Source organism: Urocitellus parryii, chromosome 4, assembly GCF_045843805.1.
Source record: "Urocitellus parryii isolate mUroPar1 chromosome 4, mUroPar1.hap1, whole genome shotgun sequence".
Lineage (NCBI taxonomy): Eukaryota > Metazoa > Chordata > Mammalia > Rodentia > Sciuridae > Urocitellus > Urocitellus parryii.
This window is the reverse complement of record NC_135534.1, coordinates 108,173,995-108,462,352: the sequence shown is the minus strand read 5'-3', so window position 1 is coordinate 108,462,352 and position 288,358 is coordinate 108,173,995. Positions and strand designations below refer to the sequence as shown.

Genomic DNA, 288,358 nt, shown 5'->3' with positions numbered 1-288,358 from the left:
TGGCCCAAATTCTAGTGTTTCTTAGGAAATAATAATAATATCTCATACTTGTACATCACTTTGTAGCCCATACTTTTAAAGTTAAAGACACACACATCAGGATTATATCTGTGGCACTAGATCACCAATTCAGAAGATAGCATCTGTAATTTCACCAAAAAAATACTCCAAAATAAATTATTAACACTAACTAAATATCATGTATTAAGATGAATCATGAATCATGTATTACATGAATCATATATTAAGTTGATCCAAGAACACCCTCTTTAAAAAACAATGAAGCCAACAAAACAGGATAAGCTGTAAAATACAGAAGGATCACAATGAAATGGCTACTCACATACCCACTAATGAAAAAAAGATACAGTTGGTGCAATCTTTCCAGAAATAAGTTTGGGGAAATGTACTCAAAGAACTTAAAATTATGTATACCTGAGTGATTCCTCTTCCAATAAAATTCCCAAAGGAAAATATCTGAAACACAAGATTTTAAAAAATAAAGATCTTCAAGTACAAATGACCAATATGCTGCAATGGCTCAGTAAATGTTAGTCTATCTATATCAGGGACAGTATGTGGTCACTAAAAATATACTTTATCAGAATTTTTAATAATGTGAAAAATGCCTTAAATATTCTACTGAGAGAAAAGTGTCATTAAATCATGTGTAAAAATTTAATCTAAAAAATACACACCCAATAAAAATAGAACAATGTATCTCAATATTGTGTTATTACTATTATTATATTTTAACTTCTTTCTAAATTTTCCAAATCAGGTGTCTGCTACTTTTAAAATCAGAAAGAAAAAAAAAACATAGAAATAAAGAGCTAAAATTAAAGACTTCAGTATTGTGCGAACTCTGGGGACCCGAATGCTCCAAGGAAGGAAATGGTTTTGATAGACTTAAGATTGTAACAAACAGGATTAATTAGGAATCCCTTTCTGAATGTCTTTGCTGAAAATGAAGCAGTCAGCCAGCCATGGTTTCCAGAGGATATGCCACATACTTCAACAGGGGCTCCGGGGACTGTTGTTGTCCAACCCAGACCAGGCACCTGCAGGGCTTCCAGACAACTACCATTTAGTGGGTGCAAACAGGAGCTGTGCAGTGAGGGTACCAAGTTCAACAAGACCCTCCCCCGGCTCACACCCCACCCGCCCCCCTAGTCCCTCAGAACTCACAGTCCTGACAGAAGAAGAGGCTGCAAGGAAGCCCAGGCTTTTCTGAGGACTAGAGATCTTTCTAGCAAGAGCAAGGGGTTTCCTGGGAAGGAGTGGGCATGGTTTCTCAAAGGCATTAATTTGCTTTCTGAATCAGTAAATAATGGTCATAAGTGAGTCCTTGCTCAATTATTATAGGCCTTTTTGGTACCTGGATCATCCATTGGAACGTTGAAAACTACAACATGCTTCCATAAAGGCACATGCAAAGGTTTGTAGACGCTGTTCTGAATAATATCTGCAATCCCTCACCTTTAGATAGCACCTTTCAATTTACAAAGTTTATCTCATTTGTTCTTCACAATCATCCTATGAGGCAAGTGTTATTCCACTTCACTGATAAGGAAACATACTCCAAGAAACCTAATGAATCATCCTGGTTACGCCACTAGTAAGTGAGGTTGGGCTTCAAACCTTCTAACTGAGGTATATTTTTTTTTCTGCCTTTGACTCAGGGACCCACCCTGGGTCAGTCCAAATCTCTTTGACCTCATTCTCAATTTAATCTTAATCACTGTTGTCTTTCCTTTCTTCTTGGATTGTAGACTGCAGAGAATTCTGTTTAGATTGGGTTTGGGTTCATCAAAGCACTTCTCTACCTTCAAAGTGCTTTCACACCTCATTTATCCTTACAACTTATAGGTAATTCAGACAAATTGAAAACTACTTCAGTCTAAACACACTGAGGACAGAACATTGATTCAACTTCTAGATTTACTTTGTGCCGCATAGACTTGGGTAGAAAAGGGCCCTCTGCACACCGAGGAGCTTAACAAGTGTGCCATACTTCTGTCCTTCCCAGGGTGACAGACTCCTGGAACTATAAAGGGTATAAAATCCCTCTTTATGAAATACATTTTTGTTGCACCACTTTTACTACCGAAGCCTTTTTTCAACATTTGGTTCCATAAGTAAGACGGTTCTGTCATATGGTTCCAAGTAATCCTCACACTTTTAAAATCGAATATGGCTGCCAACTAATATTGCAAGAACTAAATCGCTGACATCTGGAAAGAAGAATTTAAAACCCACGGTTTCATTACCCCCACCTGTGCCTTTGTAGGCACTATGAAAGGGAAAGGTGAAGCAGCAAAGAGATCCTCTGAAACTTTCTTTGGAGGGAAATAAGAGGGAGAGGGTGATGTGAACATGATTCACCATCCGTGTTGTCCTGATCCACTAAACACATTTCAGATGGGGTGAAACAGAAGGTTGCATATTAAGACAATGAGTTCAGGATATCTTTTCAGTCAATCATCTCCCCAAACTACAAATCCTATTGTCCAAATCATCAGGCCGCCTGTGGGACTGAGCGGGGATTTAATGAACAGATAAATCAATGATACATATTGAGCACCTCTGGTGTCTCCAGCTCTGTGGAAAACATGGTATAGTATAACTTTAGCCAAATCATTTAATATTTCTTACTCCAGGCTTCCCCATCTGAGCAATTAGGATACTAATAATATTGGCTTTCCCTAAATTGACAGAATTATTATGAAGCTCAAGTAAGGTAATATATGTGGAAGAGATTTATAAATGCTAAATGCCAGAGAAACACAAAGTATCATTACTGTACAATGAAGCAGTGGATCTGACCCTTGCTCATAAGGCACTTGCAACCGATTTAGACAAAGTATAAACATACACATTTAAGTAACAATTCAAGGATTAAATTATAGAAAATATCATACTACAAGTGATTTACAAGATAATATGTAATTACTTGCAAGTGTGAGGTAAGGACAATGAGATTTATGAATTTAAAATGGATAACAATCTCAGTCTGCGGAGTGATTTGGACAGAAGTGATTTGCCCTGGAATGCTGTCTTAGTTCTCTTTCTATTGCTGTAACTGAATACCACAGCCTGGGTAATTTGCAAATAATAAAGGTTCTGAGGTTGGGAGTTCAAGAGCATGATGAAGGCATTCTTGTTGCATCACAATATGGCGGCTCACATGGCAAGACAGAGCAAGCATGCAAGCTAGGGTCTCTCTTCCTCTTCATTAATAATGTCATCCTGGGGCTCCCCACTCATGACCTCATCCAATACCTCCCGATATTCCACTACCAAGTGCCATCAGTATAAGAATTTGGGTTAACTTTCCAACAGATAAACTTTGTGAACACATTCAAACCATACCAGATAGTGAGTAGGTTGGTCAGGAACAAGACAAGGATGTCGCTGAAGCTAACCCAAGCCCCTGCTCAGACTCACATGAAGCCAAGATAAAATGGAATTCACAAACCACCCCTTCCTGTGGCCCCCTAGCTGAGGCCAACTGTGGTCAGAATTTTTCTACCAATAGGACATAATGGGCTTTGAAAAAAAGCCCTGACTACTACCATATCGTAGAGATTCATAAGGAATCATTTGGCTACCCCACAACCGTAGAACTACCTAGACCCTCAGACTCCTCATTGTTATATTCTTCTCATTTATATTTACATGGATCTCACCCATTCAACTTCAGGGTGTATTACAGGAAGCGGATATATTTGCCCAGCCTGGTATTCCCTACCTAAAGCAATCCGATTATGTTTCACCACGGTTAGCAAATTCCAAATGGGAAACACATAAGCAAAGATAAAGAAAGAGAAAACACAAGATGTGCCGCATTTCAAAAACATTCATTTAGCTACAACTGTGTCAGAAAGGGACTTTTATTTATGAAGATGTATTGTACTGGGTCCCAGGAAGAAGGGAAGAGGCTGTGACCTGTATCTGAGCTGGTTAGAGTGAGATGCTAGTGCCTCCAAGTTGAGAGATTCAATCTCCTGCCCATTCATTCACAGACCAAAAAGCAGTTACCTGGCATGATTCTCTGGACAAAGGAAGCTATAGAATCCTGTCTGTTCATCCTGCCAGTGCACAGTGTGGGTCATGAGGCAATTCAGAGCGAGGTGCAAATGGCTCAGTCTGAACAGTGCCACACCTAGATGCTTGGGAAGCAGCCCAAGCCCACAGGGGTATCCAGCCCCTGTTCTGCCTCCCAGATGCTTTTCTTTCCCGTCCTCCACAGTCATTCACTATGGCAAAGGCATTTCCCAATGCACATCTTTGCTAAGCTCTCCTCCCTACCCCCATCCCTTTGGACTTCCATTTGTCTCCTGCAGAGCTTCAGTTCAAAGGACTTAAATTGTAATTGCTGCCTCTTCTACAGGGCCATTCCTAATGCTCCAGTCTCCCTGGCATCCCCATTGCCCAGGTCCTGGCTCACTCACAGCGCCTTTCATTTTGGCCCCATGATTACTCCCTTGAACTTGGCACAGTACTTGATACATAGTAAGCCCGTAAGCTCTTCAAAATGTGCATATAAGAAATTAAATCATTACATAGGATGGAAGTAAGGTGGCTAGAAAGAGCAGCCTAAAACTTTGCTTTGGGCTCATCTTTATATTCAGGATATAAATAGCTTATCTTCCTCAACAACACATCTATCGGTGGCATCAACAGTAAGAATGGCGGAAGTAACCAAGGAGGAGAGAGAGTGACAAGGTAGCCCTTGAGTTCTTGATAGATAGGAAGAAAGCATTTCTCCAGTAGAGAGAAGGGTTGTTCATAAAATTGAAGCCATTCTCCAAATAATCAGAGGAAACCAGATGGTCAGAGAAGCATAGATCTTGGAAGCATAAAAGTGAAAGAATCATCATCTCCTGACCCTGACCTTGATCCTCTTTTTCAGAATCCAGCAAGTCACTGGCTTGGTGCCTCTCCCTCTGCAATGTTTCCCATATCTATACCCAGGTCCAGGTCGTCCTCCACCTGGGCAGTGGCAGACCCCCCCCCTTCTTGAATATGTTTGGTCAAGGCTGACGACTTCTTAAAACTCCCAACTGGGGCTGAGGCTGGGGCTCAGCGGTAGAGCACTTGCCTAGCATGTGCAAGCCCCTGGGTTCAATCCTCAGCACCACATAAAAATAAATAAAATAGAGATATTAAAAAAAAACTCCCAACTAAGCAAGCCATTCCTGGATTATTAAGCCACGAATTGCCCACCCCCCTGCACCCCTTGCCCTTAAGGAAGCAGTCTGTACTCCTTCCCATGGTTTCTAACCTGGCCACAAATGGCCTTTCCTGTGACCCCTCACATCTTACCCTCTAGATGTGTCCAACTGGTCGCCAAACCCCAGACGTGTGGTGTCTTTTCACATGACCTTGTCTTTACCCTCTGGCTTTGTTAAATTCCTTCACACCCTCCCACTCATCCCATAAAGACCAGCTTAAAAGTCACTTTTTCTGGAAATTTCTGCAACCATGGCTCCCACCCTAGGCCCTGGCCCCCTCCTCTGCTTCCTCACAGAGGTCATTCACAGTCACTAGCTGACATTCTTGGTGGGCTGACATTCTTGGTTTGGGTGCGTCTTATTTGCCTCAGCATCCTCAGCACATAGAGGGCACATGGCATGCTCGTGCAGCATCTAATGGGCTGTCCACCCCATCCAGTCCCATCCTGACCTCAGTCCTCGACTCTGCTTTGTTCCCGGGGTTGAGTTCTTTGCCTTTCACCTTGATGTTCTCAAGAGGAAGGAGAAACTGGTGAAAATGGAGCCGTGGGGTGAACGGAGAGCACAGGCCATGGACAGCCAAAGCATTCCTAGAACAAGTATCCTGCTCTGATTCACCGTCCTTTTACCCCTTCTCGGAAATCTGATCTGTCACGGGTCTTACTGATTCCCCCTCTAAATGTCTCCCACTTCTATCCCAGAGAGAATCCTCTTGACCTGAAACTTCTGAAAATGTTCTCAAAATCTTGGTTTTACCCCATTCTAGAAGTGAGTATCTACACCGGAAGATGCTAAGGATTCTCTGACTCCAACACTCGGTTCCAGAATCCTGTATTTCTCCCTTTCCTATCTGCCTGCTTTCCCCCCTCCCTACCTCCCCTGCAATATGCCCATTCCAAGCTCACCAAAGCCTTGATATTTTATTAGAACTTGTTTTTTATTGTCTTTATGTCAAGACCTCCTACCCAAAGCAGGAAAGATGAATATAAAAGCACTATTTCCTCTCCATTGTGTTTCCCCTCCCCTGTTGAATGAAAATGACCTATTTGGAGAAGCCAAAATGTTTTGAATTGAATTCGACAAAGTAACCTACACAAGGTTTTAATTTAGGTCCCAGAGCCCCTGCATATGAGATCTATAAATGAGATGTGTTGCTACAATCAATCCCATTGGGAGAGGCTGGACTTAGACTGAGAACAGCTGTAGAGCTGTAATCCAACAAAGTCGGCTTCTGAATCAGATATGAATTATTGGTTCAGTCACAAAGCTATGGCCATGCATTCCCCACAGACACTCGCATATGGTCTTTGGCAGAAATGAAAATATCTTTTCCCCACTTTGCTGGGTTTGGTTAATAACGCAACTCCATCCTGCATACTTTCTTATATCTCAACTTCCTTCCTCTTTGTTCTCATTCTGATTTTCTCCTCAAGTTCTCAGAACGGCCACCTGGGCAAGGCAAGGCCCGTGTCCCCGGTGAATCATTCCAAGCTAACGGAAGCCCAGGTTGTCTACTGGGGACACTCGAGAATCTTGCAAAAAATCCCCAGGCCTATCTTGTACCCTAGACCAATTAAATTGCCAGTTCTGGGAATAAGACCCTCAGTATTTTTTTAAAGACTGAAGTGAATAGTCTTTCCCCAGTTCCCCAGTGTGAGGAAATACAGATACAAAATACTTCTTTCTTGAAACTGAAATTTTCAAAGTATCCAAGTCCTGAGACCAAGACTTGTCCTCTAAACTGAGTTGCATAGTCAGAACCTCAGAAAGTGGACCTAAGTCACCTGTGGCATGCCAGCTCCCCATTCTTGAAGCATTGGTTTGTGAAGGCCAGAGGCTTCCAGAGAGCAACGAGAAGCGTGCAAGATCTGAATGGTGATGGACAGTTCTGCCAGGCTGTTTCCAACGCTCCTGCCGATGAGAAAGAGCCAGTTCAAGTTCTGGATCTTCAGTTCTTCACCTGCAAATGAACGTGGAGATGGGTGAATGAGAGCCTTTCAAATGGGGAGCTCTGGGGTCCACCCAAGTGTGTAAAACGCCAACCCCCTCCCCATTAAATAACGTCACCGAAGCATAAAATTAATAAAAGTGATAAAATAATAATAAATAAATAAATTCTTCCCTTCCCTGAATTGCCAAATATTTAGGAAGAAAACTGGAGGAAGTTTGGGGTGAACCAGCCAGTTACAGGATCTTCACCTTGACATTGGACAACAGAACAAAGGAGAAACCCCTTTGTCAATTCAGCCATAATAAGGCCAGAAATCTTTCTGTGTTGGCAGGGAGTGCAAATCCCTCTGAGCTTCTTCTCTTTCTTCCACAGTGAAAGACTGAGTCCACTAGTTTCTACCTGACCCCCTCAGCCCCTGTTGTTCTATTGTGAATTCTGAATCATTCAGATCAGCTCAGGCATGACCCCACAGGCAGTGCATTTCCCCCCTTTTCTGAAGGATGAATAGCCGCTGTTCGTCCTGGAGACAGCCTGCCTGCCTGTCTGACTCACCGGGATAAGGCGTGCTCAGCGCTCTACCTCAAACCTCACAGAGGATTATTTCTGTTAATTATTCTATTTTAGAATATGTTTAAAAATCTCTTAAACTCATTCCTCCCTTTCCATCCCCATGGCCACTACCAAGATGAAGGTCCTCCATTTGGGGAGAAAGTTGTGCTTCCTCTGTAGAGGCAGGCAGGAGAGGGAATGCCCACTTAGCTGGCCAATCATAGTGGAGGAAGCAGGCTTGAGAGAGGTCATCCCCAGATGACCCGAGCGGTCTCTGGGTGGGTCCCCTGCCTGGGGGTCCCCTGCCTGGGTCCCCAGCCCACTCCCACACACCTTCTTTGATAGACTAGATCCTGCATGTGTGCTTGGTGCTAATGATACAGCAGTCCAGTGTTGCCTTCAAGGACCTCCCCTCCCCACAGGTGAGACACAGGTAGGGAAACGCCACCACGTTGCAAAGTCGGGGCTAAGGTGCTAGGATACAGCGCATTGGATGGAAGACTCAGCAAAGGCTTCCAAGCAGAGGCGGTGCTGGACCCGAGTGACATTGCGAATATAAAAGGATGGCGTGAGCAAAGACCTGAAGGCAAGAAGGATTGCTGTTCATTTTTTTAATTGCAAGTAGCTCCATAGAATGGGCGGGGTGGGCGATGGGTGGGGGAGTGCCTGTCATGACCAAGGGTTTATCAAGGAGGCAGGGGCCAAAGAGCTGCAGATGCACGTTGCTGTGAGGAATCCAGATCTTGCCCCAAACTCCATGAGGGCCAGTGGAGGATTTCAGGCAAGGGAGTCACATGATCATACTTTTTAGAGACCAAGTTCCAGGACAGTTAAACTGATAGGGAAATTTACAAAAGAAAAGAAGAAGAGATCTAAATGAATGTGGTAACAGTGGAACAAAGTATGGAGATACTTCTGATTTCCTCCTGGAGGGTGGAGTTTGTTTTTCATTTGTTTTTTGACATGTTAAGAACTTTCATGGTTTTTCATGTCAATTACATCTCAAAACACCCCAGACAAATAGTTATTAGTATCTTGGTTTCAACAATGAGGAAAATGACTCAGAGAAAGGCACACAGCTAGAAGCAGCAGTAACTTGGTACTCAGATTTTCTGACTCTAAGTCAAGTGCTCTTTCAACTGCATATCCACTAGGTAACCCCAGACTACTGATGGTATTTATTTCCCATTTCCAACCATTAGCCTGGTCACAACTGGTTCAGAAGGCAGCTATGGATAACAGCCTGACTTTGCAATCTGAGCAACCTGGATCTGATTCCTTGAGCAATAACTATGGAGCCTCAGTCTCTTCATCTTTCACTAAAGGGCAACGATGTCATTCACCAGAGTTGTGGTAAGGGTTAAATGAGATCAAAGCCCCCAGTGCAATACCTGGTACAAGGTCTGCTTTCAAGAAATGGTAACAATTTTTTCTCCATACTAGGGAGGAGTCAAGAGGACCGGAGGAGATGCCCTATATTGGTCTCAGGCATATGCTGGTAGAATTAGGAAACAAACATAAGCCAGAAGCTGAGAAAAAAAATCCTTTTACAAGATAATTTTTTCCACTTACATTTGTGTCACTGAGGTCACTGGAGAGAACCCCCCTAGCCCCGACACAATGCTTAATACCAAGCTCAGCACCTCCTTGTGCTGAGCTCCTTGAGGAGGGTTTTCTGTTCTCTCTCTTTTTTTTCCTCTCTCCTTTCACGCTAGAATTAAGAAACCTGTAACTTGCTGCTTATCTCATTATCTCCTGCCTTGCATTTTAATGTGTCGCTTCTAAAAAGACCTCATTGATATTCCAGTTATGTATGTGTTTGTTTGTGTCTCTCGGGAAAATTTGCTACCGATCTTCCAAGTTGAGCACCAGCATCCTCACGGCTCAAAGTTGGTTCTCTCTTTTGTGTAAGGAAAAAAAAATGGAGATGGTTTGAATATTTTGCATCCACAAAAAAAGTGTAAATAAAACATCTCAAGAGTCTCAAGCCAAATCTATGCACAAAAAGGCAGGTGAAGAATTGGGAATCTTCCCAGGATGCTGGGTTATGTCGATGAATAATTCAAGCCTAAAAGCTCTTAAAAGGACACAGTTACCTGGCTTTCCAGATAATTAAAGACCCTGACAAAAAGGTTTTAACCTAATTTAACCAGATAATTAACCAGATCATCCAGAAAAGAGCAAGCTTTTTATCCTGCCTAAATTATCCAGCATTTCATCATGATTAGGTAACTGACAACCTTCTCCATTATTGCAACGTGGAGTTTACGTTGTGGATGGGGCTGAATCAAGCCTCAAGTTAACAGGTGACATGAAGAGGAGAATAGCTAAAAATCCAACTGCTCTTTTCAAGTACTTCAGACACAGCTACCTCCATACACAAAGCTGAGGGCATTATCCACATGAAAACAAGAACTCCTACCATTGGGAGAAATCAGATAAGGTGGATACCTGATTTTATTGACTTTTTACACAGATTGAATTATTTGAATAACAGCTTGTTTCAAATGACTTTGCTAATATATTGACCCTAGAAGATCAAGTCAATATAATATTTTTGTGTCTGATGTGATGACTATTATTGCAGCTGATTGAATTTTCTCATTTTATTAATCAGCTTCTACTTCTTCAAAACATCTTTCAAGAGTTGACCATTGCTAATAGCAATAAAACATATCCTTATTAAGTTCCAAACATATGCCAGGTTTTTGACAATTATAACTTTATTTATACTTGGAGAAATCCCCTCAAAGTAGCTTTTTACCGTTTTCATTTTACTGTTGAGGAAACAGATTTTTTTTTTTTTTGAGCAATAATGGGACAGTGAGGGGCAGTGGCCAGTTATGAACTCAAGTTGGGTTGAGTCCAGAATGGGTGTTGTCTGCCTTTGGTCTGTTCATACAGAGCACTGCTATGTGAATAGGAATCTCCAACTTCCAGCATTGCCCACACATCTGTACTTCCAAAAGTATAGACCAGGACACTAAAAACAGTGACCAAAAAAAAAAGATGAAAAGCAAAATTTGAGTGAGAAGGGGAGTTGCACGGAAGATGAAAGGAGACCCTCATTGTTATATAGAATACATGTATGATGTTGTGAGGAGAAAAAGAAAAAAAAAGTGTGTCACATTAGATTGGATAGAGAGAAATGATGGGAGGGGAGGGGAGGGGAAGGGGTATAGGAAGGGCAGCAGAATAGAATAGACATTATGATTGCTGTATGTATATAGGTGACTGTATACCAGTGTGATTCTGCAATCTGTACAATCAGAAAAAATGAGAAATTAAACCCCAATTGATTCAAATGTATGAATTGCCAAGACCATTGTAATGTCATGTGTAGCTAATAAAAAATAATTTAAAGAAAAGAAAAGAAAAGAAAAATCTGCCATAGTTTTTAACACTTCAGAGGCAAATACAGCTAGGACAGCTTGCTGCTTAAATCCACGGTCACTGGAGTCAACCTGGATCAAGTTCTAGATCTACTGTTTATTAGCTGTGTTATCTTGAACTAATTACTCTCTAAATTCTGTGTTCTCCTTTGCTAAGTGAGGACCGTGGTAAGTATTTACAGAGTTGAGGCAGGCACAGTATCTGGCATGCAGTAAGCGCTTACTAATCTGTGATTACAAAACCTGGAGTACAGCAGTCATTACCAGGAATGCGATGGATGACGTACGTGATTCTTCATCAATAGCCAACGATCTGGATAATTTAACTGGGGACAGTTGACATTTATATAGCTGGGCACTGTTTAAAGTGCTTTGCACATGTTAATTTGTTTAACTGATACTTGGAATAACCCTCCGGAAGTGCCATTATGCCATTTGCAGATGAGGACATTCCTTCAACTCTGAAAACTGGAGAGATTAAAGAAACAAGTCTGAGGTCCCACAGCTGGTAAGTAGCAGCACTGAGATTCGAACCCAGGGAATCACTCTACAACCCATAATCTTAAACATGGTTCTCTTCCACCTCCCACAGCAGAAGCAGAGCAGGATGTTTAGTACCATTTCATATCCACCCTGTCACCCCTTCTCCCCATCGCTACCTCTGCTGTAAGTCCCTGGCCAGAGCTTCTCATGTTCCCCTTGAGCTTCCCCCACCCTCCAGGGCAGTGCTGCAGCCAGGCATTCTGACCATCCTTTCTTAGGTCGAACCATTTTATTTTTGCCCCCTTGTACTAGCTAAATCAATCACAAGAGACAAAAAAAAAATTATTTCTGCAGATTCTAGCCATCCACGTGGTGGCAAGAGGATATTAACAAGCAAGCCTACTTTGTCTTGACAAGAAGTAGTGGAAGAGAGCCAGATGTCCCATTAAAAGTCCTTTCTAACCAAAATGAGTTTGCGACGATGCGTGTTTATACGTGTGAGGATAAAACATACTGTGAGCACTGTTGCTCCTCGTGCATAAGCTGTTCTCAGAAAATGAGGCTCTTCGGGAGGTTAATTGAGCACTGGGGGCTGTCTACACTGGCAGAGCGGAGGGGAGATTTGGAGCCTCACTCTCACCCATACACACACACACCACACACACACACATACACACACTCACACACACACACACACACACTCATTCACTCGCTCGAAAAGCCCTGGTAAATCATCTAGGCAGGCCAACTTCATCCAACCGTGGATCAAAATAAATTTCAGCTTGCTTCTATAGACAAAATATTTTTATGTTTTCAGATACCCAGACAAGACTCAGCATCCCTAGTCTGTGGAATGGTCCTCACAGTATTGCTCAGGCTCCCCTTGCTCTGCCCCCTCAGCTCAGGCTCAGGCGAGATGTGATGTACGTGGCATTGTCTGCCAGAGCCCGACTGTTCCAGCCTCTGCTCTTTTGTCATTAATGGAGAGCACTCAGCAGAAAATATAAAGGTGAAAAAGAATCCCGTTAAAGGCCAATCCCATATTCCGTATAAAGATGTTATTTTTTACATTGGTTATTTATTATTGTTGGTCTTTTTGGATTAATCATGGTGCCGTTTTTATAAGTGGCAGGAGCAATCTGTCACCCAGAATTACACAGCAGGCCACCCAGGCTCCGTGCTTCCTGTTATCCTGCTGTAAATCAGTGTAGCTTGCAGGAGAGCATGCCTCAACGCACGGATGGCCCGGCCGTCCCCTGTCACAATCAACCCAGTGCCCACCACTCCCCTCTTCTCACCCCCGAAAGGGTCCTGAAAGAGGATTTGTCCGGGAATGCCACAGCCCCACAGTGAGCTGACTTCATAAAGAGGCGAGGTGAAGTAACACTTTTCTTTTTAATACCCCGTGGTGTTGAGCTGAAATTGCAGCCTGCTCCTATTTTCAGAGGCCTCCTTGGTAAGAGAATGTTTTTTATCTGGAGATACAATGACTGTACCCCGTACCCTGCAGTTCCCATGAAGCCCTTGCCAAAGTCCATGAATGCTTGCTTTATGAATTGGTCTTGCAGGTGTTCAGGGGGGTGTGTAATCACTAATGAATAGTCGAAAAACGCAGAAACCCTCTGCAGCCTCTGGCACCGAGAGCCGCTGGGCTTTATAATTCTGTGAGAAAACACACATGCAACTAAAGCTTTCCCTGGGCTCTGGCGTTGCCTGAGGCCAAATATTCGTCACAGTCCATCCCCGGGCTGGTGGTATGTTCCAGAAAGGAAGGGATCTGTAGTCACCCTGTGGGCTGGGAAGTTTGTGGCTCTTACACAGTTTCCCTGACCTGACATGGTACAGGCATTATTTTGGTCAAGGGTACCATCTGTGTGCATGGGCCATTTAGGTAACCCCACAAGCTAGACCACCTGGAGATCTTATAAAGACCTCATAAACCCAGGTCCAGGTGGGCAGGCTGCCCAGGAAAGGAGGCATTGAGCGGTTAAGACCAAATGACCTCAGGTAATCTGCACATACCCTCTGTCTGGGGCAGGGCATGGGGAGGTGGCTAGAGCTAGTGAGAGTTGGGAATAATGTATTTTTCTCAAGTAGGCTAGACACGGAGAGGGTGGACTGGGAAAAAAAGCGGCCTGGTATTGGATACCCACAGAGCAAGATTCCTTAAATTCAGAGAGAATCTGTGGAACCTTTTCCAAGAAGAAATATTACCTGAGAATCTATGAAGGTGGAGAGAGGATCCCTGTTAGCTAATCTAGCTTGTTCTTCCTGGTCTCAGCCCCATAAGCAAAAGCTGAAAAACACCATAGATGTGGGAGGAAATGCATTCTGTTCTCCCTTTCCTACCTGCCCTTCCTCTCTACCACAGGCTCTCTCTGAGCTGATGACTGGAAAAATCTTGTAAGTGGTAACTACATCCACTCCCCTTCCTCCTGAAGGTTACAAAAGATCCGGGAACATTGTTGAGAGATGTCCCTCCTCTCTAGCAGGTGGAAAGGGTGGTAAGGTTCCTTCACCAGTATATACTTTATCCCCAGTCATATCAAATTAAAAACACACCAATCAGGCACTGGAGAAAGATAGAAACCTACTACTGGGTGAACAAGACACTGGGCAGCAGCCCAAATCCCAGAAGCCAAGAACTCTCAAGGCCCTGGTAGAAGAAAGAGGGGGTTGGCTGGCCTGAGGGGATTGGCCCTGAGAGGAAGGCTTCTGGTCTCACATCCCTGGGCCCTCACATATTCTCTCTTGTGCAGAGCCAGCAGGATTGTCTCCTGAGTAGAGCTGGTACTGGAGCTCAGAATCTGAACCCTCAAGGTTACTCATAAACATGGAAAACACTCACTCTGCACTCCAGGTGTCGAACAAACTTTGAAATCGGAGACCTATAAAGATAGCAGTGTCTTTCTCACAAAACAGCTGCCTTTCCTCAGTTTTCATACCTCTCCTAGTCCAAGTTGTGCAAACTATCATCTACACCCAAATCCAATGTGGAAAACTACCCATAGGCCAGCCTAACAGATAAAATTAGGTGAATGTATAATTTTTGAATTAGTGATATTTCAGAAGCACAATAGAAGATGTTTTATTTCCAAAAATATTTCATACTTGGCTCTCTGATACCACAAATCCCATAATTAGAGATGTATTCATTTGGCTTAACCCAAATATTGAGCTTGCCATAGCAATTTATCCAGCAAGCATCTACTGAATACCTTTGTGTTCTGCATTGTGCTGGGCACTAGATAGATGGGGTCAACCACATAGACACAGTTTCTGCTCTCAGCATTTAGCCATATCAGACATTTAAGTATGAGTCTATCAAATTATTTTCTGGAAGCATATGTTAACAGAAGAAGAGGACTACAATGAGACCACCTAAAGAGGAGCTGAGCTGGGTGGGCTAGACCTGAACAGAGAGGCAAAGAACCGGAATGCTGAGGCAGCGGCCCCTGAGGGTGTTTCACCTGCTTTCATCATTCTCACCTTCAATAAATGGATCAAACATCTCTTCAGAGCCAGGGACGGGGGATACAACTGTGAACAAGACAGGAGGCTTATTTATAGTGTAGGAGACCAATAACACACTAGACAGTTTCAGTTAAACCTGACGAGTGCTACTCTGGGTAGGCTCAGGACACTAAAAGGGTACACATTAGGGGCGCATAACCCAGACACGGGGAGGAGTAGACAGGGAAAGCTTCATGAAGGGAGCAAAATCACAGGATGAGGGACTGGGGATTTAGAATTTCTGAGAATGGGAACGGCATTTGCACAATTCCTAAAAAAAAGAACATAGTAGTCCTCTCTGATCCACAATTTCACCTTCCTCAGTTTTAGTTACCTGCAGTTAACCATGCTCAGAAAACATCAAGTACAAAATTCTAGAAACAAACACTTCATAAACTTTAAAATACACACTCTTCTCTGTAGTGTGCTGAAATCTTCCACTGTCCTTCTCCTGGGACATGGATGATCCTTTTGTCCAGTGTATCCACACTCTATATGCTACCCCACTGCTAGTCACTTAGTAACCATCTCAATTATCAGATCAATTGCCACGGTATTGCAGTGCTTGTATATAAGGTGTGGTACTTAATTTTCAGATACCCACTCTGTGGCCTTGGAACATATCTCCTCTGGGCAGAAGGACAGATCATTTTACTACGGTGCCCCTGAGTTCCACAAGTTGGAAGTAGAACATCAAAGAACAGCTGAGGCAGGAGTGCACGTCACTGGTGGGACTAAGCTCAGGCTGGCTAACTTTTCCTGCGGAGGGCCAAATAGTAAATATTGTAGGTTCTGTGGTCCTTGTGGTCTGTTGCATCTACTTAACAATTCCATTGTAGCAGTAAAGCTGCCGCAGGCGATTGGTAAGCACAGGGGCACAGCTTTCATTAAAACTTAATTTACAAGAACAGGCGGTAGGATTTTGCCTATGAGCTGCAGTTTTTCAAACCCTCATCTAATGAAGGGGTTGAAGTCAAACAGAGGAGTCTAAGGAAACTTCATCTGCTCAGATATTCCCTGATGAAATGTAATATTTGTAGCAAAATAAGACTAGAGAAGGAGTAGGGGGATCTGAATTCAGCTCTTGGTCTGGCCACAGACTCTAGGATGATGTCCCTGAAACACTTTCCTCACCCATAAAATGGAAGAGAGGCATAAGATGGTCTCCAAGTCCTCTCTTCCACAACAGTCTAGAGCAGGAGAACTGAATCTGTGGTACAGGGATGCCCTAAGGAGTCTGTGGATAAAGTGAGTAGTTGTAAACTTAAACAAACATTAGGTTTTGAATTCCATTAATTTCTAAATGAAATGCAGTGTTTACTTCAATGTCAACTTCATGTAATAAATCACAGTGTTGTGAACAGTATCTCTGTCTCCAATAGAAATCACAGATATTTTTATATCAAGTTATAGTTGATTCACATCTTAAAATATCAATCACATTCATCACTTCTTTGAATTTATAGTAGCTATTAAACCTGTAATCAGAACTTGCTGTTTAATATATTAATAAAGACACATTTTTATATCACAAATTGAATTTTATAGAAATTTGATAACCATACTTTTACTTTTTCTTTGTAATTTTGTGTAATTTATTTTGTTCATTAAAAGCAATATTCTGAAAAGGAGTCCAGGTTCCCCAAAATAGTGGTTAAAAACTTTGGCAACTAGAGTAATTATTCATTTGTATCTATCATCCTGGCAAAATACTTTTATAAAAAATAGATGTGACAGGGGCTGGGGATGTGGCTCAAGTGGTAATGTGCTCGCCTGGCATGCGTGAGGAACTGAGTTCGATCCTTAGCACAACATAAAATAAAATAAAGATATTTTTAAAATGTTGAAGCCGAAAGATGTATTTTAAAAAATAGATGTGACAAAAGAGTACTTTCTTATGTACCTGATTAAATGAGAACTTTTAGTTTTTTAGAAAGTAATGTGGTATGGCTCAGGAGGCTGAGACAGAAGGATTATGAGTTCAAAGCCAGCCTCAGCAACTTAGCAAGGCCCTAAGCACCTCAGTGAGACTCTGTCTCTAAACAAAATACAAAATAGGACTGGGGAGGTGGCTCAGTAGTTGAGTGTCCCTGAGTTCAGCCCCCCAGTGCCGCCCCCCCCCCGAAAAATAGTAATGTGGTAATATGCTAAAATTTTAAAATATATACAATATAGTCTGAAACCTCACTCCTGCACATTTAGCTAATATACATAAAAAGGTCAATATCCTCCCCCCACCCAATAAAGATGAATGGAAAGGATTGTTCACATTGTCAAAGAGAAACAAACAAACATAACTGGAAATTTTTTTTTTAAAGAGAGAGAGAGAATTTTTTAATATTTATTTTTCAGTTCTTGGCAGACACAACATCTTTGTTTATATGTGGTGCTGAGGATCGAACCCGGGCCGCACGCATGCCAGGCGAGCGCGCTACCGCTTGAGCCACATCCCCAGCCCACTGGAAATTTTTAAAAATGCCTATTGCTAAGGGAATATATGTGAAATGATATGAAATCTCCACAGTGAAATATTATGTAGACAGTAAAGCATTTTGTATTGATATAAAGTTATATCGGTTTGGATTAAGGGGAAATATTTCCTGAATCTATCTGAAAAAAAAAAAATAGGAGATCAGATAAAGGTAGGATGAGCTTACTTTCTCAGGGACCTAACATTTTCAGTTAACTGTTAATCTGTCCAGTATTTATTGAATCCTTCTTTGCTCCAAACTGATTTCTGACATCTCTGGCAGCTTACTTGGAAATTTAAAAGGTCAATCACAACAGCCCAAATGGCTTCATTTTATAAGTGAATATGTTCATTTTGATACAAAAGATATTCATTCATTCATTCATTCATTCATTCATAAGTGCCAGGGATTTTGAAGAAAAAAGGAGCAAAAAGTACAGGAAGGGAAGACTCTTTCAGACTCGTCCCTTTCTCCAGTTTGTTCATTGTTGATGTTAACTGATGTCCAATGCGTTATCTTTTCTCACGTCCTCTGCTTACTTCTTTGCAGGCTCACTAAATTCCCATAAGATAAGATCGATGCCCAGCGCGTCACACACACTCAATAGAGGCTCACAGAGCCATGAACGCAGAACCACTTGTCACACCTCTCAAGGTCAGAAGGGAGGAACAGTGGCTCCGGCCAGGCGCCATCCTGCCCAATGACCTAGAAGCTCAGGAATCTGATCAGGCCACTTTGCAGAGGCGTCCACCCCACCAACTGCCCATCAGTTTCTATTCCAATGGCCAAGAATGAGAACAAAAGAAATGAAATGCCAGCAGCTTTCAGTCCGTCCTCATCCAAGTCCACAGCCTTTTTGTTTTTACCTATTCAGATCTATTCTGGGACTAGGAACCGATGGAGAGTCTGAGTCTCTCCAACTGCTGTTCTTAACTCTTTGGAAGAAAAAATCTTTCACAGTTTTCTCCTTGTACAAAGCGGAAAATGAAGAATAACTCTAGGCTACCGGATTCTCTATTATAGGTGGCAGCCACTACCACCTAATAATAATTATGATCCCTTACAGCCAATGCCACACATTTCAAAATGTTTCCTTCCATCTATAAAATTCCGGGAGAGATAGGAAGCGCAGGCAGGATCCTATTAGCATCAGGTGAGCAATCTGAAGCTGAGTAGATAGTTCAGTAACTTGCTGGAGATGAAATACTAGTCAGACAGGAACCGGGAGATGAACCCACACCTTTCAAATAGTAACAGGAGTACAGGAACGATCTGCATCTTAGAGAAAATAAGTTGGTGCACATCAGCCCCATGGGGCAAAAATATAATGCAACTCTCACACATGAGCTAAATATTTTCTAGTAGCCACATGAACAAAGTAAAATGAAATAGGTGAAATTAATTTCACATTTTTTGTTTAACCCTAATATACTAAAATATTACTATTTCATCATATAGCCAATATAAAAATTTTAAATAAGGTAAATTACCTTCTTTGAAATCTAGTGTGCACTTTGTCTATAGAAATCTGAATTTGGACCAGCCCCATTTTGAGTATACAGTAGTCATATGTGGCTAATAGAGGGCAGTGTGCAGACATAGATAAAGGAGAATAAGACCACAGGTGTCATTTATAAATCAAGTGAAATTCCAAAAAAAAAAAAAAAAAAGGAAATTGTGTTGTAGACATGTTTCGCTGGAAATGGAGCTGAGAAACCAGCATCCACCCTTTGTTGGCCCCCCAAATGTAGAATTCAGGCTCTCCTATGGTCCTGCATAGGGTCACCCAGGAAAACCATGTCTAGCCTTCAATAACAGAAGCAAAGCTGGAGAAGGTTACGAAGAAGCTGGGGCGTCCTGGACGGAGGCAGGAGCAGACATACTGGGTGGGGGCTTATAAAGGCTCTGTCAATAAGAAACCAGGCTCCACAATAGCTTTCAACCACAGTGAGCCCTGACAGGAAACTGACCCAGTAAACCAAACAGATTACTGCTGCAGCCAGACCAGCCTGCCTCCCGCTCCAGCCCCCAGTGGAGCTGGAGTTGTTTGGAAGCCGCTTCTCAGCTTTCTGGAGGGTAAGAAAGGTAAGGATCAAGAGAGGCCAGACGTGCAAACCACAAGCCTTTGAGTTCTAGGTCACTGTCACATCCATCCCGGATCAAGAACACAGGGGCATGCAGGGGGTAGGGACATCAATCCTGTCTTTCTGGGTGTCTCTGACTTCTCAATTCTTTTAGAATCGGCCTTAAGATTCCCTCCTCGTCTGGGACCATCCAAGAATGCGGCAAGTTCCACAGGTAGCCAAAGGCCATTCACTGCCACAGTTGAAGCTTCATTTGGATAAAGTGGGCTGCAGGCTCACGCAGGAATCCTCAGGACTTGAATGCTGGCAGGGAGGCTGGAGAGACACAGAAGAAACTGTGGTAAAACAAAAGTTATCCTATAAAAGTCTGAATTGTAGGAGAGGGATCTGGTGTGAAAATAGATTTGAGAGGCATCACCAGGGCCCACATGGGTAGGAAAACAGGCTTTTTGGCTAGAGTTTACTCCACCTCTGTCCCCTTTTAGAGGGGAAGCCCAGGCCCCTGTTGATGATTATAAACAGCCAACTGTAAACCTGAACAAAGGCAGTGTCAAATCAAAGTGCGTTGAAATAGGGCACCTGGGATTATTTGAATGCTGCTAGACTGGCTAGTTAGCGATGTCAAGCAAGTCACAGCAGCACTGAGCCCCATTATGCATCTACAAATAAAGAGGCCTGCCACCTCTGATGGCATTCAAATCTATTTCTGAACCTCTACACATTCTGTGTATGTCACGGGTTCTTAAATGCTCACTAAATGGACAAGCAGTGCATTCCACACGACATAGCAACATGCCTCTGGTATAGTTTTCTCCTGCCTCTTGCTGAAAATGCTGAGGTGATAGAGACCCATTCTATGGAAAGGACCAGAAAGGTGGGAGCTAGCTGGGAAAAAGCAAAACTGAAGATCCTGGATCCCTGGAATTGAGGGATCTCACAGTTCTAGCACCCCAGTACAACTCTCCTGCTTCCACATGCACCTGAGTCCTGGACTCCAGCATCAGAATTCCTCCAGTACACTGTGTCCCCTCAACTTGTAGAATTTCTCAAAGGCTCCAGATTTTCTGCCTGGTTTAACAGCCTTATGGAGAGGTTAAATCTCAAATTTAAACTGTCAAAGCTGGTTAAGGTCTAACAAAGCCTCAATAATCTAGTTGAAAACAGGTTCTCTTCAAGAATGGGATGCAATAGAACACCATAGTCATTTGGTTTTGGCAAATTCTCCTCTTTTTTTTTGTACAGATGTTAAGAAACCTTGGCATAATCTTAGTAAGCAATTAAACATGCAAGAAAATAAAGACAGTGCAATTTCCTGGGACTGCCTTGTGCTCTAATTCCTATCAGTCATGGAAACTCAAAACAGTGACTCCTGGAGGGAGCTGTGCTAATGTCACCTGAGGGTTCCATGCTGGGAGGAGCTGTCAAGACACCTGCTGTCTCTTGAGTCTTCACTTGATTTTTGAAGATTAAAAAAAAAAATTGTACAATATTCTTGAGTCTCTGAATCTCAGTTTTACTATCTATAAAAAATAAAACTCAGTCTATTTTCTATCTAGCAACTTACTGACGTATTATATCTACAATATTAGAGTAACTTGAATAGCAGGAGAATAACACCAAAAGAGTAAAAAGGACTGCAATAGGTTGATAGACCAAATTTCTTCTCCCCTTTATTTTTTATGAATTCTGCAATATGACTACAATAATTCACTTCAAGAAACATTAATTTATTATAAAATTTAACATAAAGTAACTTGATATTGATGAACACTACAGAAGAGAAAATCACAGTCAATTCTTAATTATCCATGCAACACTGAATTCCCAATACAATTTTAAAAATCCAAATAGAATTCCCGTGGTCACTAAAAACATCTCAAAGACAACCTCAATCAATCAGTCAATCAAAACACATGAAGATTATTTGTCTATTTTAAATTTTGACCTTAGCACTTTGGGAAATGCTAAGGAAAAAAGGGGGATTCTGTTCCTGACCTGAAGGAACCACAATGATGTTGGAAAAACAAGATTGGCATATATAACAAATGCAAAGAAAAAACTAGTGATGACTAAGGGTCAAACTGTAAGGACCAAACTCTGGAAATTAATGAATGTTCCATAATAATGATGCACAATGTTATGGAAAATTGAGATTCAATGAAGCCTTGAAAAATGGATCACATGTCTCTGTGAGATAGAATGGAGAAGGGCGGAGAGAGATACTAATACTCACTGACATTTCTATTCACAGCCACATTGTAGGTGACTTTGGAAATGTAACCTAATAGGCTGCTCATAGTCACCTGTGAATTGGCTGCTTCCGGTTTTCCATTTGACAGATGAGAAAACTGAGCCTCAATTCTGATGCTGTGCTCACGAGGTAATGCAGGAATCTGCTGATTACAGGAGGCAGGTATGTCTGGGGACATGGGGAAACATAAAAGAATAAAGAGAGACTGTGCCGGTCGATATGGTAGCCATAGCCGGTGACTATTGACCATTTGAGATGGGTCCAGTGCAACTAAGGAACTGGAACAGTGAGAGCTATTTTTCATAACACACATTACTGTTTAGACAGAACTACATTTTACATCAGTCTTTGGAAATTTAGCTTCTAAATTAAGAAGTGGTATAAGTTTTAAAATACACATTGAATTTCAAAAACTGTATGAAAATAGAATGCACATATCTTATAACAATTTTTAATATCAACTGTTAGAATGATAATATTTTTAATACAGTAGGTGAAATATAGTAATAAAAACATGTTTCTTCTCCCAATTTTTGTGTGGCTGCTAGAATTTTTTTAAATTACAAATGTGACTCTTGTTATGTTTCTATTGCATGGATACAGAGGACACAATATGGCAAACACTGGTAAGAGAAGAAGAAAGCCTAGCAGGAGTCAAGATGGTTGGACTGTCTTCTACAGAATATAAACACCATGCTGCTTTAGGCTTTGTTTCTGTTCACAGATGTGTCCTCAACCCTATAACAGATCAGTGTCTGGCATCTAGTGGACACTCAATAATTTTCGGCGGGGAGTACCGGGGATTGAACTCAGGGGCACTCAACCCCTGAGCCACCTCCCCAGTACTATTTTTCATATTTTATTTAGATACAAGGTTTCACTGAGTTGCTTAGCACCTTGCAGTTGCTGAGGCTGGCTTTGAACTCACAATCTTCCTGTCTCAGTCTCCTGAGCTGCTAGATTTCAGGTGTGCGCCGCGACATCCAGCCAACACTCAATAATTTTTTTTTTTTAAAGAGAGAGAGAGAGAATTTTAGTTTTCGGTGGACACAACATCTTTATTTTATTTTTATGTGGTGCTGATGATCGAACCCAGCGCCCCGCACATGCCAGGTGAGCGCATTACTGCTTGAGCCACATCCCCAGCCCAACACTCAATAATTTTGACTGAATTTCTGCCATTGGTGGCACCAACATTCTCTTCATCAAAGCTCAAAAACTTGGCCTTCCTCTGGTCTCAATAGCCTGCTATCTTTGGTCAAAAACCAAACCTGCCATTCCTCACTCTCTGAAGGCACAAACATCCATCCTTTGCATTTCAGGTCTTCTGCCCCTGTAACCATCCACCCCCTTAGATCATGGTTTTGAAATCATCTTAACTGCTTCATAACTGGGTGGTATGACTGCCTCTCCCTCCCTCCTTATCACTGCAGAGTCATCCCTCCCAACCTCTACTTTCATTTGTAAAATTCCTTAAGAGCAAGGACTGCATTTATTTCTCTTGGTATACACCCCATGTGTGGTACTCAGTAGGTGTGTAATATTGTGAGAAATGGTTTTTTTTAATGCATCCAATTATTTATGATTCACTTTAGACCAAAAATACCAAAGGCAACTTTTATGCCGTCAGTTCCTTTATTATAGTCCTTTAAGGACTCCCCCCAAACTCTTAGACAAAGTCAGATTCCAAGTGCACCATGCTGGCACTCATGCCCACTATGGTGCTTACAATCTGGTTCCTCCTTCTCTCTCTTGCTCCTTTCGTGCCTCCTCTCATGCCTCTGTCCTGCTGCATTCTGTTCATGCTGCTCTTCACTCCCTTGGATATCTTCTCTTATCCATTTATTCAACTTCTATCCACCTTGCAAAGTCTCGACCAAGTCCTGCTTCTCCTTCAGGGACTCTGCAGATCATGTCATGCAAAAATGAACATCCCCTGCTCTGTCCTCCTGCAGGTCTTCCTGTTGGCACTAGGCATTAGGGATTAGGCATTTAGCACTCTTTGACATTCATTCATTTCACAGATAATTTATTGGACCCCCCCATCATTATTATCAATGTTTTATTTCCACACTCATACCTTTTCCATTCAATTATACTGTAAACTCGTTAGAAGAGAAGATTAAAATTTTAACTTGGTCTATGCACATGGCATATATATGTTAAATTACTTATCAAAGAGAACATGGTCTGTTTCATGCCTCCATGCTATTGTAATATTGTTCCATTCACCTGGAATGCCCTCTCTCCAGGTCCAGTTATTCCCATCTGTTGGGCAAATTCTTCCTCATCTTTAAATAGATGAGCTAGTCCGATCTGTCCGTCCCTTGGGTCTCCTCTCCCTCCAGCACATTGTACTTGCCCAGCTCTTACTCTGTGGTTTTTCTTGTTTCCTATTTGGTGAATGATTCCCCTCCTAAAACCACTAACAACAAAATTCTATGATATATTTAGGTACTATGTTCTTCATAAGAAAAGCATTAATTAACTCAATGCAGGTGTTGTAGCCATTGTTCTACCAAATATATCTATGAACTTTAGATGCGCATTTTGATTACGAGTACCTTATGTATCCCAAATGTGTTTCCTTCTTTTCTGCCCTCACAGCACCCATGTGCTGTGAAGTTGCTGTGAACAGAACCACATTTCATTTGAACTAATGAGTTTTGTTTGGTGCTTCTGCTGTTTTTCACATATAGTGCCATTTGCTAGGAAGGCCCTAAAAGTAGAAAGAGATGAAGTGAATTAATCAGTAGAACACACCCAGTATTCACTGAAGAGTCCCGTGTTATTGCTCGTATTTGTCATTCTTTCAGTACTTCAAATGAGTAGAAACAAAAGAAGAGTTAAGATACTTGATTAAAAAGGCAAGTTCTTGAAAAAGCATGAAGACTGGGAAAGGTGACGCTGAGAAAGGTTACCAGCATTTTCTGGCCAATGTGCTTTGATTCAGATTTCAGCTCCATTTCTTTCTGGCTGTGTGCCCTTGGGCATGTTATTTTTATATCTCTAAATCTTAGTTTCTTCATCTATTAAGTGAAGATAATAGAAGAACCTAACTCATAGTGTGTGATGACTCTAAAAAGATGATGTATGTAAAATACTTGGCATATTGCTAGGTATTAACACACAGTAAGCACATAGAAGTGAATAAATGATGTTAATAAATATTATGTCAAAACACTAGAAATAAACCAATATTTTCATATTAAAAAATTAAATTCTGAAAACTGCTTTATGGTGAACATTCTCTAGAAAAATCTTAGAAAATGTTATTAAACACTGACTAATGAAGAGAAAGAGGTGATTCCTGTAGGCTAGCCTGGGTTCATTATCACTAACTCAAATGCACTAATCTTGTTTCCTATTTGGAAAGGATTATTAAACAGGTGTATTAACGTGATCATACAGAAGTCATACATCTTCATTTTTGGTTAGTTTTATACTCTCCTCAGTAATTTCTTTAGAAGAAATATAGACTCAATGAGAATTTCTTATGTAAGTTGGTTAAAAATATACTGTTGTCTATCATAGATTATATCAACGGCTCTGAGGCCAGATTTTCCCAGCTGTGATAAACAGTGAGAGCAGGTTAACCCTCCTGTGATAAATAACTAGAAAACTGGACAAAATCGATGAAACTATTTTTTTTAGACATTAGAGAATGAGCAATGCCAAACTGTGATCCTTGACAAAGGAGATGCCAGCTAGGTGAATCCTCCAGGAGGCTTGGCATTCCATCTGGAATCATCTTCAAGGCCACAGTATAGGAAAAAGCAGTCCAAGCAAAGCACAGTCTTGCTGAATTGAGCAGACAGAAATCAAAGTTTGAACAGGCTAAGGCAGCGGGAATTTGTGGAATAGAAATCCATAGAGAGTCTACACAGGAAAAGAGCTCCAGAAATTTGCATAATAGTCCCCTTCAGTCTTTCATTAAATATTAAGCTGCACATGTTCAGGAAGAAACTCCATAAGGCCATGCATGGGAAAAAAAATACTAGGGAGTTGTAAACTAAAAAATTCTTATATCTCCATGGAGAGAATTCACTGGACTTCAGAACATTCTGGAGAGACCCCAGGAGAGCCACACCTTAGTAAGCTGGCAAAACCTTCCTGGGGGTGGGGAGAGACTATTTTAAATTCATCTTTTAAAGTTTTTTTTTTTAAGTCACAAAAGAATTAGGCCAACACACAATAACTTAATAGCCTGCCAATACAAAATGCACCACTATTTAAAGGTAGACAACAAAATCCAGATACTCAGCAATGTAAAGGTCACAATATCCAAATCTAATTGACATCCAACACAAAAATTGTTAGATCTAGAACTCATAGCCAGTTTTTTTTTAAATGTGGGCAATAAAAACAACAGAACAGACAGAAATGGTGACAGAAACAGACAATGACTTTAAAACAGCTAATATAAATATATTTGACTGAGATATGAATATACGAATTGTATACACATTGTATACCTATACTGAAATGTCACATGCATCACATAAATATGTACAGTTATTGTGTGTAAATTAAAGTTTTACAAACTTAAATATAAATAAATACATTTAAGAATTTAAAGAAAAATAATAAAAATAATAATGCAATAAGTTGATAGAAAAGAATCAACATGGAACTTCTGGAGCTGAAAACTATAATATCTGAAGTTATAACCTCACTAAAGGAACATGCTTAAAGCAGAGCAGATGCCACAGAAGAAAAGATGAGTGAACTTTTAGACAAAGCAATAGGAAATACCCAAATTGAAGTACTGAAAGATAAAAGATTGAAAAAATGAGTATATCATCAACAATATTTAAGACAGTACAAAGCAATCCAGCATATGAGTAATTGGAGTCCCATAAGGGCAAGCACAAAAGAATATTTAAATAAATAGTGGTCAAAAATTTACCAAATTTGATGAAAATTATAAATCCAGAGATCCAAAACACTTGATAAAAACATTTCAAAAGAGGAGGAAATGGATATATTACAGCAAAACTGCTATAAATCAAAGGGAAAGGAAACACTTTGAAAATATTCAGAGGGAAAAAAAATGGGCAAATGTACAAAAAGAAGCATAGTAATAATGACTACAGATGTCTTCAGAAAAAATACAAGCCAAAAAGCAACTGAATGACACACTTCAGGTGAAAGAAAAGGCCCAGATTTCTATATCCATTGAGAATATTACTCAAAAATAGAGACAAAACAAAGACATTTTTAAAAACCAAAACTAACAAACTAACATGTTGTACATGTATCAAATTATTACACTGTGAACAATTATTTTATGTAAACAACAACAATAAAACTAAAAGAATTTGTCACCAGCATATCTGCATATAGGAAATGTTAAAGAATCTTAGGCTGAAGGAAAATGGCATCTAGTTTGCACAAAGAAATGAATAGCACAAAAACAGTAAATATAAGAGTAAATGTAAAACATATTAAATAAATTAAATTAATAACAAAAATTTTCCAAAAAGCAAGCTCCAACCTCAGATGGTGTCACTTATGAGTTTTATAAAAACTACAAAGAAGAAATAACATTTTGGTCTGGGGATGTAGCTCAGTGGTAGAGCACTTGCCTAGCAAGTGTGAGGCCCTGGGTTCAATCCTCAGCGCCACATAAAAATAAGTGAATAAAATAAAAGTATTGTGCCATATACAACTAAAAAAAGAAAAAAGAAAAAGAAAAAGAAATGACATTGTTCTCACAAAACCTTTTTTAGAAAACTGAAAAATAGGGACCATACATCAACTCATTGTATAATTCAGCAATACTATGCTACAAAAATCAAATAATTAAACTGAAAGAAATCTTCAAGTGAATATCCTTCATAAATATATACACAAGAGCATTAACCAATATTTGCAGACTAATTCAGCAATGTATAAAAAAGATAAGGTATCATGATCAAACAAAGTTTACAATAAGAACGTGAAACCTGTTTAAAAATGAAAATCAACCATTGAAATTCACCATAATAACCAAGAAAACACAATATGACTATCTCAATATACACAGAAAAAGTATTTAACAAAATTCAACACTCCTTCACAACAAAAATTCTCAGCAAAGGAAATTTTTCAACCTGGTAAAGGAAACTTTTCAACCTATGAAATCCTGCAGCTAACTTCACAACTAATGATGAACACTTGGGTGTTATTTTTGCTTTGTTACCAGTATCACCACAGTCAGTCAACTTGGTGCTGGAGGTCCTCACCAGTGACCCAAAAAAGAAGATATAAAAAGACTAGATATTGGAGAGGAAGTAAAACAGGTTTTATTTATAAACCATATTATTATGTACACAGGAAATCCTAAGGAATCTAAGAAATCATTGGAACTAATCGAATTTGGCATGTCACAGGATACAATAATCACTTGTATTTCTATACATGAACAATGAACAAACGGAAAATAAAATTTTAACAATGGTACCCAAAACCATTAAATACTTGGGAATAAGTACAGAAATATTTGCAAGACCTATACATTGACAATGGAAAAGCAAAAACATTGCTGAGAAAAATTAGAGAAGACCTAAGTGAATGCCCAGATGAACCACGTTCATGGATTAGTAGCAGACTAAATGTTCTCTCCCAAATTAATGCTTTCTCAAGTTAAAATCTCTAAAATCAGTATAATGTAACTCAAAGTTTTAATCTCTTTTTGTAGAATTCGACAATCTAATTCTAATATTCATAAAAAGGCAAAGGACCTATAATATAATTTTAGATGAAGAAGAACAGAATTGGGGGACAGTGCTATCTGACTTTATGTTGACTGGAAAGCTGTGCTGAGTAGCACAGTCAGATGTAGGTGTGAGGACAAGCATGCAGATGGTGCAGAGTAGGAGAGCAGAGCACCCACACGTGGAAAGTTAACTGATTGTTCAACGTTTCAGTCAGCTAACTCAGTTGAATTGCCAAGGTAATTCAACAGGCGGAGAAACAGACATTTCAAAAACTGATGTTAGAAGAACTGAATATTTATGGAGAAAACCATAAATCCCGATTTTTACTACATATCACATATAAAGAGTAACTCAAAATGGGTCATTAAATTCAACCTAGAATTTACAACTATGAAAATTCTAGAAGGAAACATAGGACAAAAAATATCTATATATCAAATATTGGGGTAGGCGCGATTTATTCAAGCAAACAAACAGTGGCCATTAAATTAAAATGATGAACTGAATACCAAAAATTAAAATTTTCTGTTCTTCTTTTTGAAAGAAACTTTTAAGAAATAGGAATGTTGAAAATCAGGGTGAGGAGAAAATATTTTTTCCCAAAATTTACATAGAATAAAACCAAACTTTTTTACATCTTGGCGATAAGATTATTTATAATAACAACCCAAAATAAAAACAAACAAAAGATTTGAACAGACACTTCCCAAACAAAGATTTATGAATGGTCAATATGCATGTGAAAAGATGCTCAAACTCGACCCATTGCTGCTGGGAGGGTGAAATGAGACAGCTGTTTTGGATAACTGTTGCATAGTTTCTAATAAAGTTAAGCATACACTTAGCTTAGTGTAACAATTCTACTCTTCAGCATTTTCCCCAGAGAAGTGAAATATATTTCTACTCAAAAGACTCACACAGAAATGTCTGAGCCTGATTTAATCACAAGAGGCCAGATTAGAGAAAACTCAAACATCCATCAACAGGTGAATGAATAAGCACATTGTGAGAAATCCATACAATGGAACACTTCTCAGCAATAATAAGAACAAACTACTAATACATTGTTGTTTGAGATTTGTCTCATGAGTAAATCTCAAAAATTTTATGCTGAGTAAAAATACCCAGATATAAATCCTATATATTGTATGGCTCCGTTTAAGAGGAGATTCAAAGACAATACTTTACTAATGGATGTGCTGATGTAGTGACAGAAAACAGGCTTGTGGTTGCCTGGGTCCATCAAGGGATGAAGATGATGTACAAAGAGTACTGGTAGGTGGTGGGAATATTCCATGTTTTAATTTTGGTGGTGTTCACTGAAGTGCATGCATTTGTCAAAATTCACCAAAATATACACTCTAAGTGAGTTCATTTTTAATGTATATCATTTATATGTAAAATATATCTCAATAATGATTTTCTATAAAAGGAAAAAGATCGTACACACTGAGTTAAAAGCACAGGGCTTTGTTCTTCACTTTTCCCTAGTACATGTTTTTATATAACAGAAAATTGAGTTCATCAAATTTATTGTTGACACATAGCTGGAAGAATTTATTTATTTATTTATTTATCAAAAAATATTATTTAAGCACTTACTATGTGTTCAGCTATACTGATGAATTAAAAATAAGGTCTCTATTCTAGTGGCATTATGTCCTTTGAAGGGAAGCAGATATTAATTAAATAAGCAGAATGTGCAATGTTAAGGGGGAAAGAAGCTGAGCAGTTCTATGAGAATCTATAAAAAGGAACCACCAGGCAGGGGAAGAGTCCCTGAGGCAATGACCATCCCTCTGGGAGCTTAAGCATGTGCAGGTAGGACTTATTTAATTGAGGGGCACACAGTCCCTTTGTGAGAGAAAGAGAAGCGCTTTGAAAGAACTAAAAAAAAAGATCATGTGACTGAAATCCTAAGAATGAATTGAGATGATGTATGAAAGGCAGAAAGCCTTGTGCAAGCTACCCAGGGACTGTAAGCAGAAGCAATAGGGGTTAATTCTACAGTCTAGTGAGAGAATTACCAGTGTCTTCTAGGTTGATAGCAATGGTATCAGGAAGGTGGGAATAGATGCACTAAAAAAATAGGAGGTAAAATCAGTAATTCTGGGTGGAAGAGGATGAGAGATGCTAATGGTCAAGAATGACAGCCAGGTTTCTGTCTTGGACAACCGAGGGAGAAAGCTTTTTTCACTGAGATAACTCTCCAAGCTGTTTTAGTCAGCTTTTTGCTGCTGGGACTAAAAGACCTGACCAGAACAATTGTAGAGGAGGAAACGTTTATTCAAGGGCTCACAGTTTCAGAGTTCTCAATCCATAGACAGCTGCTCCTATCCTCAGGGCTCCAGGTGAGGCAGGAACCACAAGGCAGAAGAGGGTGGCAGAGGGAAGCAGCTCACATGGTGAGAAGGAAGCAGAGAAAGAGGTCTCCACTCGCCAGATACAAATCCACACCCCAAAGCCATGCCTCTAATTCCCACCTCCTCCAGGCATATCCTACCACTCAATTAATCCCTATCAGAGAATTAACTCACTGATTGGGTTAAAACTCTCACAATCCAAACATTTCTATTCTGAATCTTCTTGCATTGCCTCACACGTGTGCTTTTGGGGGACACCTCACATCTAAACCATAACACAAGGAAAAGATGCAAAGTGAAGGGTGGAGAAGAAGATAAGGGACATACTGAATCTAACATACCGGGAGGACACATGACTAGACACATGGTCCTAAAGTTTTGGCTATCTGGGCTGGAGCTGTATATAAGGCAGCCATCAGGATAGAATTGATCATCAAAATCTTGGAGAGGATGAGACCACAAAAGCAAGAGGTAGGAGGAGAGAGGAACAGGGACTAAGAAAGAGCCCAGAGAAAATCAATATTTAAAGCCTGTCCAGAGGAAGCAAAGAACAATGGAAAGGGGGATCCAGGAAATGGAAGGAAAGACAGAAAAAAAAATGTTATAGCCCATAGTCCTTGGAAGAGAAGAGGGCATTTTAAGGAAGATGTAGTTGGGGACAGGAGCTTTGTAGTTCAAAGCTCCAGACCCATGCATAAGATCAGTGGGAGCATAATGATGATAATGTCTAATGTGACTGAGAACTCACGAGGCACTCCCCACTTTTTGAGAATATTTTCATGTCGGCCGTCATTCAGAACAGTAGCATTGGGTGCAAGAAGGGGTCAAAATGCTCTAGTCTCCCTGCTCAAGCCAGAAAGAATACACCTCCTTTTCCAGTACTCCTTCCCACTGGCCTAGCCTGCCTGGCCATCTATTTCTCCAAAACTGTCCCGCAGGCCAGGTGACCCAAATTCTCTGTTCTATGGGATGCAATGTTCACCAAAGATATTTGAGACTGGATTTATTGGTCTCCTTCCTGGCTTACCCTGAAGCCAACTGACTTGAACCAAGTATGTCTCAAGGGAGAAAGTATTTCTATTCCACAAGATCCTGGTGCAGAGCTCCTCCTACCCCCAGCCTTCATTATTCCTCCTACCTCAGAACTTGAGCAGAAGTTACCCCTGCATCCTGTGGAGGGTGGGGTGTGGGTATGGTGAAGGGGCGCATCTCTAGGTCCATCCTAGGAATGGCCCCCTCTCCCCATTCCTGCACCTCTTAGCCTGGCATCCCTCTTTTTCCTCCCCGGGCCTTATATAGTAATGCGGTTTCACAAGTAACCAGGCAGACTGTCTGCCAGCGCCTCTAATCACCCTGCTGCCAAGGCGATGGCTGAGGCGAGCTGCAAACTCGGCGTCTGTGCCAGACATCCAATACATCTATTTTTTCTTCTCAAGCAAGGCACCCGAAACTGCCCCAGGGGCCCCTTCCCAGCACCAGCCGCCAGCACTACACACATGCTGACAACGAAACCAGAATGCCAGAGTGCATGGTCCAGTGCCTAGTACTGAGGGGTCGCGGCACTTAGCGGGGGTGCACACGGAGCACTGGGACGCCAGGCAGGTGCTAATCCCCGCCCTTCTTCCTCTCGGTGCCTGCGCAAGGCTGCAGTTCTTTGTGTCTGAGTCTGTTCCCCGTCTGCGCTAGACTGGGTGGGGTGGAGGAAGCCGGAAGCGGCAAATCAGCGTCTGGGTCTTGAAAAATGCCTAGAAGGGTGGACATTTTCATTAGAAATCCTTGCCCATTTGGAGAGAACAAGAGTACGTGGGCAGCGGCCTGCCCCTCCCTGACTTCTCCCTCCCCCACGCCCCCTCCCTGTAAGCTCACCTCGCCTTCCTGGTTTCTCTCCGGGAACCACCCCCTCCCTCCTTGGTCATCTGGATCTCGTTGTTCCTGCATTTCCCCAGCTGCCTGTCTGCATTCGCAGCCCCGCACGTGCACAGATGCGCACGTGCTCCTGCACCCCCACCCCGTGGCCCTGTACCCTGACAACCCCACACCTTTGGCAGATTCTCAAGGCAATTCCTTCGCTGGCTCCAGGACCCCCTTAAAGAATGAGCTCTTTATTCCAAAGTAGTAATAGAAAAGGCCTTGGGGATAGTTAACTCGAGCAAGAAAAACTACCAGGAAGGACTGCATTTTTGTATGGGAGAGTGGGTGGGCGGCTTGTGTGGTTTGGAACATTTTGGTCCTTTCCTAGAGAATATATTACATGAACAATCTACTTCTCCACTTTGGGGGCTTCTCTGATTTTTTGGAAGGAATACACAGCAACACCACGAACAAAATGTATTTCCCTCATTTCACCTAAAGGGGTTTTGCTACATTCAATTACTGTTCCTTTTATATTTTATATGTTAACCAATGTGCTCAAAAAGACCAACTAAAATCTAGGACATTGTCACTTTAAGAATCTAGACTAAAACACCTTAAATGAACTCTGCAGCAGACAGATGAAAAAAAAAAAAAAAAACCTTCCCTGGCCCTTGCTGCTTTTGCCATTATTCATGATGTAATTTTTCAGGTGTTAGTTTGGCAGAGAAAGATTGGAACAGGGCTTGTTGCTAGGACATGAATGAAGAAGAAGAATCCCATTGGTTCTCTGCAACTTGGCAGGAGCCAATGGGAATGAAGGGGATGCGGTGGGGTTGGCGGGGGAGCCACCAAAAAAAAAAAAAAAAAAAAAAAAAAAAAAAAAAAAAAAAGACTCCAGCTGGACTATTATGCGTTTGATACTTTAAAGTAAAGTGGGGTATTGTAAAGTTATTGGGGGCCATTTTATCTTTTTTAGGGTGTAGGTGGATAGTGGTGCTGGTTGGATCAATGCTGAAGAATAAGCAATTAAGAGGCAGCTTTGAGAAAGCTGTCCTAGGTTTCACTAATATCTCACTGTCACCGGCAGTCTGGAGCAGTATGCAAACGAGGCTGGGCACATTTCACACCCTTACTCTGCTTCCACACACCGTTTGGGGAATGCAATTATGCTAGAGCTGGAGGCAAGAGAGGCGGGGGTGCGGGTGGGGGGCGCTAGGTCTCTTCCTCTTGTCTTGATCAGCATCATATGAACCCCAAACAACCTTCTGCAATGTGCGTGAACAGCTCTGTCTGTGTAAACGGGCTCATCCTGTTCTCAGCCCAAGGCTTCGAAGCAGCCTCCCACCACCATACTGCCCTGGGCATTGCAATGAGTCACAGCAAGATCTGGTCCAGCAAAACCTCCAGTTTTGATAACGTTCACATGGATGCACAATACAAACAGAGAATGTCACTGAGGTTTTCAGACTGGGGCTATATAACATTCACCCACTTAAGCCTTTTGAGCCTCAGCCTCCCAGCTAGCAGAGTAAGCAGTTCTGGGTGCCAGTCATGATTAGCTGCTTGATTTTAGGCAGTTTCTAGCAAACCTGGGCAGGAAGTAAAGTAGATCCTGGCAGGGGCCCTTCTTTTCCTGCATTGACTATGTAGACTTGACAATCACTGCAGTTGCTATATTCTATTGTCTGAGTGCCAGCTGTATCCCACACCTTTTCTTTAATAAATGGGCAGGGCTTGGGCTGAGGGATTTGAAACACACACAATAAATTGACTTCTATTGGGTTATAGACCTGACCGGTTTATTTACACCCTGGAGGGGATTCAACCTCTGCCAGATTCCTAACTTCAGAGATTTTGTGGCTGGAGTCCAACAACATAAAAGGATTTCTCCTTGTAATCGGAGCACTTCCTAAAACCACAGGCAGTTTCAACCAATTAACATCTCTGATTGCAATACAAAAATTTTAGGAAACTCAAAAGAATCCAGAGGTTTTTCAACCACAAGCCCTTTTTTGGATTCATGGCTGCAACTGATGTGATTATTGATTTATTTCTTGCTGATTTCTGTGACTTTCCAGATTGTCAAAGGGAAGCTAGAAGGTGGGGTCTGGGCAGAAAATGGGAAACGATTTAAAAAAAAAAAAAAGAGGTTTTTTTAAATAGGTCTTTTTCTTTCAGCCAACAAATCTTGGGCTTTGCTCATGTCCACCCCTCCGTGTTGACGGAAAACACAGCTCCAAGTGCAGACCCTAATTGCACCCTTCAGGTGACAGGTAGCATGTGTGCCTCAGTTCAAACCCAAAGTCAGGGTTGAATAAATCTGATTTCAGACAGTCAACCTTTCAAAATAAAAGTATTCAGCCTGAGTTCTAAACAGGAGGTCTCCTGGAAACGTTTTGCAAGGAATCCTAAAGATGCACCAAGTCAAGCTCTCTACTCACATACCACTTTGTTCTCAGTTCTCAGGAGATCTCCAACTGCTTGCAGAACTCCCCGCCCCAACCAAGTGGAGGCTCCAGAGACCAGTGCCAGGAAGGGTAAAATGCATAGGAATGATGCTGCAGGCAGCCAGCCTGCACTGGGATGTGAGGAGCCAAGCAGCTGCTAGGGGGACAAAAGTGTCCCAGGAAAAAAGAACAAAAGTGACCTGGTAGTTCTCTCCCTATATTTCAATGCATTCATTAATTAGGATTCCTTTTACATTGACTGATGGAAATGGGTGAAAAATCATAAGATCTGAGTTCTCTTTTTCATGGTAAAAAAATAAACAAATAAAATAAAAAGAAGGACCCTGGGACTAGTTGAACAATCAATAGCACACCTCTTCCAGTTAAGCCATACAGGTTGCATCCAAAGCCAAGCTCTCATGTCAGGCCTCCAAATTTCCAAATGATGTATTATTAACTCTGTATGAAAGCACTGTCATTCTTTGCTTTAAGGAATTAACAAAGGCCCCACAAGTAAAGATATTTGCTTCGTGTCACCCAGTCAGCCTGGGTCAGAAGCTAGAAAGGGACATCCCACTCGGATCAAGAAAGGACCTTCCACCCACCAACAGACTTTAGAAATGAGCACATCTTCATTGTTGCCATTGCATGAACTATAACCTAATTATATTTTCCTGCAAGGGAAGCAAATTATATTGATTGTACAATAAAAGCTATTGTCATCCCCAGTATATCCATCATGACTCAGAAAGATGCAAAAATATTGACTTGCTCTAAATAGCATTTTACTTTTTTCTCTGGAACAGCAATTTTTAAGGTATAGAGATGGTTTTGTTAACTGGTCACAGAGAGGGAATGTGACAGAAGAGCATTATGGGCAGGCCTGGCTCATCTGTGAATGACAGAGCACTCTAAGGACAAGCATACACATTTCAGGTCTCATGAAAGAGTTAACCTGGTTATTACACATATATTTTAGAAATCCCTTAAAACTCCCAACAGTACCTACAGTAACAAGAAAATAACGAAGCCCACTGACATCTCTGAAAAGAAGGTGATTAATTAAAGTAATTAGGCTGCACTGAATTATTAAAATATGAAGTCTTCTGTAGGGACAACCAAAAAAAGGCAGAACATTTTTGCAGTTCAAAAATTAAAACCATATTCTGGTTCATTAGCTGAGATGGGAACTAACACGTTTTAGCCTACAATCTTATTCACAGATGCGTAAGTGTCTAATATTTCACACCTTTGTAATGGCTCTTGTAAAAAGAAAAAGGAAAAAAAAGGGGAGGGGAGAACAACAACCTGACTTCAATTATTTTATTGCTTGTAGAGAAGAGGAGCTCTTTTGAAAGAATGGCAAGGAGCCTTTCAGGTTTGCTTTGAAAATGCCCCTAGGCTTTAAGAGGACAGGTGTTGTTGGACCCATGACTAGAGTCAGACTGGCAATAGAGAAGGGCAAAGAGGCCCCATAACACATTCCTCTGCCCTGTCTTCAAAGCATAAATGTCTCTTTCCTTCCTACTAAATCAAACTGAACTCCATGGCCTGATGTTTGAATCCCTCACCATAGCACTCTGCACACTACACCAGTCAGACAGGTCGCACTATCTTGTTCATATTCATTCCTACACCATAGCACTCTGCACACTACACCAGTCAGACAGGTCGCACTATCTTGTTCATATTCATTCCTACGTCTACCATCTTCTGTTCCCTGGAAAATTCTTTATTTCTCTTTGACCATAGTTTCTGTATCACTGAGATGCCAGCTCTGAGTCCCCTTCCTCATTTCTCTGTTCTCCAAGGTGGACTTGTGCCATCCATGATTTAATTATGAATCAGATCAGATTATTCCTCCTGCTTCGAAACCTTTAATTGCACACTCTGCCTTAAAATAAATACTCAGGCGCATTAGCCTGATGTTCATATCCTTCTGGAATCTGGCCTTCACTTCCTCCTCCAATGGCTGGTTATCACACCCACTGACAGAACCTTAGCCAAACTCCACTATGGCCTTCAGTAAGTTAGTGAACTTCTTTGAACCTCAGTTTTGATGAAAGGCCATTGAGATAATTAAATGAGTTAAATACACATAAAATACTTAGATCTGGGCTTGGTACATACTGGGTGCTTGGTTCAATGCTATTTATTATAGCTGTCATTAGTATTATTTTTCCTTATCACACATTCTGTCTCAAGCAAACTACTTAATGTTTTTCACTGCTTTTCTGACAGTATATCTTGCTCCAAAAGTTTATCATGACCTACTAATGCTTCAGTCACCACCGTAATACTACGTTTTTCAAAATTCTGTCTAGGATTTAAGCCTGCCCATCTTTCCAGCCCCTTAGTATCCCCAGTACTTTGTATCTTTCCCATGATGCTCGGCACCATCTGCTTTGCAACACAGTTTTGAACAGCTATTGAAGATATGGGTGATAGCTGTCTTTATATCCACTTCCCACTTGTAGCAGACACAGTTAATACTTATCAAATATTTCAGTTGTATATATTTCCCAACCTCTCTTGTATGACCTTGAGGTCATGTGACTAGTTTAGACCAATGGGTTGTGAGCAGAAGTGACATGTTAATTCTGGGCTGAGGACTGAAAGGCTGTGTCATCTTTCTCTTCCCTTCCCCAAAACCTTGAATATCACACTCCTAGAAAGTTCTGCTACAAGATGGTGAGCATCAGTATGTGTTCCTGAGCAGCAGTGTAGAGAAGACAACTCCTAACAACTTTGCTGCATGTGTTCAAAAAAACTATTGTTGTGTTAAAGTTTTGAAATCTGTTACTCCACTGATATAGTCTTGCTTAATCTTATTTAACACCCATCTTTTCAACACCTGATATAGGACATTTAGCACATAGGAAGTCATTTAATATTCAGATGCCTAATGGAAGATATACAAAATTGCTCTTTTTTAATGAGCTGGTCTACTTGTTTATGTTGATCAGTCCAAATTCAAACCTTTTATTTTGATTCCTTACCTAGAGTGCACAGTCCGCATGGGTTTTCTCTGTTGCCCAAAGAACCATATACAAGACTGGGCGTGTGCTTTCTAGCACCTGCTGGTTAACAGAGGGCCAGCCTCAGTTCAACAGTTCTCCAGAAGTCTATTCCGTCCGAGAGCACAGCTCAGTAGCAAGTGCTCCTGTGACGGCGGATTCCACTGGAACTACTTCTGATGCCAAGTGATATCAGGATACAGTGAGGTGATAGTCAAGCAATGCACTTGTTATCCCAGCTCAGAGACCACACTCCTCATTGGTTGAGATAAAAGACAAATAGATATTTGGTTTTGAAATATTGTTAACCCATTAGTCAATATTTTGTTAGGACATTTTCTAGGCAGTTTATATTACTTCTACTTCTAAAGATGAAGTAGAAGGAGCATAATTCTAAAAAGGCTTTTTTATTTTTATTATATTTTTTTTTTACTTTTTTTACTCTAAAGATTCCGACAACCACCAGATGGATGGAGGTCTCTGCCACCATTCCAGATGGACACACCAGCTAGCACATGTGACTCCTTCATCGTCAAAGAATCTGAGAACCCAAGTCCCAGGATCCTCCTAGTGGGTACCTCATCCCTTCTGTGTCTTGGTGACCATGTGTAAAGGCGGGGGCAGCTATCCATCTCCCTTTTTTCCCCCATAGACTTGTTTCAGTAAAGATCAAATAGGATGCAATGGGGAAAAAAAACTTTTAAATAAAACGACATGAATATTTTACTTCTGTTTTTTCAATAAAAAGCCTCTATCCTAGGGCTGAGGATGTGGCTCAGTGGTAGAATGCTTGCCTAGCATGCTTGAGGGACTGGGTTCGATCCCCAGCACCACATAAAAATAAACAAATAAAGTAAAGGTATTGTGTCCATCTACAACTTAAAAAAAAAAATCAAAAAGCCCCTATCCCTTAGAACACCCACACAGATCTGCCTCTGGTTGTTCTCAAATGCACCTGGAGAAGCATATGTTCTAACTTCTGATGAGAACACAGTACTCAGAAATCTAAGAATTGTGCTTCCTTCACTATCAGGGTCACAGGAAGTTGACCCAGGAAAAGGTAACATACCTATAGCATAAAAGCAACTCGATTCAGAAGGAAAAGGGTAAACTTCAGGATTCCTCTATTGACTGGGGTTTAAAAAAAAAAAAAGCCATGAGTGTTCAGATTAGGTCAATTTAGATGTGGAAAGTTCTCCATTCTGGGTTCATGCTCTGAACCACGATGCTTAAACCCAAGCCCATTTACCCTGGAGAAAGCAAAAAAGCTGAACATTTTTAGAAGAGAAACATTTCAAGAATGGATATCATCTGAGGTAAGATAAACCGATGTTAAATCCTGGGCTCATTTCCAGGATGTCAGAGCCTCATACAGAACATCTCGGGACTCAGGTAATTACCATCACCCCAACTTGGAAAGTACCCCAATGGTAGATTGTACCATAGGTCCCAGTTGTCTCTCAACTGCCTTCTTAATTGGTTTTATCCTATGCCAGCTACTCTTGGAGGCTCTGAATGCCAGTTTGCCCTGTGGGGCACTGCCCTGAGTAGGCAGAATCAGTTCAGAGCTGCCAGGGCCACCAGGATGTCAGTCTGCTAGAAACTACTAACTGGGCAAGGTCAGGATATCCCGGGGGACAGGGCTGGCTGAAGTTGACCAAAGGAAATCTCAGCCAAGAAAGATGGGCTTTGTCAGGTCACTGCTTAAAATGCAGCAGGGAAGCAAAGCTGGCCTCTCAAGCCAGGTGGGAGCCAAGGCTGGTAATTAAGAGGTAAGTGACACTGGAGCCAGTGGGCTGGGAATTCACGAAGCAGATGGAAGAGGTTGAAGTGCAGTTGCTCCCCGGCCAAGTGCCCTTGTGCACAAATGACATTGTTGGGTATGTGTCCTACCAAGGGCTCCAGATCTTTGACACAGCAGTGCAACTGTCCTGCCTCCTGCTGGATGGAGACCCGTGATACCACACACACAAAGCATGTTAGAGACAGTGCTGATCCCAGTCACAGAGGCCTCTGATTTAGGGGTATTTTATTCTCCTGCTTGGCTTTTGAAATTCTTCTCTTTTTGCATTCATCAGACAATAGGCAAGCACCTGTTAGTGCCCAGCTTTGTGCTGACTCCTGGGTGATTCTGAGATAAGTAAGACAAAATTCCTATAATCAAGTTCAGTTTAGTCAATGACACAGGCAAGTCCACTAAAGTGATGCGATTCCTAGCAGTGAAACCTCACACAGCTGACCACTGCTTTCTCCTTAGCAGTGTCATCTCTAGGCCTCAGGGTACCTCACTTGCCTGGTTTTCCTCCTCAGTGGCTCCTCCATCTCAGCCTCTTTTCCTGGCTCCTCCTCCTCCATATCTCCACATGTCAGAAAGTCTTCTGAGTTCTTCCTTAGCTCTCTCCTCCTCCTAACTGATGTAACAGTGGCTTTAAGTGCTAATTTGAAATTCTTAAATTTATATCCCCATCCCACTTCTCCCCTTAGCTCTATTTCATGCACCCAGCTGCTCTGGAGCATCTGTGTCTAGATGCCTAATAGACATTTCAAAGCTTACTTATCAATTGCCTGTTGATTTTCCTCTCCCCTGGGTCTGCTCCCATCTCCACCACCACACCATCATCCTCTCAGTAGGAGGCAGGACATCCACCTATGTGCTCAAATAGAAAAATCCAAGAATTATCTTTGCTTCTGTCCTTACTTTCTTGTCCTGAGAACTTGCAGGTGCTCATGTGTGGGTTCTTGGGTTCAATTCCTGTAAAACATACACACACACACACACACACACACACAGATGCATGCACACACACACATATAAATTTATATTTTAAAATAAAATCCAGCATCTAATGCTTCTCACCACTTCTTTTGCTCCAAGACACAGTGGTCATGGACCCTATCCCCCAGGATATTCACACATGCAACATTCTCCATATCATTTCAGAGGTTTCATAGAGCCTTTCACAGATTATTGGAGGAGGGGTTTGTCAATGGATTCTAGATTAAGAACCCAGGTGATTGGATGCTATAAATGAGTGTTTATATCTGTTTAATAGTTTTAGATGTTAAGCTACTTAGGGACAGGGATCCTTCATGTAATTATCTCTGTAGGGCACCTGGCATAGTGCCTCATACAACTAATCCCTTAATTAAATCTTTTTGAATATCATATGGAGAAGAAAATTAACCATTCATCCAATAATGATTTATTGAATACATACCATGTGCAGTGCCCTGTGCTGGTTGTCATGAGGAATACAAAGGTTTAACTAAAACATAAAGAGAAAGTTAGTCAACACACAATGAGTAGCACGGATGGGAAGGGGTCTTGGGGTTCCAGCTTCATGTCAGCCTTAGCAAAGATGAAGCAATGGAAGAGGGCAAGACAGGTGTACTGGACTGAGGCCACCCAGCCTGGCCAGAACAGCGGGATTGAGGAAGAATTCAGTAGGGCCAAGGCTGGGAGGTAAGGAGTAGTGGAATCCACTCAAGTAATACCTTTGAAGTTGGCAGAGAGGAAAATTTGGCATCATTCAAAATCCATTATTTATTGAAAGGTGCTGGGTAGCCTACTTTATTCCTCCATTTTCGTGCTGAAAGATGGAAAACCAAACCCTTTCCAGGGCACTGGGGCATTGGGTGTTTACTGAGGGCATGAGGGCATTGGGGTGCTTAGTCATGTACTTTGTGTTTTTAAGTGTTTTGTAGGCATTCTTGTGGCTTCTTAGCGTGATTGTAAGCTCTTTAAGAATGACTATAATTATTATGGATCTCATTACTGCAATAAAACTTTTATTTTTTCTTTTGCAGTGCTGGGGGTCAAACAGAGGGCCATGTGCATGTTAGGCAAATGTGCTACCAGTGATCTACATCCCCAGCCCTAAAGTAAAACATGCATTATCTGACTCCATTCTTAGGAACTCCCAGTGAAGGTGCTGTTTTTAGCCAGCTATATTTCACAATGAGGAAACCCAGATTTAGAGAGAGAAAGGGAGAGGGAACTCAGACTACTGAGTATCAACTAAGTGCCAATGCCAAATGTATACTTGTTCTCCACTTAAGAGCCACAAAATAGGCATGAAACCACCATATGACCCAGCTATATTACTCCTCAGAATTTATCCTGATGAATTAAAGTCATCATACTACAGTGATACAGGCATACCCATGTTTATAGCAGCACAATCACAATGGATGAATGGATAATAGGAATGTTTCTAATTTGCAGTATAGAAACTGAAGTTCAGAAGACTTAAATAATTTGCTGATAAACAAGTACAGCGGGATAACAGGATGGGGCTGGCCTCCTTACCACTAGCAATACCCAGCAGACATTTAATAAATTCAGTTTGAATCTGTGTTTTAAGACATGGCAGGATTGCAGTGGCAGAATTGGCTTGTGAGGCCCCTTCATTGTAACACAGAACACAAAAACATCCAGAGTCAAAAGGACTCAAGAAAAGACCCCCATACGAAAAAAATCTCAAGAAACTTGAGCAAAATTAATTTCAAATTTATCAACCCCTTTTAACTAGGGGTGCCTAAGCTCCCCATTATGGTTAGGATATAGGTGTTCCCCCAAAGCTCCTGTTTTAATGTAGGAATGGTCAGAGGTAACATAATTAGATCATAAGAACTGCAACCTAATCAGTGCCTCCAAGTTTGAATGAACTAACTGAGTGATAATTAAGGCAGGTGGAGTGTGGCTGGAGGAAATGGGTCACTGGGGGCAGGCCCTGGAAGGGTGTCTCTGCCCTGTGGCCCCTTCCCCCCCTCTTTCTGTTTTCTGGCTGCCATCAATAGAGGATCAATGGAGGAGTGCTTCCCCACCATGCCCTTCTACCATAATGCTCTGCCACACCTTGGGCCCAGAGCAATGGAACTGTGAGCCAAAATACACTTCCTCCTCTAAATTGTTCTTATCAGGTATTTTGGTCAGAGCAATACAAATCTGACACACTCCCTGAGGTAAAGCATACTAACAATTTTCTTTCAACCACTGAAGATTTGCTTGTCAATGTCAGCTTCTCTTTTATTCATGTGTGTGTGTGAAGGGTGGGGGGATCGTGCTGGGGATAGAACCCAGGGTCTTACACATGCCAGGCAAGCCCTCTACCACTGAGCCACATCCCCAGCTCCTGCTTCCCCCCTCCCCCCTCCCCCTCTCTCTATATAGATATATAGATAGATATAGATATAGTTTTTTTTTAGCCTGGGGATTGAACCCATGGGTGCTCTATCACTAAGCCACAACCCTACCCCTTCTTACTTTTTGTTTTGAGACAAGGTCTCACTAAGTTTCCAAGGCTGGCCTGAAACTTAAAATCCTCCTGACTCAGCCTCCCAGGTTGCTGGAATTGCAGATATGTGCCCAGTCCTGCCTCTCTTTTAAAGGGTCTTTACCAAGTGCCTATAGTTCCAATTCTCTGTTTGATTGCTGTGGACCCTGGAATCAAACTAGAGGAATGTCCCCAAATAGTGAAAGTCAGCTGGACACAGCTTTCTTTTTAACACTTACCTCAATAATAGGTGGAAAGCACTATTTCTGAAGCCAGAGAATTTCAAGATAATATCTCTAAGGGAATGGGTCTTGGAAAACTTAATTCAGAACTGAACTATTCCTTTGCATGCCAACTTTCTTTCTTTTAAGACCCTCAAGTGAATACAATCTCTCCCACCTCACTCATTGTTTCTCTTTCCTGAAGATTTCTTCCTTTATATCCAATTTATCAAATAGAATCTGAGGCTAAAAGAAGTTCTGTGGTCTTACACCACTAGGAGCTCTAGAAGTTGGAGTTGAGATGGCTGTCTACTTAATGAACCTTGAGCATGACATCAGTGTCAAACTCAGAGCATCACAGCTTCACAGCACATGTCATAGAGCGCTGCATGTCAGTCAAAGCCACGTCAGACAAAGAATCACACAGAGCATTTCTTGATGGGGCTGAGCCCAAATGACTCTTCGAGAAATGCTCAGAGGAAGGTGTGGTATGTGGTTCACAGGCTTTGTCATTTATGGGGAGAGGATCCCAGTGCTCCTGGTCTGAGGAGGTAGAAAAGGGATGACAAGGCTTCTCCTTCATTTGACAAAGTTCTCACACCCAATCAGCTTTCCAGGTGTCCATTCCTGGGCAGGAGAATCAAAGGTACACCAATGCCACTTCAAGCTGTCCTGCATGAGATTTAAGGTGTTACTTGATTTAGTATGAAAATTTTAATTTCTACAAGAATCCCACAAATATGGTCAGCTTGGTCCTGGATTATGAAAGCAACTGGATACTTTGTTTGTCCTTTAGAAATAGGGGCACAGGGATGGAGAGAATATTTTGAAAATAGTAATCAAGGAAACATGGCCAGAACAAAACACACAGCCAACCCAATTACCCACCATCTGTTGTGTGGACTAGGAGTGGTTATTTAGTGATCAGAACAGACCCCATGGTTCCTGGCCGGGGCTCTTCATGGCAACTGCTCTGTGCTCTGAAGTTGACACTTTTGGTTCATGGGTGTGTCAAACAGAGGTGAAAGGGCCATGATTCTGTGGATGTGTGGATATGATGGTGATGCTCTTTCTTTACAGATTGGACAAGAAGGTGACTCTAGCAGTCTTTTGAGTTAATAAGTGTTTGCTACATATTTAATGGATCTGCTAGTGAAAAGGGGCCACATCTATAAGCAAAATCTTATTATTATGGTTTATGACTAAACTCTCAGGCTCTGTGTTGGTACATTTTGGAATCCCACTGTGATGTCAAAAGCAGCACTGATCTCTAATATGCATCTGGAAACCACTAGGAGCCCTCCCAGCCTGTCTTCAGGAGACACCCTCAAAACTCACGCCAATATAAACAAATGCAGAGTTAGAGCTTCCATTAGGGAGACTCTCCGCAACCTGATGATAACTGTTGGTTTCTACTCCAACAGTCAATTCTTAATTATGCACTCAGATAAGGAACTGATACTGCAAATATCTATATGGATGGCAACTACTTCTTTCTGTCCATTCATTTGTCCATTCATTCTTTCAGTACGCGGTTCTTGGGCCCTTACATATCACACTCTGTTCTACATCCTGGAGATTCAAAGGTAAGATTTGGGGACTTCTCTGTAGTCACTCATTGTCTAGTAGGAAATGGACAAAGAAACTATCCCAGCACAATATGGTAAACACTATAGCAATAAATGTACACAAAATTTCTCTGTGAACATGGGGAGGAGATGCTCCCATTTCCACCCTGGTGAAGTCCCACAGACAACCATCCCTCTGATGTAGGTCCCTGTACAGCAGTCAGCCCTCTTTCCTGCAACCGTGGAGCCATGAAGCTGGCAATCCAGGTGAAGAAACCAAAGAATGCTGTGATCACTGGTTGGTTATCCTAGCAAGCCAAGCCTGGGGCAGCTGTGGGGATCTGAGCTATGGAGCTGAAGGACTGGAAAATCAAAAAGTTGGAAGCGAAGGGAAAGTTGGTTCACTCTAGGGAAAGTAGTCAGAAGCAGCGGTTGACAAGATTGGCCTTGTGTACTCCCCTGACATCAGCACTGAGTGTGAGTGACTGCAGGAACAGGAAACAGGTCCCCAGTGACGAATGCTGTCTGCGGAGCTTGGGATAAACTTTAGAGAGGAATTGTGCACTGGTTTTGAGAAAGAGAGTTCCACAGAAAATTCATTAATTTGATGACTGAGCATTGACGATTACCTAACAGCCAGATGTTGATATGGAATGAAATATGTATTTATTTATCCTTCTTCAGAATTTTATTTATATGGCATTCAAGGCCACCCATCGTCATTTGTATCTCAGTACATCCCTTCCCACATCCACTATGTTCCAGTTACATGGACTGACTTTTCTTTAAATATTTTTTTTCAGTTGTAGTTGGACACAATACCTTTATTTTGTTTATTTGTTTTTATGTGGTGCTGAGGATCAAACCCAGGGCCTCACACATGCTAGGCAAGTAACTCTACCACTGAGCCACAACCCCAGCCCGCATGGACTGATCTTTGTTCCCTATGCAGCTTCAAGTTCTGTAACTTTGTTTCTGTTGTCCCCTAAGAATGAAATACCCTGTCTTGACCTCTTTTGATTAAAACTGTACATACCATTTTTTTAAAATACCCAACTTTTTTTTTTAATACTGCTCCATCTTGAAAGCCTTCTCTCACCACCACTAATGCCCTAGAAAAAATGAGCCATTTCCTACTCTGGACCTCCAAGATCTACCACTGCTCTCTTTACTGGCCATGCTTCTCTTCTGCCTCAGATTAAACAGTGATTCACACATCTGTTTGCTTTTGATGAGCAGTAAATGGTAAGAAAATAGTAAATTGCAAGCTCCTTGTAGACAGGGACATACTCTTTTTGACCTGTCTTTTTATTTAAAAAGTTTTCATCTACAGAAAAGTTGAGTTATTAGCTAACAAAAATTGATACACCCCACCTTTATTAATGAACCACTAACATTCTGGTACATTCACTTTTTTTCCCCTACATCACTTGAAGGTAAGTTGCAAACATCATGTCACTCACACTAATACCTCAGCATGTTTGTCCTAGCAGTAAGGACATTCTTTTATAAAACCACAATGCTACTATCAAATCTGAAAAATTATCAATAATGCCATTATGAGATCTATAGGTTTCCACAATTATCTCAAAAAATATCTTTCTTAACATTTCTCCCTTGGATCAAGGATCTCACACCTGACTGAAGATGGGAGAGGTCCAGAAAGCAAAAACTCATTGCCTTGTGGGATATCCGATCTGGAATTGGCCTCAGAAATTATGTCCAACTCCTAGGCTTTCCAGAGGAGAGGACTCAGGCCCAGAGAGCTACAATGGCTTGTTCAAGGTCACACAGGACAACTCCCTGTTCAGCTTCCTTTCCACTTTCTCTAGTTACCACACCATGTCCAGGATCTTTTTTCTCTTTTTACCAATGAGCAATGGTAATTTCCTCAATCTTCAAGCATCAAAGATGAACTTCAAAGTATCCAAAAGGCAAACCTAGTCTCAGAAACAGAGGGATAAGCCAGTGACTGCTTCCTGTCCCATGCAGGTCAGAGTTATTTCTGAGGTGTCTGTTGCCTCCAGTGGGGAACAACTAAGAAGCAAATAGCCCCTTGAGCAGCCCCTTCCCCAGCGGAAGGTGATGAGAATAAAGCCACCCATCTCATCAAGCTGGGAGGTAGGGTGCCTCCTTCACATTGTTTCCACTGTCGGCTTTAGCCAAAAGGTATCCTTGAACTTTTCTAGGGCCCAGGAGCCCCACCCAAAAGAACATATCACCCAGAGTTGCCACCATGACAGCCATTTGCAGGTGTGAATCCCTTTTGTAAACAGAAGTGACAAATGAAGAAATCAGGGTGAGGGGTGATTCTTATTTCTGAGTATAAGCACTTATTTAAAGCAGCAAAATTGGAAATTCCTCAGTAACCATAGATCAGTTGTTCTTTCAAAATTTCATACAGGCAGCAGCAATACAGGCTAATAGTTGGTAGAAGGCTTCATTGAACAGTGAAAGGAAATAACTGGCTCAGTTATTAGCAGTTGGAAGATTGAGGAAAAGCCTCAATCATCACTGAGGAGCCAGAGGTCTTATATAGAAATTCCAGCCTTGGACTTGAACTTGTGTGACCTTGGCTGAGCTGCTTAACTCTTAGGAACCTCATCTGTAAAACAAGGGAAGTTTGGTTAAAATTACATTCTCTCTCTCTCTCTCTCTCTCTCTCTCTCTCTCTCTCTCTCTCTCTCTCTCTTTCTCTCCCTCTCTCTCTCTCTCTCTCTCTCTCTCTCTCTCTCTCTCTCTCACACACACACACACACACACACACACACACAGTATAATATTTTTTTTTTAACTCTTGGCTATATATTACCATCAGAGTCAGGTGATGCTCAAGTAGCCAAGATTGAGAAGCTAGTGATAAAGAATGTCCAAAAGGGAATAAAGTGGAAAGTGGAAAGGAACCCTGGAATTTCTCAGTTATTCCCAGGGGAGGCAAGCTGCCAGTAATGTGCTTACGTATCTGCTTACCTTGGTAATTTTCTTCATCTCCATCCGAGGTCGAGCATCTTCAAGGATCTGCCCTCTGCTAGCAATTTGAGTGGACTCGTGTATTTTTCAGACTGAAGGGAAGATTCAGGAAGCCTGGATTCCGAAATCTCCTGAGGTATCTGGCCACAGTTCAGGGCTCCCCACGCCTTTCCTATGCTTCATCCACACAGTGGGGTGGCCCCTGGAGCAGGGAAGTGGGAAGGACAAGATGGCTGCTCAGCTGGACTGCCTGGCACACGCCAGCACCAGCCACCCGCTCCCCACACATAGGACTTAAAGCAACTGCCAGATGGGCATCAGCTTTTGATTAGTCAGTACCATGTCAAGCCAGAGACCTGCAGGGAAATGGCCAAGCTCCCTGGAGTTCACTAGTAGGAATCCCTCTTGCAGCCTGGGGAGAGGCACTTGAGGAATGTGAGTATAGAATGAAAAGTGGGGTGCAGGCAGGGAGAGGGGCAACTGCATGGGGGTGACAACCATCTCTTCCAAGGCCAGGTTTCAGCTGAAGGAAGCAACACACCCCTTTCTTTTCTGGTGGTTGGAGGAGGATTTTTAGGCTACATTTGCAAATTTTGCCACTCTGCCCCAGGGCTCCAAGTGAGCCTTTTAGCCTCAGCCAACAGACCTGTAAAACCAAGTCCATTAGAGTGGGTCCCCCTGGTGTTTCCTGTGTCAAGCACGGGGATGTGGCAGTGACACAGTAGCAGGGCTGCTTATAAGACTCATGATGACTCCGGTGGGTCCACTCACCCGAGGGCCTAGAGAAGTCCTTGTCTTCTAAAGGACTCCTCTGGGGCTTGGGCTGGTGTCCTTAGGAAACCCAGTCTGCATCCTTAACATGGAGATTCAGAGGGCCCCCAAAGCTGTCCATTGGGAGAAGGTGTCCCCTCCTCCTGGGCCCCTCCTGGAGCAGCCAGGCCAAGTGTTAAGCAGAGGCCCATCCGGACACAGCATGCTCTGTGCCTGACAATAACAGCCTCCGTGACTTGACTGCTCTTCTCTTGTAAACCAAATGCCCACCAGTTTTGCTTATTTGCTCTAACCTTCAAAGAGCCCAGAGGTCCCTTCCTAGTTCAACAAATAAATCCAGTTCCACTCTAGCAGGCTTCAGCCCACAAAGTTCTATTGTTAAGCCTTCCCTGAATTTCCACTGTTCGCTCCCTCTCTCGCACTTTAGCCCCATGCCTGTTCACCCTTCTTTGGTTTGGGGATAAATCAGCCTCCGTTTGGGTTTTGTTTTAATTCTTTCAAAGGGTAAGGAATGTTGACACCCCCTGAAACATGCCTCTGAAGTCTGGTTAGACTTCAGACGGCTGTATTTGAGCGTGCGCTGACGCAATCGGGCAGATTGGGTTAAACCAAATATTACAATTGCAAGAACTCATCTGGAACTAATAATTTTGAGGCCACCGAAAGTAAAAAGGCCCTGCTTTGAGGCTGGCCAGAGGCAGAGGCCAGCTCGGGCCAATGCTGCCACCTGCCGTGGGCGCAGGGAACAGGGCGCGCCACCCGGTCTTCCTGTTTTGTTCACGACCCACCCGCTCCCACGCAGACAGGTTCGCCAGTCAGCCAGACCAGGGCTATTTTAAAAGGCTAGCGCCTCTCGGCAGCCCTTGGTATAAAGATAGCTAGTCTGGCTGCTCTGTGTCTTCCCTGAGAAAAGACAACCTCCCAATTATAGAACCAGGGCTGGCTACCAGGGCCGTTGCAGTTGGAGCTCCATTAAACATGCACCCCCTTGGACGAAACAGATCGTGTGTCGCTGGCTCACTTAGGAGGAAGGCTCGTTTAAGAAAGAATTTTTATTTCGCGGGGGATGAAGGGAACGCACAACTCTGGGTTATGTCGGCACATTGCTGAACTGCAAGTCACACGCCAGATCCAGAAATGATGAAAACATCTGTTTTTGCTTTAGACCAGAGAGGCCCTCGTGGTGGGGAGGGGTGGGGAAGGGACGAGAACGACTTTGCTCACAAGCGCCATCTGCTGAGCCTGCTGTAGAAACGCGTGCGTCCGCAGCACAATGCAGGTTGCGGCTCACCCCGGGAAGGGGGAGATCAACAGGTGGGGGTCTCTGCCCTGGCGATCACTTTCCTTGGAGGACAACCCTGATTGTGCCCTGGGGACTGTGCGATTCCGTATTGTCTGGGAGTGTTCACAACAAAGAGCTTTGTCCCTGGGGACTGCTCTGGGGCAGAGGAGGAGGAGGAAGAGAGAAGCAGCAAATGAATTCCCAGGTTGGAAAGGAAGGAGGTAAAGTGGGGAGGGGAGGAGCTCGTTGGTGGTTTGCAGACAGTAAAATTTGCTGTTCCTTCTGGCTGAAATCTACCAGAACAAAGGAACTGCATCTCAAGGAGAGCTCCAGCTGCACTTCCCCCAGCCAGCTATGATGGCTTTTACTCAGCAGGTCTGAGAAGGTTCCAGTATTCACAGAGGGCATTCTGGCGAGGCAGGGCTTGACCAGCCCTTCAACGTGAAATCCACCCATCCCCTGGGGAAGGGTTCTGAAAACGAGCCACTCTGACAGCCAAGATGCAGCATTCTTTCAATGTTCGGCAAATATTTGCTGCCTGCCTGCAAGGTGCCCAGCCCTCACTCAGCGCAACTATTTGTCATATAGTTTAAAAAACAATACAAATATGTCAGAGGAAAATGTATGTTTAGTGTCAAATCAGTGTTAAAGACGATGACAGCTTTGAGTTCAGAGGCAGGGAGAGGATTGCAGATCCTGAATCTACCTTATCTTGGTGCATGGGGACAATTCTCAGAAGAAGCTTAATGCTCCCCATCATCAGTTGGATAGTCAGTCCCCAGAGTGACTGATTACCCTCAGCCTGCTACAGCACTCGCTGCTAGTCCCCCAGCCTTAAAGACAAGTCCTTCCTTGAGACGCAGGACCACCAGACTACATCTTACTAGCCACAGTCAGAATTGGATGGGGACCTAGATTCAAATCCCAGGCATCTCCTCTGTGCTAGTTGCAAAATTCTGAGATACAGCCACCTGAACAGTGCTTCCCACAGGTGGAGAGGGGCAAATCAAAAAGGGAAGAAACTTCCAAGTGAAAAAAGGCTTGCCGACCTCTGCCACCCTTTACACTCAGTTGCTGAGCATACCTGCAGCAACCTGCTTCTCATCTTTGAGGTTCCAAAAAGGGCAAATGAAACTGAAGTCAGTCTGTCTACTCTTTTTTGTTCCCTTTCCTATAAACTCCCAAATTGAGAAAGGAAACTGAGGCCCTCTGTTGGAACCCAATTCTTGCCATTCTTTCATTTTGCCCCTGAATAAGTACAGGAAAAAAACTATCCTTATCTTGGGTCTAGGAACCTGTCTGCCACCTAAGGGATAAATTGGAAAAAGATTCTTTTTCATTTTACAGCTGGACAAATATTTCATAGATCCTTGCAGATCTTGCCACTAGCTATATCCCCAGTGGCCAAAATCTGTTTCTATAGGAGCCACATTCTTAAATTAGGACCTAAACTAATCCTCAAAGTCACCTGCAGGTCCATCTGTCACTGGCAGAGATCTGCTCTGTAATGGCAGATTACTAATGCAGGGGACCCATGCAAATCAATACAGTGAACTTCACTTTTTGTTTCAGACCTTGAAATAGTAGAACATGAGACTTCATTTTAGTCTGGCTTGGTATTAGACTGTTCCTGGAGTTTTGATGAATTTTCTTTATTTTATAAACTAAGGAAAGTTAGTCATTAACTCATATTTCTTATCGTGATTCTTTTTTTTTTTTTTTCCTTTTCTTTTCTCTCATTTCTGCCTGGTTTTGTAACAGGTCTGTGTTTGGATCCATTAGGGACTGGATAGGAAACATTTCATGTCCTGCATTGACATCTCTGAGCTCAGAATTTAGAATGTTTTGCAGACATTCAACAAAATAAAATCTCCGAACCAGCCTCCAACAATAGGGCAGGGGAAAAAAGGGGGGGCACAAAAATAAACATTGGTGACTTGGTGTTTTAGTGGGTGTGGGATGCCAAGCCCCCAACCTATTTTTCCAGTCCTAACCGGTACTCTCTTTTCCTCACTTTAAAAATAATTTCTATTGCCCCACTTCACTCCATCCATTTTGGTGTGATTCTCTTCACACAGAGAAATAACCTTTGTTCAAAGCTCTGATTTCCTAAGCTGTGCTGAATTCTGCAAGATCACTCTCCACAGACAAGATTAGTACCTCCTTTCCAGCTCCAAATAGACTATAATCCAAAAGCTGCTCTTTTAAATAGAGGTTTCTTTTATGCTTAAATTCCTAAATAAAAGAAACATCAATGCTACTGCTAGTCTCCCCCAGTTAAATCCGATTTGCAAGAAGTGCTTGCATGCTCAAAAATCTAGGTGTGAGCTGAAGTCTGGGCTCAGGAACATATTTGGGATTCTCTAGTCATTCTCTAGCTGGAGAGCCCTCCAGTGGCCAAAATAATACCTGATATAAACAAAGACCACCAAAGCAAGGATTACAACAAAGGCTGAGGGGTGGACGCTAGCCTGAATTGAAAATGCGGCATTGGAGCCCACATTTTGCTCGGTAGAGGTGTGTCTCATTTAAAGAAAGCCAAGACAGAATCTCAGCTCACAGAACTGTGACATTATTTGCATTACAAAAGGACCCTTCACTTAATAAAAAGGGGCAGATTTGAACTCCATTAAACGACAACTCCCCCTAATTTCGTTAAGATTCTATTGAATTTACCAAAAAAAAAAAAAAAAAAAGACTGACATGCAAATTTCCAGGACACATTTGTGGCATATGACATGGTACATTTGTACTTACTCTAGTCAATCCACCACCCAAAAATATCTCCTCGGAAAGCCTCCTAAGTAGCATGACTATAAGACAGGAGAAAGTGGAGTTCTCAGAACCTGTGAGATGGGAAGAGTAGGCACAAGTTCAAGGTCCTTGGGCCCCGAGCTGCCTTCCTAAAGGACAGTGAGAAAGCAGCTGGTTCACTCTGGACTTCAAGGATGTTGCTGGCTTCCAGAAAGTGTCCTAGCTCTGCCACATATTAGTGTGTCACGTCGTATGGGCATGCCTCCGCTTCTTGTGGCGTAAAACGAAGGGATGGGTAACAGGGGCCAGATACAAAGTAATGGAATTATCTTTGTTCCCTGGAAGCCCCGGGGAAGTCCAGGGGAGGGAGATCTTTCCCACCATGACCCTTCGGTCCTTCTGACTTTGTTTCCACATCCCTTGCTGATCGGTGGCCTGCAGCAGTTACACCAAGCTGTGACACCCTGCCACACACCACTGTGTTCACACATCTGCCTTCACCCCATTCCCCATGAGGCCAACCCCTGCCCATCCTCCATGGCCCAGGTCTAGTGCCAATTCTGCCCCAAAGCCTTACACAACTGCCCTGAAGAAGCTGGGAGGTTTTCCTCTCCACTTGGTGTTACCTACATGTTGAACGCCGGCCTCTGTCCCAGCACTTGGAAAGCTGGTTCCCTCCAGCCTGAGGATTGTCAGGAGCCAGTGCCCCCTTTGTCCTCCATCCCCAGTGCTCACCCTGCTACTGGGGACTTGGTCTTTGAGTGACTGTTGAATAAAAGGGAGTGACTCTTGAGAGCAGGGCCCCTTCCATTCCCCTGGTTTTGGGGCCAGAGGCCTCTCCCCAAAGCCTTCTCTGTCACTGATGGATGCTGGGAGACCAGCACCCCCACACCACCCCACACACAAGGTTATGATGATGATGGAGGGAATGTCCTGTGTCCCCCATTCTCTCTTAATCAGTCCCCATTATCAATCAGATCCCCCTTTGTGCTATAATGACTTGTGCTAGAGATTGAATGCTGTGTCCCCAGCAAATACGTAGGTTAAAACCTAAACCCCAAGGTGATAGCATTAGGAGGAGGGGTCTTGGGTGGTAAAAAAGTGGGTCATGAGGCAGGCCCCCATGAATAGGATTAGTGTTATTAATAAAAGAGGCTCCAGAGAACTGCCTTGCCCCTTTTTCTCTGTAAGGGTCCAGCAAGAAGTCCATGAACTAAGAAGTGGGTCCTGCTCAGACACCAAACGTGCCAATGCCTTCATCTTGAATTTCCAGCCTTCAGGGCAATGACCAATCAGTTTCTGTTGTTTATAAGCCCCCTAGTCTGTAGTATTCCCTTACAGCAGCCCAATGGACCAAGACAACTGGGCTCTCTTTTTGCACTGTCAGCAGCTGCAGCAGCAAACCCTCCGGAGTAGCAAGGATCTGTCTAGATACTTGCAAGGGCTGGGCCAGGTCCTTCTAGTTCAAGGGATAGGATATGTCTGAAGGGGATGCTGGCATCCCGTAGCAGGTGGAGGTGAGCTGCAGTCATGAATTCCAAGGTGACAAAGACAAGCAAGGCCAGCCCCCACTCTCCAAGCACACCCTGCTTCTCCTCTTTGCCCACTGCCACCAAGCATGCCTCCATCTATCCCAGATAACCCACCCTTCCTTTGATGTTTTTTTTCACATTGAACTTCTGTTTCTTTGAAACATTGGTGAGGAGTCCAAAGTCACGTCTCCTCCTCACCTGTCATTCTCTGTTCATCCTGTATTAATCCAATGTCCATGCATACTGTGGCCATTAAACCTTCTCATCAAGGACACCAGTGACTTCCTGCCTCACACAGGGCTGCAGGAAGAAAAAAAGGGGAACCGGGGTGACCTGTCTAGTCCTGGCATTTGATGCACATTATCTGATGTGTTTAATTATCTAATTGCAATCTCATAACTGTATGAGTCTTTGTAGGTGGGGAAACTATAGTGCAGAAACATGTTCAGATTCACAAGTCACATGGCTTTTGAGTGAGGATTTAAACCTTTGCTTTCTTCCCCAGAGCCAAGACCCTTAAACACATGCAATTCCACATGGGAAAAAAATGTATGAAAGGGGCTGGGGATGTAGCTCAGTGGAACACACACACCTGCGTTCCATCCCCACACTGCAAACAAACAAACTAACATGCAAAGTGTGCCTAGCATAGAGGAGCACTTCTGGTCCTCACCCTTGGGTTTCCCACAGCATTTTGCAGAAATAGATGCTGCCTCCGCAGGTCCCTGTGCTCCTGGCACCTGAGCACTCGGGATCTCTGCCTACCTCTCTGTCTAACCCAGCTTGTCCCAGGCTCAACTTTGGAGGATTCCTGAAATACAGATGCTACTTTGAAATCTCTTTTTACTCCTGATATCTTTCTCCTGACTTTTCTTCCACCTGTCCCTCTAACTACCCTCTTTCTAGATATAATTCTCCAGCCTACCTGTCTCTGAACTCCACCTACAATGTCATTCCGCAGGCTCTTGTTCTTACTGTGTGTCTCCCTGAACCTGTGGCTAAGCCCCTGAAGACAGGGGGTTTTGTTTTGTCCATGAAGAATCTCCAGCACCTGGAGTGTGCCTGGTACAGAGATACTCGCTCAAGATTTCCTACATGAAGGGAGCCAGCTGCCAACTGGTTGCCTCTGCTGGGATGGACCTCTACCCTCTTATTATGTTCAAAATAGAGTTCACCATCCTTCCCACCCCTGCCCCGACTTGACCCTTCTTACTTAATAGCATCATCAGGGCCCTTGGTCTTATAGATTGGGAATGTTAAAACTGTCCTGATCCTTGCTGTATCCCTGTGCCCCCTGTCAGCTTTTCCTCACTGGGACCAAAATTCTTGACAAGAACAATTTAGAGGAGGAAAAGTTTATTTGGGCTCATGGTTTCAATCCGTGGTGAGCCAGCTCCGTTGCTCTGCACCTGAGGTGAGGCAGAACATCATGGTAGAAGGGTGTGGCAGAGGAAAGCTGATCAGCTCAGGGCAGCTGGGAAGCAGACAGAGAGGGAGGAAGAGGCTGGAGAGAACGTAGAACCTTCCAGGGCTTAACCCCAGTGACCTCCAACTCCTTCCCACTTCCCATCCAGGAGTCCATTAACCCACTGATGAGGTCAGAGCCCTCACGATCCAGTCGTTGTCTAAAAGCCCCATCTTTGAATGCTGCCTCATTGGGGACCATGCTTCATACACATGAGCTTTTGTGGGACATTCCAAACCCCAGAACCATGACACCCACTCTTTTAGGGGCAATGCTAGCTGTGTGGAGCTCTCTGGGATGATGTCACCCCTGGTGTTTTATAAAACTCTGACCTCTGCTCAAAGAGATTCCCTAAAACCTGGGGAGAAGTTTTCTGGATGAAACAATTGAGGGCTGATGTAAGGCTGGACAATGAAGTGAGTGACTAAAGAAGTGGTAAGTGTCGTGCAGTAAAGTCAGTCACAAGAGAAAGAAGTGGGATCATCCCCTTCTGTCCCTGAACACCCATGGAAGCTATGTTGGCAAAGCACCTTCCAGTTTAAAGCAGCTGCACATCTGTTACTTTCAGACCTTCCAACAACCCTGTGGGGGCAGCTTGAGCACTGTTCCATTTTAGGGAATAGAGAACCAAGGCACTAAAGAGATGTGACCAACTGTCCACACAGTCAGCAAGCACACAGTCAGGCAGACACCTCACCCCACACTCTCTCCCTTCACCTCCCTCAGAGGTGGACTACCCCGTGGACCCTCTCATAAGCTGTCTAGTTTTGTTTCCTAATTTTTCTTTTGATTTACTCCTATCTACCAAAGACTCTGGATGGCAAGATCACAAGAATGTATTGTCCCCTTCCTCCTTCCGTCTTGGGACTTGGCAATGAGCCAGGCTCAATGAACTATATCCAGACACCTGGAGAAAAGAGGAGTTCCAGGAAACATCATCAGAGTTGTTAGATGAGGGTTCTGCAAAGTTTCCTTAGTGGGGGCCGACACAGCTGTGAGGTTCTTCTTTGCCCTTACCTCTTTGTCCTTATTGATGCTTGGACTTTGGGGACCTAATGGCTGTGCACATTGAAAAGACCCAATGGCAGAAGGGGGCACTGAGGGTGACAGAACAGAAAGATGGGGAAAAGCCTGGAACTTTAATGGCTTTCTGCACCAGCCCAGGACTTCTTTTAGGCAATAAAACCAATCTTTTAAAACCTCCGTAACATGTGTTTTAAGTTATACGCAGCTGAACCTCATACTAATCGATTCATTTTTAAGAACAGGTTAATTCATCCCTTCATTCATTCAACAAATACACTGAGCATCAAAGATTGTTCCAGGCTCCATAGAAACATAACAAATGAGGAGCCCAATTTAAAAGATTCTAGGCTGGGCATGGTGACACATGCCTATAATCCCAGCCACTCAGGAGGCTGGGGCAAGAGGATCACAAGTTCGAGGCCAGCCTGGGCAATTTAGCAGGTCCCTGTTGCAAAATAAAAACTTAAATAGGGATGTGGCTCAGTGGTAGAGCATCCCTGGGTTTAGTTCCCAGTACCAAAAAGGATTCTGTCTTCTACTCTTTCACTGCCATCCTCCTCTAAACTCAGAATCCAGGATTGATGAGTGGCAGGTTTTATTCTACAACAACCCTCCCACTTTTTGATGAGATCAGTGGTTTTCATTTGTGTGTTCTCTCCACCTCCCGTGGGTGACCTGTGCTCCTGAAATGGAATGGTCATATTTTGGGGCAGCCTCTCCCTCCGGTTGCTATCAGAGCCACTTCTAGTTTATGTACCTTGATGTGAAGAGCAAGCTCACATGAGCTTGAAAGCCTTTGAGTCCCCAAAGGACTAACCCATATTAGCTCATATTCAGACATATGGGTGTAGGATGCAGCTGTTTGCACCAGTGTTTTCAGGACTGTCTAAAAGATGAGGCAGGGAGAAGAATCCCACCTATGGGGTTCAGAGCCAGGAGGAAAAAGCAACTTGCTAATTTATGTTTTACAGGCTCATGCTCAGTATGAATTATATTGTAGAGTCCCAGATGACAGGATTAAGATGAACATATTATCTGTGCCTCATTTAGACAGGCAGGTGAGAAAACCTGAAAAAAAAAAACCTCAAAAGGTGGGTTATTCAAAAATACACTTTCAGCCTGGTACAGTGGCACATATCTGTAATCTCAGCCACTCAGATGTTTTGAGGCAGAGGATCGCAAGTTCATGGCCAGTTAGGGAAACATAGCAAGACCCTGTCTCAAAATAAAAAAATAAATAAAAAGGGCTAGAGATGTAGCTTAGTGGTAGACTAGCCCCAACCAAGTTCAAGCACCAGGACTCTCCCCCTAACCCCCACATACACAAATATATTCTTTGTTGTATTTTGTGAACCAAGAGGATTACCTACCTTTGTGCATTTTGCTGAGGTTATTAAATTAGCATTCATCTCCTGAGTAAAAAATAGTAGAGTAGTGTTAGGTTGCAGGATAGTATTTGGGTACTGGGGCTCTCCCATTTATCCTTCCTTCCATTTGAGGAAGTCTACATATGAAAAACAATGGCCAAAGGAAAAAAGGTATCATATTATTCTTAAATTCTGGGAAAGCAGCCAACAGCACAGTCTTTGTTATGGTTTGAATATAAGGTGTCCCCCCCAAAGCTCCTGTTAATGCAGGAATATTCAGATTTAAAATGATAAGACTAGTCTGAATGGGAGGACTGGGTGGTAACTCTAGGCAGGTAGGGTGTGGCTAGAGAAGGTGGATCACTGGAGGTGAGCCCTGGAAGGGTACATCTAGCCTGCAGTCCCCTCCCCCTGCTTCTTGACCTGCCCCGGGCTGAGCTGCTTTCCTCTGCTGGGCCCTTCCCCCATGTGTCACCTCATCTTGGACCCAGAGCCGTGAAGTCCACTATTTATGGACAGAGACCTCTGAACCTCTGAGCCTCAAACTTTTCCTCCTCTAAGTTGTTCTGGGGCATTTTGGTCCCCGTGATGTAAAAACTGACTAAAACATTCTTCTCCCCTGAAGAACTTCTCTGAGAGGCTAATCTGGAGCCTGTGGCTTAGCCAGGAGGTAACATTGAAGCCTGCTCCCTCACCCACAGAACCGTGAGACCCCAAAGCAAAGGCAGTACTTCAGGGCTTTAGGATTAACCTATTCACTGAGCTCTCAGATCTTTGACATCTTTTATCTTCACTTCCTCTTTTATAGAATCATTTTTACCATCTATGCATAACTCAAAACTGCCTCTCAACCCTGAGGTTTTATTATATGGTGTCCCCAAGAGCAGGAATCATATCTGTCTAATTCCTGGTAGCTAATATAGGGCTGGATACAGAGGAAGTGCTCAACAAATACTTCTTAAGTTAATGTTGCCATGGGATCCACACGTCAGGGACCCTACTGACCAGGTAGTTTGAACTCTTGCCAACTGGAGCTTGAGACTTGACATTCATCTTTAATTTCTCTAGGAACTGCCCCAATCCTCAGGATTCTCTTCCCTCTGCTTGCTACCTCCCTATCCTAGACTGCAGACATTTACTACAAGGGATACCAACAGGGTGCTCTCTCAAGAATCTCCTCCTATGGAATTCACATTTCATGCCCTCTGTGTTGGGCATGATAATCTCTGATAACCTTGTGATGCAATTTAATACTTAGGAAACCCATTTTGCCATTTAATAAATTCCCTGCTCAGTCCAAATGGAGAAAGTGTGCACCTTCCAAAACTAAGTACCTAAGCTCCTTCGAGTTCCTCTTCCTCCCACTCCATCACACAGACCTGTGGAGACTGGTCCCACCACTCAGCCTTTAGGGACCTTTGGGCATCTCCCTTCAGATACATCCCTGTTGGGCAATTAGGTCCCGTTTGTATTAAACATATCTAATGTGACAACCATGTTTGTGACCCATCTTTTGCTCAGGTGCCCATGTTACGTATGCCCTTTTCTGTCTACTACTTCCTTTGGTGGGATGTATGGAAAGCCTGTTCCTCCCATCTTCCAAAATGTAGATCTGGTGATCCAGAGATATGGAGGTGATTGGAATGACCCCTCCTAGGAATTCCATTGGTGTGAACCATGATGACTCAAAGTACCTGACTGTAAGGATAGAAGGGAGGCAGCTGGCAGCTCGGTGGCAATGCCCGGGGCTGCCACTGGCCTTTAGAGTTAAGTCTCTATCAAAACTCTTTACAGGGACAAAGGAGAAGATGTCACTCTGCATCTGACATTTGAATTCAGACATGCCATTTTAGTTGGAACCAGCACTGAAGTGGTAGAGATTTGGCGCACTTCACCACGCAGACTTGGTCTGATTCACAGCAGAAGCAGAAGCAGATACAGTTGCTCCCACAGAACAAAGCACTGAACAGACACGCACCAGATGTTGACAGGGGTTATCTCTGGGATTACCAGGAAATCTCATTTTCTTCTCGGTGTTTTTATTTTCCCCCAAATTTCTACAATGAGTACAAATTCCCTTTATAATCCACCCTCTGCAAAGAACATTATTTAAAAAGGTAAACTGGCTGGTTAAAATAATCTCCTAGGGTATGCACCCAAATCTGTGCTCTCAGTGGAGTCACACTCTGAGCCAGGCTACCCGAGTTCAAATCTCGGTTCTGCTTCTAACTAGCTGATGTGACCGTGGGCAAAAGTCTCCACTTTTCCTTGTTTCAGCTTCCTTACCCATAACATGAGAATAACAGCATCCTCTTAAAGGCTGGTAGTGAGGATTAAGTGAGTTCATATACAAGAAGACCTCAGAAGAGTGTCCAGCATGTTATAAGTACCTATTCGTTATTATTATTATTTATTGTCGCAGTGTTGACCTTGTTTAAAGTGCTTTTGAACCACCTTGGGGGAGCATTCTTTTCAGAGAATAAACCACCTTCATGTGAATAAAATTTCCTCCTTTGAAGGTATGCTAATTCTTGGGAGCAGTCAAGCAGTTCGGGGTCCCAAATAAGGTGTAGTTATGAAACCAAGAGACTGATGCTTTTGTATTGTTATCTACTGCTTGTGAAAAATTCCATTAAACACGCATGCACACGCACGCCCAGACAGTTCGGCACCATCAAGGGCTGAATCAATCCCTGGGTAACTAATAGGTTCTGCCTCTGCTAAGAAGAGATTGAAAAATAAGTCTTAATTATGAAACCTCGTCATCTGATCGATCCTGAAGGTTTTACGGATTGGTGTACAATCAAAGGGCACATTTCATAAAAGGCTGATTTACATTTAAATCCGAGTCTTTTTTCTTCCTCAAAGTTTGCTGATGCCAAGTTTTAAGTATGAAATGTCATTGTTTTCATACAAGGATTCCCAAACATTATCAGTTGTCATTAAGGCATTAAATAGGGTTGCGACATTACAATTATAACATTAGCATTTTAAAAAGCATAACACCATTGTTCTTCTGTAAATGGTTGCAAGCTCACATTACCCTACACGTAATCTTTTCTTAAAATTAATGGGGCTCTAGCATCAAAGCCAGTTGGGGCTGTATGAAAAGAGGGGCAACCATTCTCCTGCTGGGATCCTAGTGGCCTCCTGCTAGCCCTCTTATTGTCCACAGAATGTGTTCTGATACTGAGCCTCACTGTGCACAGGTGAGGAAAATATGCACTGGAAATCCTTCCCCAAGATGCAAAGGATTTTGATAAAATCTATCTTTTATTGCAAAGTCAAAGACTCCTCCGAGTCCCTAATTATGGAACTCTTTACAAAAGCATTTACCAATAAAAATGAAAAAGGCTTCGTTGCTCTCCCATCAGCAGGGAATATTGTGTTCTACGTAAATGACTTCATGAGGAAATCTATTATATAGTCTCCAAACATCATTGTAATCCTTCTAGTGGGAATGTTTTTAAGATGTATTGCCTGTGCCCTTGGAGTCCCTGAATAGTGTCATTGTAACAGACCTCTAGTATTGTACCCACAGGACGAAACAGCATGGCACCTGACAGCAAAGCTTGAGAGTGGGACACCTGACTTCTCTGACTCTGCCACTGTACTACAGGTGAAGGCTTGTAGAAGTTACACAACCTCCTTCTAAATTTTTTTTTAATTTGTTCTTTTTAGATATACATGACACAAGAGTGTATTTCAACATATTATACATACATGGAGTACAACTTCTTCTAATTAGGATCCTGTACATGATATGGAGTTTCACTTGTGGTGTGTCCATATATGAATATAGCAAAGTTATGTCCAGTGCATTCTAGTGTCTTTCCTTTTCCCATCCTCCCTCCCTTCCCTTCATTCCCCTGTGTCTAACCCAATGAACTTCAACCCCCTCCCCCATCTTGTGTGTTAGCATTCACATATCAGAGAGAAAATTTAGACTTTGTTTTTCTGGGATTGGCTTATTTCACCTAGCATGATAGTCTCTAGATCCATTCATTTACTGGCAAAAGTAATAATCAATTTTAGAGCTAATATTTCATTGTGTATATGTACCACATTTTCTTTATCCATGCATCTGTTGAAGGGCACTTAGGTTGGTTCCATAGTTTAGCTATTGTGAATTGAGCTGCTATAAACATTGGTGTGGCTGTGCCACTGTAGTATGCTGATTTTAAGTCCTTTAGGTATAAACCAAGAAGTGGGATAGCTGGTTCAAATGGTGGTTTCATTCCAAGTTTTCTAAGGAATCTCCATACTGTTTTACTTTACATAGTGGATGCACCAATTTGCAGTCCCATCAGCAATGTATGAGTGTACCTTTTCCCCCACACCCTCGTCAACACTTATTGTTACTTGTATTTTTGAAAATTGCCATTTTGACTAGAGATGGAAACTCAGTAGTTTTAATTTGCATTTCTCTAAATTTCTAGATATGTTCAATATTTCTTCAAGTATTGTTGGCCATATTTATTCTTCTATATCAATCTCTCTTAAAACTGACTTTCCTCTTTTAAAACAAAATCAATACCTAAATCAAATGATCACTTTCAGAATTCAAGTTTTTTTTTAATGGTCTAGCAAATGGGTGCTCAACAGAGGAGAACCAACTGTAATGCTCATCGGATGGGTTGCTTAATGTGCAGGAATATCCCTATGTTAAATGGCCCCAACTAGTTGTGTTTGTTGGAGTTGCTTCAGCTCCAACTTGAAGGTTCTCAGCTTCTCTGCTGCTGTCCTCGGGGCATTTGCCTTTGACCACCTCTCCCTGGTCTTCATTTGCCGTAGGCTGGGGTACCACATAATTATGGCCGACTGATGTAATCAGAATGTGGGAACTACGCTAAGGTGTCTCCTAAGACTCGGAAATGTCCTCCCAGAATTAAACTTCAAAATCAACACAAAATAAGAAGAACAATCGGACATATCCAGTGGCTCTCAAGCCAGGAAGTTTCTATTGTAACCCAATGTGAACACGTGAATATTAGCTATAGGTTTTTCATTGGGAGGGAGGGGTTTGCTCAGTAACTCAACAGAAATGAGTTAGAGTGGCAGACCTAGATGGTATCCAAGCCCTGTCCAGAGAAACCATGTCAAATGGATTCCAAGTATTAGACCCCAATTGGAAAGGCCTTAATAACAACGGACACAGACAGCTGTGACCCAGGGGTTTTAGACACAGAGTCCAAGTAGAGTAGATGGTTCCTGTTGTGGAGTACTAGTCAGTTAGTCACTCATTATTTACTGGGCACTAATTGTTTTGGCTCAGACCCCCCCCCCCACTTCCTTTATTCTTCATCCATGTCACTAGGTCACCTTCTAGTTGTGACTGGCCTCTTAGGTAAATCCTTCTAAAGGGGGAAGATGCACTGGTCATGTGACATTCTAAGTGCCAGAACTATTTCCTTTGGTGAATTCTTAAGGAAATAGTCATGTACACCATGATGCTGCAGGTCACTCAGGAGACTGGTTAAGCTGCATTCAGTCATGAGATGAATGCACTATCATGCATTAGATGACAAGTTATCAAAGCCTGAAAACCTAAGGTAAGGCTGTGACCAGGTCAATTCACCCAGGCGGAAGGTCTCCCTTGGCTGCAACATGTTGGACTGAATGTGTTTGTTCCGACATTGAATGATGGCATGAGGTTAGTGTGACAAAGCAACACAGAACAGGATGTAGGGTCAGAAATACCTGGGACTGAAGGCTGCCTTGGCCATTCACTCTGGATTCCCCTCAGTAAATGACTTCAACCTCTCTCAGCCTCTTTTCCCTCATCCATGAAACTAAATAATACACCAGAATTTTGTTTTGGCTCAATATCTGAACAAAAGCAACATGCCAGAGTTGTCAAAATTAAAAACAAAAACAGAAGAACCTTCCCTCCCAACCCAGTCAGCTCCCATCTTGACTTAGAGGTTGGCTCACCATTCTTTTGCACACGGCCTCGCTGTTTATGGAAACCCCCCTGAGAGTGTTCCTAGGTACCCAGCTCTTCCGCACTGCTGTGCTTTCTTAGATTTGAAAATTGCCCTGTTAGCAAATTGTCTCTTAGATGTAGTTATAGCTCTAAGAGAGCCACCACCCCTACGGAAGAACTCCACTTACTACAGAGCAACCACATGACATCTTCCTACTCCAGCTAATATGAAGACACCGTGTTCTTCAAGGATCCAACATCTGAGACCAGGTGGTTAATACCAAAATGATTCCAGGTCTTAGTGTTCTCTCATCTATGACATACACACCTCTTAAAAGAGACAAACAAATCGATGGTGTTCGGAGACCACGTTAGTCATCTTTATTGCACTCAAAAGAGCAACTCCAGACGCACATAGAGTGGATTTTCAAGTAGGCGTTTTTTGACCCAGTTAAATTTTATTCAGTGAAAAAAGTTGACATTGAGACAAAAATTATCTTAAAATTGTGCAACAATATAGTAAAATCTTCAGCAGAAATCAGTGACTTGGAAACTTACCAAGGCAATTGAAATTATAAATACCTAATTTTGCTTTGGAGAGGAAAGAGTATACAGTGCTTCACTTTAAATAAGAGCAGAATAGGCCTTTATTTTGCTGCAAATACTTTTTGACTTTGCCTAAAGTTTCTAATAATTCTTTACAAGAGTCCTTAAATGAGAAGTGACATGGAATATCTGAGGATCATGTTCCGCTTCAGCATTCATGCTTATTCCATTTGAGCTATTACACATGAAACTAATACCATTCTTGGGTTATTACTTGGCTCTGATGATTAAATTCATAATATGGCTGCTCAAAATTAGTGGGAAGAAACATATGCACAATCTATCCTCCCTCAACCCATGCTCGGTGGTGGTGACTTCTTCCAAAAGCTGACATCCTGACCATGGACCCAAGAGTCTGCACATCTTACTATCTATTCCATATCTCAGTCTTGCATAGAAAGTAGTCTATATAAACTTAATGTATTGGCTTTTATTACACAAAAATTTTACCTGAAAGGCAGCACACACTCCAGTTAAGAAAAATAACATGATAGGAATGTCAAGATACCATCTCAACACAAGTGAAGATTCTGCAGAGTTTTAGAGTCAATTCCTAAAATCACTCTGGGGGGATGGCATTCAGTTTGGTTATATCTCTGGCTCTCTTCTCTATGGGAACCACCCTTATCCCCAGTCTCTGTTTAAGGGAGAGAATTCTAGGGAATCCACCCTGACCAAACCTAAAAGAATGGGGTTTTGGCTCCTAGGAAAGTGCAGGAGACACAATCTTATTAGATGCAGTGACCTCTGGGTGGGAGTCTGAAAGCAGGATTCTCTAGGGAGAAATGGGAGTTCATCTATAAAGGGCTCACCATTGCATTGCTCTCCCCAGCTCTTTCCAAATGCCCAGTGTTTTGGGAAGGGTTACAGTCCCTAAACTGGTGAGTATGTGGCCACACATGATGGTCAGGAGAGATCATGCAGCTATGTGTCTCCTGCCCCAGTCCATTCCACAAATATCCCTAGTGATACTACCAGAGATGAAATCCTAGGAGCCACGCTTCTAAAAGGTTCCAGAGGTTCCAGCCAGCTCCCCGGCAGCACAGCTATCTACCTAGGTCACCAGGGTTCCCAGTAGTTACTCTCTTTCTGGAAACCCATCTGCTTGGACATGGCCTCACTCTGGAACTATGTCATTTCATCCACATGGATCCATGTCTCACAAAGCTCCAGGTGTGTTCAATGCAGAAAAGAGCAAAATCAGTTTCCAGAGAGAACTCATGTACAATTCCCCTTCAGGGATGCGAGCACCTGACTTTCCTGGTATTCTGGGATAGAATAAAATTCTTTCCCTGTGCACTGGGAATTCTAAATGGGCATCTCCCACACAGTACAAAACCCCCTTTTTGCAAGTAACCAGAGGGTCCAGTGGTCACCATGAAGAGTTATCTCCAAAAGGTGAAGTTATCCAGCTTCACTTTCAAAGGCTGTTTCATTTCCTACTGTTACTCCAACCTCTGGAATCTTGCAGATGGCATAGATACATCAAAATCCCCACAAAGCTATGTGGAGGGAAACAGGAATGTGTGCTTCAAAAGTTCATAAAAATATATGATTTAAACTTAGCTGCATCTATCTAGCTTAGTCTTCAGGACCTTAGCTCTTCTGTTTATATAAAATACTCTAGCCCTAAAAGGCTGCTTGTTTTCAAACAGCACAGTGGCGTCTTCCAAGGAGAGGGGTGATGGCCGCCTGTACAGGACTGTGCACTAGGCATGGGGAGGCACTGGTGACCAGAACTGGATGCTTGAAATGTCTGGAGTTGCCAACTGGAGACGTATGCTCTGTAAAAAGGCTTGCCTGTGGAATCACTGAAAACAATATCTCAGAGCCTTTGACATCGGCTTTTTATAAATGCCACCAAAAGTTGGCAGAACAAAATAGTCTTTCTAGTGGTTCAATTAATGACTTGCCTCCCACCATACTGTTCATCTTAATGAGTTTATTAAAGCAGAGGTGGTAGGGCTTGGAGCTTAAAAGCTCCAAAGCAAGACAAGACAAAGCCAAAAAAAAAAAAAAAAATCAGTCTGGAAGAGGAAAAAAAAAATCAAAAAGGGGGAGTGAAGGAAAATAAGTCAGAGGAAGGCCCATCATCACCGCCATTCCATAACAGGAACTACAGGCCTACCCTGACGTCTACGGGTCAAAATGCTCCCCACCTAAGATAGAAATGTTTACAACGAAAACATTTAATTGGCTCTCTGTTTTCCAAACAATCCCTAGACAGAATGAAACGCTATTACTACCCAAGAATGATACTTTTGGTTAAAAAGAAAAAACAAAACACCTGTGAGAAGGTGACACATAGCATTGAAGGGGAGATAGGGCTTCACAAAGCTTGCATATAAAGGACACATATTCATCGGCGTGACTTTGGAATACTCCCAGAGCTTGCTGCTTCTCAGCTGGGAGAAAATTCTGCAGTGAGGTTGTTCATACAGTAAAAGTCACAGTAATGCTAGACATTGGTGCCCACAACACCAAGTCTAAAGACAGGCAGCAGTCCACAACGGATCCACGTAACTTTCAAACGACCATGATTTGAATACAGGGGTGGCATTTTAATGGCAGAAGGATGAAAGCATAGCTTATCTTCTAGAGAGAATAAATGAACAAAGCCCAGTACTGCTGCTACTGTGGACTGGAGGGAGTGGCTAGATCGCCTCCATCGCTGAGAGCATGTTGAGCGCTTTCTCTGTAGAATGGGTGAGGGCACAGGCAATCGAGGTGGATGAAAAGAAAAAAGAGAAAGAAGGCACTGACCCAATTCAAAATAACTGCACACTTCAGTATGTTTTGTTGAGGACAATTCAGTGGCCACCTCAAACCAAATATAAAATTTTACATTTGAGCTTCTTTAGTGGCGAGTAAAAACAAAAATTGAAAATGCAGAAATTACATACTATTTTTTGCCAGTGTTATCTATCATGGCACAGATCTAGAACTCTCTCCCACAACCAGAGTTTATTTTTCACAATGACAACGATCCCAGTGTATTAGAAAGCAGTGCTATTACCTGGTAACTTTTGGAGCTACACTTTGTTCAGAGGCATATTCAGTAAAATGCCAGGGTTAACATCAACACCTGTGGCTTGCAGGGCTTCCCCAGCTGCAGCTCTGCCTAACTTAAATCTAGTAATGACTCAGAGCTCTCTTCTGCCAAAGACCATTACATGACACACAAGTGAATAGAAATGGATTCTTTTGGAATGGCAACGAAATCTTCTGTTCTCTACCCTCCAACACTCTGGACGAGGGGCTTATAGTACGTGGTATCAGATGACCACTAAAGCCTGGCCTTATATAGAGTCCCAATAAATTAACAAATAACATAAAAGAACCTTCCCCCATAAGACACCCAAACACTTACACATAAACTAAATCCAAACAAAATGTAAAATTTGAACACACTCTCAAGGAGAAGGGGTTCCACCCATCACTCTCTCTTGAACTTTTTATTAAATACATTTCTGTGTCTTAGAAAAATAATAAGAACGGCCAATTTATTGAACCAAAATAATCTCACAGACTTAGAAGCATGCCCAGCAAGCACAGCCTTGTAAGACTACATTAATGTCAAATCAAAGCAATTTGGTTACTAAAATCAACCTGGCTTGAAGTTCACAGTTGATCCCTACAAAGTTTATTCATTCCTTTCTTTCCTTTTTTTAAAATTTTTTGTTGTTGTTTTGGGCCCATATAAAAATAACATATTGCAACTCAAAGTGCATCTTTTAAAATAAACCATCAGCTATCTTTATCAAATAAAATATTTACACCATTTGGTTTCTAGAGAGGAAAGCTGTTTCAGGCTATCACCATGGGGACGTCGTCTGAAAATCCAGTAATCATAGGAGCATCTTCATCGTCCTCCCCTAAAGACAAAACAGTCAGGCTTTGTGAGTTCCAGCACACAGGACCTGAGCCCATGAGCCACTGCTCTGCCCACCCCCACCTTATCCACCCCCAGCTAAACCCACAGCATTGCTGGCCACTCACAATCATCAGTCCTAAACTCGGCTCCTCTCTGCTGCTCTTAGGTCATCATCCCTATCAATAGGTGAGCAAGCTTATTTTAGCGGCAGCTTTAACTTATTAGACAAATAAAGCAAGTCAAACCTGAAGGAAGAAGAATCTCATTGCCTACTCTAAAACAAATGGGTAGTTTCAGTTCCCCAATTTGAGTTATTCACACCCAACATTAGCACACCATACTTCAGTCTGCTTTCTCTTTTGAACCCAACCTGTTTTGAGAAAAAGGAGGGGGATTAAGAACTATGAGCCCCACTTCCCAGACTAATGGCTGTCCCTTTGACATTCCTGGTATGAGCCTATGCAACTAAATGCTGATCCACAGTTAGTGGGGACTGCATGGCTCGGTAACAGGGTAAGACTTTTTGTCCCCAACAGCGGCAAGCAAAGAAGCCACTCATTCCTTACTGATTAAGCAAGGAGGGCAGCTGAGAAGTAAGCAGGGCTCATCTCATATGATAAGTGAGAGGAAATACATAAATGTCTTTATAACAAAGAAAAATAATCATAACTGGTTTATAGGAAAAGTAAGTATGCAAACTCACATTTAGCAGCCTGAGTTGAGGTGCTAAATAAAATACCCACTTTCTTATATAAAGTGGTTTACAAGTTCTCCTAGTGTTCAAGAAGAGCAGCATGCAAAGGTTTTAAGAAGGGATGAAATGATCTCCTTCCTTCCCCCACAATACATGTTATCACAACATAAAGTAAGAATGGTTGATGAGGCTGCACTAGCAACTGGAAGGGGAAAGAGTCGAACTAAAGGGCACTAAAGAAGCCGACTGGGGAAGCACTACTTTTGTCTTTACCAGGCTCTCCAGCCCAGGCACCCACACAATTCAAAATCACTGCAAATACCAGTCTGACCTCAGGTCTGGGAAGAACAAGACAAGACAAGTCAGATGGACGTTCTTGAGAATTTTCCCATAAGCAGGGCGTCTAAAGCCCATGGCCTTCCTACACAAGGCACGCTCCTACCAGTTCTTCCCTATTTCAGGTCAAACTACACTAGTAAACAGAACATAATACTTTAATTTCCGAGCAAGGTACAAGCCATGAGTTCCAAATGGTTTAACCCTACGCAGGGAATCACTAGCTAATGAACAACTCCTCTCATGTCAAAAGGTAAGCTCTCGGAGTCAGGTACTTTCCAATCGGATCAGTGGCCCTGCCACTTACCCAGATCATCCCCCGAGGAGAAGATTGCTGAACCCAGCCTCGAGCTGTAGTGGCTGTTAGCAAAAGCAGTGAAGCTGCTCTGTAACCTCCGATGCTTTGTGTACAGGATGGCAAAGCCGACCCCCAGGCTCAGCAGTATCAGGAACAGGATGGGAACCACCACGGCAGCAACATCAGTAGATCTGGTAGCCTGAATGGCTGCTGTATCTCCCCCTGCAGAGGCAAAATTCCCAACCATGAGCCTCCTTCCTGAGGGTAGGAGAATGCACCAGGTGGCTCCGCAAGGCCCCACCTACCAAAAAAGCTAGAAGTTCAGCACAGCTACCCAAACACCTGTCTGCTGTGACGCGTTCCTGCATGTGCATGAGGCCTGAATGTTTCCCAACCACTCGCCCTGAGTGACAGACCATGGGCCTTGCGCATGCTAATGCGGTAATTACATTAGCCTCCTAATCACTGCCTTGTTGGTTATTTAGATAATCTCTTGGAAGGGAGACCTTTGTTGGGGTATCAACATTGATTTCATTAGCATTATTACTTAAGACCACTTGCTCGCCTTACATAAGAGGATGTGAAATCAGACCACTAATTAACGAGATTGCAATTATTTCCCCCTACTTGGCACCAAAGTCACTCTGAACTGCAATTACCTGAAGCTCCATTAAGTGATACAAACGAGATTCCTTTACTACAATACTGACTTAACAGCTCGTGAAGTTTTACAAGGTTTTTTTTTTTTAAACTGAAGTTAAAAAAAAAAAAATGAGGGAGATCACCTTTCCATATACCTTTAACATTTTTTAAAGTTCTCTGCAAAGCCACTTAGATGTTTATAACCTAACAAAGAGGCCACTTCCCTGGTCTTATAGAAATGCAGTCTTATTATGATTTACAGATACAATCATACCACTGGGGCTCAGGGGCAAGCCATCCCTCTCCAACACCCTTGTTGGGGAAGGGGCCGCCATCTTGAAAGGGGGTAAACTGTTCATGTCAAAAGCCCCTAAGGGAGCAGGGCCAGTCTGAACCTGAGGTAAGAAAATGGAGCTTAAGAGTCCATTTTTAGCCAAGGAGGCACTGTGGACTTTTCTGGTCTAGGTTTCCATAGGCTTGGGGGTTATTCTCCAGTGTAGTGGGAGGTGGCCCAGGCAAGGGATCTGCTACCCAGGGATTCAGTCTGGCAGGATACTCACAAAGATGGCCCAGAGATCAGTCATCTCTGCTAAACCTAATCCAGAAATTTAATATTCATGCCTTTATTTAAAATTCTCTCATTTATTTTCTTTAAAAAAAAACTTCAGAAAAAATACTGTCAAACTCTTATTTAATGTGTCCTAGGCCATCCCAACTGTGCAGTGGTAAATAAGAAAAGGCTGGAGCTCAGTGGAGGCATCAGGAATGAGAGCTCCAGATGGTCCTCGTTTCAGAGGCAGCTGGTCCAGTCCTCACAACAGGTTTTCCTGGAGTATACTGCACAGGTTGCTAGCTAGTTTCACTTGAAAACTGGGCGCTAGTAAGAAAACAGGAGGTTAACAAGAGTTCTGCTGTCTGTTTTTTGTGGGGCCTTCTCAGAGCCTCTGATTCGCCATGATTGACCAGAGGAAGGTGGAAAGCAGGGCTCCCTCTTTTAGGAGGATGAGTATTCTGCATGATCATACCCAGGAAATATTATGTGCTGGAACACTTAACAAATTAACACAAGATTCTGGCTTGAGCCCTGGTTAGTTCTTGGCTGGGAGTGAATGTAACTAAAAAGACCAGTGGCAAAATATCTGTTGAAATCCTGGCCAAGCTATGCCGGTGCAAACAGACTTTGGGTAAACCATGAGCATGGCCCAGCACTGGTATCTATGAGTTTCCTAAGACGTAGCCCAGGCCCAAATTGGGATCCAGATCTGAGGCTGACAACTCAGATGACTGGAGGGCTAGATGGTCAGTTTCTTCACATGGAGGAGAAGAACTACTGACTTGCAGGATCACAGGGTGTGTTAGCATGTTAGAGGCTCTGAGAAGTCCTGCAAAAATGAACAACAAAACTCTTGCTAAGCTGATGTTTCTCACATTGCACCTTCATTTTAAACAAAATGTTCCCTTTCTCGTACTTTGAAATCAGAATATGGTCACCTTGTAAACTCAGCTTCATGCTATACCTGGCTCAGAATTTGTTAACTAAATCTGTACCTCATGATATCGAGACCTAAATGACTTTCCCCTGAGCTGAGAGAACATTTCAAGTGTCTTTAGAAATAGACACATGTTTATTGGACTATTCTACATCCTTCCTCTTTCCCCAGAAGGGACAGCAGAAACTGGGTGCAGGGCAACTTACCAGACCCCAGCTCATCATACAGTAGGACAGCAGGCTCCCCACAGATCTGGCTGCCAAAAAGACATCGTGCTTGGACAGTGAAAGTATAATTATGACCCATCTTCAGGTTGGAAATTTTAAAGAAATTGTCAGTAGTATTCCCAAGGTAAGCTGTGAGATTCATGGCACTATCAAACATATGTATCTCGTAGCCCTGAAAACAAACACACACAAGACTGCTCAGGAAGTCAAATAAGGAACCCAACAGCTTCTACTACTGGTTCCAGCCATGTCTGAGTCCCTTACTGCAGCTTTTATAGATGCTAAAGCACTTTGAGTTTCTCACTAGCTTTTTTTTTTTTTTTTTAAACATTACCATGGAGACACTGCATTCAAAAAACAGGAATTTTCCCATCCCAGCATTTCAACTAGCAACGGCACCCACTTGGGAACTGAAGACTAAAAGTGAAAAGTGTGGCCCAAGGAAAGCTATTTCAGCATATATACACTCAAAGTTCTGATCAGCAGTCACTTGTCTCAAGCAATATTCAATACCATAAAGAACCTGGACTCTTCAGCCACAGTTCGTAGTATGGGATTTGACTCATACTAGATCACCCTCGGCGTGGCCTCCAGCAATAGGTAAGATAAGGGAATTTACAATCAGAAAGGACAGCACGTTTCTTCTTAGTGCAGTATTTAGGAAGGCCACTGCCAGCTTGCTTCCTCTCTTTCTAGCTCTTCCTAAGCTGATCCCAGGTCTGACCATCTTGGCTGTGATAATAACATTTCAGAAGGCACAGGCACCTGTGCATGGGAGAAGGGGATGGGATAATCTGGACTATGTCGGAAGACTCCTGCCTGAATTCCTGTGAGGGAAGTCACCCTCTGACAGTGCTGACCCAGGATGCTAGATGGCATCAGGCTGACTACTGGACTTCTCTAGTGATTTCAGTGTCACAGCTACAAACATCCATTTCCAGTGCCTCAAAAATGATTCCATCCATTATCTCTATCCTCATAGGGGACCACTGCGTAATCAGTGATTTCTGGTTCACATTACATTGACCTGTCTAGTCTCCCAACTCCAAGCCAGAGAGAAGGGGAAAGGGCAAGCTATGCTGATGCCAGGACCCTCCCCTAGGAATGGAACACTGACCTACATGCAACTCCAACCTAAAAGCTGGGCTTCTGCCATCCCCAGGCAGCATCACCTAATGGCTAATGGAGGCCAAACTGGGCTTCTTGGCACCTGCCTGGCATCCCATGCCTGTAGTTATTTCTATAAACTAGCAATTTATACTGACTATCTAACATATATTCAGTCTAGGACATCTGTAAAACACACAATAACATAAAGAAAATAATTCAAATTACACAAACATCAACAACCTAAACTTTATTTCAATAGTTCTCTTCTGTTGGGAGTTGTTTCTTCTATTATTAATAATGCATATAAATTTTTATGCACATTGCTTCCTAAGAGAAAACTTCTGGAAGAATTGCTGGATCAAGAAGCATGAACACTTTCAATGTTTTTGATATATATTACCAAAGGACCTTCTAGGAGGGTGAACCAACATGTATTCTCTGAGTGCTTTGTTCCCCTGATCACCCACGTTGATGACACACACTCTTCCCCCGGGGTCTTTGCTGATTTAACATACAAGTGCCTCATCCTTGTTGTTTGGACTCTCAGTGAGGTTAAACCTTTCTCCTCTGGCTTACTGCTGCTGGAATTTTTTACTTCCTTAACTATACCTTTTTCAAATGGGAACATTTATTTTGAATTGATCCAACAACATTCTTAGTATCTAAGGATATTACCATTTACATGTCGTAGCTGGGAAACTCTCACAGAGTGATGAGGATTTTCAAGTTTGACTTGAGCTTTGCTTGTGACAGTGCACTGTGACTGCTGAGGCCTCTTGGGCCCTTGGTCTACACTGTTCCTCCAGGGAGCCACAGCTGTGTTGAGTCCCTGTTGAGCTCATGCCCTGTGGTCAGGGAAGCCAACCCAGATCCACTCAAGACTGTCCACTACCAGGTGGAAATCACCTAGGGCCTGCTCTCCTTTCCCTAACCTCTGATGTGGATGCAGCATTGGTTGCCAATGACAAAACAAAACAAAGCAAAAGGTGTTTTTCATAAGTCAACAGAGTAGATTCAAGTATTTCCTACTCCCTCTATTTCTTTTGGAAGGAAGTGATGATGTGCCATGATGGCAGCATGGCCACAGCCCCAGGCCTCGGAGTGACTGGGGCAGGTGGGCTCTTGGTTCCAATGCTGAGCCCTGGCCCAGCTTCAGGAAGCACAACAAGGGCTCCAGCCCATTTCCCTTTCTTCTGGGGAAGACAAGTACAAGACTGAAAAGTGCTTAGTGTAGAGATTCTCATCTTTAATGTGCAATATAAACATTTTGCTAATTAGCAATCCCATAGAAATGGTCCTTTAATTCTCAAGTTCACGTTGATGCCCTATTCTTTCTTCCCCCCCCCCTTTTTTTACACTTTCTACACCAGCATGCTGTTAACGAGCTCTTCTCTAAAATACCATTTCAATTACATTTCCAAAGTCATTGTGAATAAGGGAGGAACTTACCCTGCTTTCATTAAAATGCTTTTCCTTTAAAGCTAGACTTTTCCAAAACAGAAGAACGTGATCATTTTCTGTTATGATTTTTAAGGCATCAGGTGCTGATAATGAAACTGAAAATTAAAGATGAGATAGGATGCAGTTAGTAGACATATACTTAAACCTCCATTTTCCTGTTGTTAAAGAGAGATTAAATAATACTAGCCTCAGAGGCCTGGGTTAAGGAAAGAAAAAAACACATACCTGCCTAGCATAGAGCCTAGCTAGCACATGGTAGATACCTTCAATTGGCATCTTGTTTGCTGTGGATAGAACAATCTTAGCCAAGAAGCTTGGACAGTAATAGTTCTCAGACATAAGGATGGATAAAACCAAGATGGGGCAGGGGGTGGAGGGAAGGGGAGGGATGGAACAGGAAAGGGATTCTGCAGCTCCTTTGAATGGCAGCTGAGCAGACCCAGGGCCCCTATTCATACCACAGCCCAAATGGGGCTGAGCCTCCACTACTAGTACTCCTGATACTGTCTGATGTTGTCTAAGTAACTGCGCTTATCATCTGCTTTCTGAACTTGAGCCTGACTACCCTCTAATTTACTTCCCGGGGTGTTGGTCTCCCTCCGTTTCCATGTCAGACTGCACCAATGAACCCCTGTGACATCAGGGTAGGTCCTCAGATGCAATGCTCAGCCTGAGTGGTAAATATTCAGTTATATTTCCTAACTCTCTTGTGCTTTCCTCCTCTTCTCCCCTACTAATGTCAAAACGAGCTAGGAGAGAGGAGATTTTTAGAATGTGGAGAATATGGAAAACAAGAGCCACTCCCCAGTCCCCTGGGCCCTGGCTATCTCACTGCAGCCCAGATCTGCTGTTCTGCTGCAGTGTGGACACCGAAGAGCAGTGTTTGCAGGCTGTGGGCAATTCCTGATGGACAGCTCCTGACAGGTGGTCCAGCACCATAGGCATTCTGCTGGGCAGGAAGGCTTCTTATCTCTCTGTTACTTACCTGTGGTGATTTTTATGCTGGAATCTTTGCTCATGTTCCCCAGCTGGACAATGACATGGTATTTCCCTCCAGGTTCCAACTTGTTAAGGGTGTACTCCATGGTACTGTTGCGGGATTTTACTTTGTAGCTCCTGTCAGTCTTTCTTATCAGATCTTTAACTGCAATTGCATAGAACTAGGACAAAAAAAAAATCAGAGTGGTAATCAGAAACTTAGTATTCTTCATTCTTCATAGTTCAATGGCAGACAATGTAACCCAAGTACAGGTATCCCTCATCTCTAGGGGCCTGGTTCTAGGGCCCTTGTGGATACCACATCCCTTATACAAAATGGTGTAATGTTTGCCTACAGTCTACATACGTCTTCCTATATACTCAACGTCATCACTAGATTACTTGTAATAGATATTACAATGTAAATGTTGATATACAGTATTGTTTAGGAAATAATGACAAAAGAAAACACCTGTACAATTTCAGTGTAGACAATTTGTTTTTCGAATATTTTCAATCTGCCTTTGGTTGAATCCATGATATGGAACCTACGGGTACAGAGGGCTGACTACAGAGTGACTGTGACCCTCCATAATATTCTGAGTCCCAAAGTCTGACTTTGTTCTTTGATATGTCTTTGGGGTAGCCAGGGCCAGCCTTTTTAACAAATATGAACTCAGAACTTACACAGATTTGAGGGAAAAAAGAAAAAGTCACCAGGAAAAGCCACATTTACTGTGGCATCAGGAGCTAGGTTAGGACAAGTAAGAACACTGAAATTCAGTACTTGACTTCTGCATCTCCAACACTGCAACAGTTATGGTATTGTCAGTGGAAAGACAATGAACAAGTGTTCAATGCTAGTTCTACTGGACAAAAAGCTCTATGTAACTCTCCCAGGCTGCTTCTTTATATATGAGGGCAGGGAATAAAGGGACATGCAGTAAGCACAGGAAACCCAGTCATCAGGAAGAAGCGGAAAGTCAAGGAGTCTTAGAAATCAAGCATTATTAAAACTGACCACACCCAATATGAAGAGGGGCAAAGGTAAAAGCAATCTGAAGCAAGGAGAACTGGGAGGTGTTTCAAGAAGGATCAAGGCCCCTTCTCTAAACAGGGGTCACCAAACTTTCAGAAAAGGTAAATATTTTAGGTGTTGGGGGCCAGATGAAGACCAGTGTGGTCACTAATTAACTCTGCTGTTTGAAGCATGAGAGCAAACAGACAATATGTAAACAGATGGGTGTGGCTTGGTTCCAATAAAGCTTTATTTAAAGAAAACAAGCTGAATTTGGTCTGTGGGCCTTTGTTTGATGACCTGTGTCTCAGAGGGTCAAGGAAGGGGCTAAGTTAATATGGCAGCCAGGAAAAACAGAGGAGCACCAACTAAAAAGAGGCAACTCTAAGAATATGATCAAGTCAGAAATGGGGTGAGTCCTGCTGACTCCACCTCCAGGCCTGTGTTTCCTATCCATTGCTGGACTCCCTTTAGCCCTTCCCAAGGCATGCTAAGAATAAGCCAGGCTGCCTAGATGCCTAGCCTGCTTACCAAGTCCTGGTCGGGAGAGTCGTATGGTGATTCCCACTTGATGACAGCCGAGGTTTTGCCTGTATGAACCACATGCAGGTGACGGGGTGGAAGCCTGCTGTCTGGGATCATCTTCACCACAACATAGTCAGAGGATGGCCCTTGGTAAGGTACCACCACCCGGACCTACGGCCAAGTACACACACAGAAAAATGATACCATGTGAGCTCACACAATCTTCACTATGCTCTCAATAAAAGTGAAGTACACCAACTAAAATTCAACCCATAAAAAAGAAGTAAAATATAAAGTAATTCCCAACCTAGCCCAGACCATTTGCCACTGCTCACAGTTTTTTATGCTTCCTTCCAGAAATATCCTATGCACACACAGACATAGATGTGAGTGTATAAATTCATAATATATGCCCGTCCGTATGCGTGTGTCTATGTAGTCTTTCTTAAATAATCTTACACAACTGAGGAAACAGTACACATATTTTGCCCCTCACTTCTGACCCTTGACACAGGTTAGCAGTTTTTCCATATCAATACCTTTGGAGCTGTCTTTCTTTTGTTGCTCTGTGTTCCATTTCCTGGACAAGCCATAATATTTTTAGCCATTCCCCTCTTGATGTACATTTAAGTTGTTTCAAGTCTTTTTACTGTCACAAGTGCTAATGGACCAAACATCTTTTTCCATCTGTCTTGGCACATGTATAAAAGTATGTAGGGTAAATTCCAAGAAATGGAATCTGACAAAAGGTTTTGATTTATCTGTCTCTGTTATTAGTCCTCCCATAGGGAGCTGCAGCTGGGTGTTTGTGATGCTTTTGAAGAAGAACTTTCCAGCTATCATGCACACCAATGCTGGAATCCAGATGTCCAGCTCCCCAGATCCAGGTTGAACTCAGGAACCCAGGACTTAAGACATCCCTTAAAAAATGGGAACTCCTTTTGCCTCTCATTCTGGAAACTTACCAGAAACAAATACTGCTCATCCTGACTGACGATGACTGTCATGTTATGGAGTGAAGTAGTCAAGCTCTTCGGGTTTCGATAGAGGTCAAGAAAGGATGTAGCATAGAAGATACCATAAACCTGATAAAAGCAGAGAATGGAAACAACATCAGCACATGGGCTAGTGACCTCATGATCTCAAAATCCCTCATTTAAGATCCTGCAAATACTTCTAAAGAGCTCCAAGAGAAGTTTTCCTTCCATATTCATTACGCTGACAGCACTTACAGAGCTGCACGTGCATCAGCACAGGTCAACACCATGCGCTCTCTGTCCCCAGAGAGCTCATTCTTGAGGAGAATCAGGCACGGAAGAAAAACAGGCATATAACAAGGTGCATTCAGAGCGTCAGATAAAACACTAAAAGAGGGCATAATGAGCCAGAGCCAAGAGGGGGCTTACCAAAGAGGGGGTACATGCTAGCACAGTGCAGCAGGGACATGGAGAGCCAAATTTTATTTTGGATGTGCAGAGTGGACAGGAAATCCATGGAGTTTGTAGAGTGAGCATGAGAATCTCACAAGTGTATGGAGGAAACACAGGAGAAAAGGCACTGTCAGCTCCCGGAAGATGCCAGTTCTTTTCTTAGTAGAACCGTGGTTCTTAGTGAGAACTACTTGGAAAGAAAGTCTGCACTTCCCACTCCCTGGGGGCTAAGGGAGGCCATGTGATGGTTCCAGCCAAGGAGATGTAACTAGAAATTTCCTATGGGAAGGTCTGGGAGGGCTCATTATAATGGAGGGAGGGCCCTTCTTGCTGCCTCAAGTACGGGTAATAGCTGTGGCTCTAGGAGGGCTCCTGGACCATGCAGTGACATTGAAGATGGATGCCACAGGCTGGAGACGGCTGGAACCTGTCCTGGACCCAACTGTGCTGCTGTAACAGGAGCCCTGGACTGTTTACCTCCAAACTTGTTTTAATTGAGAGGGAAACAAACTGTTTAAAGAATGGTTTCTTTCAGTTCCACTGTTAACGCAGCCATTCTTACTCCTGCTGGTACATGTAGGAAACACTCAGAGTTTCCAGTGGGGAAAGGAGATCTGATGAGGCTTGCAGCAGGGCGTGAAAGCTGAGTGAGCTTGTGATGAGAGGGTAGGAGTTGAGGAAGTTTCTTTGTAAGGAGAATCAGAGCATTTTCTCCAAGAGCATGTGAGCAAAAAGATGGGGCTGAAAATTATACAAGTTTGGAGGAGTGGCAGAAAGGGACAGGGGACTGATCAGGATGTGCAAAGTATTTCCAAGGCCAGATAACAGTGCAATTTTCCCTAACTCTGCTCAGCATCAGAAGAACTGGAGAGGGGAGAACAAGGGTATCGAAAAAGGAAAGGAGGCCCCAGGAGTGATTAACTGAGCATAGGTGGGGAAGTGGGGAAAAGGAGTCAGAAAGCAAATGCAAATGGAACAGGAATGGAGAAACAAGGGAGCCACAAAGCTCAGATGGGATGCTGCAGTCAGTGTGGAGGCTCAGAGCTCAGGATAACGCCTCACTGTGACGGGGCCTATGGCTCCATGGGGTAGGGTGGCGATGGGCAGGAAGGGGTTCATGGAATACAAGAACCGAGGAATAAGAAGGTTCCCCACATGGACAGTGGCGATGGCAGTTCTTGAGGTGAAGAGGAAAACCAAGGGCTGCCAGAGCAGAGTGCTCAGTGAACTGAAGAAAGAGCCAGAAGTGAAAGTTCCCACAGGCAGCTCCTTTGATCTCTCACCTATGAAAGCATGTGACCAGAGCACAAGTCAGGACCAGCACAGTATGGCTGCTTCTCCAAGGTCACACGTAATCAGTGACCCTAAGATTAAGTGATGTTCCAGCATTCCTACATTATGCCCTACTCTGGGAGGATAGCTGGGTGTGACAGACGACCCTCCCGAGCTGGGTTTCTGAATAGAGAAAAAGGTCCCTTTGCAAGTAGAATCTACTTTGAGGTAAAAGGGAATTCCCAAGAGGGCTCAGGGCTGCCTTGGCATCACCTTCTGGGTCATATAAAAGAGCAGAGGCTGTTAAATAAAACTTCTCATGAAGTCCGTGATGCAAGTTGAGTCCCCAAGCACAGAAATATGCCACCCTCTACCTGCATGAGGTCTACACAGTAACAACAACATGTGGTACTATTTCTTAGAAGCCAGGACAGAGCATGGTAAGGGATATTGGGGTTGGGATGGCAGGTGCCTCCAGAGCTAACCAAGAGGATGGCTTGTGTGGGGTAGGAAAGGAAGAACCAGCAGCAGAGAGGAGCCCTGGGTCTGTCCTGTGGCCTTGTATCAAGGGAGGGTCCACACCCAAGCTGTGATGGTCACTCTGGCCCACTTACCACATTCCTGGGGCCAGTCCAAGAGCATTCCACTGCAGTCTGGTTGATGGCCTTGGCTTTGAGGCTTGGAGCAGGTGGGCGAACCCCTCTGGTTACCACATGCTCAAACGCCAGAGGACTGTCTCCCAAGTCAGTCTTGGCCCAAGCAGAAATCTCGTAGGATGTATGAGCTGTCAGATTACCAACTGTGAAAACAAGGAGATGCCCGAAGAGAGGCGGGGTGTTAATTCAGAATTTGTGTCAATATACACGTGCTATTTAAAAAAAATGATCTCTCAATTTAGTCAGTCATGTAGGACTTTGTTAATTTATAAGTTTATTTAACACTTATTTACAGATGAGCAGTCATGTAATACAACCTCAGGGGCACTGGGAAATTTCTCTTACAGCTGACCATCTCAGGATAAAATAGGTAAAACACTCCTGGATAGCCATTGGCCCTGTATTAGAGGAGTCTTGAAAAATCATGCCCTTCCAATCAGTTATGCCATAAAATCAGAGAGGGACTCAAAAATCTGCAAATGAGGAGATCATCTCAGTGTCTGTTGCAGTAGAATAAACTGCTTGACCTGACTGGCCACAGGGCAAGAGCTAAATCATGTGTGTCCCACAAACTACTATGCAACCTCTAAAATTTGTTCCAAAGAATATTTATTGACACTGGAAAATCCTTATGTTACATGAAAAGAGAAGGATAAACTATATATAGTATTATTCTGATTTTGTAAAGATAGAGAGATCAATGTGTAAAAAAAAAGTGGAAATATCTGAAATATAAAGTGAAATTAAAGAAAATTCCATTACACATTTTATGCCTTCTAACATTTTCTGAAATAAACATGTATTCCCTAAACTAAATTAAGAGTGATCAAAGGGAGAACATGTTAACAGGATAACCTTTGGAATCAGAAGGACGAGGGTTCAAGGCTTGACTTTACCCCTTGTGGCTGTACCTCTGTTATGGTTTGGATGTGAGGTGTCCCCAAAAGCTCACGTGTGAGACAATGCAAGAAGGTTCAGAGGAAAAATGATTGGGTTGTTGAGAGCATTAACCCAATGAATAAATTAATCACCTGACAGGGATTAACTGAGTGGTAACTGAAGGGGTAGGGTGTGGCTGGAGGAGCTGGGAACTGGGGTGTGACTGTGGGGTATATACTCGTTTCGGACAAGTGGAGTCTCTCTCTCTGCTTCTTGATCACCGTGTGAGCTGCTTCCTCCATGTTGTTCCTGCCTGGAGCCCCGAGGAATGGAGCCAGCCTTCTATGGACTGAGACCTCTGAAACTGTGAGCCCTCAATAAACTTTTCCTTCTTTAAAATGGTCTGGTCAGATATTTTAGTCACAGCAGTGACTAAAACATCCTTGGTAAAGTATTTAAACCCCTCTGGCCTGTTTCCCTGTTTGTAAGATGGCGGAAAAATAATAGTACTTGAATAGCAGCTGGCTGTTTCGGGGATTAAAAGAAAAGATGTGTAAAGTACCTGGCGTGAGGCCCTGCATTGAGCTGCCTCTTCATAGATTTCAGGCAACAGCTACCAAGATTATGCCTAACTTTGCTGATTATATTGGTGTAACACTGAGGCAACGGGTCACAGGCTTTGGAACTGGAAAGATATGGGTTCCAATCCTGACTCTGCTGCCTTGTGAGAGCACTGCTCATTCTCTGAACCTGTGTTATGCCTCCAAAAGATGAGCACCCCTCACAGAATTATTATTTGGGTTATGTGAGACAATAGCCCCAGTAACACCTTGGTAAAAGCTTTCACACAGTAGGTGCTGAATGTAATTTTTCCCCCTTGCATGGACTCCTTATACAAATTATTTAATCTAGTAAATATTCAGTTTCAAATAAGAAAAAAAAAAGGGACAATTACAGAAAACCTATAGTTTCCGTCTTATAAGACAAAAACAAGAAATGAATAAAACTGACTGAAAGTACTTTTCAAACAGGCTAGTCGCAGAGGGACGGGGGACGCTCCTGTGTTGTTCTCAACATTCACGGCAGAGGGACGGGGGACACTCCTGTGTCGTTCTCAACATTCACGGACAGCTCTTAGTACTCAACTTTTTGTCTTAGAAATAAAATCCACCCTTTAGCCCATTTTCAGACACAAAAATTTTAGTTGAGGCATGCTCTTTGCACAGATGCAAGGACTGGACCCCTTCCTTCCTTGGTTTGTCTGTCCACTCATTCAGTCAACAAATATTTTCTGAATGCCAATCATGTCCCAAGTCTCATGCTACCTCTTATTAGAAGGGGACTTAACTAGGCTAGAAAGAGACAGACAACTAAATCTAGGAATCTGTTCTGATGAAGCACAAAAATCATGTGCTGACAGTTAATCTGGTCTCTTTCCAGTTCTTCTCTGGAGCCTGCCACTTCCACTTAAGGCCCATGGGTTAGGAGGAGGATTGAGCTACCAGTGAGTGAAGCCTTCTAACTAGAGTCAGGAGTCCTTTTACAGTGCCCTCAGTGGACAAGGACCTGGCCATGCAAAACCACCTCCAGAGAACTCTGCCCAGCACCCCACACATGCTCTGCTGCCAAGAAAGTGTTGGTGCAACCTTCGCTTCTTCCTGCTCAAGTACCACGAGATACAAAGTGTTACCTTTATGAGACAGTATGCTCCCTCGGAAGTTCAAGGTTTTCTTCTCTTGTTTGTGGGCGTCAAATGTCCAGAAAAGGTTCACCACATAGCCATTCACCTGCCAAGATATGGGAGACGCATATCAACAACCAGGGGATTCACCAACTACAAAAAGCAGGCTTCTTTAGATGTCTCATTTTTTTCAATGGATGGGCGGTTTCTTTTTAAACAAGTTCTATTTGTGCTACCATTAGTATTTAGCCATCCTCCATCTACTTCTAAAAACAAATGTGAGATCATTTATAATACAAAATGTATTTAACAAACAGAAAATGAATACAGAATAGAAAGACAAGAACCAATTAATAAAGGTGGAAAAGGGAAAAAATGCAAAGATAATTAGGCCAAGATAATTAAGGGTAAAACTCAGCTGGGGCTATCCCTGCAGTCAAGGCCAACAGTTCAATACAAAGCTGGCTGGTGAGCTCTTACTTCCCCACAGGAGTAAACACATCCACACACGAAGAAAAAATACTTCTTCTAAGTCCAGAGCTCAGAGAAGGTTGTGATCTATAGATCTTTAAATATGGGACAATCAACAAAATAAAAGCATTTTCAAGACCAAAGACTATAAATAAGGAGCAAGACATTAAGGCCACCCATCTCTTGTACCAACCCTCTCTGGAAGTCAAAGGTGTGACACTAAATTGTAGTTAGGTAGATGGCACAATGACTTAGAAGGCTGTTTGTCCCATCACAACTTCATGGATGGGGAGGGATGCAAAGAGGAGCAGGCAAAAAAGAGCATCTGGAAAGTGGGTTCAACTTGAGAGAGCAGGAGGACACACAACCACGGTGGAGCTGGCTGTGCAGAGGGGCCAAGCAGATGGTCTGCTGGTGCAGGAGGAGGGAACCAAGTGGCTAGGTGGGGACCTAAGGTGGATGTGTTTCCAAGGTATCTGACGCTCACAAGAAAGCTGCTCTTCCACTGTGGGAACCTCCGTATTGGCACTTAGTACCAGGAAATCCAATAAAGCTGGAAATTACAGGGCATACATATTCTATTAACACCAACTCTTTATTTGCACTGTAGCTGTGAACCATTTAATTATATGGTTAAAGAAAAAAAAAAAAGGCACCAGGCTGAGGCAGAATAATTACATGTGGAGACTCAAGTTGTTCTTCATGGGGGAAAGAACCAACCTATTCAGGTACTCTAGCTTCACCAGATCAGGTCATTCATTTTTCTTAATCTTAATGTGCTACGTCACCTTGGTTCCCATACAAAGTAAAGCCCCACCCAACTGATGGTTTGAACTTTCCACATTACCTTGACGTCACCATCCATGGTCAGGGTAAAGCTTAGAGAATTCTCCCCATAGCTGTCAATGTGGATATCTGGTGGTGGAATCACTGAAAACAAAAGGGAATTCAAAGAGAAACCAAGCAATGAAAAGGGAGGAAGGCAGAATTCAGTTTTTGACTCAACAAAGCGATCTTTCAGTTGGGGAAGAAAGGGCACTTCTTCAGCTGTCTTTACTATCTCTATACCACTGTTACCCTGAAGCTGAGGTTGGGCCCACCATTGCCTGGTGTATACACAGCAATCTTGGCTCAGTCGGGAAATTAGGTCAAGCAGAAAAGTTCCATTATGTAACCGTCCCAAGCAGCCTGGCTTCGACCTGGTTCTTAAGGTGAAGAGATCACTGTGAGCACCACCTTTACTGGCACTGACAAAGTCCCAGCAGCCTCAACCCCTTTTGGAAGGATGACAATGAGATGAATCAGAAATGATAAACAGATGTGCTGCAAAATAAGAATGTGGCCTCTGGAGTCAGCAAACTTGAGTTCAAAGTTCTGTTTGCTGATATTTAACAGCTGGGTAATCTGGGGCAAGTGACTTATCTCCTTTGAGCCTAAAGATACACATTTCTATGAATGTATAGTGCCTACCACTTAACTCCTGATCCCTTTCTAATAGTTTCATTTATGGAAGATTAAAGAGCTTGTAAGCAACTGGCACTATCTAAAAGATCAGAGCTCAATCTGAGAGCTGAGGTAGGCAAGGAGAGAGCAGTCCAGAGAAAAGACCACCCTTAGGTCAACAGATCAGCATGGTGCAATCATTGGAAGGTCTGCACACAAGAAATCTGTCACTGCTGAGGCCAGCGTAATTCAAGATGGTCCTACTGGATACATGTGACCAGAAGACACCATTTAAATGAATGTGTTTATGAGATTCTCAGCACATATGCCCCTTATATAGGAAAGACAAGAGAGATTCAAAGTAGTGGGTAATATCTGGTGGCAAAAGAGACGTGTCAAAATCTGGAGGAGTCCCTCCAAATGATAAACAGATCATGAAACTGGGCTTGAGGAAAACACAATAACCAGAAGAAAGAGTGTGAGAAGTTTCAGAAATCCAAATCAGAGTCCAACAGCAAGGATGTTGTGTGAAAGCCAACCCAAATTAAAATCATGGTGATCAGGGACATGTCACAATTTTCTTCAAAGCCCAGTTTCTTCAGCTACTAAATGAGGATAAAAATACTTATCTCTATGAACTCAATTAAACAAGAAGCATGGTGCTTACTGTACCAAAAGAGCTCATTAACAGGTGGGTCCTCCATGGCTGTTATTACCAATCTACCACATTCGCTAATGAACCTGCATTCTGGCTGATACCACTGCTGCCTTTGACCTTCATCTTCTTATGTTATGATCCCAGGTCACAGATATCTCACAATACTTGTTGACACAGCACAGTTGTCTCTGTACATACTCCTCCCACGTGAGGAGCTGAAACTCATCAAAATCAGAGAGAAAAAGCTTAAGAAAAGCAACCACCCCCTGAGATTTTCAAGTGCAGGTAAGACTTGTGCCTACAAAGCTCAAGGAAGTCTCTCACTTTACAAAAATCCCTTCTATTAGGTACAGATGACCAGAATGTTTTGAATCAGATTTTTTGGAGAGAAAGAATAAGCCTAAAAACTTATGGATGGTGAATCCAGAAGCATGCTTTCTCCAACACCTGCAAGCATTCTGCCTATCGACTGGCAGTGCTAAGTCTGGCTGCCTTGCGCCCTGACCTCCACGTTGCAGATTTTAGAGGGGATCAGAGTGACTCTTGATGTCTCAGAGCTTTTGTCTCACAGGCTCTGGGTAAAGCAAAGTCCCCCAATCATGTTCCACACCACAGAGTTCATGTGATTTTTCTATTTCCAAGTCCAAGAATGAAAGTCCTTGGTGCCATGGCTGAGAAAAACCATTCAGAAAGATGAGCTACTGTCCATCTCCCAACATGTACCAGAACCCTCAGATGCTTCAGTTCACTTACACACCAACACTGTTTTCTTTGATACTAGTGACAGAGTGGAGAAAACAGACCAGAACTCAGTCCTCATGAGGCACACATGCAAAATGACAAGCCAGCCACCCCAGCAAGCAGAGAAGCCCAGTGGGTCACACGTGGCTCAGCCCAGAGGGTAGCGTGTAGCATGATGGTTAAGAAAGAGCACAGGCTTCAGAGTCAGGCATGTCAGGTTACAGTCCCAAGCATGTCACTCACTGATTGTGTGGCCTGCGGGAAGTGACATCCTCTTTCCACTTCTTGCCTAATCTGGTAGCTGTTCTAAAGGATCAACTAGGTGAGCTGATGTACACAAAAGAGTGCACACTCAGAATGCCCAAGGTCAGCCCTAATGCTAGAAACCACCATTGACAGTTTGTCGGTGTGAGTGGGAGAAGCCGCAAACCCCAGAGTGGACCTTTCTTTAAGACACCACAAACGAACATGTACAGAACCATCTCCATCTTTAGTGAGAAGGAGGACTCCTTCTATTTAGCTATTATACATGTTCATAAAAGGAAGGGCCTGCTGGCTTTGGAAATCCCTTCAATTCTAGGAGGAGAAATACACTCAATAGTTATGTAAAAAGACTTCTGCTATATAAAGCACCTGGAGATACCCAGAAGTGTGCATGTGCTGGGGAGAAAGAAGCCGTGTGAAGTTTTCTAATCTACGCTGCTCCTTTCCAGTCATACTGAAGGTCATTTCCAAAGGGCTCCTATCTTCTCTAAATCTGCAAATGCTGGTAGAATCATTTACCTTTTCCTTTTATGGTGGTAATGGATTTAGAATCGCTCCAGTTTCCTATTCCACGACTAGTCACCGCAGCCACCTTTTCAAATTAGAGTGTGAATTAGTATGAAATAAAGGCAATAACACCATATGGCAAGAATTCTAAATGAGCTAAAGGGGTGAAATTTTGGCAATGAGGGTGGAAAAAATTATATAGAGAGTGACCTGTGAAGTTCAGGGGTCCCAGCAATTGAAATGAGAGGGGGAAGAAACAAAGGGAAGGAGCCTGGGCAAAGTAAATCATGATAGTCCCAAGATTATAAAATTGCTCTTGATAGACACATGTCAAGGTTTTTCTAATGGCCAGTGTGTATGTATGGGTATCCAAGTTCTAAATGCACAGATATATAAAAGGGGTATTGGGGAAATTAGTACAAGGGGGTTTCTGGAGGTTGTGCATGTAATGGTCTCAAACATGCTTTACACAAAAATCTATCTCTTTTCTGTTAAAGGTAACATTACATGTCATAAGAACCTCACAAAATCAGTTTATAAATGCCATTTATCAATAGCTCTGCCTCACCCTGGGGCTAAAGATAAGCAGAAAAGGGTATGTGCAAAAGTTATAGGTGCTGGAAAGCTAGCAGAAAATCTGGTTACAAGCTGGGAAAGCCGCATTGCCTAAGTGCTTGATTATCTGTGGGAAGTCTGCTTCCCTCCTCAGGACAAGGAGCTGGGTATTTTATGGACTAACACTACGCACTCTTAAAAGTAAGCACGGAGTGCTCATGAAATGGAGACATGTCTCTAGTTTCCAAGACTGACCAGAGGGCCAGGACAGCTGTGAATACTCACTCTGACGGTGTACAGAACGTTGACCAGTAAGTTCTTTATTTCTGTAGAGTTACTAGCAGCTCTCTGGGAGGCCCACATCTTAGAACCACTTCTGCTGTATTCTACCTAAAATGAGAAGGAAAAAATGATTAAAACTAACCAGAGGTCTAGAACACCCTGTTATCTTATAAAGTGGCAGGTCAGGAAAGGGGAAAGTGGGGTACCAGATGTTCTGACAGGTGGGTCATTATCCACAAAATTATGGCAAATCAACACAGAAATCTCTATCACCCTGACACCCATGTCCTCTCCTGGAAGGTACTTACAATGTACTCACGAATGAGACCGTGGGTGTGGATGGGAGGAGTCCAGTGGCCAACAATCACACCTTCTGCTTCCCTGTGGAGTGATAGTTGGAGATTTCGAGGGGCATCTGGCACTATAAAAAGAGGCAACTTGCAAGTCAAGCTATCCCTGTGTGCAGAAGACATGATCTCATACACAGATCACAAGAGTCTCTGGAGGGTGCAAAAACCTACTGCAAGTGCTAAATGAATTCAGTAAAGTTGCAGGATACAAGATCAACATACAAAACTGGTAGCATTGCTTCAAACCACCAACAAACTTGCTTGAAAAGAAATTAAGAAATCAATCTCATTTACAATAGCAACCAAAAATTAATAGATAAATATAAGAAATAAATTTAACTAAGAAGGTGAGGTGAAAGAGCTCTACAATGAAAGCTATAAAATACTGATGAAAGAAACTGAAGAGGACACACGTGCGCGCGTGCGCACGCGCACACACACACACACACACACACACACATTCATGAACTGGTAGAATTAATATTGCTAAAATGAACATACTATCTAAAGCAATCTACAGATTCAGTGCAATCCCTATCAGAATACCAACAATGTTCTTCATATTAAAAGAAAAAAAATCCTTCTAAAATTTGTATGAAGTCATAGAAGATCCTAAGTGGCCAAATGTACACACACACATACACCAAAAACAAACAAACAAAAAACCCACAAAGCTGAATGCATCGCAAAGCTTTAGAAATCAAAAGAGTAAGGCACCAGCATAAAGAGACACACACAGACCAACAGAACATAGAATCTAGGAGTGAGTCCACATATTTACACCAACTGATGTTTGACAAAGGCCCCAAGAACATACAATGAAGAAAGGATAGTTTCTTCAATAAATGGTGCTGGGAAAACTAAATATTCATGTGCAGAAAAATGAAACTGGATTTCTTTCAAAATATATATATATATATATATTTATTTTTTAATGTCTGAAACAGATCCAAGACTTAACTGTAAGATTCCCCAAACTATGAAACTAAAAGAAAACACAGGGGAATACTTTAGCACAATGGTCTGGGCAAAGACTCCGTTTTAATAATATGACCCAAAAAAACACTGCCACAAAAGTAAAAATTTAGTAGCTTACATGTCTCATTTGTCAAAAAAAAAGTAACGATAAAAATCTACAGAATAAATAAAATAATTATTAGAGTGATGGGACACCCTATTCATCCAACAAGGGAATTAATAGAATACACAAGGACTTCAACAATTCAAATGCAAAAAAAAAATCTGATAAAAAATGGTCAATTAGACATTTCTCAAAAGAACATATTCAAGTGGCCAACAAGTAAATTTAAAAAAAAAAAAAAGCTAATCTCTAATCATCAAGGAAATGATTATCAAAATCACAATGACGTATCATGTTACCCCAGTGAGAACGGCCATTATCAAAAAGACAAAAAATTTAAAATGCTGGCAAAGATACAGAGAAAGGGTAATTCTAAGCTGCTGGGGGGAATACCACAAATCAGTGCAGTCATTATGGCAAACAGCATAGAAGTTTCTCAAAAAAATTACCAACAGAACTACCCCAAGATCCAACAAGCCCACTCCTGAGGATAAGCCAAAGAACAGGAGAGAATCAATATGTCAAAGAGGTTCCCACACTCCCGGGTTCACTGCACACTGTTCACAACAGACAAGATATGAAACCAACCCAGAAGCCAGGTGAGGAATGACTGGATAAAGAAAACACGGCTTGTACACACACACACACTCATACACAATGGAATATCATTAAACCACAAGAATGAAATTCTGAAATAACAACATGAATGAGCCTGGAGTACATTATGTTAAGTGAAATAAGCCAGGCACAGCAAGACAAATACTGCATGTTCTCGCTTACATACAGAAACTGAAAAGCTAAAAACCTCATCTCCTAGTGGCAACCAGAGGCTGAGGAGGATGGAGGGTGAGGGAAAGATGAAAAGTGGTGAGCACATACACAGTGCAGCTGGACAGAAGGACAGCACAGCAGGGTAACTATGGATAACGACGACTAACTGAGTATTTCAAAACAGATAGTAGAAGGACACTAAATGTTCCCAACACAAAAAAAAACGACAAGTGTCTGAGGTGACGGATAAGCTACCATCACCTATCATATAATATCATTACATATTATATACATGTATTGAAATGGATACCCCACAAATATGGACAATTAATCTTGTACAAATTATATTTTAAAAGAGAGTTAACTTCCGAATCACATAGTGGTCAGCTAGAAGAATTTTCCTGAGCTTAAAACAAAAATAAGAGGGAATACAGATTGGTAGTTAAAAAAAAAAAAAAAAAAAAGAAAGAAAGAAAGACACTATAAATAGAAAAAAGACCAGTAGAATAGAGGAAAGAAAAGTGAGTGGGAGAAGGGAGGGAAAGAGGAAGCACTTAATACTGAATGGGAGAAAATTGTATTCTATGCTTATATGTCAAAATGAACCTCAATATTATATATAATATTATATACTCTAATTAAAAAAAACACATTATGTCCCAGAAATACAAAAAAAAGGAAAAAGAAGGAATCTTTTTCCTTCTAGAAAAAGAAGGAATCTAGGTACTGAGACCTACCCACTACGAAGTCTGTTAGCTTATTTTCTCTACTTTGACAAGATACATTTCCTATTCTTCCAGATTGCAAGGTATGCTGTCCACACATCAGATCAGGGCTCAGTCGAGTCCGATGGTCACACATCCACAGGGCTGCAGGATGGGATCACCTGGCAGGCCGAGTCACCACTGCCCTGGACTTCAATGCTGTGATCTTAATTGTCAATGACAGCCCCTGCTGCCTCAGCCTCCCATACCACAGAACTGACCCATGGGCATGACTGTCAAGGAATAAGACTATTTCTAACATCACAGAAATTCTACATCCAAATGAATATGGTCACTACCACAACAGACTCCTTAATGAGTGATATGTATTCAAGATACTTCAGGCAACAGGGAAAATGAAGAGAACAAGCAGATCATCACCAAGTGCGCTACTCTGAAAGGAGAAAGCAGGGAGCTCTCTCAGAAACATGATTTTGGCAAATTTCTTTAAAGCTTAGTCACAAAACTACTGACATGCCTCGTATTTCAATGACGATGAGGTCCTAAGCAAGGGAAATGACATGACAAGAGACACAAGAGGGCAATGGTGGAGAGAATCCTATCTTAGGGTGCAAGAGCATCCTCTGCCATGCTAAGAATAAATGTTAAACAGATCAGGCAAGACCACAGAACTTAGCCACAAGACTTCTGCACAGATAAGGCACAGGTAAGTATGTCTCTGCATTCCTGAGCATCCATGGGAAAACCTGTTCAACATCTCACATGAAGTCTTGTAATTGCCACAAAAATAAGATTATAACTTACACCCTTCTGGAGTCCGCAGGGTCACAAAGTCATTGGTGTTGTGCGCCTTGCTCAGACATTGAACCTGTACTTTAACTTGATATGTGGTGTCAGGTTTCAAGACTTTCAACACAGTGTTCGTTTTGTTGCTGTGAGTCTCCAGAGTCTTCCATATGCTCTCTCCAACCACCCTGGCCAAAAGAACAAAGATAGTGTCTCAGCCAAGTGGCATGGATGGCTAATCAAGAGCCCCAGAATGATTATCACAAGAGAATTTACGGATCATCCAGTGGCAACAAGGACCATGGCAGAGATGGGACCCACCTGTAGTAGACAGTATATACACAAGAAGCAGATGGCATTTTTTTGGGCCGCATCCAGGTCAAAGTTACATCCCCAGAGAAGTCAGCTGTCCACTGAAGATTCTGTACTTTGTATACAGTTAACTCATCTGAAGAGATAAGGAGTAAAGTTATATCTTATAAATTCTCAAATTTCAAAGAACCCCGGCTTTTAAGCAGGGCTGCTGCATTCTAAATTGTCAGGAGATCACAATCACTAACTGAAAAGAAATTCCAGAAAATATAGCTCACACCTCCCTCTACAATCTTCCCTAGGGTTCCCATATTTCCAATCATGGTATTGTTCCTGGAATTTCACCTCCTTCCTGCCCAAGGCAATTTAAACTTGATTCTAAAAGAGAACATTGCAAGTTCATGGACAATGCCATAGCAGAATGTACCACTAAATACTCTCCAGGGAGGACTGAGTTAACCCCATCAGCAGTTTGAGGCTCTGAGAAAGCAGTGGCATATCAGCAAAAGGCAAGAAGTCTGTTGAAGATAAATCCAAGACCAGCCCCTTCACCAAAAGGTAGGAGGTAGAGGGAAGTTACATCAGAGATGGGCCAGCTCACTTGGTGCCACGAAGTGGGGCACAAATCCATTTCAGTTCCAGATTCTGTTTTGTGTTTTGCTATGCTGGGGATGAAATCCCAAGCCTTGCATATGCTAGGCAAGTGCTCCAGCACTGAGCTGTGCCCCAACCCTCATTTTCAGACTTAGGGAAAGTTCTAGAAGCTCCAAGCTAGAAGCACCCACAGTGTGCAAGTTACTCACCACTGCAGGCCGCCTCGTCACTCTCATCCGAGCAGTCCAGGAAGCCGTCACAACGCTCCGAGAGTACAATGCAGGCCTCACCATCCTCACACTTGAACTCTCTGCTCATACAGGTCAAGGTGCTGTGTGTGGCTGAAACACAAAGAGCCTTCCTGAACCTGGGGAAGGACCAATTTGCACCGAAGGTCCAGGTTCACTCATGGTTAGAAAAAGTAGTTTGAATTCTTTCAGCTAATCAACTTCTGCTTCAAAATACCTTTCTGTAATGTGGAGGAGAACGTGCACTGGTGCCATTGCACCATCTGATTCATTGTTAACAACTGGATCTCCCTTCAGGAAGGATGTGAGACTTGGAGGCAAACTAGGGTTTAAGTCTTCATTCTGTGTAAGCTTGAGCAAGCTGCTTAATATCACCAAAGTGCAGTTCTCCTATGAAAAGTGGGTGACAATTCTACAGCTATTGTGTCTGCAGGGAGCTAGTGAGATCAAGCACCTAAGTGGTTCCTGGCAGGTACCAACAAGCTATAGCTAGAACTCCACAGTACTAATTGCTCTGTTCTATTCTTAGATCCTAGAATGACACTCTGACTTCTGGCTTGAGTAATAAAAATAATGAGATGTATCACAATAATGTTGAGAGGTGTGCCCACTTGATGAAGTATTTTTAATTGTATAAGTTTCAAAATATTTTCATAGAAAAAGAAATAATGAAAAATAAAGGTAAAGTCAGTTAAGAGTTATGTAACTATAGCAGGCTACTAACCAAAACTTCATCTTCTCTCCAGCATGGAAGGCTCTAGAAAGGCAGTGGTAACAATGCAATTGCAAATGACACTAAAGGAAGAGTAAAGGAGGGAATGGCTATGGGGAGCAAATCTGCTGCCCAAGGATGATCAGGGCCAGGCCCAGATGCAGGTACTTCAGGCCTTCATTATCCAGACCCAAGCTGCCTACCCCAGCCCAGACAAGGAAGGGCTATGCCAGAGACCCAAAGCCAGCATCTAAAATTAACCTTGCACTTCCAAGTCAAAGACTTTCACATTCTCATTCCTGGAGCCTGCCAGTAAGTTACTTTGCTTAGCAAAAGGGACTTCACAGATGCGATTAAATAAAGGACTTTGATGAAGGAAGTCCGGCCTGGATTTTTAGATGGTCCCATGTAGCCACATGCGTTCTTCAAGGTGAGACCCTTTCCTGGATGTGGCCAGAGGCAGATTTGTAAAGACAGTAGGAGGGTCCCAGAGATCCAGCGCTGCTGACTCTCAGGTGGAGGCAGAAGCCATGAGCCTCTAGAGGGCAGCCCCAGAAACTGACAAAAGCAATGAAACAGATTCTCCCCTAGAGTCTCCAGAGGAACTGCCCTGCCGTCACCTTGGTTTTAGCCCAGTGACACCGTGTCAGATTTCAGACTCAGAGAACTATCAGAAAATAAAAGTGTTGTTCCATGATACTCTGTCTGAGGTAATTCATTACAGTGGCCGGAAAACCGATATGCACTCCAGCCCCTGTGTTTGTCCAGATCTTATGTTGGGATTCTATCTTGGTTTCCTGAGCCCGGACTATAACTTCTCCATTGGGATTCAGGAACAAAACTCGTGGTAGCTCTTACCCTCCATCCCATGTGCAAATAAATACATGCACTCTACTACACATGACTATACCGTTTATATCAACATGATGAACCATGCCTACACTCCAGGTAAAAAAAAAAAAAAAAAGCTTCATCTAAAATAGTTTAAATAAATTTCTTTAATCACACTCTCTAAATTCTATTCCAGGGTATTAATGGAAAAAGAAATTACCAAAAGGACTTCTCAGTCACTGTAGTCATCTAAGAGCAAAGAATCAACAGCAGTAATTCTTTAACAGTCTCCTAGGGAACTTCTAAAGTGTACAGACTCCTGAACTTGCACCAAACCTCCTGTAGCAGAGCATAGTAGGAACTCAGCAGATGAAGTATTTAAAAGCTCCCGTGTGAATCAGGAAAATTGACCAGGCTGAGAACCTCTGCTGGCCAGAACCACTCTTTGAGACAGAGGTAGAGAAATTGCATAGTGTTCATAGGAGAACCACCAGGATCCTCAACAGAAATGGATAAAGGATCCAGGAATATTTTCTTAGAGGCAAAAAGATATGAGGATTGCCAGGGAGAAAGGTAGTGAGAGCAGGAATGGAACACTTAACAATTGTTCTCAATTGATGAATTTTCATACAAAAGAATTAATAACACTGCATGAGTCTCTAGGATGGTTTCAGCTTAGTACTTGCTTTAAAAAAAAAAAAAAAAAAAGCTAATACAGTGCAGTGGTCCCACACCATTTGCAGGAGATTGGCTGGAGGATCCTGCAGACACCAAACTCCAAAGATGCTCAAGTCCCCTATGTAAAATGGCACAGTTTGTGCATATAACTCACACACATCCTCTTGTATACGTTAAATCTTCCCTAGATTACTTATAATACTTAATGCAATGTAAATACTTTGCAAATCAGTATTATACTGTTTTGTTTATAGAATGACAAGAACCAAAGTCTATACATGTTCAGTATAAATACATTTTATATATGTATGTAAATACATATTTTTCACTCCACAATTATTTAAATACACAGATACAGAATCTGCAGATACAAAGGGAGAAGGGAACTACAAAATCCACTTATGAGGCTTTTCACAAACTATAATCCCACACTTCAAGAAAATCATTGTATTACAGAAATCTATTATACACTGAGCTGAAAATGGTTTGTCTTGGGGCAGGGGGGCGGGTGGACAACTGCATTACATATACAAGCATACTGGAGTTCTACAAAAAAGTTGAAGAACCACTGCTGTAACAGTCTCAGGATCCCAAGACAGACTTCACCCTCCCATGCACTGAGCATTAAAGGAGGTCCTGCAGGCATCAGGAACAGCTCCAGGCACTATGAACATGTATAGGAAAGACAAGGCACCTACTGTCAAAGAGATTATCTTCTCTTGAGAGAAGCTACAAACAAGCCAACCAACAAATAAGTCATTTCAGATAATGTAAGAGCCACAAAAGAACATAGAGTAATGGTGTCTGAGTTAAAGGGACGGGCAGTGACGCCACTTCATACAGGACAGTCAGAGAGGGATACTGCTCAGAAGGGGACCACTTGGAAAACACAAGATTCCCATCACAGACGTCTACCACTTGATAAGAATATGCGAAAACTATTGCCAAACAACAGCTGAGTAGGATTGTTAAAGATGTTTGAGGCTTCCTTATAAAATATATCTCAAAACTCCAAAAGCAAGAAAAACCAGATTTGAGATTCTGGAAATAAAGTTGCCATTAATCTCTGCAAATTCTTAAATGATTATTAAAGAGATGGTGGATGGGCACTTAGAACAGAAGTAGTGGCCAGCAGGGGCCAGCTTCTCTGAGAGGAATCATGCCACACTCATGCCATTTTGTTTTTGATAAGGATTAATGGATTTAGGAAAATTGTGGAGACAGCACATCTTGATTTTAAGACCCTGAATTAAGCAACATCCTTGTGAATAAGACAAATTTGAAACAGCCTGAAAACACAGATTTAAAGAATGCCAATTAATAGGTTACTATCACCAGGAGGAACATTGTAGGTCTTTGCCTCTTTGTTGATTATTTTTAACGTTCACCTTGTCATATGATCTCTTACTTGGCTCAGATGTTCTATCACTTTGGTGAGTGTGGGATCAACCTGCTCTGCTCTTTTAATGTCCCAGAGGCCCACTGCATTCATTATTTTAACATAAGTGTAGACTTTTGTACTAAGTCCTGTTTGATTTCTCTGTTAGGTTTGGTATATTCTTCTCTGATAAAATCTCTACACATTTAATTGGGTAAAAGTCTTTTCCACAGACCACCATCTATTTTTGTGAACTTTGTTAGTCATCTTTTATTTGGTAAATTATGAACTGGTATAAGTTTGTAATGTTCATGTATATTGATTGTGGCAAAGTTGTACAGATTTCTATATTTTGGATGAGAAATTTTTCTTCTCTCTATAATAAATTGTTTCTTATCTTGGCATTTAAAAAAAAAACTCTCTATACAGACATCATGGCAGAAAGATCATGACCTTCTATCTAAATAAATATCCCAGTCTGGTACTGACTGGAAGACTCTCTTAGAGCCTTAATTTTCCTATCTCTACAATGGAGACAATACCAAAATCACAAGGTAATTAACAATTAAGTGAAATAAATATATAATTTACATGAGAATAATGGAAGGTACATTTCCCTTACCAAGTGTTCATTTTTCTTTTTGAGTCCTGATTATTTTACCAGAAAATAAGTGCTTTTGTTGACTCTGCATTACCTGCAGATGTAACAAGCATGCTTTCCAAATTTTCATCCAATCTAGTAATGACCTTTTAAATAGAGCAGGGCCATTTACAAGGAGTCAGAAATGATTCTAACAGCAAACAGAGCAAAGTAGCAGCAGCCTGAAGAAAACTGCTTAGGATAAAGCAAAGAGAAAAATAAAAAAAGATCCCCAAAAAGGTAAGAAAGCAGAAAGGCATAATAATGAAACAAATACAAATAAATAAGGCAATCGAATCGAATCTTCCTGGTTCCCAAGTTCCCCGTGACAAGAGCAGGTGCAATGATATACAGGGGTTCTTCCCCCAAAAGCATCTGAATTTATTCAGGTCCTGATCACTGACCAAGAGCAGAAGGTTAATAATGGGATCCTTCACAGCTTCCAAGAAAAAAGCAAACCAAACAAACAAAAATCACCCTAGCTTGCAAATTGAAAAAGTGGAAAAGTCAAAGGGTATTTTTTGAAACAAAGACCCCTAGGAAGCAACTTATCAAACTCCCTGACTTTTGGACAAAGAAAGGCTCCTTCAGACAGCCAAGATGAAAGCAGAGTGACATTCAGGAAAAAGAAGGAGGCGTGAACAATGAGGGCCTCGTGACCCCTGTAGAAAAAGTACATTTAGGAGAAAAATCTATTTGCTGTGAGAATAAATACGTTTTACATGTCAGGCTAAATCTCGAGACGATTTTTCTCTCAGGTCAGGAGCCTGTCAAGACCTAAAAGGACCTGGTGGAATCTGTCTCCACAAGCCCATAGCTACAGAGCCTGTTAAAGGAGACCACAGAGTGTAAAAACTGGCGAAGGCTCATGAGGGGCTAGGTGCAGAGGGTCTCCAGCAAGACTGACTGCTGATGCAACATGGGAAGGGCAACTCCTCCCGGCTGCTGGCCCACATGCCTCGCTTCCAACCAAGATGCCGAACACCAGCCCTGACTCCAGTGCCCATCCCCCACCCCTCGTGGTCCCTGGCTCCACAGGGAAACCTGCCCATGCCCCACCCAAGCTAGCATCAGCCTATAGTTTCTTCTCTGGACAGTTTCTCCTTCTAGTTTCTCCTCTCCTCCTTCTAGTTTCGCCTCTCTTCCTTCCTGCTGATCTCCACAGCCAAGGACTCATGGCTGCTACGAACATCACCTCCAATATACCAACGTGCCCTCTTCCTTTCTCACCTCACAGCCCCATCACATTGGCTGCCTCAGTAGTACCTGGCCTCCAATCTCACCTCCCCTTCTAAACCATTTCTCTCATGATGAAGTCCAAGTGATTTAAAATACAAACACCACTCCCTAAAATAATTAATGGTTCCCTGTGACAGGGGATAAGGGGCCCTAAGCATGGCCGTTGTACCCAAGTGCCCGGCTTGTCTCTATGTATTCACCATTTTCCCTGCCCATGGCCCTCTACAGAGGTGCTCCCAGTGTCTCTGAGCCTCTGGGTATTCATGCTGTCTCCAGTGGCTGGGATGCCCACCATCTGCCACCTTTCCCCGCTTTTCTCCATTAAAACTCTGCAGTGGCACACTGTAGTCCTAGCCACTCCGGATACTGAGGTAAGAGGACTGCCTGAGCCCAAGAGTTTGGGACCAATCTGGGCAATGTAGTAAGACCCCATCTCCTAAAAACAACAAAACTGGGGCTGAGGTTGTGGCTCAGCACTAATGCGCTTGCCTTGCATGTGTGAGGCTCTGGGTTCAATCCTCAGCACCACATAAAAATAAACAAACAAAATAAAGGTATTGTGTCCATTTACAACTGAAAAAAAAAAAAAGGTTTAAAACAAAAACAAAACCTGCTCCTTAGACATTATCATCCCTTTCCTGACCAGCTGCCACCTCTCTGGAGGATGACCAGGTCCACTCTGAACTATGCTGGTTCCTTGGAGATGCTTTTGCTACTGCCCACCTTGCACTGAAACACAGCTGCTGATTTGTGGTCCTCCCACCAGACTGTATCCCACAGCTGATCAGTGCCGGCCACGTCGTGCATGATCAACCAATTTTCATCCCGCCAGACTGAAGATTCTGAAGACATACAGTGCTTCCCCCTAACCAGACTCTGCAGGGAAAGCCTAGTCAGGCACCCTGTGGGGAAATGTGTTACAGAGACAGGAGGGATGGCCAATTCCCACTTCCCTTTCTTCCCAGCCTCACTGGGAAAAATATCTACAAAGGGCAGGCATTTGGCAAACTTTTGTAATGCTAAGCATGAGAAAGGTCTCTTTTAAAAGGATGAGTTCTCAAGCACCCCTTCCCACTGCTCTTGATTCAGCAGACTGAGGTGGGATCACTAAATGTTCATTTTTTACTCTCCATGTGATCCCTCTAAGTTACATAAATTTCTTCACTACTGAATTAGAGAAACTAAGGGATAACTATCCTTCTCTGCCTAGACCCTAATCCATTTTGAAATGGTAAGATTTGATAGGGCTCCATTTGGGGGCTCAGTTTTTCATTAAGGAATCTTCATTTTAAGAGGAAAAAGTGAGATTAGAACAGGGATCAAAAAAGAATGGAGAGGCTGGGCTCAGTGGTGCACACCTGTAATCCCAACGGAGGCTAAGGAAGGAAGATCACAAGTTCAAAGCCAGCCTCAGCAAAAGCGAGGCACTAAGCAACTCAGTGAGACCTTGTCTCTAATAAAATACGAAATAGGGTGGGGGTGTGGCTCAGTGGTCAAGTGCCCCTGAGTTCAACCCTCAGTAACTTCCACCCTGCCACCAAGTTAAAAAAAAAAAAAAAAAAAGAATGGAGAGCTCGCTGCTGGGGTCAGGGCTGGAAGGCTCTGTAGATAGACAGGAGGGACTTTGCCATTCTCTTCTAGGTTCACCAGGGCAGAAGTCAGATGAGCATGAAGAAATGTTCTTTCTGGAAGTAAAACTACGTGACTGGCTGGGACACTGACTGTCTGCAGTCATGGGTGGATAGATGGAGGAGAGCCTGCAAAGCAGGAGGCCTGAGCTAGGGTAGCCCATCATCAGAGGCATGTGGATGGCAGGGAATGAGCACTCCTCTTCAGTCACACCCCTCCAGGGCCATTACAGTTGTACCCATCAGGCCAAAGGTGGCCTCAGTGCAACCAGAGACCAAAAGGTATTGAACATGAGCTCATCTCTGTGTCTGACTTCTGACTTCACCCCCTGCTTCCTGTAGGCCATCCCCGCCAAGGTGACACTTTGAACCTCAGTCTGTGCAAAAGCCAGTGTCTCTCCCTCCATCACCTACTCCAAGGAACCTCCCCGCAAGGAACAGGCACCACAGCCCATTCTGAACTCAACACACTGATACAGTCAGTGTCTATGTCATCTCAGAGCAGGCTCAGGCTGCCTGGTCATCATTCCACATGTGGCCAGTATTCTCTGTTTCCAACTAGAATTACCCTAGGGGCGATGACTGAACCTCTTAATAAGGTGCAGAGGTAATCCCCCCAACAATGTAGTCTCTGTGCCTCACTTAACACTTTCAGAAGAATGAATGCAAATATAGAGGACGTAGGCTGGATCCCTTGGTGTTTTTAAAGAGTTAAACATATCAAGCAAAAAAAGAAAAAAAAAACAATTAATTTTTCTCACTTACTTAGAAAATATTTTTGTTAGATCTGCTCCTATTGTTTAAAATATCTCAGGCAACTTATTAGAAAGAATGTGGCTACCAGATGATATGATGTGGGTCCATGTAGCAAAGCCCTTGGGGACGACATAGTCGAAACATGGGTACACAAAACTGCACTAACTCACACACATGGGTGTGTGCTGACCCAGAAACGAAGCAGGGCAAAGGGATATTTCACACTCTGGAAATCTGCCTGGGGCCAAAGCACTCCCAAACTACTCACGGCAGTTGTCCTCATCCTGGCCATCCTGGCAGTCCCGGTGGCCATCACAGCGCTTCCAGTTGGGGATACACTTCTTTGGTTGGTGGCACTCAAACTCAAATCGGTCACATCGCCCAAGCTGAGTGGGGGTGGAGACAGCAGTGACATTTGCTAGAAAAAAAGATTTTTAAAATTCCGTTTTCAGTATTATGCAAGCTGGCCAGTAACAGAGACAATTCAATGTGTTAGGAGAGCACAGTGCCTTAGGAATTGCAAAGGGAACCCGGAGAGACCCGTGTGTGCTCTGGACACCACCACTTAATTTGCTCCCTCTCAGACCCTGACTAAAGACCTAGCTGAGAGATAATTTTAAGACCTAACCCCAAAAGGGTACAAATAATGGGAAAAAAGACAAAAGCAACAAATTTGGAAGCTGGGTACGGTGGCACATCCCTATAATCCCAGGGGCTTGGAAGGCTGAGGCAAGAGGATCCCAGGGTCAAGGCTAGCCTCGGCAATGTAGCAAGATGCTAAGCAACTTAGTGAGGCCCTGTGTTAAAATGAAAAAAAATGGCTGGGATGTGGTCCAGTGATTAAGCATCCCTGGGTTCAATCCTAGCTCCAAAAAAAAAAAAAAAAAAAAAAAAAAAAAGAATAGAAAGAAAGGGAAAACATTGGGGAAGCTGGAAAGCAAACAGTGATAAGTGATTAAAGAGACCAGAGAAGGCCATAGCCTATCCCAAGCTGTCAGAGGAGAGAGCTAGGAAGCAACTAGGTCAACATCACCAACCCTCAAAAAGCTCACAAACTGGTCTAACGAGGAGGGAGAAAGGCAAAGTAAAGAAACTAACTAAGAGGAACTGTTTAACAAGCAATTACAGGGTCTGGGGATGTAGCTGAGTGGGACAGCACTTGCCTAGCATGCACAAGGCCCCAGGTTCCACACAAAAGCTGAATGAGACATAAAGCAAGGAACTTGCTCTTCTGATGAGTCAGAACTGGCTAGTTCTGGCCAGAGTTTTAAGAACCAAAATCAACTGTGAGAGAAGGATAATTCAATACATAGGTGGGAACAGTTAGAGACAAAAGGGTTTTTATGACTTTTAAAATCCTTTTTTACAATTTGTTTTAATTTGAGAAGCACTTATGGGCTGCTATTTGCCTGTTGTTGTGGTAGACACAGGAGAAAATTCCAAGTAATTTACAGTATCATCCCCAAACAGGAGACCTGCCATTAGGAAGCGATGTATAGCAGATCACAGTCAAGAACCCAAAGGACAACGGCTAAGTTCAGTGAGATTGGGCATCAGCTAAAGGAGTCTGGGAAGCTCTGCAAGGGTGAGGTTTGACAGGGAGAATCACATTGTACTTGTTTGAAGCAAGAATTTCAAGCTTTAATGAACTTTAGAATCATGTGAGTATCTCCTGGGCTCCACCCAGAAGTTCTGATGCTATATTTTATACACTGCAGGTGATTCCATTATAGAGGAGTCCTTGTGCCATACCTTGAGAATCGCTAATGACATATCAAGGTCTCTTTGCTATGAAATTCTTGCTTCTGTTTGCCCCACAGATGGTAGATTTCATGGATGGGGAAAGCAGGAGGATGAGGGAGGGACAAGGGTAAAAGGCCTGCTGTAGGAATACAGGAGGGAAAGGAACAAGTCTGCCCAGAGCAGATGAGCAGCCCTAAGAAGTGAGGGAAGAAAGGAGGAGTCAGAGCACACAGGGCCTTGAAACTAGGAATCAAGGTCCAAGAACTGAAATTTCAAGCAAGAATTTCAAGCTTTAATGAACTTTAGAATCATGTGGGTATCTCCTGGGCTCCATACCAGAAGTTCTGATGCTATGCATTTTATACACTGCAGGTGATTCCATTATAGAGGAGTCCTTGTGCTACACCTTGAAAATCGCTAAGGACATATCAAAAACAGGGAAGCAATGTCATCAAGGGGCAACCAGGAGATCAGCCACGGCAAGGATGATACAAAGTGCAGTTTATAAGTGAATCTGAAATAGACTCCTGCTTAGGGAAACTCAGCATCCTCACCCAGGCTCTGCCTGTGGTGGGGGGCCGGCACTAGATGGGGTCTCAAGGTGGGCCCTGCCTACAGCAATGGTTTACGCACAGCTCTTCAGCTGCCTCTGTGCAGCCACTAGATGGCAGTGCTCACCCTTCTTTTAGAAGGACCAGCTCCACAACTATCAAGCAGGAAAATTGGGCCCTCTCCCCTGAGAGTGTAATATACACACAAAAACCTCCCTGTAATCCCAACTATAATTTCCCACAGAGAAGGAAACAAAGGTTGCCTGCAGCGGTCTCGGGGAAATAAGGGTGGCTGGCCTTTTCCAGTAGGAAGTTCAGAGGGCAGTTACAGAAGATGGGATGCTCTGTTTCTGAGTTCCCATGGGTCTGATCCAGGGAAAAGCACTGAAGTCTCCCTGCCCTGGAAGCACCCTATTGGTGAGCAGCACAGGGCAGTCAGGCTATGCCTACAGCGTGCTCCAGAACAGCCTCGACACAGGAACAGGTACCACGGAGAGCTGAGACCAGGACTCACCAAGCGAGGGGCAGGCTTCCTCATCGGAGCCATCTGCACAATCCCGGTACCCGTCACATACCCAGGTGTCCATCACGCAGGCCCCATTGCTGCAACGGAAGTAATTGGGCAGACACGTGGAGGGCCCAGGAGTGGGGGAGGGCAGAATATGTGAATCTGAGAAAAACACCAAAAAGAAAACCCAAAGTGTTAACAGAAGTTTGACCTCAGACTAAAATGTGTTCCAAACCAAATCCCCCTTTTAGCTGCACCAGCCAAGAGAGGCTAGTGACAGTCACAGCTCTGTACTGCAAGCCCATCTAAAAATCATTCATGATGCAGTGTCAGAACAGACGATATTTGTTTCCCCTCTGGTTAGTAGATTTACATACTGCTGTAGTGGATAGGAGCTAATGTTCAGATGGCCTTGCTTTTGTAGGTGTTTCTGAAAGCAAACAAAAGGTGAACAGCTGACTTGGAAGATACAGGACGGATAGAGAATTCCTGCCAAGGCCAAACTGCTCTAGTTAATTCATCACAACTACCCCAAGACTTGGTTTGGAGACAATGCCAAAAATGAAAGGGAAAGCTTGCACCCCACATCAGTGTTCCTCAGAGGAATCACAGCCCAGGCAGGACCTGGGGACCTTGTTAAAATTCAGATTCCCATTCATTAGGTGTGGGGGAAGGGCAGAGACTGAGGTTCTAACAAGCTCCAAGGAGATGTGAATGCTGCTGGTCAGCAGCAAGGCTCTGGGCATCTCATTGTGCCCTGCAAAATCAGGAATGAATAACCCTGGCAATAAAAACCAAGCACCCTGATTGCAAATGGGAGGAAAGATTGAAAACTCCTCAGGGTTGATTCTCCCAAAAAAGCCAGAAAAGTACAGAATAAGCCAGGCACTAAAGAGACAAAGTTATAATCTGTGCAAACAGGTCAACCTATCCTGCTGTGTCTCGGCTGTGGGGTTGACCCAGCACCCTAGAGCCTCTCACCTCCACAGTCCTTCTCATCAGACCAGTCTCCACAGTCGTTCTCCCTGTCACATTTCCATCTGTTTGGGATGCAGTGGCCATTCTCACAGCGGAACTGGAAGTAGCGGGAGCAGTTTGGGGCTTCTGTGGGGTTTTCTGCAGAGATCAACAATGGTATCAGTCATTTCTCCTGTACCACAGTGAGCACAAGCTCCACCTAGAGGCACTGTCCTGGATACCCATGTCCAGTGCCAGTGGCATTTCCCTCTCAAAAAAGATAAGGCAACTTTATGAACCCAAGGGGCAACAGAATATACCCATAAACTCACAGTACTCCATCTTCCCAGCTCCAAACTCATGACCTACATTTTTTCTTTTTGGGGGGTGCTGGAGACTGAACCCAGGAACACTCTGCCACATCTGCAGCCCTTTTTATTTATTTATTTTTTTATTTTTTTGAGAGAGGGTCTAAGTTGCTTAGGACCTAAGTTGCTGAGGATAGTTTTGAACTTGCGTTCCTCCTGCCTCAGCTTCCTGAGCTGCTGGGATTACAGGTGTGCACCACTGCACCCAGCGATGACTACAGATTGTTATACTGAGAATGATCACCTGACATGTAATTCTGACCTTTTACCAAAGCAATAGTCTAACTATTGATGATGCTGTGGTCTACAATTTTTAGGGTGGTGGTGGCGATGATGCATTCTACAATATTTACCACAATCCTTTACCCACTGCATTCTTTATATATATAATGTGGTCCTTGCAACTGAGCAAAGAAAAGGAAACATAATAAAAATTTCCCACATCTACTAGGTGTAAGTTCCCACTTCACTCAATTCTTCGTGTGGGGATTCAAGAGCTGGAGGTAGTTGCTATTGAGGAAGGAGAGGGCAAAGTGTGCAGGTGAGAATGCTGGCAAGCATCCCCTCCTTAGCCACAGGTGTCACCATAACTGCAGGGCTGGGGTACGAGGAGGCTGATGCTCACCACAGTTGGCTTCATCAGAGTAGTCCCCACAGTCGTCCATCCCATCACATTTCCAAATCAAACTGATGCACACTCCATTCTGACACTGGAAACCGAACTCATCACAGACCTTGTGGAACTCGGGGTCTTGGGCTACATAAGGAACAAACACCCATAAAGTCCAGATTACTTCCGTGTTGGGGAGGTCAGAGTAGGAGTGATGCTCAGAACGGGAGAGAGGAAAAACATCCTCTGCCAAGAGCCATTATTGTGCTGAAGGTTTCCGTGAAAGCAAAAGCCAAACCTGATCTTAACAGAGCACACATTCTATTTATTAATCCTTTCCACAGTCCTTTATTGAGTACTATTATGGGCTGAGTTTATCCCCCCAAAATCCATAGATTGAAATCCTAACCCCTAATACTTTAGACAGGTGATTTTTTTGGAGGTAATGTTTTTAAAAACATAAGTTAAAATGAGGTCATCAGGGTGAGTCATAATCCAATACGACTGCTGTCCATGGAAGAGGAAGAAGAAATCTGAACACAGAAACGTAGAGAAGAAAGACCATGCAAGGACACAGGGAGAAGATGGCCACCTGTGAGGTCAAGAAAGGCCTCTGGGAAAACCAATCCCGCAAACACCTTGACTGTGAACTCCCAGCCTCCTTTTTTCAAGAGAAAATGCATTTCTGTTGTCCAAGTTACCCTGCATGTGGCATTTTGCCATGGCAACCCAAGCAAACAAACACAAATGCAGGGGACTCTGAGAAACAGGGCTATAGCAATGAACAAAGGAAATTCCCTGCTCCTTTGACCCTAGCATGGCAGCAGCAGAGGCAGACAGTAAAATACAGCGTGCAATGTGGGGGTGCATGCTGTGAGGACCTCTGGAGAGCACAGCGGGCAGGGGGCACTACAGAGATTGGCATTCAATACAGACTGGCCAGAAAGGCCTCTGGTATAAGGTGAAACGGAGCCAATACTGTGGTCACTCACCAGCCTCCTGTTCATACCTACACCAAAGCTAAAAGCAGCACTTCTGAAACAAAGAGGTAACTCTCAGGAAAGGTGAGCTTGGACACTCAGTCAGACCTGATACCTAGAGAGAGGTGTGTCCCCGGGCAGCCAAACCCCATGGCTGTGAGTGACCTCCCCCAGCTGCCCCACTCACAGCATCCTGCAAAGGTGGCATCCTCATCTGATCCATCGCGGCACTGGATGATCCCATCACACACCATGGAGTGGAACAGGCACTGCTGGCGGTTCTTACACACGAAGTCCATGAAGCGAGTGCAGAGGGGCTCTAAAAGGGAGCCAGCAAGGAGAAAGGGCCATGAGCACTGGGCGTGGGCATCGCACGCTGGTTCAGACATGCATTCAGGAAACAACAGTAACAGCCACTGTTGGCCGAGCACTTGCTTGTGCCAAGCCCACAGCTAAAGCACTTGACATAAAGTGCATCATTAAACCCTCAAAACAACATTAAAAAAGATTTTACTGTCTCTGTTTACAGAATGAGAAAACAAGGGTAGCAGTATTAAGTATTTTGCCAAGAGCACACAGCTGATGAGTGTGAAGCCAAAACTGAAATCCAGAGCTGTCTGGCACCAAAGCCCATGATCTGAATCATTACTGATATGATATTGACTCTAACAAGGAGTCAAGAAGCTTTCTCCAAAATAGACCAGAGTCTGGAGTGAATTGTGCTCCTCCCTCCAGCTTAAATTCCTATGTTGAAGCCTGACTATATTTGGAGAGGGGTTCTTTAAAAAGGTCCTTAAGGTTAAATGAAGTCATAGGCTGGGGCCCTAATCCGACATGATTGGTGTCCTCATCTAGAGATATAGGCAGAGAAAAGGCCACATGACAGCATAGCAAGAAGGCCTTTGGATTTGAATTACAGTTGCTCTCTTCTGGGTCTGGAGCTTGACCGCCTTCAAATTTAAACTGTGACCTCAGTTTATCCCTGGGTCTGCAGCCTGCTGGCTCACTCTACAGATTTTGAACTTGCCAGCCTCCATTACCACGTAAGTCAATTCCTTATATGTCTCTCTCCACACATATATAGTAGGTAGGAGGGCTGCTGTGTATGATGAGTGTGTGTGTGTGTGTGTGTGTGTGTGTGTGTGTGTGTGTGTGTATCCTATTGATTTTGTTTCTCTGGAAAACCCCAAACTAACACAACCAGAGAGCAAAATGTTAGGCTCTGCAGACACTTAACAAACAGCCTGTGTTACAACTTCTTGATTTTGCCACTACAGCATGAGGGCAGTATGCATATGTAAGCAAAGGGAAGTGTTGGATTGAAATATAACTTCATTTAAAAGAACAGGTTTTGGGCCAAATCTCACCTACAGGCCAGTTTGTATTAACCCATTAGCTCTCAACCTGAATTGCACATTAGAATCTCCTGAAATACTGTAAGGAAAAAAATCCCATCACCCAAGTCATACCCTAGACTAATTTGAAATATCTGGGGGTGAGGCCCAGGTACAGTAGCTTTTAGAGCTCCCTGGTGATTACAATGTCCACCAAAGAGGTGTACAACTGACCCAAGACCATCTTTCAGGGTCTAAAGAAAATGGACTAGAAAGGATCATTTGGCCTAAAAATATTTCTGGAGTGATAATCAGCAACACTAATAAAAAACCAATCAAGTAAAAGTAAGTGCCCAATCGAAAACAACGGTCAATTTATAATGCACATAGCAACAAAACAGTACCTTTCACCAAAGTATAAACTAATCCCATAACCACACACTTTAATCCTCTTTCTATTCTCCTCTACCCAAACCATGTCTCCCTTTCTGATCAGCCACTGAGTCCAGGACTCAGTGTGAATTGGTTCAAAGCTAAACACAGCAGGTACTGAAGAAACAAAAGGATCTGGTCCAACAGGCACTCCTCACTCACAACCACCAGGGCCTGGCGTTCCTCCGGGCAGGAAGCAGACTCACCACAGTGCTGCTCGTCCGAGCCATCGGAGCAGTCGTGCAGTCCGTCACAATGTTTGCTGGATGGGATGCAAGTGCCATTGGGGCAGCGGAATCCATTGCACTTCTTCTCTGAAATCCAATTCAGAGTAGAATGGTAAAGAAGAAATGAGCAGGCACTCACCGACATTGTTCACAGGACTCCGATTCGTACCACCCTGGGGGCAACTGGGCAATAGCTGTAAAATTACCAACGTATATATACTTTGACCAGTAACTCCCAGTGTAGAAATAATGTGTTCTGTCTACACAAATGAAAAATAGTGTAAGGAAAAGGTCAGAACCTGTACTTAATGTAAGCAGAAGTGTAACAGATGGAAAACCACCTCCATATCCATCAGCAGAGGACTGTTTAATAAATGGCTGTGCATGGGAATACTAGACAGCTGAGGGAGACTGAAGAACTCTGTAAAAAATTCTGTCCCAGAGTTATGCAAAAATCAAACTACAAAACAACATGCATAGTGTATTATTATTTGTGTAAAATAGACTATATTTAAATATCTACAATCATGCGTCATCTAATGATGGGTGCATTCTAAGAAATGTGTCACTCATCAATTTCTTCACCATGTGAAAGTCACAGAGTATGTTGCACAACTTGGATGGTACAGAATAGGTCACTCAGTCAACGTGATCTCTTGAAGCAATCAAAAGGTGAGGTAAACAAAGATGTAGAGGCTGTTACCAGTGTAATGTGGGAGACTGCTGAACAGTTAACTTTTCTTTAAGTAGAAGGGGTTTATTCTCCAATAATGACAAAAAAGTATAGCATGATAAACACACAAACCAATCACTAGTTATTTGCTATCACTATCAAGCACTGGTACCTTACATACTTGTGTGTGTTACCCTGGCACTTGACTGGCAGCACAATGGGTCAGTTTACACCAGCATCACCACCAGCAGTACTGTCCTGCACTATGATGTCGGGAACATGACAGTGTTACTAATGACAGAACATTCTCAACTCCATTTAATCTTTTGAGACCACCATTGTAAATGTGCTCCATCATCGACAAAAATAATGTCACACAGTGATGACTGCATATCCACATCTCTGAAAAGATATTAAACCATGGCTTCTCATGGGGATAGGATAGGAACTAGGCAGATGGGGAGAACAACTTTTACTATAAGCCATCTTATGTTTTTTCCATTTTGAACAAGATGAAAGGCCGACCCATTCAAAAACTGAGTATTTTTTTGCAGAAGAAAAAAGCTTCTACAAATAGGAAAAAAGAGAGACAAACATGAATCCCGATTACAAAATCCTGGATTTTCAAAAAAATCTAGAGATCACTGGCCACCTTCTTTCTTTCATGAATTCTAATTTGAATTCTAACATGAAGCCCTTCTGGAGAACGTTTGCTTGAAATGTTAAGAGCCAAAAATTTCACAATGAGTTCTAAGGGAAATAAACTAGAACAAAGGTACCATGATACTTAGCCCAGAAGCCTTAGTGCCAGGTCCCTCTCTCCTAAGCAGAGTCCCTGCCAGGCACTGGACTTATCAGTTCTACCAAGACAGGCATGGCCTTTGCAAACTCAATGCTTGGTGAATAGTTCCATGAGGATTAGGTAGGTATAAGACAACACAAGGTGTTTTAATCCTGCAAAAAGTCAATATACCTAGGAAATTTGTTAAAGGACATCATACAGAAACAAACAGTAAATGAGTAGTACAACTTGGAGAAATGGTTAATGTCACTAAGAAAAACAAAGTTTCTTTAAAAAAGTGTAAATTAAAATTATAAGAAACAAGTATACTCAGTATTAGTGAGAACTACTAAAGAGATAAAACCTAAAATCAAGGGAGACTAGGGAAAGCAAGCAGTCTGTGGCTGGTGGAGATGTCCCTTGGAAATAACCTAGAAACACTGGAAGAGAATCATGAGAACCCATCAGCATTTCTGACCCACAATTCCAGGAAATATCTCCAAGGAAAAATGAGCCTTCACTTCCAAGGACATAAACAGCTGTCATAATTGTGTAAAACTAAAAACATAATTGTGTAAAACTCAAATGCCCAACCAGGAATGGACTAAGTAACCCATAACTGGGTTAATGGTAACATGAAATGAACATGCATCTTGCATAAAAATGGTAATTACAGAAAATACTGATATATGGAAACATCTTTTTTAAGAAAAAATTCTGTAACATGGAAGGAGTAGAATATATAAAATGACATGTAGACAACAACTATACTGTGAAAATTTTGAATGTTTGGCAAAAGGATAAGGACAGAGAAGCTTAAAAATATTTGGTGTATAAAAGCACTTTACATACTGATTTTGTGTTATGGCGGCATTTTACACTTTTTGTTTGTGAGAGGGAAACTGCTGCCTGAGAATTAAGACTACATCATATGGCAGCACGACAGAGTGGGTGGGCTTGCTCAGTGTCACAGTGGAAGCCCGGGTGCGGCAGGGCGTGATTTCATTTCCTGGCCCATCTGCTGCCTCTTCCTGAACAGCAGACACTGGGGAAGCTCAGGTGGGAGCCAAGGCATTTGCATTTACCACAGTTCACCGGATCCTCGTCAGAACCATCTTGGCAATCTGCGTCACCGTCACACGCCCACCGCTGGGGGATGCAGTGCCCGTTGTGGCACTGGAAGTTGGAGGCCTCACAGGTGTGATAGATGGCTGCCAACAGAGAAAAGGGACATAGTCACACCTCCCTCCTCTCCACCCCCATCAACTGTCACAAGTCAGCTGAAAGGAAGCTTTGCACTAGGCAGTAAGGTTTAAAGGGCTGGAGCATGAGTTACTCCGAGGGCGGGAAATGCAGCAGTTGGGCAGACCCCAAGAGGGAGGCAGGGATTTGAGTCTGTGCTGACAAAATGTTACGCCAGCCACTAAAGGCCCAGGTGCCCCTGTCAAAAAAATCCCTCCTCTGTACAATGACCTGTGAGGTAAGCATTATTCCTCTTTCACACAGGAGAAACAGGCTTGGAGAAACTGAGAAACCTTCTGGTAATAAAGTAATTGCATCAGGCTGTCCAGGGTAAAGCCTCTACTTTTCTTCCTAGATCTTGCTACTTTATCCTCTCCATAAATCTGACTCCTTTAGATGCTGTCAAACAAGGAAAGGCAGTGTGTGCTCTAGAGAGAGAGTTCTAGACCTGGTCCAGTCAGTCTGGAGGCCTCAATTTCCCATTTGACATTGTTATCTAAGGGGCTCTTACAAGCAGCTCTGACAAGCCATGACTTTATATATCAAAACCAAAATCAAAACACAAAACACTACCCAACTTTAAATGTGGAAAACTTCAGGCCCAAAGAACATTAAAAAAAAAAAAAAAAATTCATTCCCAAGTCTCAAAGAACACAGGCCTCAGAACCTAAAACTGTCTAACCAAGGAAGGCAAGAACAACATCTAACATCTTACCAGCCAATAATACATAACACCCACTACAGCACTTTAAAAAGCAGCAGCAGCAGTTAGTGAAACAGAGTCACTGCTAGAAATGAACAGCTTCATTTGCACACTTGGGCTGTGGCCACCAAATCATTAGAAATAGCTTAAAATCTCAAAAATGAGTTCAAGTACATAATATCTGCCTCAGACCCAATCAACACTATAACTGCCTTCTTCATTAGATTTCCACTTCCTCTTCTTACATAGAAAGCTGCTTGTGTCTGTTCACTGCTGAAGAAAAACAAGAATTGGCCTCATTTACAACCAGCATAAAAGAATCCACAGTAACCACCTGCCCCCATCCACAGGTATGTTCTAAGATGTTGCATAAATGCCTGAAACTTTGGATGGTACTGAACCCCATATACACTATGTTTTTCCAATGTATACATACCTACAATGAATGATATACATTCCAATGTATACATCTCCAGAAATTTGGTCATAGACATAGGAAGAGATAAAGCTAAGACTGAAATGGAACATTAATGATATATCATAATAAGAGTCATTTGAAACTTATCAAGTATTTATTTCTGGAATTTTCCATTTGATATTTTCAGACTATGGTTCATCCCAGGTAACTGAAATGGTGGAAAGGAAAGCTAGGGATCGGGGTGAGGGGTGGGGCTAACCTAGAGCGGCTCCTTGTTAGCTTAACCGTGAACAGGACATCTTCACAGCAGAAAGAGGTAAAACAAACAAAATCAGGTTGTTGTGGAGGAAAAAAAAAAACTAGAGTTGTTTATTCAATTAAGATGACTGGCAATAAGCTGCTCGAGGGTGAAGAAAACTGCCTCACAATGTCCTCTACGATTTCTACTGAAATTGAAGCTATTTTTTGTGATGATAAGAAATGCTAAGAACCTGATTTTTCAAAGCACTTTAAAACAAGTTGTGAACCATTATCTTTGTCTTTTCAACTTTCCAAAGACCAAGGCTGAATTTGGTAGCATTTAAATAAGTCTACGGGAAGTTTCAACATTTATAACCTTTGGCACTTAGAATCCATTAAATATCTTTTAAAAATACACTTATATCTTGTAAAAGGAATAAATAAAGCATGCAAGTTACATGAGTTTCTGCACCAGTAATAACCATCACCTGAGATGCTTTTGATTTTTTTTTTTTTTTGGTGTCAGAAATCTGATGGTCTTTGAAACATTCCTTACCGCCTTGCTCACTTTCATGAAATGTAAAGTTGCATAAAATGATTACCATGCTAATCTACTTGTTATTATTCAGCCTTTGTATTTCATTCTTAATTGAAAACTATTTCAAAGTGCTAGCGGGGTTTCTAAATGACAACTCTGGGAGGCACGTCAGAGATCTTCAGATTCTATCCCAGAAGCTGAGATCAGAAAGATTAATCAGTGTGCCCAATTTCACTCAAGTGGCCAGGCATGACTGGAATGTATAACAAAATGCTTTTTCTGGATTTTTCTATCTTCTAAGTAATTTACTAGTCTTTGACATTGAGTGCCTGATAAACAATGCAGGATTTATAAATAAAAATATTTTAGTACAAAGATGGAAGAAACTGACTCTAAATCCAGACTAAAAATTTTGAGAGAAAAACAAGTGTTAAGACTGGAAGGGTCAACAGGGTGACATGGAATTTCAGTTTCTAATAAAGATCATTACCCTACAACCTATGTTCTTAGAGCTTCCCTGACTCACCAAGACCTGTTGAAATATCTGATGAAGGCATTAACTGACCATAAATGGAGAACAAAGATGAATGATGTACTAGAACAAGGAAAAGTACTGCCTCATTTCTTACAAAGCACGGACTATTAGGAAGTGTGTGAGGGAAAAGGAAAGTGACTATAAACACAATTTGAATGATTAAGGATACAAAACAAAAACCACTAAGCATAAAGAGCATTAAAATTTGAAAGGCACGGTTGAAAAAGAGACAGACAGATATTCTAGATACAAAAATATAGTCATGAAAATAAAAAGGGTTCCACAGATGTGTGAAACAGCAGATTAGATTTGGTTGAAAGAAGAACTATTGAACTGGAAGGTAAGTCTAAAGAAATCAGAGTATAGCACAGAGTCTGAAAGACAGCAGATATAAAAACAGAAGGCATGAACAATAGCATGGAGCCGTGCAACAAATGGCTGCAGCAAGTGCTAACAACAAGATCAGAAACAGTAGAAAGCAAAAGAGGCTGAATTCCACAGCTGTAAAATCCCAGAATTACAAGAAACATAAACCCTAAGATCTTAAAAAGAAAATGAGTCTCAAACAACAAATGAAACAAGCGAGACTGTGTAACAACAAAAACCAAAGGCAACTTCAAAGAAAACACTGTTGTTATTTGAACAGAAAATCTGACAGAACTGCAAACAGTAAAAGAGGCCAGAAAGAAACAGGAGTAATTCTAATAATAAACTTACAAAAAAAAAATCACTATACACCTAGAATCCAGACCAATTTAGATTCCATGCTAAACATTAAAGACATGTTGATACTAACAGAACCTTGAAAGAGTTAACCACCCTCAGACCTCTGTTCCAAAAACCAGGGAAGGAGGTACTGGATAGAAGAAGCAAAGATAGGTGGTAAATAGACATGTGCCTATAAAGAAGGTTGGTTACTAAAAATAATAACAAATACTAATTTTTGAATTTCTGAAATGTAAAATCAAAAAACTAAATGGCATTTTAAGATACTAAGTCTTTTACTAATCAGTTTGGTGGTCAAAGATTTAAAGTTCTTGTATGTATAGGAAATATTGAGAATGCACATAACGTGTCTAAAGGTAACAACTAAGAGAAAAGAAACTGAATGTATACCTTCAATAACAGGGAGGGAAGGTTAAAGGGAATAAAGCTTGAAAAGCCCATGGAGAACAAAGGCTGAGAGGAGGAGGAGGAGCACGCACAGCACAGACAATGCATGGGGGCTGAGGCCAACAGGTCAGCAGCCCTGACCCATTTTCTCTGGTGTCATATGCAGCTTAATTTAATAGAGCGGGAAATGAAGTGTCATGCTACACATCATAATGAGCTCACATCCAACCTCCAACTATTTTAAGATGATGAGAAAAAGAATCATCCTTAAAAGGTTTGGAAGAACAGTCATTGGAATAAGGCTGCAGCTGAATGGCAAGAGCACTAAATTATCCCCAGTGAGCACTGCCAGAAGAAAACCAGAGATAAAACCGGGAGTTTAGACAAGCCTGCCCACAGAAATGAAGTTGTGAACTCATTCTGGAAGACCGGCACCTGCTGCTGAAATACACGTTTGACTAATGCCGTTGTGCTCACAAGATGTTCAATCATACTGCAGTTTACAAACTGAAATGCCCAAGCGCGCCCCTCTAATTCATTAACTAATTATCCATCCAAACCCAAAGCTTCCAGGCAGCATTGAGTGTTTCCTGGGCGGGTGGCAGCTCCTTCACCGACCTTGGTTTTCTTCCTTCTGCAGGCCACACTTGTGTACACAGAAGTACTTCCTGCAGTCTTTCTAACAGAAGCCTAGCACTGAGGCCACACCAGAAAGGAGAAATGGGGAGGGAACTTGGTACCACCACAGAACATCCTGTGTGCTGTACATGGCCACCATTTCGGAGGGGTTTACAATAGAACTGAATGGCAACTTCTAGAGGAGGCTGCAGAGCAAACTACATATTGGGTTATGGAATTGAGGAATTTTAAACTTTTTATTTTACATTTTGGCAAATTAATTGTATAAAGTCACGGGATATAAAGTGATAAGTATTAAAAGAGATTTGTTTTTATTCCTCTACAACCTTCTCAACTCCATGTTTTATCTGCTGCCCCCACCCCGAAGCAAATGTGTATGGCCCCCATTAAATCATTAAACAAAGTAATGTGATGAAAACAACAGAAGAATTCGAATATTACCTCTAACTAACACCACCTAGCATTACCCTCACATTCCTGGTGTTTCTAACTTTACTTTTAATGAAATCTTATCTCAAATAAGTACAAGCACAGCTTAAATTTTAATTGTAATTAAATTTTAATTAGGGGAACCATTCAATGTTCAATTTGAAAAATATGAACTAGTTGGGTCCTATTCAAAATATGGTTCCCACCAGGGGCCAGTGTGTGAATTGCTCTTTACTGGCCCTAAAAGTTGAAAAGATTGACCCAAATATAAATCAACTATATCACTCAGAACACTGTTTAGCTCCACTCTCCTTTTTCTTGTAAGACTTTCTGGGTGAAGGAAGTAGAATATTCATTTGTATTCTGGCACGAGATCCTTATCTCATCACAAACCAGCTCTCTGGGAAGCCCTGAACCAGCTGACTTCTATGGTCCAAGCTGATTCTCAGTCTAGATACCATGGTCATTTAAGGCTATGACGTTAACAAGTATATGATGTTAACTAGTACTAGTACATGCAGCAGATATTAATTAGTTCACCTAATAGATGAGTGCTGTTAATCAGGAAGCACTGACCTGTGCAGTTGGCTTCATCAGACCAGTCCCTGCAGTCGTTGTCCCCGTCACACACCCAGGAGGATCGGATACACATACCAGAGCTGCAGTTGTACTCGTCGCTCCGGCACTGGTGCATTTCTGCAGGTGAGACAACAGAAATGTTAAGGCAAAAACTTACTCAGAGTTCTGCCTCTGGGATCAGAGATCTGACTAGGCCTTATAAGAGGGACCATATCACTACATGGATATCATGGACAACAAGAAATTTTGATGTTTATCACTTGATTATCACTTGATTAACTGTAGAGTGTGGACAGACAGATCTTTAACCAGCAATATAAGGCCATCTAGAATAATTCCCACCAAATATGCTGCAGATGGGTTATAGATGTGCTCAGATAACTGACATCCTAGACTAATTCAGTTGGTTGCCTCTTGGCAAGATAGCCTTGTCCGTCTATCCTGATGTACTCCACAAGTAGTATCATTTTCTGTGCTTGTTGTGAGGGGAAAAAAGTAAGAATGCAGTAAGAGATATCAGGAAGCAGAATTTCCAAGAAAGAGAAGACTCGTTAGAGACACAGCTTTGGTTTGAGAAAAGAAGTAATGAGAGCCCGGGTGTGCTGACCACTTGGAGATGCTCAGTTCCCAGAAAGTGAGGTTAGTTTTAAGCTTCCAAAAGGGAGTAAACAGCTCAGGGTTTTCTGTGGGCAAAGCTCTGGGATACTAGTGCATATGCTGCTTCAAGAAGAGTGGGTCCTAGGCAAACAAGCCAGTGTATCCTGACCAGGATACAAAGAGAGGCTGTCCCGCACCATCTTTCACCAGCCTTGGTGATCATAAGAACAGAAGCTATGGGCTGAATGTGTCCTCAAAAATTCACCTGTAAAAACCTCATCACAATGCAATAATATCAAGAGGCAAGGCCTTCAGAAAGTTATTAAAAATGGACTTTAGTGATCTTACATTACAAAAGAGGCACAAGAGAGCTGTTAGGCCCTTCCACCACCTGAGGACACGGAAAAGGAGCCATCTCTCGGAATAGCTCTCACCAGGCTCTGAATCTGTTTGAGCTGTGATCTTGGATTTCCCAGCCTCTAGAACTCAGTAAAATAAATGTATATTGTTTATAAATCACCCACTTTAAGGTATCTTATTACAGCAGCCCAAAACGACTGAGACATAGTACTTCCAAGTGGAATTTTCTAGAGCTTCAGAAAATAGAAGCAGCCAAAATTGGGGCAAAGGGAAATTGTCCCAGTTTTTCTCCTTGAAGGGAGGTTAAAGACAAAGGTGGTAAATGAGATATTCAGGAGGACAGTCTGGAGATGAATGAAGAGGAACTGCATCAGGGAAGGGTCCAACTAGGACCCTGGGATGAGTTCGGGACCAAGGAGCAAGAACAGGGCATGGATGGAAGATCTGGGGGACTAAAACTATTGAATGAACAACATGTGCGCAGGGAGGGAATTACAACACCAGACACATGAGCCCTGTGGGCTCCTTCCCTCCTAGAGCTAGACTAGCCGCACATTTCACTCTTGACAATGCTGGGGAGGAAACCGTAGGAATGAAGGAAAGCAGATGTGAATCCCAAGAATATGTTTTATGGCACTTAATGAAGGAAAATTATGAAAACAAACAAAAAAATTCCTCCCAGAGCCAGGCCAGGGGTATCTTCTGTGTAGAAGTCACCCCTGATATACTCCATAAATTTACTTGTGCTAAAATGATTTAGAAGCAGCACCTGCGGCCCTTATTTCAGTCTCTGTGAGTCCGACCACTTGCACATAACAAAGCAAGCCCTGTCTGTGGGCACATGCAGAGGTCAGCTGGACCTGACACTGAGGACAGGAAAGAAGGCCCAGCAGGGCACGCCATCACCATGTGTGGGTCAGCGTCTGGCTTCCCCTCTCTCGCTTCCCTTTCATGCCAATGGTTCCTGCAATCTGCCTTATTGCATAATGTCTCCCTCAATGGTCAGTAACTACTACTTTGGGACCAGGGTCTATTAACTAAGCTGGGGCTCATGAGAAAGACAGGGCAGTGTTGTGTAACAGAAAGGACAAGGAATTACAAAACAGAAGACGGGGTCCCACTTCTCCATTCTGACACAAATTAACTGTATCATCTTTGACCAAGGATCCTGACTTCTATGGATCTTAGTTGCTTAATGTGGAAATTAAAAGGACTGAACCAGAGAATCTCCAATAATTTCTTGAAATTAGTATACAAAATTTCCATTCAGAAAACAAATGCTCAGGTAATGCTTAGATCATCTGCTGATTTCTAAGAGTTTAGTGAATTAGACTGGTTTTAACACATTTCTTCACAAAGATAGAGATCCAAAGACACTCATCCTACACCTACTCAGAGGTCCAGGCCACATGTCTAAAGCTGATAACAACCCACTGAATTCATTCAGAAATCTTATCTATTTACTATCACATGTCACCCTTATAGCACCTCTACGAGGTAAGCTAGGTCCTATTTCTCCATTTTTCAGATTAGAAAACAAAGTCTAACTACAGAGCAAGTAAATAATGGGAGCTAGTCTAGGCTCCATCTTTTCTTCCCGTGAATCCATGAACTCCACCAGAGGAACTGAATTCTCATGAAAAAACAGCAAGCAAGCTCTGAATGGAGAAAGGAAGTGACTCAAGCCTACCATGTGGGTGGAGGTGGTCATGTAGCTAGAAGAGCAGAAGTCCTGAAACGCCATCAGAAACCCTCCATTTCCAATCCCCATCATACACTAGTACAGCCCAGTGGGCAAACATGGTAGCTCCCTCTTCAGAAGGGGTTTCTGAATGCCATGCTCCCTTACCACAGTGACTTTCATCACTGTTGTCTCCACAGTCATCCTCAAGGTCACATTTATAGGAGAGTGGGATGCATGTCCCAGACTCCTGGCAGCGGAACTGGGTGTCCAGATCACAGATGGTGGTAGCTGAAATGGGAAAGAGAGATGACATACTCATTAGTACAGCCCCTCAGATACCAACTTCCCACTAGAAAACCAATTAAAAAAATAAAAGGAAGCAGACTTTAACTATAGCAACAGAAACTACACCTAGACTTAATAGAAGAAATCAAATACATAAGAACTGAAATTTATAACCAAGGGAGGTAAGGGCACATCCTTTCAAGGAACAGCTTCAGAGAGGAACAGGTCCTGACAAAGTGAGAAACTACTATCTAGCTGGGGCCAGAGGCAGGGATTACCACCTAAGGTCCCTCCAGACATAAAGTCTGCAGCTGTAAAATACCTTTATCTACAAAACTACCATTAGAGAGGCCCAATTCCATGCGTGAAGCAGGCACTTCATCACACAGATGATCATGAACATCTGTAGTAGAGACACAGGCTGGTCTGTAGTCAGTCAAGATTCTGCTTCAAATCCTGGCTCGACAGCTTCCTTGGGCAATTAATTTTAACCTCCCTGAACTTCAGTTTCCTCAACAGTAAATGAAGTAATGCAGAATCACAGTCAGAAAGATGAGATGTGGATCTGAATTCTTCCATTTATAACTCCCTTAATCCAACCCCTGTGCCTCCATTCACTCCTCTGTAAAGTGCAGATAGTAACTACCTGGCAGCATTATTATGAATATAAACAAGAAAACAAGCTTGGAACCAAAGCCTGTTAAATAGGATATAAAGATAATGGGCTCTAAACACATGTCACATCTTTTCCTCATTATATTTCACACCCTTCTGGCATCAGAATGAGCATGGAATTAGATTTTCTCCTAAAAAGAAATTTCCTAGGCTTATACATAAACCCTAGGATGCACGGAAAAACCCACCAGAAACCCCTCCTGAGCAGCTGAGGGACCCATGTGGCAGAATGGCATCTTAGGATGGAGGGTGGGGTGTTCTGTGAAATGAAACGCCAAGAGGCAACAGTGCTGCTAGACATCCCGGCAGCTTTTATTGGAGGTTCCATTTCTTCTCAGTAATTGAGCTCATGGTGGGAGGCAGGGGATGAATGCAAAATGACAAGACTGCAGGGGATTCATATCAAAACCCTTGTGTCTGACATCCACCCAGCTGGAGGAATCTGTTTAAAGAGGGAGGGAAATCGACTGACAACATCCCTCCCGCATCGCCTCACCACCCCTCCTCTGCTCTTCCTGGCAGCTGGCGGGATGCCTCACTTAACTCCCCATGCTGTAGTTCCCCATCACGCCTGGACCTCTCCTGCAGCCTGGCCTGTGCACAGGGCACCTCCTGCTATCTCAGTAAGCATGTCTCTCCTTGATAAGAGCACAGCTCTGCCCCTCCACCTGGTTGCTAAGAGAGTGGTGTTAAATCCCTGTATTTTCCTTCTCTTCTCTGTCTCATCCAATGGGTAAGGACCTGCACCAAGTGGAAGTGGGAGAGAATAGAACAGAAAGCAAGTCTCAGGCCTCAAGAATGTCAATCCCAGCTGATATTCATGCCAAATCTGGAGGAAGGCAGAGCCAGCTCTGCACTTCACCCAGAGCAGAAACTTAAACTGTGTGGCAAGAAGCTATAAGGCCAGCAACAGAACTGGGTCAGAGAGGAGGGTCACTGAGCAGGCACGGCAAGCTTCTCTGTGAAGATGGAGGCCATTATTTCTCTCCAAACATGAACCAATCTGAGATCCAGCTTGTTCATCTAGTAGACACCCAGCCCAGGGACACAGTAGGAATGGCATACTGTCTTGTGTCCCTAGCTGGGACATTTGGTCATCTGGTTTCTATCTCCTTGCTTCTGTTCTACCTAGTCATGTCTGGACAATTCTTCCCCCACCCTGAAGGTAATAAACTCTGTTCCTTCATCTGCTTCAATACCGTTAATGATCTGTATTCATTTTTTTAAAGAGCTATTCCTCCAAAAATATCACACCTGCCTGAGACTCTGGTAGGCAAAGAAGGCTTTATCAGTGGTCTTTTGCAAAAGTCAGAGAGATTGAGGCTTATGCCTTTCTGAAGCTGCCATTCGGGACACTCTTTTCCGGAGGTTTGAAGGGCATCCCCTGAAGCCAAGGAAAAATGATGAAACTAGAGCTTCATATACAACCTCCTAGAAGCCAAAAGGGCCAGGACATAGCGCTGCAGGGCGTTGAGGAACTTAAGGAGCTGAGTGTTTCTAAAGGTGCTTCTGGGTGAAGTGACATGGGAACCTGGCACCTGCTCCTGGATGACTGCCTAAATGCATGTGCCAGGGGCCAGATGGCATCTAGCGGTATCCATTAACTCGTTCTTAAGAGTACAAACTGGTAAATGAGCCTCTGGGTTGATAAAGGCAATACAATTGCAACAGGCCTTCTGACTTGGTTTCTGGCCTCCCTGCTTCTGGTCTTTCTCCCATCTAATTCATTCTGCCTGCTGCCTATCTTTCCAAAGGCAAAAGCTTCTCATATCACTTCAGTGTTTTCCAATTGCTCTTCTAATAAAGTTCACAAGGTTCCTGCTGGGCTCTGCCTGCCCATTCAACTTCCCTTCTCCCCAATGCACCTATGTTCTCAACAACCCACACAAGTACTGACACCCCGTCTGCTCCCTTGCCCACAATCCTTTCCTCCACACTCTAGAGCTCTTCATTACCATCTACTCGAGTTGGATTTGGATGCCCTTCCCACATATGGAGCTTTCCCATTGTGGCACTCATCACCCTACTGTCCAAGGCTGTTAACTTTTCTGACATGCTCTTCAAACTGTAAACAGATTCCACCTTGATCACTCATACAAACCCAAGCCCAGCACAGAGGGTACTCAATCAATACCTGTTGACTGAATATATGACCAACAGATGACACTACCTAACAGACCCAACTGGTGTCATCATACAAGGTGACACCTGTTGCCCATCTTTGAAAAGGCAGAATATTGAATTTATAAATCAAAGACCTGATCCTCTACCCAACCTACCAGCTTTATTACAGTGTAAAAGCCAAGATTAAAACCCAGTCTGTCAAATCAGTGTAATTCAGCCATGGATGCTTTTTTAAAAGTCTTTTGTAATGAGTAGCCAACTTATGTGATATATATATATGTATATATAAACAAGTATGCATGTCTGATAATGCTATATACCTAACATACATATACATATGGAAATGTGCTTTTTGTTTTCCAAGCCCTGTCAGCATACATGGGCATGAGAAATAGCAGGTGGTCAGCCCTCTCAGCTAGACTCCAGGGCCCTGCCCACAGGAGCTGACCGGCCTTCTGAGTAAAGGCAATGCTTAAACATCCTGGCAACTCCACCATGCCAGAAAACTCACGGCAGTTTCTCTCATCGCTCATGTCTCCACAGTCATTGTCAAAGTCACACCACCAGATGCTGTTGATACAGTTCCCGTTGCTGCAGCGATACTGGTTGCGAAGACATGTGTTCTCTAAAGATCAGAGATGGGTGAGGGAGGAAATGAAACCAATATTATTCTTACTGCTGGACCACAGGACTTTCTATATGTCATTCTTACTGTGGGACCACAGGACTTTTCATATGTTATTCTTACTGCGGGACCACAGGACTTTCTATATTGAATTTCCATTTCTTTTCCTCAAATTACATTATGCCTTAGATGGCAAAAGAGAGAAGAATTGCCAAGTTCATATGCACACAAGGGAAGAAGCATCCCCAAATAGCCTCCTTCTTTCCTCTTTAAATTAAAATTGAAGAAATGGCAGGTTCAGAAGAATATTTACAGGTAGCTACAATGATAAAAAAGGTTAATGATGACATCAGTTGGGCCTACTAGGTAGCAAATACAGTACATCAGCATTACATACTACTCATTATACAAGTGACCCTGGACTGTGTCTATGAAGCATTAAAACACACATATTCAATGCATTGATAGACATATTATCTATACAGTCAGTTCTCTGTATCCATGAAGTTAATATCCTCAAATTCAACAAACCATGGATTGAAAATATTTTCAGGGAAAAAGACTGTCTGTATTGAACATGTACAAACTTCTTTTCTTATCATTACTCCCCAAATAATACAATATTACACATACTTGAATAGCATTTGTATTGTATTAGATACTGTAAGTAATCTGGCAATGATTTAAAGTATACAGGAGGATATGTGTAAGTTCTGTGCAAATACTGCACCAATTTGTAGAAGGGACTTGAGAATCCATGAAATTGGCATCCACTGAAATCCAGGAACAGATTCCCTGGTGTACTAATGGATGACCACACAGTTTTATATAATTATATATCTATATAGAGAGGCTTTAATAATTGAGTGGGCTACTAAAATTTTATTTAAAAAGTATTTTCTGCTTCATGACTTCTTTAAAGCAAGTACTTACACAGGGAAAAAAATTTATAAATATATATACTGTTTAGTCAACTAGGTCAAAGACCCATGATGACTGTCCTCTTTGTTTGGATAATTACAAGTATTCTAATCAGGAACATGGAGAAGACTTTCTGCCCTTCTCTTACAATTTAGTTGTTGACTTTAATTCTTTCCAAATAGCTTTAAGATGACATCCCCAGAGCCTGAAAGTCTCCTATTCTAAGGCAGGGAGGTTCATCTTCTTCCACTTATTATTTCTTAAGGAAGGAAGACATACTATAAGGTCTCCATTGTGTACTTCACTGCCCTGGTCTCAAAGGCTGCTGTGAGGAGTGAGGTTAGGGTTACAAAGCAAATATAACCTGGGGCATGAGGAAGTGCAGGAATTCTGACCATCAGTCCAAGCATGTCATGGCAAGGCCCCCTTCTAGGGGTTCTCACTGACAGAAATATGAGATTGGGGGACTGGGGAAGTGATAAGGGAGAAAACTGGGAAAAATTTAAACAGGTTCTTAAAAGGAAAATATTTTAATGCATGTGTCCATATTCAAAGCAGGTTGGGATTGTCACAGCCATTTAGTCACAGCTTGGAAGTCAAAACTTCCAGATCTTTGCAGATTGGTTTGACAGTTCAGACCATTTCCGGCTGGGGTGGTGGACAAGTGACTGCTAGGCTAGAGTGGTCAGTTCTAAAGGGATCAAGCTAGTCATGTTTCCAAGGCAGGTTGGCCCAACTTATAAAAAGTGGGAATCCAGGTGTGGTGGCACCTATCTGTAATCTCAGCTACTTCTAGCTACTCAGGAGGCTGAGGCAGGAAGATCACAAGTTCGAAGCCAGGTAAGGGACTTAGTAAAATCCTATCTCCAAATAAAAAATTAAAAGGTTTGGGTATTTAACTCAGTATAATAAGTGCTTATCTAACACACACAAGGCCCTTGGTCCAATCTGCAAAAAAAAAAAAAAAAAAAAGTAAAGCTACAGCAGGAGAAGTTAGATATGAGGGTGGGTAAGGACAGGAAGACTTAGTAGAAAAGAAGGTCAGCCCTTGCAGAAAGCCAGTGTCATTAGGCATGAAAACAAAATGCAGAACCATTATTTTCACATAAATAGCTTGGGTTTGTTCTGAATGAGCAATGACCTGCCACAGGCCTTAGCACCCAAACCAGGATGCCTCTAAGAATCTAGTGGATTTTGTTTTTGCCTAGGACTCTTCCAGTGTCCCCAAATGGATAGGGAATATGGAGCCTTGGCCGGGAGATGAGAAGTGAAGGAGACTGAGGGCAGAAGGGACTCACCTTCTTTGACACAGGTGTTGTTCCTTAGCTGATAGCCCCGAGGGCAGTCACACATCAGGTCCCCAGAAGGGAGGACACTGCTGGACACTCCCTCTGGACACCTGCAGCTTCTGCTGTTGTTAGCCTTGGGCAGGCACAGCAGGCTGCAGGGCCTGGACATGCAGGCATTGCTTCCTGGAGAGAAGACACAGCAACATACTGGGTTAATAATACGAAGCAGATAAGTGAAGCTAGTCAATCTTTAAAAAACAAATACCAAATGACTCCTCTGATATAAGGGGAGGAAACAAGGACAGGGTAGGGACGAAGAGCTTGAGACGAAGATTTTCATTAACAGGGTTGAGAGGTGGGAGGGAAAGGAAACGAGAAGGGGAATCGCATGGAAATGGAAGGCGATCCTCAGGGTTATACAAAATGACATATAAGAGGAAAGGAGGGGTAAGACAAGATAATTCAAATGGAAGAAGTGATTTACAGTAGAAGGGGTAGAGAGAGAAAAGGGGAGGGGAGGGGAGGGGAGGGGGGATAGTAGAGAATAATACAGACAGCAGAATACATCAGACACTAGAAAGGCAATATGTCAATCAATGGAAGGGTAACTGATGTGATACAGCAATCTGTATACGGGATAAAATTGGGAGTTCATAACTCATTTGAATCAAACTGTGAAATATGATGTATGAGGAACTATGTAATGTTTTGAACGACCAACAATAAAAAAAAATAATAATAATACGAAGCAGAAGGGAGCCACTGAACAGGAAGAGACCTGCTGCCTCCTCACCCTATAGACAGGACCAGAGAAGCTCACAGAGGCTCCGCAGCACATGTGGAGGCACCTCCTATAATGACAAGCTCTGCCAGAACCTGGGCAAGGACCTGAACCATACAGCCAGTTTCTCCAGACTTGCCTCTTCACCTCAGCTCCATTGGACTGCCCAAACCATGGAGCAGATGTTCCTCCTGGGAAAATGGAATTGGGTTTCTGAAAGCTAAGCCACCAGGGAGCTAGAACTGGGAGAAGGGATACCAGAGTAAGTGTCAAAACTTTCTCAAGTCACAGCCATGGAGAGGTACTCTGGGTCTGCAGATAGGAGACTCATGGGGAGAAAAGGGGACACCACCAGGGCCTTAGAAAAAGAGAATGACTTTGCCATTCCTAGCTGCAGTACCTTTAAGGCTCATCTAGATCTCCCATCTCTGGGTTCCTTATTGCCTCCCTTGATTCTGCCAATAACATTTTCCATTTGAGTTATCTTGAGTGGGTTCCTTTGGACCCAAAGGCCCTTCATTCAGAACATGCATGTGGGTAAAGCTGGGGCCTGGACAAAATTCCAGATCACCCTTCTCAACTGCTTTGTGTCAAAGCACAGCTAAAGAACTAAATGAGGAACCAACCAAAGTACTCATTAAGCTACCATCAAGCGAAAAATGAATCCATAAAAGGACTAAAGTTGATCTATGCTAATATGTTCAATTTTTTCTCTGGTTCAACTTAGCAAATAAAGTAACAGTTCAAAAAATCCATCACTGCACTTAAGAGAGCCTATGTGAATGAACAAAACTGGCAAAGGTGTTTTCTATCCCCAACACCTTTTCAGAGGGTAAAGAGGGAGAATGTATAACCTATTTTGTAACAACTGGAAACATGATACAACTATGGGATAACACAAAAGCCAAATACTTTTGAAATATATGTTGTTTTCTTTTGGCTTTGCATGTTAATCATGAAAACAAGAAAATCAACATAAAAACTTTGAAAAAATTCAACTGCTGACTGTTCAGTTGTGAGGTCTAGTCAGACACTCCAACCCCACCTCCACCATCAGACAGGCAGCCAAGTAATCTGCTTCCATCCAAGACTACAACTAAACCCTGCCCAAAGAGTGCTGGTTAATGACAATGAGTAATGATATGGGTGACAGTACACTCGATAGCTTTGGATGTGTTGGCACCTCATCAGTTTTAAGTGATATTACAAATAGAAATAAAAATCACAGATTTAGCAGCAATGTCACTTTGATTCTAAGAAAGAGAGAGTAAAAGACATTGCCAAATAGATAAAGTAAGCACACCCAGGTAGAGAAATTCATGTGATGACACTTTCAAAAAAGCTTCAGCAAATAACTCACTCAACCATCAACCACAGCAGCACAGTAACCATAGTAGAACATCCAGGTGACCAGACATCAGCTCATCCTGATAGTTGGTGAGCACAGATTGCTCTTTAGAAAAGGGGGACACAAAATTGAATTGAGCCACCACTAATGAAAAACAACTGGGAAAGGATGTAGGACATGTTCTTTGTATTCTGAGGACAACATACCACTCAATGTTCCAAGAAAATGAACAATAACAAAATATGTTATTTAAACATACTCAATTACAGGATGATATTTTCATGTGGACTGTGTCTAAAATAATGTGACTAACATTTTCACATGCAGAGAAAATGTTCCTACCCAAACAAGGAAGAGCTAAACGCACAGAACCCAAAATGGGGTGTCCTATTTCAGGAGGCTAATCCAGGCCAAGATGTGCGACACCCCAGGCTGAGAGGCAGTATCCAGGGGCAAACTCCAAACCAAGCTCACCAGGTCCCTGCCTGCAAGAGATCAGCAGGGAAGGGGCACCCCAGCTGTTATGAACCACAGAACAGGAAACGGTACGACATTACAGAGAACACGGAAAACAATGGAAGAATTCAGCAGAGTCCCATTGCGGCCAGAGACCCTTCTATAGGATGCCAACTGCCCCATGTAAGCAAGGTATACATTATGAAAACCCCTGTCCTGATGGGAAGAAAGGACAGGTGACCATCTTCAAAGATGTCCCCTTAGGATACCACACTTAGCTCCAGATGTCTTCATGGGCGTATTCAGAACATTTTCAAATTTCCTCTGTGGAAAATTCCTCCAGAATCAGTTTTGGAGCCAAAAATGCTATTATCTCACTTAAGTATTGAAACTCTTGGCAGTTACCAAAACAAATCTACACCAAATAATGAATATTCACCCTCATTTATAAATGTTTAAAAGCTTGCAGGATCAGAAGGATTTCAAGATCTCCAAAATACTTTTAAGACATTGTAGCATCAATGGAATACATCAAAAATCTTACAAAGTAACCTCTTTAAAGGGAAGAAATACTTTATAAAGAATAAATTCCACTGACATTACTTAAAAATCAGCCATGAATCAAGACAAGAAATGTATTATTTACTTATAATCAAATACCTCAAATTAATAAGTGTTCTATGTAAACAGATATTTTATCATAAACCAGAACCAAGCAAAATGTAGTATTCTAACTTACTGTCACATTACCAGTACACTGCTATTTCAGCAACAGATGGCAGAGGGGGCAAAGCCTGATGGTTTTACTGAAGTTCAAGTTTTGAAGTCAACTAGGTCACAACTCAACTCTTACCACTTACTATGTGTGTGACCTGGACAAGTTACTAAACCTGACTTTTATGTCTCATCTATAAAATGGGAATATTCACAGCACAAATGGATTTGGAGAAGACTAAAGGAAGTCCACAAAAAATACTAGCAGGTATATATGATATAACCCTTAATAAATACCTAAATAAAGGTATTTACCATTATTTTATATTTAGCTAATAGAAAATTCTGTGTATATTAGGAGCAAATAACAAAAAGAATACAGAAGGACTGGCACCTGAGTGGCCAGTATGCATCATGAACATGTGGAACCCTCTGGGTGTTCGAACAAGGAGGCAGGTTAGAGCAAACAAGCACAAAGCTGAGAGGCATGCGGTGCACACTGGCAGCACTGAGCCAGGTGCGGGTGCAGAAGCTCCAATTTCACTCAGACTGGCCCATTTCAGAGGTTAGATGCTGAGAGCCATAGCCTAGTAGGAATGATGCATGGCATTTTTGGTTGAAGGTGACGCCAGCAAGCCATTGAGATGATAATGATTATGTTAAGATGTGCATTCAATTGGATATTAGACCCCTGATGTCCGCCTTGCCTGCTACTTTGGGGCTCTCAAGGGGACTCCCTGAGAATTCCCATTGGTTGGGGAAGTGCGGTAGGAGGGATTTCCGGAGGAGGGATTTGGGGTTGGTGTGGTGTGTCCCAGGAGAAGGCCTCATGCGTGGCGTTCACGGGAGTTTTGGAAATAAAGTTTGTTCCTGCTTGAGTGGCTTGTGATTTTGTGCCCAGCCAGACTGCGGCAGTTAGACACTTGCTTCTCTGGCCCTGTCTGCAGGTAGGAGGTCTCCTGAAAACATCCTGCTCACAACAAAAGGAAGATAAGAGAGAACTGCAAGAGAAGTGGAGACTGGAGTAGAGATGCAGTCAGTGGCACTAGGCCTAAGGAACAGTGTTCCACCCACTAGCACACATATCTCCCTTTTGAACCAGTCTTTCCTCCATGATGCTGTCCCAACCCCCAGAATTACTGTGGGGAGTGTAAATGAAAGTGACTCTTGGGGATCAATCACACCTAAGCTGAGAATCACAGACCTGTCTGTCCAGCACCAGGCACATCTGCACCTGCTCAGAGCATATACTCCCTCTCCTGCCACTCCAGGGGGTTGGGTGACACATGTCAGCTGGGATTGAGTTGCTGGGATGAAGTGGCAGTCAAGAGAGGAATGGCAGGGACAAACTCCAAACCTAGCCAATCAGGTCCCTTCCTGCAAGAGATCAGTAGGGAAAGCACCCCAGGGACCACCAGCTTCACCTGAACATGGTGCTGCAGAAACTGCTGCGTCGCGTCCAACGCGCTTACAAGCACTGGTTGAAATGGAGCCCCACTCTTCTGGACTAGGTGACAACTTAGAGAAATGAGAACAACCCACTCTCTGAGCCTGTGAGGCTCTCCTTCTCCCTCAGACAGAGGCCTAGAGATTTCAGTCATGGCAGCTGAGAAGCAAGATTCCTTCATCTCCTCCTACTTTAAAACAGGTGTCTCCTCTTAAGGAACAATGTGACTTCTCCATTTCGTAGCTCCTACACTAGTGAGAATGCTTTGAGAAAGCTGATTAATAGCTAAGATTTCACTCCTTCACCTACAGACTAGGATCATAATACCAGCCCTCCACACCTCACAGGTCAGCTGTGAAGATACTGCGTAATTACCCACCAAGCACCAATACTCTAAGCAGGCAACTCTGAGACAGACTTACATCAGGAGGACACTTTATAGTTTCCAAAGGGTGTTCCCATGCCAGCTTCCTTGGTCCCAGAGGAATAACAATGACATCTATAACGGTATTATTTTTCTTGTCAATTTTCCATTAGCACAGGATAAGCCAAGACCCACAAAACACTACCAACATTCTAGTTCAAAACAGAAAACCTAGAAGATTGTCAACAAAGGAAAGTCAAGATGTTACTTAATCCAATGGAGATAAGAGAGAATGCTTAAAGGGACTGTTCTTCTCAGGAATGCTCGAATTCTTCTCCCCTAGCATCATCAGTACAGCTGAGGGTAAGCAAGGGTAAAGGGTAGAAGGGGAAGGAAGATCCTTTCTACTAGGAGTCTCGGCCTCCAGTAGCCGCATGTCAAAGCTTTATATAGCAGCTCTTAAAACCTCAACCAACAGCCCACAAAGACAGCAACTACCTATACCCATGGCAGCTCTCCCCGTCCTGTTCATCCCTTCTTTCAACAAATATGAATTGAGCACCTACTAAGTGCTAGTCACTGCTGCCATAGGAGAAAAAGAAAGCAGACACAATCTTTTCCTTCATGGGGTTTAAAAGTTCAGGGTGGGTGCACAAATAGAAGCCACAAACAACTAAACACAGCATCACAACAGAGGTGGGAATGCTCAATGGGCACGCAACTGTCTGAGCACCCAGCCAGCGCTGCTCCCTGTAAGTGTGCCAAATGGGGATTAAGCACACGCTGGGCTCTCCCAGCTGCAACAGAAGCCACACCACCAATCAGTGAGGGGCCAAGGGCAGGAGGAGGGTGTAATTACCCACCACGCACCAACACTCTAGGCAGGCAAAAACATGCTGTCTTCCAGCTGTTTGTGTGTCATTAGAAAAGAAATTAAGATGTCATTAGGAAGAAATTAAATAATGCACATGTTGTCGTGACAGCAAAGACGCAGGCTGCCAGATCCTGCTCTGAGTGGAGATTGCCCACATGCAGCCCCTTTCCCGAGATCAGCTCTGGGGAGACTTAAGAAGAGACTCTGTCTTACCAGTGTTCTTCCCCTTGTAGAAAATCTTCATGTCCATTAGCCCTGTGAGCTGGCTTGCCAGGATCTCCATTTGGGACCCGCTGTATTTGGAAGCTCGGAATATGCTGAGCTGTGACCAGTCATCCCAGTAGATTTCATTCTAGAATAAAAACCTTTGTCTGTTAGTCCACCTTTTAATAGTGGGAATTGAACTCAGGGGCACTCTACCACTGAGCCACATCCCCAGCCGTATTTTGTATTTTATTTAGAGACAGGGTCTCACTGAGTTGCTTAGCACCTTGTTTTTTGCTGAGAGTGGCTTTGAACTGGCGATCCTCCTGCCTCAGCCTCCCGAGCCACTGGGATTATAGGCAAGTGCCACCACACTAGCTCTTTGGTCTTTATTCTGAAGCCTCTAAAAGGATAGGAGCCCCCTACCCAAGAGACAACTAACAGTTATTGTCTGAATGACTGATCTGATCAAAATTCCACTTGAATGTAAGCATCAGTGGTTTGATCCAAACATCACCAAATCCACATTAAGGAGCTACTACACAAAAGAAACTATTAGAGAAGCATTCAAGTTTGACCAAGCTGCTCAGTTCAAAACCTGCTTCCCAAGGATCGAGAGAACTGTTCTGTTCTCTGAATTAAAACATATATGTGGCATGTAACTTATCTCTCTCAGTAGGGAATAAAGTGAGCAAACCTCACAAGATACAAAGAAACAGAGGCTCTTGGCACTAGAGGCAAGCTCAGAACAGTCTTAAGAAATAACCTTAACTCTTAACCTTTTGAATTGTGAGTAGTGGTAGTGGCCAGGACTCTGGCACCTATATCTGGTATGAGCTGAAGTGAATTATCTCAAATTTAGAAAAGAGCAGATTTCCTAAGTCAGACAGCATCTCTGTGAGACCCCAAAAGTCCCCGGCTTTGGACCTTAGTATGCTCTTTACCTACTCTGTAAGACTGCCTGATGGTGGGACAAATAAGGACTCACCTTGAAGACAGCAATGGCATAGGGGTGTGGGAGGTTGTCCAGAATGACCGAGCGTTGCTGGCCACTAAAAGTGATCCGTTCAATGCAGTCCAGGTAGGCATCTGTCCAGTAGATCCACTGGTCATCCACAGAGATGCCGTTGGGCCACTTGACATCCTCTGAAACAAGACGATGAGCAGCAGAGCCATCCATGTTGCTCCGATAAATCCCAGGCTTCAGGTCCCCCCAGTCGGTCCAGAACATGACCCTGGTCAAAATGGGGATAAACCACATACCTCGTCAAAATGGGAGAAAGAGGAGCTCAAATACTCCTCTCCATATAGGAAAGAGATCCCTCTAGAACAACCATTATTTTAGTTATCAGTAATCCTAATATTTGAAACCACTTAATTCCTTGACTCAGAAATTCCTCTACTAAAATTCACCTATAGTCAAATTAGGCAAAAATAATGTACAAAGAAATGTACAGATATGTATATTAATCTAAATGTTAATTGGTATAGGAACTGATATATAATAGTACATACCACAAAACACTATGAAACCTGGAAATCTGTATGTGTTCAAATGAAACTATCTTCAAAACAGATACTTTTTAAAAGTTACAAAGTTGTAAACACACTGATTCAATCTGGTGCATGAATGTAGGGGAGAACCTGTGACTTAAGGATAAAGTTTGTACATGGGTAAAAATGATTCTAAACAATACATAAGAAACTACTAAAAATCACCACCCCTAGGATGTATGAGGGTAAAGGGTTAAGAAGAACAGAGAAACTGGGCATGGTGTTGCACATCTATAATCCCAGCTGAGGCATAGAAGGCTGAGGCAAAAGAACTGTAAGTTCAAGGCCAACTCTGGAAAATTTAGTGAGACTTTTAAAAATGATTGGAGATGTAGCTGTAGCTCAGTGGTAGGGAGCGAGTGGGGTCAATCCCCAAAATGCAAGAAAAGAAAAAAAAAAAAAAAGAAGAGGAGGAGGAGGAAAACAAATACCAAATACTTTTGTTTCATACACTTTTGTTCTCTTTTAATATTATAACCAAGTACATAGATTATTTTAAGATCCTTTCTTTTTTTAAAAAAAAAGTACTAATTTTGATCATAAATACTAGCAGACATGAAAGGCAGGGAAAATTAATCCAGAATTTTCCTGTTAGTTGTGCTCCCTTCCGTTAATTAAAAAAAAGAAAAAAAAAAACACTTTGCATTCCCTAAACACAATACTACTTTTTTTAAATAATTATTTTATTGTATGCATTTATTTATTTATCTTTCTGTGGTGCTGAGGATTGCACCCAGTGCCTCATACATGCTAGGCAAGTGCTCTGCTACTAAGCTACAGTCCCAGCCCGAGTACATACTAATTTTGAGTAAGAAAACCTATACGTGCTGGGTATGAGGGGAGGCAGAGAAAAGATGGATTGAATTAAATATTTGTGTCATGCATGAAACTAAAGATAAAACAATCCTTATAGTACATGAGAGGGCCTGCCGTATCTGGAGAGTCCCTTTCACCATTACCTTTACTGAAAAAACACCTCACAGATGTGAGACATTTGGATGTCTCCAGAGTCTGGTACTTGCTAATGAAAAGCGAATGGAGTTACCTGGCCTTGATGGCTAAGGTGTGGTTTCAAAATTCTCAGTTAATAGGTTATTTCTACCATATTCATGAGAAGCAGAGTTTTGCCCAGAAGTTTACATTTCTATGAGAACCTACTGTTGCAGCATTGGACACAACGCTGACTTTCTTTTGGGGACACACTTACCCCTCTTGAGGCACTAGGACCAGAGCCCTAGGCCGATCCAACACAGAGGAATTGACGATTGTAAGTCGGAAGTCACCATCTGAATTAGCTACCTGACGAAAAGAGGAGGAAAAGAAAAGGCCAGAATGGATCTGAGCTCCTTAAAAGACCCACATTGTGGGGGTGGGGGGGTTGTGGCTCAGCGGTAGAGTGCTGGTCTAGCGTGTGCAGGGCACTGAGTGCGAACCTCAGCACCACATAAAAATAAAATAAAGGTATTGTGTCCAACTACAACTAAAACAAAATATTAAAAAAAAAAAAGACCCACATTGCCAAAGTCCTCTATCAGCCCCTGCCTACAGAGGCACCTCCCCCAGCCCATCCCCCACACATCTGCATGATTCCCCTTCCAGACCATCTGGAAACCTGCCTTCATTTCCAGTCAGAATGAACTGATCCCTCCTCAGGCTCATGTGCCAATTTTCACATAGTCTGAGAGTAGTCGGAACTATGTGTGCACTTCCTACCATACAATGATCTGCAGAGTTAAGTGGTCACCCTTGCTTTACCCTTTGGTATCCACAGTGCTGGTTCAAAATCCAAGGATGCACAAGTCTCTTATATAATATTGTAAAGCATTTGCCTGTAACCTACACACATTCTCCTATATACTATAAATCCTCTCCAGACTACTTATAATACCTAATATAATGTAAATCCTGTGTAAATAGTTGTTATAGTGTTGTTTAGAGAATCGTGACAAGAAAAAAGGTCTGTACATGCTCAGTACAGTTTCGTTTTGGTTTTTGAATATTTTTAATCCACTGATGTGAAACCCACAGATATGGAGGACTTGTCTTAATCTTGTGTTATTTATTTTTTTTTTTTTTTTTTTTTTTTTTTTTTTTTTTTTTTTTATTGGTCGTTCATAACATTACATAGTTCTTAATACATCATATTACACGGTTTGATTCAAGTGGATTATGAACTCCCGCTTTTACCCCGTATACAAATTGCTGTATCACATCAGTTACCCTTCCATTGATTGACATATTGCCTTTCTAGTGTCTGATGTATTCTGCTGTCTGTCCTATTGTCTACTATCCCCCCTCCCCTCCCCTCCCCTCCCCTCCCCTTTTCTCTCTCTACCCCTTCTACTGTAAATCATGTCTTCCATTTGTATTCTCTTGACTTACCCCTCCTTACCTCTTATATGACATTTTGTATAACCCTGAGGATTAACACATTCATGTTACTCCACCCTCCACCAATGGCCCGATACAGCCCATTCTCTACGTAACAGCCTTGCAACAAAAAGTCCAAGAACAAGCCCCACGTTCTCCCTCTTGCACTCTAGCTGCGCAGTCCCCAGGATCCTTGAGCCTGATATATACTCACTACTCTGCTCCCGCCATACTCATCACAGGCTTTCCCTCCCGACTACTTGCTCTAAACACACAGTAACTTTCCTTCAAAACAGCTCTGGGTTGACCTCCCTTCCTAACTCTTCTAACCCACTTCATCCAAGAGCTCGTGGACTCATCCTATACCACTTTGCAAAAACAGTATTTGAGTTAAACAGGAGTCACTCAACAAGCCTATGAAAGGGCAGATGCATTTTTCTAGCACCTCACAAAGTTCTGGCAACACATAAGTAAATAAAGGACAGAAATAGCAATAACGAAACCACTAAGGCAGCACTTGGTAGATACCAGGCACTCTGCATCTTGTTCACTTCTGTCAGCATCCCAATGAGGGGCACACTGCAACCAGCAGGCTGAGCTCAGATGCCACAGCCTCAGGAGGCCTCCCCTGTCTGCCTTTCCTAATGCTCCACTCCCCAGCCATGTAATCACACCACCTGCACTTAAGTTCTTTGCAGGACTCATCACAACAGAACTGGTTTCTTTATTTCTTTATCATTTTGTCCTTATTGAAACTTAAGGTCTATCGGAACAGGAACTTGCACAAGGTCTTCTTGCCCAGTGTGGCACCATTAGAGCCTAAGATCAGAGCTATCACATATCATGCACCAAAGCACTTGTCAAATGGCTGAGTGAATAAATCAATCTTCATTTGACACATGAAGAGACGGAAGCTAAAGAAGCCGAGTTCCTTGCACCATATCACTTAGCTGGTAGGGTAAAGCTTGAACTCGAAGCTCCTCTCAAGTGTTTCTTTGGTCTGGCAACCTCACTTGCCTCTGCACCTCCCTGCTTTTACTATACTTCCCACTTTGAAGACCTGCATGCTATACTTCCATGTAGCACCAGTACAAAGAGCTGCTGAGGCAGTGTCCCTGGCCTCAGCACTAACTTCAGGAATTGGGCAGACCTATATTCCTCAACCCAATGTTTTTGGTGGTGTATAAGTCATTTATTACCCTCATGTTGCCTTGCACATGTAAGGTTGAATATGTTTTGGGGGTAGCTAAATTATAGACAATAATATCTGTATTATTATTACAGATAATAATGATGATGATGACACTGTCATTATTACTCTAGCTTTATTACTGGACTGTTACCAATATGGCAACATTATCATTATTGTTAATATATTATGCTTCTGTTAGCCAAAGTATAAACTTTCAGTTATCTTAATGACGTTATCTCTGATGACATCAGACACCATGTTCTCACCTGGGACTTTTATGGCAGTGAGTAATCATTCTGGGACCAACCCTCCCACTCCTTTCCCCTTCTCCTAAGGGCTTAGCCTTTCCATTCTTTGGAAATTCTTAGAAAATTGCCAGAGTAACTTAACACACTGGCTCCCACCCACCCCCGTGTCAAATCTAGATCAAAGCCCAGGTGCTCCCCTGATCATTTAATCAAGAAAATCATGGGGATACACATACCTCAATCTTCTTGAAGCCAGCATCCACCCAGTAAAGTAACTGGCTGAGAGGTTCAAAGGCCAAAGCTTCCACTGTCTCCAAGCCAGAATCGATGATCACTTCTTGCCCTGTACTCCCATTCAAACAGAGGCGCTAGAGAGAGAAAAACAGCAGTAAGTGCTGTGAAATGCTCAGATGATCTTCTGCCAAATCAGTCTCGTGGACAGTAACCCTTTATTCAGCTGGCTGGATTGCCAAGGGATGAGATGTTTTACACTGTTAAATTTTCCAGGCACATGAAGCTGAGTTTTAATAAGGGCATTTCCAAAATGTATTACGGTTTCCTGTTTTAAACAAAACAATGAACAGAATTTAATCCTTTATATTACTCTAGATTAGCGTCATGAACACTGGTTACTAAACTATGTGCTATATCACATTAATGAGGTCAGAGATTACTCAGATGCATGTGTCTGCTTTTAAAACTAATGAAACCAAATTGCTGCTATTTCTGAGTTCCTGTATCTGCCTTCACAGCTGCTCTTCCCTTGTGAGGCTCTTAGCCATCAGGTGCTATCCTTGGGACAGCTACTCACGGTCACCCCCTTCCTTACCCCCAAGATACCCAGACACTGTATAATTTCTGTTGGGTTAAGAATATAGGTAAAAGTTGTTGGAATTGTGTTTCTAAAATGATTACATAGACAATGAATAAAGATAAACTCTCTCTCCTTTAAAATGCAGTAATAGACAGCTTGCCTAGCATGTATGAGGATGAAATCTGATCCCCAGCTTTGCAACCCCCAGAAGCAGACCAATGGCTGACTCACCTGGATGATATCCAACGCCAGATCAGACCAATATAAGCAGTTTCGTTCATAGTCAAAATCCAGGGCCACAGCTGCCCGAAGCCCACTAAGAGGCAACTGCTCTGTGGCTCCAGAGGCGAGGTCATAGCGGTGGATGGACTTCCGCATGGCGTACAGGATGAATTCGTTCTCCTCTGCCAGATACACAAGCAACGGAGAGTGGACCTGGGGGATGCTGAAGAGCTCCTAGATGATCTGACCTTTTTTTTTTTTTTTAAATACACAAACTTCAACTCTACTGTTACATGGTCTAGATAAACTGAAAAAAACTAGGAATCCAAACCTGGAAGGCATATCATGGATGATATTTCTGCCTTGAGCAGGTTATTTGAATGCCAGTGAATCTGTTTCTTCATCTGCAAATGTTTTACCCGTTAGATGTTTTTTTAAATCTAGATACCCCAGTATACTTGCTTCAATATCCACACTTTGCATTCCACCTCTAAGTCTTCAGAGTCACACTTGCCAATATCAATGAGACCAATCACCATGTTCTCTCTCTTCTTCTGACTGTCCCATAGCACCACACAATAACTTGGATCTGGAGTGTACCCAAAGACCCATGAGTTAAGGACTTGGTCTTCAGCTTGATGCTATTGGAAAGTTATGGAACCTTTAAGAAGTGGGGCCTCACAGGTTTTAGGTCACTGGGAGTGTGACCTTTATAAGAGAACAGTGGGACCCCAGCTCCTCCTGCTGCTGCTCTTTTGGTTCCTGGCCACCATTCATGGACTGACACCTCTAAAACTGTGAGCTAAAATAAACCTTTCCCAGCTGGTTATTGAAGGAAACCTGAATAACAACATCATAATCTCATTAACCAGACACCATTAGTCATTGAAGACTTGGAACTAACTGTGTCAGCTTTTCATCTCTATGACCAAAATACCTGCAAGAACAACTTAGGGAAGGGAAAGTTTATTTTGAGTTCATGGTTTCAGAGGTTCAGTCCATGGTTGAGTGGTTCCATTGTTCTGGGCCCAAGCTGAGGCAAAACATCATGGCAGAAGGGCATGGTGGAGAAAAGCTGTCAGCACACGGCAGTGGGAAACACAAAAGCAAGTGCCAGAGGCAAAATATAAAACCCCAAAGGCACCCTCCCAGGGAGACTCTCCTCCAGCCACACACTACCTGCTTACAGTTACCACCCATTATGATTTTCAGATTATGAATCCATCAAACAGATTAATCCACTGAGTAGGTTACAGCTCTCAAATCTAACCATTTCGCCTCTGACCACCTTGCATTGTCTCACATGAGATTTTAGAGGCTACCTCACATCCACTAAGTTTTCTAACCAGTTTGTTCATTCATATTGCTCACAATGACATGTGGCAATCATACCAATTTGTCAGATTTTCAAAATAATAATACAATTGTTCTGGACTATTTATAAGATATTTTGCAATATAATCATCACAAAGACTTTCTTTCTGCTCAAGAAACATACAATGTACTTGCCACATGCTAGGCACTGCTTAATCCTCCCAACAACTGCGTGATAGAAGAGCTATCATGAACCCAGTTTTACAAATGAGAAAACTGCGACCAGAGAGGCTAAGTTACTTGTCTAACACCATACAACTAGTAAGTGGCAGAACCAAGATCTGAACCCAGGTATTCATAGTCTATATTTTAAAACATGACAACTATGATGCCTCTTTTTATGTAGATACTAATGATCTACATAAAGAGAACAGTGGGACCCCAGCTCCTCCTGCTGCTGCTCTTATTTTGTGTGTGTGTATACATGTGCACACTCACACACTAAGGATCAAAGCCAGGACCTTGCAGGTGCTAAGACCAAGTTCTACCACTGAGCTACATCCTCAGATTGCCACTTTTTAAGACACAGAAATAGAGGCCCATGCGGCCGAAGAGATGTACCTAAGTCAGATAATCAGTAACAGGAAAACCTAGCACTCTTTCTTTTCCACCTAGGAAACAGCGTGGAAGACATCCAGGCTCTTCCACAGGAGTGGAGAGGAGCAAAACCTCAGCATCCTTGTCGACAGTCTCTATGTTGGAGCTTCAGTCAGCCCAACCCATGGAGGTGCGTGGAGGGCAGTGCACCCAGCAAGGGAACAGAAGCTTCACACTCCACCACCTTACCCAGCACGATCTTCCTTATTGCTGTTTACCTGCATTCTTTGTAAAATCCTTTGTAATAAATGAATAAATGTGAGCACCCAACCCAGAGAAGTTGGAGAAAACAAACCTCACAGGCAAAACCCAGAGGAGTGCCACAATGGCACCAGAGAGGGATTAGACAAAGGAGGATTAGGAGAAGCCAGGCTTAAGGATGATGTTGAACTGCTATTTTTTGAGTCTGTCCCTATATTTGGATATTTGTTAACTTGAGTCATCTCCCCAGAGAGTCTAACAGTAAAAAGTTCTTAAAAAATGAAGGAAAAAAAGAAGTAAGCATCCATTTGACAGTGTGGTGCACGTGGGACCAAGATGTGACTCCCAGTGCTGCATGCCTGGATTAGACCCCTCTGGACTCCAACAGGAGAAAAAATATCTCAAAAAGTGAATCCACCTACAGTTTCTAATAGGTAAGTATGCCTTCTTTTCTTTGGGGCTCACTTTACTTCAAAAGCTATCAAATGATAATCAAATGCCTCCTTTCAGTTGTCCCTGTAGTTCCCATGGTGCTTTGTTTCTTCCAAGAAACAAAGAAGAGCCCAAGTCCAGAAAACCCTGCTTCAAGATTAGACAGAGAGCAGCATGCAGTGCCTCAGTGTATAATGCCTAATCTAGAAAAGGAACAGAATGCTTAGCCAGTGCCGACCATATGTAAGCACAGCCTGGAAATGTGTGTTGTTAAGAGTAATCAAAAAAAAGAAAAATTACTGCATTATAAAAATCCTTCCAGATGCCCAGACTACCTCATCTTTGCAAAATGTTCTGGTTCCCATTAGCCTTATGAAAACATCTTTTTCTTTCTGGGTACTTCCCTGGCTTCTATTTCCTTTCTTTTTTAGCCTTCTGCTGCTTCTTTGACATTTAGGAGGTGGTTTATACTGAAATGAGACTTTTCTACTTCATTCCTTATTCTACCCTCTCCTATCAAAAGAGAAAATAGCTTTCCTGCCAGTTTTGATGGCTTTATACAAACTGTTTTGTCCCTTGCTGAATTATCTTTGGAAATATTTATTACAAAAGTATGTACTCTAAGCCCTTTAGAGCCATCACTCAAAGCCTCCTCACCAAGTCCTCATCAATAACAGCACTTGTGAGGGGAATATCTGAATATTATCTGCTCATTTGTAGGAATCTGCTGAAGCAGTGGTTCTTTTTTACGTCTCCACAGTGAGGTATGTTAATTACTCTGGTAGTGATGGAAGATTAAATTAAAGGACTAATGAGCTTAGCATGAAAAACACCAGGGCAAGCAGGGAACAGGAAGCAGGAGAGGCTGCTCTGCCCTACACGTGGCTTTCATGACTCGTTTGGCACCTGTGGCTGTTCCGCTGGACACCACCACGCTATGGAAGTCAGCTCATCCTCTGCCCTCACCGAGCAGAGTGAGCAAGAGAAGGGCTCACGGGGAAGAAGGAAAATCTGAATGAATAAGCAGAGCGAAGAAAGAAGAGAGGCCATGAAGTTAACTCTTTTTTAAGGTATTATAATTTCATGTCTGTGTAACAAATAATCCATGTTACATTCCCAGAAAATCAATCTGAAACACATTTTGGAATATAGTACACCTTTATGGCATGTGTAATCATCCCAAAGAAGTCTTCCAAAATTAGTAGGAATAATGATCTTCTGAATAATAGGAGTACCATTTGGGTGATGTCCAATGAAAGGAATAGACCCAAGAGTTTGAATTTTAACTCTGTCACTTACTGGATATGTGACCTTGGGTAAGTTTTCTTATCCTCTCTTCTGGACATGCTTGCTTTTTCATAGATATGTACACATTAAGTGAAGCTGATAATATGTGCTTCATTTGGGTGTTAAAAGGATTAAACTGCCTATGCATGGAAAAGTACATTAAAATCTGCAAAATTCCATTAATATATTAGCTATAATTATTTACAAAATTAAGACAAACCACTAAGTTACCTCCCACGAAGCCATAGGTATCTTTAAATTCAATGGCAACAACAGATGAAGAACACAAAAGCCTGTGGGCACCCTTGGCCCCCACCCTGGGCCTAGCACACAACAGTCACCAAATATACTTTTCAATGAACAGAGGGATATCCTTCAAAAAACTGAGCCCATGCTAAATATTTTCCATTCCTTTAAAGATGCAAGACTATATATAAATTAGTTTAGATGCTAATCTTAAGAGGAAAAAGGAACTCTGATGGTTATAATTTTTCCTCCACTAAGTTAGAAGAGCCACAAGCCTGACTGAGGTAAGATCCAGATAAGACTTCAATGATATTTCAAGAACATAGAGAAGAAATCACCTCTCACCTGCCAGGGGACAAGGAACCAGCTCTCCTTCCAGTCGTGCTTCAACGTCTCCTCCACTGCAGGTGTCCCCAGAAATCTTCCGGTAGCTGTCAACCCCGGCATGCACACACAAAGTAAGAAGTCAGAAACACCAAAGATCAGTCATGGAGGGACCCCCAACTGGGAACACAATTCCCACCATGGACAACAGATTCCACCCATACATTTCCCTACAGCACGAGGAGGAAGGTGTTTGGAGATTCTAGGTCAGTTCTGCTCATAATTGACTCAATAGGCCCAGGCCATTTAGTGTACTGCTCTGGGCAAAACATTTAGACATATCTCCTCTCAAGATGTGTCCTTGCTGACATTTATGACTTTCATGTTGCAGAAAAGCTTACGGACTTGCAAGTGTTTTCTCTCTGGGAACAGGAGAGTCTGCAGGCACCACCATTTTAAACCTGCCCAGCTATTTACAATCTGATAAATTAGAGTTCTACAATGTAGAAAGTGAAAGAAGCCTAGGTGGTCCTGGATTCTCACCCTCTGTGCAGATCCTGTGTGCACCTCACTTGGCAACCTGTGTGATACATACCCTCTTGTTCTCCGATAGGTAGAGCCTACAAGACAAGGCACAGGCGGGGAGTAGGACTTCCCGGAGAATTCTGGGTCTGGAACACACACTTCTAGGGACAAATCTTCACTCATCTTGAAGCCAAAGTCACTGAAAGGCAATTGGGTTTAGTTCAGGCCACTGCTTTACAAACTTGAGGCACTTCAGTTTCAACCCTGTTCCTTTTACCACACCATCACTTGTATTATGGGTTATTTGACATGCCACTTTAAAGAATACTCATTTTTTACACTAAAGTACATCTGCAAAAGACAACTTTTATCCAAACCAGAATTGGAAAACCACTATTACATGCCATAAACAGAACAAAACAATACAAATCCTGATACTCCGAACCAAATAATATTAAATTTTATGCAGATCCAGTTCCCTAACTGGAGTCCAAAGATTCTAGTGGTGCCTTCTCTTCTTGGCTAAAAGGGATTAACAAAAGTTAAAGAAGTACTAGCATTCAGTGAAACTTTCTCTTGACCTAACCAGAAGAATTAAAAGAAAAGTTTAAAAAGAATTTTATAAAACAAAATTATTTTGACTAAAGCCTCAATGCCACTGAAGACCCTGCCCACATACTGTCTAAACCACCTGGGCTGCTACACTTTGGGATACAATAGCTGGCTTCAGAAGATCTCTCACAATCTGGGGGTCACATGGACCAAGCCTCCCTGCTCCATGGGCAGCACCTGTGAGTCAGCTCTGCCCTCACTGCTGCTCTGAGCTACATCTGACAACTCTAGAGCCAGGCAGCAATTTTCTAAGCCTCACCCAAGGTGTCAATTCTGTAACTCAAAGGGATCGTCCGCATTTATATGCTCTGCTTGAAAAGCTTCACTTGCTATATTTAATTCAATAAATATGTATTAAATGCTTATCATATGAAAAGTACAACCAAACACAGGGCAAAGTCATTTGTATTACATAATCCACATTTAGCAATTTGTAGAAAATTGTTCCAAAGGCGACAAGTTCTATTATTCTATCAAACAGGTCTAATTCGTTCAATCAGTTCCTACCAAAAGGCTATTTTAACATCTTTTTAGGGACTGGATGAAGCATTAACTAATTACTTATTTGCCTCCAAATCAAGGTGCCCAATTCTTAGGCAGCTTTGTGTGGCTGCAGTCGCAACTTGGTGCTGTGAAAGTACTTTAGAGGGCCACGCCCAGCTTCCTCCCTCCCCCAAAAGAATGGAAGAAAGCAAAAGACATGGCACATTTAAATGTTGTCCCATAAAGCTTCTGTTTTAATGATGTGCATGTGTGTGTGCGCGCATGTGCAAGCGCATGCACACACAACACACACATGAGGTACAGGGTCATAATACAAAATGTATTGCTTACTAGGAGGCGCATCAAGAATTTCAAAGTCACATGTCTTGGCCATGTGAAGAAACATAAAGACATAAAATAAACTACCCCTGAAAGTAAATGTATGGGCTGAAAACTGGGCTTCTTAGTGGGGTCTGAAAGGACTATCAGAAATAGCCTTTTAAATTCAGTTGTCAATCAGTGGCTGAGCTCACAAGTAGTATCTCAGCTTGCTTGTTCTCATCTCATCTTCTGCTATCCATCTTGAGACTGTTACCCTTTTCAGTGCCACAGTCCTTATCCCATCAAACACATCAAGAGCGATGCAGCCAAGCTGGCTCCTTCCTAGCAGCAAATAGAGACAGAGCACAACCTGACATAAAAGCCAGTCACTATTTTACTAGTCAACTCCATGAGGGGAAGGGCAGGTAGTTATTCTGGTCTATAATAAAAACACAAAACAGGGATAAGCACTCAGCAGGTTCCCGCAAGCCAGATAGGGAAGGCATGATAGACCAGCAGGGGCCCAGACAGTCTCCCAGGAAGGCACACCAAGTTCTACTTGTTTATATTCTTGTTTGGCAGGGGGTAGGCAGAGAAAGATGATCTTAACATTTGGTTTTTGTTTTTAAGTATAATAGCAGTCAAGGAAGAACCCTAAAGAGTTGTTGGATTTTCTTATGCATTTTTATTTAGTCTTAATTTTATTTTGAAGTAAAGTAACCCCCTCAGTACTACAGGGAGACTGGTTCCAAGATCCTCAGGAGATACCAAGTTCTGAGAATACTCAAGCATCTGTGCTGTGACCTTGGCAGTAGGCACTGAAGGCAATGTCCTGCATGTTCTAGGTCTTGCTGCTCTAAGGCCAGATGTGCAGATAAGTAGCATCATTTCACCTGAGAGCCTGGCAGAGCTACAGATCCCCAGAACTCCTGAGGCAGAATTTGCATTTTAATAAGACCTCAGGTGAGTCACACCTACAAGTTTCAGAGTATGGTCTAGAAGTGGTCAGACAGAGTGGGCTGTTTTTTTTTTTTTTAATAAAGTTTTATTGAATCACAGCTATACCCACTGCTTTCTTTTATCCATGCTGTGCATAGCTGAGTAGCTACAACTGAGACCATAGACTTCATGTGACCTAGAAAGCCTAAAACATTTATATAGATCCCTCTTCTAACCTCTGATCTAGAACCTATGACAGGGTTTTGGCTTTAGTGTGGCACTGCCCCAAACAAAACTTAGCTCCTTGGTGCCCCAGCAACCACTGAAATGTAAGCTCTGAATATGTTTAAGACAAAGTTCTACTGATACCCCTACAACACTTTCCTGCTGAAGACAGACTGTTGGGGAGATCAGAAATCCTGTCCACTCAATTGCTAGAATCATCTTCCTATAGTTAAGCATTGTTTTAACCAACTCACCTCAGAAGTCATCAAGGCCCTTCCTGCTTATGGAATGAGGCCCATCCCCTTCAGGGCCAACAGTCCTACTGCTTCCGTCATTTTCTACTTCGTCTCTGCTCCCTGACTCTGCTGCAGTCACCCAACGAGTTGCTCAAACTAAACCACCATCACCACTCCTGCCCCATACTGTCCACTGTTGCATGGTCTTAAGAGTTCCCTGGACACATACCCAGATGTCTCCTTAAAGACCATCTACACCAGGGCTTCCTGTAAAGATTTCCCAATTCCCCAACTGCAAATCACAGCTCTCCCCTTCCTTTCAAAGATCACAATAGAATGAAGAGTCACTTCTTCCTCCTTCTACTTTTAATGTATCTAGGAGTGCCTTGGATATTTTTCTCTAGCAATAATAAATGAATCATATATATATATATATATATATATATATATTTATTTATTTTAACATTTTAGATGAGGAAATAAATCCCTGTGGGATAGGGGTCCTAAGAAAAACAAGTTACCTATAATGAAACTTGCAGCATTTCCCATTTTGGGACACCCTCCTAGAAACAAATCCCAGGGATCTGAATTTCTCTGGGTTAAAATACCTCTGCTGCCTTACATGGCCTGCAGAATGAAGGAGAACAACTTATGTATAAAGTGCCTAGCATAGTTCTGGGCACATAAAAGATGCTTACTAAATATTTATTTCCTTCTATTCCTGTCCTCGGGGGATGGGACCACGTCTGTTGAGTGAAAAAAATACAACTTGATGCCCCGAATTGAATAACGAACCATTCATAGTCCTGCCGGGTGCAGGAGCAGTTGGACACCACCACGGGTCTGTCAAAGTCTTCTCCATTAAAGCATGTCGCATGGGGGGTCCTCCGTTTGAAAACAGTCTTGTGCCCTAGCAAACACTCATTCCCCCGCTCATCCGACGGTGACCACAGTTTGTAGTCATTCTCTGTGCAGGGAACCCCTGAAGAAAAGAAAGCACTGAGCATCAGAGCCAGGCCCATCTAGGATTTCCTGTCTCGCCACCCACCTCAGCACTGCCCCCCACTTCCTGTGCATCCAGTTGCCATCCAACAGGTGCAGAGCTTGGGCGCCATCGTGAGCCTCTAATGGGCTTATGCTGAAGCTGGGCAGCACCCACACAAATGAAAATGATGCAGCTGGAAACACAAACACTCATCTGAGGAAACTGGGGAGAAGAAGCCCCTTTTTAGCACCAAACTTCTGAATTATTTGAAGATAGTCATCAGTTTCCTTTAAAAATAGGTACACAAGGGCATTTCTCTCCTAGGAAACTACAGGCAGGCTGAGAGCTCAGTGATGATGTCATTCGGGGTTACCGTTCCCTGCCTGCTTCCTCTTGTGGAGCAGGCACACCTGAAGTAGGGCCCCAGAGCACTGCAGACAATGCTTGCCCTACTTGGAAGTGCAGTATCTCTGTGGAAAATGCTGAGGAGTGGTGAGACAACATGTAGAGTCACCCCACCTGCCCATATCCACGGAGAATGTCAGCAGGGTGATTCCTGCAGGAACTCCAGAGCATGCCTATGTCTATACTGGTAACTTGCATCTTTTTTCCAAGTGTCTTTGTTCAGATTAAATTCTACCTGAAGTAGATTCACAATTGTCAACTCAATGCCATTCAAACAGTAAAGACTGAGTAAAACCCCACTGCCTATGAGGCAAAGGGGCCACCCAATAGGAATAAAACATACACAGAACATGCGCTTGCTTTTAAGGGTCTTATGAGCTAATTGATGGAAGATGGCACATGGGGAATAACAAACACAAATTCACAATTCCAGGCACGCCCAACACTTATTTCTGGGCATAGAAAAGAGGGGAGGTGTCTTCTGGTTGAGATACAGTGGCAAGTGTGTTGGATTCTGAGACATGAAAGGGGTTTCTACTAGCGGAGGTTAAATGGGGGGAGGTGAGAAGACACCAGGAACTCTGTGCAGCTGGAATAATGTTGGCCACAGCAGAGAAGAAGAAAAAAGCAGAACATGGGGAGTGTGAGGGGATGCTGACAAGCTTCCCTCCTCCTTGCTTACTTACCTGTCCTGTATCTACACTAGCAGATCATGACTGGGCTCTGGACAGCTTTGAGAGGACCCTGCGTCACTGAGCACTTTGCCTTCCACAGTGAAGCACACTCACTGGGTACATCGCCTTGGAACTGCTGATTTGGAAACTTTTTTTTGTTCATTCATTCATTCATTCATCCATCCATCCACATATTCAAGAGCCAAATATTCAGACCTATTGTGTGCCAGGACTGTACAATGTAACCACAATATAAAGAATACAAAATCCTGTTAAGGATTGAGTAAGCCTTCATATTATCTCCCTGTGTTTTTCTCTTTTTAAAGATGCCCATTTTCCCCATTGAATCACAATCTCTTCTGAGGACGTAGTTCCCAAGCTGATGCTTTGCACACATCAGGAAGTCAATCAACATGTTGGACAAAGAGCCCAGGAGGCTACAGCTTACCCAAGGCATCGGTGGCATTGACCTGGAGGATAAGCCAGCTGTGGACATTCTCCTTGTTCGAGCCAAAAATGGTGAAGACAGTGCTCTTCTCCCCGGGTTCCGTGAGAAGCCCATACACAAACACGGGCTTCTCAGAGAAGATGAACGTCTTCCAGGTCTCTCCTTCATTTGTACTATATCTGCCCAATGCAAATAAAAGGAATGATACAGTTACAGTCTCAACCATCAGAGCTTGGTTTCCACATCACATCGCCAGGAGCTCTTGGGAAATGTCTGCTCCTGGTTACTGTGGAGCAGTCATGTTTGTGTCAGAAAGCAAGGAAGCCTGAGCTAATGCAATCACCTCAAGAGGACACGGGAACCAGCTGATGGAGCCCCAAATGGCCAAATTTAGAGTAAACTGAACATAAAAAACAAAGAATAGTAACAGATTATGTACTAAAATAGGATATGAAAATAGGATATGGACCTCTACTGATTCTAAAAGAAAGAGAAGCAAGGAAAAAATTTATATTAGAACACTACCTAATAAGCATTAACAACTAGAATTTAAAAAATTATAATTTTATAACACCACAGTAATAATTGAATCAGTCAAGTACAATCACTGGATGCTAAAACCACTGGATGAAAGTTTTGGGGACCAAGATGTTTGCATGGTATAAAGATATCAACCCACCGACGAATCATTCACCACACAGGGGAACCTGTAATTTTTGCAATGGATGACGAGTCAAAGCTTAACCAATCTTAGCATCACCGATAATAGGACAACCTGACATTATGTGTCCCCTAAGTAAAATACTGAGAATGGTACATCATCTCAGCACTCTTCTATACAATTGGACAAATCTAGAATGTGAGGCATTCTATGAGATGACTGCTCCAGATTCCTCAAAGGAAAAAAAAATCAAGGTCAAGAAAACTAAACAAACCAAAGGAGGCAAAAAACCTGTTATAGATTAAAAGAGACTAATGAGATATAACAACCAAATGCAATGTGTAGACACATTTGCAATGTGCAAATCCAGTTCTGGATTGACTGAATCCTGGATTGAGGGAAAATTTTCAAAAACCACACATCAACAACAACATGGGTCAACTGAGAAAATATTGATATAGCTTGTAATAATACTAATAGGCTTTATCTTAGTATTCTTAGGTGCAATATGAGCAGTGTCAGTAGACAGGAAAATGCTCATATTTATTGGAGAAACGGGTTTTAAGTACATATTTAGCAGTGAAGTGGCATGAGTCTACAACTTTCAAATGATTCAGTCTCAAAAAAGATGAATAGCTAAATACATAGATGATAGAAGTAAACCAAACTAGCAAAATATTTACAATTAGTGACTCTGGGGAAAGATATATGGGTATTCTTTACACAGGTCTTCCAACTTTCATGTGGTCTGAAAATTTTGAAAGTTGGCTGGGTACGTTGTAATCCCAGGCACTCAGGAAGCTGAAGCAGAAGGATTGTGAGTTCAAAGTCAGCCTCAGCAATTCCCTGAGACCCTGTAGCAAAATAAAACATAAAAAAGGATAGGGATGTGGCTCATTGGTTAAGCACCCCTGGGTTCAACCTCTGGTACCCAAAAAAAATTTTTAAGTTGGAGAAAAGGCATGTCCTGAGAGGGGCACAATATATCAGAAAAAGCAAGAGAGCCCTTGGAAGAAAGTAGCACTAGTGAGACTGTACTAACTTTAAATTATCTTTTGTATAGAGGGGAGTGGGTAGAGAGGAGAAGCAGAGAAGAAAACCTGCCTGCTACTTGCCTCAGCACTCAGTGAGCTACGAGAAACCGTTCAATGGGAGCCTTCTTTGGAACCATGAGACTAGGTCTCTCTTAACTCCTAATACACAAACCTTTTTCTTTCGCCTTTCTCATATTTTTGAGATTTTAGTTTTCTTCCCTTGGGGTTCCATTGCTTGACATAAATCTTTGTGTGACATCACTTAATCCAAGTACTTCCTCTCCTGCTGAGATTTCTAAAACTGATACTTCTACAAGAAGGCTAGAGGTTCAACCAGGTGGTGGGCTTACACAGCAACCCAATGAATGTCCACAGATCTTGTAAGAGTGGAAATTCTCATCTGGCAGATATGCTTTTCATTTAAGTGAGTTTTGAAGCAGTTGTGGATAAGTCAACTCATTCAATCTCTTTCTGGAACTAATGTGACAAGTTAAAAGTTTTAGTATCACTTTTATTTTATTTCATTTTTTTTATTGTTGGTCATTCAAAACATTACATAGTTCTTAATACATCATATTTCACAGTTTGATTCAAGTGGGTTATGAACTCCCAATTTTACCCCGTATACAGATTGCTGTATCACATCAGTTACCCTTCCATTGATTGACATATTGCCTTTCTCTTGTCTGATGTATTCTGCTGTCTGTCCCATTCTCTACTATCCCCCCTCCCCTCCCCTCCCCTTTTCTCTCTCTACCCCCTCTACTGTAAATCATTTCTTCCATTTGTATTATCTTGTCTTACCCCTCCTTTCCTCTTATATGTCATTTTGTATAACCCTGAGGATCGCCTTCCATTTCCATGCGATTTCCCTTCTCACTTCCTTTCCCTCCCACCTCTCAACCCTGTTAATGTAAATCTTCGTCTCAAGCTCTTCGTCCCTACCCTGTCCTTGTTTCCTCCCCTTATATCAAAGGAGTCATTTGGTATTTGTTTTTTAAAGATTGACTAGCTTCACTTAGCATAATCTGCTCTAATGCCATCCATTTCCCTCCAAATTCTATGATTTTGTCATTTTTTAATGCAGAGTAATACTCCATTGTGTATACATGCCACATTTTTTTTATCCATTCATCTATTGAAGGGCATCTAGGCTGATTCCACAATCTTGCTATCGTGAATTGTGCTGCTATGAACATCGATGTAGCAGTGTCCCTGTAGCATGCTCTTATTAGGTCTTTGGGGAATAGACCGAGAAGGGGAATAGCTGGGTCAAATGGTGGTTCCATTCCCAGCTTTCCAAGAAATCTCCATACTGCTTTCCAAATTAGCTGCACCAATTTGCAGTCCCACCAGCAATGAACAAGAGTGCCCTTTTCCCCGCATCCTCTCCAGCACTTATTGTTGTTTGACTTCCTAATGGCTGCCAATCTTACTGGAGTGAGATGGTATCTTAGGGTGGTTTTGATTTGCATTTCTCTGACTGCTAGAGATGGTGAGCATTTTTTCATGTACTTATTGATTGATTGTATGTCCTCCTCTGAGAAGTGTCTGTTCAGGTCCTTTGCCCATTTATTGATTGGGTTATTTGTTATCTTATTGTCTAATTTTTTGAGTTCTTTATATATTCTGGTTATTAGGGCTCTATCTGAAGTGTGTGGAGTAAAGATTTGTTCCCAGGATGTAGGCTCCCTGTTTATCTCTCTTATTGTTTCTTTTGCTGAGAAAAAACTTTTTAGTTTGAGTAAGTCCCATTTGTTGATTCTAGTTGTTAACTCTTGCGCTATGGGTGTCCTATTGAGGAATTTGGAGCCTGATCCCACAGTATGTAGATCATAGCCAACTTTTTCTTCTATCAGATGCCGTGTCTCTGATTTAATATCAAGCTCCTTGATCCATTTTGAGTTAACTTTTGTGCATGGCGAGAGATAGGGATTCAGATTCATTTTGATGCAGATGGATTTCCAGTTTTCCCAGCACCATTTGTTGAAGATGCTATCCTTCCTCCATTGCATGCTTTTAGCCCCTTTATCAAATATAAGATAGTTGTAGTTTTGTGGATTGGTTACTGTGTCCTCTATTCTGTACCATTGGTCCACCCGCCTGTTTTGGTACCAGTACCATGCTGTTTTTGTTACTATTGCTCTGTAGTATAGTTTGAAGTCTGGTATCGCTATACCGCCTGATTCACACTTCCTGCTTAGTATTGTTTTTGCTATTCTGGGTCTTTTATTATTCCATATGAATTTCATGATTCTTTTATCTATTTCTACAAGAAATGCTGTTGGGATTTTGATTGGCATTGCATTGAACTTATAGAGAACTTTTGGTAATATCGCCATTTTGATGATGTTAGTTCTGCCTATCCATGAGCAGGGTATATTTTTCCATCTTCTAAGGTCTTCTTCTATATCTTTCTTTAAGGTTCTGTAATTTTCATTGTATAAATCTTTCACCTCTTTTGTTAGGTTGATTCCCAAGTATTTTATTTTTGGGGGGGATATTGTGAATGGAGTAGTTGTCCTCATTTCCATTTCAGAGGGTTTGTCGCTGATATACAGGAATGCCTTTGATTTATGCGTGTTGATCTTATATCCTGCCACTTTGCTGAATTCATTTATTAGCTCTAATAGCTTCTTTGTAGACCCTTTTGGGTCTGCTAGGTATAGAATCATATCATCTGCAAATAGTGATAATTTAAGTTCTTCTTTTCCTATTTTTATGCCTTTAATTTCTTTCGTCTGTCTAATTGCTCTGGCCAGTGTTTTGAGGACTATGTTGAACAGAAGTGGTGAGAGAGGGCATCCCTGTCTTGTACCAGATCTTAGAGGGAATGCCTTCAATTTTTCTCCATTCAGAATGATGCTGGCCTGTGGCTTATCATAGATTGCTTTTACAATGTTGAGGTATGATCCAGTTATCCCTAATTTTTCTAGAGTTTTGAACATAAAGGGATGCTGTACTTTGTCGAATGCTTTTTCTGCATCTATCGAGATGATCATATGGTTCTTATTTTTAAGTCTATTGATGTGGTGAATAACATTAATTGATTTCCGTATATTGAACCAGCCTTGCATCCCATGGATGAATCCTACTTGATCATGGTGTATAATTTTTTTGATATGTATTTGAATCCGATTCACCAGAATTTTATTGAGGATTTTTGCGTCAAGGTTCATTAGAGATATTGGTCTGTAGTTTTTGTCTGGTTTCGGAATCAGGGTGATGTTGGCTTCGTAGAATGAATTTGGAAGTTCTCCCTCTTTTTCTATTTCCTGAAATAGCTTGAAAAGTATTGGTGTTAGTTCCTCTTTAAAGGTTTTGTAAAACTCTGCTGTATACCCATCCGGTCCTGGGCTTTTCTTAGTTGGTAGTCTTTTGATGGTTTCTTCTATTTCCTCTATTGTTATTGGTCTGTTTAGGTTGTCTATATCCTCCTGACTCAATCTGGGCAGATCATAAGACTTAAGGAATTTATCTATGCCTTCACTATCTTCTATTTTATTGGAGTATAAGGATTCAAAATAATTTCTAATTATCTTCTGTATTTCTGAAGTGTCTGTTGTGATATTGCCTTTTTCATCCCGTATGCTAGTAATTTGGGTTCTCTCTCTTCTTCTCTTCGTTAGCATGGCTAAGGGTCTGTCAATTTTATTTATTTTTTCAAAGAACCAACTTTTAGTTTTGTCAATTTTTTCAATTGTTTCTTTTGTTTCAATTTCATTAATTTCAGCTCTAATTTTAATTATTTCTTGCCTTCTACTTCTTTTGCTATTGTTTTGCTCTTCTTTTTCTAGGATTTTGAGATGTTAGTATCACTTTTAAACCAAACAACAGAGGTGGCCTATCAATCAGACTAGATGGGAGTGATCCCCAGTCTGTGAAAAAGTTGCAAGTCCTTCTATTTGTACACTGCCAAGTTAATTTTCCATTTAGGAGCTCCTTGAACCAAAGATAACCTCGGGAAATGAATCATCCCTTTTCTTGCAAGATTCCCAGAGGACTTTGATGATATCATTAATAGACTAGCCAGCAGGTGCATCGCCAGGCACAGCTTGGTATCTGAGAATAACTGCTCATTTAGAAAATGGTACTTCTTCAGAATTTGGGGGAAAAGGACAGTCACATGACATATGTAGGGTTTAAGCGAACATCTATTTTGGACTGAATTCTGACCGCTAAAGGAGAAATTGTGCTGGTGAAATGCCAGTAACAAGAACCTTGGGAGAAAACAAGGCAAGTCATCTTTCTGTTCTGAAGTCGAGAGAGAGAGGATGCAGAGCCCATGCCCTAGAAATAGAGAATTCCAAATGTTCAGATAAAAATATAGATAATCCCAGGGCTGAAAACTCTCAAGAGGGCTGGAAAATCCATAATGTACTACAATAATATAAAATAATAAAATGTAAGCATAGATACTTTACAAGGGGGAAGCAGTGGCAGCCAGCCAACCTCAAGACACCATCGTGTAGCTGCACAGAAAGATCCATGATACCTCAGATGTTTTTAAACAATGTGTTCAAGATGGAAAAAGAGTCATATACCTAAGGGCAAAAAAGTTAAAGAGCCCAGTAGTCTGCCAGTTCTTTCCAGCTGTAATTCTAGTAGCTTGCTGGAATAGCAGCCAAGTAACTCGAGTTCAAATGAGTCAAGTATTATATTTCAAATTACCAAAACAACTGGTATATTCGTGAGTCAGTGGGATAGCGGGTTGGTTAACTACTAAATTCTATCAAGGATTAGAAAGTAATAAGATCATTCTTCTATGGTATAAATAATAATGATAGAAAAGAAAAATTTCTATTTTTGTTATCTTTATCAAGGAGAATGATCTTCAAATTAAACAAGGGGTGAAAAAGTCAGGAAAGTTTAAGAAAAATGAATACAAAATAAATTCTAGGGAATGAAAAGACAGGATGATTAGAGAGTCTCAATCTCTAGATGAGTCATGGAGAACAAAGATCTCAAAGACTAGAGGAAGAAAAATGGTTTAATATACCTAAAGAAGAAATGGTAATCTTGAGAATGGCTTGTGCAGCAGTGATTTGAGAGCACTGAGGGAAAAAGAAAGTCAGGGCTGGGGACCATGTCACAACAAACTAATCCCTTTTCTTTTCCTGCTGGTAATTCTTAATTTGAAGAACAGGATAATGATAGCATTATTATTTTTTTAGGAAGATCTTTCTGGACCACACAGCTAGATAAAATACATTTGCTGCTGGGATGATATACTGATCTTAACTCAAAATAAGACTCTATTTCTCACAGAGCTCAACACATCTGTCAATGATCTGGACACTAATCAGCAAGACGAGTATACCGAACTGGCCAAGGGTACAAGGCTAACTGCACAGAAAATACAATAAATGCCAAAAATGAGACTCAAAATGCTTTCTTACATCAAAAGGACATGCACAGATAAGAAGAAAAATAAAATGCCACACAGTTTTAAAATTTTACCTGATCAAATACAGGATTGGGAACACCTGACCTTTAATAAAATCCATTTTAAAAAAAAGGAACCTTGAGTTTTTAAGTTCCACTGAACTCAGCCTAGTGACACAAATTTCAAGGATAAATCTCAAAAATAGTTTGCTGAGCAAAAAAAGCCAAATATACAAAAAAATATATGAACATGAAAATCTGAAATGAGCAAAACTATCCTACAGGGATAATAAAATCACAGCAGCATTTGCCTCTAATGGGCGGAAAAATGGGGGGTAGCGCTTCCTGGGAAGGTACATGAGGGTATTTGCTGGAGAGATGGAGAGCCTCTATATCTGGACATACATCCTTCAGAACTGATTAAACAGTGTAGTCAAGATCTGAGCACCTTGTTGTACATAAAGGGTATCTCAGTTTTAAAAAAAATTAATAAGAGTCACCAATTTGAGTGGCTGTCAAAAGTGAAAATTCAGTGTTGGGTTTTTACCAACCGAAATAGTGTCCCCATAGCAGCTCAATTCACGATAGCAAGACTGTGGAACCAGCCTAGATGCCCTTCAATAGATGAATGGATAAAAAAAAATGTGGCGTTTATATACTATGGAGTATTATGCTGCATTAAAAAATGACAAAATCATAGAATCTGGAGGGAAATGGATGGCATTAGAGCAGATTATGCGAAGTGAAGCTAGTCAATCTTTAAAAAACAAATACCAAATGACTCCTTTGATATAAGGGGAGGAAACAAGGACAGGGTAGGGACGAAGAGCTTGAGAAGAAGATTTACATTAAACAGGGATGAGAGGTGGGAGGGAAAGGGAGTGAGAAGGGAAATTGCATGGAAATGGAAGGCGATCCTAAGGGTTATACAAAATGTCATATAAGAGGAAAGGAGGGGTAAGACAAGATAATACAAATGGAAGAAATGATTTACAGTAGAAGGGGTAGAGAGAGAAAAGGGGAGGGGAGGGGAGGGGAGGGGGGATGGTAGAGAATAGGACAGACAGCAGAATACATCAGACACTAGAAAGGCAATATGTCAATCAATGGAAGGGTAACTGATGTGATACAGCAATCTGTATACGGGGTAAAAGCGGGAGTTCATAATCCACTTGAATCAAACCGTGTAATATGATGTATTAAGAACTATGTAATGTTATGAACGAACGACCAATTAAAAAAAATTATGCAAAAAAAAAAAAAAGAAATAGTGTCCCAACCGTACAGATATTAAGCCCAATGTTTTCCACTTGTTTCAGGCTATGGGGGTCAGACTAGCCATATTTTAAGGCATTGACATTGTGAGACAGATCTATAGCAGAACCCAGAAGGTGGGACTCAGGAACCTGCAGCATACAGGGAAAGGAACTGGGATGGTTTCCATAGAAGGCAGGTGCTTGGGAGGACATGCACGGGGTCCTCAAATGTCTGAAAGGCTTTTGGATGAGAGGAAATATCCGTTGTGTGCCTTGGGGGAGCAGAACAATAAGCACAGTGGTTAAAAGTTGGAATGCAGAGAATTTGGGCTATTACCAGAGAACTTTCACTCATAAACGAATGAATGAAATAAATGGGTGAATGAATAAATGAATGAACAAATGAATGAACAACAAAGTGTTACTAAGTGAAGTGGAAGCTTTTGATCTGGCAAATATCCCCATTGATAGGATTGTTCGAGCAAAGACTGGATGATCCTGTCATGGGTAGTGGAAGGTAGTGGAACCAGATGACATAATAGGTCCAGGTCCCTGGACCTGGTTAATCCAAAATATTATTAACTATCATTAATATCACCATGCTGACAGGCAAACTGCCAAGAAGAAGTGGAAACTGATCTCCCCTGTGACCTGCTGCAGCCCATGAGATCCAACTTGCCTAAATCTGCCTTCTTTATGCACCCTGAAGCCCACTCCTTCACCTCTGCTTTATTTCAGTGGGAGCTCCCTAGACTGTCACCCCTGCTAGTCAGAAGGCCTATCCCGCAGACTTTATCCTCACACCTACCCCAGCATCGGCTCTCACCTCCCAGCCGTGCTCCTTTTTGAGTTTATCCTCCTCATTCTGCCAGAGCCACATATCTACAATGTAGATCTAGCCATGCATTCCCCTCAAAGGGGAAGCTTGATCTCTTCAGTAAGGCACAGGTAAGATTCCCAGGCCCTAGCCCCTACTTCAAGCCCTGTTCCTCACCCCTCGCCAGCTCCCAATCTGCACTCTTACCACAGGAGAGCTGCCATCCCACACCAACTCAAGCTCAAGCTCTTTCTAACCCTGGATGGCAATCCGACCTTGCTTTTTATCCTCTAGCTTTAGCTCAAGTTCCATCTCTTCTGAGAAATACAGGATAAGGCCCTCATTGTGGCTCCCACTGCGCCCTGTGTTCACCTCCATCTCATACCCCACTATATTTAAATGACCTGGACCTGTGAGGGTTTTCTACTAGACTACGATTCATCAGGAATAAGACCTCTCCCCTCACTTTCCTATCCTGCACCTGGCACCTTTTCTATCAGATGGAAGGGGCAATAATTCAGGCTTGTTAAAGCAAATAAAATAAACTGCACTGAATCTTCAATTTTTTTTAACCCCATCTCTTAGTTTCTTAACAGTTAAAAGGTGATAAAGACACCTGCTCCTCTCCACCTTAAGGGGCAGAGGAAGCCACAAGGGGATTGAATGGGAGGCTGGCTCTGCAACTGCCCCATAGTGTCACTTCTAGTGTTAGGGCTGAACCAAGATAAGAGGTAAACTGCTGCCTCCTACATCCTGTGGGGCTGTGGTCAGAACTCAGGTCCAGAAAAGACAGCTGCTCTGCTGTGTGTTCTCTTTGCAGGGGCTGTTCAGGATTCCCAGAGGGAAGCCCTACGTTGGAAACCTCCTCAGATAAAAGATGCTTTGGGGTTAATCCAAAATATTATTAACTATCAATAATATCACCATGCTGACAGGCAAACTGCCAAGAAGAAGCGGAAACTGATCTCATCTTTCCTGATCAAGCCAACAAATGTGTTTGGATTTTTTTTTTTTTTTTTTTTTGGTCAAGATGCAAAACACAACAGCCTGAAGAAAACTGATTATACATGAAACTGCTCCCATGCATCCCCCAAGCAGGTTCCTGCTAGCAGCATGCTGAATGAATGCATAAGTGAATCCCCAGCACAGGCTCTCATTCGATCATTTCAGACATGTAGACACAACAACAAAACAAAGTGTTCCACTTCTTACTCTCAATTTCAATTAACAATAACAAAGGTAACAGTCTCAGCAGAGAATCAAGGCAGATGCTGAAACAATTAACCGTCAACTCTTAGTTATCTGTGCTAATCAGGGAGAGAAAGACATGAATAATTTAAATGAACAACCACCAGGGGGGTGGGGGATCCAACTCTTAAGTACTATTCCTACCTGTCCCCACTACCTCTAATTAGAATGCCAGCTGCTACTCTGCTTGGCTTTCCTTCATAAAAGGGGTATCAGGTCAGAAAGCATCCCTTCAAAATAAGGTCCTCTTCCTGGGCCCCTCTTTCTCATGGAACCTCACTGGGCTACCACCCTCACCCAAGCCATACCACACTCACCTCTGTGTCCTTAATGTCTAGCACAACATCTGGTTCATCATAGATCTTCCAAAATTATTTGTGTAACTGAATTAATTTCCCACAGAAATATTCTTATGCTCCAGTGTGGGTATTGACTCCTGGCAAATCACATTATTCCTTCATGTGGACACTGAGGAAGGTAGACTGGATCATCTCTGAAGTCTGTTGAGTACCGCCATATTGCTCACTTCTGGGGAGTCCCCATTGTGCTCAGAGGCTGACATTTACATAGAACACAACAGCACTGGTCTCCCTTGGAGCTGTGCAAATGGCACCCTACCCAATTCCTTTCAGTGTCATAAATCAGCAAAACAAAAAATAACCGAGCTTGGAAAACAGAGTATGCTTGACCTACTTATTGATCAATCAAATATTTGCTAAGTGCCTCAGCAGGCACTTGTATAGAATAAAAATACTTGTCTATATAAAGGCCTTAGTAATGAGCTGAAGAATTCAGGCATTTAATGAAAAGGTAATTAAAAAAAGGAGCCAGAATGTGATCAATGCTAAATTAATGGGATGGCCAATAAAGGCTATGAGGTTCAAAGGACAGAGAGATCGCCATGGTGAGGAGAACGGACTTAGAGGGAGATGAAGCCCTAGACCAGCAATAGATATCCAGTTTAGTCAGAAATGGCCTCACTCATGCCTGGGTATTGCACTGAATCACCACTGCGGTTTAAGGACATGAACTAACTTCAATATTAATTCTCTCCAGAGCAGCAGGAGGACAGGCCAAATACCTCTGGAAGCAACACAGTGAGTAAAAGACCAGGTGGCTACAAGGATTTGGGCCAAGTTCTGGCTGATAGTTAGGACACATGTACCTGTCAAGAGGAGGCCTGTCCATTTTTTCCATATTTGCAAATGCCTTATTTGAACTATGCATTACAGACACCTCTAAATGACCTACAAATAGAGGAAGACTATTCTGTCCATAACCCCCAAAGTCTACAACCCTGAAGTCATTAAGAAATGCCTGGGGAGGGCGTTAGGATGTTCTGGCAGCAGGTTTGTTTTCCCGGTGTGTTTTGCTCCAGCTAGTGTGGAATGACGCTGCAATCCCGGAGCACATATGCGCCGACAGATGGTGTAAGAGGACTAGAATCACACTTGCTCCTTCAGAGGAGCCAGCTTGGAATGCAAATGTAATCTGTGGAGAAGTTCAACAAGGAAATCGAGAATGGACTCTAAAATCTGAAAGCCATACAAAGAATAAAATGTATTCCGAGGAAGCCATGCTCTGTCCCTGCGTGACTTCCACACAATAGTGGTGTACTAAACACTACAATTGTTTCTGAGTCTTTCTCACAACTAGGGTGGAACGCTTGAAGGTGGGGGACAACATCCCTTTCCTCTTCAGATACACAGCACCTGGCACAAGAAGTGCTTGCTAAACGTGTGAGGTATGAATTAATAGATACACAAATGTCAGCGCAAACGTGGGAAGCACTGCGCTTTGTGACTATCATCGTCTGAGCAAACACCAATCTGAACATGAATGCACTGTTGTGTGCAAACAGGGCCTCCTGTGACTCTTGGCTGCAAAGAGACAGCTGACCAGTGCCACACAGAACAAGGACAGCCAGGTGGAAAGCCAACACCAGCACTTTGCTTCTCTCTGCTTCCTGGAGGCCAGGCTGCTCAGCACATGTCCAATTAACCACAGGCGAACAACCAGCTGCTAAGATCTCTCATTTCAAACCACCCACCTCTCTTTTGCTGCTGGCTCTGATTCTAAAAGGAGCTGAGGAAAAGAAAGCTTTCTTCCTTGTTCTAAACAAGATGATTACTGAAGCCTCTCCACTTCCCTTAGTAATTTAGCCAACAGCTTCAGCTCAAAAACAAGGAGAAGTGAAGGCCAGCCTGCCCTGACCAAACATCAATTGTTCAATAACTCCAAGAAATTAATCAAAGAGCTGGTGCTCATAAAATCAGGGCTTAAGAGAACAGAAATTATAAACCCTTGACATCACTCTTTTCAGAACAATATATTACAGACAGTACAGGACATAATCTGAAGACCTTAGTGTTTAACAAATGGGAAGACCTTGGGCAAGTGACTTCATCTTGACGAGCCTCATTTTCCTCATCTGTAAATAAAGCAGTTAGGCTCTCACATCCCTTCAGCTTCTATGTATGAAAACCCCCGACACCAAATGTACCACCATCAAAGTTAACTGGCTACAATGGTGGATGCATTCTGCAGTTATTATTCATGTATTACTATTTATTGTTATTATATATTATTAGTCATCATATGAGCAAATCTTTGTGTGTCACACTTATGCAGAGCAAAGACAAGTTAAAGAGTCCCATTTTAGTCATTATACATTCTTTATATTTATGTAGTTATGTTTTTTAAACCAATAAATTATTTCCCTTGTTTCTCACAACAATCCTATGAGAAGAAAGAGTGGGTTACTATGCCAGCTTTATAGATATGGAAAGTTTAATTTCCAGAGGCCTCAAACTGTGCTGCCAACAACCTAGTGCTATAAAGAAATAATCCACCTACGATTACAGATATGAATTTCTTGAACAATGTATTGCTACAAGAAAAGGCTTAGTCAGAGACACTTACTTCAGCTCATTGGTTTCCATGCCCTGGGCGATGGCCATGATGATGCCGCCATGATCTCCCCAGGTGTAGTAGTGAGGTCCAGGAAGCGCCTAGAGAAGAGAAACCAGGGGTGAGGCCACCTGTGTGCAGGTAACCATGCAGAGACCATGCACATGTGAGCCTATACACACACAGCAATGTCAACCATCTGAATACAACTTTTCAGTTTACAGAATACATCCACATCCATCATCTTATTTACTCCATTCAATCCTGGCACAGGCAGAGCCATGTTCTCAGATTCCAATTTTTTCCCAAACAAAGAAACAAAGTTGACCACAAATAGCAGAGGTAAAACTCAAACCCAAATCTCTGACTCTCATTAATCAGTGATTAAAAATTAACCAGCTGGGGCTACAGGGCATAGCTCATTGATAGGATGCTTGCCTAGCATGCCTAAGGCCCTACGTTCCATTCCTAGCACTGAAAGAATAAAATCAACCAACTAGATTTCCAGTTCTACTACGATGGTGTATAGCTCATCCTTCCTAGCAATTACAACTAAAAATTCTGGGTTAAACTTGAAAAAACAAAAAAACAGCCACCAGAGGATACTGAAAAGTCAACAAAAGCAGGCATCTTGTGAACAGATTTAAAACCTGGAAAAGCTACCCACATACTTAGGGGTATCCTGATACAGCTTTGACCCAAGGGAAAGCCCCAGTTGTGGAGCACCTCATTTCTAGTCAGAGCTCAAAAGCTGATAAGAAACTTTTTATGTCAAAGGAACTAGGAAAAGAGCCCCTACAAGCTGGAGAGAGTGTGTATGGAATCCCAGAGGGCAGAGTGTCAAAAGAGTAAATCCCTTACTTCTGTGTATGAACTTACATAAGTCTCAGCCTAACCCCCAAACTACACATGCCTAAAACAGACCAAACTAGCATAGCAAAGGCTTAGCAGACTGAACTGACGTAAGAGCTACCACCTACAGAAAGAAGATAGAATCTAAACTGCCTGACTGTACACTAAAACCAAAATACCAACATCCTCCAGAAAATTTAATTTCATGCATTTCATTTGCATGTCCAGAATACAAATCAAAATTACTCACATACACTGTTCAAACATATCCATAAAAGGAGTCTAATTCTCAAGGGTAAAGATAATCAACAAGTGCAAATCCAAGATGATCCATGTAGGGGTTTTAAAATAGCCTTTATAACCATGTTCCATAAGGCAAAAGAAAACACATGTGAAATAAATGAAAGATAAGGATTCTCCACATGGAAGTAGGAACTATTAAAAATAAAAGAACTATAGAGAGATTTTATAATAGAAAAACATAATACCTGAAATGAATTCACAGATAGTCTCAACATGAGAAGAGAAACAGAAGAATTAGTGAATCTGAAGACAAAACTGATCAGTAGAAATTATCCATTTGAAAGAAAACACGGGGGGGTGGGGGGGAGCACCAAAGACCTATGAAACAATAACAAAAGGTTCAAGATACATATTTGGAGTTTCAGAATAAAAGGAGAAAAGTACAAGGCAGAAAAACTATTTGAAGAAATAATGGCTGAAATTTTCCCAAATTTGGTGAAAGATATAAATTTATAGATTCAAGATCAGTATCCCAAAACGGGACAATCTCAAAGAAAACCCCTCCTAAATATATCATCACAAAACTGCTGACAAAGAGGTGGGGAAAAAACCTTGAAAGCATCTAGAGAAAAATTACATACTATATACATACATGAAAATACATGTATATATGAAAATGACATGGTATATGCATATATGAACACTAACATATTCTGTGAAAATGGCATTATATACATACTACATAACTGAAATGACTGCAGGTGTCTCATCAGAACCCAGGGAAACAAGAAGACAATGGGACACACCTTTAAAGTACAGTCAACCCAGAATTCAATAATAAAGCAAACATGTCCTGTGACAATGAAGGTAAAGAGAGATTGCCATGAAGGAAAAGCAAGAGAACTCACAGCCAGTGGACCTGCTCTACAAGAAATGTTAGGCAGTAAGGAAATTTTCCAGAGGTAAAGAAGGATCTTCAGGAATAAAGGAAGACAGAAATGGTAACAATTTGGGAAAAAATTCAAGACTGCTTCTTTAGCCCTTAAGTTCTTTAAATTTCTTAAGATGATTTAAATCAAAACACTTTACCTTTGCAGTGTGAGCTGATGTGATACAAATGGCCACAACATAAAGATCCAGGAGGAAAAACAGACTGATATGGTTGCAAGATTTCTAAATTTTATATTAAATGTAACATTAACTCAAAGAAAACTGGAAGATAAGTTGTATATGCTGGGCTGGGGATGTGGCTCAAGCGGTAGCGCGCTCGCCTGGCATGCGGGCGGCCCGGGTTCGATCCTCAGCACCACATACCAACAAAGATGTTGTGTCCGCCGAGAACTAAAAAATAAATATTAAAAAAAAAATTCTCTCTCACTCTCTCTCACTCTCTCTTTAAAAAAAAAAAGTTGTATATGCTTTAATCCCGAGAACAACCACTAAAACATAAAAACTAAAAGACAATATCTAAATAAAAATATATTACTATCTAAATAATAAAAAAGGATCCAGGAAATGAGAAACAGAGAAATTAAAAACAAAAGCAATAAAAAGAAAATACATAATGAAATAATAGATTGAAATCCAACCACATCAATAACTATATTAAATGTTAAAGGTGGAAGTAATTCAGCTAAAAAGCAGAGCGTGGGCTGGGATGTAGCTCCATGGTAAAGCACTTGCCCAGGAGGCAGGAGGCCCTGGTCAGGGGAGGGGGGAAAGCACAGCAGAATGAATAAAAATGCAAGACCCTACAACACGTTGCCTACAGAAATCACCTTAAATCTAAAGACATGAATAGGTACAAAGTTCACAAATAGACAGTAAAAGATGTACTATCCAAACACTAAGCATAAGTTTAGAGACACTATTTGAATATCAGGAAAACTACATTGCAAGACAGAGGGTATGACCACAGGTGAAGTGGGGGATTTCACAATGACAGAGGAGACAATTCATCAGAAAAGATAAGGGTTGTGGCTCAGCGGTAGAGTGCTCGCCTAGCAAGCACGGGGCCCTGAGTTCAATCCTCAGCACCACATAAAAATAAATAAGCAAAAGGTATTGTGTCCAACACAACTAAAAAATAAGATATAAAAAAAATAGTAAATGTGAATACACTTAGTAACAGAAGCTCAAGATATGTGGAAAAATAAAACTGACAGAATTTAAGGAAAAGCAGACAATTCTGCAATCACAGTAAGAGAGCCTCCTATATCTTTATCAACAATTTAAGTGGATCTTCCTGCCACCACCACCCAAATCAAAATGAACATAGGTCATCGGAACACTATTAACTGCTTTCATGTAAATGACAGCTACAACCACGACTCGAACACCCACAGAGCACACAAGCCTTTCCAGTGCTCGTGGAACGTTCACCACTGCAGACATGCTGGACCACAGGGCAGGTCCCACGGAAAGAAACTGAAACCTACATAGAGAACTCCCAGGCTACAGGAAACTATCTCAGAAATCAAAGACGTAAGTATGAAACTCCCAACACCTGGAAATTGAGTAACACTTTCCTAAATAACCTACCAGTCAAAGACAAAAATCAAGAGATGTAATGAATGCTGAAAATGTTCTGGAATTAGACATGAATAACACTGTGACGCCACTAAAAATTCCTGAACTGAATATTTTTAAATGGTGATTTTTATGTATGTGAATTATATCTCAAGTTTTTAAAAGGACATTAAAAACCCTGACCTTAAAGATAATAAAAATGCTTCATACCTAAACAGGTGGCATTTAGCTAAAGGAGTATCTAGAGAAAAACTTGTAGCCTTAAATGTTTATATTAGAAAATATCTAAAATCAATGACCTAAAGGTTGTATCTTAAGCTACAAAACAAGCAAATAAATTAAAAAAAAAAAAACAATAAAAATAAGAAATCAACAAAACAGAAAACAGATAAAATTAACAGAATTAAAAGTAGGTTATATGATGAGATCAACAATGCTGACAACTTAGAACTAATCAAGAAAATACACAAAACACCAACATCAGGAATGAAATTACCACCAAAGATACTACAGACATTAAAAAGGTAATAAGGAAACACAACTAATGAGATTAGGCCAACAAATGCAACAACTTGGATGAAGAGACAGATTTCTTCAACTCTAAAACTGACCAAAAAAGAAAAGAAAAAGTCTGAATAGTCCTATCATGCCTAGAAAATTTCCCTCTTTCTTTAAATTAGTAAAGAAAATATATCACCAATCTTCACACAAACTTTGTCAGAAAACAGAGGAAGAAGGATCACTAATCAGCTTGTTTCATGATAGCAAATAGTAATATAAAAACTTGATAAAGATATTACCAAACAATTAAATTATATATTAATTATCTTACAAAAATATAAAAACTCAAGAATACAAAAATTCTTAACAAATTTAGAAAATTAAACCTATCCATATATAAAAGTGAAAATGCATAATGACCATGTAAGGTTTATTCCAGCAAATAAAGGTTGCTTTAATATTTAAGGCTCAATTAATGTAACATGTCACATCAACAAAACAATAGAGAAAATTTATATTATTTTAATCGACATAAAAATAGCAATTAACAAAATTCAGTACCCAATCATGATTTTAAAATATTCAACAATCTAGGAATTACAGGGAATCCCCCAACAATATATATAATGGTTTCCCCTTTACAAAAGCTGAATCGCTCCCCCTGAGACAGGGAACAAAGCAAGAATGCCATTTCACCACTTCTATTCAACAATGTATGGAGATAGGAGTCATGGTAAGAGGAAAGAAAGGACAGAAGAGGGAAAATGGGGGTGGGAAAAAAGAGCAAAAAAAAAAAAGGTCAGAAAAAAAATGAAACTGCCCCTCTTTGCAGATGGTATGATTGCTTATAGATTGTCTTCAATGTAACTCTAATCATTATCCTAATGGGATTTTAGAAACTGACAAGCTGATTCTGAAATGTGAATGAAAATACAAAGGATCTTCACAGGAAAAACTTAGCCCTCCTTGACTGAATACTTATTAATAAGACTTTGGTAATTAAGACAATTTGATACTGGTGAATAGACAGACAAATAGATCAATGCAACAGCAAAAAGCCCTGAAACAGACCATGTTGCCAATTGATTTTCACATAAGTTCCAAAGCAATTCAACAGGAAAAAGTATTTTCAATAAGCAGAAAAAAAATTGATAAAAGAAGGCTTTCCAATAAATGGGTCAATTAGAAAAAACAAAAAGGTTGCTAACTCTTCCCTTATACCATATGTGAAAATTAACAAATGAATCATAAACCTAAACATAATGCCTAAGACAATTAAATACATAAAATAATACACAGGGCAGGGGCAGGGGGAAGGGGAATAAACTGAAATTAAACAGAGTGATGATCTGAAGTTCTAGCAAGCAAGTGGAACGGCAGAATTCTCACACAGTGCTGATGGAAAGGTAAAGTGTCTTCACTCTGAAATACAATCTGACAGTCCTTTAAAAAGTTCAGCATGCACCTACCACACTGCCCCACCATTCCATTCCCTGGTATTTACTCAAGAGAAATGAAAAGAATCCACATAAAAAAGATGTACATGAACGTTCATTATAGCTACATCTGTAAGAAGTGAAAACTGGAAGTCCATCAACAGTTGAATGGATAAACAAATTGTGATAAATCCCTACAGGGGGATGCAAATCAACAATTTAAAAAAAAAAGGAAGGAATCATTGATACATGAAATAACATGGAAGGAATTAAAATCATCAGGATGAGTGGCAGGAGCCAGGCAAAAAGGAACAAATACAGTGTGTCAATTTATATAAAATTCTAGAAAATACCAACTGGAAAGAGGATGTATTGAAAAAGGACACAAAGACACTTAGGGGAGAGAGTGACGGAAATGTCTGTGATCTAAACTGTGATGGTGGTGATCAATTCTTATGAAATTAAACTCTTTAAATATGAGCAGTTTACTGCACTTCTGTGTGCCTCAATAAAATCGCTAAAGAAGAAAGTTTAAGAATTCTGAGGATCAGAGAACTGCACAATTCATTAGTAGGAAGAGGAGAACCAGAATTGTTGTCACCAGTGTCCCAGGCAGCACTCTGCCCCCTCCGTCCTACCACCTCCTCCCTTGCCTCTGCCTGCCATATGCCCCAGACTGTGCCCCTGAAGCAAAGGCCATCCACAGAGGCCATCCCTGTCTCCCTCAGGGACACAGTCTCAACATTTTCATCCCCTTGCTAGTTCTCTGCTAGTCCCCAAAATAAGGTTCCTGAGTGCTGGCTGCTACAGGCGTCAAGCATGCTGCAGGGAGGCCCTGACAGCCGTCTGCAACAGCCAGACGACAGCAGTGGAGGAGGAACAAGACTCAGCTTTCTACCCAGGAGGAAATCACTTGCACATGTTCAGACGCCCGCTTACACCAACAGCAGAAGGTACAAACAAATCACAGGCCTATTCACAGAGGAGAGGACACCCAATTCCAAAAGGAATGTCCAGCTCCAAGGAAGGAGAAAGCAACTGCTTACTCTTTCCTGGGGAAGCAGGAAAAGAATGACCAGAAAATTCCAAACCATTCACTTTTAACTACTCAGTTCTTATCAACCTCCCTCACTTCACCATGTGTACTATGTTCCCTACCATGCTGTGTACAGGCCTTAATATACACATGTGCGAGCATGTGCGTGCACGCACACACACGCACGCACGTACACACATACACACACACACAGTGTCTGGGCCCTATATCTCTCATTTGGAAGGGTGGCAAGACTGGACACACATAAGATAAGGTATATAACAGTCTCTATAAACTACAGAGCCAAAAAAAATGTAGGGCATAATTATTGTTTAACACATTACAGATTTAAATATAAAAGTGTCCTGACATGGTGCTCAAGCAACTCCTGCCTATTGAGGGGCTGACTTTTACCCTGATGGTTCCTGGCATCCTCAGGGTCACCACTGAAAGCAACCCCTTCAGAATAAGACCAGAAGCATTTCCTTTGGCCTTAAAGTCTCAGGAGGCAGATGAGAAATACTTTTTTCCAGGTTTGAGAATTCCCTAACACCCAAGGCTGAAGCTGAATTGGCATCTTGGGGCTGGAGAACCAGCTGCACCTTCAGAGCTGGCAATAATAAGTGCTGAAGATACAAGCAAGTTACGGCACCTTAACACAGAAATGGTCTCCTTCCCCAGCACAGAATGAGATGGAAATGTCCACAGGCAAGACTTCCGCTCCAATATTACACAGAAAAATACCACCATCACAGCTACACTGTCATTTGCTGATACCCTGGGCAAGTATTGACTGAGCACTCGCTCATGCCAGGCATGGTTATGGCCTGGTGGTCAAGAAGTGAGCACAGCAGACACTGTCTTTGCCCTCATGGATTATATAATCTTGGAAATTTTGGTCAAATTCACAGTTGTTTTTAACAAAAAGTGAAAGCTTCCTTTTTCACTTAAAGTAACCTCTGGGGAAATTGTGAGTCTACATAACAAGGGGTGAATAAAAATCAGGGCAGCCGGTTCTCATGTGTGGCTTTGGGTCCCTCTCTTTACTTTACAGTTGTATTGGGCATCTCAGGTGACCACTGGGAACCATGCTTGTCCCTGAAACACCAAGGTGCAGTCCACATCCTCACACACACACACACCAACCAGGCAGGGTGGGCACTGACCTCTCGCCACCGGGCCCCGGCACTGCTAGAGATGTACACGTTGGTCTTGCTGGCCAAATTCTTTCCCACTGAGCCTAAAAAGTAAGAGGAAGAGTTATTTTTCATTTCAAGGATATATCAGAGAATCACCTTGCCCAATGGGAATTTCAAAGAACTATCTAGCAACAAAGAATGTCTTAAAACTACCCAGAGTGGGCACTGCTGGAGATGTGGGTGACCACTCTATATGGGGCTGCACCAGCCGAAAGAAGCCCCTGTGAGAACAGGCAAGACAGACAAAACATTACCCGTGGCAATGATGAGGCCAGGGGCTGATTCCTTGGACAAGATGGGCATTCTCCGGAGCTGGAGGTTGAGCAGCTGACTGAGGCGTTGGGCCAGGTGGAGGGAACAGCCCTGAGAAAGCTGCAAAATAAAGTTGCAGGTGGTGTCAGTGTGTGATATGTTGCCTAGATCTCCTGCAAACTCAGAGGCCTGGGTGGGGACCTCAGGGCTTGACACAGAACAAGGAGGCCTGGCCCTGAGGACACCAAACTCACAGCCCAGCTATGTTCTCACACACACCGCCACCCAGACAGAGGGGGTCATCTGCATCCACATAAATGTTCCTGGTTGAAAAAAATAATTTAAGAACTCCCTAAGACTCTCAGGGAATAACATTTATAAATCAACATTAACTGAGGTTGACAGGAAAGATACCCATCTCCCTGTATCACCCAGAGATCCTCTCAAGTGACTCAGAGTTAAAGAGAAGTGAAATGATGTTGTGGTATTTATTTTCTAAGTCAGGGGAGAGGAGTTTCAAATATGATTCCAGTAATTCTGTCAGAAGAAAAAACAAGAATCACAAGTCATCAAGTCCCACAGATAAGCTCCCGGAAGTACAAAATACGATATCTGAACCTCAAAGATCCACATTACATTGGTAAAGGGTGTTCTACATTTTACAAAGATGTGGCTGTACAGGGCAAGGCTTCAAGTGATTAAAGCTGGCCTCCATTGCTTGTGCCCACATTTTCATAGTTCTTTTGTAAACCACCAGGATAAGGCTTCTGCTATATGGCCGTGCCTCATTCTCCTGGCCAGAAAGTGGATACTCAGGGTTACTGAGATGTGTCCAGTGTTCTGAACAGGAGAACTCTGCAGGTGTTTACAGCACAAATAATAAGTGTGGCAAGATTTGCTGGATCCATTTACTTTTGTCACAAAAAGAGAGAACAAATATCCATCTTACTAGCTTCCCAGTTTGGCCAATGGAAACTGGACCAAATTAGGTTGGGTCTCAAAGATATATTTACTCTCCCCACCTTTTTTGGCTTACATTGTTTTGCCTACGATGAAGTCTACGCTTGAACGTGTTTCTGTATCTTTGGACAATCAGACTTTAACCATTCCCGTATGTTCTTTTCACCACCTGTTATGCTTTGGATCTAAAATGTCCACCAAAGGCCATGTGCTAGAAGCTTGGGCACAAGCCTGTGCTGCTACTAGAAGGGAGGCACAACCTTTGGGAGGTAGAACCTAGTGGAAGAAAGTTACACACTGGAGGTATGCCATTGAAAGGCATTTGGGGACTCTAGCCTCTTGCTTTCTCTCATTTTTGTTCTCTGTTTCCTGGTCCCCATAATATCAGCAGCTTATTCCACCACATGCTCCCACCATGATGTTCAGCCTCAGCACAAGGCAAAGAGTAGGTACCAAGTGATCATGAGCTGAAACCATGAGCCAAAATAAATCTTTCTGCTTTATACACTGATTTTCTCAGGCATTCTGTCACAATGACAGAAATCTAATACCTCACTTAAACTCAGAAGTAGAAACTAAAAGATGATTAATTGTCCTATAGTTCATAAATTGATCAGTCAAAGAATTAAAAAGATGAATTTTTAAAACACCAAGTTCTGACACCCTGGCATGCATGGCATGCTCAAAATTATCCCAGCCCCATCCACAGCAGCACTGTGACGAGCTAGTGAGGTTGTAAGACACTACTAAGGTAGGTTCAGTTCCTAGTAATGTGTGTATATCCATTTATAGCTTGCCTCTTGCTAAAATTAGATTTGATGTAATAAATGGAAACCTGTTGCCAAAAAGGGAAGAAAAATCAAGAAGTACATTCTAAGGCCAGAGTCTCCAAAAGCATTTTCTCAAGGGTCACGGACAGACTAGAGAAGACTCAACATAGTTCACCAAGGACTAACAAAATCAAAAAATCCAACTGAATTGAATTAAAATGTTATAGTTTCTCCAAAAATGAGAACTTTTATTTTTTTCTGAGTTCTTTCTGCCCACACCCAAGATCCATTTCCATTTTCTAAGGGATCTAGGTGAAATGGGAACAGAGGTATTAGGGGGTCACTTAAAGCCAGGGGCACAGTCTACACTTAATGGAACCAAATGATATATTTTGGCATTCTTAAGTTTTCAGACAGGCCTACAGGCAGGAAATACTGAATAATCTCTGAATTATACTCAGAGAGAAATTGTAAAACTCCTTTCATAGAAATAATAACTTTACACAAGAGGTCCCCAAAGAATCTTGAAGGACAACTGGTGTTTCAGGAATTTGGTGGGGGGAGGCAGGGCAGGGTATCAGGGATTGAGCTCAGGGGCACTCAACCACTGAGCCGCATCCCCAGCCCTATTTTGTATTTTACTTAGAGACAGGGTCTCACTGAGTTGCTTAGCGCCTTGCTAAGTTGCTGAGGCTGGCTTTGACCTCATGATCTTCCTGCCTCAGCCTCCAGAGCAGCTGGGATTACAGGTGTGTGCCTCCGCACCCGGATCAGGAATTTTTTAATAGCAAAAGAAATGCCAACTTGTTTTTTACATAGTTAAGTCCAAAAAACTTATGAAACAATAGCACATGTAAACTGGAAGAACACACCATGTTTGTATTTCATTTTTAAATAACCACGATTACCTATTAACGGAATGAGTATACCTATTGGACATGGCACAACTGCTCAAATGTTAGAATCATTTGGGGCATTAACTACCCTTGTGTCCTGTTCTACCCTGACTTTCTCACCTGATTTTTTTTATTCCCAAAGATATGATGTCACCAAAAGAAATAAAACATAACCTAATGCTGAAACTGTGAACTAACTCAAGCTAGTTGCTCAAGTAATTCATATGTCTAACAGATGTTGAGAATCACAATGTTTTCCCTCAAAACTTTAAAATACTGGACTGGGAGTATAGTTTAGCAGGTGCAAGGCCCTAGGTTGAACCCTCAGCACCAAAAAAAAAAAAATTATTATTATTATAAAATAAAAAATCACTTATTTTTAAATATCCACCACCCCGCGCCTTGTGAGTTCACTATGGCATACCATATGGTGCAGAATCTGGGACCAGCAAAGATGGAAATACAGATAAAAGTTTGCTTCACATGGTATCAATGGAAGACTATGTGATCTTTCATGTTTCCAATAAATATTAGATGTAGGAAACAACTACAGATCAGAGCTCTATCCTTGTATTAAAAATTCAAACAAGATTAAAACATCTATACCTCACAATTGATTTTCTCTCCATATTCTGTGAAGGCTGGAGCCTGAAGAAATTCCCAGGTTCCTCCTTTGTCAAAGGTGATGACTGATCTCATGTTCTCCTCGTTCATAGAACCATTAATCAGAGTAGCAATGTACACTCCTTGTAACCCTTCCACGCGATGAAAGTCAGCAAATGGCTCGTTTGCAAAATACCTGCAGTAAGACAAAATAAACAATGGTGAACCTGAACAGATATTTGCTTGGTATTTTGCTTATTGTACACAACATACGATTTAACCAAACATTTCAATATATACAAATCAGCAGCATTAAACACCTTCACCACGTTGTATACCCACCATCGCCACCTAGTTCTAGGACATTTTCATTATTGGCAGCCACTGTCCATTTCCCCTTTCCTTCCGAGGCCTTGGCAACCACTGATCTGCTTTCTGTCTCCATGGATTTGCCAAATCTGGGTATTTCATATAAATGGAATTACATTATTTATGATACTTCATATCTGGTTATTTTCACCTAGCATAATGTTTCAAGGTTCACTCATGTAACATGTACCATACTCTATTTTTTTTTTAATGGCTATATAGTCTACTCTTTTTTAAACAGTGAATTTTTTTTTAACTCTAAGAGCCAAGCTGCTTATCTGATCAACAATTCCTAACCAAGGCTTTACAATGATGAAGATACCATTAAAGTTGGTGTAAAAAGCACATCTATTTCTTCACTATTGAAACTGACCCAAATCCACCAGTGAGGCTTGACAAATAGGAAACATTAAGTCAGACTTGAAAAAGACACCAGTTACAATGCCCAGCTTACCATTTAACCCAATCTGTAGAAATACAGCTAAGGGTTACATAGCCACTGTCCAGGTACTTATTAGGGTGTCCAGTACCCTGATGATAGATGACCACAATGCTTTTCTGTCAGGAAGCCCAGCAGCATGACAACTACTTCCCAAAACATCACAGCATATTAGCAAGGAAGGTTCTAGAAAGTCTGAGGTTGTACTGGTTAACAGGGAAGCATACAATAAGACCCTCAGGCCTTCAATTGCTATGCTAGGACACTGTGATTTTCCTGGAAAGGGGTTTTGCAATGGTACACCCTGCAAATATAAGAGGTCTCTGAGAAGTGGTAACCACGACTCACACTGGCCTTTAAAATTGGAACCATGCACTTTATTTCAGGGGTTTTGAGCCACTGGGCGACATGAAAACACAGAGAAGTGTTTTCTCCCCATCATCTGCCACACAAATCTCCTCAACTGCAAGACTGCGCTGTCACCTCAGACAGGGAGATGTGCCCTCCAACCTCTGAGGAAGGAAACCAGAAATAAGCAGTGCAACAAAGTCATTTTGAAGCAGCAGACGGAGCACAACCCTAAGTAAAATGCCAGAGTTGAGACCAAATTCTCTGACACGGGACTCCTTAAGCCCCTTCTGGCTACTTCCTTGGAAGTGGCTGAAGGCCTGTGTCCCCCTGCTCTCTATTTACCTCAGCTCTCCTGCTTCTGAGTCTATCATCATGGAACCCACCATTCTGAGATTTACTGGCTTCATTCCCACATCTGGGAGGTCTGAGTTTTTTTCGTCAGATAAGCCTGCTTCTTCCCCCATCATAATCCTGGAGTCTTTTTTTTTTTTTTTTTCCAAGCAAAGGTCCTGAGCCTCACAACCTCTCTGCGTCAGTGCAGCCCATCCTGGCATTGGCTCCCTTGACCTTCCCTGGTACAAGCTGCCTCACGCCCAGTACTCTCTCGGACAGTCCATTTTCTTCCATCTTATCCTCACTGTCCTCACCAGAGCACTTCTGCTCTTCCTTCCAGAGTGACCTGGGCCAAGACTTGTCAAGCAGCTCACCAAGTCCCCTTCCACCATGCTCAGTGCCAAATGCACACACTGGTAGCCATTCCCACCCAAGAGAGCCAGTGCACCTCCTTAAGGCGCCCCAACAGGCCTGACATGTGATCAGCACATAAGTTCCTCCAAAGAGTCCTGTATCTAGCTGTGGCTTTCCACGAAATTCCTACACAGCACATCCTACAAATGCCAGGGTCATCCCCTATTCAGAGTTCTTTCCTTAGTTCTCGAAGGAAATTAGAACCAGTTCCCCTGGTTCATTTTGAATACCGCGGAAGTTTATTCTAAACCAGCCTGCCCACGCCATCTGCCAATTCATCCTTTCCATTTCATCTGGCAGAGACTGAGGTACAGCTGACTAAGCAAATCTGAACCCCTGTGGCCCTGAGATAAAGTAAGAGAAGAGTAAGCAAGCAGAGCAAGATATTGGTCCATGATTCCTGACATGAATCTGTCATCAATTTCTTAACCGCCGGCTCAGGCAGGGTAAGAAGAAACTTTGCCACAAGCAAAGGGCCATCTGCATGTGTAAAGAAGTCCTATGGCCACAGAAATGGGGTCATTGTTTCCTGGGGAGCCTCTCTCTTCAGCTTCTGGCTTCAACTCTGCCCTACCATGAAATATCACCTGAATATCTGACCAATGAGGAGGATGAAGAAACCATTGGCAAGCTGTGATATACCTCACGCACAGTCCGAGGCTCCTGAAGGTAGGGAAGAAACTAAAGAGTCGGTAAAATAAGCCCAAGGGATAGTGCTTTATGATTTTTAATTATACAAAAATGTAAAGAGAATATGAATCACCCATGAAAATTAACGAGGTACTAATATATGCTACATGTGAATGGACCTTGGAAACGTTATGCTAAGTGAAAGAAGCCAGCCACAGAGGGTCTCGGGTGGTTGTATGATTCCGCTGTTATGAAATATTCAGAAAAGGTAAATCTACAGAGACAGAAATTTAAATGATGGTTGCTAGGGGCTGGAAGAAGGGGAGAAAGTACTTAATGAGGGTTTTCTTTTAAAGAAATGAAAAGGTTTTAGAATTAGAGATAGCAGTTGAACAACACTGTAAATGTACTAAATGCCACTGAATTGTTCACACTTTAAAATGGTTCGGTTTATGTTACGTGAATTTCATTTTATTTTAAAAAATAAAAATACACAGAAGCCAGGCAGAAGAAACTGGAAACCGCCACCAACCAAACCAAGACAATCTGAATGTCAGGATGATTCAGGGCAGGAATGGCTTATAACGCATTAAATAACAAATAATAACCTAGGAGTCTATATCAGGGGGAGAAATGGAATGAATGAAAGATAACAGTAGCTCCAAAAGAGAAACAGGAAGTGGAAAAGCACTGCTGGAGACTGGGTAGAAAGACCAACGCTGGGTATCTAATAAGCACCTCCAACCAAGGTACAAAGCGGAACTCAGGACATCTCTTCCACAGCTGCTCCTCACCGGCCTCCATGCCTCACCTTGTCATCACTGCCCTATCCCTGCTCAGGCCAAGCAGCAGAGGTCCCCTGGCTACTACTCCTTCTCCCAGACCTCTTCCAATCCATCAGCAGATCTGTGGGTCTATTTTCAAAATATATTTAGAATCAAACCTTTTCTGTACTCTCCACTGAGACCGCCCTGGGACCAGCCAACATCAATCCCCATTGGCCTGAACTGGGACAACTTTTCACAATCAGTCTTCCTATTCCTGCCCTGGTCCCCATAGTAGTCAAATTTCCACACAGCACTAAGCATAATTTTTGTAAAACAAAGCATGTGGGTATTTGCTCAAAATTATTTATAATGCATTCATTTGTCTTTTGCATTTTTCTTTATAGAACACAGTTCTCAAATATTTAAAATAGAAAAAAAATTAATAAGATAAATCTGATGCTATCCATCCCACCTATCAGAAAAACAGTATTTTCTATGCCCTTGAAGTCCTGCACCATCTGAGCCCCTGCTCCCTGAATCCTGTGCCTTATCTCTCTGTCCCCTTCTTTAGCTGTTCGAAGCATCCTGACCTTCCCCATCTCTTAAGGAACAGCCCTGCAGCCTCACCTCTGGATCACTGCACTTGCTGGCCCCTGCCTGTAGGACTCTTCCCCCCACCCCCGCCCCTAGGGTCTGCCTAGCTGACTTCCTCCCTCCATAACTCAAACACCTGCTCAAATTCATCATCCCAGAGCAGGCTGTATAAAATAATGCCCTCCTCATTCCCTGCCCCTTATCTTGCTTTATTTTTCTTCCCAGCACATTACCAAACAGATAACACATTTGTTCATACCCTGCGTCCCTTGCAAACAGAATATAAGCTCCGTGGAACAAGGACCTGGTTGATTTTTTTACTATCATCCACAACACTTCACTGCCATACCTAGAACACCATCTGGTACACAGCCGCAGCGTGCTATGGCACGAACTGGTAACAAAAAAGACTGGCCAGCACAAGGAGAGGGAGCGGGCAGCACAGTCATGTCCTCTGGCCTGGTGGATGTCACCCCAGACCAGTCAGTGAGCTTCACAGATGGCTTTTTCTAAGAACAGAGAACAAGCCTATCACAACTATAAAGGTTTTCACATGACAAATGGATTTATGGCACAGAAAGGAACTTAACAATCTACTGAAGGTGGGGTATAATTCAGGGGTAGAGTATTTGCCTAGCAGAGCAAGCCCTGGGTTCCATCCCCAGCACGGCAAAAAAAAAAAAAAAAAAAAAAAAAGAAGAATAAGAAGAAAATCTACACATCCCTGCCAAGTCTACTCCGTCCCCTGATTCCTTGGTGAGTGTAGTTGACAGGAAGACCCAGATAGGACTGCAAATCATTTCCATACATGTGATTTATGGACAGAGGATCAATGACGTTGGTGCCTTTCCTACAAAATACCACCCTGCAATTACCTTTAAGAAAGAGAGTAATGATGTCAATGAACCTGAGTCACCTAGAGGCAAGGCCACACAGCCACATATGCCAGCTCTCTCTGACTTGATGCTATTTTCTAAGTGCTCTTTCCCATTGGCTCAGAGACCACAAAACCAGATAACTGAATGAAGGGAGCCCAAGGGAATGGTTAATTAACAAAGTAGCTGTGCCCCTCAGTGTCACACAGAACAGCAACTTTCAGCCATGGCTGCACATAAGAATCACCGGGGGCGCTTTTTAAAAATCTTTAAACCAAACCACACCCAGACCCCATCAATGGTAATCTCTGGGCATGTGAGCCACGCATCGGGGTCTCTGGAAATGCCCCAGGTGAGTCTGTGCGAGCAGCTAACACTGAAAAGTACTCAACTAGAGAGAAGTTGGCAGCTGCACTTGTCTAAGAAGGCAGGGGAGCAGCTGTGGTCTCCTTACCTCACCAAGGTGTCACTGCCGGCCCCTCCTGGGCTGTAATACAGCACATTCTCCAAGGACAGGGAGAATTTCAGCCCCTCTGCCTCCGAGATGTATAAATTAGTGCGGTTGTTACTGTGACTGACACACACGAACACCTGGTCCTCCGAGGCATCTGCGATGTAATATTCCTTAGGAATCAAAAGTCAAGAAATACACAAGTCAGAAAAATGATTACGCCCTGTGGGCCTTCTGTACACATGAAAGCAATGACTTCCAAAAGTCCCAGTGACGAATGTGGGCCTAGAGCCCAGAGAAAGCTCCCCGATCTTGGCAAACAAGCTCCAACAACTTTCCTCTGGAGAACCTGAGGCTGGTCTGCAGCTGGAGCAGGCCCCTTGTTGGCAAATAAATGGAGCACAGAGAAAGAGCGGGCCTCTGAACTCCATAAGTGACCTAGAAACCTCTTTTCAGGTAATAAGGTCTCCCTCTTTATCCCAAGAGACCTTTCATTAGTATAAGGTACACTGTAGATTAATGTGCATTTCATTTCCTTTTATATTCCCTGAGGGGACAAAGGAAGGCAGAGCCCACAGAAACTAGCAAGGTGCTGATGAGACTGTTCTCCATTACGTAACCCCCGAACCACTAACCTTTCTCAAAATGAAATGCTAATGCCAAGGCCTCCCAATGTCACCACCTCCTCCCTGCAGTCACTAGCCCAACAGCCCCCAACACGGTGTGCTGGGCTTTCCTATCAATCACTGTTATAATACGGCATGGTCGAGCACTACGACTATAATATATGGTTTACTCATCTGCTCTATTCTTGGTCTCTCCAACCTCTACGTTTCTACCAAATAGGACCCAAATCTATCCCTTTGGGAACGGAGCCATCTGTAGGCAATACAGCAGGTACTTAATAAATAAAGGCTGTGCCCAAACTTCCCCCTGCTTCAGTACTAGCACACAAGGCCATTGACTCTGACTCCTACCCCTCTGCCAATCCTACTCCACTTCAAGCAAATTAAGGCTCCTGTTCAGTTCCACTTCAAACAGTGAAGTGGGAAACAAGAGACCAATATGCCCAAAGCACAATGGCTCTCTCTAGAGACCACTCTGGAAAGTGACTTCAGGGAGCCTCCATAAAATACCCACCCAGCAGGACATCCACAGGACATCCTCCCCAGAGCGTCTATAGGGAGGCAGTAAGCCTTCTTCCCACCCTCCGGCAGACCTCACTCACATTAATAGGGTGTCTTGTGACAAACTGGGCTGCTCGCATGGGCTTCCGACCAAAGGAGACCCAGAGCTGGACAGAAGACTGCTGTTGACTGCCCAGGAGACGCTGCCAAGGAAGAGGAGGAAAAAGTTAATTGTGCCAGATGATAGCTGCTCAAAACAAGTGACAAGGGAAACATGTCAGACCCCTCCGGTTCCACTAAAAACACAAAATACAGACCGTACCTGAAAATTCCTATTTTTGCAATGCATGCTCTCACTGGATGGGTTACTTTATCCTGCACACCTGGACTGTAATAGCTACTAGAAATAAATATTCCACAGATATTAGATGGCGTGGGCTTAGGGTGGGCCATGGGGCTGCGACACTCAGGAGGAGCAAGCAAGGGAGATGGAGACTGTTGTTAAATAAGGCCACAGTGCCAGCAGCCTGCAGCCTCCAAACCAGCCAGGGTGAGATCCATCCCACCATGCACAGTTTCCTACTCATATTTTTGGCATACGAGGATGCTTGAGTCATAAGATTAATTTACACCAAGACTTGAGGGAATCTTCATTGACTCTATTTTCCAATCTCTCAATACTTCTCATTAGGTATGGCCTTTGGGGAGAATATACATATTTTGTGGTAGAGGAGAATGATGAATCTCTGTATTTCGGAGATTTCAACTCACTTCTAGAATCTTGGTAAATAAGCAATAGATTAAGAGGCTGGTCTACCACCTGAGGAAAACAGGAAATCTCTCCAGCCCTCTGTTTACCATCCATAAAATGAGTAGTTTACTTGGATCATAACTTCCCTGTGGATGGCTTTAAATGGTCCAGGAACCCCATAAATTATATATATTATACACACACACACACACACACACACACACACACACACACACACATATATATACACATATACTCACACATATACATACACACACATATATACATATACACATATATATGATTTTTTGCATATACACTCCTTTATTTTGCAACGTAGAGTCCACATCTTTCATCAGATTCTCAAAAGGGCCTATGCCTCAAAAAAGGATAATTACAGCCATAAAAATCTCTATGTGTTGTTGTTTTCCCAGCTCAAAAAAAAAAGTGTATGACCAAAAATTAAAGGACATACTGTATATCTATCAGGAGAGACACAGGGTGGCACACCCTTATGTGGACATAATCACACAAAAGTTACCATTAAACTTACTGGAATTTGGGTTCCCCAGGCAGAGAGGTGACTTTGGCTTTATTTATTCTAGACAAGTCTGCTGTTTACTAACAATTTTAAGTTCCTACAGAGTCAGGAACATACCATCTTATCTGTAATATAACAACTGAGTACCCTACCTTAGTGTATGTCCCATAAACTCTACATGAGGATCAAGCTGAAAAACACAGTTATTTATAATTCACTGGGACAGTATAAATATTTCAAACAACCACTAGATTGTTTTAAAGAAACGATGTAGAGAAGCATGAAACTGCATTTCAAAAACAGCACCCTGAAAAACATGTTTATACCTTATATTGTTTTTTTTGTTTTGTTTTGTTTTGTTTTTTAAATATTTATTCTTTAGTTATCGGCAGACACAACATCTTTGTTGGTATGTGGTGCTGAGGATCGAACCCGGGCCGCACACATGCCAGGCGAGCGCGCCACCGCTTGAGCCACATCCCCAGCCCTCATAGCTTATATTGTGTATGAGGTGACATGAAATGATAAATCCATTAATAATATAAAAACAATAGCCAGTTGGCACATGCCTGTAATCCTAGTGACTCCAGAGGCTGACGAAGAAGGATTTCAAGTTCAAGGCCAGTCTGAGCAACTTAGGAAGACCCTGCCTCAAAACTTTAAAAATAAATGAAATGACTGGAGATGTAGCTTAGTGGTAAAGTGCTCCTGGGTTTAAGGTCCATGGCCCCCGCCAGGGAAAAAAAATGTAAAAACATATTACCTGAGTGAGAAAAGACTTCATAACAATATTGTTATATATAAATTCTAAAAGCCCTCATTAAATTAATAAAATTTAGTCATATCAGATGATTATTGTACATCATCCTACACATATATAAATCCTTAAGAATATATAAACATGCAAATACTAATGAAATATACATATTATACTTAGTATTTATTTTCACTACTTCCAATTCTACTGCTTAAAAAATTTCTCAGTGACAATCAGGCTCAACATGAGTTAAAAGTTCTTAATAATGACTTCTGGGAAGTCTGAGAATTGAGAATGTATATCTCAAAGCCAGTTTTACTTCTTAAATGCAAAAATCACAAACATAATACAATCAACAACAACAAAAAAAAACAACTCAAAATGCATCCAGCCCCTTACCTTCTGGGAGAATTATTCCTAAACCAGGACAATTCAGACTCACTCCTGAAAGCATTCTTAAAAAGTTATTGTATTATTTCACAGTTACCAAGAAAAACATTAGCAACTACACTATGACAAACTACTGACTCTAAGTTGTAAGCCTTGATGCTTTTCTTAATAAACATCATGGTTAGATTTGGAATGTTCCCCCAAATGCTCTTGTGTTGAAAGATTGGTCCCTAAAGCAGCCATGTTCAGAGGTAGACCTTTAGGGGAGTGAGTGGGCATGAGAGCGCTCACCTCATCAGTGGATTAATCTAGTGATGGACTCCTGGGAGGTGGTGGAAACCAAAGGAAGTGGACGTAGCTGAAGGGAGACTATATCTTGCCTCCAGCCCCTTTCTCTCTATTTGTTTCCTGGCTGTCATGAAGTGAGCAGCTTTTCTCCTCCACTCCCTCCTGCCATGTTTCCGCCCTGCCACAGGCCTAAAAGCAATGGAGGCAGATGACCATGGTCTGAAAACTCTAAAACCATAAGCCAGAATACAAGGGGGCACCAGCCTACAGCTCTTATGCATCCTTCCAGCTATCTGTGCCATCCCCCACAGGCATGGTTACATAGTGACGCTGCTGTGCTTATCCCCGACACCCAGTGTCCCTTTCCTCATGGACAAGAAGTTCCCCTGATTGCTACCCAGAATAAAATACCACAGTTCTCTACTTTGTGTGCAGCTGGGCATGGTCATATGACTAAGTACTGGTCACTAAGATGCAACTTGAAGGGCCATACTGCATCTCTAGGAAGGCTGTTGGAGAGGACTTATCATCTGGAAGAGGTACTACTTGGCCTTTTATCCCTCCTTATTCTTCATAACTGATAAAAGCCCAGGGGATATCTTGAGGATGGAAATCATTACTCAGGATGGTAGAAAGGAAAGACAGAAGCCTGGGTTCCTGGGACACCAGCCCTAGCCTGCCTCCCCAAGCATCATTAAAAACTGAATATAAGTTACTTTATTTCTAGTCTGTTATCAGTCACCAAACACAATTCCAAAGTGATGCATGCAATCTAACTTTCACACACAAACTGGGTCTTGATATAAAAACCGTGGTACAACTTTTCCCATGAATAGTGTACCTTACTGCTCCATGACCACACTTTTTTCATTAAGGTGTATATCTTAGACATCTTTCCATTAAAGAGATACTCAGGGCATATTAGGTTATTTGCAGAAGTGCTCTTCAAAGAGCACACTCGCATATTTTACCAGTTTTAGAACTGCACAATGCTATCTGCAGGATACATTCCTTGAAGAATACCTAGGTCAAAACTTTTTATTTTTGACAGATATCACAAAATGGCCCTAGTAAAAGGTTGTGCTAGTTAATATCCACCAGCACACACTTCCATAAACAACTAGGAATTATTTGAATGTGTTCATCTAGGCCAATCTTACAGGGTCTGAGAACTTGTAAGACTTTTTAACTTAATTAATTTTAAAAATGTTTTAATTAATAAGTTTTAGTTTAGGTTCTGATGATTAAAAATAAATTAATACAAATATTTCAATAACCTAAATTTATATTTAAGATTATATATCATTAGCAAAAAGAACTAAGGATCAAGAAGAAGAAAAGAGAAAGTAAATAAATAACACATTCTTATCAATATGAAGGCCTAAGAATATTGCAGTGAGCTATTCAACCTAAAGAGTTAGCTGGGAAAACTGGTGAAAGAAATGAGGTGTCCCAAGGCATGTGGTGGCACAGGGACAACAGTTCCCAAGCACCTGAGCCCTGGCTTAGCATTTAGTTCCACATTCTCCTTTAAAGTTTCAGTGAAACCTCATCATTCACATGAATGTTGTTTATACTGCACATCATGAATAAAACATGGAAACCAGGCGTGGTGGTGGGACCTGTAGGTCTTCAGCTACAAGCTGACACAGGTGATCACTTGAGCCCAGGAGTTTAAGACCAGCCTGGGCAACTCCATCTCAAAACATAATAAAAATAATAAAAACATGGATAAAATATAACATTTGGGATTTTCTTTAAAATATCCTAAAGAAAACAGTAAGAAGCAAGTAGACAGCTAAAGAGATTGGCTAGTATAGGTCATATTGGAACTGGATAAGGGCACATGGGTTGATCATAACATTATTAACTGTTTTTTGTCAGGCTTGGAAAGGGTCCATAATAAAGTTAGTTGGGCACAATGGCTCATACCTGTAATTACAGCAACATAGGAGGCTGAGGCAGGAGGATCACAAGTTCAAGGCCAGCTTCGGCCATTTAGCATTTTTTTTTTTAAAGGTCTGGGAATATAGCTCAGTGGTACAGCACCCCAGGGGTTGATTCCCAGGTGATAAATGGAAGCATTTCTGAAATGGCAGGCTAAAGAAACTAAAGAACTCTAAAATCGGCTCACCCGTAAATCCAAGAAAAACACTGCCAAAAATTCTCAGAATCAACTTTTTCAAGATTTCTGAAAATCAAATAAAGGTTTGCAAAAATCCAAGGAGCAGTTGTTCCACAATGCCTGAATCTTGGCAAGAATAGCCAACTTTGCCATGTTTTCACTTGCTCTGATCCCTTCCCCTCCTTCTAGCACCTCGGTTGCCTTGGAAACACACAGCCTCACAACCACAATGGCCGTGGAAACCAGCAGCCTCACTACTGGAGCCAACAGAACAGGTCTGCAGTTCCCCAAAACCCCACAGTTCCTAACTAAGCTGTCCCTGCTGCGCCTGTCTGATGACTCACAGGAAAGCCACTTCTCAGGCCTCATCTTTAATAACCTGACTCAGCTCAAGGTACAAACAGCCCTATAGCCAGGTTTCTATGGAAAACAGTGGCTCACAACTTCCTGGGGCAGCATTAGCCGCTGGGGCTAAACTGAGCTAAGCTTACAAGGAAAAACTAGGGAAGATAAGAAAAACTGTGATAAGCTCCCCAAGATTCCTGAGAATCTAAAAGGTCAAGCACATCAGAGCCACAAGTACCACTTAGGAAAGAACTGGAAAGGGTCTAACCTCTTACTTCCAGCTAGCATTGAAACTCTGCACAGGCAGCTCTGGGAACTGTGTGCCAAGGCATTGAAGACTTCCCCCAACACAAACCCAGAGGCCTTAAAGAAAGGCTGAAGGACTTATTCATTCAAAATATTTAAAGAAATCTGACATATCATTAGCTGACTGCTAAACTACATTATCAGACACTTCAGTGGCTATATGTGATCAAGAAGCAGAGCAGAAAACTCACTGAACAAAAAAACTATAACAACAAGCAGCAACAACAACAACAAAAACCCTGAACAGTGGGTATTTTGATATGAGAAGCATTTAAAATGGTCAATTTTTGACCAAAAAAATTACAAGGCAACCAAAGAAACAGCCAAGAGTAGCCCATTCACAAGAGAAAAGAGTAGTCAATAGAAACTATCCTTGAGAAAGCCTAAATATCAGACTAAGCAAACAAAACATTTTAATCAGCTACCATAAGTATGTTCAAAGAACTAAAGGACATTATGTACAAAGAATTCAAGGAAAGTATGGAAACAATGACTCATCAAATAGAGAATATTAATAAGTAAATACAGTTATTTAGAAAGGAAACAAACTCTGGAGTTGAAAAGGATAACTCAAAAAATTTTTCACTAATGGGGTTCAACAACATATCTGAACTGGCAAGAAAGCAAACAGCACTGACTTTAAGAGCTGTCAATTGTGATGATTCATTCATCAGAGGAGAGGAGAGAAAAAAATAATTTTAAAAATGAACAGAGCCTAGGAGACCTCCTTAAGAAAATAATCATTTATAATGGAGTCAAAATAATGAAATCCTTGGGAAAAAATTATAACACAAGTCCAAGGCTCCTATACTGAAAACTTAGAAAATACAGTTGAAAGAAATTAAAGATCAAACAAATGGAAAGATACCCTTTGTTCTTGCATTAGAAAACAGTATTATTAAGAATAGCAATACTCTCCAAATTGATCTACAGAATCAGTGCACTGCCTGTCAAAATTCCATCTGCTTTTCTTTGCAAAAATTGACAAGCTGATCTTAAAATACTATGGAAACACAAGAAACCCAGAATAGCCAGTGCAAACTCAAGAAAGAACAAAGTCGAAGGCTCACAACCTCCACATTTAAAACTTACAGACCTACAGAAATCAAGGCAGTATAATGCTGGTATAAGGACAGTCATTTAGATCAAAGGAACAGCATTAGCAGTTCAGAAATAAATCCTTATGTTCATGATCAATTAATTTTCAAGAAAGAGGGACTGGGGATGTGGCTCAAGCGGTAGCGCACTTGCCTGGCATGCATGCGGCCCGGGTTCGATCCTCAGTACCACATACCAACAAAGATGTTGTGTCTGCCGAGAACTAAAAAATAAATATTTAAAAAAAAAAAAAAAAAAAAAAAAAAAAAAAATTTTCAAGAAAGAGGCCCAGACAGTTTAAGGGGAACAGTATAGTCTTTTAAACAATTGGTGCTGGGACAATTAGTTATTCACATATTTTTTTAAAATGATGAGCACCTACTTCAAACTATATAGAAAATTAATTAAAAATAAATTATAGACATCTACAGGGGCTAAAATATAAACATCTAAAAGGAACTCTCCATGACTTTGGATTAGGTAATAGTTTATCAGATAAAACATCAATAGCACAACAAATGTTAAAAAATTGGGCTTTAACAAAATTAAGAATTTCTGTGCTGGAAAGGAAACTATCACAAAAAAGTGAAAAGACAACTCACAGAGTGACAGAAAATATTAGCAAACTGTGTACTTATATATAAAATAAAGAAATAACTCAACAATAAAAAGACAAGAAACTCAATTTAAAAATAGACAAGGGTTTTGAACAGACATTTGTCCAAGGAACATACATATATGGCCGAAAGGTAAATGAAAAATATGCTTAATGTGATTAGCCGTCTGGAATTGTAAATGAAAACCATAATGAGATATCGCTTCACCCTTACTAGGATGGCCGTGATCAAAAAGGCAGACAATAACAAGTGTTGGCAAGGATGTAGAGAAACTGGACCCTCTCCATTGCTGGTGGGAATGTAAAATGGTGTGATCACTTTGGAGTACAGTTTCGTTTCTCATGAAGTTAAAGAGAATTACCATATAACCCAAGGATTCCGCTTGCTAGGTACATGTCCAGTAGAACAAAAATGTACCCCCACACAAATTGCACATAAATGTTCCCAGCAATACCACTCACAATAGCCCCAAATTAGAAACAACCCAAATGGTTACCAATTCATGTATGGATAAATAAAATGTGTTATAGCATTCAGTTACTTATAATGATTGAAGTAACTGGGTATGGTGGCACATGCTTGTAATCCCAGCATTTCAGAAGGCTGAGGCAGAAGAATCTCAAGTTCAAGGTCAGCCTCAGCAACTTAGTGAGACCCTTAGCAACTTGATGAAACCTACCCCAAAATAAAAAATTAAAAGGGGTGGGGATGTATCCCAGTGGATGCTAGGGTTCAATCCCTAGAACAACAACAACAAAGATTAAAGTGATCTATGCAACAACATGGATGAAAGAAACTAGTCACCAAAACTTCACAAATGGCAAATCTACAGATAGAAAATAAGTTAGTGGTTGTCAATGGCTGGGAATTATCAAGGGTATGGAGTTTCTTTTGAGGGTGATAAAAATACTTAGAATTAGTAGTAATAATCATTGTCCAATCTTATAAATAAAATAAAAATCATTCAACTTTAAACTTAAAAAGGCAGAATTTTATGATATATAAATTATATCTCAATACAGGTGATATAACAAATTGATATTAATTTCAAATGTATTGCTATTATAGTTTTATTTTTAATCTCTTTGGATTTAATTGTCATATAAGACAATTAAAAGAGCTATAGGCATTAGGTGCTTATACCTGGCTTTATAGGTGCATATATTTAAATAATATCACAATTCAAATAATATGTCAATACTTAATTTTGGTCCATGATCCTAAAACTCATACCCCGTTTTAATCAGCAAACTAATCGGGAAGATCAGAACCCTAAGGCAGTTACTAAACTTTTCTGTTATCTCTGATCAACATTAGAGACTTTAAATTAGAATAAGGGTTAGAAATGAGTTTCAACAGTAACAATAGTGGTTGGCTAGCCAGAATCATGAAAATACAAATGGATTCTCACTTGGGAGACCAGTGGCATCTAAGATATTTGAATCGCCTTAATATTCTAAAGACACCACCCTGACATTATCAGGCATGACAATTTAAGGCGTGCAACATGAACTGTATCTGTATGATGTTTGTCAAGACCTTGGATTCTGGTTGTCTGATGCCTGCTGAAAGGGTAACCGACAACAGGTGTTAGCAGACTGTATCTCTAAAGGTCCAGTAGTAGACAATTTAGGCTTTGTGGGTCATATTGCGTGTTCAGTTCTGTCACTGGGGCATGAAAGCAGCCAGAGACCACACATAAGCAAATAAATATGGCTAGGTTCCAATAAAACTTTATTAACAAAAGCAGGTGGTAGGCCATCACTGGTCAGTGACTGCTCTAGAACACAGAGTCTGCATCATGTAAGGTAGGAGACTATATCACCTAAAAGGACAGAAGGCGTCAACAAATCCACAGGTCATGTCCTTGTTAACTGATACACATCTGTGCAAGAAATGCCCAAGTCTGGCTTGCTCCATCATCCGATCATAAGATTGCAAAGTAGCAGCTAATCCTCACCCACCTCAACCTCTTGGGCAACTACCATTACCTACCAGAAAGAACCTAACAGTTGTTTATTATCAAATTAACAGATCACAAAGTTACCTCATTGTTTCTTTAATGGCCCTACCATTTTGATGGAATAAAAATTAAACTTGGGATAAGAAAATTAGAGGGCATCAGATAAAAAGCACATGTAAAGACAGAGCAGGGAAACAGAACACCAGGAGATTCTAAAGACCTGGGCACCAGACCCAGTTTCCAGAGCCCAGGTGGCTGTCTCCAGGTGGACTTAAAAAGTAACTTGAAAAGGACTATAATTCATGGCACTGGAGGGAAGCAGCTATCTATTGTGACCAACCCCAAACCAACCATCTGAGATTGTAAAATTAGTTCCTTGATTTTCCAAATTTGTTTTGAATCTGTTGAACATTCCCCAGTAAAAATTCCCTAAACCCACAGAGCCTTGGAGGTGAGCAGACCCTAGATAAAGTTCCACTTGAAAGCTTCAGCACTCCCTTGGGAGAGTTAACCCACGGAGGCCAACTCTGTTTATCCTTGTGCTTTAGCAGTCCACTAGAAAACTCCATTTCATTGCCCACTGCCAGTTGTTACTTCTCCCATCAATTCATCCTTTGAGAAATGTTCTGTTGGCTTTATAATTGACTATTGTGTGAACTTTCTATTTACAGAAGGCCTCAGGACAGAGTGTCTCAAACTTTGGTGACTCAAACTTTGGGATACTTGGGGGGGGGAGAGTGCATGTGGGCCCTGCAATCTGCATTTGTCACAACTGTCCCTGTGTGATGCTGCTGCAGGTACTCTAAGAAACACTTGCCCTTAGTGGTCTAGCATATCATACTCAAGCTACACTACTGCCCTCGGAACCTGGAGGCCTGTCCACATCCAGGAGAGAGAGGCCAACACATTACAACCACTTTGCTATCAGCAGCAGATAAATAAACCACATAGAATTGACAACAGACTTTCAAGTACCAGTAACATAATACCACCCACCAAAGTAAAAACAAAAATCTACCAGTCTATGCTTTTTAAGTTAGGTAGACAAGGTGGCCTTCATTCCATTCTACTGCAAATCTGCTGTGTACCAAGTGTTGTGCAAGACATTGGGCACTGTATCAGAGATGATCAGAACAGCAAAATAGACAAGACCCCTGATTTTACCTATGACCAGGAGCAATAAAACCTCGACACAGGTACTCTATAAGTCAGCTAGACCCACAGACATAGATGTTAGATTGGAATGGAAGACACAAAAGGCTCCAAAAGAGATTTAACTTAAACCCTTAGGTGTGAGATCAGGAAATAAAAGGGTGACAGAAATACACAACAGCTCTTCTGCTCAGACCTAACCCAGGCGAAAAGGAAGACAAACCAGGGGATCATATTAAACCATATAATATTAAACCATATAATAACTCCAGGTTCAAAGAACTCACACAGAAAGGCCCATGACCACTGGAGACAACATTTTAGATGGTACTGGAACTCAGGACTGCCCAAGGAGGTCTCAAGGCCCAATGGTTGGACCTGTTTTCCATCTGATAATGCCCATCAGCTATCCCTGCACAAGGCAATTCAAGCATCTTATGTTCTTGGGCTGCTGTGTGTGTGTGTGTGTGTGTGTGTGTATGCGCAGACACACCCACCCATGAGAGAGAGACAAGAGAAATGGACAGAAGCAGACAGGGCAGGAAGGGAGTGATGCAATGTCTATTAGTCAATGCAAACAGTCTAAAAAAAGAAAAATTGTCAGTTTATTCTTTTTTTAACTTGGTACTAGGTACTGAACCCAGGGGTGCTTTACCACTGAGCTACATCCCCAAACCTTTTAACTTTTTGAGACAGTCTCCCTAAGTTGCCAGGTTTGGCCTCGATCTTGAGATCCTCCTACATCAGCCTCCCAAGTAGCTAGGATTACAAGCATGCATATGGCAACTAATGGTTTGGGTTATTTTTGTTTTTGTTTTTGTTTTGCAGCACCAGGGAGTGAACCCAGGGCCTCACGCACACTAGGCAAGCACTGAACTACAACCCTAGCCCTAATTCAGTGGTTTTAAAAAAATGTTTTGCAGGGGACGTAGTGGGGAATGCCTCCTGCCTTTAGCATCCATACCTTCTCTCACTATCCTTGCCTTCCTCCCTGCTTTCTTGCTGGGGAGGCCCCCTCTCTACCATCGATCCTACCAAGAGGGTTGACCTTGGTAGGATCTATGAAACCATACCACTTCTGCGTGGCCTGCTACTAATTACAGAAATAAATGAGAACCTGGAAGAAAGCATTACATCTGATTTCAGTCCCTAAGGTCAACAGTGACAGAAAGCAGGGTAACGTCCCAGGTATCAGAGGGCTTCAACAGAGCCTGACTCAGAGAAAAAATGGATGCTATTAAGAAAGCAAGCCTACAGTGCCCAGGCTGGTGGCCCAACATACTCTTGGCAGAGTCTGGTTTTTTTCCTTTACACCAGGGCAATAAAAGAGTGAACTTGATATAGTTTCACAGCAAGTCCTGTTAAATAATCAACTCTGGTTTTAAATGAGCAAGCCCTCCATTTCAGCATCTGGCTCCAACACATCAAATCAAGGGGAAGATTTTCCCAAAGGCTGAGAGTTAAGCTACTTACTGACAGCTGGAAGCTTAATTACTGCTTTTCTTTGAGCATTAACTCCCACTAGCCAATGACTACACATCCTATTAGCCATGTAAATGAATGTGTCAAAAAAAATCTCAAAGAAATTGGTCTAAATTTGAAGGAAATAAGGCAGTGGGATTAAGAGAAAAAAAGCCACTGAGCTCCACCCCTCCTTTCTGTGTTCCTTTCATCGGGATTTCAAAACATGTCTTTGTCAAGGAGGCTTGGCTACCAGGAGAGGACCAAATTTCTAAAGCCTGGAGATACTCGGAGTGCTTGTCCTCGATGACTCCACTCCTCAGACCTCCCAGCACCTCCAAGCCCTTTGGAGACGTTCATCAATGTCCACAGTCCTTCAGCCAAGCTACCCTAAGCATGTGAGCCAGTCTCTGCTCATGCAAACTCACCTATTTGCCTACAGAATTCCAAACCTTGCTAAGGAAATTTAAAAGGAGTTTATTCTGAAGGCATTCAACTTACCGCCACCTTTGTAGCAAACATGTACTTGTCCCGAAGCTGAAAGTCTCTCACTTCCTCAAGGATCACTTCCTGGTTTTCCCGGGACTGAAAGAAGTCTGTACTTCGAAAAACTGTGGAGTAACCAGAGGGTTCATGTCGTTCCACGTAGATGGTGTTTGGCTTGTCATAGGGGTCGATTCCCCTGAGGGGGAAAAAGGTGTTATCATTTTCATATTTAATCATTGAAGGCATAGAGGTTTTGCCATGCAATCAACTAGAATCTAGGGCTATCATTTGTTACAAGCAACAAATGATACTCTCTGTGCCTCTAACATATCCCTTTGTTCCTTGGCTCGGCATAGAGGGAGAGGACTTGCCATCTGCAAAGTGTTCTGTGTCGCTACCATTGTTTCCAAAGCATCGTGGGTTTAGTTAGCTCAAGGCAAGCTCTCACCCTGCTCATGAAAAGCAAAAAGAAGGAAAAGCATAAGGTGGAGTATTTCAGAATAAACAAACTATGGATTGCTTGAGGTTGTCAGCAAGTTTCTAGCCTCAAGTTAAGAACCTCTGAGGAATGAAGGAGAGTTTTCCCAAGATGCTACATCCTCAGAAGATGCAGCATTAGAGGAAACCACATTAGCAATCTCTGAACCTGCTCTGTCCCAGGGTCCCTGTCCTTTCTGCTCCCCACTGACGTCACTGATTCACACCATCTGGAGTCATCCTACCAGTGCATTTCAACTCCAGCAAGGTGCCTTTGCAAGCCTTCTCTCATACACACTGATATCCTTGATGTCCTTCAAAGGGGAGGCCTCTGTGATTCTGCAGACACAACACCCTGTGCAGAATTACCCTCAGCATACACTCTAATCACCCCACTAAATCCTACTCTCCTCCAAGATCAAGTTCAAAGCTCCTTCTTCCCAGAATCTTTCTCCTACTGCTCCCTTCTCTTCTCCCAACACGAGCAACACATTCAATTTTAACTCTAACAAAGGTGTAAAACCACTCAGGTTGGGTGAATTTTGGAATGGATCTCATTACTTCATACAGAGCTTCAAACACAATGGAGTACATGTGTTGTCCAAGCTTCCCAGAGGAAGCACAGATGCCCTCAAAGGTCCTTTCTCAGATTGCCTTTCAGCCTACTAGGCTCCCAGCTGAACTCACACTTGCTGCACTGGATCCATTGTCCATAATGACAGATTCTTACTGCAGAATGATAAGGTTGACTACACTGGAAAGCAGCTCTGAACAAGTATCCCCGGAAAGTGGCCCCATGTGGCAGCTGGGAAGGGAACTGACCTGCCCACGTTTTCCTAACATTCACAAAGACACCAACACCAGGCGGACACTTAGCAAATGAGAAAAAGAGTTGAAAAGTCAGGAAGAGAGCTTCACGAGGAGCTTTCAGGGTGATGACTTGAGGAGAGGCAGAGGTAACAGTCTTTATCTGGCTCCATATGGGCAATGGTGCTCAGAATAATGGAGGCAATCATTTCGAGTTCCTTCACAGATGGGCTGTTGAGAACATTAACCACATCAAAAAAAAAAAAAAAAAAGCAGGGGGAGAAAGATAAGAAATAGAAAAAGAGCCTCTATCTACCTTGGGGGGAAGACTTGACTTTTACCCTACAATCTGGACTCTGAGAAGAGTAGTGGAGAAACCAGCAGCCTGGGTCCTAACGTGGGAGAAATCTATTCTTCATTATCAGATGCTCAGTGTGGGTGGCTGGTGGCATGTTCTCTTCTCTTCCACAATTAGAAGTACTGATTAAAGTACTTCCTCTAGCCTAGAGGATATGCAAATTAAAATGAGGCTGCTGGGGTTTTTAAAAGGCAGAGAGGAAGGAACCTTTCTTGAGGTATTTTGAGATGAGTTCTTCTGTATTATTCCCTGCCTAGCTGAAAGAGAAGGCCCACATGTAGAAATAGAAAGAACTGGGACACTCGTCCCATATTTGGACCTCCCATTTCTGGAAGTTGCTCCACCTACATACAAGTTCCTGTTCTTTGCCATTACCTTGTCTTCCAATTTCTTAGGCTCATTCATAGTTGCTTCCTGTTCTCCTTGCCTCCAATTCAGAAATTCCAATCCCAGCGCCATCTGTGAGCACTATCCTAAGTCTCACCTCCAATCCCTCAGGGGTGCCGCGCCCCTGTGCATCACATTCAATTTCAAGCTCCTTGTGTCTTTTTTAACTCTGACAAAGGTGTAAAACCACTCAGGTTGGGTGAATTTTGGAATGGATCTCATTACTTCATACAGAGTTTCAAACACAATGTTGGGAGAAGAGAAGGGCATCCTGGAGTCCCTCCCTTATGGGTATCTTGCTGTCTTATGCTGCCCATCTCCAGCTCTGCACAACATAACCATTGGCATTTCTCACTCCTTCTGCTCCCAGGCTGCCAAGCATGGTTGAATAAATGTAATGATACTGAGAGGTCAGATGACACTCACTTATTATGGTTCCAAGGAGGATGTCCCTCAAATATAACCTGAAATCCCAATGCCAGACATGTAGATAGACCAGGTCCTTCTAAGATACCTGCATGTTTGCAGAAGGTAAAATACAACAAATTCCTAAACTTGAATTTATTTAGTGGTCCTGCTAATTAATTAATTCCATTAGTTCCATAAACCAATAAAAGATCAATTTGTTCCCTTAAAATTAAAAGCAAATGAAAGTTAGAATGGTATTCCTTAGGTAAAGACTGCTCTTGAATGATACTTCAGTTATCATTTCATTAAGGTCCCCAACCTCTGCTCAGGGAAATGACAAAGGGATCAGAAACAGCTTCCCTCTATGAAGGAAGTGCACAGGAGTCAGAAGGTGGCTCCTCCCTGTACCAGCTTCATCTTCACCATTCTCAAGTACTAAGGAAGTAACATCAAGACACTCAGCTTTAAACCCAGGTTTAAATGAAGAACAGACATGTATCTATATCATGTTGGGCCATTTAATGAGAACTAAAACTACACATAAATGTTGAAAGACAAATGACAAACCGCCAAATATAAATGTGCACACACACAACCTCCCATATCACAACCAAAGGGCTAACCTCAAAGATATAAAAAGCTTCTGGAAATCAATAACGAAAAGACTAACAATCAGATAGAAATAAGAGCAAAGGGCATGAACAGGCATGTCACACACACACATACACACACAAAAAAAAATGATCCTTAAGGCCAAGTAAAAGATGTTCAAACTCATTCATAATGAGAAATGCAAATTAAAGCTACAATGAGAAAACTAATTCTTACCTAAAGCATTAGCTGTGAAGAAAGACACTGTTCTAAGTTGCTAAGCATAAATTTGATACTTTCCATTAAAAAACCGGCAATGTCTCCCAAAGTCACAATTTGGGGGGAATTTATCAGTGCATAAAACTAACAAAAATCCTTGCCCTTGGGCGGCTTTTGTTCTATGAAAGATAATTAATATGCATAATAATTGTATGTCAGAACACTAAAGAGTGCTATATAAAAATGAATATAATATAGTAGGTTGGAAATAGGGTAATAGTTGCAATTTTAAATAGGATCCCCAGAAATGCAAAACTACTCTTATATGTCACGTCACACACATCGGAATGGCTATTATCAAAAAGACAAAGGATAGAAAAGTGTTGAGGATAGTGTGGAGAAAAGGAAACCTGGAACTCTGTCTGTAGGACACCCACTGGTGCCGTCATTGTGGAAACCGTAAGAAGGATCCTAAGAAATTAAAAAATAGAATTACAATATGAGTCAGCACTCTCTCTTCTGAGTATGTACCCCAAAGGAAATAAAAGCACCACCTCATAAAGCTATGTGGAGACCTATGTTTATTGCAGTATTATTCACAACAGCCAAGATACGAAAACAACCCGTGTGTTCTGACAGAAAAGAGAAAGAAGAAACTGACAGACCCAATGGAATAGTATTCAACCTTTGTAAAGGAGGAGACGTGTATTATGTGGATAGACCCAGAAGACATTACACCAAGTGGAAATAACCAGACAGAAAAATATTGCATGATCTCACTTATAGATAAAATGAAGAGAAGTCAAATATAGAGTGAGACAGAATAAAATGGGGGTGGAAAGAACCTAGGTCAAAGGATACAAAGAGCCAGGTGTGCAGAATGAACAAATTCAGAGACCTAATGTACAGCACGAGGGCTATACTTGAAAATACTCTATTACATTTGGGATTTTCACTAATAGATTTTAGCAGCTCTTGTCTGTCTTTCTTTCTCTCTCTCTCTCTCTCTCTCTCTCTCTCTCTCTCTCTCTCTCACATACACACACACACACCAGGATAACTATGTTAATTCGCTTCACTATAGTAACCATCTCACTATGCCTGTCTCATAGCATCCTATTGCATACTTTAAATACACACAGTAAAATTTATTTTAAGTAAACAAATCAACACATAAGATCCTGTGGGGAGGCCTCATTTTAAAAGGAGTTGTTTGAGCAGGTACCTAATGAAGCAGGGAATAAGCAGCAAGTACATCCTACAAAGGAGCACTGTAGGCAGAGAAAACACATCCTGCGGTAGAAATGCACAGGAGAAATGACAGTTCAGTGCATCAAAAGGGTTCACAGAGGAGCAACAAGTTGGTGTGACCTGTTCTGAGCAGGACAGATCTGCTGTGGACTGAGAACTGACTGCAGGACTGACTGGGTGACAGTGGCAGCAGAGCACAGGAACAGCTGCGCAGTCAACCTGGGACTTATGCTGAGGGTGGGGCCCACAGCACTCGTGACAGGTGGAGCCAGTGAGGACTCCACACTCCTTGCCCTGACCAGCTGGAAACTGACACAGGGAGGGAGGCGACGGGCTGGCTCAGGGTGGTAGAGCCAAGGGTCAGTCTGGGAGGCCTTAAGTTTTCTAGTCACCCATGTGAACAGGGCGGAAGAGCAGTTCAGATACACCCCCCAACCTCACAATCCTGCCCCTGGAAAGCTGTCTCACACGTGCACTGCACACACTCAAACTCGTGTTCAAGGTCATACACTGAATCACTGCCATGGCACAAGGGCAGAGGCAAGCATGACCAGAAATGACTGTCCTTCCTGAAGCACAGCCTATTTTACGCCAAGTGGAAATAACCAGACAGAAACATATTGCATGATCAGCTTCAATAACCTCCAAAGCACCCCACTGTACCCAGAACTCAGTCAAATCCCTTTCTCAAGCACTGTAGATTCGGATACCAATTCCCCTTTTCAAACTTCCCCAATACCCAGTCCAAATAGAAGAGCCAGTGTTCTGCACCCAAGTACCATGGCCTCACGTCTGCCCATGCCACCCTGCTCCTGTCTGAAATTCCTTCCTCCACTCCTGCCATGCTACCCCCCTACCTGTTGTGCACCCTGGATGGAGGGCAACTACCTTTATGAAGCCATCCATGGGCCTCCCTTCTGGAAGGCACGATCCCTCTATGGCTTCTCTTTCTATCTGGTACTTCTGTGCTTCTTTCATAATTCAAGTTATATACCTGAAATATGTCTTTTCTTACCTCCTAAACTACATTCTCCTTAATAACCATATCCATACATTATTCAACTTCCTATACCCTAAAGTATCTAGGTTTTATATTTAGCAGAGTTTTTTTTTTTAAATGTTATAAGTGAACAAATGCCTGAATTTTATAGAGAGGAAAATCCCCACTCCTGAGATGATGCTCTAAAAATGAAAGATTTTAAGAGCTCTATGACATGACACGCAAGAGCCTCAAGCTTCCCCTGAGTCCCCAGAGGGGATGAAAAATGCAAGAGCTCTCCCATTCCTCTCACGAGCGACTTTCCTTCCTCATCCCCACTGGTGAGTTCATTACACTTGCAGTGCTAATTCTTGGGCCTGGAAATTTTATTCCTTGAGCTAAATGCCTCACACTACAGGTGAGGATAAAAGGTCTGTCTATCACGAGGTAGCCGGAAGTGCAGAAAGGATGGATAGACGTCAGGACTTCTGAGAGGACACAACTTACCAAGAGAAGGACTTCACGTGTTCCTGAATCATGATCCAGGTCTGGCCAAAATCATCAGACTTCCATAGCTGCAAAGACCAAAATGACAAGAGGCCATGAGATGAGAACTGCATACAATCTGAACAGAACCACTGGGCAAAGCCCCCTAAAACCCCACCTCAACAGCACACACTCTGCAAGGGCACTCCAGAGCCAACAGACAGAGAGGGAAGGACAGATGTGCACCTTTGCACTCTTCATTGGTAGGCACTGGAAGAAAAAAAAATGAATGTGACTTGCCTTCCATTTATGGATTACCAGAAACTTATTCTACTCAAGACCAGCCCACAGTTAATGGTATTTCTTGACCAGGAAATAGTATCCTTAAACAGTCTGTAATGCCAAACTAGGGATGTGGCTCAGAGGTAGAGCACTTGTCTAGCATGTGCAAACATTTCCCCCAACACTGTGACGGGGGAAAAAGAAAGAAAGAAAGAAACTTGTAATGGATAGCAGCATTATTTACAATATCCAAAATATAGAAGCAATGCAAGTGTTCATCAAGGGGCAAACAGAGGAGCAAACTGTGGTATATCCATACAATGGGCTATCTACTCAGCCTTGAAAAGGAATATGGATAAACCTTGAGGACCATATGCTTTAGTGAGATAAGTCAGTCACAAAAAGACAAACTGGGTATGATTCCACTTACGTGAGGTACTTAGAATTGTAAAACAGAGACAGAAATTAGAATGGTGGTTGCCAGGAGAGAGAGGGCTCGGGAGTCAACATTTAATGGAGACAGAGTTCCAGCTCACAAGATAAAAAGAATTCTGTATCTGGATGGTGGCAACACTGTCCAACAATACGAACATACTTAATATCAATTAACAGAAAATATGATTAAGATAGGAAAATACATGTTACATGTATTTTACCTCAATTTAAGGGGGGGAGAAAAAGAAAGAAAAAAGAAAACCTCTGGGCTAGGGATGTAGCTAGCGGGTAGAGTCTTGCCTGGTAGGCACAAGGCCCTAGCACCAGAAATAAAAACCCTAAATGAGCCTTGGTCATCAAAATCAAAGCTGACAGCAGACGACATCAGCCAAGTACAGAAAACCAAAAGGAATCAACTGAACACACAGACAAGGCCTGTGTCTTTGCCAAAGTCCCCTGACTTCTACTAATGTGACCCAAGGGTTTCTCTGGCCCCAGCAAATGTGTATTAGGAACCATGAGACCAAAAATAACAATGATCCACCTCCCCTGGTAAACTGACCCAGCCCAGTCTGGGTTACTCCTAAAGGCAAGCAAAGGCAAACAGATCTGTGTTTTGGTTAAACATCCCACAAAGCAAAAGAAATGTTCCAAGTTTCTTCTGAACAAAAACATTCGCGGCTCCTCATCAGTCCCCTCATACAAGCTCTACAGGTTTCAGAGTCTCATGCCTGACCAACAGTCTTGACTTGGCAAGCTTCGCCTCGAGGTATATATCTACTCAGCCTCTCTTCTTACCTGCTAGCTTTCCTACAAAAACCTAGATGCCAAGAGGAAAATATACACATTTATGTTCCACCCATGTGCCTGCCCCCAACACAAAGGAAGAATATCAAAGTTAAAGGTGACTTCAAACAGGTGGCAGGCAAAAGCAGTGTGTTTAAGGTGGGGCTCGGGGTGGGGCGGAGGGTCGGAGCACTGGCCTAGCATGTGCCAGGCCCTGGGTCTGATCCCCACCTCTGGAAAACCTGAACAAACAAATGAGGTAGAGGACGGAAGAAATGTGACAAGAGGTCCCAGAGGGCTTAGACTCCAGACCTCCCCAGGTAGCCCTCTCTGATTAAATTCCAGGGCCTCGATTTACCCCGAGGGCTAACAAAGGGGCATGGTGTTTAAGTCCCAGGGCCTGCCAAGGGCTGGGTGCCAAGTGCTGGGTGCCAAGTGCTGGAGGAGAGTGCCCGGGGGTATCCCTTTCCTGAGCTGTGGGAAGTGAAACAGTAGCTCCAAAGGCTAAGCCTCAGAGAGGAGGAGGGAGGGGCAGGAGGCGAGGTCACCCAAAGGACACACCATCCACCCAGGCCCAGGAGAAAATCCCAGGAACCCCAGACGACTGAGCTCCGGAAGCTGTCTTACCTGCTTGTTGGGGTGAGACCTGTCGAAGCCCAGGAGGAGGTTGGAGGCTTTACTGTGGAGGAGGAGATCAGCTGCCCGGAATGGGATAGAAAAGCCATGGATAGTGTTGCAGAAGTCAAAAGTGATCCAGAGGTACTGAGCATAAGCATCTGCAAAGATGTACTGCAAGAGAAAACAGGTACTCAGAGCAGCACCCGGCCAGAGCCACCCAGCGCCTCCCCAACCCATGTGCTGACACATGCAGGTCACAGGGCACTGGCTTTCACATCTCCCCATCTCCCAGCCTCCCCTGGCAATGAAAGAATGCTGTCCACACCAGGGCAGACTCAGTGGAGAAGGGTGGTGGTGGGCCGGGGGAAGCCACAGGGAGCTTATTTAACCAGGTAATGAAGCTGAGCAAGCCTTTCCTGGCAGGTCACTCGGTCACAATCAGAGGGTAACTATCTGTTGGCTGAACACAGATGAGACTGCTGTCTCTCCCTGCATGCTCTGAGCACCTATGGGATATGTCTTTCCAAGAAAATCACTAAGATCACATCCTTCTAAGAAGAGAAGCTGCCCCTTCTTGTTACTACACCAGGTGACCGGGCAGCTCTGAGGATCAGGGCAGGAAGTGGCTCTGATGAGCAGGACCTTGCCTTATTTTGCTTCTGTGACTTTGAACAAGTTTGTGCAGAGAGCGGATGCAGCCTCAGAGCTGTCTGGGGGGGCAGGATGAGACAGAGTCAATTCACAGGTGTCCTGGGGACCCACCATGGACTACAGGATGGGGTACCACATGAATAGCCCGGATCCTTTCCTTCCTCACTGCAACCTAGTAGACACAAGCCAGTTCACCTAGTTCATAATTCAAGATTAAGAGAGAAACCAAAGGCAGGGTCCTAGAAGAACCTATTCACGTTGGCAATGACTCCACAGAAGAGGTGACAAGGCAAGACTTCCACAGGGAAGGAACTTCCATGTCTGACGCTGTTTGTGTTTGGGCACAAAGGGGGGGGGGGGGAATTATCACATGGATTTGATGACAGCCTTGAGGACCTGAGGAAATAACTGGAAATAAGCCTGAAGGGCACATGAAAGACCTGGGGGCCAGCCCCCCAGGAGGACGGTGGTCCAGGAGACAGGCTATGAACCAGAAACCAGAGCTACAGGGCCCAGCTCCACCCAAAACGTGTCATTCTAGAAGTCATCCAATCTGAAGGACTCCACCAGTGGACACACAGTCTCTGAGAATACCTGATCCAGGTCAAGGTCCGCCTCTGCACGCCATCAGCTGGGCTGCACTAACCACTGGACGCTCCTTCCCACGTGGCTTTCACATGCTCTCATTCCTTCCTCATTCCCACACTCTCCCCAAATCCTGACCAGACGCCTCCGAAGAGCTCACTGTGTGTCCTCCTCTGGTTTCCTCCCCAGCATCTAATGTAAATCCCCACATTCTACAGAAGCCTAATTAAATCTAACGGAAAGGTAGTAAATGTTTTCAAAGCAAAAAAAACTACTCTAAGCAAATGCAATGTAATAAAAACAATTATGATCTAGGAGTATCATCATAATTTTCGCCATGAAAAGCATTCCCTAGAAATAGCCTATCTTCCAGTTCCCGAACCATCTGGGTTCCCGGGGAAGGGAGTGTTCTCGGTTTGAAAAGAGTTCTCCAGAAATCTATGCCGTGGTTTACAGCAGTATCACATTTGTGAATCTTGAGGAAAAAAAAAAAAAGAAAAACATCATGTTCCCAGTCACAGAACTTATTGCTGCTTATGATAACAGCTAAAATTTTTCGAGAGCATTTTGAATGTGCCAAGTAATGAGCTAAAGGTTTTGCATGTTTCATCTCATTTACTCCCCTTAGCACCCATAGCTCAGGGCCTGGGGTAGTGCTGTTACATCCCTTTTAATAACGAGGACTCGGAAGCTTCGAGTGACAGTGGCTAGCTGCCCAAGATGACACAGGGGCGGGAAGCCCTTACACCCACACCTGACCAGTGCAGAGCCCATCTCAACAGTTCATCAATCCTTCTGTCTTCTTCCAACCAAAAGGTGTCATCATCTCCTGAATTCAATGGTCAGTCTCCCATTATACTATCTGACGCATCTGCCTGCCTCCTCTCCTAACTCAGTCCTCCTGTTTTTACTGGAAATTCTCTTCCCTCACCTTCCACCACCCTCTTCCAACTCAACTCTCTCTGCCCCACCCCTGACCATCTCAGACCTGGTTCTCCTTTGCAGGTCCCTTCACCTCCAGCCCGCTGCACTCTTGCCACCTCGTGACTCTTCCATCCTTTGCTAACCTGGCTCATCCTTCCACAGGGCTTTGACTGCTGCCTGGAAAACACACATCATGTGACTGCTGTGGTTGCTTGCAGTGCGACCCCCAAGGATCCATGAATTGGAAGTGTGCTGATGTTAAGAGGCAGTGGGGCCTTCAAGAGGCAGAACCTCATGAAGGGTACTTGGATGCTGCCCCTAGGGGTACTGAGGTAGTTTTCACCTCACAGTCTGGTTTCCTGTCACACCACATGCTCTATATCCCTCTCACACTTGCTCCTACAATAAGGCCATCTATCATGATGTGAAGTAGTCAAGAGGCCAAACTGATGGGGCTCCTCTTCGATTTTCAGCTCTAAAACTGTGAGCTAAGTAAAACTTCATTTCTTTATAAAGTATCCAGCCTCAAGCATTTTGTTTTAGAAAAGAAAAACAGATTAATAAAATGACTTTCACATATACAGTCTGACTTCTCACTGAGGTTCTACTTTCATTACTTTCTTGATCTTCTTAGCTTCTACTCTTGGATGGACCAAGATATTTCACTGTGTCCAGAACTGAATTCTTCAACACCTTCCCAACAAAACCTAATTCTCACTCCCTATGCCCCAAGATCCTTCTGTGCTACATCCCAACCCCAGGCATTAAGTTTTTACTCTATTCCCTCCCTTCAGTCCTCATTTTCAAACAGCCATTGGAAGTCCATTATTTTCCTCTAAAGTCTTTTTCAAAATGTGTGCATGCCTTCCTTTTTATACCTAGTTCTACTAGCATGGCCTGTGGCCCTATTTAAGACTGTGAGCAAACTGGAGGCAGACACCGGGTTCTATTCATCCTGTGTCTCCCAGGACTAGCAGGGTGTGAAACACTTGGAGGAAGGTATGAGTTTGGTTGAGTGATTGAGTAACCTCGTGGCCACAATGGTTCTCCTTCTAGACTCTTGAATCTTTGGCTTCCGACCCTACATGCCTACTGCTGGCAGGTGTATGTCCCTCAGATACTACTCAGTTGCTCCCCTACTCAGACTCTTCCATGGCTCCCCACTGTTCTCAAGGCAAAGAAAAATCCCCTCCATCTTTAGATGACATTACAAAGCAGTTCAATGCAAACACTCAACTCCTGAGAGTCAAATCTCCTGAGTATCCTGCACAGAAACCACATGCAGGCACCTTGAAGCCTCTGCACACACCTTCCTCCTGCCAGAAGGCTCCTACCTGTTCTGCTATACCTAAAGATATCCGTGTGCCTATCCTTGAAGTTCCATTCCTAATCCTATGTATGCCAAGAAGACTTACTCCTCTGACCCAACCTCACAGAACCCCCTACCTCCACTCAACAGCAAAGTCCATTCCCCACGCCCTCTGGTGCACCCTGTAACTATGTACTGTCACATAGGCACATGGTAGGAAAACTCAAAATGCCCTACCCTGCTCTCACGTCTCCTACTGCCTGGCTGTCAAGCTCCTTGGTGGCCAACCCCTCAAAGGTGCCCTGAGTGTTGCTTTCAGAACTAGGTAATCTCAGGAGCATCTTCTCCTACTCTGACTCCTCTGGCCCTGTTTGCAATTGCATAATATTCCACAGAATATTTTGCCATCCTTTGGCTACAGCTACATTTCCACTGAAAAATACAAATACTTTTGGAAAAAATAATAAATTAGCTACAAAGTGTATCTACGTGATATCAGCACAAGTGACTTTCTCCAGCTTTGAGTGAAGAAACCTGGAGAGTCCAATGAGAGGGGGAAGGGCAGAGAAGTGACTAGGAAGAAAGCGAAACAGTATTGGTTAGACTTGCCCAGGACCAACCTCTGCCTGGAGAAAAGCATGATCACATCTCGCCTGTGTGGAGACTGAGGCTCTGAAGCCCACTGCATTCAGTGGGGCTTCAAAGGGCCCTAGATACAGCTAGATATTGCCTGGCAGATCAGTGGAGCCTGGGAGGCTGGTGGAACTGCCAGGTGGCTGGAGCTGCACACTGGTTCAGGGAACCGCACACAGGGGACCAACAGAGGGAAATCGGATGGCAGGCTAGAGCAAAAATAGACCACAACACTCATATGTCCCCACAACCATCCCATCTCCATTACCAGGCAGAGCCACAGACCACAGCCTGTGGCCTCCTCACCTCTTCTGTCCCCTCCACAGGCACACATCCCCTCAGACTTCCAGGAGGCCCTCTCTTGACATCTAAACCTCCCAGAGCAGCTCTGACAGTTTCAAGCACTGACAACCCAAGGAACGTTTTTACACAGGTGATTTGCCTGGGCCTAGCACCCTGCTGTCAACGGGGAGGCACCCTGTCTGTGTGATTTTTCTCAGGAAATGGTAGGTCTGGTGAGGTGATTTGCCTTCCAGGGGACAAAGGTAAAAGTAACAAAAGCAATCAGCACAATAAGAGTCATCACTTCCTTCCTGAGATGTCTGGGGAGGGTAACAGCCTTCTCTGGGGAATTAGAAACTGCAGGGAGGGCTGCCTCCCTCCTCCACCGGCTCCAGGCCTCAGGTCCAACCAACTACCATTAAATTCTCCAAGAAAGTAGTTTCCAGCTCCCCCAGAAGAAATCTAAGATGCTTCACCCTGCATGGCTGACAGAACATGGCCTACACACATGCCCCCCCCCATCTCACCATGCACCACCTGAACCTCTTTTATTGCAATCATCCCCAGGTTTCTCCCCCTCCTGTTCCGACTCCGGGGCCCTGCTCTACCCCTTCTGCAGACCTGATGCTCCCAAAGGCCCTGATCCTCTGCCTGTACTAAAGCTCTTCGTGTAGGCCCAAAACATCATCTTTCCGGTTTCCCAACTCCTCTGACTTGTGGTCTTAGCAGCCGCTCACCACAACCTACAAGAGGCAGGAAGGAAGACAGCCCTGCCTGTAGACATCTGTGCCCTGTGGGAGGGGCACCCGGCGAAGCTGAAAAGGGCGTCCAAAGGGACAACAGGGCGATTTCAAGGCCATGACTCCAGCCAGAGGTAGCTCTGAGATGATGTGGAAATATAATGGTAATAACAATAATCACATAAGACAGCCTGATAAAGTGAGCAATCCAAGTATCATCTGCTTTTTTAGAGGCAGAGGGAACACAGCTCCATCCAGAGACAGGCAGCACAGCCAGCAACCAGGCCCTAGATAAGCTCCTCACCTCTCATGAGCCCAGGTGGGTGGCTCCCCCACCACCAGGACAAGGCTTCACTGGCCACAGGCCATGAGGGGAGGCACAAAAAGGCCAGTCATCTGGTTGACATAGCCAGGTCCCCCCAATACCGTGTCCTTGCTTTTCATCTCAGGGGAAAACTGCTCTGTCACCCTAGAGTAGAGTTGGATAAGAGGAGGAAGTCTGCACCTAACAGTGCTTCCCTCTGAGATCATCAGGCAGGGCTGATATTTAACCATTATCACCTTTTTTTTTTTTTTAATGTTCTGTAACCAGCTGGTAAACAGTCACTGCCAGGAAACCCCGAACTGGCTCTACCTAAAGCCCCAAAGGTGGGGACCCTGCCCCCAGGACTTCCACAGAGACCAGCAATTGAAAGGTTAATGTCTGGCCTAGTGGGGAGCCTCCTGGACCCAGCTCCCTCTGGCCAGGTCAGGGGCCCAGCCACACCAGTTGCCACACCAGGGTAGGGAATCAGAAGAACACACACAGTTGCTAAATAGTCTGAATGCAGCCCTGCTAGGAGACCAAGGGCAACCTGAGAAGCAGGCACAGGGACCAAGGAGTGAGGACCCTGTCAATCTTGCTTGCTCATTCCTTTCTGGATGAGCAGAAAACAGCAGCTTCCCCTCCCACAGAATGCTTTTCCTCCTAAGGAGTTTCTCTACAAAAGGTCTTTCCCCAGGAGAAGCCACTGGCCCTGGGGAGAGCGGGGAAAGAGAGCAAACAAATACAACTCTCCTGAGCTAAGAGTCACCAAACCAGCAGGAATGCCAGGCAGGCTGCTGGGCTTCCCCTCCACCTGCCTGGGGCCCAGGGTCAAGCTTCCTCCAAATCCAGTCGCCTGCAGGTTCTGACCCAAGACACACAGCCCCAGGCAGTCCAGCTGGGAAAACAAAGGGCGGCTCAGGAGGGCTGCCCAGTGTTTTCCTTCTCTATATTCCTGTAGGTTGGGGTGGGGGAAGTGCACACACACATACAGGCACCCAGGCACGTGCCAGCCCATGCCCCATGCGCATGCACGGGCTCTCTCTCTCTCTCTCTCTCTCTCTCTCACACACACACACACACACACACACACACACACACACACCCTTGCATGCATACTAATGGTGCCAACAAAAGCAAAAGTTCAGCAGCTGCTCTCCGAAGCCTGGGAGTAGATGGCAAATGTACCTGAGAAACATTTTTGCCACGGGGGAATCAAGCAGTTCATTGGTTGGCAGATTTTCTGTGGTTTAAGTTGGCCTTGTTTGTCTGGAAATCCTGCCTGACCAGTACTTGGCCTGCCTGATTATACACAGACCCACCTGTACTCTGTCACAAATTCCCAGGTTAGCAGAGACACAGTGGCTAGCTACAAGTCATGCTGCAAGGATCACAAAGGGCTCCGCTGCCCAGCCCCGCTCAGAGCAGCAATCTTTCCAAAACACTGTCCCTGAAATCAGGAGCCTGGGGTGGACGGCTTCCTTACCCGCTTGTTGTCTGCAGGACTGTGGTAGAACTGGGCGATCACAGCTTCACTGCTATTTCCCACACCAAAGTTGAGTTTCTCTGAAATCTTGTTGAATGATTTTCCGTAGTCATAAGACACGTACACCTGGAAGACAGAGAAGGGGAAGAAGAAGAAAAGAGTTGGTGAGGAATCAGGCAGAGATCTCTCACCTGCCTCCACCTTCCAGCATCCACCCTGGACCCTGAACATCGCTCCCACTGGGTCCTTGACATCATGAAAGCACTGATGCTCCCAGATAACTCACAAAGCAAGGAAAGCAAGGCACTTCTATGTCTGGCCCCAGGCTTGTCACGGACAGGCTAGGGAGTACTGCAGCCACCCCTGCTTGGAGTACTCTGCCTGTGTGTGTGTGTGTGTGTGTGTGTGTGTGTGTGTGTATTGCTGGGGATCGGATCGAACCCAGGACTTTATGCATGTGAGGCAAGGACTCTACCATCCTGAGCTGTATTCCTAGCCCCACTCTCCCTCTTTTCTAAGGCAAAGTCAAGTCCTTGCAGTAGGAGACAAATACTGAAATACTGGTAACATCCTCATCAAGGGTTAAGTGTCTAACAGATGTCATCCAGAAACAGAGAAATGTGCCTGTCTGAGGAGGTAAGGGCTGAAAATATGTTTTGCCATCTGTTGAAATGTCCCCAAAAGGTAATCCAATCCTTCATCCCTCTTCAGAGAAGTTTGCTGCTTAGAGAATTTCATACTCAAAGAAAGAAAACCTTCATGGGTCTGCACCCTACAGCCCAACAGATGAAAAAGTGCAAATGATTAAATTTCCACAGGTGAAGATATCAGTAGGCTGGGGGCGTAGCTCAGTATGCATGAGGCCCTGGACTCAATCCAAAGAAAAAAGAAAGGAAGGAAGGAAGGAATCGATTAGGAGCAGAAGAATCCCGCTCCTGCACGTTTTGTGATTCCGTCACATTTCATGGGAGATGAGAACAGCAACAAGATCCAGGTCTGTGCCAACTGCTTCCTGGTTTCTGATGATGCAGTAACCACGGTGATAAAAGGTAAGAGCTGTCATTCATCAAGTGCTCACTATATGCAGAGATGGTACTAACCTCTTCAAATGAATGAGCTTAGGTAACTCTCACAACAATCCCACGTGGCAAACACAATTGTTAAAATCCTTTTACAGAGAAGATAACAGGGGCTTATGAGATTAGTTACTTGCCACTGTACTAACACAGCAAACAAGTAGCAGAGTAGAACCTAGAGGAGGCTGCCTGCCTTCCAAGCCAGGGATCTCAAAGCTACTGACAACTCAAGACTATAGAGGTGGAATGGAAGTTGTCAGATAAGAGATAAGATCAAGGAAACACATCTGATAGATGACTATAACAATGAAGATAATAAGTTAGTTGGTTTTCAAATGATTTATGAGAAAGAAAATCAAGGGAAGCATTAAAGAAAAATGGAAGGTAAATTCCAAGAAGAACATGGACAACTGAACTAATCCCAGCAAGTTTACTGCCATACCTGCCCCTTAAATTCAACAGCAACATGTCTGGAGGGTTTTACCAAAGCCAAGTGCTAGGCCAGGCACCAGACATACAAAGACAAATCAGACATGGCCACTAGAGAGGATGGGCATGTAAACATGGAAATGTTTGCTAACAAGGCCCAGTGCAAACAATGAGGACAGGAGGCTGTCCATCAGGGACTGAACGCACAAGGATGGGCCATTAACATTTCATAGACATCAAGGTTAAAAGAAGCAAAGACAGAGCCTCTGCCTTTATCTGGGTCACCATGAAAGGAACTAGTAGAAACACACAGCACGTGTTCCCAACTATCAAGTGCACAGGAAGGTGCTGCCACGAAGGCAGCTCTAGAAAACCAGCAGGTTGAGAGTTCACAGATAATCTGAGTGGCGAAAAAGACAAAGTGGAACTTTTCTCACTTCCATTCCGCTGGCCAAGAATGGACACTGGGAGTCCAGGTACGTTCCTAAGTTGCTCAGAGCAAATGCATGGCTTCACAATCAGGGAGGCCCCCTTCAGCTCCAATATCCCATGACCTGATGATCCACTAGGATGAATTTCTTGAGATGCACAAATGTGATCGTGTTTATATCAGGGGAGCGTTTTTCAGGACACAATACTCCTTTGTGCGTATTATCTCTCTTCATCTTTGAAAACCCTATAAGTTAGTCTTCAGAGCACCAAGAACACATTAGGTAGTCAACAAAGACTTCTACAACAAATAGATATGATTATAAACCAAAGAATCGCTGAATAAATGAACAAAAAAAGAGAGTGAATGGAATGAATTAGTGAGTGACTGAGAGAACATCATGCTCCCTCAATATCTGTGGGGAAGTGGTTTCAGGACCCCCAGAGATACTCAACCTGTGGATGCTCAGCCTACTCACATCCTCCTTTACTCTAATCATCTCTAGATCACTTACAATACCTAAGACAACATATATGCTCTGCAGACTGGTTATACTGCATTGTTTTAAGGAACAAGACAAGAAAAAACAAAAAAAGTCTGCACATGTTCAGTACAGATGCACTTGTTTCTCCCAACATTTCCAATTTGCAGCTGGCTGAATCATGGATGCAAAACCTGTGGATCAAGGAGGGTTGACTCTAATTATGTCCATTAAGAGAGAACAAAAAGTAAGACTCGGAGAAGTGAATGACTACCACTAGTAAGTGACACAATTAGGTTAGTTTCTTCTAAATCCATTTGTCTTTCCACTCCACAAGTTACCATTTTGGAGAACGTTCTCTTCTCCATACTTTATGTTTCTCTGTTAAAAAGAAAGGCCACACATCAAATCCATAGGCCACACACGAGAAGGTGTGCTGGCCAGCAGGAAAAGCCTGTCTGAGATTCTCACACTTCCAGGAAAAAACATCCTCACTACCAAAAAGCCCCTCCTCATTTCCCACCAGCCAATGACCCCCGTCTCTTAGGGCTGGGGGAGCAGCTCAGTGCAGAGGGCTGCCTACCATGCATTAAGCCCTGGGTTCAATCCCCAGCACCACAAAAGAAGTTAAAAATAAAAATCTCTTGGGTCTTATACTTAATAGAAGTAAAGAGTAGATATGTAAGTGCTCACCCTATGCCTGAACATTATGGAAGATTGTTCATTGACATTCCTGGCCCTCTATAGGTTGAACAATTCCAACATAATCTTTTTTATCCCTTTATGTCTGTCAGCTTTTTTTTGTCACTGTGACCAAAAACCTGACAAAAACAATTTGAAGGAAGAGAAGTTTATTTTGGCTGACAGTTTCAGAGGTTTCAGACCTTAGTCAGCAGGCTCCATGGCCTTGGGCCCTAGGTGAGACAGAAAGTCATGCGCGGAAGGGTGTGGTGGCAGGAGAAAGCTGCTCAGCTCTCAGCAGCCAGGAAGCAGAAATCAAAGAAGGGACCAGGAACAAAACAGAGCCCCAGGGCACACCTCCAGTGACCTGCTTCCTTCAACCATGCCCCACCTGCCTACAGTTGCCACCTCCTCCTTGGGATCCTCTCAGCTATGGATGGATTAATTAATCCACTGATGAGGTCACAGCCCTCCTTATCAGATCACTTCTGACCTCTGGGCATGGCTGCACTGAGGACCAAGCCTTCAACACATGAACTTCTGGGGTACATTCCAGACACAAACCATAATTCTCACAATTCTTATTTGTGTTTAATTGACAAAAGACCATAAGGCAAGTTACCCACTGGCACACACTGAACAGCATACTAAAGGCCTCTGACAGTGCTGACTGAACCTCAAGCTGACTGATGGCTTCCTGGTCCTCAGACAGCACCCCCAAGAGCAACCAGAATTTGCTGTCTTCTATTCCCGGCAATATGACGTGGCTCACACACTGTCCACGGTGACCTCCAAAAACTGGGGCAGACGCCCTGCTCTCCCTGTCTTGTGCTGCAATTGCTGTTTTCATCCAGACAGGGCTCTGCACTAATTAGTCCTCTCTGACCTCAACAGGACACTATTCCCTAAAGAACAAAATTCAGCACCGGAAGAGTTACTAAACTACCAAGCTGCCAGTTAGACCATTTTCTCTCCTATAAATATGGTCCTTCAAAATGAACAGCTCAAAATTCTCTTCCCTGTATTTTAAAACTACAATAATAATGAGGAGGAAGAAGACAACTGTAATGTACCAAAAAAAAAAAAAAAAAACCATCACATTTGGCACTGCTCAAGTCCTTTATAGCAGTGCTTCTCAAATTTTAATATGCTTACAAATCACCCAGCAGGACACTAATTCAGCAGGACCTAATTCAAGTCTGGGGTGGAACCTGAAATTCGACATTTAACTCTGCACTTTTGTTATGTGTGTGGTATTGGGGATCAAACCCAGGACATTGTGCCTGCTAGTCTTCCAGTGAGCTACATTGCCAGTCCCCAAATTCTACATTTCTAACCAGCTCCCAGAAAACACCCATGTGGCCAACCCAGATACTGCATTTTGAGTAGCAAGGTTTTACAAGCACCATCTCAGTAATAAATGAAAACATTGCTATGGTTTAGATCTTAAATCTCCCTCAAAGGCCCATGAATGAAAGGCTTGGTCCCCAGGCGGGGATACATTGGAAGGTGGTGGAACCTTTAAGAAGTGGAGCCTAATGGGATGTCTTTAGGTTCTTGAGAATGTGGCCCTGAAGGGAACTATAGGGGCTAGGTCCCCTCCTTGTTCCCTCTATCCCCTGGGCACATGATGTCATTGGTATGGCTCTGCCATAGGCTTCCCCACTATTGCCATCCAATACCCCCACCAGAGGTCTAAAACCAATGGGTCCAACAGTTATGGACTGGAACCTCCAAAACTGAGCCAAAATAAATCTTTTCTCTTTATAAGTTGATAATATCAAGTATTTTATTATGGTAACAGAAAGTTTAGTAGAACAAAGACCTAGAGACAGTAAACAATCTGGCCTAAGGGCAGACTGCTAATGAATGGCAGAGCCAAGATCCCAACCCAGACATTCTGATTTCAGAGTCTGTGCTAAGCCAGACACCAGCCTCCCGCAGGCTACACAGACTCCGCTGCTAATAAGGGTGGTGAAACCAATCATTCATGGCATCTTTCCTGTTCGATTCTGATCTTCCGGTAGACACTATCTCAGGATGCTCTTGGATGCTCTTTGGCCAATTATGTCACACCTGAGTACTTTGTAACACATATCATGAGAGAGAAGGAATCAAGATTAAGGAAGGGTCAAGATAAGCCACATCTGTTGTTTCACTTCATCACCTCATCACAGAAAAAAATCAGTCCCACGGGCTCCATTCTTCACAGAATCACCAGGTTACAAGTTCAACAGGTGATGACTTCTCTTTTTTCCTGCTTAAGAGCAAACCCTCTGGGATTCCAGCATCCAGATCCACCCTACTTTACATACTGAATATGCATGATGATGTTGGCCAAGTCCCACCTCTCCTGCAGGTTCTAATCAGTGTAAGTTCTTTTTCCTCAGGCTTCTGACCCAGTCTTATGAACCATGCTTTCAGTCTTCTTTAAAGACAATTTGGATCGTTACCACTCCCCCAACACCAACAACTCTGCCTCTGAGTCATAGTTTATTTTTGCATTAACTTTTCACATCAGAACATCTCAGTTTCATCTACCAATTCTTTAATGCAGTTTGTATACGATGCAGGAAATTTCTGCCATACCTGTTTATTAACTCTGGGCATTAAGTCTCCTTTCCATTTAATTTTATCTCATATTTCATTCTAGAATAGTTAATCACTTCAAATGTTCAATGAGCCCTTAGTAGGACACACCCAAATATTTACACAGAGTAAGAGCCCGGCTGGATGGACTGGCAATGCTGAGGGAGACCAACCCTCCTGGTTCACCCAGGACTGAGGGGAGACCCAGCATGTGCAGCTGTCAGTGCGGTTGGTCATTGCAGTGAAACCACAGCCTCACACATGGCATACACAATTGGGTTTAATTCTTATCAGCCCCAAAGTCCCCCACTGATATGCTGAGTGACCTCATGCAAATCCCTTTATGCCTCTAAGCTCCCATCTGTGCAGGAAAAATATAAAACAATGTTGTTCTTTTCCCTACCTTGCAAAAAAATATTTTTTGGACAAAAAAAAATAAAATGTATAAAAACCCTAAGGAAGATTTCTCAACACAGTAGAATCCAGAAATCGGCTCCTGTGCCCAAAAGGGACACCACGGAGCAATGATGGAGTTGACACACACAGGTAGTACCTACAGAGTACCCGGGAGCCAGCAGGCAGCCATTCACAGCCATCTGTGGCCAGAGCTGCTGCTCACAAACTCTGACCTCATTTATAAATGGGTCAGAGTCAGGGCCCCAAACAAGTCTAGGTCTGCTCCAAAGCTCTATATACCCAGACTGGCCACCAGCTATAGCGGTTTCCCACGCACCATGGCTGCAAACACAAAACTATGCATCATGATGGCCAGTCCTTCTCTGGCCCTCCCTGCCAGTGGTTGCCCTAATTCAACTCACTAGAAAATAGCTCCCGGGGGCTCCCTCCAGTCACCTACCTCTGAACACATCCAACCCAAACAGCGGATATTCAAGAAGGTACCTCACAAAGACCAACTCTGTACTCAAAAATTACAAAACTACGTAAAGCCTGGTGTGAGTGCTAGTAAGTTCATCAGGTTTCCTCTGGCCAGGACAAAGCTCTGTGGTGTTTGATGTGTCCACAGACTCACACTTCTTTACCATGGCAGACCCTGATCTGGGGCAGGGCTGTTCCTCCTGCCCTCAAGAAGTCTGGAACACAGGCTACAGACTGGGGATGCACGGGCCAGTCCTGACCCTTTCATAGATTTTACTTGGCCCGCGTGGTGTTTGTAAAACTATACATCAGCTGCCAACTGGTAAGACTCAGCAGTTTCACATAAAAATTCAGACCTCTGGGCTTCTCCTGAACAGTCAGATCTGGCCATTTTGGGCTCTGCCTCCTGTGTGGCACCCAGAGCACAGAGCCAATCAGCAGCGCCCCTCAGAAGTACTTCCTAGTGAAGCCAGATTTAAAGTTAGGTAGTCAGTGTAGTTAGGTAAATCAGGTCTAATACTGAGTGAAATCTAAAATGGAGGCCATGAGAATGAATTCACCCTTGAGCAACTCTTGAAATGTTAATGAAGTCCAGGAAACAGCCCCCAATAGATTTGAAGATAGCCCATCCCAAAGAAATGTTAATGAACAGCAAACTTGAAGATGCTGCCTCTGGAGTCCTTCCTGCCCAGATTAGTTCTTGGGCCCACCAGTGTCCCACCCCTGGGCCTTCCCACCTACATTCTATCACCGAAAACTATAAAAAGGGGAAACAACCGCCCTTCCACGGATTCCACCTCTTGGGTCCCCTTCTTCCTCCAGGAGAAGTCTTTTCTGGCGTCCTTTAATGAACTTCTAATTTCTACTCTGACCTTGCCTCAGCAGGCTTCTCTGGTGTTATTCTTCAACACTGGGGAAGCAAGGACTCGTCACCGGTCCACAGCAGTAACACTAATACCTCTCCAACAGCAACCAAGTCCCAGTCACCACATCTGAACTAAGATATGAAGAAATGGCCTATTGGCCAAGTGGGCCACAGACTTCAAAAAAATGGGAGAGACCTTTTTCCTTTAGAGATGTAAAGAGTGTTGTAAATGCCCAGTGGCTTCCCTCCTGCCCTTTATCTGCCTGGCCTTTGAGTTTGATCTCCTGTCTTCAAAGCACCCAATCTATTACATGCCCTTAAGAATGTGAGAAAATCCATTTTCAACAGCTCCCCCATCAGTGATGGGTTAGAAGACATCAGCACATGGAAAAGACCAATTTGATTCCATTTGGCACAGCTCCAGGCAGGCAGCTCTGCTCAGGAACACTCTTCTGGCACTTTGTTGAGCAGAGGGAAAGATTCAGACCACTCATCACTTCAGGAAGGTAATCACACCTTCCCCGCTGCCTGAGACACTGACCTCACCTCTCCATATTTAGTAAACAAGGGATATGTATATTAACTCCAGATTCTCCTCCCTCTCATATAAGTCCAATTACCCAGTATGTTTTCTGGCACATTAATCCCAGGGGATCAGAAAGGGCACGTTGACAGCATTGAGAAGTGCCCAGAGTAACACAAATACTCACGTCACTGCTCTTGGGCCTCGCCAAGGCCAGGCTGTCCCGAGCTAAGGCCACGATCACGTTGCTTTTCTCTCCAGCCCAGTGCACCACCATCTGATTGTGGGAATCATTCAGACTGACCTGAAAGAGACCAATACAGGAATCAGGACCCCCATGAGAAACGGCCACACCCATGGAAAACCTAGACTTTTCCCTCCTTGGTCACTCAGAAAGGACAGAATTCTGAGATGTGAGTCACTGAGCCAGCAGGGTCTATTCTCCCTGCTACACACGCTTTTCCAGACTTAGCTTCCCTCAGAAGAAATACTAGTGCCCTGGTTACATTCCATGAAATTGTGAGTATCATTAGATTGCAGAAATCTTCTCAGGGTCTCATTGACCTAACCAATTTTTTTGCTTCACTTTTGTCCTTTGTCACATCAATCCCCTGTTCCTCTGATCCTTAGTCCATATGGGTGGCACGAAAACCAAAATATTGAAATCTCTCTCCCAGGGCTGGGACTGTGGCTCAGTGGTAGAGTGCGCGCCTAGCATGCATGAGGCCCTGGGTTCGGACCTCAGCACCACATAAATGTAAAATAAAGATATTGTGTCCACCTAAAACTAAAAAATAAATTAAAAAAAAAAAAAAGAAATATCTCTCCCATTCAAAAAAAAAAAAAAGGACAAGAAGCTGGGACGGAGAAAGAATGGCTAATGGCACAGGAGAGCAGCTGGAAGGAATAACTTCCAATGTTATATAGCACTGTGAGATAACGAAGGCTAACCACAATTAATTCTATATTTCAAAAGAGCTAATAGAGAAGATTTTGAATGTTCTCAAGACAAAGAAATGTTCAATGTTTGAGGTCATACATCCACCAGTGATCAGAACCATTACCTGGATATGCCAATTACCTGATCATTCCATTGTGTACATGTATTGAAATATTACAGTGTGTACCTGAGAAATATGTAATTGTGTCAATAAAAATTAAAATATAAGTTTCAAAAATCCACAGGCCAGAAAGACTGCATGCTTTTCCAATTCTGGAAATGTTTTCCCCTGGCCTGGGGGTCACCATTATTCACTTTCGATTCATGATGGGAAACAAGAGGAAGTCATCATTGTGAGGTATCTTTAAATTTATTTTTAAAGTGTTGCAAGTAAGGAAATGTTTACCAGAACCCAACAGAAATGACCTTTGGATTATTGCTAACAGACGTTCCCAAGCTTTTGATTCTGTAAACCAATAAAATAAAAATAGGTAGAAAGGCCAACAGAGGACTGGGTGGCACCTTCTATTTTGCTAGGTAAGGATAATGACAAAAACAGCCATGGTGTCAGAGCTGAGCTACCCTCTCAATCTGCTTCCTTTGCTTCCTGATGACACTGCAGACCCTTGCCCGGGCTGCCTCGCATCAAGTGTGGCCCTAGGACCACGTTCCAGGCAATGGTCTGTGAGAGGGGGTTCTCAGGGCCACTACAGGCCCACACACAGTCCTGTTTTCTTTCCCCATCTGCAGGCTGCATTCAAAGGACTGGAGTCCTGGAGGAGGGCGAAGCTACAGGACAGAGGAGCCTGGGTCTCTGGGAGAAGGCCCCCCATGGAGGAGTGATACTCACCTTGAACTTCTCCTATAACTGGAAGATATGTTTATACCACCGGGCTTTTGGGACCCATCTGTTAAAACTGAGGAAAGATAGCCTCAGAAAAAAGGCTACTTCTCTTTGGTTATGTTTACTTTACCTAACACTAACTGCCTTACTTTTCTTCCTCTTATTTTACCATCCAGAGGCCATACTACCCTGAGCACACAGGATCTTATCTTGTGTCACTGTTCACTGATGGACACCAGTTTGAGGGCTGGCGTTTTGTTTCACAAAACCTGTGTGGGGAGCAAACTGATGAAGACACAAACCGATCTTCTGGCAGCTGGTGCAATATCTAGAAGCAGAACAAGGTCCTCCGAATCAGGACCTCTGAGATATGCCTGTTCCATCAGCCATCCTGGCTGCTTGGGGACTCCTGGTGCCTTGCAGGGTCTAGCCTGGGTGGCACGCAGCACCACCCCTACCACCAACTCTTGGACTAATGAAAGTTCAAGTCTGGCTCAACCTGCTCTTGAAGCCACTTTATCAGGACTCTGCAGTGGAAAATCCTACCCTCCCCACACCTCCTTTCTCCTTCCTTCCCCTCCTCCCCACCACACCCTAACTTGCCACACCCACTCCATGGGGTGCTCTCAGATGTCACCAGGGAAAAGAGAAACACCTGGGCCACAAACTTGGCAGCCCCATACACCAAGGAGCTAATCCCTAACAGCTCTGCTTTGGGTTTTAAGCACCTGCATTTAATTTGATCTAGGATCCAAATTCTTTTGAAAAACATTTGAAATGAGACCTCTTTAAAGAAAAAGACCCTTGATATATTTTTAGGAAAATACGTTAGTCCAAACTGTCACTTCCCATTCCCTATAGATAAGTCCAGGCAAGCATCAACAGAAGAGTGCAAATAAGAAACAGAAATAAATTATTTAACCTAGGATGCTACAGGCAAAAGCAGCTAAGGGAATCTCCCAAACCACTAAAGTCTCCCTCCAACCTTCCCTCTTCCTCTTGCTCTACTTCCAGTCCACATTTCTGGAAAGAATCTGGAAGCATCTGTGACCCCCGGGAATTCAGGCTCACCAGTCCTCTCCCATACAAATCCACCCTCACCCATGGAACCAGAGGGGAATAGAGAACTATGCAAATATCAATATGATAAAGGATTGGAGACCTACTTGAACCACCCAAGTTCACCCTGGGTCTGGGATGAAAAGCTCTCCAATGTTTGGTCCAGGCATCCTCAAAGAAGATGGTCAAAGTGCCCCTTCTAGCAGGTAACCATCAGACAACTCTTTGAACAGGCTACAAAGCTCTCAGGGATCAGAGTGGGCAAGAGGGCTAAAACAACTTACTGTGGGCTTTCGATGCAGAGGACATGAGATTTATGGGATCCCCCCAACTGGTCCTAAGGGTGAAGGGTGAGACTGAACACAAGAAACAAGCATCAAAATACCCAAGGGCTGTTTTATGAAGAAAGACCTTAAGCAGGCAAGCTTGGTGAGACACCTATTTAAAAAAAAAAAAAAAAAAAAAATCCTCTTCTATCAGATGTCCCTAAGAGCAGGCTGTATAAGGCAGCCCAGTGGAGGGAAAGAAAACAAATCCCTGGCAAGAAATGGCCACCAGGCACGCACACAAACAGTTCCGCTGCCCTCTTGCCAAGATGTCAGGCACATCCTGGTTATGAGAATAACTCCCTGGTGAGTCAGGGTTGATCCCTGAGGCAGCCCAGGTGCCCATCCCCCAAAAGCTCAGGACCAAACTCAGAGGCTGGAATGGATGCACCCAGAGGACAGGGGAGCCAGCAGGGAGGTGGGCAGGCTATCAATGTGATTAAGGCCAAAAGATACATTCTACTCTGGCCTGACCTTCCTCCTCCTTATCCCTCACCCCTACAGGGATAAGCAGGCAGAAGTCAAAGCAGGCTTCTCCGGGCAGCAGTGACCTGTCCACGCAATGTGACCAGGGAGCCAGCAGCCCAGGGCCACCCCCAGCAGCCTGAACAAACCAAACAAGAACAAACCAGGTTCCCATAGCAAGAGCCCTTTAGTTAGGTCAGCGGTGCTTCCCAGTTTGTTTGGATGATTTTCCTTCCTGGGGGATCTCTCCCTGTCCTCCCCCAGAGTCACCAGCCTCCTGGGGGCAGCTGCAGGCTTCCAAAATGCTCCAACCAGCCTCTCCCACTCAGGTCCCACACACTGACCCAGAAGACTGGGCCTGGGAGGAGGTGGGAGTGTGGCTTTTGCAGGAACATAACCTTGAGGAGCAGTCAGTCATAAGGACAACCCCAGGGCGTGAACAACCTTCCCTCTCGGTCTCTGGCTCACAAGGCATAGCTGGAGCCTGATAAATGAGACACAGTTAATTGGAGCTGTAAAGCCAGCAGGGAGGGAACCCAGTGCCTCCCCTCAGAAGGCAAACAGAAAAACCGCATGCCAGGGGACTCTCTGAACAGAACCCACAGCCAGGAACCACAAACGTCTGGAAGGAGGGCAGGACTCTCTCTGCCAGGCTCACAGGCAGGTGGTTAGGATAACCCCCAGAGGTGACCTGGCCCAGGATCTGAATCACCAGGACAGGCCCCAACCCAGACCTATTACTGATTGGGAAGCCCCCTAAACGGAGCCCAGGAATTGGTATTTTTGACAGATGCCCAGTGTCTCCAAAGCAGCCTATTTGGGAAATAATGAATCTAGTCCAGTCCCTTGCCTTCAGTCAGGACCTGAGACTAAATGAGAGGGGCTAGAGAGTCACTCTTTTTCAGGGGAGTGGTTGTCTTTGGGGATTTTACAGTTAAGACTTTATGAACCTTGAAAACAATATGCCAAGTCAAAAATACACACTCACATATGGCATGATTCTCTTTATATGAAATATCCAGGGCAGTAAATCCACAGAGAGAGAAAGCAGGGGTTAGGGGAAGAGAGGAGACCTTTCTTGCAAAATGATGAAAACATTTTGGAACTAGACAGAGCTGGTGGTTGCACAACAGTGAATGTACTAAATGCTATGGAATTGTTCTCTTCAAAACTGTTAATAAATTGAAAAGAAAAAAAACACACAAAAAAAAAACCTCTCTGACCTGTACAACATTATACTTCTCCAGTGTGGATCCAATACCTAGGAGCTCCCACTCTCAATACGTACTTCTTTCATTTCATCTCATCTCGAGCCCTCATGCTACCAAAATATGCAGCTAGAATGAGTCATAGAGAAGGCAGGCTGGGGACTGGGTCCCTGGCCAAGGCAATCCTTCAAAGTGCTGTCAGCATCATCTGCAGAGCCAGAGCAGCCACACAAGCCTTCCTGTCCCCGGCTGGAGCAATGGCTGCAGACTTGGGGCTAGTGTCCACTGCCAGCTCACAACAATCGTCAGCACCCACACCCTGACACATCTCAGTGTCTTCATCAAACATCACCTCCACCCCCAGGGCTATCTCTTGGTCCCCAGCATGCCCTGATGATCCAAAGAGGTGAAACGATGTGCCTCATATTATTCAGAGTAGGAGGAAGAATCTGCTGCCACCCAATCCTCCTGCTCTGGGTGGTTATAAATAGCAGGGAAGAAATAAATTGCTTGTTGTATGAAGGTACTGATTAGTCATGCATTCACCTACCAATGATGTATGCACGGAGGTCTAAGGGTGGCAGGCACCCTGTAGGCTCTTTAATCATTTCTTACCTGCAAGAATGCACAGAGTACTTCCGGGGAAAATTAGGGTTGCCATGTCTGAACCGGCCCTGAGAAGCTGCCAATAAAACTACCAGAGTCTGTATGGTGGTCTAAGCTACTCAGGAAGATGGGGCCCTTCCTGGAATGGGTCACATATGTTCTGCCCATTCACTTCTTCCATCATTACCTCCTTCACATTGGTCAAACCCAGAGCTCAGGATGTCCTAGACATCCACAGCCTGTCCTCACTCCTACGCAGCTTTCTTCTAGAACACAGTATGAAGCCCTACAAACAAGGCAATCTGGCTCATTTCTCGGCTTCACTAGCAGCAAAATACAAAGAAGTATTTTTAAAATTCTGCAATGAAGTCTAAAACAAATATCCTGTCCTTCAAGTCTGAGGACAGAGGCAGCCGCTCAGTCCCCTGAACTGGAGGATACGACAGGGCCTGCAGAAACCAAAGACAGACTCCCGAGGTCCAAGAACAACAAGGTTTTCTCAAACCATGAGACCCAAATGCGAGGCATGCAAATCGCCTCCCAGTGTCCCCTTTCAAGACCCTGTTCTCACTATATTTAGAAAGCTCATTACCATCCCTGGACTCTCCACCTCAGGAGAGCTGGAATCTAGTTTCCGGGGCGTTCCCTAAAGACAGCTCTGTGCCTGGAATCTCAGTGCACTCCCTCGACTTTGGTGTACCTCAAGATGCTGTCTTCACCAGAGGAACTCACAAGCCTGACAAGTTCACACTGTCCACTTTATAGATGAGGAAACAAAGGGACAGGGACCTTGGAGTCATTCTTAGCATTCCACTAGATGAAAAAATAAATAAATACTGATCACACACACACACACACACACACACACACACACACACACACACACACCTTTTCCTTCCTCTTTACCATGTTCTCACTGACTTAGTCACTCCTGACTGATCCTTGGCAGGGGCACCCTATCTGCCATGTGCTTCTCCCTCCAGGTGAACCACTTTGTCAGTCAGTGATGACATGATGACATGTGTTCTTCTAGGAGTGGTCCCTAATAAAAGAAGCCAAAAAAAAAAAAAAAATCTGTCATGAGCAGGATCACCCCTCCATTTACCAATGGGTAAGAATAAGAAGGAAACCCCAGCACCAGAGAGAACCTTAGAGATCATCTAAACTGCCACTGACAAGGCTCAGCTCAGACAGAGATTTGGAGGTGGTATTCCAGATGCCTTAAAATGTGGGCCCCATGCAGGGCACACAGATACACTGATAAGTCAAGGCTTCCCCAGGAGTCCAAAGCCATTTCTAGGGGCCCTGAAGAGGGTTCCAGACCACCCACTTTCTCTCCTGTTTGGCTCTGCAGCTTCACTATAAATAGCTTCTTATTTCATTCATTCAATAAATATTTATTGAGCACTTACTATAAACCAGATGCTATGCTAGGTGCCTGGAAAACAGCTGACTTCTAAATCCTGCCTCATGGCCCTTAAATTAGTCAAAGAAACAAGCATTAAACAAGAAATTCAATGAATATGATTAAACTCCAGTTGTTGAGCAAGAGACCTGACTGTTGCAGAGGAGTGACAATGCAAGGGGGAGAGGACCTCTAGGTGATGTTATCAGGTAAGGGTGACAGGGAGCAGGGAGGAGGTAGGGGTAGAGAAGGTGGGGCAGAGAAGAGTGACCCAGACCTAGAGGAGAGCCAGGGCTGGGTTGGGAAGGACCTGGAACTTGCTGCATTTTAAGAGTTACAAGACCAGTGCAGCAAGGAGAGCCCAGGAAGAGGGAGGGTTACAGAGTCCTCTGGGTTCGTTGTTGTTGTTGTTGTTGTTGTTGTTGTTTTGGTACCAGGGATTGAACAGGGGCACTCCACCACTGAGCCACATCCCCAGCCTATTTGTAGTTTATTTAGAGACAGGGTCTCACTGAGTTGCTTAGCACCTCACCATTGCTGAGGCTGGCTTTGAACTCTCCATCCTCCTGCCTCAGCCTCCAGAGCCGCTGGGTCCTCTGGGTTTTAAAAGGGAAAAAAGGGAGCACACAGTGAAAAAGCCATGGATCCTGCCTGAGAGCAAAAATTTCACTAGATCATGTGAGAGGGGCAAATGCATCAGTGGCTCGGTTTGAGTCTTGGTCTAAGTCTTGGGTTTTACAATTTACCAGCTGTCTAACTTGGGGCAAATCACTTCTCTTTCTGAACTATAAGAAACTCGTCTGTAAAATGAGATGACTAATAATTCTTCCCAAGTTTGCAAGACTGTTGTAAAAGAAGCAAATGAGATGTAAACCATGAATGTATTTTCATAAACTTCAAAGTCCATAAATATCATTTCAAGTCCAAATGGCTCTCCACTGAAATAAGTCGTTCTTCATAAAATGGCTCCACATTTAAGAAAAAGAAAAAAAAAATCAACATTCACAGCACCAGGGTCAGAACATGGGGACCTAAGAGCAAGCAGTAACACAAGGAAAATGACAAAACACCACATGCTTGAGTCAAGCTCCGACCTTGTGGCCAACTAACACTTTCGGGAAATCTTCCACAACAGGGCTCAGAAACCTGGGGGGAGCCCTATCTCCATCCAAGTCCTGAGGGTACAGCACCCAGATGACTCCATTTTCCAGATTTCCCTCACCAAAGGGAAAGCAATTAAACATGACATCCCAGAGCCAAAGACATGAGACCTGACAAAGGCTCCTTTCCCACACTGGGAGAGAAGCTCTAAACAAGACTAACGGAGAAAGACCAGCATGTTAACCCCCAAAACATGGCCAATTTCTCAGTACCAGGGGTGGCTTCTGAGCTAGCAAGAGGGCTCAGCAACAGGAAGCACTGGGGGAACACTCCTCAGCTTGCTGAACTCTCTAGCTTGGTTCTGATAGCTCTTTCACCTCTCCCCAGCTTCCCACATCCACTCCTAATGCTTCTCCTCCAGTTACTCCAGGCTGGTTTCTGCAATCAACTGCGTATTGCCATCGCCACTACTACCACCCCTGCTCGCCCAGCACACCTTGCCAAATGCAGCAAATCCCTGTGCACAGTGAACTGCAAGACTGTTTTTAACTACTCAAGAGAATTTGGGGGAAGGTAAGTCACAGGTACAGAGTCTCATGTTATGCCATTAATTGAGCACAGGTTTTTTGTTTTTGTTTTTTTGTACCAAGGATTGAACCCAGGGGCACCTAACCACTGAGCCACATCCCCAGCCCTTTTTATTTTTTATTTTGAGACAGGGTCTCCACTAAGTTGCTTAGCCTACTGAGTCTTTGGGATTACAGGTGTGCACCGCTGCACTGGCTGAACACAGGGTTAAAATATTCAAGTGCTTGCGAAAACTCCCAGCTTCCCCAGGCCTTCACCCAACTCTATTGTCCCTGCCTCCAGTGGTTCCTCTGCAGAGTCCCTGGGGCAGCACAACTGATGAGCTACAGCCTTTCTTCTCAGTTCCCAGGGCAGGCCTACACGGTGCTGTCTCTTAAGCATCCTCTGAGGATGAGGGAATCTGTGCCCCTCACTCCGCAGCTTGACACCTCACAGGCACCCACTTGAGTCTCCCCAGTGACTGTCCCTGAACTAGTCTCTCTCCCCAGGTGTCTTTTACTACTTCCCCCCAGGACCTATGAAATCAGCCCATGCACTTCCGAAAACAAAGGTTCCCAAGAGTTAAACATCTAGACCCTACCCCTCAGCTCACTTGCCCATCAAAGTAGGATGCCCTTCATCTCAGTCCCCCATCATATTAAAATCCCTACTGAGGACCCAGTCATTGTTCACACCCACATTTATTCCACCTCAGTATCACCCTGGCCATCTTCCCCAGGCCTCTCTCCAATCCACAATTATTGGAGAAAACATCTTCACTCACCAGGCTAGCCTTCCTTTCTACATAATCAAAGCTCTTTCAATTACCTTCATCAGGGGAAAAACAAAGGGGGGGGGGGGTAATAAGCAGTACCTTGGCCCCTACACGACACAAAACGCATTTGATATACGTACATCTTTTTATTGCCCTTGTCTGCCACTCAGATTTGGGATATGATCACATCAGCCTGCCTCTCTGAGCATTCTTAGCTGTGTTTTTAATCTAATTCAGGGGACTGGAGATAAATCATCATGAAGGGTCCCGATTTTCCAAGCCAAGAGCCTGCAGCAGCAGCAACAGCAATGGCATGCTAAGTTAAAGGGCCAGCCAGCGAGGAGGGGGGGAGGTTTACATGCAATGATGAAGACCACACGCCTCCATTGTTTGTCTTTGTGCCAGCCTGAAAGGTTGAAGGGATGAAAGACAGACCCAGCTACAGTGAGGTAAGTCAACAAGAGCGCAGGAAGTGGAGGCCAGGGGCGGGGAGATAGCCCTGCTGTTAAGGCACTGTTTACATCTTTCACTGCTACACAGAATGCACGGGATCTGCATGGCACCTCAGCACAGCCCCAACACGAGTGGGCTGTCTGCACAAGGCCAAATCACAAGCGAAGGCACAGAGGTTTGGGTGGCCCTTGTGAAAAGTCACCCCTTGGGGCCTAAGTGACTGATTCAAGGAAACAACTGTGCAGTATCCCCCAAAGATGACCACTGTGCCCACCTGCCCTCCAAGGTCCCCTGACACATCCCTATATCTCCTAACACCATCTCCTAACACTCAATGGGCTAGTCAGCAGCCTCCAAATCCCTGGGTTTCGATGAAGCCTTCAGCACTTGCTCCCACTCCCCCTGTTTGTGATGCTCAGAAACGCAGGCCTGGGCTCTAACCTCTCTTGGGTGAAGCAAAGGTCGCCTACAGTAGGGAAAGGAGCCCCCCTTGCAACCCATCAGAACCACAGTGTCTATCCAGCAGCCAGCTGAGAGCCACATGCAGCTATTGCACAACTTTAAATTCATTAAAATTAAAGAAAATTCTTCAGTCACACTAAACCACACTTCAAGTGCTCAATGGCCACCTATGGCTGTCCACTAGACATACTGAACACACAGCTACTGAACATCATCACTGCAGAAACATCTATCAAACGGTGTTCTATTGAGGATCTGTCATAAGGCCAGAAAAGTAGGATCATCTGGCTCCTAACTAGTATCAGTAACATGGGCACTGCTGTCACCATTATAATTAGCCATCACCCGGGGCTGGAGGTGCAGCTCAGTGATACAGCAAGTGCTCAGGATGCACAGGCCATAGGTTCAATCCATAGCACAAAGATACAGATACAGATTTTATATGCATGTAATTACATAATTATTTTATATGTATATAATAGATTTTATATGTATATAATTATAAGCATATAATAATATACATATATACACATATATATATATATACAAACACCCAGTAGATAATATGATTTTGTATTTGCTTTTTAATTCACTATTCTGGTTGTGATTGCTGTGAAGTCCTTTTTTCATGAAACCCACCTCCATATGCATAAAGCATTCCTCATTTTTAATTTAAAAACTAAGCATCACATAGTAACATAGGATGAAACCCAAATCTTAATCATGACCAGCAGCCCACCCTGCCTTTTCCAGTTTTTAGCATCATCAGCCACTTTGATGGGAGCAGACCAGCCAGGCTACTTCTTCGAAGGCCCAAGGTTCACAGGTCGATAAGCCAATAAATTAGGTCGAAATTAACTGTGGCTCATTTTAAACGGAGGGAAATTGATTTTTGCATGTACGTGGCTGGACTGAATATGCCATTCAGTAGATTCTGGCATACCTAGAGAATGAACAGGAAGAGCCCATTCTCATTAACAAAGAGAATATCTCCTCCCTCTAGCCCAGATCACTGGAGGGGAGGATGCTAATCCCCAAATATTCAGTCCAAAAAATAGTGAGCTCTCCTTGAATTTCCATAATATTTATTTAAATCTAAATAAATGAAGAAAAGGTCATCACAATACCCCACTTTTAATACATTTCTATGTGTTATCTACAACTGGATTATTGTTGAATATTTTAAACTCTAAATTGGCTTTCCCTAAACACACTATGCCACCATTTCCTATATTGGCACTTGAAGGATGCAAACTCATTTAATATTCACCTATGCAAAATTTAATTAAGAGTATAAACTGATGCTTTTTAAAAAAAAAAAAAGTACATAAGCAAAAGCGAATAAATTATTTGGGGGATTACCTGCTCTGGAGATTATTAGAATGCCCCTGTGTCCCTCTGTTACAGTGGACAGGACAGGGCTGGCTCCATCTATCTCTGCCCTGGGATTAAACAATGACACTACAAAGATGGCTGAGATCTCTAACAGACTAAACTCTGATGGTAAAATATTCCTACAACATCTATCCTTTGCTTTGGGATGTTCATTGCTGCTAGGATCTGCCTCATGGATCCCAGGTCTCAAAGCAATTTATTAAGCATACTATTAACTTCATTTTACAGAATATAATGAAAACATTCTAGAAAAGAACGCAAGTTAAGAGCAAGATCTGTGATCTCTACATTCTGATATTCTCACAAACCTGGGCCCTACATTCTACAGAGCTGCTTGCCAACATTTCTCCAAATTAGGAGAAGACTCCAGAATGATGCTCCCCTGGCCCACAGGAACCCTCTAAGGGAAATGGAAAGACACTTTCTTTCACCTGGCCTGGAGAAGAACCAACCGTCTGTTTTATGCTATGAGTCTTCAGATAACACCCAGACTATTCACAGTCATAGTGTCAAAACATATTTTACAACTAAAGTTAATCTCATTACACATGATGCCAGGATTACAGGTCACAGAAAGCCACTGGTAATTCAAGTTTGTAATTTTACATGCATCTGTATTATATATCCATAGAATAACTCTAGAAGGTTATGCAAAAACCTGATGACATTGGTTGCCAACTGAGAAGGGGCCTGAGATGAATGAGGGCAGGAAATGGGAGGAAATTTACTTGTCACTACATACTCCTTAGCACAAATTGGTTTTGTAAACACACATTACCTGTTGAAGGTTAAATAAACAAGTTAGATAATTTTTTTATTTTACCCCTTTTTTTTCAATCTCACTCCTGTCCTGGCCCACTTTCACCCTTCAAAGCCTCGTCCACCCTCCAACCCCGTGGCAGGCAAACTCCAAATGAACTAAAACAGTGGCCAGAGACTGCATAGAATTCAATAAGAGATGCCAAGTGCCACCAGGAAGTTTTTCAAGGTCACATCCCTTACTGAGCCAACCCAAGAAGCCAAGCAAGTCTTCTCTGAGGTAGAAGCCAACTCAAAACAGCAAACACTTTGCCTTCTCATCTTCATTTGGAAGCACACAGGTCAAACATCCTGACTTCAGAATCAACTAGCCAATTCTTTCCAGAGCCAGTGTGTCATGCAATCTACTCAAAAAGAGATCTAAAGCCAAGCAGTACACCACTCCCAAAGGACATCCTTTGTCCCAGGGCCTTGTGCTGTAACAGACACCTTATTTTCAGTCTCAAATCAGGACACTGAATATGCCCTGTCCTGTAAAATATAGAAATTATGAAGTAAGAGCTCGTTGGAAGCAAAATAAACCTGTAAATCCTGTTAGGTTTTGTGCTTTGTTCCAAAGGATTTTTCCCCCAAAACAATGCCATTAGCACAAACCAATGACAGTCCTCCCAGACAGCACAGGAAAATCAGGGCTATACGACCCCAGGGCCATGCCATTTACTTCCTCACCACCCGCTGAGCTAATGCACTTTGACTATTCATTTGTGGGTTCACAATGGTCCTCCTTACAAATACCTTTTATATGACTTGAATGTGTGCCCCACCCTCCAGGCCTCTCTTCTTCCAGGTATGCAGTTGGTCCACAGATATTCCCACAGCTGGGGAAACATGGAAAAGCTAACTCTATGCCCTATGGAGCACACAGAGGGATGGGACACTTAGGTAATTACAACACAGGACTCCCACTGGAGCCTGGGAGTAACCAGAGGAATTCCTTGGATATTTTTGAATGAAACAGGTGTTTTCCAAGCAAGGACAAGAGTGGGGAAGAACTTTCAGGCACAGGACAAAGCAGGCATAATGGCACAGAAGCATGGGATGGGAGGAAATCAATGTGGCAAGAAGGATGGTATCCCTTCTTGAACTTGGCCTTTTAACAAAAGGCTTATCTTCTAAACTTTTGAACTTGGGCAGAGAAGTCCTAATACTTGACAGCACATTGGTTTTGATTATTACAAACATGCCTCTAAGTAATGGCATCAAAAACCAGTCTCCCACGAGAGAATCCAAGGAGAAATATGCACAAAATAACAAAGCTAAATTTACTCCATTGATGAGCAGGGTGGGGGGGGGGGGACCAACATCAATGCCAACACAGGCTCTTCCTCAGACACGTATATTCTCCTGAAAAAGCCTTCCATTCTCTTCTCCCTGAAGCTGGTGGGTGGCCTTCCCATTACCTCTCAGCCCTCTTCTTTTGAGTAGCTTCTGCCTGCAGCTCATGGTGTTCCCTTAGCCTCACCAAGATCAGAAGACAAGGAGCTGCACATCTGATCCCACCCACCCCTTAACATTCTGAGCCCTGACTACTAATGTATCACAGTGGAGGTGGGGCTGATTTAGTGTGTCCATGTGTACTTGTTCACTTCCAGGACATTTACCTGCCCTATCTGCATCTGCTTTATCTCCTCCTTAAACTAAGTTTAACTTTGTAAAGTTTCCTGCAGGTTGCAGTGGTGCATGCCTATAATCCTAGCAGCTCAGGAGGCTGAGGCAGGAAATTGTGAGTTCAAAGCCAGCCTCAGCAAAAGCAAGGTGCTAAGCAGCTCAGTAAGACCCTTGTCTCTAAATAAAATACAAACTAGGGCTGGGGATGTGGCTCAGGGGTCAAGCGCCCCTGAGTTCAATCCCCGGTAAACAAAACAAACAAACAAAAAAAAAAACACTGTAAGTTTCCAGAAAACAGGGATAAAATTGTACTCATCTCATCTGTACCCTCACAGAACCAAACTCCAAGCAACACTAACAGAAAATACTTCAGTTGCTTAGGTTTAAAACTTGAAAGGGGATTATAAAGTGGAACTCGGCATGAGGCCAGAGGAGGATGACCATATGATTTATAGTTGCATCCTGACACTTTTGAGTGAAAGGGATATTATTCATAACTGTGTCTGTCCCAGGAAAAAGAGGCAAATGTTCCCCCTTGCTAGAAAGGCCATTACAAATAGATGTGAATCTGGAGCTCCCAAAAGAGCCCTAAACCCCTTTAGTCACTGATTCCAATTTTGCAGTCTGAAAGGTCCACACAGATATGACCTGTGACGGAAAGCCCATACCGGGAAGTTCTTCCTTCTATCTGACTCACATCACTAAAGAGTAAAGTCAATGCCATTTTTCATGAACCTCAAGGTGACAGAGAATAAGGGCACAGGAAGGCAGCAACAGAACAGGAAAAACACTGTCTTGGGTATTCACTCTTCGGTGCGAATTCCTCACTGAGCTCCCCTGATGGCTCTGCGTCCTTCAGCTGAACTAAACCCAGTCCGGCCGGCCCAGAAACACAAAAGCCAAGAGTTTGGGAGTTACTCCCAGTGAAAACAGAGTTCATCTCTAACCTGGTTCAAATCCCCAGGAGACTCACAAACCAAACCCAAAGAAGAAATGGTACCTGCCTACGTATTTTTGAAACCAGAAAGCTCCTCCTTCAACCAAAACTACATCTTAAGGAGAATGGAGCTCTGGAAGGGACTGTCCACCATCCCTCCCACTCTAAGCCCCTAGAACTGGGCCAGTTGGGAAGACTCAGTGAAAAAGGGAGTGTCTATCCCTACCCACTACCCACCCCCCACACACACACACACACAAAACACACTCACACTCACTCACCAGCCCCAAGCTCCCTGTGGAAAGCAAGGACCTTGCTGACATCTTTCCAACAATACAAAATACAAGTTTCAGATGGGGGTGAGAAGAGGGGCAAGGATCTGCGCCCAAGTGGAATGGAGCAGATGGGCTCCAACAGACCCCTGACACACACTCCTCCTGTCCGGGAGCTGATGGTGAAAATTAAATGCTTCTGCCCACTCACCACCACTCTCTCCCTTTAGAACCACATACATCTGATTTTAGAAAGGAATTATTTAAGAAGCCCTGTATAAAGACAGGTTGACTCCCAGCACCCAAAGATCAGTGAAACTGCAGACAAAAACAAAAAAGAGCAAGCAACCCTTCCTGGAATGACCTTGGACTAGTCACTTCATCTTCTGGCACTTGGGTTTCTTCACCAAGAAATAGACACAATAGGGTGACATGGTTTATAAGGTGCTTCCTGGCTCCAAGGGTTGAACATTTAACTCTACATATTTCCTGAAGGAGGAACTGGCTTTGGCAAAATAAGTGAAGAAAGACAGAACTCAGGCTAATCTTTTAATTTCCACTTTAAAAGGGAACAGTTTGACTCTGAACGTTTACCACCTCCATGGGTCCCACCTTTTCTCCCCCACCGACCTTCACTGCAGAACTGGGAGTCTCACGAGGCAATAACATGGGCAAATTAATCTTGCCAGTGCTGATACTAACCTACAAACTTGGTTTGCATTTCCTAGCCAAAAGTCTGGCCACAAAAGTGAAATTCATGTTACTTATGATCTAATAAACCCATTGCCTGGATAGAAATATATCACTTACTGAATAATAATGCCCACCAAATGTCTTGCAGTCTTTTGAAATTCCCAAGTGCCATGAGGAATATTCCTGACCAAAATAAAGTCTTTATCTTGAAACAGGGGATGGATCGAACCTCACACCCCCACAAAAATAAACAAAAAATTCAGCCATTGCGTGCGTGCACACATGTGTGCATACACACGCACACACACCCTCTTCTTTGACTGTACAAGGACAGGGGCTGAGATTTCAGTTTTCCCCACCTTCACTGGGGTTCAGGATGGTTAAGTGTGGAAACCCCCTCCGCCCGCCCCTGTGTTAAGTGCACTGCAACTGCAGGGTACTCGCCTTCAACTGAGAATACACTAAAGAAAGCCCGTTTTTTATCCAGATGTGAAAATGAAGCTGCACCCCTCCTGTACCTGCCGGAAACTAAACCGGTCTACACATACCCTGGGGAAATGTGCACTGCACCCCGAGAGAGTTACCTGGAATACGTTTGCTAAAATCGACGAGAAGAAGAAAGATCAATGCGATTCAAGGGCTGACGGTTATACTCACATGAGGGGGAAAAAAACAAATGCAAGCCGGGAAGTCCCCAGTAGTGCCTGCACCTGGGAGGCGACTGCAAAGGATGGATGTGGGGGTGAGGAAGTGCAGAGAGAGGAAAGAGCTGGAAGGAAGAGGGCTGCAAAACTGCTCACCTGTCCGTACACCTTGATGGGCTCAGGCTGCAGGGCAGCGCTCCGTCGCGTCCGGAGCGGCTTCTCGCCCGCGGGGCTCGCCCCCCTGGCATCCCCGCGCGCCCACAGCCGCAGCTCGCGCGGGTCGCCCTGCACCACGCGGAAACCCCGGTCCTGGGGCAAGGGCGCGCGGCCACCTTGCAGTCTCTGCGTCCAAACCTCGCAGAGAGCCCCGGGCGGCAGCAACGCGACCAGGGTGAATAGGAAGGGGAGTCGCGACTCCCTCCTGCTGCTCCGTGTCGCCATGTTCGGGCGAACGCTACTGCAGGTGGCGCCGCCGCCAGGAGAGAATGTGCAGCGCGAGGCCGGGACAGCGGCTGGGCCGGGGCCGGGGCCGCGCGCGCCGCTCCCGGGGCTCCAGGCCGCCCGCGCCGCTCCGGGCCACCCCGCTGCGCCCGCCGCTGCCGCCGCCGCCGCCGCCGGGTCCCGCTCGGCTCGGCGCCGCGCCGTCACGTGTGCGCTCGCAGCGCGTCCCCTTCGCGCACTTTCTCGGCTCTGCGGCCTCGGCTGCGACTCCGGCCCCTCCCCCGCAAGGATGGGGAAGTCAAGGCAGCAAGCGCCGCGAGCGTGCGTCTGGTTGTCTGCGCGCACACCTCGCCGTTCTCCTTGCGTGAATTAAGAGTTTTGCGGGGCTCCCACATTTGCCCTGCTGGAGTTAGTTGCCTCCGCTACTGGGTCGCATCCAGGACGTCTTAAATTGGCCAGTTTCCTCTCCAGATTGCGTAGTCCCCTTTTCCTCTGCACGACCACCTTCCCCGCCCCTGGCCTCATGCCTACCTCCAAGGGAGAGCTGAAAGCCAAAGAATTACCTCTGGGAACACCACCGACAATTAAGAATCTGGATGAACCCGCCCCATTGTGAAATTCACATAGTTTGAACTACTCATGGCACCGAAACGTATCAAATGTGGCCGTAGCCAAAAACTACCCTCGATCAAGCCAAACTGCCCCAGCTTCTAGCATAGTAAACGTACACCCCTGGCAGAGGCAGTAAAAACAAGAGCACATCTAACAAGTTAACTCCACCACACCTGGACAATTGCACGGTTATACAATATGTCCTTGCACGCATGAATACCTATGCATGGCTCAGGACCCCAGCACAGTGGCTTACTGTGATCCTTCCAAGGTGACCAAGCACTGAGCCACTCCACCCCAGCAGTAAAATGCATATTTACCAGTCCCAAGCCCAAAGCCAACACTGCTGCCAGTCCCAACTCTCAGACTGTGGCCAGTAGCAGGAGGAAACAGATGCCTAAAGAGAAGGAGAAATACAATTTAAATAAAATCTAAATTCAACTAGAAGAGCCAGACTCTCTGAACCAGAGGAGATAAAAGTCCCGTGCTTGGAGCTGCTGAGGTACATTTTTTTTTTCTATTTGCTTGTTTAGTTGTTTTGTTTTGCAGGCTGGTGGGAGCAGCTATGCTTTATGTACTACAGCCTCCTCTGTTTCTCCCTGCTGTGGACTTATATCCTGGTTATTGGTCCGAGCCCAAAGAAAGCACTGCTGAAGGCAAGACTGTTTCTATAGTTGCTTAAAAACATTGGTTTAGAGGAAGAAATGGCCAGTGCAATTCTCCAAAAAATATTCCTTCTTCTCCACAAGCCACGGTAGCAAGATTTTGACCCCTGTCCATGAGTTTTTTCCAGTTATCTTAGCAGAGAGCCCCCTTCCCATACCCAACAGTACCCACCCCCTTCCCATACTCAACAGTACCCACTTTTCAACTTGTGAAAAAGACAGTGTTATGGTTTGAATATGGTTTGCCTGTGCACACCAGAAACCATGTTGGATTTGATTGCCATTGTGGTGATATTGGGAGGTGATTTGGTGATTAAGGGGTGTCATGAGACACAACTAAACCATTCAGGGTCACTCCAGGTGAACTGGCTGGCATGAAATAATCACACAGAGACAGAGAGATACCTTTTACTTTGGGATCTATGATGGCTCCTCTGAACCAGCTCACACAAAGGAGGCAAGACAGGCAAGAAAGACAAAGAGCACACCTCGAACCCAGGTTTATTGGGGAGGGGCCATTCAAATGAGGCAAGGGGTAGGATTACAAAGGAACAGGTGAGTGTAACTCAACCCCACCAGGTAACGCCTACTCCTGGAGCCATACCTCATTCATTACCCAGTGGAGGTAAAGCCCGAGTTACTGCCAGGCGCAATAATTCAGTATCTCTTGCTCAGGACTTAAGGGCTTGTATTTCCAGAGTGGCTCCTGACATATTCCCCCTTTCTTAATATAAAAAGGCAATTAGGGAATTATATCTTCCAGTCACTGGATTCTTGGTCCAAGGTCATCATGACCTACTATTGAGACACAAAAGGAATTAGTAGAACACATATTATTCTAATAACATATCATATAGAATGTTTTAACATTTTTTTTAATTAAAGTCATTTAATTAACTTTGAAAGATCCAGGTTGTTATTATTACTCTGCCAAACACTCATCAGAATATTCTTAATCTTTTCCCAATTTTATTGGGAAGCATTGTGTTTGGCCACAGTAACACAGACATATTTAATTGGGATGGCATTTAAGCCTTTCCTCAAACCATAGAACAGAGGGCTCATTTGTATTATTCATTACAGTGGCTTTTAGAGCATTTAACTTAGTTCTAATCCTTCCGTCAGCACTTATCTGACTATGAAGGATCTTGAAAGTAATTTAAGTCAAATTATTAAGAAAATTCACATGTTGTAGGTTTTAAAACATAGCCATAAAGGCTGTAATTGTAGAAGCAATGAATAATATTTGAAGTAGTTACTTCAAGGATCATGAGATCAAGAGCTTGCCTAGATCTGGTTAATGGTATGCACCTGTTTCCAAGCCTGAATCTTAACTTTAGCATTCTAGCTGGCAATAGGACAAAGGAATGTTGATGAAGGATCAATGTCCTTTTTCTCTACTATAACTAGTGATAAAATTAGACAAGTTGCATTTTTTATAGGCTACAGGATATTTATTATCCTTTCTCTTAATTTTCACATTTAAGGAGTCTCTTAGGTCTGTCAGTAATGCAGAAGTTCTGGAGACAAAAGTTAAGCACCAGACATCCTTTTGGATGCCATCTCACTGAAGGTTAAGGCTTCTGCAATTGTCCTTGTCAATTCTAGGAGACCAGTCTGTAAATAACTGGCGTATATAGGAAAATTCTATTTTAACAATCTTTCTATTTTGACAATTGTCCAGATATATAAAAACAGTTTTAATTTATAAGGACCAGCATAATTGGCTGGTTTAGGTTTCTCATATGCTGTCTTTTTCTCAAAAGATATTCCCAAACAGCCTGTTTACCATAGGATCAACATATAGATAAGTGACCATTATAGTCAGTACAATTAATCTAGTCACATGGATGGATTTTCCAGTCCACATTGTAATGTACATTAAAGTTGGACTTGAGAAATGGGTCCACAGGAATTTCTTCATAATTTTTACTTACCTGACAAGCTCATGATGTTTACGTGGCTGTAAACTCTATAGCTGGGAGATTTACCTTCCTATGCCAGGTTTTTCAGTCACTTTCACAATGACAGGTTTAAACACTCCTATGAAATCTGACTTAATTTACCGAATCATATTCAGTGACAGTAAGACTCTCAATATTACAATTTAAGAAAAAAATTTTTGAAATATTTGTAAGATCTAGTATGTGCATATAGGGTCCTGTTTTCCTCCTTTATTTATTCAATAAAATTGAGTAGAGGCCTATAAGTCATAGTAGCAATGAATAATATTTGAAGTAGTTACTTCAAGGATCATGAGATCAAGTTTGAGTTATAGACAATAGTACAAATATTTAAAAAATAAAAAAAGATTTACCATCTTTAGTTGGTCATGAAATTTGACAAGTCATTTGTTAGTTGAGTTCAACATTAATGAATTGGAAAGGGACCATGTTAAATAGAATCTTAGCCTTCACTAAATGTATGACTTGATTTTTTATTTTAACAGAATTACCAATAATGAAGAATATAATAAGTTATATATAAAAATTTTTATTTTGAAATTAGCTCTAGTTGAATTTTAAGTAATTATCTTAATTTGGAAAGAAGCAAGAGACAGAGTTCTTAATTTAGGAGCTCTGGCCTTTACTAAGGGCATAAGAAATATGTATGTAGAGACATCTTTCCAGAATAGAAAGTATACATGTTTAATAAGCATAGGAAAGACATTTTGTTTTCTACAGTTAACAAAAAATGAAATAGAAAAATGAATAGCCTTTATTTACCAATCTATGAAAAGTTGTTATTATTGTTATCAAGCTCAATGTTGACTTTGGGGAATTAGTATTTCAAATATTAGTGGTAAGAATAAGTCAACAGTATTTTTTAAGATAGTGATCTAATTTAGAATTTTATATGACATTGAGTTAGTAAGGACATTTTGAGGGATCCATGTCAAAACAATCTTTATATATAAAGAAACAGTTGTATGAGTATCCTTAATAACTTAATGTAGTAAAACTAACTTTAATAATTATGTATAATTTATGGCTTTACTAATTTCAAAAATATCAATGTATGTAGGGCATCATCTCACATTATTAAAGTTGAGAAAAGGTCTATTATGTTAAATTTCTTATTGAAATAAGTTATCGGCTGTTGAGCTGATTTATTTATGGCTGTCTAATATTTTAGGGGTAATATTTTCAGGGTTATTTTCCTCAGTGACAAACTGTTGACAGGGGCTCAAAGTAATACCCTGTTTCAATGTTTAGAGGCTTCCAAAATGTGTTTATAACTTAGGAGTAAAATTTTCAACCAGAAGCTTATTTTTCTTGGGGTAAGATTAGCATTTTAATCTCTTTCTGTCTGTATGTTTACCTTTCCTTTTCTTCATTTTTGGTCTCTGTTCAACTATGGGGTAACATCCAAACTTGGTTAGGACTATGCTAACCTTTGTAAATCCCTTGGAATGTCTGAGGCTAACTGGATGATAAACTCATCTTTGGAAAATGGGTGGCCACCTATTAATCCAAGGTGCTATACTGTTTTTTTGAGTCTCTCTATGAAAACAGTAGGATTTTTGTAAAGGCTTACTAAAATTATTTTTTAGGCATTCTGTTTACTTGTTAGATATCTGTTTTGGGGAGTTGTCTGTGCTCCAAACAGATTATTAGGTTTGTTCCTATTCTGTGTTATTGGGACATGGTTAAGATAAATTTCCTTGAAAACTGTTTTTAAGATGGCCCTCTATTTTAAAGTTTAGCTAAGTAATAGCATAATATCTCTCTAGATAAGGTTAGACGTTTTGGCATAAATTTTGAAATATTACAATACATGAATTTGGATCTCTCGAAACTCCAAATTCATGTATTATAATATTTGTTCTGGTCTATGTTAAGCTTGAGAGATCCTCTTTGATCTTTCTTTCTAGTAGGTAATTTTTAAGGCCTTCCCTGATAATAGTAATTGAGACTAGATATGAAAATGAGATAGATACCTTTTACTGATCATTGTAATTTCCCAGTATATTGACTAGGTGATCCATTTCGATGTTACATGTAAATGGACAATTTAAAAAGAACTGTCAACCTCTTCCTGAGAGAAGTTCTCAAAATATCCCTATATCTCAGAATATTATCCTTTAGATAGGTGTCTCTTAATTATATTTTAGAAAATATGATTAGGGTTACTTCCCATTGTAGGGATTAGTATATAAGTCTTACCATATTTTTATGGATAATAGGTCTTGTCAGAGAACTTTTATATACTAATGAATTTCCAACAAAGTGTGTAACTTTTATTGCTCAAAACTAGCATATTACTTTAATTTGGAGAACATCAGTCCCAATAAAATGTTTTCCCAAATCCCACAAATATCCAACAAACAGAAGTAATATGCAAGAATCAGCAGTAATCATTACTGATGTCTTTGAATCAATCAAATTAAGTCTCCAAATTAAGTTAAATTGAGGAGAAGTGTCAAAATTGGAATTCAATTCAGTATTTTAAAACATTTATTGTTTGACCAAGGATGTATGAATTTGATTCATTAAAAATGTGTCCTTGTTCAAACAGCAAGAATTATTAGATGTAAACTTAATATTTTAATAAGCTCTGTCATGTCAGAATGTGGACAAAAATCTTAGCTTACATCAGCATAATAAAATCATGGGAAAACGCCTGAAATACCCTAGAATTAATCAGTTCAAATTCTTATAGTCAGTCCAGTTACACATAAATCTGCTTTTCAAATGTTTTAACTTTTTATATTATCTATCTAGATAGTTATATAAAGATTTCCCTATTTAGAAAAATCCTTTTAACATTAAAATCTAGAATATAAAGACCTTTGTTTTACCAAAGATGATTTCCTTCTTAGGACCTCCAATATGCACCTCCTCTCTGTAGAAGTATCTTCTTCTTCGTTTAGAATTTTTCTTGGTTATACTTTGGAACAATTCTGTAAATCTTAGAATCTAAACAAATTCTTATACCTTGATAAGAAGAAATATCTCAATGAAAATATAGTTAAAGCCCTTAGACATTTTTGTTGACAGAATCATGTTTATCATCTTATAAAAGTTTGTACTATAATTTGAGAATAGAGATTTCTTGTTATATTATCTTTTGAAAGAAAAAAATTTTATAGTAAAATACATTTATCTTAAATATTTATAACTATAAAAAGCAGAGCATCAGATAAATGCATGTATAAAAGGGATAAATTATGTGTTTTCTAATGAAGAAAAATGATTGGAAACAAATAGACATTAACTAAACAAATAGACATATTTTAATTATCCTATGGGTTAAAGAATATAGATTATTTAAATAACTGGAAAAATATGTATTAAGAATAAAAGGTACAGTTATAATTATCTTATGGAAACCATGTGGGTATTAAAATATTTGAATCCATTTTAACTTATTGTTAACTAGGAGTACACTCTTATCTCTATGTGATGTCACAAAATTCCTGTGAACATATCTGTCTATATTCTGTATTTACATATTAGAAACCAAGAAGAATAAGGATATTTGATTGCCATGAGAGGTTATGAGAAAAGTATCTCAGATTGCCGGGCTTTTTTAAAATCTCATGGTGATCAAAGGTGTCCCCATAGCTTTTAAAAATCATGTAAGGCAGCATATGCATGAAATCCTTCATTAATGCAGTATCATTCAGTAATATTACCATAGAGAGAACAAATTAGGTTGTTTAGCTTTACAAACAAGTCAGGTGGAGGGGTGTAATAAAGAGTTTTGTCAAATTAGATATTGCCTGAAAAAGGAATTATTTTGTTAGTAATGAAAAACTATTGGGGGGAGGATTCTGACAGGTGGGCATCCTTAAGGGAGCTGCGAATAGGCAGGTTTTGTAGCTCTGTGTGTCTGCCTGCATAAGGCAAAGTACGGGTTAGTAATTCACTGACAGAGGGAAGGACCAAAGGAAAGCCCGTGAAAACACAAAAGGCGGGAAATTTCCCACCATTTTGTCCAGCAGCCACATGGCTGAAGGATTTCGCCATGCACAAACGTGGACCCAAAGTGCAGTCCAAAGTTTTGCCTGGGGTCCTGGGCATTTCACATGTCTGATTACTAGCAGTTTTGGTAATACCTTCCTGTGGCTTGTCAATATGGGTCCACAGCTTGGCGCCATTCAGTCTGTGCTTTTGCGGGCAGTTATCATGGTGATGAAACAGTGTGGAGCCTGCGGGCATGGCCACTGCCAGCATCCACAGCAGGCAGGCTTTGCAGCTGCCTTGGACCCACCAGGGTGGGGCTTGTTGCCCAAGGCAGGGTCCCTTTGGGGGCAAGTGCCTGTGATCTTCCCGAGTCTGTGGCACTTGGTTGGATTTGTCCACCTTCTCCTGCCTGGAGCCCCACTATGTCTGCATCGTGTGGGCATTTTGCCAGTCCCCTGGGGTCGTGGTCCATGAGTTCCGGGGTCAGAGTAAGCAGATAGCACTTTCTCAGTCAATGGACCATTTCCGTGCACCTTCCCTTAACAATGTGTGCTCTCCCCTGGGTGATTTCAAAGGTTTACGCAGGTGCCAGTGGGATTATGCCTGGGTGGCCAGGCCAGCATGCCTTGGTTTTTCCATCCATGAGCCCCGGGAGCACTGTGCCTGGTCCACAGGCAGGAATCCTGGACCCTGGACCTGTGTACTTTCATTCCATCCCCACGCCAAAGTTAGTGCTCTCCAAATGGTGGGAGGAGTAGGATTATGAGTGGTTGCATAGGGAACAGTAATCACTGCTAAAGGCTTGCACCCCTCCCAAACAGCAGCTGAGTCACAGCTACTCCTGATCTCGGCCTTACAAGAATGTAGTAAAGGGGTTCAGTACAAACCGAGTACTTACAAAAAACAATAAAAAAATAAAATTCACTTCTCTACAGGTAAAGGATTCCTGTATCAAGTCTTAACCACAAATATTTCTTTATTTCCTTTCTTTTACTCTCCAAAGGCAGATTTTTAGCATATAGCCCAAAAATCTTTACCTAATTTTTCAAAATACAAAAATTCACAAAAAAGAATCCAAAAAAGATCCATCAAAGCACTTTTCCCATGGGAGAGGATTCTCTATACTTAATTACAGTCTCTAGAATGGCAAAAAAAAAGAAATTTTTTGGTCTTTCTAAAGATGACAGATTCCCAGGTGCTATAAGTTTAACGTCACAAACATTTCTTGTGTCTAATTCACTTACTTTCTACAACTTAACCCATAATACCCTGAAATCCTAAGCACACTTAAACCCACTAAATTTCTAAAATTCATGCTGGAGTCCCTGTATAGGCCACCATTTGCACGACACACGACTAAACCAGTCAGGGTCACTGCTGGTGAACTGGCTGGCATGAAATAATCACACAGAGACAGACAGATATCTTTTTCTTTGGGTTCTGTGATGGCTCCTCTGACCTAGCTCCCACAAAGGAGGCAAGACAGGCAAGAAAGACAAAGAGTACACCTCGAACCCAGGTTTATTGGGGAGGAGCCATTCAAGTGAGGCAAGGGGTAGGATTTCAAAGGAACAGGTGAATGTAACTCAACCCCACTAGGTAACACCTACTCCTGGAACCACACCTCATTATCCCAGTGGAGGTAAAGCCCAAGTTACAGGGGCACAGGGTAATTGTTGAGTATCTCTTGCTCAGGACTCTAGGGTGTGTATTTCCAGAGTGGCTCCCGACAAAGGGGGGTTAATGCCTTTTTCACTGAAGAAGGTCTGTTCTCCCAAGAGTAGGTCATTATAAAGCAAGGCCACGTCTCATGTTTTGTCTCTTCCAAAACACCTGCTTTTCCTTCTACTTTCTGCCATGAGTTGAAGAAGCACCAGGCCCTCACTGGAAGCTGAGCAAATGCCAGGGCCATACTGTTGGATTTCCCAGCTTCTAGAACTGTGGACCAAAACCTCCTCTTTATAAACCACCCAGTTTCAGGTATTCTATTATGGCAAAAGAAAACGGTCTAAGACAGAGGGTCAACCTTTCCTCATCTCCCCAAATCCAGCATTCTACCACCCTGCTACACCCATGCCAGACTTTGAAGAAACCTCAGCCACAGATTATGCAGTTTCCCACCTCCTCCCACATCTGCTTCTTTCCCCCAAAGCAAATGATGTCTTTATGTCCTTTTGATGTAATTACAGAACCATCTAATTCTCTGCACCAAGCCACTGAACCATGGCTACCTCCAACTGCCCATCTAGACCAGCCCTCTGTGGTCAGTATCACCTTACCAGAAGTGGATCACCCAGAAGTCTCTTGAGACCAACGCAAAAATATCTCTAGCACTGTATAGCCCCCAAGGGGAAATGAAGGGAAATGCCTAGATTCAGCATACCCTGCAGATGATTTAATTTTTCCGGTTTTTTTTTCCCCCAACATAAAACTTTTCTACAAGAGCAGAAATGAAGACTGCAAGTGTTGAAGACCCCACAGAAAACAGAGATACATGGTGAAGTGTAGATTTAAAGATAGTGCACTGGTTTGCCCACACAAACTGCTGACTTGAGGTGACAATTTGCATGGAACGATTAGTAGAGTAGGGCCAGCTACTTGCTCATTTTGATTTTGACTGGCAATTTCAAAGGAAAACTGGCAAAAATGCTCAAACATGGTTAATTTACTCCTTGCCAGCCTTCCTCTCTAATCATTATCTACTTTCCAAGCCATTCTCAGGTGGATAATCAACAACCCACCAGACTATGTGCTGTACAACCACAGGGCACAGAGAAAAGCACATTGAATGTTAAGTCCGAAGGTTCAACTGTGGGGACTGGGATAAGTAACCTCCCAGGACCTTCAGTTTTCCCATCTGTAAAATAAGGATCTTAATCCCTACCTGTCTCATAGGGCGGGCAGCTAGGAGGAAAACATGGATATAAAATAGCTGTACAAATTATAAAGTCCCCTAACCCCCCGCATAAAAACATTGCTTGCAGGTCATTTGAGAGACACCAATTCTAATCCTGGGTGTGTAACCAGGTTACTGTGTGATTTTTTTTTTTGATCAAAAAGACCTTGCAGTCCTGACCATCCCCCACTCCTTCAGGACCCCCAGAGGACCACAAGACAGGAACAGCTGTAGGCAAAGTCACCCTGGATGGGAATTAGAACTGAATTGTGCAATTTTTAAAACCAGCTCTGGTTTGTAAACAAGCCAGCACTTCCTCCATCCCTCTGAAATAACACCCAAGTTGGGGTGGGGATATAAACAGAGGGCAAGGCAGCACTCAAATCCCCTCTACCCCAACTTGCACGGCCTAGCTCTGATGCTGCCCAACATCATGACAAAAGTCAACATGCACAGTATTGTATGTGAGTCTGTGTGTATGTGGGCAGAGGGTGAGAGGTACTGGGAATTAAACCTAGGACCCTGTGAATGCTCTAGGCAAGCCCTCCTCCAGTGAACCACATCTCCAGTCCAATTTGTGCAGTGATTCAATGACAGACTCATATCTCTGTATTAAAAAAACTCCTGAGCCTACAGTCAGACTTCAAATTGCCTCTGCCCTACCCATCTCAGGCCATTCTAAACTAGGGCAAGAAATGGGGCTAGACAACAGGTCATAGTGTGCCACTTTTTATCCAGATGGAGTCACATTTAAAAGAACATTAAGGATAGCCACAAAGAAAAAGGAAAAATAAAATGCCAAAAGCCTAATGCTCCTTCCTTCTCATCCAGTCATCTTCCCACATGCTCACCCCATCTCCCAGTCCCCTATTGGCCAACCTCTATTCATCTGTTCAACCCTAGAGCTGCAAAGTCCCCAGCATACTGGTTTTCAATCCCAAAGAAAGAACTTGGAGGATGCAACGGAGAGATCGTGAACATTTTGTTGACCATGTACTCCTTGGCAGTGACAAGCTAGGATAAAATGAAGGGCCACCTTGCACCTTCCAGAGGGAGAAAGTGCATGACCACTGTGTGCACTTCTTCAGATGTTTTATGAGTATATTCTCTTACTTCACAACCACAGTCACTCTGTTTGATCCTGACCTGAAGATTGGAGACAAGGGAAGTGACCAGTTTCCTCTCTTCCTTTCTTTCGTTATCACATTCTTTAGAGTCCTTCTTATCTCACTGCCAGGAACAACAAGCTTTCCTAGGCACTGACCAGTGTTTACCCCAACGTCATCCTTCAGATTTACGAGATCTCCCTCGGTACCTAGGCTAGGTTACGTCCAATGCTCTAAGACTCTAGTCCTCTGTATAGAGCCTTTGATACTTCCTCTCGGGTCACATTACTTAACTCTGTCTTCCTCTCAAACTGCAAGCAGCAGGAGGGTGAAACCCGTCTGTCTTAATCCTATTTGTTCCTAGGGTCCAACACATTCCTGGCACCCTGTTGGTGCTCAGTGATATTTACAGAATATATAGGAGCGAAGAACTGTCCTTCTCTTTGAAGGTTTGATATTGGAGCCTGTGAAATATACTGACAATAGTCAGATTAACAGGAAAAGAAATATACAAATTTATTATGTGCACTTGTGCAAAAGAGCCATATATAATAGACGACTCCAACAAAGAACAAATGGTTGAAGTTTACACAGCAGCCAAAACTTCAGAGAAGAATAGGAACTTGGGGTTTCTGAGAGGAAGTAATCACAGGTTATGGGAGAATGGGGGGAGGAAATGAATGGCAAATAAATGTTGTTATGTTATGCAGATATAGTCTCTTAGATAAAACATTCCTCCAAAGAAGGGATGATGTTGACCTTTGCCTTTCCTAAGCTCTGTTTGGTGAGATGATAGGGAGGGGGTTTAAGACAGCTTGCCTTTCTATGGGAGGAACTCTCCTTAGTCAGATGAGGACATTTTAGAGGAAACCCAACCCTGTGCTTCTGGAAAGAAAGTGTGGAAGACAGGGCAGAGAAAGTCAAAGAGACCTTGGTTTCCAGGCTGTTTTCTGTGGCCCTTTAGTCTCTTTAGCTGGAAGTACTTAGCATGTCAAGTCACCACATTTAGGGGCATCATTTTCTGATCACCCAAATGATAATGCACATATATGAATGAAGGGAGAGGTGACACCTTCTTTTCCCTCAGGGTGAGAGTTGGCTAAATGGTCAGTGTACATTCCCTTGTTAAAAATCTTTTCTTACCACTACCTGCTCCCCACCATTTCTTTCTCCCAAATCTGGCTTCTGAGTCCCAGCCAGTCCACAGTTATTAAAGAAGAAAAGAGATCCTCCTGATCTTGGGGTAGTAAATGTTACTCCCTCTTCTATATAACCTTAGCCAAATAATTACCATTTATCTCAACAGCCAGGGCAAAATAAAAATACCCTTCTGCTCCCAAAGAAATAACTCTTCCTCTTGCAGATGCCAAAAACTACTTTAGTTAAGGCACAGTTCATAATAATTTTTAAGTTGAAAACTACAGATGGACTCAGCGCAGAACAAATAATTTTTATTCTCACTTTTAAATAAATTCTAAAAGGAGATTTTAGAAATAGAAATAACATAACTTTTGCATATCAGGATTTACATTTGCGTATCATTATAACAGCATTATCTATCTTATATCATCTCATAGCAACCCTTTGAAGTGAGCCCAAGCAGAAATTATTGCCGCTACACTTACCAGACCCAGTTCTGGGCTACTCGCCACTCTGAAGCCAATACTCAGGAGACGAGAGTTGGTGGGAAAGAATCAGGTTTACTCAAGGGCTGGCCTTAAGCAGATAGAGAGGCTGTAGTCCTCAAAGCTCCTTTTTTGGAGAATGCAGGGGTACAAAGGCTTTTATAGGGAGGGAAAGGAGGTGCAGTGAGACAGTGACCAGGAAGGCTACATACTGAGTGGGGTCTTTGTCATCTTGGGCATGTGTCTCCTTCCCCTTCCCCTCCCTGGCCAGAATATCAAAGTCTACCTCAACCTCCTGGAACTATACCCTATATTTTCTTAAAACAGACATGGTACACTTCTGTAAGTTAAACCTCACAGCAATTCACATGCTTTGCATTAGTTGATGCACAGAACTAAAGGCTAAAGAAGGGTGTTATCCTTCCTGAGGTCATCAGATTCTGTAAATCTAAAAAAAGATTATTTAGCAACCAACATCTTAATCATTTAGATGCAGCTTCCTTTAGAATTTAGAATGCAAAGCAAAAGGGAGGGTACATATCATTGCAAAACGCATAATGAGGGGAAGCAAACTTCTAGACCCGCAAAGGGAGGGGAAGTTTAACTGAGAAGAACAACTCTCAAAAGAGCAGCTAGTGCTACTCAGAACTGAGTCTGAGCCAGGCACAGTCCCTCATACCTATAATCCCAGCTACTCAGGAGGCTGAGGCAGAAGGATCTCAAGTTCAAGGCCAGCTTTGGCAATTTAGGGAGACACTGTCTCAAAATAAAATAGAAAGTACTGGGGGTATAGTTCTGTGATACAGCACCCCTGGATTCAACCCCTAGTACTGGAAAAGAGAGAGAATTGAGGCTCAGGAGAGAATATTACTTGATTTCCCCAAAACTACACAGGCTAATTAACCTACACATAGGAAGGATATTTAAACCCAGGTTTTCTGACTTTTTGTACCACATCTGTAATCCCCCTTCCAAATAGAAGAGCTGGAGTTTCAAGTCCTTAGAACAGTGAGACCAAAGCAGGAAGGAGAAAAGAGAGTGGTCACCTATTTTCATTGTTCAGCTCTGCTTTACCCTCTGCAAATCACTGCTGTCTTTCCTACAGGCACCTCCCTCCGTGTGATGCTCCATCTCCTGACTGTCTCCTCACGCCCCGATTGGACCACTGGACAGTAGTGTTACTGTTAGAGCTCACACGTCCAATCTTGTTTTCTGTACTGCTCTCGGAGATAAATTTGATGAGGGATTTGGTTCCCAATGTGATTCAAACCCTGCAAAGGAGCACAGGCCTTAAAGGCTGTCTCAAGCTATGGTTTCACTGTTTACCCTGATCCCGTGGAAACTCAACTTCTTGAACAAGGAAGCCTTTGGAACTTCCTCACAGAGTGTGTGAAGTGAGGACAGAAATGTTTATTATTGTTAGGTACAAATAAGGACAAAAGCCTCCTGACATAAGATGATGATCTGCTGAGCGTCGCTGGGAAGACTAGAGCTCTCCCTCCTGGGTCTACAATGAATGGGAAGATCTTAAGCTGAAGACTCTTTGAAAACTCCTGAATAACTATAATCCAAAAATTTAGATGTTCTTCCCTCAGGGACCTTTGCAATACCTTACCTGGGGGAACGTGTGCGTTAGGCACAAAAGTGCCATAGGAGGCCACCAATCAACTTGGATGCAACTCCATTTAAATTTAGGGTGTTTATTTCAACAGATGCCTGGGTGCTTTTTCAGGGTTAGCAAGACAGGGAAAGTAAATCCTTAGGCCAGTTCCTAGCCTTTCCTCTCCTACCTGCATTCTATAGACCTAGAATTCTCCAAGCCCCTCTTTCCATTCTGTACCTGTCTAAACAGACCAACATGCTCCTGTCTCTGATTTTTGTCAACTCATCAACTAAAAGACCACTTCTTGACCTCTAGAAGCCCTAAATCCTGCTTTGTGTCCCCATTGAGATATTGACCATGTTCTGCCTTCCATTGTAGCATCTATTTTGGTATTCACCACTTTTTCTAAATTGCAATTATGTCTTTGGACCTATTCCCCTGTCTTGCCAGTAACAGTGAGGGGCATGGGCCGGGAGGCGAGGATACCTTTACCTTGGCACCTCCTACCCTTTAGTTCTGTAAAGAAGAAAAAAAATTGAATTTAATGCTCTTGGTAGACTGATTCTCCCATCCTTATTTCCATTCCAAAGGATGTTAGAAAGACAGCTGAGGGGGCTGTCAGTACCAGGTAAGTCAGCCAGGCCAAAAAATGAGACTTTTTGTTGCAAGATACTTTCCTGAATGTCCTACTCATTATCCCCTGTCTAAAAAATGGGACATAAGTGTCCATAAAGGATACAGTACCTGCAAGGGACTTGAAGAAAGAGAAGTCAGATAAATATAAAACTAACAGAAATATGTCAATTCAGAAAGAGTTCTGCTTTGAAAAGAGGATGATAAATGGCTTTGGGAAAGGTGCCTGGGCAAACTTTGTAGAGAACAAGACGACTGGAATTCTGCTTTCGGGTATGTGCACGGTCAGAGGGGAAGGGAGAGTGGGGAAATCCATGATGCTCCAGCCAGGAAGAGGCAGGAGGTTATTTTAGATGTCTGAAGAGAATGAGAAAAGACTTCAAAGGAAGGGATGGCAGCAAGGGAGGGTATAGGAGCAAATAAGGAGGATGTTTCAAGTTGCAGAAGGCTGGGAAGGTCAAGGGTAAGAAAAACCAGAGGAGAGGTATGGGGATAGCAGAACCTGGAATGGAGCACCTCATTTAATTCATTTCAGAGCTGTGACCCAGGGGGCACCGTGGACACTCTGAAGCCAGTTTGTCTTGAGAAGCACTTCTTCAAGGATCCATTCATCAGGATGACAATCATGCTGCACAATGCCACTTTAGTCCATCTCCTGCTACAGCACTGGGTGGCACCTGTTCATCATGCAGATAGTCTTCCGCAGGGCACCACAGATTGATCGTCCCTCTCACTGTCTGCTGTCTCTAAATCCATCACACCGGAAATGTTACACGGTGTCATCAGCAGAATTAACACCTGTTAAAAATCATCATTCCCACTAGACTCCAGCCTGCAAGCGATTTTAATGAGGCCCTGCATAAAAATACATTTTCTCCAAGCCCTTAAACAAATTATATTAAATCCTCCACACCAAATAAATTATTGAAACAGCAATTAGGGTTTGGATCATACCAACAGACTTACTCAGAGGCACATGCAGTCTTATTTGGGGTTTGACTCTACACCAAGGTTAAAAAACCTCCTAAGTTGAGGGTGAAGTGAAATATCCGTTTCCTTTCAGTGGTTACTTAAACAAGAATTTCAGTGCTAAATTAGCAGTGGGTTTTGTGTATGAATTTTCTTTGCATTCTAACATTATGTAAATGAAAAACCCAACGAAGTGCAAATTAAGACTATTCTTAATTCTAAAAGGCTGCTATTCTGTGATAATGACGCCACAGAATACTTCATAGTCTGCCAAGCTCCGTGTGTGGTTGCTGCTCCCCCCATCTGCTTTATAAGCCTCTCAGCAGGGGGACACCCACTGTGTCCTTATCCTAGGATTTTTTTTTCTGCCCACTAAAGTCAAATCCAACCCACTCCTCATTCCCTCTTCCTCCTCATCATTTAATCTTGCCAAGATCACTTAAGAGAGAACAAGTGGTTGAAAAGGACTTAACCTGTACCAAGGAATGGTGTGGAGAAACCCGGTAGGCTTGATATCCAGGAGCCAGCTCACCCAGGTTTGTATCTCAGTTCTGTTGTAGATGAGCTTCAGCATCTCAGGTACCTTCCCAGAGCCTAGTTTTCTTCATCTTTAAAATGAATTACTCACCTTTACACGTTTAAAAGATTTCATGAGATTATACATGTCAACCTTTAAAGCAAATCCCGGTGCAGAAAAATTGCTCAACAAACAATACCCGTTGTTATTTTGGAAAGTGCAGGTTAGATATTGCTGCTGTTTAGCTATATGGCAATTGTCAGGTTTTTATTTGGATTTGTACGTGTCCCTTCAAACTCACAACCAGGTAGTATGTTGCTGTACAAACTAGTCTCAGGGTTGGTATATAGCCCAGTGGTATGCCTAGCATGTACAAAGCTCAGGGTCTAATCCCCAGGACACCCTCACTCCCTTTCAGCCCCCCCCAAAGAAAAACAAAACAAAACACTAGTCTTAAAAAAAAAGACATTTCTTAATAAATAGGCATGAGGAAGTCACCCAGCCTGTTAGGAGGCGCAGGGCAAGCTCAGCTCTCAGGTTTTGCTATCTTTCCTGAGTACCTTGTAGGAAACCCTGGATCCCAAATAAATGCATCAGTGTTCTGAGGCCAGGATACATCAGATTCCTGGCCAACAGTTTCCCATTAAGGAGTGGGACCAAAGACCAGACCACCTTGAGCACAGCTCTGGAGGAGGAGTTAGCCTGTCTGGTTTGCTAGATTTTTATGTCTCCTCCATGCAAACCTACTCTTGCTAGCCATGTTTCTAGAGCAGCACTAATTTTGCCAATAAAAAAGGGATATTTCTACTATCGTTTACTTTTTTTTTTTGTACTAGGAATTAAACTCAAGGGTGCTTTACCACTGAACCACATCCCCAGTCCTTTTTTATATTATAATTTGAGACAAAGTCTCGATATGTTGCTTAGGGCCTCACTAAATTGCTGAGGCTGGCTTTGATCCTCCTGCCTCAGCTTCCTGAGCTGCAGGGATTACAAACATGCATACCGTGCCTGGCCATATTAATTAAATTATCATTAGATTCAGATTTTGATCACTGTATCTGACATTCTTGGTGGAACCACCTATCTAACTTGAATTCAGGATGCTTAAATGCTGATCACACTTAAGAGCACAGATTCTTGATAAGGACCCTTCAAATACTAGTTGTTCACCCCCAGCATAAAGTTCATTTATGCACATGTACCTGACACTGTTTATGTTAAAATATTTAAAAGTAAATTATAGGGCTGGAGATATAGCTCAGTTGGTACAGTGCTTGTCTTGCATGCACAAGGCCCTGGGTTCTAATCCCCAGCACCCCCCCCCACACACACACACACAGCCAATTATAGGCAATGAAGCAATTATAAATAAGGAAAAGCTGCTAGCATCCATGGTAAAAGAAGGAGGTATAAAGAAAAATTATTTTTTGTGGGAATATTTATGCCTTGGGTTCTTACATGTTTGATGTGGCCTTGTGATGCCTAGGATTTATGTAAGCTACAGCCAGGTATTATTGCACTGATTTGGGCACTACCCTAGGGCAGTCATTTGTCCCAGTCAGGAATTCATGCCTCATATTAGAAAGCCCACACTCCAAAGTAGCTATTACAAGTATTTGAATATCCTAATCTCAATCGATACAAGTGATTTTATTTACTAATTAGCATAACAGCTATAGAGAATGGATTTTCATTAGTGGCTAGTTAATTAGCTAAGTGAGCACTAGCAATGGGTTTTCATTAGTAAATTCAGAAGTATTCAAGACATATGACTTGTCAAAGGTGTTTAATAGACGTATCCTTCCATCGATTGGACCCCTTAGGAATATATTAAGTTCCTCTAGCCTCACAGGCAGCAATGGAATCTTGATCACTAACTCCTCCTGTGTCCTTGGGTCTGAAGATTCTTGTTGTCAGTTACATCCCTAACTGAAGACCAGCTCTGGAATATTATACTTGCATCTAATAAAGCACATTCAGGTAAGGTGTGATGAAGGTGAGGCCAAGGTAAGGCAGAAACATTCATTGTTTAAGACAGACAAGAAGAAAGCATCCAACTGGTACAAACAGTACAAGCAGATCTGACCAAAACTGCTTGCCAGAAAGTAAGACCCTAGGTTAAATCCATGTACATGCTAAAAGATACACTTGGGAGAGAGAAAAACACAATGCTGGGCACGTTTTGAACTATGTGCAAACATGGTGCAGGCACAGTAATAGCATTGCAATAGAGCTTAGGAACATGTTGATTTCTACCCTGGAAAGTCTGGTTCCCAGGTAGATGTAGCAGTGTTCAGAGACCAGGATACAATAAATTCCTGATCACATCAGGTGACAGTTTCCCATTATGCAGAAGGAGAAAAGACCAGGTAATATGTTATTCACCCTTGGATTTCCTTCCTATTCTGTCTATAGAGTAGAATATGTGAATCAATGCAATAAAGTAATTCTTACCAACAGTCTTTTTGTGAGCCATGTTTGATTTCTATCATGCATAAGCTAAAGGACCCACCAAGTAAGGACAAAGGCACCTAACAGAGAGGGAGGGCCGTCATATGCTCTGTTGGTAACAATTGTTTATTTAATAAGCATCTGTATGTGTGGTAGAATTTGATGTGATCTTTGCTATCATTAAAATCTGGCAGTGAGGTTATGAGAGTAACAAACCCTCACAGGCTATAACTCAGCAGCTATCTTTATCTTTCAAATAACTAATGATAGACATGACCAAACTCACTTAGGTCAATTTCAACATGTGATCATGTTAGAAAACCAGAGTGAGGCTGGGGTAGCAGGAGTCAAGTTTTAGGATCAGTGTATTAGCTGCAATAAAACTTCAGCTGCTTATCACAGAGACTCAAAACAATGGTGGCTTATATGAGACGGAAGTCCATTTTCTCTCACACATCAGCTAGATCTATGCCATGCTCCAGGCAGCTGTCAGAAGTTCAGGCTTCTTCTGTCTCCCTGCTCTGCTATCCCAGCATGCCTCCTTTGTCTGTATAATCCACAATGGTTCTACCAGCACATTCTGAATTCATCCAGTGAGAGGGGAAATGCACAAATTCATATGTATACATCACTTTTGCCCACAGACCATTGGTCAAAACTCAGTCACAGGGCCACCTACTTGCAAAGGATGGTGAAAGATAGAGAATTAATGTTGAGCACTCATATGGAAGAGTTCTCTTCCCATCAGAAGTGAAAAGTAATATTGAAAAACAGTCAATGGTTCCTTCCAAGATCATAAAGAAAACAGTAGTGAGAATCAGTAGGCAAGTTTTTAATAGTTGTGTTATGGTTCTAAAAACATTGAAATGCTTATTATACTCTTTGTTAAATAGTTATTTCTGCAACACCACCCCCTTACCATCTCAGCCAATATGCCATTCCTCAGGATGCTGTGGGCTTCCCCTAGGATCAGGTAACGGAAACACGAATTACTGCCCCACCAGGGCCTCCCAGACTGATCCAGCCTAGTGGCCTCTCTTCTCTGTTTGGTTGGTACCCAAGTATTACTGAATATTTATTTACTTACTTATTTGGTACTGGAGATTAAACCCAGGGGTGCTCTACCACTGAGCCATACCTCTAGTCCTTTCTATTTTGATTTTGAGACAGAGACTTACTAAGACTTGCTGAGATTGGCTTTGAACTTGTGATACTTCTGTCTCAGCCTCCTGAGTAGCTGGGATTACAGGTGTGTGCTACCATACATGACTGTCTTACTGAACTTGTAAAATGTGTCAAATACAACTTATGGCAACAATATCTGCAAATCATATTTTATGAAAAAGTTGATGATACTTAACCTAATATAGAAAAGTTTTGGGGATGGGCAGCTTGGCTAACACTTTTAAACATTTGCAATACTACCTTTAAGTTTCATTTTAAGTGCCTATAATGTGCCAAGACCTGAACAGGGTTCAGTGCTTTATATGTGCTCTCCAAGCTCTCAAAGGAACCCTGTGTGCTGGAAATGATTTTCATATTACCCGAAAAGTAGCTGAAGTTCCCAGACATTGAGTTCCTTGTAAAAGACATACAGAAGGGCTGGGGTTGTAGATCAGTGGTGGAACATTTGCCTAACACATGTAAGGCACTGGCTTCGATACTCAGCACCACATAAAAATAAATAAATAAAATAAATGTATTGTGTCCATACTGTGAGCATCAGTATTATGCTCCTTGGCATTATATATATATATATATATATATATATATATATATATATATATATATATATATATATAGAGAGAGAGAGAGAGAGAGAGAGAGAGAGAGAGAGAGAGATTTAAACCCTGGGTATCTAACTTCAAACTAGAAAATTTTTCCATAGGGCAATGATACTCATAAACAGAACATATGAAGAGCTCTTGCAAACAATAATGAAAAGACAAATTTTTAAAAGGCAAACATTTTACAAAAGATAATACATTCAGAACCAACAAGCACATAAAAAAGGCTCAGCATTTTTGATCATCAGGGGAACCAAATTAAAACCACAAAGTTTACCCCCTGGGAGGGGAAAAATTTAAAAATTCTCACAATACCAAATGTTGGAGAAGCCGCAGAGTAACTGGATCTTTTATGTAATGCTGGGGAAAAATATAAAATGCTTTAGCCGTTTGGAAAACTGACGTTTTTCATATAAATGTTTCTCTACTTCATGATCCAGGAATTTCAAAAGAAATGAAATTATCTCTCTACAAGAAACAAAAACAAATCTATATAAGAATGCTCACTGTGACTTTATTTCTAAAATTCTGACTATGGAAACAATGCAAATGTCCACTAAAGGAGAATGGGTAAACAAATTGAGGTATTTTCATACAGTAAGACATTGTCCAGCCACAAAAAGGAACAGACTATTTAAACATACAACATAGATGAACCTCAAAATTATTATGTAAAGTGAAAAAAAAAATCCAGGCACACAGGAATGTGGTCCACTTTCATGAAGTCCAGGATCATGCCAGTCTAATCTCCGTGAATAAAAACAGAAGAGAAGGGATGGATAACTGGGAAACAGCATGGAGAAACTTTCTGGGTGATGAAATTTTCTGCATTTTGATTCAGCCATTGGATACACAGGTATATTATCAAAACTCATCAAACTATATGTTTCACATTTGTTCATTTTCCTTTATTTAATTATGTTTCAAAAATAAGTAAAATTTGCTTATGAGTTGCATCTCCCAGTATTATGCTCCTTGGCATTGTAAGTATTCAAGTTAGACGAATGCTTATCAGAGATACTGTAGAGGGTTCAGGTTGAAAGTTTAGATTAAGTAATTTTAAAAACTCAGAAATTTGCGGGGCTTGCTGGCGCCTGCCTGTAATCCCAGCAGCTTGGGCGTCTGAGGCAAGGGGATTCTGAGTTCAAAACCAGCCTCAGCAACTTAGTGAGGCCCTAAGGAACTCAGCAAAACCCTGTCTCTAAATAAAATATAAAGAATGGCTAGGGATGCAGCTCACTGGTTAAGTACCTCTGGGTTCAATCCCTGGTACTGTCCCCACCCCCTATCCCCGCCCACCCACCAAACCAAACCAAACCAAACTAAACTAACTAACTCATATTTTTAGGACTTTAATATTCATGATCCTGAACTAATCATATATTTGATTAAAAAGAAAAATCTGCCTTCATTTTCTATTTTGGAAAATTCAATATGGATTGAGAAATGGTTGCTACCCCAAACTGAAAACCATTTAAAATTTGTTTCTTTTTCTTTCCTGAAGTTCTCTTAATTAGAGAACTTCAGTTAGAGAATATTTTCTCTGACTACTTCCCTCCTGACACTCCAACTCATCAATTTCTGCCCTTTCTTGAAGACTCTATGAGAAGTCAACAGCACGAGTAAGACTTCCGTATAGACACCATTGCCCACGTTGGTGCTCTGTGCTCATACTAGGTTTACCTGTGGCAGAGCATTTATCCCAGGCTAAAGGATGCCAAGATTCCCTCCAGCTCAAGGACCATAGCTCTTTGAACATGTGATTACAGGCTTGAAGAATGAAGAGAAGTAGCCAAGCTGTCAGCAGTAGGATCTTCATCACGTCCTGCAGGTGTTACATCAAATGATAAAACATGACCTTTGTTTCACTGGAAACCACATCACTTAGAGTTTGGTTGGAAGTAGTACTTCCAGCTAAAAGAACCAGTTGAGACTGTGGAACTTGGGTAGAGTTGGAGTCTTGCAATTTTGGGGTGGGTTGCAAAGAAACTTAAGTTCAGCAGTTACATGAGAACAGATCTCTATGGATGCCAGGGACATGGGGTTTGAAAGAAAAGGACGAATGAAACTCAAGGCCAAATGCTGAAGCTAATATTTATTAAGAACATTCTATGGTGTCAGATTCTGTGCTAAACACTCAGTGCCCATTAATCTTATTTAGTCTGCATATGACTCTCAGGAGAGAGGTTAAGTAGGGTGCCCAAGATTTCACAGCTAGTGAATGATAGAACTGGGTCTCGTTTCCAGGTCTGTTTAACTCAGAAGTCTGTTTGTTTAATCACCAGTCTCTCCTGTGTCCTAGAAAGGAATTGCCAAAGTCATTTAACCCTGTCTCTTGGCTCCTGGTACTTCAACCAGCCCAAACTGGCAGTCCCCTTTGCTATTATTTTTAGGTTTTCTGGGAAGTGGGGTTGATGACATTCTATTGCGCTGTCTCTCACATCTTCAGCAAGTATGTTCTTTTTTGTGTTTAATCTTTGTTCTCCTCACTTCATTTTGTCATTAACTTAAGACTCCATTTATACTTATACTTTTGGGGGAGGTAGGAGGATACAGAAACTGCTGCAGTGAAAACTAGAGATATTTGGGTGCACCTTCTGTTTTTCTGAGGTCTGTCGGGTTTCTGTCAGCCATGTAATCTGGAACCATATGAAGGGAGATCAATGAGGGAATATGATGGCACAAGAAGCAAATGCTTATTAAAAGAGTGGAAAATGGGCTCATTCTCTTTAAGCTTCCATTACAGCAAACTAAGAGTGTAGGATAGCATGGAGCTATGGTCCATCCAAGGCAAATGCAAGGCACATGTCTGATAGACATGGGAAATAGGAGCTGAAAACTGTAGTAATGAGATGCTGAAGTTTTGCAATAGTCTTCCCCCACTCCACCCCCATCACTTTGTCTAACTAAACTAAAACCACGTCTAGTATATTTAGCACCTACTGGGCCCTGTTTTCTCTTTCCTGTCTTCTTCCTCTTCTGTGCATGTGACAGTCTTACTAGACAACACTTGTGTTCAAAAGCAGTATTGTGGGAACCCAGCATAGTGGTCCTTTGGCTCAAAAGCCTGACCCTGATCCTCAGAGTTGCAACTCAAGAACCACCAGCTTGGGGAGTGTGAGGTTTTAAAGCTCTGGTAGGAAGCCTGGTAAAGGGCAGAACTTGAATATGATCCCAGCAGTTGAGACCCAGTGTGCACACTCTTACCTGGAAAGCTTTGTTGTTCCCCAGTTGATTTGTAATCCCCACCCACATTCCTAATCCCCTTTCAAAACAAAAAAATCTTGTGAGGACCAATGCTTTTACCAGTGGTATGCAACCATTTTTTTCTCTCTTTTAATGAGCAGAGCTACATCTTTTATAATTAAAATCTTACGTGGACTCTCAGTATATAAAACAATGAAAGAAGATGTGTGGTGTTCAAGTGTGAGTAGGAGATCCCAAGCTGTCTTACTTGTCCTTTTCTCTTGGTTCTCTCCTCTCATCAAGGCAGATTCTGGAATAACTTTGCAGTTTCCTAGGGTTCTTCAGAGCACACAGTGACCGAGTAAACAGTAATAAAATTGATCTGTTTTATCTTTTAGTTTCTTCCTCTTGTTTTCAACTAAAGGTGCAAAATGAGACCCAGAACAAGTATACTTTGATGGGGACCAGAGCAAAGAACCGGAGCACAGAGCATTACCTAGAAGAGCCGAACTGAGCACAGCATTATTACCGTGGAGCATCCTGGCTAAGGTAAGCCATATAAAATCATGTACAAGTAAAGGAAAACTAGGCCATCAGTGCCTCAAGTGGTTTAGAAGGAAGGATGAAGTATGAAAATTGTGAACTGGGCCCACATATTGATACTTTCATGCCCCACCCAGTGCCCTGAACAAACACTCAGGCTCCAGCATTTCTTCATGTTGCTTATGCAATAACCACATGCTCTTTGCACAAGCAAAGAAACAGGAACAAAGTAGTTCTGACCTTTTTTTTTTTTTGCAGGGGGGGGGATTCTGGGGTTCTGGCCTTTGTTTATGTCTGTAACCATTGTGAACCTACCTTGTAGCAGATGTCTGCTGAGCAGATAGGATTGTGAAATTTCCAGAGAAGAGGAAGTTGTTGGCTTAAACAGGGCCACCCAAGAGATCAGGGCCAGGTGTAAATGTAGAGCTAAACTTTGAGCTGGGAGGAGCTTTCAGCTCTGTGTACTTCCGCAGTTATGCTAGCTGATGGAGGAAGAGCAGAAAAGGACCAAAGCTGTGGGAGGTTGATGGGAATATAAAGGTTGGGAATAGAGATCGAAAGGATTACAGTAGTCAGGCCGTGGGGCTGCTCAGGATGGTGCTGGTATTCCCAATCAGTGCTAGATTCAGGAGCTGTGTCAAAGCTCCTGCACTGATGTGGGTCATTGCTAATTTCATGCATATTGTCTGTTTTCCGGTAAGATGTCTTTATTCTTTCTCCTCATTGTATGTGTTTTAGGAGGCTGCAATGCCAACTGCATCACCAGGATCCCTGGTACTCCGGCTTCCTATTGCCTGTGGCCAATTGGAAGTGCTGGCAGGAGATCATAGTGTGACACAGAAAAGAAGTCAGGGTAATTCTTCCTCTAGTTCTCTGCCTTACAAGTAGCTACTGGTCAGCCATGTCCCTCTGCTGAAGGTCCCAGCTCCTTATGGGCCGTCCTCACTCCTCAATACAGCTACCCTCTCTGGGTTCCAGTAACTAGCTCAGAATTCTGTATTACCTCTGTAAATGTCCCCCACTTGAAAATCCCAATTTTATTAAGCTCTTCTTAAAATATCCAATTGCATGTGCCATCTAAGACCACTTCTGATAGTCAATCAACATCCATCAAACTGACAGCATGATAATTAAGATCATAAAAACTGCCCCCAAGACAAGTTTAAGTACTGACCCAGACTTTGTCCTATAATTTTATTAGTTTGAATTGTTACAAAGGGGACTTTCAAAAGTCCCCTCTCCCCCTTTGGTGGTACTGGAGATTGAACCCAAGACTTCTCATGTGCTAGGCAAGTATTCTACCACTGAGCCACATCATCAACCCTTAATTTTTTCTGTGTCCTATACTTCCAGTTTGAATAAGTTCCCTTCAGATGAATAGTAATACCTGGGTAATACCCTTGTTAAATATGTATAGGTGTTAGATATATGCTTGCTTTTTCACTCAATTGCGCAAAGATGTAAAACTAAAACTGTATTGAAGCCGTAAATTATTAAGAGTAACTAAATATTAATAGATTATAGTGCAGTAATTCAGAGTACAAGCTTGCTGTCAGACAGATAGGCACTGAAATCTTAACTGTGGGCTTTGAAAAGTTACTTAATCTCTCCAAGCCTTGGTTTTTCTCTTCCATGAATAGTTGTATAATTGGGATCAATCGAAAAATTTGTCCCTGGAGGTCAAATTTTTTCAATTGATTATTCTACTAATCTATATTCTTGTCTTATGGTCTACAGAAGTCAGAGAGAAAGCAGCTACATACAGCTATTACTAGAATTTCTACTCTATTATAGTTAATATGTACAATTCATGTCAAAAGGTATGCAAGCATTACTACAAACTGCATTGGATACAGCTTGGTGGTCCAGGTTATTACTTGCAAATCCACAAGTCCTGTTTTAGCCACAAAATCAAGTATCATTGCAGCTGTTCTCCCAAGAGGGAAATATGGGGTTTTGGTATCATAGATACCACTCATCAGCTAGCTATTAGTTATTTGGAAATTGTTAGCAACCGTTCTGCCCAAAATTTACTGCCTATTTTGCAATGCGTAATTCAGACTTGCTGTACATTCTTTCCAATTTATGATCTATGTATAATAATTTTCAGCCTCTTTTTAATTTCCAACATACTCAGTTTAGCAATTCATGTCACTTCTTACATTGAGTCATATTAGAGCAAATGTAAAGCAAGGTCAAAGAGCATGGGAAGAGTTTATCCAGATATATTAAACTCATTTTTGACTGAGTTTATATGGTGCAATTAATATGGAAATAATGCTTCAATTCTTTTTTAATGCATATCTCAAAACACATTTCTGGTAACTAATATGATACTTTGACTTTGGATTTTAGTATAACCTTTCAAGGGCAAATTCTTCAATTGAGTACATCTGACAGACAACTTAATCCGATAACCATAACTACTTTAGTGTGTTGTGAAAGCTAAATGAGGTTTATTTATAAAATAGGAATACAGTAAGGACTTGAAAAATGTTAACTGTCATCATTGCTATTAGTTTTAATTTGAAATCCTCCAATGACATGACGATGAACATCTTTTCATGTGCTTATTAGCTATCTGTCTACTTTGGTGAGGTATCCATTCAGATCTTTTGCCCATTTTTCAGTTGGGTTGTTAATTTTCTTATCCCTGAGTTTTAAGAATTCTTGGTAGCTTGTGGATAATGGTCCTTTATCAGATATGTCATTTACAGATATTTGCTGATAGTCTGTGCCGTATTTTCTCATTTTTTAAAAATATTATTGCTATTTTGATACTAAAGTATTATTAAAATGAGGGATATATACTAAGAAGAACCAATAAAATAAACTCTAAAAAAATTAAAATCATGACACATTCTAGTGAATCATCTCATACAGTTATTGTGGGGATTACATGAGTTAATATTTCCAAAATACTTAGGAAACTACTATAGTCAAAAATTACGTGAGTGTTAATTAATACACAAGTATTATTTAAGTACAAATACCTAGGAACAATTCACTTTCTTTCTCCATATCTTTTTATTATATGACTTCATCCTGAAATTTTTTCCCTAGGTTTATAGACCTTCCTAAGCACATACATAATTAAGTTCTGACTTTTTACATCGGGTCAGTTGACGGTCAAAAGTTATTTCAAGTTTTCCTGAATATTTTATTCCTCACTATGCTAGCCAACATTTCTTCACTATAACAAAATATCCAAGAAAATCAACGTAAAGGAGGAAAGACTTATTTTCACTTAAACTTTCAGAGATTTCAGTCTATGGTCACTTGGCCCTGCTGCCTTGGACCTTTAGTGGGGCAGAATGTGGTAGAGCGAAGGTGCTCCCTGTGGTGGTCAGGAAGCAAAGCAAGAGAGACAGAGGGAGGAAGGGGCTGGGGATCAGATATACCCTTCCAGGCACACCCCCAGTGACCGACTTTTTCCAATAGGCCCTACCTCCTACAATTTCCACCACCTCCCAATAATTCATTCAATTATGAACACATCACAGGATACATCCATTGATGAGGTCAGGTCCCTCGTCAATGTCCCTCATCAGCTCCCTAAAGCCTGCTCTGATAATTACTGCACTGAAGATTAAGCCTTAACACATTAGCCTTTGGGGGACATTCCAAATCCAAACCACAATACCCACACTCTTAAATGAGATCATATATATCTTTTTTTAGAGCATGTTAATTATACGTAGCCGTTGGGTTAATTTTGACAAAATCATACATGCAAGGAATTTGATTTCAAGCCCTATCCCCCCCATATATCTTTCTACCACTCTGGTAGAACAATGGGACCTGCTTTCCAACTCAACTTCTCACCTTGACCCCCCACCCCAGTGACATAAATCTGGAGAACAAGTGATTGGGAAGAAATGACTGGAACTGGAGCAGTTGATTCTCCATTAGTTTAGGGATTTATGTGCATTAAATTTGGAGATAACTCAGAATGGTGAAGGGATAAATGCTTTCTTTAAAACAATGATCCAGAGTTCCTGCTCTCCAGGTATCAAATTTATGATAATGGGGAATATGAAATTCCTTATTTAGACGAGGCAAGTGTTTCCATGACTAAACTCATCTTTGATTTTGTGGCTTGTGTTCCGGTACACAGACGAAGGTGCCCGAGGCCCAGAGTAGATATTGCTGTCTTACCGCTCCCTTCCCCTGTCCTCTGGATAGAAGCTTAAAGTGCCTCTTTTCATGTAGGAGCCAACAGACCCCAACACCAGAGCCTTTTAGTCATAGCTGAGAGCAGAAATTCTGAATATGTGAGTAAATCTGCTGATACCCTGTGAAGTCTGAGGATGTAAATGTTACTTATACAAGAAAAAAACTCAAGGGGTCTGAAATTTGACTATTTCTTTCGAGAAAAGGGTAGAGTCTAAGAGAAAAGGTGTTTGGTGGGGATGGGGGTTAGAGGAGAAGGCTAATAAAAATGAGAGAGAAGAAGCTGGTATCAAGGGAATGTCCATGAGGGATGCTCTCTAAAAGCCTCGGTGAAAAAATCCAGCTCCTGATCTATGGTACACATAAACAAATTCTAGAACAGGCACCTTGCTTGATTTCTCCCAGGCTCTTCCCTCTACATTAGCAAGGAGTCTTTTGGATGTAAATGATAGAGATGAAAACTAGCCAAAGTGTTAAAGGGAAATTGGAGGTTTCAATAAACAGGAAGACTAAGAGGTGAACTGATTTCAGGTGAGCTGGATCCAGGGGTTCGAATTATAACATTAGGACTTTGTTTTCTCTGACATCTCTTAGTTCTACAGGACAGCTAATTATGTTGACTTCCGTCAGAATTCCTCCATGTGATATCAAAGATAATCACTAGATATCCCTAGCTTGTGCCATCCTTCAGGATAAAGAGAAAACAGAGAACCTTTTCTCCCCAGCATGTCATTCAGTTGATATCAGTCTCTGCAGAGGACCCTGATGAGACTGTGTCCATCTCTCTGGATCCCAGAGGATGAGATATTTTGACTAGTCAACTTGAGACTGATGCCTACAATAACCACATGGTACGGGGAGAGGCCTTTCCCAGCTATCCAAGGCAATCTCAGTTCTGTAATTCTGATTAGAATACTTCTCTAAACTATGAAATGAACTTATTTTTACTCCCGTGGTGTATTTGATGCCACCTCAGGCATCAAGGACAGGCCAGGGATCATCCTCTCAGAACTCTTTCCCCCATGGTGGATCAGTGGGTGATGCTTTGCCTAGATATTGAAATCGAGATTTAAAACCTTGGAAGGTTACTGGGCTGCACCACCGCCCCAACTTTCCTTCCTACCTCCCTAGCTGGTCACTAAGGCCACAAGCATCTGGCACAGATTATGTCAGTACACTAACCACATGTATTCTTTCATACTTTCACTTCACCAATCTGTTTTTGACTCCACTGGGGTCAAACCAAGAAGACAGACAGAAAAGAGATCATGCCATATGAGTCATATAATTCCTCTGTGAAAACTTGATGATGACCTCTTATATTTCAGTGAAGCTTTTTTTTTTTTTTGACAGCTGGCTTTTAAAAGTCGTCTACTAGATAGTTTCAATTTAATGACCAATTTCTTTTTAATAACCTTTGCAGGCCCCCTGGAGTTTTGGCCATTGAAATAGAACCTAATAGAATTTTCTCAAGAAATAAAAGATGATTTTTTCAATATAGCTTCTCACATTTAAACACATTTGCCTATGTGGTCCATCTGAAAAGCTAGAACTAATGAGATGACATTCTCATTTTCTTATTTTCAGAGTCTTCTCCTCCACCTTATGCATCTTTCAAAACCCTAATCTAAAATTATTCCTTCCAGGAAGTCTTCATTGATTAATTACTCCCAGGTCTGATGACTTATTTTTCTCATCATATAAATAACAGCAGTGGATTATGTTCACCTTTTCTGAGTTCCTAAGTGGATTTGAAATTTCATGAGTCTTGGGATTTGAATGTATCCTTTGCACCCCCAATTTCTTAGGCAGGCATCTTCTTTTCTTTTTCTATAGAATCTTCCCTTTCCTTGCCCCTCATTTCTCTGCTTTAAGAAAAGACCAAAGAGAAACTTATTTATTGGTGTAGTGAGGATATCCTGAGCTCCAGAAATTGCCAGAGCCTAGGTGAAAGTCCAGCTTTATTTATTTACTGACTGTATGGGAGTTAGTTAAAAGTTTGATTTCTGACATAAAGAAGATTCTTGAGGCTTTGTCTGAGAGTTAAATAAGATGTGTTCAAAAGCATGTAAGGATGTTTATCGATCTTTTGGAAAGCCCTTTTTTGCTTAGTGATATGATCATAGAAGATACTGAGTCCATGGAATATCTTTCTCACTTGTTGTTGATATCTAAAATTCTTTTCCAGAAGACAAAACTTGTTATGCAAATTAGAAGTAAGATTAAAGTTGCCAATAATCTTGAGGCAAGTAATAATGAACTTAAATATGTTCACTCTGCCACATACATTAAATACCTGGCCCAGCACCCCATCAAGTTTCCTTCCTTTGCCTGTGATTGAGAACGGTAATTGGCCATCCCTTACCTGCGACTGACAGCTTTATTTGTTATCCCCCCCCCCCAGCCTGTGATGTGCCTCAGAACTCCCTACACAGGATGCTTGACAGACATTACCAATCGTAGTGTGAGAGGTGATATTAAGCCCTTATTGTTCCACCTAGGTTAAGACATTCAACATGGACGCTGGTTATTTTTCAAAGAGCAGGATTTGATTTAAGGGTAAGAGGTACATTAGAGGAAAACAATAAGAGAGCAATTATTTCTGGGTGAGGAGATGAGAAAGGGCACCAGGAGAGAAAAGATGCAACTTCTCTAGGCTGATACATTTTCTAAGCTGCAACCATTATGCACAAATGTATTCCTTCAGGACTGAACTGAAAGGATTGCCTCATGGACATGTTACTTGTTGACCTAGTTCCATTTTCTTATCTTCATTGTCTTCCTTTCTTTGTCAACTTTGATCCATTTCTTTGTTCCAAAATCCATGTGTCTAATTCCCCTATTTTTGACAGGAAATAGGGATTAGGTTATGTTTAAGGTCAACTATGACTCCACACCCTTGACTAAGTTTTTCTTCTTCATTCAACCCTCAACTTCTGAGTTGACACATCCACAGTCAGTTTCCCTAATAATGACACAATTATTGGCAAGTCTTGAACTGTCATCTTACCTGATTGCATAGACTCCTGTCACTAGATACAGTCAAGTCAATGATGGGATTAAGCATAGGCTGGAATTGTAAGGTTCACTGTTTTATCTTGACACTTATAAGCCTGCACAAGGCCATTCACAAAGTGATAGTCAAATACATCGAGGTCAACTAAAAGTCACTTATTAGTGCCTAAGGTTAGTATAATCTTTTATTATAATTATAACACACTAAAGCCAAACTGGATTTCTAAGCTTATCAATTCTCTTTTCTGAACTTTGGTTTTCTACTCTAACCAAAAAGGAGGACTGAAGTATTATGGGTAAACTCCAGGGCCTCTGCTGGTTCTTACATTCCATGCTTCTTTGGAAACAAAGGAGAGACTATTAGTAGAGAGCAGTGTAGGGCTTTGGAGCTAGGAGAAGCAGAGTTTGGGAGCTAGAACAGTTTTGCCTGGTTCTTGCCAGATTCAAGAGGTGCTCTTCTCACCATAATTAACACTTTTACTCAGAAAATCTGAAATCTGATATGCTCCAAAATCTGAAACTTTTTGAGTACCACAGTGACACCATGAGTAAAAAATGCCATACCATAAGACTCTGCTTTATGTATAAAATAATTAAGGCTATTACATAAAATTATCACTGTGCTAGGGCAGAGAGGATCAAGTATCATGGACCCTTATATGGTCCTTGTAGGAAATTTGAATCTGACCAAGACAGCGATGGAAGCCACTGGATTGTGTCTCCCTACCAGAGAGTTCCATTTGGATTCTCTATTCCTATTAAATGAGGAAAGGTTTCATCCTTAGCCAGTTTGCTGCAAATATAATAAACAGATCAGCACCTCACACCTATGAGGATGACTGCCATTTTTTAAAAAAATCCATAAAATGAGCAGATACGTGTTGCAGAGGATGAGAAGAAATTGGAAACTTTGTGCACTGTGTGTGGGAATGTAAAATAGTGCAACTGCTGTAGAAAAGAAGATGGAGGTGCCTCAAAAAATTGAAAATAAAATCTTACATAATCCAGGAATTCCACATCTGGGTATATGTTCCAAAAAATATTGAAAGTAAAGTCTTGAAGAGAGAAGTGCATTTCCATGTTCATGGTAGCATTATTCATAATAGTCAAGGGGTGGAAGCAACCCAAATCATGACTGATGGATGCATGGATAAGCAAAGTGTGACACCTACAAACCATGGACTATTACTCAGCCTTAAAAAGAAAGGAAATTCCTTCACAAGCTACCAACTTGATAAACCTTTAGGTCATGCTATCTGAAATAAGTCACACACAAACAAAAATACTCTATGATTCCACTTAAGTTGGAAATTTAAAAGTATTCAAGTTCATGGAAAGAGAAATAGAATGAATAGTGGTTTCCAGAGGCTTTGGGGAGGAAGGAATGGGGAATTGTTCAGTGGGTAGATGGTTTCTGTTTTGTGAGATGAAAAAGTTCTGGAGACTGATGGCATAGCAGTGTACATACACTTAACATTGCTGAACTGAACGTGCTTAGGTGGTAGGATTTATGTTGTGTGTATTTTAACACAATAAAATAAATCTTGTTATTTACAACTCTTTTTCTGTTTGTTTTAATATCTTTTAGATGTTAATGAGCCTCTATTTATTCATTTACTTATAGGTGGTGCTGAGACTTGAACCCAGTGCCTCACACATGCTAGGCAAGTGCTCTACCACTGAGCCACAACCCCAATCCTACTTGCAACTCTTGATGTGCTTAAATCAAGATCCTCTCAACAGCATGTAATTCAAATGCTAGTTAGTGGGAGAAAAAAGGAAACAGATCAAGGTTAAGATGATGACATTAGTGTATGTACATGTCAAACATACAAAAACTGCCTGAATCAAAAAATATATAGTTATCTCTGGCTAGGATGCAGCTCAGTGATAAAGTGCTTGCCTAGCATGTGTGAATTCCTGGTTCAATCCTCAGTGCAGAGGAGGGGGAGGAGGAGGGGGAGGAGGAGGAAGGGGAGGAGGAGGAGGGGGAGGAGGAGGAAGGGGAGGAGGAGGAGGAGGGGGAGGAGGAGGAAGGGGAGGAGGGAGTGGGAGAAGAAAAGGGGGAGAGGGAAGGGAAGGGGGAGAGGGAGGGAAAGGGGGAAGAGGGAGGGGAGGGGGAGGGGAGAGGAAGGGAAAGGGGGAAGAGGGAGGGGAGGGGGAGGGGAAGGGGAGAGGAAGGGAAAGGGGGAAGAGGGAGGGGAGGGGATGGGGAGGGGATGGGGAGGGGAAAGGGGAGGGGATGGGGAGGGGAAGGGGGAGGGAAAGGGGAAGAGGGAGGGGAGGGGGAGGGGAGGGGAGGGGAGGGGGAGGGGAGGGGGAGGGAAAGGGGGAAGAGAGAGGGGAGGGGGAGGGGGTGGGGAGGGGAAGGGGGAGGGGAGGGGATGGGGAGGGGAAGGGGGAGGGGGAGGGAAAAGAGGGAGGGGGAGGGGAAGGAGAGGGGGGAAAGGGAGAGGGAGGGGGAGGGAAAGGAGAGGGGAGGGGAAGAGGGAGGGAAAGGAGAGGGGAGGGGAAGAGGGAGAGTAGGGAAAGGAGAGGGGAGGGGAAGGGGGAGGGGAGGGAAAGGGGGAGGGGGAGGAGGAGGAGGAAGAGGAGAAAAACCTCTTACCAAGACATTTCACAACCTAGCAATGGGGAATTTAGTATCTACAAATGGCAAATTCTGCTACTGCAGGGGGTGCAGAATATATCTCTCAAGATTTCTCAACTATGAAAAATCTTATCTATCCATCCAACCAAGATACCCCCAAGATACTTCTTCCTCTCCTCCCTCTCTGGGTTAAAAAAGAAAAAGAAAAAACCCATCTCTTCCTAAACTGGATATGTGGCGCATGCTTGTAATTCCAGTTACTCAGGAGACTAAGGCAGGAGGATTTCAAATTTGAGGCCAGCCTGGGAAGCTTGGAGAGACCCTGTTTCAAAATCAAAAATAGATGGCCTGGAGATGTAGTTCAGTGGAAGAACAACTTGCCTAGCAAGTCGGTTGAATCCCCAGTGCTGAACTAAACCATCTCTTCCTTCCCTTTGTTCTTAACATAATTTTCTCTGTGCTGTGCTTAAAATAGGGTTGCTATGCTCAAGCAGTTCTGATCCATGTTTCTCTGGCCTCTGAGACCTTAAGGATGGAGACTGGTTGATTCTTGGTAGAGCTGTTTGTTTGACTTGAAGTTCATTGCTCCTTGGCACCATCCTTACCAGGCAGAAGGCCCCACCCCCACTTCAGCTGCCATTGGGCATGGATTCAATTCTCCTTATTCCGGGTAATCCTCAAGTAAAACCTAGAATATCTTCAGACCACTGCCCAATCTCTTAGAGATACATTTCCACTCTAGTTATCATGGTTAATGTCTGAGCTTTAATGTTCCCTCCTGAGCTATGTTTCATCCAGTTAAGTCAGGCTTTAGTGATAATTAGAAAAGAGGTGACCGACATGGGGATTTTATTCCCTGGCTTAGTTGTTGGAGAGATTTTTTTTTTCCTGCTAATTTATATGGCAAATCTGGGAGGCAATGTTGACTAGAATAATTTATTTTATGGAGGTGAGAGGTTATTTTAAAAAAAATTTTCCATTGAGCTTATTGACCCATATAAAGTCAGAAAAATTTGATAGCATTGTTTAAGCATCCTCATAGAATCTGTGTTAAACACTACCAATCAAGTCCAGGTGGATACAATCTGTGTCCTCTGAATATTTATATTCCAAAGCTGACAATCACAAAACACGTTTAACATAAAACATGAAATATGTGCATGAGTTATAATGACTAATGCACAAGTGCTTCCTAACTAAAGTTTTAGAAACTAAGACAATTGCTTCCTAACTAAAGTTTTAGAAACTAAGTGTTCAGCCTCCTCTTCTCCCAGACCAAAGAAATACATTGAAATGTCCAGGTGCTCAGTCACTGGTCCCAGTAAGAGTGAGAACATTCAGTGGCTGCTTCTTAGTTCTCCAACACATTTTACTTTGGACTCCCCTCCTTAGTTAAGGGTAGCTTGATGCTTTCATTCAATATTAGGTTTCAACTGGCTACAATGTGTTATGCAACTTCAGCTTTTTCACAGCATGCATTCATAGAGCCCAGGCTTACTCTTCAGACATCCCTGAGGAAGCTCCCCCATGATGCCAGAAGGCAATCTGGTTTGCAGTTGGTACCTGCACACATCTGTCCATCTCTCAGGAGAACTGTAACCACAACCTGAGTCCCTCCATCTTTCCATATTGCCAGTGGGAATGGATTTAAACAACTTAATCCTGCATTTTACAGGTCAACTCGCATTTATCTGCGCAATTAACAAACCTACCTCCCTGCTGTGCTAAGCCTTTCAAAATCACACAAAGCTGGGACCTAGAAATTGCTAATCCTACTTCCACCCCCTGGCATGGAGTTTGGGATGGTGGTCACTTTGCTTGGGTTTATCCTTCAGAGTGCAAGAGGAAAATCATTCTGGATTTCAGGGAGGAAAAAGAAACAGATGGGGGAGAGACAACTGCCTTTGGCGCATCCACTAAAGAAAGACCCGGGGCTGCCAATGTCAGCTCTAAAGGAAAATGGGCTGAAAGCAGAGAGAGGGGGATTTCAATCCTGTGTCAGCTAAAATCTCAAATGCAAGCATCCATTTGGACACTAGTGTGAAAATTATTTTTATGTACCTGAGACTTTGAAAATGCAATATCAGTCAGACTTGGACTTGGGGCAAAGGGATTCAAATGAAAGATTGTCCATTATTACAGCAATATTTGAGGGAGGGAGGAGGCACAACAATATGTTCCCCATATGGAGGTGTTTTCTCTTCCCCATAACCGATCTTTCAAAATCCTGTTTGTAGGGATTTTGTAAACTGGCTGAGGAAGAAAGCCTCATTTTGTTTTACTCTGCCGTCAACTCACACTCTGAGAAAAGAAACAGTGCTTTAACTAGTTTGACATTAACTAATTTATTTTACTTTACTTATTCATAGATGTCAGTACCTTCATATATGTCTTATCTCCCCAGTGGGTTGTAAGTGTGAGAAAAGGCAGTAGCTTATGATAGTGACAGCTCTCCTGGAGTAATGCCCATCTGACAGTATGCAAATGAGAAGTGGCTGTCAGTCACCTGGGGCTGATATGCACTCTTTCCCAAGGTGCTGCCATTTCTTGGCTGATTTTGGGACTTTGGTAGGGAGAATTTTCTAGCTCTTTCCATTAACTATATTTACTATAGAAATGTTTCATGAATCACTCCAAAATCAGTTTGGATACTTTCTTCTTTCTTTTTTTTTTTTTTTTTAAAGGCCTCAGTAATGAGGCATAATTTACATATAATAAAATTCATGCATATTAAGTGTACATACCCAATTTATTAACAATTTTGAGGAAAGATACAGAATTATGCAGCCATCACCACTGTCCAATTTTAGAACATCTCCAGGACTTTTTCCCACTTTTCACCCCAGGAAATGACCAATCTACTTTGTCTCTAAAGATTTGCTTTTTCTGGATGTTTCACATAAATGGAATCCTGTAATATACGATCTTTTGTGTCTGGCTTCTTCCACTTAGCATAATTTTGTTTGTTTTCGCAGTGCTGGAGATTGAACCCAGGGCCTTGGCAAGGTAGGCAAGAACTCTATCACTGAGCTACATCCTCTGCTAGCATGTTTTTAAAGTTCATGTACATGATGACAGGTGTCAATACTTCATTACTTATTATGGATGAATAATATTCCTTTATATGTCTAGACCACATTCTGTATATCCATTCATCAGATGAAGAACACTGGGGTTGTTTCCAGTTTGGGATTATGATGATAAAGTTGTTTCTACCAGTCACATGGAAGATTTTGTGTGGACTGCATTTCTTTCAGAAAATGTATTCCTCAATTCCATCTTGTAATAGCTTTACACATCAAGCATATTCAAAAGAATGTAGCTTAGGCTCTGAAGGTTAAGCCCCCCCCAAAAAAGTTTTTTTTTTATAAATACTTTCTACACAGATTACACCATTGAATTAAGAATACTGTCTCCCAATGTAAGTGCTCTGAAGAAGACAATATTCCTTAGGCACACAGAAATACCCACCCACACATACACCCAGGTATGCTGGATGTAAAATAGTTCATCTTATATGTGCAGTTCATCTTAAATCACACCACTCCTGGAATCCACAATAGCCAATGCCTTGCAGGTAGTTAACTGCTTGATAAACACTTGCTGATTGATTTTTAAAATGTCCACTGGGGTTCCTTTTGGAAAATAAAATACCAAAAGGCTCAATGTTCAACAGATTTTTTTTTTTCACTTTGTGTAAATAGCTGAAGTCCTCTGAGACAACAGGAGGAGCCATCCAAAAGGCCCCGGGTCAAAATTACCTTTTGGGTGCCTTTCTATCTCCCTTTAGCTCAGGAGGCACAAGTCAAAGCAATTGCCTGGAGGCTTGGGGTGCAGGAAGCCTTGTGGTGGACCAGTTGCGGCACTTGGTGGCCCTGCATTATGCCTTCCTGAGAAGCAGTTATGGGCCCCCCAGCTTCTCCTGGCAAGCCCTGCCTTCCCGCCAGGTTCGCAGGCATGTTTTTTAGAAGGTTGATCAGCCTGGATCCTACACTGGCTAACTTCGTCACAGTCTCTCCCTCGCTTTCTGCTCCAAGCCTGTGTGGTTAGATTTCGTCCGTTAACTTAAAGGACTGCAGCCGCAAGGAAACCAGACCCGTTCTGTGGCCCGGCTTGCTGACATCTTCGCCAACATATGGGCTCTGGGCGGCCACTAATGCCTCCATGCTGTGGTCTGCGGGCTCTGGGGCAGCCCTCAATGACAGCCCATCTTTAATTGGGCAAATAAAGGGTCCTCTTTCAGTTTTCTCCAGTGCTTAAGGAAACATCGCAGCAGAAACACAGCCCTGGTGTCCGCCGCCCACAGCGCCTGCTCCGTGTCTCTCCTGACCTCTTCCCTGGGACTGCGACCCAGGGCGGGAACCACAGGGCCTTGCAGCCAGGCCTACCACCTCAACAACCATGTAGCCACAAGGAGTTTCTGTTTTAGTTTTCAAAGCACATATTCGTGCATATATTAACTCATGCTATTAATGCAGGTTTCAGAATCTATTGTAAAATGTAATTCTTTTCCACAAAACATTCAATTTCATTCTTAGTAGATGTCAATTAAAAAGTCAATACACTCAACACTGTCCCCTCTATTCTTACTTTCCCTTTCCACCGTGTTGATTACCTATGATCAATTGTAGTTTGAAAAAACTACATGGAAAATTTCAGAAATAAAATAATTTGTAAGTTTTAAATTGCGTTTTGTTCTGAGTAGCAGGATGAACTCTCCCAACCGTCTTTCTGTATCCCACCGGGGTGTAAATCATCCCATTGTCAAAAAGATTTTCTGAAAGAAAAAGACATCACATTCATATAACTTTTATTACAGTATACTATTTTGTTATTAGTCATTGTGGTTGATCTCTTGCTGTGCCTAATTTATGAATTCATCTTTATGGAAAATGTGTGTGTAGAGGAAAGAACAGTAGGTCGGGTTGGGTACTATCCACAGTTTCAAGTATCCACTAGGGGCTTGGACCACATCCCTCATGGGTTATGGGGGCAACTGTATATATGCTACTCATTAGTCCAGTAAATGTCTGTATCTGGCATTGTGGCTGTCCCATCAACTCTATTCTTACAGAACTATAGTGCTCTGTACATTCCTTTCCCTTTGAATAATAATCTTCAGTGTCTTTCTTTGAATTTTTGTAATCTAAATGGCACTTTCCTCTTCTTACCCAATTATGACTTCTTGGTCCAGGGATAGGCAATGACCCAATTTGGCCAATCAGAGCCCTTTCAGGTAAATTTTCCAACTGCTCTCTGATTATTATGTTCTTTTACTTGCTAAAGCAAGTCCTAGATAGGTTTTGCCACTTTCAACAAAAAGTTTTGACATATATCTACTTTGGCCCTATTATCTTGCCCACAGTTTTTCTGGTCCTAGTTTTATTACTGATTTTTTTAATTAGCAAATTATAAAAATACCATGATCTTTTGCTTTGCCTTATTTCTTTCCTTTTAAATGATTTGATCTCTTACTGACTTTGAGGGTCACCAGAGAGAAGAGAGGAGGGAGGATAGGAAGATGTTTAGAAACTGCATCCCTATGGAACATTACAGACAATGGAGTATTCAACTAAAGGGGAACAGCCCTGGGAAAATAGAGGTGGATGTGGAATTATTTGCAATTATTTGAAAAGCGATTATGTAGCAAAATAGAGTTGTTATTTGTCATCTTATCAGAGAAGCAATTCCCCTGGTCGGAATTTGTAGAGAGGCTTATTTCTGTTCTTCATTAAAAGAAAACATTTTCTAATAGCCAAGGTGGACCAAAAATGAAAAAGGCCTCCCCTGAAAAGTAGGATTTCAAGGGACTTGGAGGTTATCTTTTCACGACTCTGAGGGGTACAACCTAAGGCCCTTTGCATTCCTTGGCATCTATGATGCCGAAATGGAGATGAAGGTGGGTATATTGCTCAGGAACAAGGAGCTCTGCCCAGGCTGGGAACCAGGCTCCATCTGAATAGAAACAGGTCCACATCCTGCATCCTGCCATGCCAAGAGACTGGTCATTAACTGCCTTGAGTTTATGCTCATTCACTGCTGCCTGTAATAATTTTTATTTGGTCTAATAGAAAGATAAGATACCTAGAAACAGATGCTTAAATTATTTAAGTGGCAGCTGGAGGAATTTACCTCTCTGGATCTTGGTGGTGGGGGGTTGTTACTTATTTATTTATTTTTTATATGTAAAATGGGAATCTTAAACAATCTTAGATCTCCAGACTTTCCTTGCAGAGATCATATTGGGAAGACTGAGGAGGAATTCTAAAGATGGAGAAGTGAGAAGCTGTGATTTCTAGTGTTCCATATACTATGCCTTCTAGCGTCTCCAGCCAGTGGAATTGTCTTATGGCAGAAGAGGTGCACAGAGGTAGGACATGATGGAGCCTGAGAGAATATATGTTGGATGGCTCGCATACTTATGAGGCCCAGTGCATAGTGAAAATGCAGGATTTCATGCTCAAAATTAATAAGATGTCAAGACAACAGCAGTGGAATCCTGGGCCAAGCTTGAGTCCTAAGTATGGGGCTCTGGGAAACCGCATGGGGGAATATAGAAAGGGAGCTTGGAGCCAAACAAACAAAAGCCAAAACAACACCAGTGGATTGGACGTTGCTTATCTAGATTATTTCAAAACTCTCTTTTGGTTACAGTAGAAGATACTTTAAGGGGTCCAGGTATAACTCAGTGATGGAGTACCTGTCTGGCATGTACCAAGCCCAGGATTTCATCCCCAGTACCACAAAAATAAATTAACACTGGGCTGGGGATGTGGCTCAAGCGGTAACACACTCGCCTGGCATGCACAGGACGCTGGATTCAATCTTCAGCACCACATAAAAATAAAATAAAGATGTTGTGTTCACTGAAAACTGAAAAATAAATATTAAAAAATTCTCTCTCTCTTTCTCTCTCTCTCTCTCTCTCTCTTGTCTCTCTTTCTTAAAATAAATAAATTAATTAATTAACACTGGGCACAGTGGCACATGCCTGTAATCTCAGCTACCTAGGAGGTCGAGGCAGGAGGATCACAAGTTGGAGACCAACTTGAGCAATTTAACTGTTTCAAAATAAAATAGAATAAGATGAAATAAAAGGGCTGGTGATGTAGCTCAGTGGCAGAGTGCTTGCCTAGTATGCATGAGGCCCTGGGTTTGATTCCCAGTGCCACTAAAATAAATAAACAAACAAATAAATAAATAAAATTTAAACATTCACTGATCCTCTAGATACTAAAACTTTGTAATTCTATAAGTAAACAATAGAAGAAACAAATGACCAATAATGAATAAATTTTTTAAAATCCTGCAAAATTGTAGTGATTGTGGGTTTGGCTCATGACGACAATCTGTGACCTGCCCGTGAAGGAGATTGCCTGGACTGTTTAGACATACATTTTACCCGTATTTGTCTTTATTTAGAACCAAGTGCATCCATTTACCCTCTCCTCGGGGATTGACATCAGTGAACCATTCTCTTCAGCAACTATTGACCACACCTTCTTCATGCTTGTTAAATGTCACTCACTGTGCTAAGTACTGCAAGGCCCTGGGAGCCTGACCTCAGCTGAAGATGGTGGAGGTGGGGGCAGGGGAAGAGTCAGCTAAAGGAAGGGAGTATCCCAGCCAAGGCACAATGCAGATCCAAATCTGGCTATGACATGGCAAGGAGATGGTTGGAGTGTAGCACAAATGGGGGAATATGTGGGAAGGGAATAAGGAAAGGGTGCTTGGAGCCAGTGATAAAAACCCTGTTAATGCCAAAGTTTGTCCTTGATCCTACGAACAAGAAGCTATTCTTGAGCAGAAAAGCGTCAAGATCAGAGCTGCCCTTTTAGGAATTTGTCAGTCACACTTTGCACTAATAATTGACAACTGTTATTATTATGTAATAGATTTAAACATTGTTTATTTATAAAAAGTAAAAAACATCACACAACAGTGCTATTTCCAATTGCACCTCCAACGTGAATTATCAATTCTCATGGTTTATTGCTCCATTTCTTTGGGTCTTCCTTAATTTCTCAGTATGGAGATCTTGCACATCATTCATTAATTTCATTCCCAAGGATTTTTATTTTTACTATTATAAAAATTACTTTAAAACATCATGCCAGAGTGATTCCTGGTAGCATATAGAAATTAAATTGATTTTTAATGTAAAATTTTAGCCCATGACTTTGCTTTATTCATTTATTTTTAGTAGACAGATGTTTGAGGGATAGATTTTTTTATGATTTATTTTCCACATACAGTATCTTGTTGCCTGTGAATGAAGTACTTATACATTTTTCTTTCTATTCAGTAAGGTTCCTTTTCCTTGCATGGCCTTATTTCATGGGCTAGGGCTAATAGAAATGGAAAAGCACACCTTCTTGCTTTATTTCCAATCCCAGTGGAGAGTATGCAGTCCTTTACCAATAAGTATGATGCTAGCTGTGGGTCTTGGAAATGCCCTTGATCAGACTGAGGAGGTTCTCTTCCTTTGCTGGTTTGTTGAGAGTCTTAAGTTTTATCAAAGTCTTAAATTTTATCAAAGTATGATTACTTTTTTTTGCATCTATTAAGCTATATTTTAGGAATTTTTCCTTTATTCCATTAATGTGGTAAACTGCATTGACTGATTTTTATTGTTGAACCAACTTGGCATTTCTACATGCAACCTACTCAATTATGATGCATTATCCTATATATTGCTGAATTCAATGGGCTAATAACTTGTTAAATAATGAATAGTCACATATGTACCTGACAACAGAGTCCCAAAGTACATGAAGGAGAAAAAGGCAATTCAGTAATAGTAGCTGTAGACATCAATATCTCACTTTCAAAAATGGATAGAATGGCAAAGCAGAACAGCAACAAGAAAATAGAAGATGTGAGCAATACTATCAGTCAAAGAGACTTAGGAGGTATCTATAAACCCTCCAGCAACAACAAATCCACACTCTTCTTAAAGCACCTAAAACACAATCCAGGATAGATCATATGTAAGGCCAAAGATAAACATCAATACATTTTAAGGAATTGAAATCATAATCATATGAAATATATTCTTTGACCATAATGGATTGAAATCAGAAGTCAATTACAAAGAGAAATTTGGGGAAATCACAAATATGTAGAAATTGAACTATAGATTCTCAATAACCAATGGATCAAAGAAGAAATCTCAAAGGAAATTAGAAAATGCTTTAAAGTGAATGAAAACAAAAACATAACATCTCTAAACTTGGTTTTGGAAGGAAGCTTGGTTTAAGGTTGGTTTAGCATTTTCAGATTTATTAATGTGCTACATTGTGTCAGTGGACTAAAGAAGAAAAGCCCACATTTATCTAGTTGACACTTAAAAACTTTCATAAAATGCGGCATCATTTCATGATAAAAACAATCAATAAACGAGAACCAAAGGGTGCATTCTTTTTTTTATTGTTGGTCGTTCAAAACATTACATAGTTCTTAATATATCATATTTTACAGTTTGATTCAAGTGGGTTATGAACTCCCAATTTTACCCCGTATACAGATTGCTGTATCACATCAGTTACCCTTCCATTGATTTACATATTGCCATTCTAGTGTCTGATGTATTCTGCTGTCTGTCCTATTCTCTACTATCCCCCCTCCCCTCCCCTCCCCTCCCCTCCCCTTTTCTCTCTCTGCCCCCTCTACTGTAAATCATTTCTTCCACTTGTATTATCTTGTCTTACCCCTCCTTTCCTCTTATATGTAATTTTGTATAACCCTGAGGATCACCTTCCATTTCCATGCGATTTCCCTTCTCACTCCCTTTCCCTCCCACCTCTCATCCCTGTTTAATGTTAATCTTCTTCTCAAACTCTTCGTCCCTACCCTGTCCTTGGTTACTCCCCTTATGTCAAAGGAATCATTTGGCATTTGTTTTTTAAAGATTGACTAGCTTCACTTAGCATAATCTGCTCTAATGCCATCCATTTCCCTCCAAATTCTATGATTTTGTCATTTTTTAATGCAGAGTAATACTCCATTGTGTATAAATGCCACATTTTTTTTATCCATTCATCTATTGAAGGGCATCTAGGTTGGTTCCACAATCTTGCTATGGTGAATTGTGCTGCTATGAACATCGATGTAGCAGTGTCCCTGTAGCATGCTCTTATTAGGTCTTTAGGGAATAGACCGAGAAGGGGAATAGCTGGGTCAAATGGTGGTTCCATTCCCAGCTTTCCAAGAAATCTCCATACTGCTTTCCAAATTGGCTGCACCAATTTGCAGTCCCACCAACAATGAACAAGTGTGCCCTTTTCCCCGCATCCTCTCCAGCCCTTGTTGTTGTTTGACTTCCTAATGGCTGCCAATCTTACTGGAGTGAGATGGTATCTTAGGGTGGTTTTGATTTGCATTTCTCTGACTGCTAGCGATGGTGAGCATTTTTTCATGTACTTATTGATTGATTGTATGTCCTCCTCTGAGAAGTGTCTGTTCAGGTCCTTGGCCCATTTATTGATTGGGTTGTTATCTTATTGTCTAATTTTTTGAGTTCTTTGTATACTCTGGATATTAGGGCTCTATCTGAAGTGTGTGGAGTAAAAATTTGTTCCCAGGATGTAGGCTCCCTGTTTATCTCTCTTATTGTTTCTTTTGCTGAGAAAAAACTTTTTAGTTTGAGTAAGTCCCATTTGTTGATTCTAGTTATTAACTCTTGCGCTATGGGTGTCCTATTGAGGAATTTGGAGCCCAACCCCACAGTATGTAGATCATAGCCAACTTTTTCTTCTATCAGATGCCGTGTCTCTGGTTTAATATCAAGCTCCTTGATCCATTTTGAGTTAACTTTTGTGCATGGCGAGAGAAAGGGATTCAGATTCATTTTGATGCAAATGGATTTCCAGTTTTCCCAGCACCATTTGTTGAAGATGCTATCCTTCCTCCATTGCATGTTTTTAGCCCCTTTATCAAATATAAGATAGTTGTAGTTTTGTGGATTGGTTTCTGTGTCCTCTATTCTGTACCATTGGTCCACCCGCCTGTTTTGGTACCAGTACCATGCTGTTTTTGTTACTATTGCTCTGTAGTATAGTTTGGAGGCTGAAGGGTGCATTCTTGACCAAATAAAAGCATCTATGAAAAATCTAAATTAGCATAAGATTTATTTTTTTAAGAGAGAGTGAGAGAGAGAGAGAGAGAGAGAGAGAGAGAGAGAATTTTTTTTAATGTTTTATTTTTTAGTTTTCAGCGGACACAACATCTTTGTTTGTATGTGGTGCTGAGAGTCGAACCCCAGCCACACGCATGACAGGCAAGCGGGCTACTGCTTGAGCCACATCCCCAGCCCTAGCACAAGATTTAATGATGGAAGATTAAAAGATTACTCTCTCAGATCAGGTGCAAAACAAGGTGGACTGCTCTCTAGTCTTCTTTTCAGCTTTTCATTTGAGGTTCCAGACAAGGCAGTTGGGAAAAAATAAAAAGAAAGAAAATTTGAAAGCATTCAAATTGGAAAGGGAGATGTTAAACTCTCCCATTGAGCAGGTGATGTGATCTTTTATGTAGAAAATCTGATCACAACACACACACACACACACACACACAAAGAAAAAAAACAGTACTAAAAAAGCATTTCAGCAATGTTGCAGGATACAGAATCAACATATGAAAAATTAATTGTGTTTCTATACAAAAGCAAAGAGCAATAAAAAATGAAATTAAGAAAACTATTCCATTTACAATAGCATCAAAAATAATAAGCCCATTGGGGAATAAATTTAACAAAAGAAATGCAACACTTTTTTATATATTGAAAGCTATATTAAAAGCTGCAAAAATCATTGAAAAAAAAATTAAAGACCTACATGAATGAGAAGATATTTCATTTTATGAGCTGGAAAATTTAATGTTATTGAGATGGTACTATTTCCCTGATTGATCTACAGATTCAACACAATCCACATCATAATCCTAGCTGGATTTTTTTTTAAGAAATTGACAACCTAAAATACATATGGAAATGCAAAGAACCCCAGACAACTAATATGAACTTCAAAAATAGAAACGTGGGGCTGGGTTGTAGTGCAGTGGTAGAACACATGTTAGCCTATGCAAGGCCCTGGGTTTAGTCTTCAGCACCATCAAAAAATAAAAATAAGAGGACTTTCACTTTTCATTTTAAAAGTTAACCAAGACTATGTGGTATTGAAATAAGGATAGTTGTAGAGATCAGTAGAACAGAATTGAGGGTCCAGAAATAAATCATCACATAATTCAGTTAAGGAATCTTTTCAACAAATATTACTGGGGAAACTAGATATCCATATGCAAAAAAATGAAGTCATTCTCCTTCCTCACATTGGAAACAAATATGAACTCAAACTGCATCATGTACTTAATTACAAGAGCTAAAACTATAAATCTCCTAGAAGAAAATATAGGCATAAATCTTCTTCACTTTGGATCATGCAAAACCTTTGAAAATATGATAGCAAATGAACAAGCAACAAAAGAAGAAACAGAAAAATAGGACATCTTCAAAAGAAAAAAACTCTCCTGCCTCTATAACTGTTGTCAAAGAAGTAAAAAGAACCCCACAGATTGGGAGAAAAACTTATATGTCATACATCTGCTAAAGATATTGTACAATCTCTCTCCCTTCCCTCTCTTTCTCTCTCTCTCTCTCTCTCTCTCTCTTTTTTTTTTTTTTTTATTTGTAGCACTGGAGATCAAACCCAGAGTCTCATGCATGTTATTAAGGATCACTACTACTGACTCACATTCCCAGTCCTAGAATATATTTGAAAAATCTCACAAATGAATAATAAAAGACAAATAATATAATTATTATGTGAACAAAGGATTTGAATAGTTATGTCTCTATAAAGATATACAAGTACCCTATAAACACACAAACAGATGTTTACGTCATTACCCATCAGGACATTGCAAAAAAAAAAAAAAAAACCACAATGAGATACCACTCCATATGCCCTGGATATTTATGATAAAAACGACAGATGATTACAAGTTTTGATGAAGATGTGAAGAAATGGGAACTCTCATGCGCTATTGATGGGATGGTAAAATGGTGCAGCCACATTGGTAAACAGTCTAGAAGCTCCATAAAAAGTTAAACCTTGAGTTATCCTATGACCCAGCAATTCTACTCCTAGGTATATACTCAGGGGAAATCAAAACATATATCCATGCAAAATTGTCTACACAAATGCTCATAACAGCATTATTTAAAATAGCTCAAGAGTTCGAAAATCGGAATGACTATCAGCTGATGAATGCATTTGAAAGTGTGGTTTATCCATACAACGGAACATTTTTTGGCAATAAAGAGGAATGGAGTACTGACGCATGCTATATCACAGGTAAATGCAGAAAACATTATGCTAAATGAAAGAAACCAGTTGCAGAAGATAAAGATTATATGATTCAGTTTATATAAGATTCCAGAATAGAAAAATCTGTAGGGACAGAAGGTAGATTAATGTTAAGTAGGGCTGGGGAAGGGCTTGGGAGGAAATGGAACATGACTACTGTTAGATATGAAGTTCTTTTAGGGATGATGAAAATGCTCTAAAATTTCTTGTGATGATGTTTGCACAACTCTGTAAATATACTGTAAATCTTTGAATTTCACATTTTAAATGAGTGAGTTATATGATATGATAATTCTATTTCAATAAAGCTGTTACTTGTTTTTTAAAAAAAGACTTGGAAGATGGGAAGGAGCTGATCAGACTGTGAGGAAAGGATGGGTAGTATTCCATTTAAGACATTTTGAGTGAAAGAGTCCCATCCCCAACTGCTGCAGAGGTCCATTTTTGAGTATTTTTACTAGTCAGCTCACTTCCACTTGACTGCTTCCAATGAATCATTCTACAAATACATACTGTTATATATGCTAGTCTCTGGAGTAACTATAAGCAAAGAAATTCAGAAATGCAATGAGCTAAGTGCTGTGATAGTGTTACATATGAGACACAGGAAGGGCCAAGGAGACAGAGGAAGGGCACCGAAGCCACTGGGTTAGCAGCGAAGCCTTCCTAGAGGAACTCATTACCAAAGCCTACACTTAAACATTAGCCAAACAGTAATAAAGAGGCAAGGGAACAGGAGAAATTATCATAGCTAAAAGGCATAAACAAAAGCCCTGCTTCCTGGGTGCTACAAATCATTCGAAGAGGCTAGAACACAGAGGGTGGAAGCAGGAGATTCATGAAATACAGGTGGAAAGAAATGAGCAAAGGTTAGATGAGCAAAGCCAGCTGTATTAGTTTTCTATGGCTGCTATAACAACTTACCACAAAGGCTGTTACTTAAAATAACACAGATTTATAGGGCTGGGGATGTGGCTCAAGCGGTAGCGCACTCGCCTGGCATGCGTGCGGCCCGGGTTCGATCCTCAGCGCCACATACAAAGATGTTGTGTCCGCCGATAACTGAAAAATAAATATTAAAAAATTAAAAAAATAACACAGATTTATTACACTATAGTTCTGGAGGTCAAAAGTCCAAAATGAGACTAAAATAAAAACTTTAGGAAATTAAAATGAAGGTGTTGGCAAGGCTGTGTTCTTTTCTGGGGGGGCTCCAGGAGAGAATCTCTCTTCTTGCTTCCTCCAAGTTTGAGGGGCTATTCACATTCCTTGGCTTATGGCACCCTCTTCCATCTTCAAAGCACATCATACCCTCTGCTTCTGTCTCTTTTACAGATTCTTACTTTCCTGCCTCCCTTTTCAGAGGACCCTAGTGATGAATCCATCTAGATAATCCAGGGTAATCTTATCAGTTCAAGATCCTTAATTTAGTCAACATCTAAAAGGACTCTTCTGCCAAGTAAGGTGACATATTCATAGGTTCTGGGAACTAGGGGGTGGACATCTTTGGTAATAGGTAGGGAGAATCATGTTTTCAACACCATTTCTAGGAATTTATTCATTGTCTTAAATATAATAAGAAGCTATGGGAAGAATTCAAGACTGGGTCTATGGTAAGATTTGGGCCCACTATTTCAGATATGGTAAATGAGATAGAGAGGGTGTGGGACAGGACTGGAGACTAAGTACAGCTTAGGAAGTTTCTCCAGAAATCCAGGCAAGAGAGGATGGTGGACTAGGGCAGCAGCTGATTAAGCATCAGGTAAAAGAAGGCCTTCGTGATGACCTGAAGACCACTATTTGGAGATATCACTCTCATTTCATGCATTGGTTTGATTTGGGTAAGGAAGACCCAAATATGTGACTTACTTAACCTGAGGGAAATTTTAACCAGAGCAGAGTTTGATCAATTAGAAATTTTCTCTTATTGAGAAGGTGAATCCTTGCTGTTGGAAAGTCAAGCTCCTTCCTTCATATTGCTCAGTGGTTTTTAGGTTGCCTTTAAAAGATCAAGAAAACTCATCATGACCACATTCCAGGTTGGAGAGAGGGCAGAGACAGAGAAAGATGGCCCACTCCTTTCCTTCTAAGGGCTTGAACATCATTTCCATACATGACCCACTAGCCTGGACCTAATCCCATGGCCATAACAAGAGTAGAAAATGTCCATCTTCAGATGGACAGCCAGAGACCCAGATTAGGCTTGTGTTACCAAAAGCAATAGGAGAATAGATGCCGGAGGGGGAAGAGCCATGTCTCCCACAACTGCTGTGGATCCAGTTGTGAAAGGTCTGCACTGACTGAATGGAGCCTGCCTCTAATGCTCACCCCTTGGAACCAGATAGCACAAATCCGTCTTTTCATAAACAGTGACCCTTAAAGTATTTGAAGGCAGCTGTGACTTCCCCCTAAGACTTTTCCAGGCAAAACAATTCAATTTGCTTCAACTAATTCTCATATGACATGTTTTTCAAACTCTCATGGCTGTGGCCAACATATTCAGTATTCTGTCCAGTCTGTTTTTCTTTCTAAGAATGTGGAATCACAATAGGATACATGAGGCAACATGACTAGAACAGGATCCATCTTTTCTGTTCTGGAGAGTATACTTCAATTAATATAGCCCAAGATTGTATGTTAATGCCCGATTTACACCATTGATCCATGCGGAGTTTGAGGTTAGTGAAAGAGCAGCTCTCAGTCTCTCAGACCTAGGTCAGGTTAGCTTTCCATCTGATATTTACGCAACCCGTCTCATCAGGTTAAATGCAGCACATGTACATTTATCTTTACCACATTTCATCTTACTACTCTTAGCCTAAGTTTCCAGAATGTCAATACCTAGTCTATTAAAACTTCTAGAAAACATTAAAAAATGACAAATTAAAGCCCAAATAATTGTTTTTTTTTTTTTTTTTTTGGCTCATAAATATGTAAAATATATTTCCTTTAATAAGAGAAATACAAAGGTCTACCTGGAAATACCACTTTATACCTATTAAATTAGTGAAACCATTATTACCTCCCCCCTTGCCCATCCTCTACTCTGTAATAAATATACTACACTGGAAAGCTGTCATGAAAACAAGCACTCAGACACATTGCTACAGGAAATGAGAAATGGTATAAATATCATGGAAAGGAATTTTGCAATATAAAATAAAATTACACATGTGCCTTTCCTTTTAATCAGAAATCCCATTTTTTAGGAATCCATACTGAAGATATACCTCTATGTACATGAAAGAACATAGGCATAAATGTATTCTCTATCTAGCAGCAAGAAAAGTTTACATGAACTTTTAGATTCTATTGCAATTCAGTTTTAATAAAATTTCCATTTGATATTTTGAGAAATTCAATACCTTCATTCCATATTTTATGAGACAAAACTAAAGCTTAGAAACAAGTAGACATTTGACAAGTGTAAATGCTAAGAATGGGGTTACACGCTCCCTCAGATCATTAAATATATTACAAGGCTATAGCATGAAAAATAGTAATAATGATATAAAATATCTGGACATTTTAGTGGTTCAGAGAAGCAGTTCACAGACCTATACATACAGATCAATTTATTCTGTTAAAATTGTATAATATGTAATATATACAGAAAGGTATACATATCATAACTATATACCACTGAATGATCAAACCACCAGTTTAAATCTCTTTGGATCACGCAATTCAAGAATATGTCTGAGATCTGATAGGACTTCTGCTTAAAGGATAACTGTTTATATTTATTGTGTGTCTATTGGTGAAGTTTTCTCTTAGATATATTTTATTTTGAAAATGTCTTTGTCCTCCTTTATGTTTAAGAATATTGTCCTTGAAGACAGAATTATAATTTGGCAGTCATTTTCTTCCTGCACTTTAACAATGTAACTCAGTGATCATTCTGCCTCCATTGTTTCCAGTTTGAAGTTAGTTTTATTATTGCTCCTTTCGAGGTACTATGCTGTTTTCAAAACTCTCCTTTTGTCTTGTATTTAATAATTTTTCTAAGGTGAGTCAAATGTGGATTCTTTCCTACTATTCCTTCTCCTTCTCCCTCTTCCTTCTTTGCCATTCATGGTTTCAAATCTATGTCCTTGTTATCCTTGGGGTTTGTAACACCTCTTGAATTTCTGGCATGTTAACAGTCCATTTTGATAAGATTCTCAGATAAAGCTTACACCCCATTCCCATTCTCTTTTTCTTTCACTTTTGATGCTCAAACAACCCTCTTATTATAGCCTTTCACATCAATTTTGTTTCTTATGATCTCTTCTGAATTTTCTTTCCTTTTGTCTCTTGAGCTTTGTTCTCTCTCTATTTTTTTTTTTTTTGCATGTGATAATTTATTTATTTATTTATTTATTTTTTTATTGGTCGTTCATAACATTACATAGTTCTTAATACATCATATTACACGGTTTGATTCAAGTGGATTATGAACTCCCGCTTTTACCCCGTATACAAATTGCTGTATCACATCAGTTACCCTTCCATTGATTGACATATTGCCTTTCTAGTGTCTGATGTATTCTGCTGTCTGTCCTATTGTCTACTATCCCCCCTCCCCTCCCCTCCCCTCCCCTCCCCTTTTCTCTCTCTACCCCTTCTACTGTAAATCATGTCTTCCATTTGTATTCTCTTGACTTACCCCTCCTTACCTCTTATATGACATTTTGTATAACCCTGAGGATCGCCTTCCATTTCCATGCAATTTCCCTTCTCACTCCCTTTCCCTCCCACCTCTCATCCCTGTTTACTGTAAATATTCTTCTCAAGCTCTTCGTCCCTACCCTGTCCTTGTTTACACCCCTTATATCAAAGGAGTCATTTGGTATTTGTTTTTTAAAGATTGACTAGCTTCACTTAGCATAATCTGCTCTAATGCCATCCATTTCCCTCCAAATTCTATAATTTTGTCATTTTTTAATGCAGAGTAATACTCCATAGTGTATAAATGCCACATTTTTTTTATCCATTCATCTATTGAAGGGCATCTAGGCTGGTTCCACAGTCTTGCTATCGTGAATTGAGCTGCTATGAACATCGATGTAGCAGTGTCCCTGTAGCATGCTCTTGTTAGGGCTTTAGGGAATAGACCGAGAAGGGGAATAGCTGGGTCAAATGGTGGTTCCATTCCCAGCTTTCCAAGAAATCTCCATACTGCTTTCCAAATTGGCTGCACCAATTTGCAGTCCCACCAGCAATGAACAAGAGTGCCCTTTTCCCCGCATCCTCTCCAGCACTTATTGTTGTTTGACTTCCTAATGGCTGCCAGTCTTACTGGAGTGAGATGGTATCTTAGGGTAGTTTTGATTTGCATTTCTCTGACTGCTAGCGATGGTGAGCATTTTTTCATGTACTTGTTGATTGATTGTATGTCCTCCTCTGAGAAGTGTCTGTTCAGGTCCTTGGCCCATTTATTGATTGGGTTATTTGTTATCTTATTGTCTAATTTTTTGAGTTCTTTGTATATTCTGGTTATTAGGGCTCTATCTGAAGTGTGTGGAGTAAAGATTTGTTCCCAGGATGTAGGCTCCCTATTTATCTCTCTTATTGTTTCTTTTGCTGAGAAAAAACTTTTTAGTTTGAGTAAGTCCCATTTGTTGATTCTATTTGTTAACTCTAGCGCTATGGGTGTCCTATTGAGGAATTTGGAGCCCGATCCCACAGCGTGTAGATCATAACCAACTTTTTCTTCTATCAGATGCCGTGTCTCTGATTTAATATCAAGCTCCTTGATCCATTTTGAGTTAACTTTTGTGCACGGCGAGAGATAGGGATTCAGATTCATTTTGGTGCAAATGGATTTCCAGTTTTCCCAGCACCATTTGTTGAAGATGCTATCCTTCCTCCATTGCATGCTTTTAGCCCCTTTATCAAAAATAAGATAGTTGTAGTTTTGTGGATTAGTTACTGTGTCCTCTATTCTGTACCATTGGTCCACCCGCCTGTTTTGGTACCAGTACCATGCTGTTTTTGTTACTATTGCTCTGTAGTATAGCTTGAAGTCTGGTATCGCTATACCGCCTGATTCACACTTCCTGCTTAGTATTGTTTTTGCTATTCTGGGTCTTTTATTATTCCATATGAATTTCATGATTCTTTTATCTATTTCTACAAGATATGCTGTTGGGATTTTGATTGGCATTGCATTGAACTTATAGAGAACTTTTGGTAATATCGCCATTTTGATGATGTTAGTTCTGCCTATCCATGAGCAGGGTATGTTTTTCCATCTTCTAAGGTCTTCTTCTATGTCTTTCTTTAGGGTTCTGTAATTTTCATTGTATAAATCTTTCACCTCTTTTGTTAGGTTGATTCCCAAGTATTTTATTTTTTGGGGGGATATTGTGAATGGAGTAGTTGTCCTCATTTCCGTTTCAGAGGATTTGTCGCTCATATACAGGAACGCCTTTGATTTATGCGTGTTGATCTTATATCCTGCCACTTTGCTGAATTCATTTATTAGCTCTAATAGCTTCTTTGTAGACCCTTTTGGGTCTGCTAGGTATAGAATCATATCATCTGCAAATAGTGATAATTTAAGTTCTTCTTTTCCTATTTTTATGCCTTTAATTTCTTTTGACTGTCTAATTGCTCTGGCCAGTGTTTCGAGGACTATGTTGAACAGAAGTGGTGAGAGAGGGCATCCCTGTCTTGTACCAGATCTTAGAGGGAATGCCTTCAATTTTTCTCCATTCAGAATGATGCTGGCCTGTGGCTTATCATAGATTGCTTTTACAATGTTGAGGTATGATCCTGTTATCCCTAATTTTTCTAGCGTTTTGAACATAAAGGGATGCTGTACTTTGTCGAATGCTTTTTCTGCATCTATTGAGATGATCATATGGTTCTTATTTTTAAGTCTATTGATGTGGTGAATAACATTTATTGATTTCCGTATATTAAACCAGCCTTGCATCCCAGGGATGAATCCTACTTGATCATGATGTATAATTTTTTTGATATGTATTTGAATCCGATTCGCCAGAATTTTATTGAGGATTTTTGCGTCAAGGTTCATTAGAGATATTGGTCTGTAGTTTTCCTTCTTTGATGTGTCTTTGTCTGGTTTCGGAATCAGGGTGATGTTGGCGTCGTAGAATGAATTTGGAAGTTCTCCCTCTTTTTCTATTTCCTGAAATAGCTTGAAAAGTATTGGTGTTAGTTCCTCTTTAAAGGTTTTGTAAAACTCTGCTGTATACCCATCCGGTCCTGGGCTTTTCTTAGTTGGTAGTCTTTTGATGGTTTCTTCTATTTCCTCTATTGTTATTGGTCTGTTTAGGTTGTCTATATCCTCCTGGCTCAATCTGGGCAGATCATAGGACTCAAGGAATTTATCTATGCCTTCACTATCTTCTATTTTATTGGAGTATAAGGATTCAAAGTAATTTCTGATTATCTTCTGTATTTCTGAAGTGTCTGTTGTGATATTGCCTTTTTCATCCCGTATGCTAGTAATTTGGGTTCTCTCTCTTCTTCTCTTCGTTAGCATGGCTAAGGGTCTGTCAATTTTATTTATTTTTTCAAAGAACCAGCTTTTAGTTTTGTCAATTTTTTCAATTGTTTCTTTTGTTTCAATTTCATTAATTTCAGCTCTGATTTTAATTATTTCTTGCCTTCTACTTCTTTTGCTGTTGTTTTGCTCTTCTTTTTCTAGGATTTTGAGATGAAGTATGAGATCATTTATTTGTTGGTTTTTTCTTTTTTTGAGGAATGAACTCCAAGCAATGAATTTTCCTCTTAGAACTGCTTTCAATGTGTCCCATAGATTCCGATATGTTGTGTCTGTGTTTTCATTTAACTCTAGGAATTTTTTAATTTCCTCCTTGATGTCTTCTAAAACCCATTGATCACTCAGCAACCTATTGTTCATTCTCCAGGTGATGCTTGCTTTTTCCTTTCTTCTTTTATCATTGATTTTCAGTTTCATTCCATTATGATCAGATAAGATGCATGGTATTATCTCTACCCCTTTGTATTGTCTAAGAGTTGCCCTGTGACATAGTATATGGTCTATTTTTGAGAAGGTTCCATGTGCTGCTGAGAAAAAAGTGTAGCTACTTGATGTTGGGTGGTATAGTCTATATATGTCAATTAAGTCTAGGTTGTTAATTGTGTTATTGAGTTCTATAGTTTCCTTATTTAACTTTTGTTTGGAAGATCTGTCCAGTGGTGAGAGAGGTGTGTTGAAGTCTCCCATGATTATTGTATGGTGGTCTATTAGACTCTTGAACTTGAGAAGAGTTTGCTTGATGAATACAGCTGCACCATTATTTGGGGCATATATATTTATGATTGTTATGTCTTGTTGGTGTATGGTTCCCTTGAGCAGTATGAAGTGTCCTTCTATATCCCTTTTGATTAGCTTTGGCTTGAAATCTATTTTATTAGATATGAGTATGGACACTCCTGCTTGTTTCCGCGGTCCATATGAGTGATATGATTTTTCCCAACCTTTCACCTTCAGTCTATGTATATCTTTTCCTATCAAATGCGTCTCCTGTAGACAGCATATTGTTGGGTCTTGTTTTTTGATCCATTCTACTAGCCTGTGTCTCTTAATTGGTGAGTTTAAGCCATTAACATTTAGGGTTATTATTGAGATATGGTTTGTTCTTCTATCCATATTTGTTTATTGATGTTACTAAACCTGATTTGTTATCCTCTATGACTACTTTCCCCCCTTTACTGTCCTACCTCCCATTGTTGGTTTTCAATGTTGTTTTCCATTTCCTCTTCCTGTAATGTTTTGCCAAGGATTTTTTGAAGAGATGGTTTTCTAGCTGCGAATTCTTTTAACTTTTGTTTATTGTGGAAGGTTTTAATTTCATCTTCTAACCTGAAGCTTAATTTCGCCGGATACACGATTCTTGGTTGGAGCCCATTGTCTTTCAGTGTTTGAAATATGTTATTCCAGGATCTTCTAGCTTTCAGAGTCTGTGTTGAGAGATCAGCTGTTATCCTGATTGGTTTACCCCTAAATGTAATCTGCTTTCTTTCTCTTGCAGCTTTTAAAATTCTCTCCTTATTCTGTATGTTGGACATCTTCATTATAATGTGTCTAGGTGTGGATCTCTTATGATTTTGCACATTCGGCGTCCTGTAGGCTTCTAGGATTTGGGATTCTGTCTCAATCTTCAATTCTGGGAAGTTTTCTCGTGTTAT

The 288,358-nt window shown here is 42.2% G+C and overlaps 1 protein-coding gene and 1 non-coding gene across 2 annotated transcripts; one reads left to right on the top strand and one right to left on the bottom strand.

Moving 5' to 3' along the window:
* Nucleotides 1–66,435: 66,435 nt before the first annotated feature.
* Sorl1 (sortilin related receptor 1) lies at nucleotides 66,436–231,546 on the bottom strand. The gene is made up of 48 exons (XM_077796964.1): nucleotides 231,262–231,546; nucleotides 214,714–214,830; nucleotides 206,577–206,702; nucleotides 199,672–199,833; nucleotides 197,563–197,630; nucleotides 191,594–191,774; nucleotides 179,400–179,501; nucleotides 178,175–178,344; nucleotides 172,952–173,144; nucleotides 169,722–169,839; nucleotides 169,435–169,508; nucleotides 161,684–161,772; nucleotides 148,361–148,539; nucleotides 146,644–146,830; nucleotides 143,103–143,231; nucleotides 142,529–142,614; nucleotides 138,056–138,228; nucleotides 137,247–137,378; nucleotides 134,408–134,499; nucleotides 132,635–132,881; nucleotides 131,656–131,794; nucleotides 125,468–125,641; nucleotides 123,135–123,248; nucleotides 119,705–119,827; nucleotides 116,896–117,015; nucleotides 111,548–111,673; nucleotides 108,988–109,095; nucleotides 107,203–107,334; nucleotides 106,051–106,182; nucleotides 105,082–105,216; nucleotides 104,107–104,262; nucleotides 101,567–101,716; nucleotides 93,398–93,529; nucleotides 92,604–92,730; nucleotides 92,301–92,470; nucleotides 88,878–88,990; nucleotides 88,573–88,677; nucleotides 87,745–87,817; nucleotides 84,967–85,049; nucleotides 83,658–83,754; nucleotides 81,047–81,231; nucleotides 78,696–78,815; nucleotides 77,737–77,901; nucleotides 76,195–76,369; nucleotides 75,198–75,304; nucleotides 72,618–72,810; nucleotides 70,289–70,501; nucleotides 66,436–68,952 (listed from the first exon to the last, which is right to left on the bottom strand). The coding sequence occupies exons 1-48, from the start codon at nucleotides 231,544–231,546 to the stop codon at nucleotides 68,885–68,887; spliced, it is 6,645 nt and encodes a 2,214-aa protein (XP_077653090.1). The 3' UTR covers nucleotides 66,436–68,884.
* A 41,385-nt stretch (nucleotides 231,547–272,931) lies between these two features.
* On the top strand, nucleotides 272,932–273,003 carry Trnat-agu (transfer RNA threonine (anticodon AGU)). The gene has a single exon. It is a non-coding gene; the product is annotated as a tRNA-Thr (tRNA).
* The last annotated feature ends 15,355 nt before the right edge of the window (nucleotides 273,004–288,358 follow it).

What these genes read in the sequence shown, in the direction of transcription:
- Sorl1 (XM_077796964.1), bottom strand. Translation starts at nt 231,546, where the DNA reads ATGGCGACACGGAGCAGCAGGAGGGAGTCGCGACTCCCCTTCCTATTC. An exon ending in TGTTTGCTACAAAGGTGGCG is followed by an intron (nt 179,502 to 191,593) that starts GTAAGTTGAATG and finishes CTTCCTTGGCAG; the next exon opens with CGTCTCCTGGGCAGTCAACA. An exon ending in ACCCGGCAGGACTATGAATG is followed by an intron (nt 143,232 to 146,643) that starts GTTCGTTATTCA and finishes ATTGCCTTTCAG; the next exon opens with TGACTTTGGCTTCAAGATGA.